The 288,358-nt window shown below is 38.8% G+C and overlaps 12 protein-coding genes across 24 annotated transcripts in view; 7 read left to right on the top strand and 5 right to left on the bottom strand.

Moving 5' to 3' along the window:
• The window catches only part of st8sia6 (ST8 alpha-N-acetyl-neuraminide alpha-2,8-sialyltransferase 6), an 18,235-nt gene extending 15,160 nt beyond the window's left edge, over nucleotides 1–3,075 (top strand). Inside the window, exon 7 of the mRNA XM_036589685.1 lies at nucleotides 1–3,075. This exon is cut by the window's left edge and continues 1,995 nt beyond it. The gene's annotated coding sequence lies outside the window, so the exon portion shown is untranslated.
• A 13,020-nt stretch (nucleotides 3,076–16,095) lies between these two features.
• On the bottom strand, nucleotides 16,096–48,439 carry gjc1 (gap junction protein gamma 1). Of its 4 annotated transcripts, none has more exons than XM_036590379.1 (2): nucleotides 48,398–48,439; nucleotides 16,096–17,729 (listed from the first exon to the last, which is right to left on the bottom strand). In XM_036590379.1, exon 2 carries the CDS (start codon nucleotides 17,673–17,675, stop codon nucleotides 16,245–16,247), a length of 1,431 nt encoding a protein of 476 aa, XP_036446272.1. In that variant the 5' UTR covers nucleotides 17,676–17,729; nucleotides 48,398–48,439; the 3' UTR covers nucleotides 16,096–16,244. The 4 variants fall into 4 exon arrangements, with proteins under 4 accessions (XP_036446272.1, XP_036446270.1, XP_036446268.1 ...); XM_036590377.1 differs by lacking the exon at nucleotides 48,398–48,439 and adding an exon at nucleotides 48,313–48,388; XM_036590375.1 differs by lacking the exon at nucleotides 48,398–48,439 and adding an exon at nucleotides 25,839–26,068 and having other exon boundaries at nucleotides 16,096–17,727.
• Nucleotides 48,440–61,284: 12,845 nt separating this feature from the next.
• eftud2 (elongation factor Tu GTP binding domain containing 2) lies at nucleotides 61,285–81,082 on the bottom strand. Its single transcript, XM_036590052.1, has 28 exons — nucleotides 80,948–81,082; nucleotides 79,496–79,644; nucleotides 79,132–79,297; nucleotides 78,345–78,423; nucleotides 78,152–78,227; nucleotides 77,907–77,972; nucleotides 77,450–77,485; nucleotides 77,251–77,341; nucleotides 77,033–77,115; nucleotides 76,071–76,237; nucleotides 75,777–75,901; nucleotides 74,959–75,022; nucleotides 74,772–74,862; nucleotides 74,488–74,623; nucleotides 73,503–73,630; nucleotides 73,228–73,421; nucleotides 73,022–73,133; nucleotides 72,781–72,921; nucleotides 71,176–71,277; nucleotides 70,984–71,066; nucleotides 70,679–70,765; nucleotides 69,905–70,031; nucleotides 67,669–67,756; nucleotides 66,340–66,458; nucleotides 65,473–65,567; nucleotides 64,970–65,123; nucleotides 63,507–63,614; nucleotides 61,285–61,873 (listed from the first exon to the last, which is right to left on the bottom strand). The coding sequence occupies exons 2-28, from the start codon at nucleotides 79,595–79,597 to the stop codon at nucleotides 61,778–61,780; spliced, it is 2,916 nt and encodes a 971-aa protein (XP_036445945.1). The 5' UTR covers nucleotides 79,598–79,644; nucleotides 80,948–81,082; the 3' UTR covers nucleotides 61,285–61,777.
• A 22,808-nt stretch (nucleotides 81,083–103,890) lies between these two features.
• Nucleotides 103,891–117,667, top strand: kcnj12b (potassium inwardly rectifying channel subfamily J member 12b). 2 transcript variants are annotated; one of them, XM_036589533.1, is made up of 3 exons: nucleotides 104,202–104,438; nucleotides 104,550–104,581; nucleotides 115,183–117,667. In XM_036589533.1, the coding sequence occupies exon 3, from the start codon at nucleotides 115,269–115,271 to the stop codon at nucleotides 116,535–116,537; it is 1,269 nt and encodes a 422-aa protein (XP_036445426.1). In that variant the 5' UTR covers nucleotides 104,202–104,438; nucleotides 104,550–104,581; nucleotides 115,183–115,268; the 3' UTR covers nucleotides 116,538–117,667. The 2 variants fall into 2 exon arrangements, with proteins under 2 accessions (XP_036445425.1, XP_036445426.1); XM_036589532.1 differs by lacking the exon at nucleotides 104,550–104,581 and having other exon boundaries at nucleotides 103,891–104,438.
• A 35,272-nt stretch (nucleotides 117,668–152,939) lies between these two features.
• On the bottom strand, nucleotides 152,940–171,886 carry eps8l1a (eps8 like 1a). Of its 2 annotated transcripts, none has more exons than XM_036590551.1 (15): nucleotides 171,784–171,886; nucleotides 164,241–164,331; nucleotides 162,851–162,900; nucleotides 162,088–162,223; nucleotides 161,918–162,006; nucleotides 161,752–161,826; nucleotides 159,190–159,338; nucleotides 157,672–157,816; nucleotides 157,523–157,572; nucleotides 155,557–155,665; nucleotides 154,476–154,610; nucleotides 154,234–154,363; nucleotides 153,886–154,042; nucleotides 153,425–153,557; nucleotides 152,940–153,300 (listed from the first exon to the last, which is right to left on the bottom strand). In XM_036590551.1, exons 2-15 carry the CDS (start codon nucleotides 164,329–164,331, stop codon nucleotides 153,214–153,216), a joined length of 1,536 nt encoding a protein of 511 aa, XP_036446444.1. In that variant the 5' UTR covers nucleotides 171,784–171,886; the 3' UTR covers nucleotides 152,940–153,213. The 2 variants fall into 2 exon arrangements, with proteins under 2 accessions (XP_036446444.1, XP_036446443.1); XM_036590550.1 differs by lacking the exon at nucleotides 171,784–171,886 and adding an exon at nucleotides 168,882–169,020.
• A 444-nt stretch (nucleotides 171,887–172,330) lies between these two features.
• On the top strand, nucleotides 172,331–196,141 carry slc6a16a (solute carrier family 6 member 16a). 2 transcript variants are annotated; one of them, XM_036589779.1, is made up of 12 exons: nucleotides 172,331–172,582; nucleotides 184,287–184,515; nucleotides 184,751–184,908; nucleotides 186,102–186,228; nucleotides 187,391–187,566; nucleotides 187,785–187,895; nucleotides 189,098–189,339; nucleotides 189,472–189,649; nucleotides 190,013–190,214; nucleotides 191,393–191,552; nucleotides 192,207–192,369; nucleotides 193,193–196,141. In XM_036589779.1, exons 2-12 carry the CDS (start codon nucleotides 184,287–184,289, stop codon nucleotides 193,520–193,522), a joined length of 2,076 nt encoding a protein of 691 aa, XP_036445672.1. In that variant the 5' UTR covers nucleotides 172,331–172,582; the 3' UTR covers nucleotides 193,523–196,141. The 2 variants fall into 2 exon arrangements, with proteins under 2 accessions (XP_036445672.1, XP_036445671.1); XM_036589778.1 differs by lacking the exon at nucleotides 172,331–172,582 and adding an exon at nucleotides 182,359–182,583.
• A 1,043-nt stretch (nucleotides 196,142–197,184) lies between these two features.
• On the top strand, nucleotides 197,185–228,013 carry slc17a7a (solute carrier family 17 member 7a). The gene is made up of 13 exons (XM_036590349.1): nucleotides 197,185–197,445; nucleotides 212,489–212,741; nucleotides 216,704–216,822; nucleotides 216,951–217,065; nucleotides 218,480–218,567; nucleotides 219,475–219,561; nucleotides 220,968–221,110; nucleotides 222,610–222,759; nucleotides 223,681–223,813; nucleotides 224,462–224,572; nucleotides 225,922–226,049; nucleotides 226,649–226,718; nucleotides 227,192–228,013. Exons 1-13 carry the CDS (start codon nucleotides 197,384–197,386, stop codon nucleotides 227,479–227,481), a joined length of 1,749 nt encoding a protein of 582 aa, XP_036446242.1. The 5' UTR covers nucleotides 197,185–197,383; the 3' UTR covers nucleotides 227,482–228,013.
• Nucleotides 228,014–231,614: 3,601 nt separating this feature from the next.
• Nucleotides 231,615–237,319, top strand: zgc:55558 (uncharacterized protein LOC393228 homolog). The gene is made up of 5 exons (XM_036589815.1): nucleotides 231,615–231,907; nucleotides 232,414–232,525; nucleotides 234,415–234,593; nucleotides 235,241–235,400; nucleotides 236,188–237,319. The coding sequence occupies exons 2-5, from the start codon at nucleotides 232,415–232,417 to the stop codon at nucleotides 236,299–236,301; spliced, it is 564 nt and encodes a 187-aa protein (XP_036445708.1). The 5' UTR covers nucleotides 231,615–231,907; nucleotide 232,414; the 3' UTR covers nucleotides 236,302–237,319.
• Nucleotides 237,320–238,753: 1,434 nt separating this feature from the next.
• Nucleotides 238,754–253,919, bottom strand: pold1 (polymerase (DNA directed), delta 1, catalytic subunit). Of its 3 annotated transcripts, XM_036589804.1 has the most exons (28): nucleotides 253,295–253,919; nucleotides 252,980–253,134; nucleotides 251,096–251,291; nucleotides 250,897–251,010; nucleotides 250,673–250,813; nucleotides 250,315–250,440; nucleotides 250,067–250,235; nucleotides 249,012–249,126; nucleotides 248,582–248,711; nucleotides 247,958–248,124; nucleotides 247,295–247,399; nucleotides 246,998–247,138; nucleotides 246,779–246,889; nucleotides 245,817–246,008; nucleotides 245,610–245,698; nucleotides 245,275–245,391; nucleotides 245,075–245,188; nucleotides 243,927–244,074; nucleotides 243,368–243,463; nucleotides 243,106–243,243; nucleotides 242,849–243,024; nucleotides 242,592–242,744; nucleotides 242,101–242,203; nucleotides 240,876–241,008; nucleotides 240,384–240,497; nucleotides 239,693–239,745; nucleotides 239,279–239,376; nucleotides 238,754–239,177 (listed from the first exon to the last, which is right to left on the bottom strand). In XM_036589804.1, the coding sequence occupies exons 1-28, from the start codon at nucleotides 253,350–253,352 to the stop codon at nucleotides 239,090–239,092; spliced, it is 3,540 nt and encodes a 1,179-aa protein (XP_036445697.1). In that variant the 5' UTR covers nucleotides 253,353–253,919; the 3' UTR covers nucleotides 238,754–239,089. The 3 variants fall into 3 exon arrangements, with proteins under 3 accessions (XP_036445697.1, XP_036445698.1, XP_036445699.1); XM_036589805.1 differs by lacking the exon at nucleotides 253,295–253,919 and having other exon boundaries at nucleotides 239,090–239,177; nucleotides 252,952–253,038; XM_036589806.1 differs by lacking the exon at nucleotides 253,295–253,919 and having other exon boundaries at nucleotides 239,090–239,177; nucleotides 252,891–253,003.
• Nucleotides 253,920–254,892: 973 nt separating this feature from the next.
• gys1 (glycogen synthase 1 (muscle)) lies at nucleotides 254,893–271,975 on the top strand. The gene is made up of 16 exons (XM_036589807.1): nucleotides 254,893–254,999; nucleotides 259,214–259,332; nucleotides 262,393–262,574; nucleotides 264,177–264,368; nucleotides 264,465–264,650; nucleotides 264,753–264,897; nucleotides 265,619–265,736; nucleotides 265,826–265,946; nucleotides 266,104–266,210; nucleotides 266,896–266,955; nucleotides 267,043–267,235; nucleotides 268,206–268,332; nucleotides 268,630–268,725; nucleotides 268,848–269,011; nucleotides 269,713–269,793; nucleotides 270,759–271,975. The coding sequence occupies exons 2-16, from the start codon at nucleotides 259,215–259,217 to the stop codon at nucleotides 270,996–270,998; spliced, it is 2,130 nt and encodes a 709-aa protein (XP_036445700.1). The 5' UTR covers nucleotides 254,893–254,999; nucleotide 259,214; the 3' UTR covers nucleotides 270,999–271,975.
• aspdh (aspartate dehydrogenase domain containing) lies at nucleotides 271,906–279,273 on the bottom strand. 5 transcript variants are annotated; one of them, XM_036589811.1, is made up of 9 exons: nucleotides 279,056–279,273; nucleotides 278,364–278,396; nucleotides 277,490–277,546; nucleotides 276,446–276,590; nucleotides 276,267–276,351; nucleotides 276,014–276,163; nucleotides 274,389–274,612; nucleotides 272,323–272,462; nucleotides 271,906–272,228 (listed from the first exon to the last, which is right to left on the bottom strand). In XM_036589811.1, exons 3-9 carry the CDS (start codon nucleotides 277,542–277,544, stop codon nucleotides 272,191–272,193), a joined length of 837 nt encoding a protein of 278 aa, XP_036445704.1. In that variant the 5' UTR covers nucleotides 277,545–277,546; nucleotides 278,364–278,396; nucleotides 279,056–279,273; the 3' UTR covers nucleotides 271,906–272,190. The 5 variants fall into 5 exon arrangements, with proteins under 5 accessions (XP_036445704.1, XP_036445703.1, XP_036445702.1 ...); XM_036589810.1 differs by lacking the exon at nucleotides 278,364–278,396 and having other exon boundaries at nucleotides 279,071–279,272; XM_036589809.1 differs by lacking the exon at nucleotides 278,364–278,396 and having other exon boundaries at nucleotides 279,056–279,270.
• A 2,554-nt stretch (nucleotides 279,274–281,827) lies between these two features.
• tmem86b (transmembrane protein 86B) lies at nucleotides 281,828–285,281 on the top strand. Its single transcript, XM_036590297.1, has 3 exons — nucleotides 281,828–281,998; nucleotides 282,328–282,571; nucleotides 284,289–285,281. The coding sequence occupies exons 1-3, from the start codon at nucleotides 281,948–281,950 to the stop codon at nucleotides 284,747–284,749; spliced, it is 756 nt and encodes a 251-aa protein (XP_036446190.1). The 5' UTR covers nucleotides 281,828–281,947; the 3' UTR covers nucleotides 284,750–285,281.
• The last annotated feature ends 3,077 nt before the right edge of the window (nucleotides 285,282–288,358 follow it).

Genomic DNA, 288,358 nt, shown 5'->3' with positions numbered 1-288,358 from the left:
GGATGATAAACAAGAAAAGGCAAGATGGAGGGTATGTGAGGCTGGAATAATCCTGAATCAAAGTGCCTTTTTGCACTCTGGGCTGATGGAAGCATCCAAGCCGAGCTTGTTGGTTCATATCATAACGAGGGAAAAAGTAAACGCAAGTATGTGTTAATGTGCTTTTTGCATAGGAAAGTAAAAACTTGGCCAAACTGGGCACACATTTTAATGAAAAGTGTAAATGGAATCCAGTCAAAATATATCCAGATATGATCCAGACATGAAACACATGTTAATGCAAGGTGTTTGACAAAAGCACTGCAACAACCAGCGTAATCTAGTAGAACCAGTATAATAGTAGGCACTACCTTTAATTCTGATCACACTGTGGAACTTCAGAGATCAGCTATGTTGCCTTTTGGTAGCACTTTACTGTAGGGCAGTGTTCATAAGACATCTACATAAGTCCTTCATGACAACTGATATAGACCTATGTAAACATCTCTAAACACGTATTAAAATAGCCGTAATTTGTCATAAAGGGTGCGTTTGCCAACTTTGATGTCAGGGTGATGTAACGTCTATATCATCCATCCATCCATCCATCCATCCATCCATCTAAACCGCTTATCCTTCTGGGTCGCGGTGGGGTGCTGGAGCCTATCCCAGCTGTCATTGGGCGGAAGGCAGGATACACCCTGGACAGGTAACATCTGTATCAGATGACTCTTTTTTCTGACATTAGTGTGTCATGACTATTTCTGGCATTAAATGACAGACATCATAGCTCAGTGTATGTCACAGTGGCATAATGCTGATAATATGATATAGCTTGGCTTGTCAGCCTGGTTGAAAAAAGTGAGCATTTTCTTTTCTGTAGGTATCATGTGGCCTTATAAACACTGCCCTGCAGTAAGGTTTTTTTTTAACTAGTGAGCATTCAGTGTTAGGGGAAAGGGAAGCGAAGCAGCTATGAAGTTATCATGGTGACTCTGATTAATGGTAAAAGAGACTTCCAAGAATCTCAGTTGTGCAGCTTGCTGAGCTCTTCTGAGATTCTGAGTTCTGAGTTTTGGGATAATTGTACTAAACTGGGATGCCCGTTTAAAAGGGCTATATTTTTATTTTTGCACTATTTTAGTGTTAATGAATGCTGTGCCATTTGCTGAACGTTAAAGAACTATAACCTAATGCACTTAAACTACATTAATCTTCAAGACAGCAGGACAGACTGACTTACATCAAATCAACAACTACACTCAGCTGCCATTTTTATCAGGTACACCTATCCATTATTGTGTTGCGCCATCTTTGACTTTCAGAACAGCAGGAATTTGTCTTGGAATAGATTCTGGAGGTGTTGTGTATTATTGCTATAATGTGGAAAGTTTGCATTGTCTAGCTGCTGCATATTAGATGGTTCTTGCTGTCTTTCCACCTCATCCCGAAGATGGTCAGTGTGGTTGAGATCGCAGAGGTTTGCAGGCCTCTGAAGCATGAAAACGTGGCTGTCATGTCCCTTCATATTTGGTGACGATACATGCCTTGTGACATGGTACATTCTTTTCTAGAAGTGTTCATCTTCTGGATAAACTGTATAGGGCATATATCCCTAAATGCCATATAGGGATAAACTTGGTCAGCCAACAGTGTTCACATATGCCAAGCATTCAGAGGCATTTCTGAACATGTGGCCACCCCAGTCACACTTTTTGTAAGAAACAAAAAGGAATTAACATTACATTTTAATCAGAACAAAAAGTGCATGTATATATAACATAAATCTATAATCAATAAAATAAAAATATAATAATTAAATACTACTTACTCACAGGGACCAGCTGGTGGCCTGTAGGCCCTAAGCAAGTTCTTATATTGCTTATAGCAAAGATACTGCCCCTTCAGATGCCATTCAGATGTTCTTTACATTGTTTTCACAAAGATTCTGACATTCACCAATGTTCTCTTATTTAGGATTTGTTCTTAGGTAATCAAGAACAAATTTAAGAAGAAACTATATAAAAGATATTGGTGAATGAGGCCCATTGTTGGTAAACCACAGATGAAAGCCATTTGGAAGATGGTAGGATACCTAGTGCCACCTATCATTCCATGACAGGCACCTAGGTCAATTGATTTGCCCACTCTAAAACTCAGATGGACACTAGCTGACAATCAAAACCCCTGACTCGTCGGAATGGAAAATTCATGTGAAGGTGTGGGGTGTAACTTCTACACTAGCAACTCTGTGTAAATCTTTCAGTAACTAGCGATTTGTTAAGTAGCTCAGCTCTCATTATTTAATTCCTAGAGTACTGTAATAATTACTGCAATACTTGATAACTGATCAGTTGAGTCAGGTGTGCTAAAGTAGTGTTGGAGCAGTCCTCAGGATCAGTTTGACAAATCAAAAGGAGCTTATTACTCAGTGTCTGGGCCCTCTTTGGCTGTGTAAAGTCAGAGACCACCTTTCATTTATATAATTTCCAGTCAAAATGACCATAAAGTACAAAGTTATTTCTGTTCAAGAGCTTTTTCTGAGTAGATACGCCATAAATAATCCATTTGCATTAGGAAACTGCAACTGAAAAGTCAGAGGAAAGTAAGGAGTTTCCAAAACTGTTCAAAAAATGACTAAAAGATACAGAGAAAGGGCTGACCAGCTTCTAACAACCGTGCAGACACAGTAAACCACCAAAACCATTAGATGAGCAGTACTTAAAGCTTTCATCTTTGAGAGAGAGGAGAAAATCAAGCTCTACTCTTACTTCAGATCTAAAAAAATCCGCAGGAGTTTCTGTCCAACCTTTCACTGTGAGAAGGCCAATGCCATGCATCTGAAGGGGTGTGTAGCTGTCAGGAAGCTCTTACTGAGAAAAGAAAAGGGACTGCTGGTGTTTGCAGAACACTGGACTGTCCACCCCAAATAACTGATTTACTGGGAATACTTGGATCAGGAGAAGCAGAAAAAGTAACTTTTAAGGCTGAACTTTCTTACTGTGGAAAAATGTCTCTGAAGATTTTCTGGAAAATCTGAAAGCATGTCTCTGAAAAATGCCAGCTGTAATAAAAGCAAAGAGTGAACACACTAAATACTGAATATGTTGACATTAAATTTATTTGTTGAGGCGTCTGTGTAATTTTCTGTTAAATATGTTTTCTGCCTTTTTTACTGACACTGAAAATGAATAACATACTCAATCGCTGTTTTGACTGGAAATTAAATGAAGTGTGGTTTCTGACTTTTGCACAGTGCTGCAGATGGAGCGTGAGAAAAGCCAGCATTGTACACAGTGAATGGGAACTACAGATTCTGATGGTAGTTGTGAGATGTGCTGAGTATAATACAGGTCATTGATATCATGTTTCATAGGTGAATGGGGCTATTTATTATGAAACCCTCTGGTGGGAATTCTGCAGCTAGTTTTAGAGCTCAACTGCTGTTTGTAGTGAATGCACTGTTCCTGAATATGACTGCGTATGGACACACACACACAGAGGCTGCAGAAGAAAGGAGTGGTTTACGCTGAAGAATGAATGTAATGCTCTTGGCTACTTTACCAACTAGAAATTTAATTACAGAAATGGCTCCCAGAACAGACAGCACTTTTTTCTCTTTAGTCAGCCTTTAACATGCCATCACTCTCACTGCTCTGCCAACAGTGCCATTTGTCACATCTCTGTAGTGCCAAGTTCTCCTCTGGTGCTGTTCTGCGCTAAGAAGACTCTGGTCTCAGGTACTGGGATTTACCTCTGCTACCTTGTAGAAAAATTATTTCAGAAAATATGATTTTTCAGCACAATGACTGGTCAGATAATATGCAAAAAATCAAGTATGTCCAATAGGAGGAAAAGTATGGGATATTCCTACTAGACAGTCCTTACTTTGGCACTTTGTCTAACTTAACTGTGAAGTCATGCCTTGTGAGATATTCCAGTGCATCCTAAACAGTACATCACCAATGTTCACATAAAAGGGTCACTCTTTAAAATAGTAACTTTACAGGAGAAGGCAAAACATTCTTAAAGGGCACATATGCAATCAGATTTTACTTGCATTTTTAAAGAAAAAGTCTGATGTAGCAGACATTGTTAACATTTCAAAACCTACGATTTCATACACACTATATATCAGCTGCAAATAACAGCCTGTTTTGAATTGACTGGTTTTGTGATGTCACAAAAACCAGCACATTTGCATATGCCTTTTAAGCTTACATATGTTTAGCCCCACCCATTCATGCTAAAGTTATAAGGAGTGAATTATGACTGGTACATAAAAGCACACAAATGTCAAAGTGTACCTCAGCAGGAAAAAATAACACATGAAACATAGAGGATATGGGCCCTTTAATTTGTAATGTGAGCTAATGTAAAGACATTTGATCCCAAGTCATTTGGGGGGCATTTCTGTTGGACCATCCGTCATGAAATTTTCACATAATGTAAAGGACAGCTGCTGTGTTATTTTTATTATTATTATTTTTTTGTAATGCAACAATATTCTACTATGTGTGCAAACCTGGGCTCCTTACAAAAGTATATGAGAGCAGTTTCTATTACAAATAAAGGGCCTTTTGGAAGCATTTGATGGAATCCAAATATTCTGACCATGTGAATGTGCCTCAACTTCAGCAGCTAAGCTCTCATTATCCTCCCAATCTCAGCATTATATAATCAGAGGCACAAGAAGCAAGCTTTTTGCTAACACTCTGGAAGGGACCTGTATCTGTAGGCCCTTTTCTCATTGCTCTTGTCTAAAATAAAACAGATCGCTCGCTTCTCCTTAAGACTTGGAAAGCGTCCTGTTGAACTGCACAAAGGGATAAAAGATCTGAGAGACAGGGAAGAAGATAGAACTATTATAAATGATTGTGTGTTCACAGACTTTATCTTATTATCAACCGCAACTACGTGACATTGTTTCCTCTACACTTTCAGAAATAAAGGTACAAATGTGTCCATGCAGTACCCTTCTTGTCATTACCTTTAGTCAGGGAGCATAATTGTACCATAATCCACTGAACTCATATATTCTAAGTTGTACTGACTCCACACACCCCGTCTCGTCTCCAGGCTTTCTATTTTATTGATCTGTTTTAAAGCATTAGGTTAGGAAAAGGTATAAATATGTACTTTTTCACTGGGAAAATCTCATTTAAGGTACACTATTGGATCTTAAAAACACTGTTGTACCTTTGAGGGAACATTTCCATTGTTTGTACCTTGATGAACATAGTATAGAAGGTGATGTTCTGTCCTGTTCTGTCCAACCCCAGTAGAAGAAAACAATGTGAAAGAAAATTAATTTTAATTTTTTTTTTTGGCACATTATATGTGCATGTATGTGTGAGAGAAAGAAAGACTTAATAGAAAGTTCTGGAAGTTCCAAAATACATTTTTATCACCTGCTTCAGTCCACTACTGCCACTTATCTACCACTTATCTCATGAACTAAGCAAACTAACGAGGTTAATTGGACAAGCTGAAACATAGAAGTGGTACGAACTAGAGCAGGAAGAGGAAGAGATACAGGTGAGCAAGCAAAAAAAAAGATGAACCGCCAACTCTGTCACTGCAGTTTTGGCAGAGAGTTTCTTCCAGTCTTAGCTCAGTCTAATGTGGTTTACGGGCATTCGCCATTTATTTAGCAACTATATTTTTAATATATTTTCAAAGCACTGAACACACATGCATTGAAGTTTTTTGTCACACAGTGCGATGGATTAGGCAAACGAACGCAAAAGATGATTATGAACAGCACACAAGGAACTGACATGTGCCTACAGGTCTAGCTGCTCAAAACAGGTCTTTGAGCAGCTAGACCTGTAAGCACACTGCTGTAGATCTGTAAGCTTAACAGAGAGGTGATCTGGGGAACGCTAGGGCTAGTTTAAAGGGAAACTGGTCTGGCCACTTCCAATTCTTCTGATCATGCCAAAAACATGACGGCAAAACACTAGACACAAGACACATTCGAGCGAGTCTGAATGAAGGTAGGTGAACTGGGCTAAAAATGTTCATTTAATAAATTGCTAGACAATCATGCTGAATATTCATTTTATTTTGGGGAGGTGGAAAGATGTGTTGCTTTAAAAAAATTACCAGTATTTTTCTAGTAAGCTTTAAACAATTTCCAGTAAGCTTTAGGCAGTAGGATGCTAACATTACTGTTGAGTGATTGGTTGGAGACCTGACCGGCTCATTGGGTGAATCAGGGCCTGATGTCTGTTAAAACGTGATGTTCATTGTGTTTTGTGCCAAAAAAGAAGCATCTTATTGGGTGGGACAGCACATTTAATGGACAAATAAATAAACAGACAAAAGACTTTTTGTAGAGAGAATGCAAAAGGTGATAGATAAACAGTCACTAACATACATAAGACTGAACTGAAAACTCTTCTTCATATTGAAATTGTAGTAATCTTTAATTAGCTTTTCCGCTATGTTGGATGAGTGACTAGAGAGAAGGCATCCTTGATATTGATTGGTCAGCTGTGGATGACGTACATCTTTTGTGGCTTTCAGCTCAAAAGTTGATTGTGCGCTGTGCAAACTAGAGGATGCTGTTCAGTTGCAGTATACATTAAAAACAACAATGAAGAGAAAATGCGCATTTGAGAGGATTTGAAAAGCCATCGTCTGAACATTCAAAGGGGGTCGTACTTACTGAGGTCATGGATGATGAATGTATGTCAGGACTGGAGTAGGACTTTAGACCAGGAGTTGCATGAAGCAGACCAGCCCACCCCAAACTGACAAAAGCTTTCATCTTATATGTGACAGTAAATATGCTACAAACTAATGCTAGCTAAGTAAGTTATGGTCAGCATTTCTCACTGGCCACCTGCTCGAATATGCCCTCATTCTCCATAAGTATCTTTTTCATTCTTCTTTTCTCAATGTTTTTTGCAGTTCTTGTCAACACTCCCCATCTTTACATGATTCAAGTATGAAAATGATTCACATATGAAAAAAGTGGTGAAATCTGTAGAGCACTGCCTATTGTGTCAGTACTGTTGCACTGAATTTGATGCGCTAATCAGCAGTTACACACTAGCGAGTTGAAACAAGTATGCTGTTCTATGTTAAGAAATCAAGTGCATTTATCTCAGTTCACAATTTACAAACTGCAAAAATGCTCAGTAGGTCCTAGAGGTGTGCTACCCAACCCAAGCTTGACAGGGTCATTTTTTGATGTACACTGGGCTTGGGTTGGGTTTGTTGGGGCTCTGGTCTGTTTTCTAATGAGTGAAATTTTTATTTTTTTTGTGTAGTAAATCTGTAAATCTTGTTGTAAATCTTGCATGCTTGCATGCCTTTTCACCACAGTTTATTGGAGGAGGGTGGATGCTGTTTTGTGCCAGGTATGATCAGCAATTCCATCATATATCCCAGCAAATCAAGTCCTCAGTGACAAATTAAAGCACTGAAAACCATATCTGCGATAATCTGTCTCTGCTAGTGTGCTGAAGATGAAGTAAGCTTTATATTCCAATGTTCTGTTCCACCAAATTTTGGATTAGAATAAGAAGCCAACTTCCGTCTTGTGTGTCTGCATGTCGGATTCAGGTCTCAAATTTAGCAGTATCATTCAGGCCTAATCGGTTTGGGCTTCAACTTTGCGGGTATGGGTCAAGTTTAAGCTTAAATTTCATACCTGTGCAAACCTCTTATAGGCCCTCATTATTTTGGACTCACAAGTGCCCTCTTGTGTCTGATCATCCTGAAAGAAATTACTGAGTGGCATTTTCCTCACTAGAAATTCTCTGGGGTACTCAACCTATCTAATACTAATCTATCTATCTATCTATCTATCTATCTATCTATCTATCTATCTGAAAAAGCTAAACAACAACACAAGCATGTATTAAGCTGTGAGAAGTAATTACTAAGCATCATAAACAATAACAGCTGATTATTTATTGCTAGTTAACTCATCTTACCATCTTATTTCCTACTTCATAATGTAGCTTACAGAGTAGCACTGCTAAAGGACCCAGTGCACATTCACTCACCTGTTTGCTGAGTGAATTAGCCAATCACATTAATTAAATCAGCATCATCAGACTCTTATAACTGACTGGTAACTACCCTGATTGCAGATTTTTACCATGAAGCATTATTGATGTTTTATTGATGATGGCTGTCTCACTTTCCATAATTGGGGCGGCCAGAAGGATGGCCAAGCTTCATTACATGGTGGCACTGGCCATCCCGGCCACCCTTTGGCTACGCCTCTGACTAAGAGTAGCTCCCAATGCATAAGAATGACATCCCCCTGGCTCTCTTACAGGCATGTAGCCCTCTGGGGATTCATCCTTAGCAAGAACTTGAGCCAGGGGCATTCAGCAAATGTCTGAGCCCTGTGAAAATGAAGTCTCTGTCGTCCTCCTTCCTGAATTTAAAACTGACCTAAAATTGACCTGCTCTGAGTTCTTTTGCAGCTACTATTGCAAGGTTGGATAAGTTTTACAAAATGTTGAAAGAAAAAATACCAATCAACTTAATGAGAAATTGTTTTTTTGTTACACAAAAGATCAAAATTCATAAATGTACAGAGTGAAAGTTAATGAGTATAAGTTAATCATTTCAAATTATTATTTTGAATGTGTGTAGAAAATCCCACTGGCAGCAGTGGGGAAAGATATCTGGCACCAAAAATACTTGTTTATAATTTTTTATTTATTTTTATTTAATGGAATAATCATGCCTGTACTTAAACTTCACAGTACTACTCTTATTCCATTGTTGTATATGTAATGAAAGAGTAACATTCTTGAAATGCCCAATGGAAAATTATCCAATCAGTATTTTTTTCTTTCTGTAGATTTTCTAGGTAGATTCAGCCAAGCTAGTTCCCCAGTTGGTTCAGGAGCTGCACAGAAGGTCTTAGAATTTAGATAACATAACTGTCAGTAGTGGCTGGAGTCCAGGTATTGTTAAAACAGGTTTCAGTCAGTTGTTAGAAACAGAAAAGTTTTGCATGTCTTTTCCATTATTTAAATGTCTGTGTTCAATCTAGAACAGCCAAACAAGTAATGTGCACCAGTGTTATCTTAAAGCCAACATACTATTAGAAGTACCATAGAAATGAGCATTTTCTTAGATTAGACGTCAGATTAGGTGTTTGTTTTTTGTCTGAGGTTCGGCAATTATGGCCCAAATTGAAGGCCTAGCTCTTACAGTCAAGATTCGCCCTAACTGGGTAGTTTTTTTTGGTGTTGTTGTTGTGTAAATTCAGGTTTTTAGGGTACAACTTCAGCTTTAGTTGTTGTAACATTGCTGGCAATTCAACACTGTAGCCTACAGCACTAGCACTATAGCTTGGCTGAAGTTTGTCTAAGGGATTCAGACCAATCAGAACAGAGATACATCTATTTCTCTTAAAGGCACAGTAACAAAAACAGCCCCTAAGGTATAAAGATGGGCTAGAAAATGGTCACATAAATATGAATTATGACTTTTGGGTAGATAAACCCACACAAAAAAATCATAAGTGGACCTCAAGGGAAAAATAAAAGATTTGGGCCTCTTAAAGTTGCAAATGTTTTTGTTCCCATTTTGGAGATGACTTGCATGAACGAGAATCATCAATCAGATTTACTATTTCTACAGATTTACTAGATCTACATTTAAGGCCTGTGCCTGTTCAGTTTCCCTCTTTATGGTCAGCACTGACAATCAGTGGGCGTTGTTTTCCATTACTCTCTTCAAGCGGTTTCCTGTGTGCTGTATTGGAATTCCATCAGTTGCTTCATGACCCTGTTTTACTGCAGCTGTGGAGGAGGATGAGGTTATATCCCAAGCTACTCATAAGAATTAGGCTATTTCTCTCACAATACAGCTTTCAGTAACTTACAAAGTCTACTCTTGCATTTTTAGTTAACCGTTGCTGTTTTGTGGTCAGTGCACTTATTTGGTACCTTACCAAGTGACAGTGAAGATTAGGTATTATTTTATTCTCCAAATGTATTTTGACAAGTCATACTTTTACTGTAAACAGTGTAGTTAGTTGTAGGCCTACTCAGAATGGGTCAGTGTGTTCAAAACTATTGTAATGAATGTCATATAGTCAATATGGGCAAAATCACTGGACACTACTCAGTCTGATAATCCCAGCAGTACAGAGGGGCATCTGGTCAACTTTGGTCAACTTTGAGAAGTGGATGTGAATCTGCAAGTGTTAGCGTCTCTTACCAGCAGAGCCTGGCATATGTGATCATTACCACGTGGTTTGCTTTGTTTATATCATGAATTTTGACTGCTTGTGAAAATGAACTAGTCACACTTACTGTAGCACAGAATGTAGGATTAGTCAGAATTGTTCACAGTGGGTTCCCCTTTTGAGTCTGGTTCCTCTCAAGGTTTCTTCCTCCTGTTGAGGGAGTTTTTCCTTGCCACTGTCGCCAAGGCTTGCTCACTGGGGGCGTGGACCCAGATTCTTTGTAAAGCTGCTTTGTGACAACATCTGTTGTAAAAGGCGCTATATAAATAAATTTGACTGACTGACAGTGATGGTTACAGGAACTGGTATTACTTTAATGTTTCTAAATGCTACCCTTCAGTAGAGGATTACAACATATGCCTCATATATTGTTTTAAGATAGTTTTGAGATAGGATTTTAGACTATTTTTAAAATACATTCATGGTGGAGAGGTACATGAAGGGTGTTGTAAGGCAAAATAGTGCCCACCATTATCAACGTTACATATGCATCTCTATATATACATATAAAAACTCATGTGCAGGTTCACTGGCCATTTTACATAGCAAATAAATTGTCTGTATTTGCATTTTTGACCCCTGGTTCCTATCACCACCACTAAAGGAAAATCAAGAAATCTGAGATGGTCAGCGAAAATGTTTACATCTCAACAAGTGAGTTATTGAGGAAATTTTGTGGGAATTCCCCTTTAAGTCAAGACAAAACAATAAATATCCCAATGAATCTTTGATTATCAATATTCTTGTTTTTTTTTCAGTTTTTTGAAAGTTACTTAAATACACATACATTTGCATTTTTGAAAACTAGAAATCTATCCTTTAAATGATTTTAGAATGAAAATGTTTTTCATTGTTAAGGCACTCCAGTGAAAGGATGTAACAGATCAGTGAAATCTCCATGTTTTATTGTCTAATTAAGAAACCACTATGCACTGTTATATTAAAGGTTGTTATTAAACAGTGTAAATTCAGGTAATTTTGAAATATGAAATTAATTTTTAAATACTTCAGAATATGATTAGGAATGAACATGACAAATTTTATGAATGAAAGTATAAGATTTTTAGTTCTGAAAGTAGAGAAAAGCTGTTTTCGAGTAAATCAGTTTTAAGAATGGGCCTCAGAACCACATCACGCAACAAGATATTATTTGTAGAAATGTCATTAGTACAGAAGAAATAGAGATATGTGGGCACTCTATATAGATTCTACAGGAAACAAACTTTTCAGTGATACATGACATGGTTGTGATGTGTGGGTGGGGCTAAGCCTTCATTAAAGCTGCTAACTTTTGGAAAACACAAGTGAGTGGGTGCTAAAATAAGTATATTATATATTGTTGAGTTTTGACATTTTTATGATTACAGATTAAGAGAAGACATGCTGTAAATTAAATTTATCATTTTTTATCAAATTTAACAAAATCTGAAAAAGGACTGACCAGACCAAAACCACCATTTCTGCCTTTAGTGTCTTACCTTAAGCTGGAGCAACTGAACTTGTAATGAATCGATTGATATACAGCTTTTGCACAGTTTATTCATTCATTTTCCTTATTTTTATTAACAAAATAGCTCTCAAACATGCATTTCCATGAAATTCTAAAAGAAGGGGTTTCCAAAAAATGGAAATAAGTGTACATCGCTGGGTATTCCAGCAAAGGGGGAAAAACAGCATTTTTCCCCTTTTTATAAGAGTAACACACTTTTTAAATCCATATTGTAATTTACAGAAGAGAAACATGAATAGAAAAAGGGCAACAAGACAAGGAGTAAAGAGTGACATTAAATGGACTGTAATTTTGAGCTGCTCACTGCAGTTCCCAGAGGAGAAAATAACAAGTATACGTACAGGCACATGAACGTACACTCCAGGAGTAATGAGAGTGTACAGCGCCATCAGACTTTGTTGTGACCCCGCTGGGCAGATGTGCTTACCAAGCAGTGCTTCAGGTACCACATGCACTCACACCCACACACACAAAGAGAAATTAGAAAGTCATTATAGGAAGTTTATTCTGTTTATTCAAAGTGCACACACACACACACACACACACACACACACACACTTGCACTGGTACTCAGATGTGGAGCACAGAGCTCTGTAATCTGTTCTTCCTCTCCCTGGAGCTCTTGTATATACAGCTGCTCTAAAAATGACCCACCCTAACGTTTTCCTACTCCCCTCTCTCTTCCCCCGAGCCCACTGTCTCACACACAGCCTTAAAAACACACAGTAGAATCTCTTTTGCTGCAACTGCAGCTGGATTTTCTCCAACAGTTTGGAAATTTCCCACCAGTATTTTTTCACATTCTTTTATTTCCCATAGTGCAAATTCAAAAAAGGTCATCTCTACTCAACATAGTCGCAACCTTTAAAGGGCCCACATCCAGCATTTTCCTTGCTTTTTATATTTTCCCCCCGAGGAAAGTATAGGGGGGTTAATACTGTTTCACATATTCATTTCTGCAAGGCTGAAGTTGGCTTTTTACTCATCAGTTTTTGGTCCAAATGTTTGCGTTTCACCAGCAGCACTGGCACCTATAAATGTGCTTCAGTCTACCCCACTACCATTCCAGGCTTATAACATACTAAGGCCTATTATTCATTAACTACAGGGACTTTAGTGCAAACTAATGAAGCTTTTGGTAAAACGGGTTAAGGTCGAATCGGAGATCTGAATAAAAAGCTGATTTTAGCAACTTTTGACAACTGTACCTCTGACTGTCAGACACTGCTGGAATTTGGAAAGTATTACAGTCACTACTAGCTGGTCTACAGCTTGTCGCACAGACAAGGCCGGGAGAACACAATGCCATCTGATGTTTGTATATCACGTAATCTGCACTAATTTGTGGTATAATGGTCCTGACAAAACTCTAAGAATTTTAACTGGTATACTGGATGAACTGGTGTACTGTCCACTACTAGCTGACGCTGTTTGAAACCCCAGAAAGCTGTCAGCAGATGCCTCTAAATAACGTTTTTGAGAAAAAACTTTTATTACACACTTCTAGAACCTAAGAATAGCTCAGCCAGTTTGCACTGAAGTCCCTGGAGTTACTGAATAATAAACCTTAATATGTAATAAGCCTCGGATTTTAAGGGGTTAATATTAGTAAGCCAGTAACTGTAACATGATTACAATAAATTCAGCTGTAATGTGTCATATTACTTTGTTACAGGAAAAAGTGCTTACATTACTGTAACATATTACCCCAACACTGTTCATTTTTACATGACCGTTTTCCAACCTCAGTCTGTCCCTCAGAATTAAACTGTTGTAAAACTGCTGTTTTTGCTACAGAAACATGTAAATGCTCTCTGTTCTGATTGGCCTGTTTGGTATTGTGCCTTTTTCAAAAAGCAGTCTGCACTGAAACCTTCCTTATAACCTCAGCATGAATGGGTGAGGCTAAAGTGCTGCACACTAAATAGGTGGATATATGTAAATGCACTGATTTTGGTGACATCACAAAAACAATGAATTCAAAATAGGGTGTTTTTTGCAGCTTAGTTTTCAGATTTTGACTGTATGGACTTGAAAGTGAAAAGTATGCTTTAAAAATGTTTACATATTACAGTAAACTATTTTGTTTTAAAAAGCAAGGAAACATCAGTTTTCCATGATATGGGCCCTTTAAAATTGTTAAATTAAACCACTCTAACAGCACAGAAGGAGCACAGTCCACTGAAGAACACTGGGAAATGTAGTTTTCATTGGTTATCTACATCTACATACAAAAAAGGCTTGCTTGTTGTTCTTTGTTACAATTTAAAGGCAACGAAATCATAAAAGCCTACAAAACAATCTATCTTAACCAAATAACATGGTCAATTTTGTATTTACTTCCATATATAAAAATCCCAATAGTAAAAAGAAACAGCACAAATGTTGGAAAATCACAAATTTGTCAAGTCTTGGTCTGTATTAACCATTCACCCAGATCCACAATCATCAGTAGAGAAAAGTATTGCTGAAATATAAAGGGTTTGTTTTCTCCTTCTCTCGCATGCCATAAACAAAGTTACACACACACGCACACATAGGCGTTCTATAGCCTGTTCTCCTTGGACAGCATGACTGCATAGCAGCACGATGTTTCCATGGCGACAAACAGTATTTGGTCTCCCACAGCGATCACCTTGTTGCACCATAACGTCCGAAAAAAGGCAAAAAAAAGTAGTAGATAAACTGGAATGTGGCTGTAAAAGACAAAATGGAAGACTTTCTTTCCCACAATGTATGACTCTTATAGAAGTCCCTCATTTTGGGTGTATATGTATGCATGCATAAGTTTTTAAAAATAGCACTAACTGTGCACTGATCAAAGCAGCCCAAAGTGTGGCATGTAAGGACGTTCAATTTGGTCCAATACAAAATCACCCAAACCCCACCGCCCACCCCACTGAAAGAACATATTTTTCTACTCTATATAACTTATTTTCCTTCAAAAACTGCATTTTTAAATATTTTAGTAGCATACAGTACTGTGCAAAAGTCGGAGACCACTTTTTTCCAGTCACAGACTTAAAATAATCCACTTGCATAAAGAAAGTTTCCGAAACTGTTCAAAACTTATGTAAAGATACAGAAAAAAACGGGACATGCAAGACTTGGTAGACCACCAAAACTGACATTATCAGACAAACAGTGCTTACAGTTTTCATCCCTGAGAGAAAATCATGCTCCTCTCTTGTTTCAGATCTGAAAAAATCTACAGAGGTTTCTGTCCATCCCTCAACTGTGAGAAGACGCCTTGATGCTATGGGTCTGAAAGGATGTGTAGCTGTCAAGAAGCCCTTACTTGACAAAAAAGAAGAACATTTGCATTAGAACACCAGAAATGAACATCTGAGATGTAGAATTAGGTTTTGTGGACTGATCAGTCCAAATTTGTAATGGGGACAACTTCAATATGATTTTTATGTTTCTACTGACTGATTATAAATTACTTTATAAATTTAATATAAAATTTTATAAAACTATAAATGAACCTGTATTTAATGGCTGTTTTTGACTGAAAATTAAATAAATGAAGGGTGGTCTTTGACTTTTGCACAGCTCAGTCATACAGTGTAATGCTATAAAACACATTTTTACACCTACCAACCTACTTATTTGCCCTCGGTCCATAAACAAATACTGCACTTTGGCCTCCCAAGACAACATTTGGGCAAGTCTGCTCTAGAGTGATCAAATCATGAGGCATCTGTAATCCGTATAGAAAGTGAAATAAATCTGCACATGCCATTAGTTTCCATACATCTACTGAAATACTAAAAACTGCTAAAACAGACTAGACTACTCAACCTCTTTATACCATGCTGTTGGGACTAGCGCATCCCTACAGCTGGTTAGACTAAAATAGCTACTCTGAACCAGGAGAGGGCAGTATGAGAAAAGAGTAACGGTAATGCTTTACTCACTGTACACTGCTGTGGGTGTCTATGACAGATCACCTCAGACACTGGTCCATCATACACAACTAAAAGATCTGAAGGAGACTAACAAGGATAACAAGACCAATTCTCATTTATGGAAGGGAAAAATGAGCACAGAATGCCGCCATTGCAAAGTGATGTCACAGCATTATAAAATCGTGGCATTGTAAAAAATTTGGCATTGTCACTGTTTGAAGTGAGGAAGACGGCTGGTTTGGAATTGGAATGTATCTTCATCACCCTTTAAAAGTGATATCACAGCAAGATGTCTCGAACCATTATCACCGAAGTTGCATTGTTTGTTTTTTTTTTTACTTAAAGGTTTTATGGACTGCGGCTGAGATAAATACAGCCTGGTCAATTCAGTTTCAAAACAACAGAGATCAGTTTGGAAACACCAGAGATATTTTGGAATTTTAGTCAAAAGTATACTTTCACGCTTCCCGAGAGCTCCTTAGATTCTAAGGCACGAAAGGTGTTTCTCACACTCCTAATGTATCCGTGTCCATAAAAGTTTATATGTCAATGCCCAAGATTTTGCAAAGAGCTATAAGGAAATACATATGGATGTTTGTGAACACATGAAGTGTCAGATCCATACGGACGGTTTTCCCTCTCCAGACTTGCTACTGCTGCTAGTGCTCCCTGCGCTACTTGCTTTGCCATGTTTAGGCCTGTGTTTCCGCTCTTTCTGAGGAGCAGGTGGGATGTTGCTCTGCGGCTTATCGTCGTTATCGGGGTTGTCATGCATGCCGTCATCATCATTATTGGCATGGTGTTGAAGAGTGTAGGCCTGAATTGCTGCCTCCAGTTGGATGACGTCCTTGTTGATCGGCGGTGGCCGGGCGTCGCCCGCTGAAGGGAAGTTGTCCTCGTTGGAGCCATATTGTTGCTGCTCCTCTTGTGCAATGTTGGCACGGTTCTGCTTGCATGCCATCTTGGCATTGCTCAAGTCTGTATAGGGCATGGCTTCTGGCTTTACCACGATATTATAGCCTGGCGGCGCGGAAGGCGTGTTCCATGAGAAAGGATAACCCACATAGTCTGCCTCCCTGACTCCGCCCCCAACTTCATCTGCTGTTTCTCCCTCGCTGAGCGCTGGCCCGCCCACTCCGACGGACACGCCCCCAGGTCCTAGTAGGCCTAGCTGGTATTCATCCTCGGCCGCTGCGGTGTTGCGTTTGCGCAGGGCGTCCTTGATGGCCCCGGCTCCAAGGTGGATCATCTCCCACACATTGAGCAGCAAGCAGAGGCAGCTTACGCCATACATGATGCGCAGAAAGATGGTTTTCTCTGTGGGGCGTGAAATGAAGCAGTCCACACTGTGTGGGCAAGGCTTGTCTGAGCACACAAAGACAGGCTGCACCCGGAAGCCATACAGCAGGTACTGCCCTGCCAGAAAAGCCGCTTCCAAGGCGGAACGAATCAGCAGCTGCAGCACATAGACCCGCATCAGTCCGTCATCACGAATACGCCTCCGCCCATCATGGCGCCTCTTGGGCTTTGGCCGTGGGGGCACCAGCTCTCTCCTGGTGTTGTCTATCTCAGGTACCTCGTAGATCATGGGATCATCCTCTCGCTCCTCCTCACCGTCCTCGTGTCCTGGCCGGTGCTGCCGCGCCCCGAAGTACATCTTCCTGGGCCTCCGCTGAGTATAACCTCCCCCTGCCCCAACCCCTGCTGGAGCTCCACCCCCAGTGCCTCGCATGTCCTCACTGTGGGAGATCTTGTTGGCTGCATAACCCATGTAGAGGAGTGAGGGCATGGCGGACAAGATGATCTGGAAGACCCAGAAGCGCACGTGCGAGAGTGGTGCGAAGGCATCGTAGCAGACATTCTCACAGCCCGGCTGGCCCGAGTTGCAGATGAACTTGCTCTGCTCGTCGTAGTAGATGGACTCTCCACCCACCGCTGTCAGCACGATGCGGAAGACGACCAACGTGGTGAGCCAGAGTTTCCCCACCGGTGTGGAGTGGTTCTGGATCTCCTCCAGCAGACGCGTTAGGAAGCTCCAGCTCATGACGTCCGATGACAATGGGGCAGACAGTGTCCCAGACGGCACAGCTCACAGACTCTACAGTGGAGGTTTGGAGAGTAAAAAATAGAGAAAACATTTTTACATTAATGACTAAGATTTTGGCTATGAGTATCTAACACAAATATGAAGTTTAGTATAGAGAATTAATTACATTAAATGTCACAAAACAGGTTTGGGACCTAATTATGGCGGCATCACGAAATTACAGTATTACAGTTCAATGGGTATTCATGCAGGTTGGTGAAAAATACCCAATTTTTTTTACCCAATTTTTCACTCTGGATGTTACTGATCAAACAGCCCCAACTGTTTTTGTAAAAGCAGCAAAAACGTCTCTCAACCCACTTAAACTGCATCCAGGTCTTCTTTAAAGTTGCACAGACTTGCTGATGTGGTTAAGAGCATAGTATGACTTACTGTGAACTATAAAATGTAACAAAACGTCACAGCTACAGGCAACCATTTCAGACAACACCAAGGCTGGAGTTCACAAAGCAGAACTGATCTTGGATTAGATTCTGGGTTGAGAGAAGTTTTGGTGATGTGTTTTACAGAAATGGTTTGGGCTATTTGGGTGAGTATTGCACTCTAGTGTTTGTTATACACATTACCTTCACAGCTCCAGTTCTAAACTAAAGAAGCAAAATTTGTGTCTTACCTGATCACCTACATCCATGGTAACAGAAAAATAGTGTAAATTAGATTTTTTTACTGGACCATTTCAGGCCACAATCAGGTACTGTTGTGGATATTGCTTGTCATTTTGTTTCTACAAAAGCAGAAACCTTCATTTATTTAACAAGATTTGGGATAGTGCCATTAAGTGATTCAACAAGACTGGGCTAGGTGCCATTGGGAGCCTTGGAGATAATTTCTGCAGTTTGAAGACATTTCACACCATCACAGCAACTGACTCCTAACAGTACTTTCGGGAACCCAGTCATTAATTAAGTAGAGGTATAAGATAACGTGGTTGGAATATGTTGAGAATGAGGCAGTTAAGTAAACACTGAGAATTCATGTGTGCAGAGGCTTGCCTCATTCTTGTCCAAGCCCCAATATTTTTCTTCTTCTACTACTTATTATTACCTTTAATTGAAGTGATTGTAGTTGTAATAATAACAATAATAGGAACAATAAAGATATTTTAGAAACTGACCATTATTGAAGGACTGTACAACAGCAAAGTGGACCTACAACAAAGGAGTTTCTAATAAAGTGGGCAGGATGTGCAGAGAGTAGAATATTAGCCAGGAATCATTTCAGTCCATATCATTAATATTTCATTATTTAAGCCACGCTTATGAATGTTAGGGTAAATTATTATGTGACTCAAGATGATGACCCAAAGCAAAAGGAATAATGTTATAAATGGACTAAAGCTATACTAGCATATCCTAGAGTCTGTAATAAAGGTGGGGACCAGTGTTTAGGGGCTTCTGACTGCTACTGGACTCAGGGGGTCTCAGAGTACAAGGCCCACGGTGACTCAAAGAATGGGGAAGTCCACTGCAAGTATGAAAATTTGACCAATGAATAGCCCGTAAATATGTAATGAGTAAATAAATAAAATAAATCCTGCCACTATATTTAACAAATTTAAAAGCCCCCAAAACATGCAGAAATATAAATTTGCAAGAAATAATAGCCTATTACACATTAAAGTCAACATGAATCAGAAATCATAATGCATTTCCTTCCATACCATTTTGTATTTCTGAATGAAACATTTATCAGGATCTGGCATTATGTTACCACTATGATCGTTGCATATAAACAGTCAGAAGACACTCAGGCTCACTGACCTTTGTATATGATAAATAAAATGGTTATATTTGCGTTGCAGACATCACAACCCTTGGTTCCTTTAACCACCAAGTACAAAACAATCAGCTGGTAGGATTCTCTGCAATTAACCATTTTACATCTGCTCTGAATGACTTTATTACATTTCAACAATTGAATTATGAACAACTAAAACAATTACTGGAATTGCCCTTTGTGTGAATCTGCTTTCCTGATGTAATCCATATTCTCTGTTTTGAAGCATTCTTAACTTTACTACTTATCATGAAAAGCATGGACACGTGCACACACGCACACACGCACACACACACACACACACACACACACACGCGCACACACACACACACACACAGATACACACACACACACAGATACACACACACACACAAGTAGATCTTAAAGCTCTTGGACTGCTCTTACAAAGGCAGGCCTTGTCTGCGCTCTGTGCTGCATGTGTGTGTATTCTCTGGTTTCTCTCCACTCATTTTTCTAAGATGAATGTTTACATTTGGCCTCCCAATAAAACATTTAAAGTATTGATTGTTATGGCCAAGTAAGGACAAGTCTGAGAAACGTCAGGCAAGCAGGGATAATGTGTGTGTGTATGTGTGTAGAGGGAGAGACAGAAAGAGTGTGAGAGAATTGTTATGTATCTTCAATGTCCTTCCTGCCTTATAGTCAGCATTACCCTTTAGATGTACTCACAGTGTTAGGCCGGACAGGCAGAAAAAGAGGCCTAGGGCTTTCCTACAACTTCTCTCCCAGTAGAGAGCCTTCAATTCGGGCATGGTGTTGTCTCCTGCCCTTCTCTTTCTAACCAGCAGCCCCTGCTAGCCCTTCACCTCTAATCTGTGTCTGAGAGTGCTAGTAGGGGCATTGTGGGTGAAGAAAGACCCACCGAGCAAGAGTGAGTCACTCACACACACACACACACACACACATGTGCACTCCTCCTTCTCTTTTCTATCTATCCCTCTTTTTCGCTCAAGGTTGAAGTAACACTCATACCTGAAGGCATCAGTGGATGTTGAGATGGTGGTTTTAGCCATCTACACACACACATACACACACACACACACACACACAAAAACTAAAATATAAAATGTGCTAAAAGTTTGGCACAGGGCACATTTTATGTTTTATTTTTACCCTAATATGTTAAATTCAATCGATAAACAATAATAAAAAAAAAACTTATTTTACTTAGAAAATCAAAAAATCATGTAATTTAATGTGTGGATGTTCAAACTTTTGCATGTGACCATGTGGCCATAATGGTAACTTCACAGAAAAAGATCTTTCTTTTGAACTCTTCTTCATAAATGTTCACACAATGTTAAGGATGGCTAGGAGTTTTAAAATGGTAAAAAGAAAATAGTTTTTATATGACAGTGATGATATATACTTTAGTATAGGAGGACATTATAACACACTTACTAAGCCCTATCAAGCAGATAGCTAGTAATTAACTTGCTGCTTATTACTACCTTATTAAACAATAACAAAAACAATAAACAAAAACAGGTGAATTAACTTCTTGTAAAGCTGCAATTAAGGCTTATAAATCTCGTAGCTGCACATTAAGTGGCTCATAAGTATTTAATAAAGTAAAAACTTGAACTAAAGAAGCAATTAATAAGAGCATAATAATGGGCCTACATTTTTTTTTAAATGTATGATGTTTATTACACAAATAAAGGTGCTTTGGAAAATGCTCTTCACTCTAGTTATGGCATATTAAAGCAGTAATGAGCAGCCATTTAGTACTTACCAGTCTGAAATGGCTTAATAAGAGCTTTAGATGTGCTCTGGAAAATGCTTAATTCACTAGTTATCGCTTTATAAAGCAGTAATTAGTAGCCAGTTAATTACCAGTTACTGGCTTGATAAGGCTTAATAAGAGCATTACAAAGGCATTTTAATGCCCCCCTTTAATGAAGAGCTATCAAAATACACTTAACTCTAATGTGCCAGAATATATATACTCAGTCTAGGGTCACTCTTCTATGTTACAGTAATTTTCAGTGATTTGTGTAAAACTTTATTCACCAAACTCCTTAAGGAGAGCTGAGATTTGTTAATGGGTACTATGCAACTTTGATTACATAACCTATTCTGCCAAACACATATCTTATGACTCACCTTCAAAAGCCCCTCACTGTGATAGTTAAACCTCTAAAGCTGCACATTTTGGATTTTGCTAAATTTTACAATCTCAACTCAACTAGTTTTTGAAGCAGTGGAATGCAATCTCTATCCAATACTGTGAATTAAAAAGAAATTGCTGATGCTATTTAGTGATTACAGCTTGGATTTGCTCTGTCTCTGCAGAGCACACACACACAGACAGTTATCTCATCACTCGTGCCCTCCCCCTGGGCAGTGGAGAATGGCAGACAGGGCACATGCTCAGCAGAATGTCCTTGTGCCCACATCAGTGCCAACCTGCTTTCATCTGCTGTCTTCATCTCCCTCTCTCGCTGTCCCCGTCTCCATCTCCCTCTCCCTCTCCCAGTCCTTTTCTTTCAGCTCTTCTCCAATCCTCCATTACACCTCAATGAGATTCCACTGAACTGAAGGTGTGCTACTTTTTGAAAGGTAAATACAATGAACCACAAAATTACCACCCAGACAAAGTCTGGTATTTAGTATTGGTATAAGAAAGTCACTTGCAATTTTGTGTAACCAGCTTGCTTCTGCCAGCAGCACTTTAACCAGCCAATTAACAGCATTTACGCTAGGAGCAGCTCCATTTGGATGAGCAGGACAAATCCGCAGGTCTTTCTCTCCCATGGACAGAGGGGGAGATAGCTACAAAAAATTTTGTATAAACCATAACTGACACATTTACCGAACTCGCATCTCCTTATTGGCATGAAGAAGCAAGAGACCATGATAACTTTAACATGTTCACAATTTCTATCATTTATGCCGAGGGGCAAATGCAGGAGGGGACGAGGGGTACATGTCCACTCCACTTATGTATGTTGCAAAAGTGCCATCAGATATCAATTATTATATACAATGACTGGCCACTTCATTAAGCACACCTTGTATCTACACTCACTGTTCATTTTTATCAGGTCCATTTACAACATAGCTATACTTTGTAGTTCTACAATTACAGACTGTAGCTCATATGTTTAAAAACAATAGTGTTGCTGGAGTTTTTAAACACTGTGTCCACGCACTGTCCACTCTATTAGACATTCCTTCTTGGTCCACCTTGTAGATGTAAAGTCAGATACCGCAGGTCATCTGTTGCTGCACAGTTTGTGTTGGTCGTCCTCTAGTCCTTCATCAGGGGTCACAGGATGCTGCACTCAGGACGCTGTTGGCTGTATGTGTTTGGTTGGTGGACTATTCTCAGTCCAGCAGTGACACAGAGGTGTTTAAAAACTCCAGTAGCACTGCTGTGTCTGATCTACTCGTCAGTGTCCCTGCAGTGCTGCGAATGATCTGCAACTAAAATAATCCCTGCTCTTTGGTGGTACTGTGGGGGTCCTGATCATTGAAGAACTATTATTATTGGGGTATTTATAACAAGATGCACATCAGACTAAGAATTTTAGAAACACAATGGGAAAAATGCCATTATAATAAGCAACACAATTAATCTCTATACTGACTATGTATTTTATATTTTCTGTCAATAATATTGTAGCATTCACTGCTGTTAAAAGAGACAGCTTTCACTCGAGTCATGGTGCTTTATTTTCCAGCTGTTGTTGGCCGCAGTTACGCTGTACATTAGCAGAGTGTTCTTTCTCTGACAGCTCATTTGCTACGCAGCTCATGTCTCTTGTCTCGCTGCTCATGCACACTCTAGGGCGGCTCCTAGCCACACCCTCAACAATAAGAGTCCCTTGCAAAATAAACCCAGTGAATAAATACTTGAAGAATGACAACCTAAAATTAACATGTAAACATTTCTTGGACACGCCACAATATTAGTTGTTTTTGTGTTTTAACAATGACATGTAAAGCAGGAGATATCAATATGATATGTGTAATTGTTTACCCAGTGTTAGACACGAATTGCAGTATAAAAGGTGTAGCCTCCTGATGTTGCTCTTCTCCACTTGTCAGACCAAATTTGCACCCCTGCCTTTGGTGTTAATGAGCTGATTGATAACTGTGCCATGTTCAGAAGATAACTGTTCAGAATTATTGCATTTATTGCTGCTCAGCACCTTTTTGTGCCTACAAGTGATTTTAGAGATATTAATATTTAAAGTAAATCTGAGCAGTCACTCTGGATGGGCTAATGATAAAAGTGGGTGGGCCTTGGCCCGCTGGGCCCAATCATACCATTGCCAAGTGTTCTAGCTATTTAATTAGCTACTTTGCTAAATCAGAGGTTTCTCAAAGTATACATACATGAGAAGGTGCAGTGCAAAATGTGCCTTGATGCAGCTGCAGTATGCAATTGCGATGCATCTGAAATTAATGTTCAGTTTAATAAGGCTGAAGCTAATCACGCAAACTGCACACAGAACTGATTGGTAACTGCTCTATGCTTACGAGCTGCAGGATTAAAAAGCTACAGGGCAATAGTGGAGCCATCAGCAAGAGAGAAAGTGCCACCTGTTTCACAGCAAAACATTCTATAGGGGTGTAATTCTACTGAAAATTCAGAATTTGTGACAACAGGAAAACAATGCCATACAAGTCACTAAACACAAAATGTAGAAGAGTTCTGAGAGTTAAATACCATTATTCTGTTAAAGTCTGATGGTAGATATCCTTTCAGTACATGTTTGAGGCCTGAGCCTCTATTTAACTATCTTTAACACACAAGATACTTCCATTAATTCACAACTGTTTTTTTAAAAGACAATTTATGCAAAAAAAGGAATGTATAGCAAACAGAATGTGCAATCAACTACATTTGCAATATCTCCACATATTTTTTGCATAATCCTCCGCATTTTGTGCAGGTATGAGGGAGATAACCACAATTTGCATTTTTCCATGTACATGTTGCATAAACTGCATGTTTTTGGGTGGAATGTGTCCTATTTGCACCTGAAACCTGGTGCTAAGTATATCATTTTATGGACCTCGGTGTGTCTAAGGTAAGACACTGAGGGCTACTAATGTCTGCCATAAGTCATATCAGTGTGTGCTAATGAACAATAGGCAGTATTTCTGGGTTCTTCTGTAGCCTTTTAAGGAGAATTCCTCCATTTTTTAATAAAAACTGTGTATAATTATATTCATTCAGAGCGGTCTGATATGAAATGTTTCATTTAAGAGTAAATTTTTCAGTCATAATTGTTCACAGTGGTGGTGACAGAAAATAGATGTATGAAGAGTTGAATGCCTCTAGAAGGTCCCTCACCAAAAGCTGCTAAACTAAATGGTTATGAATACGCTGAGATGTTTTTTTTACGATAGTTCTGAGAAGGTTTTGGCCTAAAACTATTTTTTACATATATTCCTGGTGGAGATGATGTTGTAAGGCAAACTAGTCCCTGAAGAAAACATATTTTTTCAGATTTACCAGTATTTTGCCATTATCAACATTACATATAAAAACACACAAGATGTGTGTAGGTTTACTGGTCATTTTAGTTAGTAAATAAAATGGCTATATTTGTATGATAGGCATTTGGACCCAAGGTCACTTTATAGTGACCACCGTGAAACAGTTCAAGTCTGTAAATGGCCATACAAAAATGAATTACTGTGTTTAGTACCACACAAAACATAATACGTGGATTTCAGGAAGGTAAAATAGTAAAAAACATGTAAGATATGGGTCCTGTAAACAATCTATTCAAATATTTTAGAGACATTAAAGATATCTTACTTTCTCTTCTTAAAGACAATAAAAGACAAACCGGGTAATATTGTACATCTGTAAATAAGACATAGCAAAACAAAACAATAGTGCTTGTTATTAAAGAAACTACTCTTTGCATTTTGTCATTAGGAGGAAATCATAGTGCTAGAAAGAGTGGAAAAGAATGGAAAGAGCTTGTTGTGTTTAGCAGAATGGACTAAAAATAGAATTCCTGACCATTTAGGGGCAATCGTGCAGCGCTAAGAAAGAGAAAGAGAAAAAGGAAGAGGGAACATATAGTATGTGCTTTGTGTTTGTTTATGTATGGGACTTCTCCTTGACTCAACTGTATATAGTCTGAATGGACACAGTTTAGATAAAATCACTGTAAGAATAATATTTGAGATCAAACACGGCACTTTTTCAAGCATGAACAAAGAAAGTCTTTACAAAAAAAGATACTTTAAACTGAACACACATGTACACACATATATTCACACACACACACACCCTGCCACAACGCATACACACACACCAAGCAGCGTACTCACACACATTCAGGCGTCCCGTCTGCCTCTCCTCTTTTGTGTCTGCCTCTCCATTCACTTTCTCCTCCTTTCATCTCTCTGCACTCTCATTCTTTCTTTTTTTCCTTTTAAAACAACCTCGGAGAGCATGCACTGACCTTAAAGCCAACAAGCAACCGGACAATGACATTTATACACACGATCTGACAACCATGTGGGACTGCAGGTCTGTGTGTGAGTGCAGTGGGGCGTGTGGGGGGTTTTGCCTATCCCCTCGTTTCCTCTCCTCCTCTCTATGGCACACACAATAGACCCCTCTTACCCCTCACTGCCTAAAATTGGGTCAGAGATGGGAGGGAGGTATGTGGTTGTAATGGAAAAGACAGAGGGGCTGATGCCCTTATAGCCAGCGGGACAGTGCAGGTGAAGAGGGGATGAACAATTAAACTAAAGTGAAAAATCAAATGTACACAATTTCTCCAGATGTGGTCAAGCAGCTGATACTTGTTTAGTGTTTGAAATCTGCTTCTTTAGTTTTGCAGCAAAGCTACAAGGTTGCTGTAACTAACAAGTTACTCTACCAATTAGCACTGTGCATACCGCATGCCTAAAGCATACATACTTACTACTAGAAAAGCTGAGCTTAACCACAATATCTTAATGTGTGCAGTATATCCCTCTGAAATCAGATCTACACTACATCTGCTGAGTTGTTTATTTGTTTTGTTCTTGGTAGTCATTCAAGTAAAGCAAGGATACTCCTATACTGCTGTGATTTCATTTGGAAAACTTGACTGCAGACACAGTCATTGCATATACAAACGCGACTAGGAAATTTCAGTGCCACTTTTAAAAAAATGTAAAAATTCCTAGACATTGTTCACTTGTTTTAAGTAATTTTATTAAGTAAAAATATCTCACTACACTGGCAGAGAATTTTGCTGGTTTCAAGCACATTTCTTAAAGCAAGCAAAATGATCTGCCAATATACTGAGATGATTTTACTTAATAAAATGACAAGTAAAAAAGGCTAGTAATAAGGTACTAATGTATACTAATCTATACTAATTTATACACAAATCTATTCTATACTAATCCATCCTAATCTATATACAAATCTTTTTTCAAATATGTTTCCTCAAGGAATCAAAAGTACCCTTTCTATGGCATTTCTTTAAAGAACTCTTTGTGGCACCTTTCTTTTTTAGAATGTAGACTTTCTTGTCTGGTTTCTGACATATGATATAATGTCATCTATAAACATCAATGCAGTTTGCATAGTGGTTAACTGGTGCACATAAGCATCCGTTACTTAGCTATATTAGCCCTGTAGAGCTTGAGTGCAAAATTAAAGGAGACAAACAAATGTTTCTTGGCTAATTGATCAAGGAAAACTGCACTGCACTGAGCTGTTAAGTAATTTCTATTACACTTCTAACTTTCTATTACATTTCTATTTTGCCATTAAAGAAACAAAGTTGGCTCCTTAAGGAACCTTTGAATGGATGGTTCTTTAGAGATATATTTGTAAATGAAATGTGTAAGTGTGAAGAACATTTTAAGTTTAAGGTTACATAACCTCCACATAATGAAATATTTCTAGGAAAAACACCTACAATGATATAGAAACTTCAAGACCAAACGTTTCACTACCGAGATTTTCACGGCACATGTTTAAACTCAAATAACTTCAGAACTGTTTAAGATATTAACAAAGCATGTCAAACTAGACAAGCTAAGCTTTCCATAAACGCCATGTGTTCCATATGCATATGTGGTCTCAAATGCTCCTTTATGGCAAATTGTGTAAATAAGATTTTTGCCCACTATCACTTTAAGGGGCTGACTTGTGATTGGTGGGATGTCAGCATGGGGGATGGGATGGATTAAAGGCAGAGCAAGGGATCCCCTTAGCAGCCAACCCCCTGCTATACACACATATAAGCTCACACAGACCCAACTGTACAGAATGCATCTGCCTGTCTTAACCTTATCTATTTCTCTGCCTTCTCTCTCACCCACACTCTCACAAGCACACAGTGCTTGAAGGAAAAGCATGTCTTAATACTTGGTTTTGAAATTGGAGCTTCCAGCTATCTCGCTAAACTCTTTATCTATTCAGCGTCCTCTATTTTTCTATCCCTTTCCCTCACAGTTTGGCATGAAGCAAGATTACAATCAGAGGATTTCACAGCTACACCCACAGAATTTTAAAATGCAGCGGTTAAGATCTAATTAAAAATGCAGCACACATCAGCCAGAATAATAAAAAAGTAGTATTCCGTGGGGAAATATGCATGATTAAATACATTTATTTAGTCAATCCTTATAAGTCTAGAGTTACTGTTGTTTTTACTATACATTTGAGACATTGCATTGTTATTTTATGTAATAAATGATTAATTAATTAGCTATCCCCTTGCTATATGGTTATTAACCTTAAAACGTATTATTCAGTAACTTCTGTGAATTATTTAGTAAATTAGTAGGCTATGAAGTTATGAGAGTGAGGTACTGAAGTGTGAGTCTACATACAGACTCTTTGGACTGGTTTCTGGGACAGCCTAATCTTAGACTACACAGCATTCTAAATGTAGACTCTCCATTAAAGGACAACTTAGCCCAGGAGTAGGCAAAATCCCTGTCTGGGAAACCAACCCTTAGAGATTCACAGATTAATTACATAAGGAAGTACATTTACATTCTCTTTACATTATGTATCAATGAGAGTCTGCACTTCTGACTTTTTCCACACTTATCATTTGCAGTTTATGGTGTCTATTTAAAGAAAACTTTACAGTGCAATTGATAATAATTGACAAGATTATAGCAGCTGAAGAATGTTCCAGATGGAAATGTTCTGGATAATTTAGGACATTTAGGATAAATGGCGCTTTTCTATAAATTATCACTGCTATCATTACGGCCCCTGGGGTATCAGGAGAAACTTTCCAGAAACCTTCAAACTTTAAAACCTAAGCTATTGAAGAGTTCTAGAAGTATGAGAATGGACTTCCGAAGTTTGTCTGTGAACAATATCCTGCTGGAAAGTCCCCTATAGCTAAGTCAGACGTTCCAGGAAACCCAGTCTTTGGTAGCATTCATTAGCAAGAAAACTGAAAATTCATGACCTTCTCCATCACAGAGCTCTATTGTAGCCTCATTTGTGTATAACACTTGGCTATAATATATGATTATGCCATCCAATAAAGCCAAGATCATTTTGAAGCCGTCACTGGATGGAGATCTGTGCCACATGGAAGCCTACCGGAAAGGCAATGCTAGGATTTGTTTTGCAGGGATGCTGAAACATTTGAAGGGGGTGCTATACCTATGGTTGTTGTGATGGCAATATGTGAAACATGCTCTGATGTTGAATTTCCTCATTTGGTGCAGACTACTACAAAAATTCATGGCTTTGTGGTTCAGTTAGATTCTGGGACCGTTTTTTTTTACAATGGTCCACATCAGACGAGACAATTCAACAAGATACTCTCAGAGCATGTCAGCGCTGCACTGTCTACATAATTGGCCTGTTTAACATTTGGCATTTGACTCTTTACAGAGGCTCGTATCATTCTTGCAGCACAAGCTTCTTCTAAAAACAACAGACAAGCAATAAGGAAACTTTTTGTCACATAGACCACAGAATCTTTTTTAATAGCTTGGGCCAGACATATGCGAGCTGTTTTGGTTGAATTTGAATTGATGCATAATTAGGTTTAGAAGTAGTAAGAAGTAGGCTTAGAGACAGAGTGAAGTTTATTGTTTTTACTCTAACTGCAATACAAACAGACATTAAACATCTTAATTTTAATGCCACGCAATAAGTGTGATAATATGTTTTATCAAGAATATGAGCGAGTGATAGATTTTGGTCTTATACCATGATGGACTAGTGAAAATTTAAACAAAACTATGTCATTTCATGGAGGCAAATGCAACATTTTCTTGGGGGGGGTGAATGATTTTTACCTCCCTAGCACCTCCCTAGCACCTGTCAAAACATGCCTGCCTATAGAAGGTAATTTTGGTGTAAGATCTAACTTCAGAAGCACATTTTTCACACGTTGTTTTAACACACTGTGATACCTCTGAACAAATTATTTTAAAAAAACGGAAACGTTTGCTTTGTGAGGATGTACCAATAACCATACTGGAAAAAAGATACTTCTTTTGCACCTTTGTCACCTGTACTTAGATACTCTTCTCTCAGTGATGCATTTACTCAAGCAATTTGGTAGTATTTGCCACTATTATGCAATTTTTTAGTATTGAATGACAAAATGTTCGTGGCATTTCTCACATTAGCTACTAAAAATTATTAAGTACACACCAAGTTTTACTTGTAAAGACTACATAACTAATTACTGCATTTCAGCACTAAGTGCTGCTGTACATACCTGGCAATTTGTATACAAGTTACTACATACTTGCAATATATGTACTTGAAAATTACATAAGTAATACATATTTACCTATTAGATGTTAGGTACTTACCATACAATAAAACAAACAGCTACTTAAAATGTTTATTCAGTCAGTTTGGTTAATGGCATAATTTGTCTGCAGGGTTTGCATTTTTTATACTATAGTGGAGATTATCTCCAGGGTTAGGATCAAAATAAGTGCATGAATATGAAAAGGTGTAAAGAGAGAGAGCAAAAGAAGGAGGGAGGGAAGGAAAGGTGGAGAGGCAACTAACAGGGGGAGTACAGATTGAAACAAAAAGATGATAAGGAGTGCCATAAGGGGTTCTTGAATCAGCCTAATTAGGTTACACTAATTTACAAATATTCATCTGTGTACAATGCATTGGCATCAACTATGAAACAACTCCATTATTTTAAATGGACTGCTTTATTTTGTAATGTACAAATGGCTAAATATTTTCTGATCCATTACGTTATACAGTGATGAAGCAATGGATAAGACAAGAGTCACCCAGTTCTGAGGACTAGGACTTAAATGACCTCAAACAACTTTGCCATTCTATTCAGAAACTGCTTCATGGTTGATATTCACCATTTGACAACATGCCTGGCCACAGGCTAAACTGGTAAACCTGAACACAAAATATCATCATGGGGAGAATATCAAAAACATGTAAAATGCATCCAAACTAGACATTTTAGCATGAGAATATGCTATGACACAAAAGCATTAGCATTATGCAAAAAGAACAAATGGAAATTTTGAAAAATTAAGAGTTAACGAGAAACCAACAAAGAATGCTGGGAAGATTTCAGGGTAAACAACTCCTTAGTCTATAGTACTTCAAATTGATCTTAAGTAACTTTACTGAAGTAGTTAAAAATTAAAACAAGAAATGGTTAATGTTACTAGATTTGCATTAGTAAGTTTATTAGATGAGTATATTAACCCAAAACAGGTAAGTGGACTACAGTAGCTATTTAAAAAGTCATAAAGAGGATTCATTTGGCGAGGGAGCATCTGCTAAACTTATGCAATGACAGTGTTAAGGGGCATAGTGATGCCATATGGGAGTTTTCTAAAGTTACACACACACAAACACACACACACACACACACACACACACACACACACCTACACACACATGTGCTCTGCTTCATGAACTGCTATTTTATATTTATCACATTAAACCCCTTTGGGAGAATCTGACAGCATTAACAAGAGCATGTAGCCTAGCCTCAACCTGGAAATAGCCAAGTGACCTACAATTTCAATCACATCAACCGTGTAACATCTGTTAACAACTGTGTCCTGTAATTGGCATGTCCACACGTTACATTCCTTTCCATATGATAACATATAGATGCTCTACCCCAGAAACATAACGTTCTAGGAGAAGGAAAAATACTTTAATGCATCTTCATGTAATGATGATGTTTTACCACAACATAATAACACATTTAGTCCATCAGACACAAAAACATTGTAATTCTTGGGTTAGACAATGTCAAAGATAGTTTTTATAATTAATTATTTGTAATCATAAGTGCCTGTAGTGTTTATTATGCTGCAGTTGTATTATGTTTAACACATCACACTGCACTGCATCTACATGTAACACTGTAACATTTTTTTGCAATAGTTTAACTATAAACTTACATGCTTGCAATGTTTCTAACATTTTTAATTAAATTTAGATATTCACAACATACTGTATGCTACAACTGTGTGCCTGTTTATGGTAGATATCAGAGTTGTTATGCATATGTGGTATCATTAAACACAAGCAAGACCCAAGTAGTGTCACACAGAATGTGAATATATGAGAAGGAGAAAGTGCAACCAACTTCTAAGCCTGAACTTTAGAGGTGTGGAACAACATCCCAGTAGACGTCTGAAAAACTGAAAGGAAGTTTTTTCTTGATGCTGAAAACTGAATAACTTTAGTGAATTTAATTGAATGAAAAAGTCTCATTTGCACAGTACAGACAATGTTAGATTCAGTCCACTCATTCACACATATATGTATTCTACATCCACACAGACTACATAAATCTTTCCTTATCACTAAGTTCATGCACAAATGAAGGGAAGGGGAGGAGAAAATCAGAACTGTAGCAAAGCCACTGCATTTCTAAACAAATGTGATAATATTCTACAATGTACATTTGAATTAGGAAAATACTGCATTAAAACATGGCCTACAGAGACATCACAGTTAAACACAGACAGTGCCGAAACTAAGCAGAGGGGGTAACAGTGGGTTTAAAATGGAGAAGACAGGCTAAACCTTGCCCCACACACACACAGGCGTGCACTCATCAAAGCATGAACAAATTGAAAACGGCCTGAGGGGAAAGAGACAGACTCAGCACTGCCCCCCAATACGCACTCACACTTATACTCACACACGCACATACAAATACAGAAATAAAGGCCTGCATGCCAAGCTTATTATCTGAGATCATACGCACACACTCACACATGCACACACAAACACCCAGCTTAGTCACAGCTAAGCACAGATATCGCCCACAGTGTAAATATGCCTCTCCATGTGTGTGTGGTTGGGGGAGGAGGGGCACTTCATTCATTTTGCCCTCATCCATTTATACATCCATCACCTCATCTCCTGCTTCCTCCTCCATCCTCTCTTCCATCAAATGCTGGAAAGCACCTCTGATCAAGTACACTTTTAAAGATATTTCAATGAAAATGCAGTAGTGATATCAGCTAATGTATTTTTGAACTAATGTTTTGCACTAATAATGTAAAATATGGGTGTCACAATCCAAATATTCAAGAATACATCATTCCAAGACTCTGGAAATACTTCGTATATAAATAAATCACTATGCAGCAAAACACTTAACAGTGTGTGTCCATCAGCTTCTGTTTTTTATTGTAAGAGACGCCATAGAGTATCAAGTAATCTGCTGGTGTGGGTTTTCTCTCTTTCAGTGATGCTTGAGTGCTACTTGCTCCCCCTTGTGGACAATCTGCTGGGGATACCTTGTTTCATCATTCAAATTGTGGACTAATCACTAAGCAGATTCATTAAGAAAGTAAATTTGCAACTGTTTTTTTAAATCGAGAAATTAATTTTAAACAAGGAGAAAATATCTGAACCCTCAGTTAATAAAATAGTGTTCTACGGCTGTTGCGTAAAAAATATGGCTGTATATTGGGATTAAAATGTTCTCTACCTTCATTGGCCTCAGGAGAGTACCCCTCATTTGCACCGCAGCTCTTCCATTTTCACCTAGAACCCCCTCGTACCCAGCTCTTGATGCTGACCAGTCCAAATGAGAGGAAGGTAGCTACAGACATTAATCTAATGCTTATCTGTACTGTATACCTATGCATGCGCACATGGTTACAACATGATTACAACATAGGCTAGCAAACGTATGTACATGAACTTGCATAGCCGTTGCTAATAAGGATCTAACAAATATGCAGTGGTGGCTGTGCTTTTAAAAGTCTGAGGAATTAAAAAAATGCCTCAGTAATTGAAATGCTGCTGTTTGACGCCAAATAGGATTACTGTATTGATTGGGGTAATCTGTAAATCTCCTCACTTTGCTGTTATGGGGCCAAACACAGAACGTATACATCCTTTCTAACATGTACATTATAATATTCCCTTGCTTCTCTTTAATCAAGCAGGCTGGAGCAATTACATTGCAAATGAGAACGCTCCTCATGCTCACATGCTTCTTTCATTCACTAATTAAACGATAAATTAACTGAAAAATTAATGTTAAAATTTGCTGCAGACTGGCTGTCCAGGAGCAAGAACTGAACATCTCTGCAGGCTTTGATGATGCCAGAAGTTGCTTAGACTCCAATATTGCTGTTTTCTTTCTTCTGGGCTTATAGCTGTTAGCAGCTCCAGTGGAGTCAGCAGTGGGGGAAGGGTCTTTAGTGAGCCCACTGAACTGAAGAAAAATACTAACAGCAGTTTTATTTTTAATCCTTAATTGACCATTAACTGTCACATTCAGTAAAAGCAGGGTGTTCTCAGTGGGCATTAGGAATGCCGTTGATTTAGCGGATAAATTCCCTTACCCACCAATAACAAGCCTTAATGCATCTATATGGTCCCAAGTCAAATGCAGAGCGGTGCATTTATGCATTAGTAGACATCTGCAGTTATATTCATTTGCCTTACCTTCAAGATTGTGTATACAAATGATGGCTGCATCATGACTTTGTGGCATGTTACATGACCATATGAGTATTAACAGCTACAGTAGAAAATATGGGAAAATAAACCAATGCACACATCCATCCAAGCTTACAGTACACTCACACACACACACACACACAGAGAGGCAGAAAGAGATGAACTCATAGGAGCTGTGGACTTGACTCACCTTTCTTTCTGTCCCCACAGCTGCAGTGTACTCTGTCCTTAATATGTCACCTCCACCTTTTTTTTGTGGCCAAAAATCAGGCCTTAAAATTAATTTATAGGAAATAATTGCGGTCACACTTTATTTGGATGGTCCCCTATAGATGATCTACAGATACTTGTATTATTAACAAACTTTCTGGTGATACTCAGTTGATTATCAACAACATTAAGGTTTGTGTTAGGTTTAGGAGCAGGTGTAGGTTTTGCCTTGAGATTAAGGTTAGGGTTAGGTTCAGTTGAATTTTATAGATCATTAGTTAAATGTTAGCTAAAAAATTGACTTAGTATCTACAAAACATCTACAGTGGACCATCCAAATAAAGTGTTACCATAATTGCATTTAATTAGATCCTTTTCCCAAATCGTTCAGCCCTACTTTATTGTCATATCACTGCCTTTCTTCTAACCACACGCAGTTCTCAACTGTTACAGATAAATAACTTGCATAATAATAGTTTCATTATAGTTACCAAATAATTTATAGTAGCTACTGAAGTCTTAACATTTAAGGGGAATTCCATGATTTTCCAAAATTTATGCACAATTCAATTTAGGGATTTGCACAGGAACCTGAATACTTGATTAGCTGTTTGAGGTGCCCGTATTCAAGTACTGAAATCACTATTCAGGCATTCATTACATTTCATCACAGGAAGACAGAGAAAATATACAGACCAACAATTCAAAGATGTGATTGAGCGTGTTTTATTGCTAAACAGGCTAACTAGTTAACTAGGTCCAAAAACAGTAGAAATATATTTCTCTAACAATCTAACGTGGTGGCACATTGTCCACTCATGAGAAAATACCTTAAGACGATGTATAAGACGAGTCTTCATCAGCAACCAGTGTTGTACCAGGTAGCTGTATTTAGCTCTCATCTGAAGAGGCAGCCTCCATTACTCATCCAATAAACGCTTTGCACATCTGGTTCCTATCACCACTGCTGTAAACAATTTGTCCTCGTAAGTTTCTCTGGAACAAAGCACTTCACATCAAACCACTAGGAATGACTTTGATTAGATCTCCATAAATTTGGAAAAATTGGTGGAATTCCCCTTTATTGCTTAAATAATAAGTGGGCTGTTTAAGAGTTTAACTTACAGTTTTGTGGACACTGTGTACCGGTCCCTAACTGTACTGCTGAGCGTGACAAAGGAACAGTTAGGCCAGAAATGTACCTCATGCATGTATCCAAGTCCAAACACATCAAGCTCTGCAAACAAAATTTCTTGCATTCTCAAATGTGACACGACACAATTCATAACGCAACGCAAGGGCAAGCTGCATTCTAAGCATTGCAAGAAGCGGCACTGAGCTCTGTTTTGTACTCTCAGTGAGTTTTCCTCGTGTCAGCTTTCTTGTGAAGTGTAACGGCAGATGAGTAATTGGACAAGTCTCTCACAGAACTACTTTGTTCGTATAAACATGTATTTGATAAGTAATCACCTGTTCATTGCAACAGAATAAGTGAGGCAGCAAACACTTCCCTACTGTAGACATGTTTAGTTGTTGTGGCTGTTAGAAAAACAGTACATTCAGTTCACTGATGCTCAGATTTGTCCTCTTCGTCCCTCCTGAGCACTGCGTGTTTTAACCACCACAGTAACGTAAGAATGCAGGACCGTGTGATTCCAAAGTATTGGCCTGGCATTTTCATTTGCGTTCACATACTTGTGTTGAGTATGTTGACGATACTGTAGAGGTTTAGCACTGTTGTTGGTTTGCTGCACTATTCAAAATAATCACACAAATACATAATTAATTGTTATGTGACAAATTAAATTTACATTCTGTCCACATTTTCTACCAAAAGAATTTGTTTTTGTGTTTCTTCCCCCAAAACCAAACAAAACTGTCTTACTAAAATAAATTTTCATCAAATTCAAATCACATTGAATTTCCTGGTACTCCACTGAGCTACAAGTGAGAAATAATTAAACAAAATTCGAGGAGGCGTTTTAAGGCGGGCCTTATCTGTAGTGGTGGTCTGCTCAAATAGCTTCTTTCTGTAGGTAGCTGCACTTCCAGTCACAATAAAGCTACACATAATCCAAGTAATGCAATTACTAGTGGAGTTATAGTGTAATGTAGTAATGTAATCTATGGAGCCCTGCTGGTGACATCCTGTATAAATAAAAGAAAGTGACTTAGTAAGGCATGGGAATAAGATAATTAAGTCATGGCCACGACTTAGTAAGACGTAGGAACGAGTTCATGCCTTACTAAGTCATGGCCACGCATTGGACTCTCATTCCCATGCCTTACTAAGTCATGGCCATGCATTAGGATCTCGTTCCCATGCCTTACTAAGTGGTGGCCACAACTTGATTATCTTGTTCCTATGCCTTACTAAGCCGTGGCCATGCATTATTTTTATTTATACAGGATGTCACCAACCGGTCTTGGTTTGTATCTTGTTCGTCCTTCTTTGCACTGCAACAATTAGAGGGTGTTTATTGTTCTGCCATATTTTGTCTGAACTGTTAGAGCTGTACTGTGACTGGTTAAGTCTGTGTTTGGGTGGAAGGGACAGGAAAAAGTAACATTACTGTCATGACATTGTCCATTCTGTCTGTTTGTGTAGAGCTTTTGCAAGATGTTCTAAATGTGAAAGAAACTTTAGTCCTTCACATCATCTCTAGTGTTTCCAAAGGTTATTCATCACACAACGCCACATTTAGAATTTACTGAAGATGCAACACTGGGGGGTCAGGCCAAAAATAATAAACATATTAATAGCATCTTTACATTGACTTCAAGTGCTCTGTTTAGTCGATGCATTTAATCTCAGCGCATGCAGATAAATAAAGAAAAAGAGAGAGCAAGAGAGAGCAAGAGGAGGATGATATTCTGAGAAGAGACTCAGCTCAAAGGGAGAGTATGGGGAGATATTTTAGTCTCCATGGAAACTATGGATTGCCACTGAAGGGATTTTTCCAAAATCTGAGCACTAAGCCTCAGCTCTAGGTGTGTGTATGTGTGTAAGAGGAGACACAGTGTGTGCACACAGCAATTATATGTGTATTGCGTCTCATAAGGGATTGCCTCATGATTGTGTCACCTTACTGGATGATCCTAATAAATAATGCAGTCTTCTAGGAATGAAGCTTGATATTAGCCTCAAACAGTAGAAGCCCTATTTCAAACTCAGCTGTTTTATGAAATGTCAGACAAATATTTAGTCTTATGCTCAGCTCACAAACCTGACCTCTCTTGCTATTGCTGCATTCTTAGTTTCAGATATCTTGCATTTCACATAGTCTTCTTTATGAGACAGTGTCTGGTGCTGCTACACTACATTTACACTCCATAGTCACACTGGCTATTAGATGATTCAAAGTAACTTGAACCTGACTTGCAGTTGTTAGCGTGAAGGCTGATTTAGTGAGAAACAAGTTGTTCATAGTGATAGTCATGTTGTAAATAGTGAAAGCAACAGTTATAATACAGGAGAAACCCTGTCTAAATATTTACAAATAAATATGGGTTTAATTGTTAGTTAGCATTAACCAGTATACATTAATCTGTATGTCAGCTAAGACCAACAGAGATTCCAAATACTACCTATTATACACAATACTGGTAATATTACAAGAAATCAAAGTTATATGAAGCTGTGCTGCTTACACTAAACATTTTATGCTTTGTCATTTTTAAGGAAGGTTTTGGTAGTAATGTAGCAATCTAACAGCTCTTAAAAATACGATATATGACAAATAACAATGTTGTTTCTGAATATAAAATAAAAACTCATCTCATATCACTTAGTAACTCAGTTACTTAGTAACTTTTTAATATCGGGCTAGAACCAGCTATACATAAGTTCAAATGTAGGCTAATAATAATGTAAGTGCTTACTAAGTTAACAAACTACTAAATCAAAACAGGGCAACACACAAACTAGATTTTACACTGAAAGTACTGGCTTCTAAATTTTTACACCTACCTCTATATAAGTGTAAGCCCTTGGGAAACCAGTAGGGACCAAATAGACTGCACAAAAACACACCTCATAAAGTCTTATTGTCAGTGTACTCTGTCTTCACTAGACTGTCCAGTGTCATTTTAATTGTGAGGTATGAGTATTTTAAGAAAATGTTTGCACAGGCTTCTGCTGCAAAGCATTAAAAGATTTTCAAAAGACCACACTTTCAAAAAGTCTGGTATTCCAAAAAGTGGTGGAGACTTGTCCCCAGTGTCTCCACGGTAAATTATGTGTATGGCTGTGCACATGGCAGAATCTCTAAAACCGGATCCAGGCTTTAGGGGTTTATGCTGTAGTCAAAAACTCGTCGCTGTGAGGCTGGAAAATATTTACATAGCCTGCTCCCTTCATTCTGATGTACGACATTTAAACTCTGCAAACTCTCTGCTGCTCTCTATGTCTCCCTCAACCACATACGCACCCGTTATAAATATACCCGCCTCAGACACAGAAGTCTGGAGGGAGGGTTACATTCCTAACCGAAATCCTTTTTTGACTGTCTAAACAAGTTGAGTTAGCACTTGTTTGTCTGAGGGGACACTCTTCTCTCCCTCCCATCTTTTCTTTTGCTCATTATTCATGTCTTCCCTGAAGGAGAAAAACTGTGACAAACACATTATGAATAACATTAGGCTGCCTAAAACGGCAGAGGGGCAGAAAGAGCAGCAGAGAGTACACTGTAGTGTAGAACAAAGTAAGAGGGGAGTCAAAGAGGGGTAAATGAGGAAGAGGTGACAGAGAGAAGGAGACAGAAGGATGCTGGGTTAGCTTTAGCACACTAGCATCTGTGTCGCCAGCGGGCTCTTCTCCTCGTCAGGAGCACATGGTGGTCCTGCGCTCTGATTGGTTCAACCCTCGTGGCCATGGAAACCCAGCCATGGGTGAATGATACCCCCTTAGAACAAGACTGGGGGAAAAGACAAGGGGGGAAGGACGTTCAACAAATACGGGCAGACACGCTGTCTCTCCAACACTTTTCTCTCTTTGTCGGAGGACACTTGTCTCATGTCGTGATGTAACAGACTTCTGTCATTATGCTAGTAGCACTATCACTGGCTGAGAGAGAGAGAAAGAGAGAGAGAGGCAGAAACAAAGAAGAAGAGCCAGCGGAGAGGCCAAGTGTCCAAAAGACTTGTGAAATTATAAGGTATTAATTACTATGAAACTAATATGTAAGTTGTGAGAGTGAGGAACTGAATTGTGGGTTCACATTTGGGTCCTTGTTTAAGGAACTAAAGTTATTAATACTCCCAACTGATCTATCCATGCTCTGCCCACAAATGAATTCTTCAAAGAGAATGTTGCTAAGTTGGACAAGCTTTGCAGAACACTGGCAAAATTCTTTTTTGGTCAAAATATCTAAATTTAGAGTGCATTTCTTTATTTTGTATGTGTTTCATAATACTATTTATTATGCATAAAAGATCATACCTTATATCAGGTGTAGCACTTTCTAGTTATACAATTATAGACTGTGGTCCATCTGTTCCACTGCATACTTTGCTAGCCCCCTTTCACCCTGTTTTTCAAAGGTTAGGACCCCCACAGGACCACCACAGAGCAGGTACTATTTGGGTGGTGGATCATTCTCAGCACTGCACTGACACTGACGTGGTGGTGGCATGTTAGTGTGTGTTGCACTTGTATAAGTGGAATCAGACACAGCAGTGATGCTGGAGTTTTTAATCACTTCAGTAGGCAGGAGTGTCTAATAGAGTGGACAGTGAGTGGACAGTGTTTAAAAACTCCAGCAGCACTGCTGTGTCTGATCCACTCATACCAGCGCCACACACTAACACACCACCACCATGTCAGTGTCAGCGCAGTACTGAGAATGATCCACCAACCAAATCATACCTGCTCTGTGGTGGTCCTAGGAGGGGTATGTCCACTGAAGAATAGGGTATAAGGGGGCTAACAAAGTACGCAAGAAAATAGATGGACTACAGTCTGTAATTGTAGAACTACAAAGTACTCCTATATGGTAAGTGGAGCTGATAAAATGGACAAAGAGTGTAAATCTAAAGAGGTGTACTTATTGAAGTGGCCAGTTGGTGTATATTACACACACTGTCTTTTTGGACAGCGGCAATGTACTATATTAATCCTCCCCTTACACGTTATTCTCTCTCTCTTCGTTGCTGTCTTTCTCTCTCTCACTCACTGACAGACCCCAGCCCTGTCCAAGCCGATCGAGCATGTGCGCCACACTGTGACACACATCCTGTGTCATCAGAGATCAGCCTCCCTGTGTGTGTGAGTGTGTGAGACGAGAAACGCTGAGAGAGCGAGTGTGTGTGTTTGAGTTTTGAGTGAAATGATGTTAGGCAGGCTTGGGAAAGAAAGCTGTAAATCAGAGTGGCTTGTGTGTGTGTGTGTGTGTGTGTGTGTGTGTGTGTGTGTGCGTGTGTGATCTGACTCTTTCAGCGTGTCCTGGCTCATCCACTGCTGTCACAAATCATTAAAACTGACCAAAGAGCCACTCATTCAGCAACTACAGCTGAATATGAATTAATGCTCCACTGCAAATAATGCAATTTTCCTATTTCCACTAAACAGAGTTCATCAGCCGAGATCAGTCTAATGTCTATTGTTTGAGACTTGGCAGGTTTGGTTAAACTAAAACGAACAATGATGCGTGACTGCTCTGTTCATTAGATCAAGGGAGCGCTGTGCCATCTGAACCCTGATGTGCACAAAACATGGGCATACATCAGGGTTCCGAATGTGGGTAAAGTTTCTTTTAAAATATGAACATAAAGCAGAAGGAATCGTTTTCTTTCGACAGACATGCTTTGACACTTGGAAAAGACAAATTTCTGTAGCTGTTTTGACACATGCATGTGTTCTATCATCTCTTTAGGAGCTCTGAATTGGCAATAGAACAGGTAGTTTCAGTTTAAAAGAGGCTGAGGCGAGTTCAAACCCGTTATAAAATACACATATATGACAACATACATTAATTAATGAGCTAGTACTTAAGATTTCTAGGCTTAAGCACTTCTGATATTTATTTTATATGCATCAGTTTACTACTTCACTAACTGCTGTTTGTTAGTGAGCTGAAAAATGCTAGGCTGTAACATCAGCTGAGATCTGTTTATCTAAAAGACTATCTGCCTTTCTCTGTGTACATTTTAAGCCATGTTATCTACTGTGGCTTTTTGTGGCCTCAGTGTGGTTTTAATTTAACATAGTAATGACTAAATGATGAGTGGCACACTGTGACAGGCTGAGGAATTGAGCAGTGCTCAAAGTCTTCAAGCACCAGTGCTGTGTGCACCTTAAAAACACTGTTTTTCGGAAGTTCTGACATTTCAGGACCTGTGTGCGGTGGTCTTAGGCATAATAGTAGCTCAGTAGCTGTTTACACCACAGAACTATTTCGGCTTTTACTCTGTCACTCAACTTTGTGCTCCCAGATATCCTTTGAACGGGCGTCGTTCTAGCATCATTTAGCTGGAACCAAGCCTGTGTGGCATGTTTGGCCTGTGAACTAAAACGCTAATGCTTTCTGTCACTTACTCGATTTTTGCTGTCCTACATTGGCTTTTATCATCTAAAATTATGTCAGAAGAGTACTGCTTAGTTGGAATGAGACGTGTACAATGGTTATTGCACTGTTTGGGTTTATAGCACTCTCGATAAGCTAACATTAAGTTAGCCAATCAAGCTGCAGATCCAAACACCCAAACAGGTTTAATTTCACCTTTCTGAGGCTTCAGTGCCAGACGCTTGACTTCACTCCTTCAGAATTGAGCATCATCTAAACTTGTGTTGGTGCTTTAGTCAGCCAGAATCCAACATGTTCTGTGGTGAGCAGAGCTGTTATCATGCTAGCTATGCTAATAGCTAATACTAACCAGCGCCACTCTGCTTATTTTTTAGCACTGTTTAGCATTGATAAATTTGTTAGATGGTTTGACATTTACTGAAACTTGTGCACTGTGATCAGCTACTGGGTGATCATGTAAGCGAATTAAACTTTTTAATTTCTTTTCAATTTTAAAATACTGCAGGAAGCGATATCCAAAAAACATCATTCTTCTTAAACATCTGCCTAATTTGCTCCTATCTCTCAAAGACACTTTGGTGGTCTACCAGGTCTTGCATGGTTGTTAGGGGTCCCAATTTCTCTATATCTTTTACTAATTCTTTGAACTCCAGTTTTGGAAACTCCTGTTTTTCACTTATTTTATGTTAATGCTCCCCTTCCTTATACAAGCTAATTATTTTATATCTAATCTCCTCAAAAAGATCTCCTGAAAAATGAATAACTTTAACATTATGGCCAATTAATGGCCATTTTTACTGGAAATTAAATGAAAGGTGGTACTTAACTTTTGTGTATTACTGCATATATGGGACATTAGTATGCACTAGTATGCAAAAACAGTGTGTGTGTGTGTGTGTGTGTGTGTGTGTGTGTGTGTGTGTGTGTGTGTGTGTGAGATGGGCGTTCACCTCAGTGCTGTTCAGCGTAAAGAGTAAAGAATCACATGAGACTCCTTCCCACTGGGAATGTCACTGAGGATCCAAGTACAACAATATCCACAGTGAATGTGTGTGTGTGGATGCACACATCTGGGTGTGTGTGTGTGTGTGTTATGGGAATGGATATCTAGTAGGCTGACAGTCACTGTGAGTCAGTATGGTGGAGGACAGCACTCATACAGACACATAAACTATTAATTATCTTCAGCCCTTCTTGTGTACAGTATGAATATATGTAGAGGCTGTATATAGTCTAAATCATCTCTTCATTAAATATCTACTGTAAAAAAATTTTTAAATCTCTCGCTTAACCTCTTTTTTCCCTGATTCATCTTTAAACTAAAATCATGCCTTTGGATTTGCATTATTACTACTTGGGCTGCACAGTATGTTGTATGTTGATCATTATCCTAATACTAGATTTTGCAGATGGCTGCAATATACAAATTATCTTGTGACCAATTACAAAACTTGTTTATTGTGCACTGTGAGCATCTTGACTAATAACAAATGTTCCCAATGAATGTTTTAACAATTGTGATCCAACAAGCATAAATAATTTTTTGGGTAAAATTAATACTGGCCCATTTTTAATCACGACAGTTGTATTTTACTATTCTGCATCATCTTTTGCTAATCACAGTATGCACAATATGCTATTTAGACAATACTGTTTTAAATTAGCTGCTAATTATCCTTGTTATTTCTGCAGCACTTGTAATTGTATATTGGACGACAGAGTGCAATATGATACAAAGCATTACATCACAGTAGCACAGGCAAATCTTTCTCAGTCAGATGTCTTCTAAACAGGGGTGGTCCAAACTGGTCCTGACCAACTGGAATGGAGCAGTCTGTCCTGCTTCTTTGTGTGCATGTGTGCACATGTGTGTGTGTGTATGTGTGTGTGTGTGTGTGTGTATGTAAGTGTACGTGTGCGACTGTGTGCATTACTGCCTGCCGGACAGAATCTGCCCCTCATGTGTCTTTTCAGGCAGACTAGGCACATTCCCCTTCCTCTCCTTTGACCTCTAATTCTCAGAGAAACACTGTTGTATTACTGTTGAAATGGAAAATTGCTCCCCCATCCCCTGAAAAATAAATAAATATATAAAAAAGACAGTATGGGAAAGGAAAGGGGGGAAAGGGCAACAGGGCTACAAGGCAATGACTGCACTCATCCATCAAGAAAACACACAGTGAATAAATGAATACTTATAAACACACACACACATACAAACAGCGAATAAACACATAAAAAAGGCAGACAGTCGCATTTACATGCACACGAACACACAATGAATAAATGCATACTTATCGCACATTTACTGCAATAATGCATATCAGCAATTTTCAGTACTGCTGCAGCCTCGCTCTTATCAATAACTCTTCACACGCACATCATACACTCAGATACCAACCATGCTAGCTATTGATGGAGTGCTTCTAAAGACCTTGATTAACCTTTAACCTTGCATACAGAGAGAGAGAGAGAAAGAGATTGATACTTTAAAATCCAATAGCATAGCATACATGCACAGTATTTCAGTTGACTACAGATAAAATGTTCGTAATGTGTTTGCAATCTGTGTTGCAATTTTATGCCATAAAGAACGAGTGCGCTCATGCTGTACTTGAATGCTGCTGCTACACTTGCACCAAAAAGCTGTAGCATAATTATGCATGACTCCTGCTACATCACTTGCTTTCAGTGTAGCACTTTATTTCAATAATGTTGTTTAAACAGGCAACTGATTTGAAACTGAAAAATCTGAAATGCCCATTTGGTCTGTTAAAGAGCAAAAGTATTATATATATTGCAAGTTTAGCTAATAGAAAGTCCTGTAAATGTGCTGGTGTGTTTCATGTGTTCATTTTGCCCAAACAGTGAGAGCTTCTGATAAAAAAAGCTAGTCAAAATCAGCCAAAAGAAAAGGAAAAGAAAATCGGAAGCAGAACTGGGCTTGAAGATTCATGATTGATGCACCCCTACTATGGACAAATTTGTAACATTCTGGTATTTGAAGAAATTTTTGCAATTCACAAAATATTTACTTAATTTTTCTGATGGTTGCAAACACGTTTAAGAAGAAAGAAGGAAGAATAATCAAACAATTTAACAATCAAACCATTAAAAAATAAGTTAATAAAACCAGATAATGGCATAATGTGGTAACATCCAGTCAGATATTTGTTACTAGAAGATGGTAATACGGCAAAAATATAATATTGCAATGCTTCAAGAAATTTTTACAATACATGATATGTCACATTTTAAAAAATACTGCCAAAACTGTGAATACAATGTTTTTATTCAATATTTGGCATATTGCGTTGCACTAAATCCAGTTCAATGGGAGTAATTTTGCTGTCTTTATAATGAAACATGCATCTGGTCAGTGTTCTATACGTACTGACAATATCCCTGATATGTTCAGAAAAGCCTATTGTATTGTATTATGACATAATTTATCATGATAACGGTGTGCATTGTCATACTGCCCAGCCCTTTTTCTTTCTATGCCATTGATGTAGTTACCGTACTCTTAGTGCTGACAACAGGCTCTTTTTAAAAAGTATTCAGCATTCTAGCAGTACTGATGATACCCTAGTTTTTTGTGGGGCTAGATGTGATCTCGTAATGAGAACACTCGGGTGGGACAACAACGAGAAATTTTGGGCTAAATTTGGGTGGGAATGTAGACTTATTAGGATGGGAGCAAACTGAATGCGAAATTTCTAAACCAATCCAAGTCTTGCAAAGGCAGAGCTCCAGTAGGGGGCCGTAACAATAAACACTGAAATAATTAAATAACAGTTCTGCTAGCTAACAATAGTGTTTTACTAGTAAGCTTATTTTGTTTGTGTTGTTTGTTGTACTCTGGATGCTAAAAGAGCTCAGACTAGAGGAATCTGGGTGGGTTTCAGGGGAATGTAACATTGCAAACATTTAACAAATTTCCCCCAGACATGTACTCTCATTAGGAGAACACATCTGGATCTGTGAAACTAAAGACATACAGAAGAAAACATATTGTGATGTAATTTATCATTTGTACATTATCATCATCTGAGATGCCTAATATCGCCTGAAAAACCTTTTTAAATCACATAGCATAACACTACATCAGTGTGCAGCTTGAATAAAAAAAAATCATATTAAATATGATTAAAAATCATAGCTGCACACATTTGGTGATGAAATGAGTTACACACATTCAGTGACAGTGATTTTTAAGAGGCTCAATTTACTTTAGTCATGACAGATCTCCCCTCACATACAAATATTAACAAAAAGACGTTAATGCTGATTAAGCTCAAGGTAAAACGTTCCTCTATGGAGAGTTTGGGAGAGTTCAGCTGAAAGAGTGCTCCCACACCAGTTCTTGCTAATTAAATGCCTTTAAGCAATCCAGCTGTGAGCTAATGAGAGAAATGAATGGGATGTAGTGCATACAGTGGGTACACAGGGTTACACAGTGTTCTGAGAGCTAATGAAACACAATCACTGTGTAGTAGTGATATAATGATCATACTGTATTGTATGTAACTGTCTTCCATCATATGGTATCACTGTATCCTGACTGCCATGTTAGCTTGTGGCCAGTGTGTTAGCTTGGAGATATCATATTAGCTTGTGGCTAGAACACAAGACTGGAACATTTTACAACACAAACTTTTGTTTCAGAAATTGTACTTTCATCATGTTGAATGTGCTAATGAACTGATAACAGAAACAATAACGTATGAGTGTAAGGCACATTTTCAACCCGTCTGAAAAACAAAAATGTATCAAATCATGACACCACTACATTATATCAAATCGAATAATACATTTTGTGTGTCCTTACACCTCTACTGTGTCACTCTTATTAGGGTTTATCTCAGATGTATAGCAGGCACAGACCGGACACTAGACAAGCACTAGAAAATGAGACCTAAAAATTAGTAATAATCAATGAAAGTCTGAATAATAACTGATTGAATTATGAATAACATTATTAACAATAAAAACCATGTTAATAATATTACTTTCATTAAAAGTGTTATCATTGTTGTTGCTGCTATTTTACACATAGTATGTTATTATTTTATAGTTGTTATTGTTACTATTACTATTATTATATAATTATAACATGAAATAGCAATATTGAGTTGTTGGGTTATGTGGAAAGTGCTGAACAAAAATACTTGCTCATCTTCTTCTTATTATTATTATTATTATTACTATTACTATTATTATTATTATTATTATTTACTTTTTTCTTAATGTATTTTCAGACCTTTTAATAAAATTGTTTGTTTTCCATGCTGAACGAGCACTTTCATTACCATGGACAGTAGATGCTGCTGGTAATGAGCGCACGTGGTCAGATAACGAGCAATTAAGCAAGTAAATACATGAATGAACACCATAAGCAAATTAAGTGTCTGCCTGCCAATCAATTCTTTTGTGTTTCTTCTGAAGTGACCTCGCGCGCAGGACCCCCCAAATGACATAAATAAGCTGGTAGGCTATTCGCGCCTTTAACTCGAGAGCATCTCGAGCGCACAGACACCTTCATTGCGCCTTTATTAATATTATTTCGGATATGATTCAGATAAAAGAGACCGAACAGTATAAACACGTTAAATCGTTTTTTCCCGCCAAAGCCTAACCGCTCGCGCACGTGCCGCAGTCCGTTCTGCGTTCTGGAGCGCGTGGACGTTCCACGAGTGCAGCACAGCGAGATATCACGCTGCGTGGCGCGAAAAGCCCTCAGATAACGACAAATACTGTCAGTGTCAGTCAGTAATGTGCTATAAAAACCTCAGAAACACACAGTCCTGCCTAATGGCTTTGCTTTCTAACGGGCATTTCAATTTACATTGCGATATCAACCCATTAAAAAGTACAAAACCATTAACAACCATCAAAAACACTTAATGGTTTTGGTTTTGTGAACACAAACCGTTATTAATCAGTAACACTTCCAGCAAAATCTCCAGAGCTTAATTAAAGGAAAGTTGTGGTTCATGGAAATTCAGTTTTACCCAGCTTCCCTCAGCCAAGGCATGTCTGGGGTCTTTAGCTCTGTAATTGAGCTACAAGCCTAATTATAACAGAAATCTATAGAAAAGGATTCAGGGTGAATAAACAGTCTACCAAAGCGTTGACTTACCTATAGACATGAAATCACTGTTTCGGTGCTCAGGTTGTCTTTCTAAAAGAAATACTGGGTACATAAAACATCTAAACCCTCTTACCGCTCTGCGAGTCTGTGAAGATTGTTTTAAGCAGAAGTGTTGCCCCCGACAGCCGGCTCCTGGCTCTCCCGGATAACTGCCCCCTTTCGCCGCTTCACGGTACCTCAGAGCAGCTCGCCGAGTCGAAGCTCATACTGGTTCATAGAAGGTGTTTCTTCATAGAGCCTGTCACTCGTTTACAGCGCCTTGTTGGCCTCTTTCGCTCTTTCGTTTAGAAAGAGGAGACATTTGAAGTCAGTTCTTTCTGCTAAATGCAGCCCCGCTGTGTGGAGACATCAGATCCATTCACACCTTACTGGCTCTCCCGCCTTTTCACCTCATTAAATAATTCCGCTGGGTAACAGTGTCCTAGTCTTCATTTTACTGAGGCGAACGAACGAACAACATCTAGTGCTTATGAGTTCAGGCTGTGTCCGTGAGCATCCTCCGCGAGCCGCCTCTGTTCGCGCACAGCCACGCGACCTTCTGACAGTTTCACTAAGTGATGATGACCGACTCGCCGAACCGGTTCTTTTCAACAAAGCCGAACCGACTCACCGAGGTCCCAAGTGAACTGAGCTTTTTGTAGCATCTACACCAGTGGTCAGCAACCCAGCAGAGTCCAGTTCCAACCTGTATCTTATAAGTCGCCCGCCCCAGCCAATCAGGGACTTGAGGAGAGGTTGATTAGCTGGAGCACATGTTAGACTCTGCAAGACAGTTAATTTTGAGGACCAGGGTTGATGACCACTGATGTACACTGTACGTGTGTCTTCTAAGCTAAATTCTAATAAAAAAAATCTTAATCTCAGTTTGTAACTTCAAACATTATGTATTTTCACTTTCTCAGAGTGTGCTCTGTGTTTGTGCTCTATGCATTATGTCTAGTGAAAGGAAGCAGTTGACTCAACGAATCGATGAAACGTTGAGCTGGACATTCGATTTATTTAAACAGAAAGTTTAAAAGAATCGGTTCAGTAAACTGAATCAAACGCCCTACCACTATCACTAAGATGGTAACGTTAATTCAGGCTGTGTGTGTTGGGAGCCTTTTTCGTACAGTGGTGTTGTTGAGCTTGTATTCATTGGTAGGATCATTAACTCAGGAATGTACAAATATTTTTTGGATGCAAATCTGCTAAGAAGTTGCTCAAATTGCATCTGAAACACACCAACTGCCTTTTATAGGAAAACTTTGACAAAAAGAAAATTATAATCATAGAATGATCTGTTTATAATAAATTACACTGTGGTTTTTGTTTCCAATAAACCATAAACATTTTTAATTGCCAAAAATACTTGTTGAGGCCACTCAGTATCAAAATAGTCAATATCCACTATTACTTAGTAGGACAAAAAAGATAATTAATAGATGAGTATATAAAAAAGCCATGTGAACATGATTGAATACAGTACCTGAGTGCATTTTTCTTTCAGGTTACTTACCTTTGTCAACAATGTTTTGACACAGTGTATTTTACTCATATAGAAAGTTGTTTTTTTAAGATAAAAAAATAAACAGTAGATGATTAAAAAGGTGATTAATGCCTTCTCACCTATCCACATTAGCTCGCCCTTTACTGAAAATATCCACTGTATCCTTGCAGTAAGTCTGAGCGACAGTTCTTACCCCGAAACAGCATTCCACAAATCTGAAGTGTGTCACATGCGAAGACAACGATCCATCACCACCTCTCCATCTACTGTCAGATGAGGCGCTGATGCCCATGACACAAAGTGCAATTGGCAGACTGGTACCAGTAGGCTGCCTGGCATCACTATAAATCATTTATACAAATGACATCGGAAATGGGGTCTCTATTTAACCAACGGCATTTCTCTCTCTCTTGTCTAATGAGGGCAGGGGTAGTTTAGATTTAGTCCAGAGGCATGAAATGCTTGTTGCCAGAATGGCTCGCACTCCAGATCAGTCTGACCTCTCAGTTTTAGCCGAAAGGCAGCATGAAGAAAACTCTCCAACAGACACTTGTGGAAACTTCACACATTCCTCCAAGCGCTCTTCCCCAGGATGGATCCAGACATATGGTACTCAAGAACAGCCTGAGGAACCCCAGAGTCCTCCAAAACTCTTCTCTGTTCCCTTCCTGCTTCTCATATTTCTTCATCTGTCAAGTATCTCTGCATTTTCCTCATTATCTCCTCATCCCTCATGCAAATATACCATCTCTGAGTGACAGGGGCAAAGTGGGGGAAAGAGATGGGAAGAAAAACAAAGAATAGAGACAGTAGTTGTAAGAAGGAGGCATTGTCAAATTTAATTAATCAGTTAATAAATCAGATTATCAAGGAAACAGTTCATCAGACAACACTAAACCCTACAGCCTGCTCTATGAGATTTCTCTAAGAGGTTATATCACTGCGGTAACTTTGTGTAGTTGGTTTTGTGTGCCCATACTTTTTATGCAGTACTCTAATTAGGGACATTTCTTTGACATCTGAAGAAATGTAATGTCATCAATAAACCTATTTAAGCATTATAGAGGAGCATATGAAGAAGAGGTTCTGTATCAGGACCATAAACGCAAAGAATGATCTTGCATCCACAAATGTATTGTTTTCCATCTCTAGAATAAAGCTAAATGTTTTCACTCATACAGTCTCTCAGTAAAAATGTTTCTTTAAAGGGTTATTATGACCTTTTCAAAGCAGCAGCTTCATGGGCCATGACAGTGACACTACTTATGTTTAGATATTCACAAGCCATTGTGATGATGGGATAGGTCTCCAGTTGACACGTCTTCAGTATTTGGGTCAGATGGAGAACATTTTCAGACATTTTCACTGTTCTCAATACCCAGGAATGGATTACTGACTGGGCCACTGGGGCCAGTGCCCAGGCCCTGGGCCTCACAAGATTCGATGTGGCTCAAGGGCTCAAGGTGGCACAAACTTGAGAAAATCCACTGCAGATGTAAATATTAGATTAAAGAGTGTGTACAATGTACAATTTAGTCAAATGTACATTCAGTAATTCAGTAATATGTACAGTGAAGATATAGCAGTTTCCAGTTTTCAATTATTATTGAAAAATAGATATTGCTGTTGCCATTCAAACAGGATGTTAGCATTTCACACTACTTATGTATGAAAATGAATGTGGCTTTGAAACTAAAGTGTTGACTCAAATCTTAAAAATTCTACATATGACATTATAAACATTAATATAGCAACAAACAACTATTTTCTATGTAAATATATAGTGGAGTAATGGCATCCTGAGCAGAGAATGAAGTTGCACACCCCCCTATGTATGTTGTAAACTGACCTTCTCTGTTTTTTGTTTTCATAGCCAGTCTGGCTGCACGTGCATGTTAGTCCTGCACTTTGAAAATGCTGGCCCACGTCACCACATTTTGTTTTGCCTTCCCCAAGAGACAAAGACAGTGCCCACCCATACAGCATTGTATATGCAAGATAATGGAGTGCAGTAGGAATCATTCAGGTGAAAGCGGCCTTCCAAATATTCCTCCACTGAATCTTCCTCAAACTTGACAAGGCTTTTAAATATCCCACCACCAAATCTTCCTCAAAGTTGACAAGGTTGAAGTATGCTTCCTATTTACGTTTTTCCATTCCATCTTAAATCGTACAGCAGTTCCATTCTGCGCCTGAGTCGCCTGAATGCAACTGCTGCACCATTTAAGGTAGAATGGGAAAATTTGAAAAAGAAGCTGGTGAAAAAGAAGCTGACTTCAGCTTTATTGAAAGAGTTGAACACCATGAAAAGAAATGAGGTTGCTCTGTTTCTGTTTGACAGGTGGGCAACATTAACTAGTTTTTGCTGTTTCATTGAGCCAATAGATCAGTACTGTTTTGTCCCATTTGCTAATGTTGGAGATAGCAACTGGTTAACTTCATAGCAGCAATTGCAGTGTGCCTTTAAACTGTAGTCACATTAGAAATTTACAGTTTGTGTCACCTCACAAAACCAGGACAGGACTGGAATATCAAAAAATGAGATGAAAAAAAAAACCCTGTTTTGATGCAGTTAGAAAGCTGGCTAACTTACCAATCATAGTACTGCACACTGAGTTAAAGTAAAAAAGTGTGGGTAACTGGCATGGTGGCAGCAGTGGGATGACTTCTGTGCAGCTACACTCAGCCAGGGAGTTAGCTTAGCAGTTAGCAAGCTGGCTAACTCACATAACATAGACAGTAACATCACAGAAGTAAAGATAGTTTGACCATCTAATACATTCTCTCAACTGACTGTGTATCATGTACTCTCCTTTTTATGTGCTTATTTATAGCCAGTGGGGATGAGATGTTTAAAAGGTTATGCATTTCTTCCATTCGGGATCCTCAGTGCTGCTGAAGGGCTGTCCCTTTAGAGGTCAACACAGCCAAAGCAGTAGTGCTATTGGTTGAGGATGTGACTTTGCATGACAAAATTCACCAAATATAAACTTGATGCAAAATTCCACACATGAAATGTATCATTTGGGAGGCATGAAGTTAATCTAAGTTCGCTTGCACAATTTCACTGTAAAAAGCTAGTGTAACTGGGCTTTAGCAAAAAAAATCTTCAAATCTTCATAGCTGTTATGATTAACACAATATGATACTGCACATCAATAAGGCTAATTTGAACCTAACAAATTTGCAGCATTGCTCAAAATGAACATAAACACAAACATGAAAAAATGTATAATCTCAATTTCAGGTCTTTTAAATTGCATATTATTGTTGTGCCGGGGGCCTCCTAAGACTATTGTGCTCAAGACCAAAATCATGACATTTCCTAGTTTAGTAAAGCACCTTTGTTCTTTAATACTGGGACTAAACCTGGGCAGTGTTAGATGGCACAAGAACACAAGAGCATTCTGAGAAAAATACTTTTGGGTCTTTGAAAAATGTAAGGAAAACTGGTAAGAATCTATTTTGCCAGTGGCAGATGTTCCGTTTTATCTAGTTGGATTCTTGGGAAGCTGTCAGGAAAGCCCCCTAAAGGCCGTTTAAAGTATTCTAATGATTCATTGTGGAAAGCCCATTTAGATGTCATGCTTATTGAGCTCAATAATTAGCTATCATTCATTGGGTTCATTTTGATTTATTGCTCTGTAATTGAATCACTGCGTCATGCCCTCTCCTGACTGCCTTGACAAAATGGATTACTGTATTTAATCAGTGGTAAGTGGCTCAAAATATTCGGGGATTCCTTCCTACAGCAGTCTGTATCTGTTCTGTCCCAGCCAGAAGTATCCGAGAATACTGCAAGTTTTCCTGGACATTTCAGGGTCTCATTTAGGCCAGATTGATTGCTCTGATTGATTCCTCATAATCCAATAAGGAGAACTCTGCAAATCCCGAGGATAATGTCTTTATCAAGTAAACAAAATTCATGCTGGGTGTCAATTTACCTGATACCTGCCAAGGTTATTTTGCTGGCATTGTTAAAGCAAGACAACCATATCAACTGTTTCCTTCCTCTCCTCCAGATGCATGTAGCTTTATAATATCCACTCCACATCTCTTTTTCTGTTTGACCTCTGAGTCATGATTTTTCACCCTACATGTGCCCTGGGGTGGCAGCGTCATGGTCATGTGTGTGCATTTGTGTAGCGATGTGTGAATATGTGTGTATGTGTAGTTGTCATCTTGCTGTGCATAAGAGTGCCCTCATGTGGCTGAGCGGTGAACTAACCCACTCTGGGGCAAGAAAATGAGCTGTGGATGGGGGGCGGGGGTGGGGGGGGCTGTGGTGGTGAACCTTAAAATCATTCATTAGCAGTTACAATACACAAATAAAAAGGGCAGAAGCAACCTGTTATGTCTGATGAAGCTGACAAGTATAAAACTGACCAATGGAGATAAGTAACCAGCAAGATCTGAGTTTTAACAGTATAGATGAATGTGGGCTCACTATTTGGCAAGCAAATGGTCACAGTTGCTCTATTTATTATCTATTTGTGAATGCTTATTAATAACTTTAAAATGTTTGTGACATAATTATTAACCATTAATAAACTAGTTTAGTAGTTTAGTAAACTCTTAATAAGGGTAGTCTTATTGCAAAGTACTACTCGTTACTGCTCTGCACTTATTAGGCATGGATGTTAGGTCTGCTCTTGTAATACTATAAATTGCAGCGAGATGGATATCCATCAGTAGACTGCAGAGCCTGCAGTTACAAGGCTTTGTTATGACAGGGAAGATTAACTCATATTAATAAGATCATGGTTTGCTATCAAGGATAAGACCTGAGCATTACTGGAAAATCAACTATTTCAAATTTCCATTAGAGATCTTGCTTTAATACTAGAAATCTGAGGAAACAACAATGCTCAGCATAGCCAATTCAATTCTATTTCTAGCTCTTTTTTCAGCAGACAATGTCCCAAAGCAGCTTTCCATAAATTGGCGGCCAGACAACTAATGAATCTCGCCGAGGGGGACAGTCGCAAAATAAACTCTAAAACAGCATGTGGAAGAAGCACTTGAAGGAACCAAGACTCAAAAGGAGAAACTCTCTAAGAGCCTGAGGAAGACACAACATGAGGAACCTAGATTTCAAATGGAAAACTCAAGTACATGAGAAATAACTACTCTGTGGAACCAAGACTTAAAAACATACCTAAAAAATGTGAGGTAGATGTGAACTAAGATTAAAAGCAACCAAGACTCAAACCAAGACTCAAAAGGAAAAACTCCTCAAGAGAACGAGGAAGAAATATGAGGAAACCAGAAATAAAAAGAAAATCTAAGAGCATGAGGAAGAAACACTGAGAGGAACCAACATCCATCCTCTTCTGAGCTGCGCTGGATAATCTCACTCGCAGAACTTAAATCATCCATGTTCAAAAACAGAGTTACCAAACAGGATCCTTTGGAGCAATGCCACAAAAGAACCACTTTAGGTCCCCTAAAGGACACTTTCATGCAAGGTTCTTTAAAAAAACTTGCACAGCTGAAGGAACCACTCAACTGAAAGGTTCTTTAGGAAACTAAAAGTAGTTCTTTTATGGCATTACTTCATAGAACCTTTTTGGTACCTCTAGTCCATAACAGAATTTTCCCTAAGGGCCTCTTTAATGGCTGTTTATTTAAAAAAACTCAACTGGTACCATGGTTGAAACATTCATAGGGAACTGTAAGTGTTACTTTTAAGGTGTCCCTCTAAAGGACCCTTTTTGTCACCTTTATTTATAAGATAGCTTAATTCAAGTGAGTTGAACAGAGGCAGTCCATGCAGTATAATTCATGAAGAGTCTTAGCCGCATTGCTATCGAGTTAGGAAGTAACTTGTAACGACACAAAAAAAGTGTTAACCCAGATGCTTGGCAAGAATTCCATGGTCATTTCTGTTTCATAACCACTGCAGATACAACTGTGTGCACTCTATGGCGCTTCAGAGGCCACAGTGTGGTGATTTGAAGAGTGTGTATTATGTGTGTTTCCATGCAGTGTGACTGTGCTGGGCCTGAGGCATCTGCTCTGATGGCAGTGGATGCACAACGTGTACAAGTACACACACACACACACAGAGCCTTGCAGCGCAGGCTACAATCTGGGCATCCCTGCTAAATATAGAAAGACGCACCAGTGAGCCAGGACCTCAGGAACAGACTATCTGAGGAGAATATTATTCTAATATTTATTGAATCGGAAAATCAAATCACTCATTCTCCATCCAGCTTCCCTCCTATTCAGTTTTTCTTTCCTTTTCCTCACTGGAAGGACAAAACACCATGTTCTGTTTGATAGCAGTAATATTGCTGTCAGTCATTGTGGACTATAAATATTCTATACAATAATGCTTCACTCTAGAGCCCACTGGCATTTCACAGTACAGTCGTTACCTTTGCTCTCCATTTGTTTTTAATCGCTGTTGGTTTTTTATCCTTTGTCACAATCTTTACAGACACCTGGAGCTAATTACTAGATTACACTGTCTTTCTATATCACTGTCTAGGAATTCATCTCTCTCTCTCTCTCATCTCCTTTAGGTTTGGATTCAGCCTTTTTTACACACCTGTGCACCAGAGTTATTATAGTTAACTAAAGCTATTACTAGAACAAAAACTAGCAGAGAATAAATGTGCAATACAAACAACCATTAAAAAAAAACTACACCAAAACTGTAATGTCTGCTGCAAAACTAAAACAAAATGAATTTACTGAGACTAAACCTTTAGTTTCTGTTTTTTCAGAGCATGAATGCGAGTTTAGAAGTGGAACTCTTTTTGTGTTTGACTGTTTTTTACGGAAAGCTGGAGTCAAGCTGAGCTCAGCCTACTGTTAATTTTATTTTTACTTACATCTTTTCAGAAAATTAAAAAAACTAAACTGAAATTATCTGTGTACCTAAAAACTAACTGAAACTAAACTGAAATCAGAAACCAAAATAAAAAAAACGAAATAAAAATAAAAACTAATAAAAATTTTTTTACATGCTGTGCGCAGATCTGAATGTGCATGAACCAAATCAATTAAGAAATAAAGAAACAAGCGAATGAATGAATGAATGAATGAATGAATAACAGAGCTAATCCAGTGAATTGCACTGAGTGTCGTCTTCTTTGTCATTTTCTTTTGACCTTTTCATAGAAGAAGGCTGTATGTGCTCTGGAGTGATGCAAACCGTGTCATCGTCACCAAACCTCCTCCTGGAGATCTACCTTCCTGCAGGGTTCACTTACAATTCCAAACATATTAAACCTCATTCAGCTATTTAAGGACTTCTGAAGGCAGTAATTAGAGAAATCAGGTGAGGCTGAATGGAGTTGGAACTGAAGTCTGCAGAAACGTAGATCTCTAGGGGCAGGTTTGGTGACCATTGGTCTAAGCACTGGTCCTATTGTCAGGAAATAACAAGTCTTATCCCCAGCGATCCCACAGGCATTCATGACCGGGAGTCAGAGAGAGCATAATTGGTCTCGCTCTCTCTGGGTGTGTTTAGCCCTCCATCTTTTAGCTGATGTAACAGAAGTGGCAATTAGCACTATCCTTTAAGCATGTTATGCTGTCTGATGATTGTGTTGTGTCCGTGGTGGTTCAAAAAGATGTGGTGGCGCGTCACAAGCCTCAGATAAAGCATGTGCTAGCCCTCACCCTGTCAGCATTGTGTGATAGGGGGAAACCTGGCTAGAGAGTGGAATTAGCAACAAATAAATTGGGGAGAAAATTAGACAACAGTTTGACCTTAATCAGTGTCCCTTCAGGCCCTAACAGAAAATGACCTATATTCCTAAGCATCAACAGAATATGGTTGCAGCAGGGAAGTCCCTATGTTCCCACTGTCATACGTTCCCCAGGACGTTTGTTTTCTTATTGAAATTTTATTTTCTCATTGCAATTTGAGGCAACAGTCCTGTATTTTGTTTGTTCCCTCTGTGTAATTTTTTTTACATACTATATTTAGCACACATACATACATACTTACAAATAGTACATGTAGTAAATAAAATACAAAAATATTCTACATTCTGCTTCCAAATATATTCCCTTATTAAAACATGCTGTGAATGAACATTTCAATGAACATTAATGAGAATCTATTCAATCACTTTTTTTGAACTTCACAATATTAAAAATTTGTGCTAACAATATAATCTTTGAGCCCATCATCAACAACATCTAACCTCCATTTCACTGTTTTTAATTTGCCTCAACCATATCTTTGGGCAGTTCCTTATAGCAGGGGTTCTTAACCTTAGGGTCATGACCACCTTGGGGGGTCCCAATGTGATTCCAGGTGGTTGCAGGACTGGTGCTACAGAGATATAAATACCTCATCAAACACAGAGGAAAAATTGACAAATGCATGCAAGCTCTGCTGAATGTCTCTACCTTCAGGCCACAGAAGACTAATGATTATGGCCAATGGCTAATGATTATGAATTTCTATTGTTCACTTGTTACTGGTGGGTCTTGACTGACCACTAATGCTGAAGAACTTTTATAGCCACTGAAACACTAGCTAGGGACCATAGGCTCAGCCATCCCATCAAATGTGTAGTCTTGATATTTGATTATTTGTCTGAAATTTCTGTAATGTGTATACTGGTGTATGAGGGTGGCCCACTGGAGAAGGGAAGGGTAGGGTTGTGAAACATTTTATAAACCTAAAAAAGGCACGGTTAAAGAAAAGTTAAAGAACCCAAGCCTTATAGCCTCTGGGGTTTGTTGCTTTATCCTACTAACTTGCTAGTTTGCAAGCTAAAGGTTCTACAAATTACAACAAAAAAGAAGGGCAGTGCTCCACACTTCCAAAATACAAAAATTCCATTCTGATTTCTGAAAAATTGGACTGAATTACAAAGTTTGCTCAGTTGGCTAATTAGCACACTGAGGCAAAATGCATTTTAGTTGAAGAAATCTGCCCCTCTTTGTTTCTTGAATGACTTTTGATGGCCCCATGATGTTAACCATGGACTAAAAAACGCTTTCAGAGGTTTCCTTAATGTATCTGATATCAATTTTGAGGTATCATATAAAATGCTGAACATAAGGCCTTGGGAACATAGAACCTGGCGAACATGGGTACTCTCCCGCTGCAGGAAACAACTGCTCATTATCCACATGGACACCATGGTATAGTTGATGGTTTAGCTCTTTAGGAGCGTGTCATGAACATGTGATGACAACGTAGTCACTCTGCCAATCATCCTGTCAGATCTGACTTAGTTATATCATACACGTTTTACATACAGTACACTCATACAGTACACTCATACAGTACTCATATACACAAAACATATCAATGTCCATCACAGAGTGAACTAACATTCAAACAAATATTCATCAGACCTTAAAATGTACAACCTGCACTACATCATTTGTAGAACATGTAGCATATATTGCATAATCCACATAAGGATATTACACAATATCTGTGCGTACACAAATTTTCTGTCCATCCTACAGACAATTACATAAAGCAACAGCAACACAAATGCAAAATTCAATATGTAACTCAGAGAGACATGACTGACATTTTGACATTCAAGAAATGCCAAACTTCTTCCTACTCACACAAAGCTCACCCTTCATCCCAGTCTAATTCCACTTCAAAGTTTAGTAGCTCATGGCAAAAGCTTGTTGTTTGCAGACAGGCTATAAATTTGGGGGCACCCTCCCTCCACACAAAGCCTAAAAACCCACATCATAGTCTTTTAAAACAATTCATCAACAAACAGCAACTAATATCAAGTTGGTTGCTGTTGTTAGCTCATTTGGAGATGCCTGTTAACTACTGCTAGACATATCGGCTAGTTAGGAGGCTGTCAGGCTGCTCTTGGTTTATTCTCTTGTTAGCAAGTCATCACAAACTGATATGGCTTCTCACCTATTTTTGAGCATTTTGAGCTACTCTGCTCTAGTCTTTGGACTAAGATAAAGTCTTGTCCTACTGAACAGGGATGGATTACTGACCTGGACCATCACTCAGAGGACTCAATATGTGATATAGCCCAAATACTTGAGACAATTCACTGCTGATGTAAACAAACAGATGAACAAATAGACATTGAAAATGTACAAATGACTATATAAATTAAATAAATGAAATGTTATTTCTTCTCAGGCCCCTCAGGTTTTATATAATCTTATACAAAATAATATCACTTATTTTATCAGCGCATGGGACTTTACTGTTGCCATTTGAATAGGATGTTTTAGATGGTGTGTGTTAGTTATGTTAGCATGTGCCTCTCTGCAGTATTTCTTTAAAAAAATTAGAAACTGTTAAAATGTAGACACAATAGGATATTGCACAAAAATAAAGGTATTTAAAATACATAAACATACATTTTTCGGTGTTACTCAAAGTGGATATAAACACAAAACGTGAAATATTCAATCCCACATTTCAAGTCTTCTCATAATTTTTTTGTTAATGTTAGAGCACACAGGCCTGGGCCTCACAAGACCATGATCTTTCCATGCCACCAAATTACCCCTGACTATACATTTACTCCAAAACTATAAGCCTTACCTGAGTGCGACAAATCAGATGTCCACTTTGTCCAGGCCCAATTACACACACCAGTTTCTCACCCCAACACATCTTAGGTGACAGGCTCAAAAAGTACCACACCATTTGATCTCACTTTTACGCTGTTGTTTCCTACACATTTTGACGACTTGGGCTCGTTATGAATAATTTGCCATGACAGCTAGGCCCCTCTTGAGGCTAATAATGAAAATCAATGAGACAAGTTTTTACACAAAAACACTCCTAGAATGTATCCGAATGGACAGTGCGCATAACACACAAACAGCCTTAAAAGTCTCCCAGTTAAGCCTTTGCATTTTGTATGTGCATTTAAATAAGCATTCGTGCTAAGACCGTAATTTAATGTGACCCCTTATGATTATCAGTTTGTAGGAGTTCAGCCAGCTCCTACGGCATTAAATAGTGTTTGCAGTTTATTAACTTTTTGTGAAGCATTTCACATTCATATTGGACAATTATTAAACTTAAACTTTCTGGACAAGGATTCAGTCAGGTTCAGACCAAAGCACAATGGTGAATGGCTAATGGTGAAGAAAATCCCTTTTCATCTAGGCTTATCTTTAATCTGGATCTAGGAAAATGGCAATTTTATGATATGGTAGATTTGATCCCAAGAACAGCGATATGCGGAGTTGGAAGCATCATTATATAAGGCTGCTTCTCTACAAATGGTACAGATGCATTAAACCCCAATGCTGCAAGAAGCTAATTACTTCTTACTGTACATGTCTTGAAGCTGTAATTGCCAACAACAGTTTTGCAACAAAGTACTAATGTTATTAATTTGTGTCTGAATATTTTGTTTATATTTTTTTCTGTAAGTCACTAGACATTGTATCTGTAAATTCAAAGTGGATATATGCACTGGAAGAACATTATATAACAACAAAAAGTGTCAGAACACTTTTCCCATCAAAGCACGTCCTTAAAATAATTCACAGCACATTTCTAGGCAGAATTGTTTTATTTTAACCCTTACAAACATCACATCAATTCTACAAAAGATTTCTGCCTGCTTTTTCTCATCATTTTACTGTACAAAAACTTTCTTGCTCTCATATATAAAAATAAACACACACTTGTCAGGGGAAAGGCTGTGTGTGACATGAAGATCAAAGAGACAGGAAGAATTTTTTCATCCACACAAAAGGTCAGCAAGACAGGTGAGGGAAAAGTTGTTGATAACAGTAATTGGACAGAATGACAAGTCCCCTCTGTGCTTGTGTTTTGAAACTGAGTGCTGTGAGAACTGAAGATGGGTTAAAAAGAGGATCTCTGCACCCGTCTGGAAATCCCTCAAATGTTGACCCTGGGGAATGGCATAATCAAACAGCAGCTGGGGCAAAATCACCGGACAGGGCTGGACTGACGCTGGTACGAAGCAGCTTGGGGGTAAGTGAGGCCAGTCATTTGGATAGTCCTTTTCACATAGGATAGTTAAGCACTACATCCTGCTTGGCCAACTCCAACAACATAGGATCGTCGAAGAACTTACTGATACTGACATCCTCACTCAGACCCTATGGAGAAAGTAGAGAGGAAGAGGAAGAGAAATAGAAAGAGAGAGAGAGAGAGAGAGAGAGAGAGAGAGAGAGAGAGAGAGAGAGAGAGAGAGAGAGAGAGAGAGAGAGAGAGAGAAAGAGAAAGAGAGATACAGAGAGAGAGAGAGAGAGAGGTATTAATGGTGATCTGAAGGAAAACACTGAGGGGAAAAACTTTTGGAGAGTGAAATCTGGGGCTTATCACAGCAGAAGTTGTCTAAACATGCCATGTTCAACTTTTAACTGTAACTTCATTAAGCACTGGGGATCTCATTAAAACTCTCCTGAAAACAAAATTGCCCATTTTTGGTACATCTACTGGACAGTATGTCAAAACTGACAGACAAAGATGCTTCAGTGAAGCAAAACAAAGTTGCTCAGCATGGACAGACCAGCTAAAATCAAAACGTCAAAAATGTTACATTTAAAATCTTTACAGATTTGTTGCTTCCATGCCCTGTGTTCATTTACAGGAAAGGGGCTGGTGGTCACTTAGAAAGCTTCCGAATCTCAAACAGCTTGTATGCTGCTGCACTGAAGAATAAAAACCACACTGATAAAAAGAACATATATTTGCAACATATATTCAGCATATTAAAAACATTTTAGACAACTTTGTGGCAACAGTTTGGCGAATATCCTTTCCTTTTCCAGCATGACTGTGCCCCTGTTCACAAAGCGAGCTTCATAAAGACATGGTTTGATATGTTTCTGTGTTAAAGAATTCCAGGGGTCTGCACAAGCCCTGACAAAACCAAAATCTTGTTATGAAATTAATATTTTTCTCAAATCCATGTGTACCTTTTCATTTAACACTTTGCAAAGCCTCCCTTTGAAGGTAACAGCTCTGACTCTTTTCCTGTAATGCTTAACGAGACTGGAGAGCACAAGGCAAGTGATCAGAGACCATTTCTCTACACAGAAGATTCCTTAGATTCCCAGGTGCGTGCCTGTGGACTCAGTTAATGCCACAGGTTTTCTATGGGGTTTAGGTCAGGGTACTGGGATGACCATGACAAAACCTTGATTCTGTGGTCAGTGAACCATGTTTGTGCACTCTGGATCATTGTTCTGTTGGAGGAGCTGACCATAGCCCAGTTTAAACTTTCTGGCTGAAGCAGTCAGGTTCTGATTTCTGTTGGTACTTAATGGAATCCATGATACCACATCCTCAAACAAGCTGTCCAGGGCCTTTAGAAGAAAACAGTCCTACATCATCACAGATCCACCACCATACTTCACATTGAGGATGAGGTACTTTTCTGCATGGCTATCGTTCTGTCTACACCAAAGCCACCTCTGGTGTTTGTTGCCAAAAAGCTCTATTTTGGTCTCATCCGACCACAGAACACGGTCCCACTGAAAGTTCCATCACTGCAGTATTCTCTAGTATTTCTCATAGTGATAGATGACTACAGAAATGTTTGTGGAAGGCACAGTATACATGTGTAGTTGACTATCAAAAATTAGATGTTTTGGTTGAAAAAGAAAATCCTTTGTTGGGGACAGACTTATTTAATGAACATACTTCACTATTCTAATTTTGCTCTGGTTATTTTTGGCGCTCTGATGGCATAATGGCCTTGGACAAAGAGTGTGGAGTGTGTCTGACCTTGCGTCTGCGGGTTTTGATCATGAACTCTCTGGCGAGGTGAGGGGCAGGCTGAGGCTCCAACGGACGAATCACAATGCTCTTATCCAGAGGATCACCAGGAACAATCTGGAAAAGAAAGCATGCAAAAGAGAAAAAAGAAAAAACAGAACTCAGCAAAAATGACAACTTGGTGCTGAAAAAGTTTAACATCAAACACTGTGAAGGAAAAAAACTTTAACTCCACATGACATGCTTGCTCACACACACAAACCACGTGACTGCGTATTAGTGGGAAGGGAAAAGATGAGCTGCTGACTTAATACTTCACAACCCACCATCAAATACATCATAACACACACAATCACTGTCAAACACACACACCAGCACATTCAACATCAGTGTGTGAGTGTGAAAAATACGCTGACTCATTTTTTTAATCTGACACATGAATCTGAGATTACTTCTGGAACACGGCTTATGTTCTGCCTCCTCCTAAGTTTCCACTGATTTAAATAACTGCCATCCACTATCAGAGCACTCCTGACAGGGTCTCAGTTTCTCTATTTCTTATACAGACATTATATTAGTTGGAATTGAGATCTGGGTAAAGTGCTTTCCACCGTCTGTTCTTTTTTTCCAAAACTGTTCATTCAAAACTGCTTGATGTAAGTCTTCAAATAGTGACATGCCTGTTTTAGCCCTTTATTCAGGTGAATTTGCATAAACAGCCCTTGATCTGATGCATACTGTCCATTTTAGGGCTTTTTTCTACCTCCACACTACTCCATGACCATGGTCACAATAATTTAATATTATTAAAACTTGTTTGCTTAGCATGTTCTAAAGTAAAACTATTTCTCAAGGTTATAAGGCCACAATGTGAATAATTGAGTAAACCATTGTCATATTTTTCCCTAAATGGGGGAGTACAGCTTTGGAGAAACTAAATCTGAAACTAGGGATACACCAATATTTCAGGCACCAGTGGCACTTTTGGTGTTTGGTGAAAGACAAAAAGAACTGAAAATTTTGGTGCAAAAAGCAAAAGATTGACTAGATCTACAGTGAAATGTCAAAATTGAACAATTAACAAATAATTGAAATTGCATTGAAAAAAATGAGAAATTGAGTGATTAAAAATGATTTAAAAAACTGTCTTTCACTCTAATGTGCTAATCACCAGAGATGTGTTTAAACAGTCTTAGCAACAGTAGATAAACAGTCATTGGGCTTATCAGGTTCTGAAAGTCATTACTGTAAAAACATGCATTTATTAAATCCTGTTGAGATTTATAGCTGTTTCTTCTCTAAATGACTAACACTACCTTGCTGGAGAAATGTCAGGCAGCTAATAGATTGTAGACATAATAGGCAGGGAACTGACTCTGACACCAATGCTTTGAAAAGGCAGAGCTCAAATAAGGGGGAGACGGTTTGCTTGTTAACAAGTTAAAGTTAACAGTTGCTTGTTGTGTGTCTACCTGCCAGTGGTGGAACACACTGAGGGCGAAAGCCTGCCCCTGCGTGTGTGTGCGGAGATCCGTCTCAAACCCAAAAGAGTCAATCGCAGGGATGAAAGCTTTGATGGTGTATAGAGGTGAGCCTGGGATTGGTGCATCCTGTGTCACATGACCTCTGAAAAACAATCATTACATCCATCAGAGTGATGAAGAACAGCTCTTATTAAGAGAGTGATTACTGTAAAATAGAGCTTATTAAGAAAGTGCTGCTGAGGTTTAGTGCTATAAGCAATACTCTATGTCTGCAGTCGTGTGAGTGACAGCTGGCAGAGTCAGCAGCACCTTAATTCCCCCCAGACGTTAGTGTAACTGTTTGTGTGAGTGTGTGATAGCAGACACAAAGTCAGCAGCATTCTAATTCTGTTGAGTATGTGTGTATGTGTGTATGTGTGTGTGTGTGTGTGTGTGTGTGTGTGTGTGTGTGTGTGTGTGTGTGGGGAAAGGGAGGGAGTGGAGTGTATTACCTTCTGCGTGCCAGTACAGTGTAGACAGCAGATACACAGTCAGCAGGAGCTTGAACCTCCACAAAGTAATAGGGCTCCATCAACCTGGGCGTGGCCTACGAGCAGCCAATCATATCAAAGAGCAGTGAATTGGCATGCAAAGAGAACAAAAAAGACCTCGAGATCATCAATCAAGGTATTGATCAGAAAGGGAACCGTTCCAACACGACTAATGGAAACAGTGATGACTATGCAGGAGGAATGAAAGAGACAAAGAGAGAAACAAAGAAACACTTTACTGTAGGAAACTGTTCATAAAGCTACAAGATATCTAATTAATCATTTCGTAACAACTGATATAGACCTCCATAAACATTTATGAACCCTAATTTCAAAAGGTTGCATTCACAAACTTTGATGTCAAATTGTCAGAAAATTTACGTCAGGCGACATTTAGTTTTCTCTGATATTGGATTGTGTCAAAATGTGGGTGAAATCACAGAATTCATAGCTCAGTGTATGTTACAGTGAAATGCTGCTGATAATATGGCATAGCTTTCCAAGTCAGGCTGGATGAACAAAAGTGAGGACTTACTGTGGCCCTTTTAAGCTATGCCTCATCAACAGTATTATGTCACTGTAGCATACACTAAGCTACAAAGCAAGTTATTATAATGTGCTGTCATTTCACCCAAAAACATGCCATGAAGACATAGGGGTCATGCCAACCTTACATTAAAGTTGACAAATGCAGCCTTAATGATAGACGACACCTATTAGACTAAGCCCTTATACACGATTTATGTTGGTTGTGATGAGCTTATGTAGGTGTTGGGTAGCCTTTATGCACATTGACCTACAGTGAAGTGTTACTGAAAAAACACTCACCATGAGGAAAGCTGAATAGACAACTCTTCTTGCAGTAGGAATGACCTGCCCTCCTCCCCTGTGTAACGGCTCCTGGGCTATTACTGCATCCAGAATCTTAAACTTCACATTACGGATGGCTACAGCAAACAGAAGAAATACCAAGAACTTTAGAGGAACTGCTTTCTGCAACCTGTCATGAGACACCTACATGAAACATCTATTGTTTCTGTTAATATGTAATGCTGAGGGTTTTCATAAAATTGAACATGATCATGATATTTTCTAAATACTGTGCACCATGTTATCAGATGATGTTTAAGCACGCATTTATAAAATTAATGAAAATTAGTAAGTGCTTTCTGAGTACTGGAATAAAAGACTCAAACCTGCCAGAAAGCAGTGTACAGTAAGGAAATTCACAATTTATTTCATTTTTATGTATTTTGAGAGGTTCTTCCAAAACAATCTGAAGCACCTAGCAGCAACTGAGACACGCATTTCAAGTAACCTGTTAAAACTGTCAATTATGGATACACTATAATATCGGAATCTTTTCGTAAGTCATGAGTTCAATTTTTAGATTTGACTGATATTTCAAACCAATATCTACTGATGTATTTAATGCACACTAGAAATGCAGAAGGTTTAGATCATGCTGGATTACTGGACTAAAATAACTGTATTTTGATTCATTTGTATTTATAACCCTATAGGAATAAATGTTAATTTATCTGCAAGTCTCATCCATTTAGATTTACTCCCAGCTTTATGTGTTGGCCAAGATGTACACGTCCACAATTCCCATATTGGTTCATTTTGATTATCATGAATAAACATTGTTGTGAGACAGCAATACCATCTTATCACTACTTTTACCCAAAGAAAGCTTTAAACAAGAGTCATACTATTCTACTTTTGAAAGCCTGACCCACCGTGTGAGCTTTTTTTTTTTAGATGTATATTAAAGTGATGAGGAATTAGGCTGATCAGGCACGTCTTTGGTTGAGTTTATAAGGATTAATAAATCGAACATGAAAAAGAAGCTTCTAAAAGTTAAAAATGTCAAATTCATCTTAGGAACAAAAAAAATCAATCAAATCATTAGATTTGATCACTTTAAAATGTGTGACAGGAAAACAGAGTATCTAAAACAAACCTTGGTTATAACTGACATGACAAACTGACATGACAAACTTCTGAATAATAACATGCATAGAGCCTGGGGAAAGAAGGAGTATTGCTCATGGCTGAATTAGTGTTGCCATTAATCTGGCTGCTACTCCAAGAACAGTTCTCTGTATGTCAATACATTTGGTTAATAAGGAGATTCAAGTAACCGTATCTTACGTTCATCACATAGGGGGCCTTCTCTAGTTCCCCACTGGAAGCCCTGTACGATGCTGTCCTTCACCGAGCCAAGGAGAGCTTTATCCACCTACAAACAAAAAGAAGTCTCATCAATTACTAAAGAAAGGAGTAACTGTAGATCATTAATTCTGTCTGTTTGTCCTTGCTAATCTCTCCTCTCATCAGCCTGCATTTACCCGTACAATAGTGTTCAGTGCAGCAAATGGCCCGTTTTTATCTGATTAGTTTTCCTCTGGGCAGGGCTGCTTTTGCCTCATGATGGCTGTGCGTGCACAGGCTTTCAATTTGTAGCCACTATAGTACACAGACTGAGAATGAACACTGACGTGTTTGTGTTTTAGTAACTGCTGTTGGTAAACGCAGGCACAAACCCTGGGGAGACAGTGGCACAGTTTCAGCAACTCCCAGTTTTAGCTTTACACTGGGTTAAGAGAGGTCAGTTGATTCAAGCATCTGCTCACAGAAACAAAAACTAAATCTGGCACTCAGGTCAATACCTTTTCACACCTCCTCTATTAAACACGTACAGCAACACAAAAATCGAAACCATGCCACATAAAAACACAATCACTGACCAAAAGGTCAAGCGCACACATACTCTAATTTACAAGAAAGTGCCCAAGGTAATTCTTAAAATAAGTAACAGTAGACTTCTTGAGCAACAAGCATCAGAAATTAACAAGTAATAGTCTATTAAATTATGTTAATAGTTACATTCGTGCAGTTATATTAGTGCCCAATTCCGGCCCCATAGAGCTGGTGTCCAGCACAGTTTGGTGGTTTCCCTGCTCAAACTCGCCTGTTAATTGCACTTGTACTTGTACTGGGTGTGTGAGTTAGGGAACTACCAAACTATGCTGCACACTGTTCCGTCATATTAGTGTATTAGTGTGTTATGAATGACAAACACTGACAAGAGCAGGCCCGAACAGAATTTAACAGGCTTTGAATACTCTTTACAGTATATTCTCAATATCCATTCTCAAAATTACCTTTAGAAAGAATAATATTAACATTTTATATTTAACCATAATAATGTCATCAGAACATAGTAAATATTAATAAGCATGTTAGTTACTGCAGTTCAAATTACATCCAGTATGGCAGTATTGTAACCAGTATTAACAGCCAGTCTGAAGCCCAGCTGCTTATGTGCCGCATGTTACTAAAGAACTTGTGATTATACTACTCTCATTCAAATACAGCCTTTATGAGTCACACAGACGCCAAGTATGTAACAAAGTAGAATTATCATTTCATTTATGACCATCATGGTTTTAGTTTTAGTTAGATTGCTTTTGTTTATTTTTATTTTATTGAGTTACTTTTATTTGTCTAGTTGTCCGTTATTGCGCAAAACAAGAGTTGAGCTCAGTCATAGCCAGGCTACAGAGAAAGAAGCAGAGGACTGAGGAGCTTTAGGAGGAATGTGTTCGGATGAGCCTGGCTTTGGCAGTTACCCTGCTCTTCCTGGACTTGGTACCAAGCTGAGAGTACACACTGTAGTTTCCATATATTAACCTGTTAACCCTATTTTTGCCTAAAACAGTACACAAGAAGAAGCACAGTTCCCACATACTACAAACATGATCTTGGTCTCATCTATAAGGTAACATTAACTACTTTTTTCCCCCAACTGTCAGAATAATTGCATAAATTACTGACACAGTTTAATTCCACCTGACTTATAGATCTCTAAACTGATCTCTGGCTCTTGCCATGTTATCAAAAACAAATGTTTTGGATTATGATGTCTCTGTGGATAGCGGTAAGGCTTTGAATGTAAGGAACCACAGATTTGCGGCCGTTTGCTCATTCAGTGCTTATGTTGCAAATGAGACGATCATTACTGCTGTGAATAACGGACCATAAAATGGTTTGTGGGAATTGAATCCTGATATATCAAACTTTCTAACGGTATATTGCATCACCATATGGATGATTTGATACATAAAAATAATGTATAGAAACAGAAGTGAACGCTTCGACGAAAGTGTGCCAGTACCAGTACAGTGATCTAGACAAGATTAATAATAAGTACTCTTTTTAAAGGTAACCGCTGGTGAAATATGTTGCAGTTAGGCTACAGTTTTTGTGGCTTGATAAAGAAACGTCTGAATACTAATTAGAAAATTCAGTACCAAAATAAACAAGTACACAAGATTGCACATTATTAAAATCAACCCAAACATTTATATAAATAATGCATTTATACCTCTGAGGGCAGTGTATCGTCTACCAAGATGTTGGGCCCAGTGGTGTCGGGTCCAAAAGCCCAGATTGAACGAGCAGCAAGCAAATCCCAGTCGTACTTAGTCTGGAAAAACTCTCCCAGCTTCTTCCTAAAAACAGAGAGAGAGAACAACAGTTGACAGATACTAAGTGCATTAAATGGTGTGTGAACTATGTTGCTGGCTAGACTGAGCTACAGATGCTGGCCTTTTCAACTCCAGATGGCCTCACAGCTGAGACACATACAGACACACACGCATTCTGGATTTCTAAGCACTTGAAATGTCAAGGTCAAAAGTAATATCAAACCAAACTGAATGTGAGATTACACAGAAAAGTGCTTTTATTTTAATTTAATGTGAACTAGAAGCATAACATGTTCCTTCTGCATTGTGGTATATAAGCTATTTGAACATAAAATGAAACATAATACACACAGACACATACTGTACTATAGTAATACATATACACACACACACACACACAGACACACACACACAGACACACACACGTACATACACGCACAATCTTGTGCTGTGAATGTTTTGATCAAAATGTTTTGATCCAGATGTTTTAAAGGCATATCAAATTGTCTTTTATATGGTGTGATGAATCACACTTAATCTGCCCGGGGCATGAACTAACAAGGCAACAAAAGAGATCTAATTTGTTTTTTTGTTTTTTTTAAAAGGCCTTACATGTGTGCACTGTTAAGAATGAGAAGAGAACTGATTTTGATAAAAACTGTCCCTGGTACCTGTTCCATGTAATCTGCACCACCTCGTTCTCAATGTCCTCAGCAAGCCCTTTCTCCAGAGGCTCGGCAATCATGGTGATCTTGTTTCTGTCAATCAACACAGGGATATTAGCAAGTGCATAACAAGATAAACATACAAGCTAAAATAAAAACATGCCAATATTTTCATATGCTATCAATCAAACATTTCATGAGGTTGTATTTCAACACAAATCACCATCACATTTAATTGCCAGAAGGAATGCTTAATTAATTCCGATTGGCTTCTGCATGTAAAGATGGGCTATAGAGCAAATTTTACTTACTTTTTATTGGGCGTTTCAGCAAAGCACTTGAGGGAAGATGTTTCCACCACTGTCTCACAAAAGGTCACTACTGGATCAGCCACCTGGGGTGAAACGTCAAGGTGTAATTTAATGATGACAGAATAGTGATGTGCAAAGTAAAGGAAATATCAGGGAAATCTAAAAAGAAAAGTGTGACAAAAGAAGCAATACCTTAATATCAATCTCTGAGTACATCTTCCTCAGGTCATGCATCACACAGTCCAGGTACAGCTCACCTGTGCCTAGAATAACGTGTTCACCAGATTCCTCCACCTGTACACATGCACACATTTTCTGGGTTCAGTTCATAGTGAAAATATCTTAGGCTGAGCAGGACTGCACCGGGCAGAAAAGCATTTGTAAACAGATTTATGGCATGTTAGTGAGCACTTCATGTTTTGGGCTTGCGGCTGTCACTGTCCATGAGATTTTAAAAGAAACATGAATGGAAATCAAAATGCATTGCTAGGGAGGGTCTCACGGTTTATTTATTACATTTTAAGTTTATATGCTTTTTTTCAAAACTGAACTGATTTCATGAAAATGTACAATAAATCACATACATACAACAAGTAATACTGCATAACATAATTTTTTTATTTCACCTCTTACTTTCATGTTACTGCAAACGTGCATTCATGAGCTGCTTCTGGCAACTTGCATGCTAATAGTGCCCCTTGCAGGAGAGACTTCAGACTGCAACACATGCTCTAAATGAGTGATTTCCAAAGCCATGCACACATGTTCTACATAAAAAACAATGTTTTCTGGAATTCAGCTATAGATGTCTTTCGAAAACCATGTAATTTTCTATTTTCATAATTTAATTAATCTGAACCACCACATCTGGACACTTAAGCTGTAAAGAAGATAATGAAAATCTTTCTAAGATGGTATGCAGCAGAGGCAGCGGAGAATTTACCATTGCGTAACAGCTATTTAAGGCCCTATAATAACGTTTTACAAGTAAATAAAACAACGTGTGCATTAACATATTTAACATTATTCAGCAAGCTTCTTAAAGATAAATTAGTTCTCCAGTTCTGTGTCAGTTCTCTTTACCAAAACTGTGTTTAGCGCCTTTAAAGCACTGATTTACTCATCAGTCATTGGCGGTATCCGCCTAGGTGACATCACCACCCTGGCACCCAGGACTACTTGACATTACATCGCATTTCTCACTAAGTGGGTGTAGATAACTAGCACTTATCATGTTTACTGTTGGTAAACATGAGCAATGCCAAGTGCCTTGAAACAAAATAACATCACATTTGCTCATTAAAATAAATTCCAGTTCCAATAAAAACAAATTCCAATAAAAAGAAGGTCTTTTGGTAAACACACAACGCTAGCAATGCAGGTGATGGTATGTATGCCAGTGAACTAAAATTTGTCTTTCAGCTGAATGTTTTTCAAATCCTAAATGCAAAATAATCATACTACGTGCCTCCAATTTAATTTCATCCAGCCTCTTTTTTGATTCGTTATATAATAAAAAAAAGTGACACGACAAGTGGAGCTTTTCTGAACTTTCATCTCGATCTGCACGGATCTGTAGAGGAAAAACAGCAAACTGCAGCAGAACGAGTGAAGTCTGCATAACCTGCATTCTGTTCTCTGTTGTAGAAAACCCTAACCCATGTTTAAGTTTGTTCCCTGTGTTGTATTAACTTATTTTCACTTTGAAAAATCAACAACATAAACAAGAACATGACCTAATAAGGTTAAAAAAAATTTTTATATCAGACTTTAAATAAAAGTGACTGGGTGTTTTACCTTGGTTGTGAGAGAGGGGTAGCTTTTGTTGACCTTCCTGAGGCCATCCAACATCTTAGGCAGTTCAGAAGGGTTCACAGGCTCCACAGCAATCTTGATCACTGAGGCAGTGTTAAACTTCAGCGGCCTGAAGATCTGAGCCTGAACAGACAGGTGTTAGGTGTAAGTGTTTTCAGTGTCCTTTCCATTCTATCACATTGCCAAAATTGCATAATAGGGGGTGTAAATTTGTCTCTCTCACCTCTTCTGTGCCCCGGGGCTCTGTGATGGTGGCTGTTTTGACAATGGGCTGGTCACACCCTTCAATTAGCACCCAGTTACCAGCAGGAACACGATTCACTTCAATCTGGTACCTATACATACACAGACATAGTGGTTGATTCTGTCCATCAGATAAACTGGATTTGATTTCAAGAATTAATATCCCACGGTGACAGAAATGTTTACCTGGCTACAGATATCCACAGGCGACCGACAGTGCACACCTGTGAGTCCTCCTCGTCCTCCAGAGTGTAGTTCTCTCCTAAAACCTTCACTGGCTGGCCAGCCTGAAGAGTTCCACTCAGAACCCGCCCAAAAGCGTGAAACTGAACTCCATCGTCTGTGCTGTACATCTTAGTGGTGTGACACATCAGGGGACCCTGACACAGAGAGACAAATTTCATAAGGTTGTCATTATATAACTGTATGTATCAACATGAAATATGCAGTCAGATACTTACATCAGGGTCACATTCAGCCATGGCCTCCCCAAGGTCTGAGTCCAGTCCTCCCGTGTAGCTGTGCTCAATCTTTGCTCTGGCGCCACCGTAAGGAGATGGGATTTGCTGCACGCACATGTCCACAAAACCTTTGGAGATTCATAAGTTATTGGTCAGAAATATAAACACAATTTTATTATTACGATAACCATGTTAATCTATAACACAAACATATACATATACATACATATATCACTGTTGTCGGAACAAAACCTTGTATCTCCAAAATGATAACTTTACAGGAAAAGGAAAAAACCTACTTTAATTTTAATGTAAGTCAATGGAACCAGACTTTTTTTCCAAGTCATTTTTGGCCATTTCTTTTGGTCCATTCATCATGAAATTTACAACAGGCATTTTCAAATTATGTCAAAAACTGAAAAACAAAATATGAGATATGAGGTTTTGTCCTGACAATTGAAATATACTGTCACTTTAATTAAAAATATTAAATAAATTTCAGAATAAGATACATTTTTATCCCATTATGTAATTCTATACTACAGATGCCTTGACTACCTTATTAAGCAAATAATGTTAATATGTAGGTATGTAGGAGGTATGTACTGATATGGGAATTGTGGGCCGATACCAATTTCCAATATTTTTAATGTACATACCTGCCAATGCCAAAACATAAATATTAAACATAAACATCTCCATTGATTAAGCATTACAGAAAAATAGATCATATATTTATGTAGGGTTACATGCAGTAAAATGAATAAAATGCAGATATCTTAGCACCGTAACCCAGTGCCATGTAAACATTCAGCTCTTCCAGAGTACAATAAATACATAAAATATCAATACTAAACACGAGTCAAATCTAAACAACTGTCCAATACCAATATATATTTTAAGGCATTATATCCCAACACCATTGTGATTCCAATATCACTGCCCATCTACTCCTGAGTTTGGACATCTGTACACAGACACAGACCTGTGAACTCTCCAAAGAAGCGGTTGCACACAAGGCGCAGAAGAGGCCTAATGTTGAGTTTGAGCTCCTCTTTGGTCAGGTGGATTCCCAGCTCATCCAGCACTCGCGGCAAAGATGTGTCCACATCTCCGACCACCTATGGAGGGAGAGAGGTCATTTATAATGATCATTTGATCTTTTATAAAGTTTCTCTAATGAATTCAGGACAATTGGCATTCAGTTACATAACATCACTGTGAAAAACTAGTACAAATAGAGTGACACTGTGAGTGACCGGGACTCACCTGCGAGAGAATTTTGTAAAGCGGCTCCAGAATAAACTCCACAAAACTGCGCTGTGAGTTGCTGTTGGGGGCTTTCTTAGTGAACTTCCTCCTGATTGACAGCGAGCACAAACAATCTCTTTAGACAAAAAGGCCAAAGCATGTGCCAATATGCTACTCACATTAAATCACTGGCAAAATGGCTCACGTTTTGGGGTTAAAGTAGATGTCTCCCCATAGTCTCTTTGCAAACTCATTGTAGTTTATGTCACCTGAAACATCAAAATATGAACTAGAGGTCAAACAATTTAAGACTGCATATGGTATTTAGCACTTGTTAATCATCAGAATAAGCATTTAAATGTGAGTAATGAGCATCTCTAATGCAACTGTGGTTGAAAGATGAGCCTCTTGTTCCATGCCCCGCCCACAGTCTTACCAGATTGTCAAAATAAGTATAAAGTGTCAAGAACAACCAATCAAAACTTCATTAGCCCATCTCAAAGTCCTGCCCACAACATTATGGATTGCTTGAAACTTAGACCATGTGTCCACTGAAACCAATCAAACACTCTTTTCTCATTGCCACTATGTTAGTGAGGGACACGGATAAAAAAGCAGTGCATACATTTTATAAATGCACGTATAAAATTTAGCTCAATTAACTTGCATTCAAATTCATGAATGTTCATGAATGTGTAACAAGTACCCAAGCAATGATTTCAGTATTAAAATAATACAGTTAACTGAACACTCAAGTACCCGTAGACATCCCTAATTTTTTATATGCTTGGCTTTTACCGCTGTGTTTTTGCTTTACAATTAATAACAGACACAGATAAATGGACATAAATGGACGTAAACTTGATGAATAATAATAATGGCAAACGTTAGATAGGCTTTATTGGCTATATACTTAAAAGCCCTATATATTTATTATCAGTTTCCTCATCAGTCGACCCCTAATATAAACCACTGCCAAGCTAGCAAGTATGGGAAAGTATGTGTGGGGTGTGTGTGTTTTACCATAGGTATCAGCGTAGATTTTTGCAAAAGACCCAAGTGTAAAGCAGATGCTGTACTGTGGTGAAGCAAAACATACATTGCCCAACAGAGGAGACACTACCAGAGACTCATCAGTCGAATATGTGCTGAGAGAGAGAAAGAGAGAGAGAGAGAGAGAGAGAGAGAGAGAGAGAGAGAGAGAGAGAGAGTGAGTATCAAATGATATATTCACTATAATAAACTGTTTATTACATTTAAACCTAATTTACTTAATGGCTTAAAGTACAACAAGAATGGCAATATAGGATAGAGTACCTCAGCATGCCATTGACTTCATCCACTATGTGGCGCAGTTTGTAGTAAGCATCAGTAGGGGGCAGCTTGAGCTCCAAGATCAGTCTGTCCACTTTGTTAATGCAGATGGTTATCGCTAACCGCTCCTGCACTGCATGCTTAATCAACCGCTCTGTGTTCAACATCACCTACACATAAATGCACATGCAGACACCATCAGTTAACAATGCATATAAAAAATATTTTAATCCATATTACTTTATGAAAGAGTCACAATCCAGGGCTCTCATTTAGTAAACAAGTAATTTGCATATGTCACTCTTAAAGGCACAGTAACAAAAAAACCCTGTCTAATTCTAAGGGATAAAGCAAGTTTGAGGAAATGGTCATGTATAAATTTATTATTACTGTTTTGGTTGCAAAAACCCCTGTAATAAGGGGACTTTAAGCTGTTATAGGGGACCTCATGGACAAAATGTAGGATATGGGCCTTTTAAATACTTCATTCAACACACAAATTTTCTGGTAGCTCCACAGGCTGGAAAATAGCTGTCCCATCATAAGTCAGAAAATGGCCATGGGCAAACAAAGGCTATGTTACAAATAATCTTTATCAAGCAATGTAGCCAATTTGGCTATTTAGCCATTTGGAAAAAGGAGGTCACGCTGCCATATCACTTGTCTTGCAAAGGTAGTATGTGTGAAACAGGCCACAGTGTGTTAAAAATTAAGCAATTAACACAAAATAGTACAGTAAATATACATTTATCAATAAACACTCAAATTTTAATGAATATGTATAATCATTTACTGACCTTGAGTCAATTTACTGACTCAATTTTTCATTTTAACTAAAAGTGTATATTGTGCATTCAGTGGTTGAGTGACAGATGCTGTCCTACACACAACAGACCACACAGCCAAAACACGACAATGAAACTGTGAGGTTAGTGAGAGATAGCACTGAGAGCAGGAGTTCTCACCCCCTCTGCAGCGTCTATGAACAGCACAATCCCGTCCGAGATGCGCATCCCTGCAGTGACCTCATCAGAGAAGTTCACATGACCTGAGGAGAGCAGTTCAGAAGAGAAAACTCAGACACTGTTTCAGAACAGCATGTTTCTTTATGCTACTTGAGTAGGAAATGGTTACCATGGCCACACTGTGCCATCCTGGCTTGCATGTGAGTGTGTTTTTATACCTGGAGTGTCCATAATGTTGAACAGGTATGATTTCCCTTTTGAGTCAGGCAACACCATTGTCACTGGTGTGCTCTTAATACCAACTCCTCTCTGTAGGAAAGAATACACAAAGAAGGGGCAAAGTTATGTTTGAATTATGTTTGGACATGTTCAAATGCAGTAGACCAAAATACTACCTTCTAAATAATCATTTCCTACCTCTTGTTCAGTGAAAAGGATGTCTGTGTACCGCAGCTGAAAAACAAATTACACGACTAATTTAGTGAGTCACAGATAAGCTGTCTAGTTGTGCCACTAGAAGGAGAAGGTGTAAATACGTGACACAGCAAACCATCCACTATGAATACAACACAGTGCGAAAGTCAGCCCACCATTCATTTATTTAATTTCCAGTCAAAAAATTCAATATATTTAATAGGTACAACTCATTTTTTAGCATCAGAAAAAAAGATAGGCATATAACTAAGAACAATATAACTTTTCTCAGTATTTCATGTGTCTACCGTTTACCCTTATTACAGCTTTTATTCTTTGCAGAAGACTCGACTAGGTACTCAAAGGCTGTTTTGAGTGGAAATTAGATAAAGGATGGGTGGTCTCTGTCTTTTGTAGAGTGCTGTATATAATTTACGTTTGTGTGTTTCTATATACGTACGTCAGCATCATCTCTCTTGCGGATTTCTGGATGAGTTTGTTCAATCAAGCAGTCAACAAAGCATGTCTGTAGAGAACAAAATATATGCACAAAATGACCACAGAAACAATTAAACACAGAAATAAATATTTTTCATAAAAGGATGACTTATTACATATCTTGTTTGTTGTACTTTTCTATATCCATAACAATTTCAGTACATGCGAGGGTGTGTGTTTTTTTTTTTTTAATTTTATGTATCTGACCTTGCCATGATGCAAGTGCCCACACAGAGTGACATTTCGAATCAGCTCTGAGCTGTCCATCAAATCAGCAAGAAACCTGTGGAGAAAGCCAATGATAGTCCAAACGTGTACATCAGTCACTCACTTTCTTTCTCTATCTCTCATATATACAGACACACACTGAATCAATTGTGTAGCATATATGCAGACTCACTCCATGTCATAAACTGTTGCTGGCAACTCCTGCTCCATAAGAGTGAACTGCTTTGTTTTGACAGGTTTTATAATAGGCTCTGACAGACACAGACAAAGAGAAAAAGAGAGAGAGAGAGAGAGAGAATTAATTATTATTTTTTAGCTGCAACATTTCAGTCCCCAACAGGTGTAATATATAAGGTATAATGTCAGTAAAGGCGAATTCCAAAATTACTGTATAATTAAATTGTTAAGATGTAAACAAAGTAATTTAGAGTGGTTTGATGTGAAATGCTCCATTCTAGACAAACTAGCCAAGTCAGTATTGTTCAGTGTTCACTGGCAGTGATAGGAACACAACATCTGAAACGTTTAATGCCTATCAAGTTAGTATGTTACAGAGTACATTATAGGAAATTGTTACGAATATGTTGCTTGATGCCTGAAATATTATTTTACGATCATTTTTTATTAATAATAAATTATGGCCTAAAAATTAAATCCATTCATGGCGGAAAAGTTACATGCAGGGCATTGTAAAGCACAATAGTCCCCCCAAAAAAAGACACAATGAATCATTTCAGATTAAAACATGCTGAATGACTTTGTTTACATCTCAATCACTGAATTATGTAGAAATTAAAACATTCCTAATTTAACCTTTAACTCTACACTGCACGTGACAATTCACACTGCAACCATCAGATCTATATTTCTGATATTTGATGACATTTTAAACTTTGAAGTAAATACGTTAGTTGGACAGGAGGTCTGAATAATCCTTAAGAACTAAAGTGGGCTTTTACCAGTCAGGGGCTGGGTGTCTTCTTCTTGGACAATGGTTTCCACTTCGGGCCCATAGACTTCCTCTGCAGTAGGATAGTACTTTTTATCCTCATGAAGTACCACCTCCATTCCACCACCATCCTCATCCCCCTCAACCTGGTCTTCATCATCATCATCCTCATCGGCCTGTAAGGACCACAGACATTCCACTTAATAATTAAACATTCATAGGGAGGTTTGATACCATGTTGAAATACCAAACAGATATATGCACAAAAAAACAGGAAAGTAACAAAAAGACTGTTGTCTACCCCCTGAAAATAACACCCCAAAATAAACCTGCATACATATTATAAAGCACAGAGGTTTCTGTAAGTTGTTTACCTCATCTGCATCTCTCTCGTCTGCGTCTACATCTTCATCTTCATCAGAGTCCAACTCCGGCCCGATGTAGTTACCAAACTCATCATACAGATCTGCCTCCATGGTGTCAAGGTCTTGTAAGGTGGGGTGTCAAAAACACCGCTGGCAGCCTGATAACAGTTGGAATGACATTGATTTGTAAGACCTCTCAAACGGCAAGCGACCAAAATTGATGTCAGAAATCCATATGATTATCCGACTGCCTAACTGGAACAAGCAAGTACCTTTTATGTGCCAATACTGGATATGTCTGTTAAAAAAAAAAAGAGGACTACAAGTGCAAGACATTGTAAAACTGCTCACAGAAAGTTAACACTAGGTAGCATTACTCTTAGAATGGATTTGTTAGTATATAAGGAACTGTACTAAACACTTTTGCCGGAATATGATATGTTATCATAATAAATGCAAAATAGTAAAGCATCATGAGGACCATCACTGCTTCTACAGCACTGAACATAGGTATCATAAAAAGAGATGTTGACCAATTACAGAGAACCTGTAAAAAACAACCACCACCACCACTAGTGTACAGGAAATGCATTACAACAAATGTAGTAAACAGATAGTAATACATACAGAAACAAATAGCTAATTGTCCAGCCCAGTTCCTAAATAGTTTTTTTTCTGATGTTTGCTGGTGCATTTTGTCAGTTATATATGTCAGAATATCATGACGTAATACTTTTCCATACAGGTGGGAAATACGTAATATCATGAAACTTCAAGACGTTTTCATGATACAGGATGTCACGATTCATATTTTTTCTGACATTTGATAAATTGAAAAAGACAAAGTAGTATCACATTTAAAAACTACTGACAAAACTATGAATACAATAATTAATATCCAATATTTCACACACTTTTCCGCACTAAATCCAACGAAAGGACCAATGATACTCCTTTTATAATCAGTCATGCAATTGGGATTTGATTTTTTTTTAACTGACAATATCCTCGATATGCTCATAAAAGCATACTGTGACATATCATAATGTATCCCGATACCGCCCAGCCCTGGTTTGCCATCGCCCAGTCTTTCTGAAGGCTGCACTGGTGGAGGTACAGTAGTCCAGGTTTTCTCTCACGAGCACACAGAACACAGGGACGCCGATTGGGACGGAGCCTTCACTGCGCTAAGCTAGTGCGCTCTGACTACAACGGCAGAATAACCTAGATAGCTACATTCCTAATGCCCGAACAAGGACACCCTGAAAACGTCCAGTAAGACTATCTTATTAACTTCAGCTCTGAGCGCCAAATGAGCTGCTGGGTTCAGCTGAACTGCTCGTTCACGCGCAGCGCCTGAGAATGAATGGAGCTCCGCTCGGTTTCTCAGCCAACCCGAAGCTTCATGCGCTCTTATCGCGGTTAATACCTGATAAATCTGCAGCAGTAAACATATTTCACCTGTAACTGACGGCAACTCCGGCTTTATATCTGAAACAACGAAGTCCTTCTTGAGTTTTTCGTTTAATTTCCTCGCACTGTTTCCAGGCTGCACACCGCCAGGTCCTCACACAACCGAAACGTAAGTCGGACGTTGTTGACGTCACGGGCGAGGTAGCCTTTCTCCTTGCCTGATTTAAAAACATTTATTCGTATACTGTCGACTTTTCCTACCTTTTTAATTATGCGGACCTGTAAATTAATTCGTACTACACATATATTTGTTGAATTATATGTATTGCACGTGTATTTTTTTTTTTTTACATTTCCAATGTTGTATTTTATTGCTAATAACCATTTATGCAGTGACAGAATAACAGTAGGATACATTAAAGCTGAGCATTCACATATCAAACTGAATTTCTTTGTGAACATCAACAGAGAGAAAAACAAAAGACAATAAAGAAGAAGAAAGAAAACAAAAACAAAAACTATACCATTTGAGTTTTAAATAAAACTGAAAAGCTTTACAACAGCAATGGATTTACAACATTTCTTGTTTTGCTGCAGACAGTAAATTCATTAATGTACATATGTAACGCAGATCTGTGGGTAAGGTCGTATGTGAAGGCATTTTTCTGGCAAATTTTCTCTTATGTATATAAAACTTAGTATAAATTTAGTATAAAATTTAAATAAAGGGTCATCAAAAAGTAATACATCATAGTGGCTTTTAATGAGATTTTTTATTTTTTATTTTTAACAATCATTCTTTTCAAGTCTAGAAAGATCAACCCACAAAGAGTAAAAAATACTTAACAGAAATATAAATGTTCAGTGGATTATGTACCCTTGAACACCTTTTTTTCCCTTGTTGAGCTGATCACTTAAAGGTGTATTACAGTTATTACGCCGTCCAATCAGGCATGCAGATGAACAGTTGCTCAGCTAAAATAAGTTGTAGTAGCTCGAGCTGCCTGATGGAGGCGCCATAACCACAATTCTGCCGTTGAACCGTGTCTCCTACGCTCACACACACAGAGGCCTAAAATACTGTGTTTTTATCTTTCCTATTTTAAGGCAAGGCTGAAACTGCACTTGCTGATGGGTTATTTTAGTTTATGAGTCAATGCCAACTGAGCATTTATCATATCCTGAAACACACTTTTACCTTGTACCTTGTACTGTACAACACTATTTATAAAATTAAAGGGCCTAACCTGCACCTATTTTTTGTTTTTTCCTTCCTGAGGTCAACTTACAATGTTTGTGTGGTTTTATGTACAAACGAAATTGTAAATCCTTTCTACAATGTCATTTTCAGCTTTAGAATCAAACTGGCTGTATTTGTTACTGTGCCAAAAGACATATTTACACAGGCGTAGATTTAAGAGGGTCGGGGGTAAAATCATATCTTTTAAACAACAGCTTAGCTAAACAGAAAAGATATTTGGTTTGAATCCATAATTTCTGTCACGTCCCTGCGCACAGACTCATGGGAAGTGCAGTCCGTATACAGTGAGCACCTTTTTATGCTCTTTTACTGTAGCAGACTGAACAACTGGACTTTTCTAATGTTCAGGACTGTGTAGGATGTTTAAAAGTGAGGTAAGCAAAGCAAGCTACCTGTGATAATGTAAGATACTGCCAGCTTGTTATCTACTGAAGGCTGTAGGTCTCTCCTGGATTAAAAGGATTAGCTAATGCTATAGACCAGTTTGTTTGTGACAGTTAGCTCACTCGTTTAGTAGGTTTTGCTTATTTTTATTTATTTTGTTAAACCTAGAAAATATCTCCTACATGTAAGAGTGTACTTCTTTGTCTCCATGATATCTAAATAAGTTTGAAATGAAATTTCAGGTGATGGAAAATGAGAAAAGATAGAAAGAAATAAATTGTTTTTGTGTACACAAATGGCTCTCATGAAAGCAAAAAGCTTTTCATTAAACATTTCTATATAATAGCATTTATGGCTTGCAAGAAAACGTGCATCTGTACATCTAGAATCTACAATAGTGAGCATAAAGAGTAGCAGCATTGTGCAAATAAGACCAATATGCAACTAGGACACACAGTAAATGTGTAAAATAGGAAAGAGTGTATTTTCTTCTCAACAGTATTTTTGTATTAATATTGCATTAAAACTAATTAGTATTACGAAATGCTGTCAAAAATAAATAAATAAATTTATCCATCTTCTAAGCCGTGCTGGAGCCTATCCCAGTCTTAATTGGGCGGAAGGCTCTGGACGGGTCACTAGTTCATTGCAGGGCAGACACACAGACAGACATACATACATATTTACAGCCAATTTAGCATCTTCAGTTCACTGCCTGTCTTTGGACTGTGGCAGGAAACCGGAGCACCCAGAGGAAACCCACGCAGACATAGGGAGAACATATAAACTCCACACTGGAAAGGCCCTGGTCGTCTGGCCGGGGAATCAAACTCAGGCCCTTTTGGCTGTGCTGTGTACCCAGTGCGCCACTGTACCGCCCAAATAAACGAATCAATCAGTCAATCAATCAATCAACAGAAAACCACCTAACCCCCTCAACCCTACAGCGTCCACCCCCATGACCGCAGCCCCACCTGATCTGGCTGAGCCTGACCTGCTGAAATCTCATAATTCTAATTACAGCCCTGTAATTATGATATCATAGTATCAGTTCCACAGACCTTATAATAGAGCACAGACTTTTTTGAGACTAGACATTTAAGATGAAGTTCTTCAGCTCTGCCTAATGAGCACCCAGTAAACTTAGCATATCATGAGTTTGTGCACTAACAAATACAGGCTGCATGCATTGGACATTGCTTCGATTGAGATTTTGAAATGGTGACCTGGAGAATCCTTTGAAGATCATTTCAATTTTTTTATTTAAACCTAAAATCAATAGACTTTAAAGCCCCTCTTCTGAGAGAAAAAATGAATTTGATCTTTAAAGAGCATGTGCGTTTGAGAGAGAGAGAGAGAGAGAGGAAGAGAGAGAGAGAGAGAGAGAGAGAGAGAGAGAGAGGGAGAGATCAAAACAGGAGTCAAACTATTTCACAGGCATGTTTTATATTTATATAAAGACTTTGAATGGATATCTGCATGTAGCAGTGTGGGGCACACAGACTGTTCATTTTAATTAACATGAGAGCAGAGAAAAGCATGAGATAAGACATGAAAACAGTCAGACATCAACAAACTGAAACATAGACAGTGACAGGCAGACAGAGAAACAGATGCACAGGCAGACAGAAGGGGTTGAGTTGCCTCATGAGGAATAAAATCTAATCATTGTATTCCACTAACTATGTTTCTATGATGGAGGAAATCTGGATTCCTTAACCCTTGGGTGATGTTCGGGTCTGTGGGACTCTTTTTAAATGTTTACCAATATAAAAAAATGATGTGATTTATTATTATTTCAACCTCAGATTCCTTGGCCTTTACTCATTTTCTGTGAAGAACATACAAAATAGCACATTTTCGATTACTTCACACTGTTCACTCCCTACACATTTATATTACACATGTGGTGGTTGGGGTGAACCCAGGAAAGAAAGTGTGGAGGTGCCGTGTCCCTTCACTCTGTTCTCCTCCTACATGGCCCGCTGTTAGTGTGTGTGTGTCTGTGTGTATGTGTTTGTATGTGTGTGCTTGTTTGTGAGGGAGAACAACATGGACAGGCTGCTTACTGGCTACAGCTGCTAAAGGTAAACCCTACACTGGTCACTTGTGATATTTTAAACATCTGGTATTTTTACATAAATTGTTATGACTGTATTGATTTAAAAACAATAATGCGGTGGGTCCACCAGACCACTGAGTAACAAAAACACGAACACCACACAAGGGTTAAATGAGTAGTGTGTGTATGTACACGTGATGACCCCTTGCAGCAACCATTAAAGGGCCCATATTTTGAAATGTACCTTCGCTTCTCAGTTTATACAGACTGTATATGGAACCAAGCTGGAAAAAGGGACTCTTTTGACTCCATTGTTTTTGTGATATCACAAAATGTTTACATATTCAGTCTAGAGCAGTTTAGGAGTATTTTTAAGGAGTATTTCAGCACAGTCTGTTTTTGAATGAGGTACAATACGGGTCAGCCAATCAGGACAGAGGTCATTTTCATATATGGGAACAGTAACAAAAACAGTCTGTTAAATTCTGAGGAATAAAGGAAAGTTGGAAAATCATCATGCAAAAAAGATTTGTGACTGTTTTTCTTTAAATATCAAACCACACCAATGTCATTAATGTACAGAAAAAATAAATACAATACAAGGAAAATATAAGACAAGAACCCTTTAAACCTTTTGGAGGAGGTTTATCCCAAAATGTACCATTGCTATGGCAGTGGTTTGCTAGCAAAACACAAGGCAAAAACTTAAAGTTGAAAAAGAAAAACACTAAAAAAGCACTAAGCCTTCTATGTGTCCGATTTAGGTAATATAAGAGTGTTATATCTCTAACAAACTTTATGGCTTATCTATCCCGCCTGGAGGAAAGACTATCTTAACCTAATAATAGGAAGATTATCTTAACCTAATAACTATGGAAACTGCAGTGTTATGCAATATGATTCAAGATTATTGTTATTATAACCAGTAGAAGACTGGAGGCTGAGCACGTACCCTTGTACTGTGTCTAATGTGTCTAATTATTTTATACCTGTCATCACAATATGATATAATACACATATGACATAAAATGTACATCTTATTTAGATAATAATAAGCATCAGAAATATTGCTGAACACATTTTGTAAATCTTTATTGTAATCATTACTGTGTTATCATTTTTAACTGTGTGCTATGAGCATCCACAGTTCCGGATGAAGCAAGGCCTTCATCTGATCTAGCAGATCATTTTGAACAAAATAATGCAGGCCAGTCTTTTTTCATGTCATCAGAGGTTCACCATTGTAATATATTGCAAGGCATATCAGAATCGCAATATAACAGTGTCAGTATTTAGTATGTATTGTGCAGCCCTAATGAGTATTACTGAAATACAATCACTGTATTGATTGAAGGACTGACTTAATTACCTCTTAATTAAGCATTAATTGGCTCTGTTTGAGAGTATCTTGAGTAAATTTCTTACTTGTTGACGTTTTTGTTTTCCAGATATCATCATATTTATCAGTCACTACCCCAGTATGTATTTGTATGTGTGTAATTGAAAGAGAGAGGGAAGAGAGAGAGGGAGAAGGAGAGAGCGAGGGGGTGGGGGAAATGTTTATAACGTATCTTGTGCCTAATGCCCTCGGTTCACTTCCTGTGTGTGTATGTCATGCATACTTCTGAGAGCAAGAGAAGGGTCTTCTAAACCGTAGGCTATAAAAGATCCATTTCCCCTGAGCTCCATGCCAAACACCCCAGACACAGACAGGTTTGTTTACATACAGTGTCAGGACGTGGGGTCATACATCGTACATGTATATGCAAATATATGTATACATGCATACATAAATACATTACCATATAGGAGCACTTTGTAATTCTTCAATTACAGACTGTAGTCCATCTGTTTCTCTGCATACTTTGTTGGCCCACTTTTAAACTGTTCTTCAGTGGTCAGGACCCCCACAGGACCACCACAGAGCAGGTATTATTTGGGTGGTGGATCATTCTCAGCACTGCAGTGACACTGACGTGGTGGTGCTGTGTTAGTGTGTGTTGCGCAGGTATGAGTGGATCAGACACAGCAGTGCTGAGTTTTGTGTCAATTCACTGTCCACTCTATTAGACACTCCTACTATGTTGGTCCACCTTGTAGATGTAAAGTCAGAGACGATAGCTCATCTGTTGCTGCACAGTTTATGTTGGTCATCCGTCCTTCATCAGTGGTCACAGGAAGCTGCCTACAGGATATTGGCTGAGTCTGATTGACTCGTACCAGCACAACACACACTAACATACGTCAGTGTCACTGCAGTGCTGAGAATGATCCACCACCCAAATAGTACCTGCTCTGTGAGGGTCCATGGGGGTCCTAACCACTGAAGAACAGGGTAAAAGGGGCTAACAAAATATACAGAGAAACAGACGGACTACAAGCTGTAATTGTAGAACTACAAAGTGCACCTTTTGGGTGCTATATAGAACCCTTTTCAAAAAGGTTCTATAAAGAACCATCTACAGCACATTCTCCATCAACCTGAAGAACCCTTTCATGATGCAAAGAACCCTTTAATCATGCAAAGAGTTGTTTGAGTGTTCAAAGTTCTATATAGAACCATTTTCTTTACTAAAGAACCCTTGAAGACCATCACTTTTAAGTGTGTAGCCCTTGTAAAAAAGATCTTTACAAAGTCAGGAGCATTTTGTTGGTCCTGTAGGTCAGCCCTGTTTTTCACAAAAAGGCAGGAACTTTTTGTCCTGAAAATTATAAAAGTAAATACACCCCCAACAAACACATACAGCAGTAACGTACAGAGGCAGAAATACCCCGACAGGAGGAAACATACTGTGGTGTGTTCTAACAGTAGACCCCCAGACAGACAGACACTCTGACGCGAATAGGAAAAGTTGAGGAATATTTTTGCTCTCCGTTGCTCACTGGCTCTTGTCCCTTCTGTGCAGGACGGCTGGAGGTTTTAGAGAGCTGTGTTCATGTTTGCATTACAGATGTGTGTGTGTGCGAGCGTGTGTATGCGCGTATCCTCTGAGGTACTGCTCTACTAACTCCCTCATTACTCATCCTGATCAGCACACCTGTGCAGAGGCAAAAATAAACGACACACTTTTCCTCCGAACACATCCCTCACTCCTGCTCTTTATCCATTACTACTGCCTGTTCAATTACTACTGGCTGTTTCTCAGCTTATCTATTCTTTATTCCTCATTATATTGACTATTTCCTGCTCCAGCCACTGCCATAATTACCACATCTCCTATATCTATAGACAATATCACATCTCCCATAGTTGTCTATTTATGCCTACACAGCCTTCCGTTACTATTGTTGTGTATTGTTTCTTATCTTTTTCATTATCTCTGCCTGTGCCTTTGCCAATTATACTGTTAGCTTCATTTCCAAAGTCGTTTAATACTACTTAATGTCCGTACTAACTGCACTACCCTCTCAATTTCCTTCTGGCTACTGCGTACAATTACTGCTCCCTTACTCTCTATCACTGCCTGTTCCTGATCTATTGCTACTGCCTGGTCCATTGTTATGGCCTGTCCTTTAACTAATCATTACAGTGGTTTATTGCACCCTGCAGCTATCTATTACTGAGGCTTTTGTACATACGCACACACACACATACGCGCACACACACACACACACACACACACACACACACACACACACACACATGCACACTCACACACACCTGTTAATCATCAGTTGGTCCTCTTATATGGAGGCTGATGAGGCTCTGGAGGGCTGGAGGCAGGAGGGGAAAAAATAGCAGGAGACTTTGTCACCCTTGTTTGCATAATAAAAACCACCACAGCCTCGTTAAGACTTGGCTGCTCTGAAATCACCCGCTCAACTGTCTGACTGAGTCACTGTTTGTACGTCCGCCTCTTGTACTGAAGCTTCTATAGGCTGTTGAATACTGTAAGCACAGGTACTGTGGTTGTTTTTTAATAGTGGAAGAATACATTAGTTAGCACCTCTGTGCCTTTGTCTCTTGTAAGGATGTACTGAATGAGTACAGTTCAACAATCACTGTGTTACAGTTTTAACTGATGTCTTAGTCTTCTATATTTGCTAATATGACAACCACTAATGTTATGAACCAGCTATTCTTTTCATTGTTGCTGTTTTTACACAGTTTTCTCTCCAACATGGTCACTCTGCCCCATCACACAACAGGTGAATGGTAGCATGTCCGTCCCCTGAGACACATGAACTCAAATCTTTGGCCTACTGTACCTTCACATACTTTTCTCCAATAATTTTTCAAAATTTCTGCATTATTAAATGGTTATGATGTAAGCAAAGTCATTCTGGGTGGTTTGATGTGAAATGTTCTGTTCTAGAGAACTTATGGCAAATTATTTGTGAATGCTATGTCTATGCACATCTATAAACACATTCATAACATATAGTGCATTCATAAGGATAAAAACCTAAATAGGCAAAAACCTAACAAGTGAGCAACAGGATCGCATAGACAATGCAAGACAAAGGGACTGAGCAAATACAGGGGTATGAATACACGGAGGGGAGACAAGAAACATGTGGGACTAATGAGAAGGTGGGGCTACAGACTATAGACAGGTGCAACAGACGACAAGGGGGCAGGGCCAGGGAGGAGACACAGACCAAAATAACAACAAAAGCACATGTCTAGACACACAAAGAAATGAAGACAAAGATATAAACAGAGAAAGACAAGGACAGAATAAAGCAGAAACTTTAAACAATTGGTCTGTTATGTTATTTGTTCTCTGTGGAACATAAAAGGATCCTTAAGGTACCAAACAAATTTGTTGGGCCAATTAAAGCACTATCCATCTTAACCTCTTAACCAAAAGTAGTTCTTGTATAACTGAGGTGTCAAATTCATATTGAACAACTGATGAAGATTTTGCTAATTAGCTGATGAGTTGAGTCAGGCATGTTAAATGAGGTAGAATGCTGAGCTCTGCAGTGCTCAGATTCGTCTGTTCTGTGGCATCGCTCCAAACCCTTTCAGTTCCACTTGACACCTTTATTTTTAAGAGCGAATGACACAGTAATCCTTTAACTGTTTGACTGAAGCTGTGAAAAAGTGCAAATATCTCTAGCAGCTATCTATAAACCCTTTACAGCCACAATCAGGGAATTCAGAACAGCAAAACAGCAGCTCTGCAGCTTCATTTACAGAAATACTGAAAGATCCTGCTGATGAGAAATTCACAGTCAGAGCTTAAATATGCAGCTTAGCCCAACCATTCTGAAAAGGTTGTCAATGTGTGTTGAGCAGAGGTGTAACTATGCATCGTGAGATGGTGATATCTCAATGTAAACATGCGACAATGTGCATTATGGAGAAATGACAGCACATCATTGAGGATGGGCATTCTGTTAATTCAGTCAAATTTAAAATTGGAATTTATAAAACATTACTAAAATTATTTGTAAAATCCATTGCTATTCATTAGATTACTATAGTGGAATAAATATGGCCTTATTAACAGAAATAGTTATAAATAAAGTAAAAATTGTGTTAATGAAATTCATATTTAATGCATAAACAGTTTGGGTTCAAAGTTATATAGCATCAAATGACCTAAAGCTTAGCAGGAAGAATTCAAAGTTAAGGAATTTATGAATGAATGGATGTACAGTGATATAGTGCAGCGCTGCATTCTAATTATTTAAGTTAGCTGTTTAGTATATGTGCTACATATAATATAAAGTATGTTTATGACATTAGACCTGCAGTTTTGCAGGATGACACATGTACCAGCCAACCCCACCCACATCAGGACACAACTCCGTATTTACTTAATGAAAGCCAGCTAGTGTTACTAATGATTACCTTTTAAATCATGTATATAAACATGTACATATAACAGATTGCCCCTGTAACTAACAAAAATAAAAATAAAATTTACTCAGTGAGAATGTTTTGTTTTAGCATAGAAAAATAAAAAGTTATCACCCCTTTAACATATCATAATCATGACTAAATGGATGGATGTTGGAGGAGACGGCAGGCATTTTTTTGCTACATTTTTGTTAGAGCACCCCCTACTGACCCAAAAATGAAAACTGTGCCAAACAACCCCATTTCCCCCATAAAGGGATGGTTCTTAAGCATGAGAATGTATAAAGATAGAGAAAAGCTAAATTGCTTATCAAAATTGTAATTAAGGTTTTCTTACTTTCATAAATATTTGAACATTGTAAAATTCTCATCTCTGTTAATTATGCCATCGAATGCAAATGCATTATTTGAAAGTTTACAAACAGCTAGCGTGAATCAACAACTCGATCCCACTTCCCAGCTGTAGTCTCATTGCATGGACACACCCATTATTACTCGTTTTAAATTTGTTCAAAATCATGTTATGAGTATTAAATTGTGAACCCAGTATCATAAATCTGAATGGATCAGGTGGTTAGTATATTGTTACAGTGCTTGTGTTGAGCAAAAACTGGTCAACACCAGATTTGGCCAGATCCATTTCAGATTTGGTGGTTCTCATTGTCTTTCCTGAGCCACTCTTGAGCTTCATTAGATTAGCAGGAAGTGTAGAAAGGAACAGAAACTGTTTCTGGGCTGAAGATTTCAATTCAAAGCTCAGAAAATAATACATGGCACAATGTCTGTTATTTGCTAGACATAAAAGACAACACTTATGATGTCATGTGTTGGAAATGATGAGATCTTATTTTGTGGTGACATTTTGGCTGAATGTGGTACTTACTGTAAAGTTCCACAAAGCTGACATCTTTGTTCTGGAAGGCTCAGAGAGGCAAAGTTCAGAGACATTAGGCGTAATACAGAGAGACAGGAGAGGTACTGCCAAAACCCAGAGGTGGAGAGTGATGCATTCAAACACTGACCTCTGCTGAGAGAGAGAGCGACAGAGAGAGAGAGAGAGAGAGAGAGAGAGAGAGAGAGAGAGAGAGAGAGAGAGAGAGAGAGAGAGAGAGGTGTTTTTAGCTGCACATTATCCGTCTCTAAAAGTGTTAATGTCTTAAATGTTTAGTGAAAATCCATAAATTCTAAACTGTGAGTGCCTTAAATTAAGTGGTAATCTGAATCTGAAATAATGAGCTATAAAAATTTTGCGTATCATTTTTTAAATTTTGAAATGATGTCTTTGCAGTAACACTTGGAGCTGTTGCAGTAAGGACATGTGGACATTTTCAAGTTTTTAAGTGTAGGTGGTTAAGAGCATGGAATGACAACTGCTAACATATTTGAATGTAACATGAAAACAAAATAGCTCCATTATTATTATTATTATTATTATTATTATTATTATTATCATTGTTATTGTTGTTGTTGTTGTTGTTGTAATTTATTTTCCTGATTGGCGTTAAACAGACCAACTATCAATGTCATGGTTTAGATATTGGATGTTCTTCTTCTTCTTCTTCTTCTTATTATTATTATTATTATAAAGAGAAAGCTTAGATTTTCAGATTTACCACTATTTTATCATCATCATCATCATCATCATCATCAAATATACATTTCAGAAGACACACGTAGGCTCAGTATTAGTTTGAATGATAAATAAAATGGTTATATTTGTGTTGTAGACATTGCAACCTCTGGTTCCTATAACCACCACTATAAAGAAATCCAAGCTGGAAATCTGAGTTCCTGTACAAGCCACTCCACATCAAACCTCTCTGAATAACTTTGTTTACATTTCAGTGGTTGCATTATACAGAAAAAAAGTGTTTTATTTTGTTATGTATGTAAAAATTAACAAGAAAAAGAAAAACAACACAAAATCTCATTTGGCCAAGGGTGCCAAAACCATTGCACACAACTCATGTTTAATATTTTCACTCTTGTATTGTTTCCATCCTGCGGAGAAAAGAGAGATGATGGAGCAGGAGGAGTGAAGCTGGTTTACAGGAAGTTCGTCTGGAGGAACAGAACTGCACATTCCAGGTCACCCACACTTTTCATACACTACCCCACTTCTCTAACTAGTTCAGTGTGCACATGCATGATTTTACTGTTTATTTTTTAATGAAAGCATGTCAGAGTGTGTTGTTTCACCTTATGATAACACAACAACACAACGACAACAGTCCATTTATCTTACAGCAAAGTGCTGATGCACAAACACACACATGTAAAAGAGGAGCAGAGCGGAAAGAAACGCAGAAAAGCAAAAATAGAGACATCTCTCAAACTGAGATATATGAGAGAGTCGGTGGCCTTAATTCCAAACAAGACTAATGATTTTAATGTGTGTGTGTGTGAGTGTGAGTAAATTAGAACTTTCTGTACTGTCCTTACAGTCTAGTTAGTGCATATCTCTGTATTTATCTTAAAGGGCAATTTCACTGATTTTTCAAAATTTCATCATAATTTACAGATTTCCTTAAAATGATCATAGAACAATGTCTCAGACATCAGGCAGCACATTCATAACCACTTCAGGTAATAACTTTCTGAAAGGATCTTTTAGAGGCACTAAGCTCTTCAGATGTCTGGTTCCTATCACCACCACTGTGAACAATTTCAAGTTGGAGCATTTCACACCAAACCACAACAAACCATCTCAAATTCTTAATTACTCTCAAACAGACATGTGGTTTCTGACATTTTATGACACAGTTATTTGTAAACATGGCATAAATTGTATAATGCTATATATGTCACAGAGTGAGATTACTTTAAAAATCAAGTTGCCTTTATAACAGCATTCATTCTTTTTGGTAGACTTAATTTTTTTCAAAAAGATCTGAAGGGAAAAATTTAGACTCAATTCCATTTTTCATTTTTACCCCTACCCCTTGTTTTCGAGTGTCACCTTGCCCCTTGGAACTGAGTTAGGGGTGGTGGTTCCCTACGAAATGGGGCCACCCCTTAAATAAAGACATTACTTCATTAACAGGCTTCTAGTGGTGCTCGGTAGGCGACCCTGTCAGTCTGCGGTGATGGCAGAGGAGGGGTAAAACGGTGGTCTAAAGTTAAATTTAGGGTATCATATGATATCATATGATCATACGAGGGGTGATGCGATAATTATTTATTATCGCCGACTCCTAATTCTTCAGTGATATGAAGCTGGAGTCAGCTATTCACCAACTTCTCATTAGAATTTTCCTGTTGCACCTTAAATGGTGCAGCAGTTATATTCTAGCCCTTCAGGCCTCAGTACTGATGTACCATTTAAAGTGGAACAGGACATTTAGCTAGCTAGCTACTGAGACATCAGTATACTATTAGCAATTTTTTATGCTTGTTATGAAGAAAAGGACCATAATACATTGAAACTACATTAAACTAAGATAATCATATTTTTTTATAACAGAGAAAATACTTACATTTGTGTGTTTCTTTGGTCGCTTGCAAAGCCATCTTGCCCTTTTTTTCTCATAACACTCCATTTGGAGTCTGTTTCTGAAAAACCTCCATTTGGAGGGCGATGTAGCCCGAACATTTCGCCCTACCCCTCTATCTCAACAAAAATCGGGACACCCTACCCCAGATGTGAACGCACAAACAGAGGGCTAAGGGCTAAGTGGTAGGAGCAAGGGGTGAAACAAGATTGGGCCTTAGAAGTTGGTTGCATTCTCTGTTTCTCACAATCCAGGTTATGCCAACACATGTGAAAATTAAATACATGAAATGAGTCCGCTCACTTTTGTACAGTACAGTGTGTCAGCCCTGTAGCTCAAATACGAAACAAAAGAAGCAAACTCCAGACACCAACTGACTGTAACTGGTAAGGCCTGAAACATTGCTTTAAATATGTACACATATAAAAATACAAAATCCTACCCATGAAAAATCACAGACAAAAGCAAATCTACAATGTCAGATCTAATAGAAAACATAAAGACAGTTGGAATATGACTTTCTTCTCACCCTCTCCCACTCATTTTATTTTAATGATCCATATGGCACAAGTTAAAGCTCTTCAACTCCAAAACATGCTTCTCTCTCTCTCTCTCTCTCTCTCTCTCTCTCTCTCTCTCTCTCTCCCGACACACACAGACATATAAATATGCACAAACAGGCACCATGATGGATACACTGTTAGTGCCTGGTTGCACAATGTAGTGGAGAGGGGACAGCATAACCTAGGTCAGCTGTTAGTCAGCAAAAGTAAGCAACCTCATTGGTATCTGTTGCAGTGCCAAGTTCACTTCCTAGCAGTACAGAGGAGAGAAAGTTTGCTAACACTTTACTGCAATGTCAGTATATTACACTGGAAAGAATATGAATAGAAGAGAATATGAATGAACAGTGGTCTGTGCTCTCTTCAGTAATAATTAAACTCGGCTCCATATGGACCCCTGATTTTTCTGAACAGACATCTGTTCTTTGGCCTCAAGGCCCATACACACACACACAGACACACAGACACACACACACACACACACACACTCAATTAATATACCCAATGTTTCTGTATGTGCGAATCACACCAATAATTCAGTCAAAAACAAATTTACACATTTTTCTCTGACCCAAAATATAGTCAGTCAGTCAATGCACGTTTAATGACTAAAGTTTGCTTCTTTGATTTTCGCAGTGTTATTCCAGCAGCACGGCTGTGTCTGATCCACTCGTACCAGCGCAACACACACTAACACACCACCACCACGTCAGTGTCACTGCAGTGCTGAGAATGATCCACCACCCAAATAGTACCTGCTCTGTGAGGGTCCATGGGGGTCCTGACCACTGAAGAACAGGGTAAAAGGGGGCTAACAAAGTATGCAAAGAAACAGATGGACTACAGTCTGTAATTGTAGAACTACAAAGTGCACCTATATAGTAAGTGGAGCTGATAAAATGGACAATGAGCATAGAAACAAGGAGGTAGTCATAATGTTATGCCTGATCGGTGTATATGACATCTTGTCATTTATAAAAATGGACAAAAGTACAGACAAAATTCAGGCTTCATGATGAATGCTGCTATTGTTTTTTGTTATGTCTATTTGAGATAACTTAAAGTTGCACTATGTAACATTTGGGGAAGTGGAGACCCCTCTGCTGGAAATGTGTAATTGCACAAAGAACATTTTGTAACATCGGTTGCGCTTCGGACCCCCGTGAGTGGATAAATCTGATGATTGCGAGAGTTAAAAAAGTATAGAAAGAGACCTCAAGTCAAAACTTGGGGAAGGAGGCTCCTGAGGAGTACATTATCTCCTTTTGTTGTCATATCTGCATCAGGATAATATTGATTTTGCATCAAGCTGAACCTCCTTTTTGAGCCTGTGTGTGATATTAATACATAAAGACGTATGACATGGTCCCGCAAAATCCGACCCGATGCCTCTGACTTTTAAATTACTATCTCAGCTTTACTGGATGACTTACAGCAGCACACGAACCCCATATATTAGTGTGTTTTTTCTCCTGACTAAGTAAGTTAGACATGAAGTTTGTACAACGCAACTATAAGCTTCTGGTTTATCCACATTAGCTTCATAAAACTAAAGAAGCAAACTGGACATGTCATGACTGATCTGATCTGTGGATGAATCATCATTTTGAGACTGAATTCAATTTAGAGGATTGTTACTATTTCACTCCTGAACTGTTACATCATGGATCACGGTTAGCTCAGCAGTAGCAAGAGGGATTTTGACAAGGGTTGCCAGACTGCTTCAATAGTTTCTAGAAAAAAAAACAAATATGTTAAAACGCTTGAAAACGTATTGAGTCAAAGGCCAGCATTTCAATACTAAACCACCATAACATTAATGATAATCTGCCAGGGGATGTAAACCAATGATATCTTGCAAATGTCTTGCATATTTGCAGATTTTCACTGCACTGTCTGTCTTTTGTGTTTGTCACTCATATGAAGCAACAAAGGCTTTTAACCTTATTTTTAGACCCCAGTCAGAATGGCAAAAAATAACTTATAATAACTATAATCTTACAAGCAACAAAAGAAACGTAATTATTTATGCAGAGTAGGTCAGAGACCACCCATCGCTAATTTGATTTCCAATAGCAAGTTTTTAATTTTTCAGTATACATATATACAAACATTCTTACCTTTATATGTTATGCCAAACAGATCACTGGCCAATCCAAATTCCAACTATTGCAAAACGAAGCAGATGGGCAGGGCAACAGCCTACTTTCAACAGGTGTTAATACATCAAGTCTTGATAACTGGTTAGGCTCATTGAAATTAAAGCTGAATTATGAAAGTCCTAACAAACCCACCTTAATTTTGTCCACCCATCAAAGGAAACTTTTTTCCTTCACCTAATTAAAAACTACCCGATTTGGAGGGAAATGGACAAAACTGGCAGCACATTTGACCCACCACTTTTCCCTGGGGCAATGTCCCACCAATTGTGATTGAGTTTAGTCCTCTTATTAAAAACATTAAGGCACAAATAGTCTATCAGAAAGTAGAACCAATTAAAATCTCCATTTCAGCTGGGGGGGTGGGACGTTTCCCAAAAAGTGAAACCTTTGAGAGGAATACTACAGCTCACTATCCAGTAAATGTTTTAACAGTGATGTACAAACATATGTAATTGGTCATATAGCTTGTTACCACACTAAATGAAATTCGCTAATTGTCCTTTGAAGTGTTTTCTCTTCAAAACACACAACACTGTGACAATGTTCATGAAAATGTTTATTGATATGTTTGTATGGATGGCATCTCTTTAAAATAACTAATTAAACTAATAAGGTTTAATATCCTATTTAAAATCACAAAACAAGTTCAGAGATAGAGATAGAGAGAGAGAGGGAGGGAGAGAGAGACAGGGAAGGAAGAGAGAGAGAGGGAGAGAGAGAGAGAGAGAGAGAGAGAGAGAGAGAGAGAGAGAGAGAGAGAGAGAGAGAGAGAGAGACAGGGAGACAGAGAGAGATCCTGAATGAACCAGCCACAGACGGTACTGTATAAAGTTTCAATGACATGTGCTTACACACTCAAGTCAAGCTAATGCCATTTCACTAATAGCTCACATGGACAGGTTTTCAGCTTTGTATGATATATTCAACCAAGCGAGGGCCAGTTTCCTGGAAGCTCATCAAGCCAATAACTGGATTAAATTACATTGTTAATGGTGATTTTTCCTTTGACAATCTTTTTAAGTCTAGCATACAGATTCATCTACGTCCGGGGAGTCGGTCACTCAAGGGGCAGAGCAATAAACAAGCCATCAGTCTTTTACTTCCAGGGCCTGTTGTTATTGTTGTTGCTGATGATAGCAGTAGACAAATTGTTTATGAGCATTTGATCTGCCTCTGTCCATTTACTGTCCAGTCAATATTCTTACGTTATTTGCAACAACATGAGAAAACATATTCTCTACGTTTATGCTAATTTGACCACAGACATCGCTAATTTTCCTTTGTGATATTAATGAAGAGCATATTGTTGCTGTTGTAAACCTCAAATCTCTGAAACCTGATGTTATAGTAGGATGGGAAAATGTTCTCAACTTTAATGTAGAGTAGGTCAGAGCACACCTTTCTAATCAAAACAGCCATTAAGTACAAGCTATTCATTTTCAGTATCAGCTAAAAACATTAACAGAAAATTACACAGAAGCCTCAACAACCACATATAATTGAACTTATCAGTATTCAGTGTAACCGTGACCCTATCTGGACTAAGCAGTTAATGATGATGTTGAAAGAAAGTATTCAGTGTATCCACCCTTTGTTTTTTGTTTTTTTATTACAGCTTCTATTCTTTTCAGGAGACTTGCTTTCAGTTTTTCAAAGAAATCTGCAGGGCTATTTTTCTACACTTCCAAAGTTCAGTTTTAGAAGTTAGTTGCATTTTCTGCTCACGACTTAAGAAATCCCAAACACAGTCCCAAACAGTGAGTTGAGGTCTGGACTCTGGGGTGGTCAGCCTATTGCAGTTTCTTTTGTGAATTGCAGTTTTTCTTCTACCTTTTTGTGCATTTAATTTTTCCCAATAAGAGCTTCTTGACAGCTGCCCATCCTTTCAGACTCTTAGTGTTGCTGTCTTCTCACAGTAGAACACCTGTGGAACTGATTTTCTCCTCTCTCTTAAAGATACTATTTATCTACTGTTTATCTAATGGTGAGTTTTGGTGGTCCACCAGGTCTTGCACAGTTGTTAGGTGCCCCGTTTTCTCTTTCAATGATTGCATTCTCTTCTATAACTCCAGTTTAGGAAAACCCTGCTTTTCCACTTACTTTGCTATGTTGATTAGAAAGAAATGTCTCCTCAAAATTGAAATAAATGAACGGTGGTCTCAGACTGTTGCACAATACTTCATGTTAATGGAAACAGATGTAAAATATAGATGGTTTAAAATGTAAGTTATGAAGTTTTCATATGATGACAATACTCTGTACTGGTGTATCAGATATTTAGTGAGCTCTTGTGGGAAAGGTAGTGGTGGAGGTCGGTAATGTCTGCAATGTGAGTGCACTTTTTGGAAAAGTGCCACGCCTGCATGGCTGGGGTTGTCCATGCTGCATCATCTAGAGGAGCCTGAGCCTTGTAATTTATTCACAATGTCCCAATACACAAACCTCTCAGCATCTCCCTGATGTGTGTGAAATGACAGCACTTTGGCTGACTGACTCCTTCTCCTGCATTATGTCATCCTGAAAGCATACCTTTTCATGCTATTCAGGGAATTGTCAGGGAACCCCAGCGCTTTACTTGCCATACATAACTCCTTATAAAAGGTATTGTGATGGAGTGGCGGGTGTAAGTGATTTTACTCCAGTAACGTCAAGCCGAGAACATTTCTGAATATATTCACTCAAAAAATAAAACATTGTATGAGCTTAATTTAACTGTGCCACACATTTTCATTCAGTCTAATAGAATAGAACAGACTTAGTTTCCTCAACACAACACTACCATTCAAAAGTGTGGAATCGCTGGTCATATTATTATGTTATTCAATAATAACCTATACAGAGTAATGTGAACTGAAAAGTTATAAAATAGACACCAAAGTATGAACGTGTGGTTTATTCTCAATTTAAAGTATTCTGAGAATAAAACAAAGTAGCAAGTGTTATTAAATATTACACTGTATTTATCTATTTATAGTAATTTCTTATCACAAAATGACTTTGAATGGCTATTAATTTTATTGTAAGGTCATTCTCAAAGTGATACAGATCATTTAATTGTCTTAATTATGGCACAACAGCAGCTCTGTTCATTGTAAAAAATCTTAGTTTTTACAATTTCTTATAAATTATTTGCAACATATAAAACAGCAGCATCTTATTATAATTAATATCATTTTATGCACATATCTGCAACAAAATTGGTTTTAGATGATTGAAAACAGTGATTTTTTACAGTTTTAAACAGTAACGTACAATACAATTGCACTCAATGTCAACTTATCTTCACTTTGTAAGTCAAACAACCCATTTGGTTCATCCATTAAAGAGGAATCTACTTTCTCTTTTGTCAATTTGTCAGTATCTTTAAGAGTATTTGTGTAGGTGTGTCCTTCGCCTCGGTCATCTGCTTATTGGCCGCTTGGCTATGAGTCTTCCTTTCAAATGTTTACTGTTGATAATTGAGCTCAAACAAAAAAGGGTGCTTATAACAGATGGACTAGTTCAGAGGATCTGGGCTGGGTTTCCCAAAAGCACCTTAGCACAAAGGAGGTTCTTAAACGGTAGAGCGAGCATCACACTGAATGCTCTCTCAACCAGTTAAGACAATCTCAACACCAAGATGCTTCTGGGAAACTTCTGATTGGAATAAAAGACTAACTTAATAGAACTTGAGCAGGTTTTTATTTAGACTGATGCCAGAATTCCATTAGTATCTGCAAATAATTGCTTAAAAGGTTTTCAGCACTGGACAGATGTTTAGATCTGGCTGATGTTTCAATATATGATGAATCATTTTATTATATACTGGAAGGCCAGAAATTTATGTGATGTTGGACTATTGTGCTAGACATCTAAGATATGGAGCAAGGATTTATGAACTGATGTAATTGGGATTACTTGGATTGTGAAAAGCAGAAAATGCAACCAACTTCTAAGACTGAACTGAAAGCAAATATCTCGAAAATGACTGAAGCTGTTATAAAGGTAAAGGGTGGACACATGAAATACAGAAGTTTCTGATATTATATGTAAATGTTGAGGCTTCTGTGAAATTTTTTGCATTTTCTTCTATTTCCTGATTTGACTGAAAATTAAATAAATGAGAGGGTGGATTCTTTTTCACAGCACAGTACATGAACAATATTAGCTATCAGTGTCAGCCCACAATTACCAGTTTTTAATCAGGCTGCTTATTTAGAAAAAGTAATCCAGGCTTTTGAAAGCTATTTCTTCAGTCGTTTATTAAGTAAATTTACTTGAATATGGTCAGTACATATATCAGTAACCCTCCTTTGGTAACCTATACCTTACCCTTCATTGACCTTTAACCTTCAAACCAAACATATCTGCCCCTAGAGTTACTTTGAGTCACTAAATCACCCTGCATTCTTCACATCCAGTGTCAAATAATCTCTATAAACTCTATGAACACATTCATCAACCCCTGACCAATGAAGTGGGTGGTGCTATTGAGTTGCTGTAACTCATTACAAATTATTCCAAAGTATTATTCAAGAATGCTGATGGCAGGACAACAGGATATTCTATTCCCCCTCCAATGACATTTTTGGGGATGACATAAACATTTTTCCATTTTTTTTTCATCCCTGAAGGAGACACACACCACAAGACAGCTCTATTTATTTCACATAAAATGTAATTAATGAAAACATTTATATATACTTATAAATGCACTTTGTCATTATTATAATATGATACTAGCTACTACTTATTTGTTAAGGTTGTAACTTCAATGTTCTGAGCTGAATTAGGACCTGTCAACATGCTCAAAAATACCCAAATACTTGCAACGATCTTGTTGACCCACGTGTTTATGTAGATCTCAACAGTACAAGATGAATTACAATGAATAATTTATGTCATGAGTGACATTAAACAAGTATTTTTCATTATTTTCTGGCCAGACAAGGGCATAAATAGCCTGTACTGTAGTTCAAAACAGCCACACACCAGCCGTAGAAATTTATGGTAGCTGTTGGCTTGGGCATATGGTTCAACTAGGGTTTCACCTGTTGACAACACGAGTATGTTTCCTACCGAAGTTCAATAACAGGGTCTTCTATGACTTGTCCAATGTTCCAAACATAGCAAGCAGCAAACCTGCTACTTGAAAGAGTATCAGCCTCTGCCATTCCTGCAACCCAAGCCAACATCACAGTGAGCCAAACCCAAGCAAAGTGCAGAGCGAAGTTCACGTCTATGTGTGCAATTAAAATAGTAAAGCGATTTGTCGTAATATGAACCAGTCCGTTTAAGTTTGTGCCCAGAAAGTCAGTACAGCTTCATACAGTAGGTCAACTATGATCATATCTCACACAAACATACACACATACACACATACAGAGTAAGATTAATTAGGTAGTGTGAGCAGGCATGACTGATTAGACTGTATGTGTGTGTGTGTGTGTGCACGTGTAAAATGTCCTCGATCTGTCATCATCCCTTATTGCGTGTGCTACCAGGACCACAGAGTCAGCCTCTTCAAAAAGATTATTCATAAGAGCCCTGCACACACACAAACAAACACATATATAACCTTTGCTGTAACTCCTTTCATACAATGAAAAAAAAAAAAGTCAAATGTGCCATCATCATCATCATCATCATCATCATCATTTCCATGTGAATAACCTATATTACATTAACACATCTGTCTTTCAGGTGACTTTTGGCAGTAACTGTGCTGAAGAAACATAGGTGAAACTAGTATTTTGTTTTTGTTATTTAATATATTTACATATATGCCCTTGAAATTTGCAAATGTAATGTCTTTTGACTTTGCACTTGCAAACATAAAAAGTATGCATTCTTTAGCATAAACAAAGATATGTTTACAAAAACAGAATAAAAGTATTTAGACACAAGTTATAATGTAACGTATAATATTCATACTCTGTTGCAAAGCCAATGCAGATTACAGCTTTGAGATGTCTATAGTAAGAATAATTAACTTTTTGCTGCATTGTGGTTCGGTTTTGGCACATCTTCCGTTCCCCAAAGTTACAAGTGTCCCTCTGATGAATCCCATTCCAATATCCTCCACACATTTATAGGATTCAAGTCAGGAGATTGGCTAGGCCACACAAGCACCTTCACCTTCTTTTTTTAAAAACTCACCTTGAGTTATGTTGCCTGTATGTTTGGGGTCATTGTCTTGTGGAAATGTCCATCTTCTCCCCAGATCCAGTTACTTGGCGGTATGTCCTGGTACTTCGCTCCATTCATGTTTCCTTTGATGATGTGTAATGTCCCAGCAGTGTTTGCTGATAAGCAGTCCCACATCATGAATGGTGTTCCTGGAAACACACTTTCAAACCCTTTTTTCTCTGAACATGCGTACACTGTTCCAAAACAGTTCTGATTTGTCTAAATGTTTGCATGCAGATGTGCATCTCTGTGCTTGTCTTTCAGCAGAGGAGTTTCATGTGGGGTGTCGGAATGGAGATGATTGTGGTGCAGCTCGTTGCTTATTGTTCTTTATGTAACTGTTGTTCCTGCTGATTTAATGTCTTCCAGCAACTTTTTTTCAAGTGACTGCTTCTCTCTTACCTTCCTTATCTCTCTGTCAAGGGATAATTAGCTGTGGTTTCATGAATTTTCTGTTTGAATATTATGGGTCTTTGCTAGGGCTCTGTAGCTTTTTTTGTTGAGTCTTGTTAAATAATGTTGTCACAAGTGGCATGACGTACAATCTGCACAAAAATGCAGTGCAGCATCTGTGGGCTAATGTAACAAAACTGGCAGTTAGTGTTCTCCTCCAAGTGTGTTCAGGTGCCCAACGATGTTGCGTTAGCGGCAGTTTGAAAAGATGCGGTGGTTGGCGTCCTAACCAACATGTGGAACTGGATACGACTAAATTGGGGAGAAAATTGAAAAAAAAAAAAATCCCCCAAAAAACTATGTAAGCATGCATAAGTTTCTTTAACTGATCTAGATAAAACCATTGTCTTTACTAAAGAACCATGGAAGAACCATGGTTTTTAATAGTGTATGCTATTACAAAGACTGAATGCTTGCAGGCAATTAAAAATATTTTGCACTAAACAAGTTTATATCACATTTTGATTTGTGAAAGGTGTCTAAAGGGCTCCTGGGTTCATCCAAAGTGGCTGGTGGAAACGAAAAATGGTGTACGTTACTCATTGCGATTGCATAAACTGAAATGATTTGAAGTGGTAGCATCCATATGAGGCCAGCTTCTGCAAATGCCAACTTCAGAGAGAGAGAGGGGGAGAGACTGCAACAGTGAGAGAGAGGGTGTGAAAAAACTGAAGCACTGGATCAGATAGCAGACAGGAGAGAGAGAGAGTGAGAGAGAGAGAGAGAGAGAAAGAGAGAGAGAGTGGGGATCCACTGGTCGCACTGAAACACTGGAGAAGAACACAAGAAATCCTGAAGCCTCATCACAGCTTAACTGTGCATTAGCACATCAGACCAACACTACGGGAACATTACTGGAACATTTTGCAAGCTTTTGGAGGGGATTCTATTTACCACGTTCAGTGAAGACCCCTCTTCTACTGTGTGTGCGTGTGTGTGTGTGTGTTTGTGAATGTTTGTGTGTCTCGCTGTGGGCACCGCTGAGGATGAGGACCTTGCAGGACTACCATAGGATCTCCTTGACTTTAAAGAAGTGGTTCTACCCACAGAGGAACCCTTGAGGAACTCGGAGGAATCATGCTTTAACTTGACCCCCGAGCGAGAGAGAAAGCGAGAAGCCCCCTTTTCCATCTACATCCACACTATCGCACACACATTACACAGACATACGGGTGGGCAAAAGGTAAGCAAAAGCTGTTTTTAATCTGTTCTGTGGCAGCATAATTACATAGCAACTATCTTCTTTGCTTTTCTGTCATATGCTGTATGCACAGTGATCATTTGCAACCTGTAGGCATGCATCATGCTTGACTGCAACTACCATGGGTGAGTCAAATCTGTTCTCAGTCTTATGAACCCGGTGGCACCCTGTTGGATTTATACTATAGCTGCTTGCGTGTGCATGTGTGATCATTAGGATCATATAAAAGCTGTCACGCTGCATGAGAATTGTTGTCTGAAGTGTTCAGTCGTCCACACACAGCATCTTGTGCAAACCCCTCCCTGTCAGTGACACAGCCTGTTCTTCTCAAACGTGTCATGTTTTTTTTTTCTGATGTCATTATGTAATCTCGCCTAAAAGTTAATACAGTATTTTGTACATTAGTTAACAGTTTAACCCCATAAGCTCCTTTGTATGTCCACATATGCAGTGACTACATGAAAAACAACAAAAATTGAGTTATTATTAAGTTGTAGTCTTGAGTACTGCTAATTCAATGTACAATTCTGTATATGTTACATTAAAAGGTTAACAGACCAAGCTCAAGTTTAAATCCATGGTTCAACAAAAAATGCACATAGCATGATAAAATTTCTATTGTTTTAAAGTAAATTGTATGTCTAAAACCATATTTTAACAGACAATAGTAAATTAAATGTGATGAAAATGTCAATTGTTTAGATCTAAAACCATGTTTTAACAGACAAGTCTAAACCTTATTTTTACAAACAATGCCCATTAAATGTGATGAACATTTGAAGTCTAGGACCATATTTTAACAGACAATGTCCAATAAATGTGATAATAATTTCAGTTGTTTAAGCCTAAAACCCTATTTTAACAGGCAACATCCATTAAATGTGGTGAAAATTTTAATTGTTTAAACCTAAAACCATATTTTAACAGACAACATCCATTAAATGTGATGGAAAGTTGAAGTTTAAAACCACATTTTAACAGACATTGTTCAATAAATGTGATGAAAATTTCAGTTGCTTAAGTCTAAAGCTGCATTTTAACAATGTCCATTAAATATGATTAAAATTCCAATTATTGAAGTCTACATGACTATTGTAACAGACAAAGCCCATCAAACATGATGAAAATTCCTATTGTTTGAAAATAAATCTTAAGTGTAAACCCATATTTTAACATTAAAAGCTCAAACATTATGGAAATCTCTATTGTTTGAAGTAAGTCTTTAAGTCTAAATGCACATTTTAAAAGATAAAGTCCAAACATGATGAAAAGTCCTATTACATAAAGTAAACCTTAAGTCTAAACCATATTTCAACAATCAAAGCCCATCAAATGTAGTGAAAATCTATTTTGTATAAAGTTACTCTTCTGTCTAAAACCATAATTTAACAGACTGAACCCATTAATTATGATAAAAATGTCTATTGTTTAAAGTTAATCTTGAGTCTGAAACCATGTTTTAACATTAATGTCTTAAGTCAAAAACTATATTTTAATAAATAAATTCCATCAAACATGATGAAAATGTCTAAGTAAATCTTAAGTCTGAAGTCATATTTTAAGAGACAAAACTCATCAAATGTGATGAAAATTTACGTTGTTTGAAAGTAAATCTAGAGTCTAAAACCATATTTCAACAGCGTCTGTGATAAAATTTTCTAAATATTAAGTCCAAACGCCAGAAATCTAGAAACTCCCAAAAGTCATAAAAACACTTCAATGTAAAACACTAAATTGATTCTTACTGTAAGACAAATGATGGATTTTGCACTCTATGTGATTTAAAATGCTAGTCTAGGTCACCCTGTGCACCCCGTGAGGCTGTTGCAGCTCTTCACATCCGGCGAGAATGTTATTAGTCTTCCTTCATAAAGTTTATTAAATGAGACTGATGGAGCAAGACGAACTCTTAGCCCAGTCGCTATGGAGATTTTTTTTGGGGGGTGGGGGAGGGGGGTGGACTGTAGAGTAATTTCTGATGGCTTTCAGGTACCGGTCAGAATTAGCATATTCTGTCCCAATTTACATTTCTATTCATGATTTCCATATTTTTGTTCTGTCTTTGAGGGGCCAGAGGAGCAGCAAAGCTCAGAGCGGGCGAATATTAAAATGACAGCTGTCCCTTTTCATTCAGAACGTTCAAGCAGACAAACTGACAAAGTGAGAGGGGACAGAACAGGCTGTGCGGCCAAGACAGTCCCACCAGCCACGCTGGCCTGAGTTCTGTTATCTTCGTCAACTTCAGACAATTATAACTGCGCTGAAACTTACTGTAAATTAGTACTAGTTGTGTCATAACTCTGCTATCTGGTGCAGCCCAGAAGAGGAGGATGCATTCTCCTCTGGACTCTTGGTTGCTCTCAATGTTGCCCTTGCTTTGCCCATTAGAGGTCTGAAAGTCTGTTGTAAAAAAAACCTAAATGATCTATCCATGTTCTAAACACCGGATCTGCATAACAGCTTTACAGAACCCTGGGAAAAATCCCATTCAACCTAATACATTCAGATTGGAGTTTAGATTTACTACATAATGTTCAGATTCCAGTTTAAAATACTACATTATCAAGCGGGGCCATGGTGCTAGAGCTAGTTGGAGCTATGCAGATATCAGGCACCATGCTAACACTAGCTCAATTACACTGATCTATCCCAACAGCATGACCTTTCACCTGCATGCAAAGTGAATATCATTTGCAATAATAACACACTCTAAATTTCTGTATTCTGAGTTGCATGTTACAGTTTCTCATTAGGTTAAATAGAATTTTTGCCAGTGTTCTGTAAAGCTGGTTTTTAGATACAGGGCTGGTATCTAGATTGGCCACCTGTACTGAATTCTCAGAATTTCATCTACCTCTCGGAACTCTGTGCTGTGAAATTTCAGCTGCCATGATCTCAGTTCTGTGGCTCAGAATTCCAGACTTCCTTCTTAGCAAGCTGTTGCGTAAGCCTGTCCTCGTCCGCTGGACTGATCAAATCTACACTCGAAATGCCTAGTCTACAGGAGCCTGATTAGGATGTCGGAAAGTCTTTCTAATAACTTTGATTCAAATGATCTCTCTTTCCCTGTTAGATTGTACCATGTTGTAATACATTCTGGCTTATCTGATCTAAACCACTGACTCTGAAAGGCAAGGTAAATACCCTTCAGTACCAATGAGCTCCAAAATTTGCAGGCCAACACTCATTAGGCATCATAAAAGAGTTCTACCAAGCTGCTAAGAACAAAGCTTCTAGATTGCTTTCTAATTTACCAGATGTACAGCACCATGCAAAAGTCAAGATTTTCCTCATTTTTTTCCATTTCCAGCCATTAAGTATAAGTTTTTCAGGTGACATTTTTGAGGAAACTAGACATAAGATAATCCAATTGCATAAGGAAGGGGAAAGTCACAGGAAAACAAGTGAAATCAAGCTCCACTCTTGCTTTAGATCTGAAAAAATCCACTGTGAGAAGACAACTCAAAACTATGGGTCTGAAAGGATGTGTAGCTGTCAAGAAGCTGTTAGGAGGAAAAAAAAGAAGAAAATGTGCACTAAAACATTGTGATTTGTACTAGAACACCGAAACTGGACAGATCCCAGACATGACCATCATTGAATGTGTTTGGGATGACTTGGATTGCAAAAAGGAGAAAATGCAACCAACTTCTAAGACTGAACTTTGGAGGTACTAACCTATTAAGCATGGAAAAATTCCCCTACAGACTTCTTACAAAAAACTGTAGGCAAGTCTCCCAAAACTGAATACTGAAAAACTGGTATTTCTGTCAGAAATATCTCCTGGAAGATTAATAACTTGTAGGCTTCTTAATTAATAGCCATTTTGACTGGAAGTTATTGAAATTAAGGGTGACTTTTTGCACACTACTACATGTATATACTGCATGTCTGTGTGTGTTAGTGCAGTGGACAGCAGCAGTGGTTGGGTTTGTTTGTGGTGATTGTACAGAATTTTATTGAACATGCTGTTTTAAAGGGTCTATATTCTACTTTTTTCCTGCATTTTTATTTTTTTCAACATTTGTGTGGGTTTAGGTACCAAAAACTTTCATAATTATTTTTACATGACCATCTTTGCAAACTGTTCCTTGGCATTAAACAGTCAATTTTGTTACTGTGCCTTTGAGACATAAATGAGCTCTGGCCCTGTATGGTACCTCATTCAAAATGCAGTCCAGGCTAAAGTGCTCCTTATAAATTCTGATTTTATATATATATATATATATATATATATATATATATATATATATATATATATATATATATATATATATATATAAGGTTTGCACAACGGTTTAAATGTAATAGTATTTGCATGCTACAGTACACTCTTTTATTTAAAGAAAAGTGAAGAAATGGGACCTTTAAATGTGCTTCATATATATATATATAATGTACTTCATTTGCATACAATTTGAGAAACATCAGGAATCAAAGTATGTATGATTCACCTTTAAGTGGAGGTGTGTGGGGAAGGGCCAATTCTGGGGCTGGAGTATTTTTTGCTAGAGCGAATCAGAAAAGGTAGATCAGTGCAGAGAGAAAGAAAGTGTCAGCTGACTATCCTATCAGGCAACTCAGGGTCACTACCTGGCAGACCTACAGAATACTGTGACCAGTAACAGGTGTTTCTTGTTCTAGCTGCAAAAAAACTCTCTCACTTCTCCTCCCATTAACCTCTATTATACCAAAACTCTAACTCTCTCTCTCTCTTTCCCTATCTCTCTCTGAGTGATTGGCCACCTGGAGGATGACTAAAATACCGCCGCATGAAGCCGGCAGTCACCCCTCAAACAATCGCATGCACACACACAACCTCCACCAGACAGGTTTCCATGGTAACCTCTATATCCCTCCATTTCTTCATCTGATTCTTTTATTCCTGAGCCCTGTAAGGACGCAGCAACGTGTGTGTATGTGTGTGTGTGTGTGTGTGTGTGTGCATGGAGGAAATCATACGGTGTGTTATTCTCATTATCACTTTCATCTGATCTGAAGCTTCTCAGCTATTCACACTCACTGATATAGCAGCACCTATCACTACCCGCTCCTCAACTGTGTGTGTGTGTGTGTGTCTGTGTGTGTGCGTGCATGATGCCTCTGCGGGAGTACAGTATGTCTTAGAGCACAGATCCTTGGAAGTGTGTGTGTGCGTGAGTGTGTGTATGTGCACTAGCCACAGTGAGACAGGCATCTATTATTAGAAAGACAGATCACTTGAGTCAGGCTGGGTCTGGACGCCTAAATCTGGACCCCACCGGCGGCTCCCAATTCAGGGGCTATCAGGGGAATGACGCAGCACTGAGAACATAAAACAATTACTGTAGGACAGCACTTTCATGACAAATGGCACCTGTACAGACATTTATAAAGGCTTATTCCAACTAACATCGATAGTCATAGCACTTGCTGAGGTAAAAAAAAAGACATCAAAATGGATAAAAGCAGCTTTATGGTAACTGATGCTTGTTTGGATAACCATTCACAAATGTTTACATGGGTTTATGTCAATTGTCATGAGTGCTTATGGGTGACATTTTCTTTTACAGTCTCTTACAGAAATATTTGGTGAAAAATCAAATTGGCATGATTTTCCACTTTTCCCAAATGCAGCCAAGACATGTTTGGTATCAAAATGTTGCTTCTTTAGTTTAAAACTGGAACTATGAGGATAATGTTGCTAACAACCAGTGGAAGTCAAAAGTCTCTCAGATTTCCACAAATACAAGCCCAAAACTTGTATTTGACTCAAACCACATCCAGGTCTTAATTCAGCTAGCGCAGACAAGTCGATGTGGTTTAGTGCACAGCATGACTCACTGTAAGCCATCCACTATCCATGTAGCTCAGGGGCGTCCAAACATTTTTCAAAGAAGGCCAGATCATGCTGTGTCAAAATCCATGTGGGCCAAAATATTATTCACAAATGATTCAAAATATTACATTTTCCAAATATTAATGTGAGCTGTCTATGTGATACCAGGTTTCCTATCATTGTATAAAAGATGCAGAAGGCTTCTTTTTTTGGATCAGTAAACACTTATAACACATAATTAAATTGTTTAAGACTAACAACAAAACATGTCTAATGTATTAATTATATTCCTATTCAACTGTTTACTTATTCAAAAATATAATTTGTGAGGCAAACTAAATAGAAATACACACATTTTTTTGTTCAGCCTTAAAGGATTAAGTATTAACCACTGAATTTGCGCTGATAAAAAGTTGGTGGCATGCAAGTTGCTTTAGTTTCTTTCCTGAATATTTATTGTAATGTCCATGTTTTGCTTCATGTCTGTTGATTTTGAATTCATTACAGTCTTTTGACATATGAGCCACATGCATTTGCTGTGGCTCACAATAAAAAAGTATTTAAATGTCCATCTCTCCAAAATCGCCACTTCTCAGAGTAAAGTATGTGCTTTATGGCTGTAGTCTTGACTAAATTTCGTACAGTAAATGAGTCTGCAGGTGTATTCAGAGAGGAAAGGCTCTTAAACTTCAGCTAACTTGTAATTTAATGGTGCTGCTGCCACCATCAGGTGAAAGAATAAACTCCAATGTACTGGCAGGCGGGCCACTTATAACACACTCTAAAACAGAAGCCATGGGCCAATTGGGCCGCATTTGGGGCCAGACTTTGGACGCCCCTGGTGTAGCTAAAAGCCATTTAGGATAGCTGGAATCGTTTCTTTCCGTAGCATCATTCCATGCAAGACAACCAAAGACAGAGCTAAAGGAATTCTCAATGAATTTACACCATAGGCTAACATAGGTACAGAAGCTAAGTGAGTGTACAATGTCTGATTACAACATTAGCACATTTTCTGCACAAATGAGCCTCAACCGTACATGTTTGACCCTGAATATACACATGAAGAAATGTGTCAGTTGAATGCTGGACCCACCAGTGACTCCCCGGACCCACCTTTTAGAGCGAAGCTTAAGACAGGTTCTTATTCAAATTTTCCATTCCACCTGGATGGAATAGTGCAGCTGTTACATTGTGGCACCTCAGGCAGTTGGATTGTAGTGCCTGTAGGTGCCAGACTGTAACTGCTGCACCATTTAATGTGGATCAGAAAATTCAAATAAGGAGCTGCTGAATAAGACTCCAACTTCAGCCTTGTCCTCTTAGCTACATATGGCATGACAGTAAGTGAGCACAACAAAGGCAGGGAAAAAGTTTACTTGATAAAAATTCACTTGGTACAGCTGTAGATTTTAGAATATCCTGCTGGAGACCTTCCTTGTAATCGTCAGGAAAAAATGTATTACCACATATATGGAGATATGCCTGTGTCTGCATCAGTAGGAAATCGGTGGCAATGTACCAGACAACCCATTGATATCTTTGTTCTTGTTTTGTGAAACTGAACACAACACCTCATACTGATATTATATAGTGGAAAATCATGAAAATTAGATTTTTTACCAAACTATTCATTTAAACACCACATATTAACCAGGTAAAAGTGAGGTTCAAACTCCAAAATGCTAAGTGTTTTTTTTTTGGGGGGGGGATATTTTTATGAAACATTTTCAGTACAAAAATAATAACCCAAAAGACAAATAGACACACAAAGACGCACAATCAAATCATTTCAACTAGACAAGGTCTTGTCCCAAACCTTTTTGACAACGTCAACTGCTGCAGACCAAGCGACCACAGTATCAACCTTTGCTCGATTCAGTTTTGCAGAAGCCAGTATCAGTACCAGGACATCTATAAAACAGAGCAAAAGTGTAGATCTTAAGTGCACGCTCGGTTCTGCACGAAATTTCAAAATTGCTTTTTTCGCTTCTGTCAGAGAAGCCAATACTTTTTTCTTTTGACAAGGTTTCAAGTTAAGTACTGAATCATCTCTGAGCAGAAACAAGGCTGGATATAAAGGCAGATCTACTTCTAGTAGAAAAGAGAGCAAGGAAGCTGTTGTCTCCCAGGGATGCTTTACAGGGGGTACTGCCAGAAAACATGAACAAATGTTCTGAGAGCATCTGAAGAGCATTTAAAGAAAAGTTTATCAGTGGGGTTATATCAAGTCTGTGTGCATAGTTTACCACCTGATGAGCAATATTTTAGATGAAAACAATATATTTTTTCAAATCAAATCCCAATCCAGCTCCAGGTCAGCTATGGCTAGGTCACAGGTCCGAATTTCTGGTACCCCAAGCACATGGGGAGTGTTAGAAATAAGTCTAGGTAAAAAGTGATGAGTAAAAAGTACCTGGTAGATTTATGGCATGAAAAGATTTCTAAGGAAGCAGTAATTCTTACTGTGGTTTCTCTGGGTCCTTACCATTTTCTTCAGAAAACTAGTACTTTGTACCATCAATTTACTCCATATATTTTACCCCATATATTTTACCCAGTACTTGGAGGTTTTTCTGATTTACTTTCCTGCTTTAATATGTAGTATTATATTGAAATTTATTATTACTCAAAATATTTTAGAGATATTGTTCTTTATCACTTTAATAGCTAGGACCTGTTAAGCATTTCAATGTAATATAGTTAGATTTGGTACTTACAATCATTTTAGCCAAAATAATTACAGTATTTAACAAATTGGGGTTTGTACCTCACACATACCGGGTTAATACCTAGAACTTTGTGGACTGTAAATAAAAGAATTACCGTCTTATGTGGGTGTAATGTAGCCTTACTCATGTAAAAAGGTATTGAGGATCACAGTGATGATGATGATAATGATAACGATGATCATGATGAGCTGCAGTTTAACCCTCACTTCCCCCAACACTGGTAGTTGCTCTGCTGAAGTGAGGTGTGGAGCTGAGTTTCACAGGAAAAGTGTGAGATTACTTTAATTAGCTACATCTGCTGCCATACAGACACAGACACGCACACACAGAGTAACACTTGTGTGCACAATCCCAGAGCAGAAGAGTAACACATCACTAACACTTCACTAAATCTGCCTTCATCACTACATATATAACACGGCACTGCATCAGCTGCCAGATTTCCATTTTTGTCCTAGGGTGGTTTGGTTTTCCCAATAAAGGATGGTAAAAATATACAGCAGTCAAGACAATTTAATGAATCACTGCACAAGAAATTACTCTAGTCTGCTATGTATAAGCATTTATCTGTGACAGTGCTGTCCAAAGTGTGGCCTGCAGGCCAAAGTTGGCCCATGAGGACATTTGGTTTGGCTCCCAGAAAGGTACCCTAACACCACCCCCTCATTCAGTGAAAGAACACACCATTTTTTTTTACTATACAGTACTGTGCACAAGTCAGTCATGTCCAGTCAAGTACAATATTCAGTAGTCAGTATTAAGAACAAGTCATAATTCTGACTAGATATTAGATTATCCATTTGCATAAGAAAGGGAAAGTCAAAGGAAAATATTTGAATAATTAGAAGTTTCCAAAACTGGAGTTCAGATATAGAGAAAATAGGACTCATTCCAACTGTGCAAGACCTGGTAGACCAACAAAACTGTAACCATCAGAGATAAACACTACTTAGAGCTTTCATCTTTGAGAGAGAGGACAGAATCAAGCTCCACTCTTGCTTCTTATCTAAGAAAATCTGCAAGTGTTTCTGTCTACCGTTTCACTGTGAGAAGAGAACTCAACAGACAACTCAACTCACTGAAAGTGTTTTGTATTATTTTGATTGTGAGAAGCAGAAAATGCAAGCAACTTTTATGACTAAACTTTGGAAGTATAGAAAAATATCCCTGCAGATTTCTTTGAAAAAGTCTCATAAAAAGAATAGAGTGGACACACTAAATAATGAAAAAATATATATTACATTTAGTTGGTGAGGGTTCTGTGTATTTTTCTGTTAAATATGTTTTCTGCTTTGCTAAAAGATGCTAAAAGATGAAAACTTTTCCCAATGGCTATTTTGACAAGAAATTAAAGAAATAAAGGGTAGTGCCTGACTTTTACTGACTTGTACTGACAGTACCCTATATTACTCTTATTTTCCTTTTAAAATGGCATTTTTGAAGTATTTTAGCAACACAATATAGTGTAATGTTATAAAATACACTTTTAAAAACTTGATTTGAAATCTACTCATCTTTATTTTTATTCTGTTTTGTCTTTTTGGTTTCTGCCCAGCACAAAACATTGTCCTTTGACCCCAAGATAAAAGTCTGGGCACCCCTGGGTACCTATACTCAAATCAAAATTAAGATTGTTGTGATCGATAATGTTAGTAATCGAGAAATCTTCTAATTGGCTGATGATATAATAACTTAATTAAAAAGGTCATTCAATAAAAATAGACATTTTGAACAATAACAAACTATGTATAGCATTTAAAAGATTTCAAAGAACTTCTTTGGAAATAGATAAACAAAGAAGACTCAGAAATGAGTGTGTCAATCAAGCGCTGACTCTTTCTGCAAAAGAGACAAGTAAGAAAACTTAAAATACATGTTATTTACATTAAAATTGCATACTAGTTCTTTGATTCATCAAAAAGTTATTTTTTAATTGATTATTTTTGAATCATAGTTAAACTAAGTTTAGCCAAATAATCGTGAAAGCCCTAATCAAGATGAGAGGTTAACAGTCATACCTTCAGTGATGGCTGTGTTCACTGAACTGCTAAATGCAGTTGTTTCTGCCTCTTTCCCAAAATGACTACAAGCACTTTAGCTAAGTGTAATAAGTCAAATATTTATAAGATATTTATAAGATGTCAGAGGACTGACCTTATCTTTCACTCTGTCTCAGGTCCCTGTGTCCTGTGCAGTGATTGGTGAAGAGACAGGGAGGCCTGGCATTCCATCCATTGGTTTGTCCTGATCGAGCAGAGTGGCATGAGTGTGGGCAAGTCCCACAGGTACAGTGTTGTGTCATCGTCGGAGGAGGACGTCCATCGCCACGGCAACATGCCCGCCCTTGGGAATGGCTTTGGAAACGGCAAGATCCAGACACGGCGGAAGGCACGCAGCCGCTTTGTCAACAAGACTGGCCAGTGCAACGTTAGCTTCGCTCACATGGAAGAGCAGTCACAGCGCTACCTGGCTGACATCTTCACCACCTGTGTGGACATTCGCTGGCGCTGGATGTTTGTCCTCTTCTCCCTTGCGTTCATTATCTCCTGGTTGGCATTTGGGTTCATCTTCTGGGTAATTGCCCTCATGCACGGCGACATGGACAGAACTTCTGGGGATGACTTCACGCCCTGTGTCATGCAGGTCAACAGCTTCGTTGCGGCCTTCCTGTTCTCGGTTGAGACACAGACCACGATTGGCTACGGCTTCCGCTGTGTGACGGAAGAGTGCCCGATGGCCGTGTTCATGGTGGTCGTGCAGTCCATTTTGGGCTGCATCATTGACTCCTTTATGATTGGCGCCATCATGGCCAAAATGGCACGACCCAAGAAACGTGCAGAGACCTTGCTGTTCTCCCACAATGCCGTGATTGCCATGCGGGATGGCAAGCTGTGCTTGATGTGGCGAGTAGGGAACTTGCGGAAAAGCCACATAGTGGAAGCCCATGTGCGAGCACAGTTGATCAAGCCAAGGGTGACAGAAGAGGGCGAGTATATTCCTCTTGACCAGATTGACATCAATGTAGGGTACGACCAAGGCCTGGACCGTATCTTCCTTGTCTCACCCCTGACCATCATCCATGAGATCAATGAGGAAAGCCCTCTTTTTGGAATCAGCAAGCAGGATCTGGACAATGCGGACTTTGAGATTGTGGTGATCCTAGAGGGCATGGTTGAAGCCACAGCGATGACAGCTCAGGTGCGCAGCTCTTACTTGGCCAGCGAAATCTTATGGGGCCATCGCTTTGAGCCAGTGGTGTTTGAGGAGAAGAACCACTACAAGGTAGACTTCACGCACTTCCACAAGACTTATGAGGTGCCCTCCACACCATGCTGCAGTGCCAAAGACATTGAGGAGAGCAAGTCTTTGCGGTCCAGTGCTAACTTCTGCTATGAGAACGAGCTGGCCTTCATTAGCAGGGAAGAAGAGGAGCAAGAAGACAGGAGGGGGGAAAGGGGAGCTGAGATGGAAACCCTATCAACTAACCTCAACATTGACCAGAGACCATATCATAGAGAGTCAGAAATATGATCTCAGATACCTTTGACCTTCACCTCTAGAGACTTTCTTTTAAAGTAGATCCAGCCTGTCCCTTTAGTTTTGGCTATGATGGAAAGACGCACAGCAAAGCAAGTGCCATATGAACGTTTGACCCTTATGACGTAGTGCAATGCTGTAGTCAAGGGCAGGCAAGCTATGTCCATGACTGTTGTGACTGGATGGCCTTCCTGTAGGAAAACTTGAAATAGGAGTATTTGTTTCATATTGTAGTTTGAAGTGATAGCTTTAAGTGATATCATAATGCAATATTGAGCTAACCTGGGTGCTAAACTTGGTCTGAGACTTACTTTTAGGCTATAGTCTCTTGCTTTGGTAGAATCTCTATACTCTCAAGTCAAGCATTCATCAGCATCATACTCATTAATAGATCACAATCCACTTTGGTGTAACCTGCAGCAATAAATATAAGCCATTCTATGTGTTTTGTATAACTTAGCCTAACTCAGCGGTTAGTCTTTAACATATGGTGAAAATACTCAGTCAGGGGTCTCAAATTACAGCCAGCTTTATATGGCCTGCCACATCCTTAAATCTGTCCACAAGTTTTACATTCGATGGGAAGACATCAACCAACAAGATCAGCATATGTTTATGTTCACGTTGTGAAAAGTAAATATAGTACTCCTTGCAAAAGGAAACATTCAAACGAAAACCTGACACTAAGCAGGTATGGGTGCAATTTAGATATAACTAGTATAGGTTAGACATAACTAAATAGTTTAGTTTACAACATAAGGGTAACATGTTAGATAAAAAGAAAACGTTTAAAAATAAACAGTTAACATTCAACTACATGGGAAACTTTTTCCCAGGCCTCTTGGAGGAGACCAGCTAGCCTGTGCCTCCAAGGTAATTTGAGTTTGAGACCCCTGCTCAGAGCTATTTTTGTTTGTTTAATGTCATAGCATATATCATAAAAACACTCTCCGACATTTTGGGTTTTCTTAACCCTAGAGTGCTTTTTGGTAAACAGGATCTGTCAAACAGGATTCTTTAGGCACGGCTCATTTGAAAAGGTCAACAGCAGCACTCATATTATCAAAGGGAAACACTGAATATCTGTTAACTTACAGTGAACAAGGTGGCACCCAGGTTAGCAGATAGTTAGGCAACTAAGTATCTTATATAAAAGTGTGTAGATTAATCTGTGTGTGTGCGCAAAAACACTTCTTTTTGAAACAGTCATCTTATTTTTTTCATTTATTTCCAGAAACACAGTGGCTATTTACTTCTATACAGAGGACACAGCCAACAACCCACACAATCATTCATGCTCAGGATGCACTCTCTTGCACAGCAGAACATGTACGGTACAAGCACAGAGATAGTCAGAGCTAAGAGAAAAATGGTGTTGAAATTAGGTTGCCACTAACTAGGGCTGGGTAAAAGCACCCATATTGTGTTATAGCACAAATCGTATTATTATAAATTTCCTATTATTTTATATCTGTTGCATTGTGATGAATGTGCTGTAGCTCCAACCTTGACTGAAGGCTGCTAACACAAACACTGCTGGCAACTAGCAACATAATCTGACTACAGCAGGGAAACAAAAAACTAACTTCTGAAACTCAAATCAATTCAGTCTTGGTTATAATTATCCCTATTGTTGCATGATTCCTGTATTGGGACAGATATTGAATAGGCCTTTGATACACTGAGCAGGCCTCATTGTTTAAAGGCTTGCTAATGCTAAAGGGCATGGTGCAATACTAAGTGTTAATCTACTTTTGAGTGGCGAGGGTGATGATCAAATGCTTAAAGCTTGCTATGGCTAATGCTCAAGGTTAATCCAGAACAACGGGGGGCAGCATTTGAACAAATCACCTCAGATGTTGGGCTGAAGGGATGTGCAATAAAAATGTGCACTGCTTGACCTTTACTACTCTGAAAAATAAAGATGCCAATAGGAGAGACGCCATAGAAGAACCACATTTAGTTCTTTTATTCAATGCTTTTCCCTGTACCTGTTTTCTGTTCCTTTTCCAAGTACAGGGAAATGTCTAAATAATTGGCCCTGGTGTTCATGTTGAAAAATGCTGGAGTATGCCTTTAAAAAAACACCCAATGGAAGGTTTTTAGGGGTTCTTCTAGGGCATCGTTTCAAAGAACGCTTTGGCACCTTTATTTATAAGAGTGTAGGTTATCACCAACACATGTTCAAACACAATTAAGCTCAAGTAATACACAACAGCCTCCTACAATCCAAACTATTGCAGCTATTATTACTGAGCATGATGATCTCCTGAATACCTCATTCTCTTAAAAAAAAATCAGACAAAGGCCAGGAAGGGAGGGAGGTGTTACGGGGAGAGAGTGAGACAAAGGAGGAATAAATGAGAAGAGCGTGTTCACCCACTCACCCCATCCATCTCTTGGCTCGGTGGGAGAAAACGAGCATGCCTGATTAAATAAAGAAGGCATTATGTAAGATAATTTTAATAAATTAAACGTTTCACGGAGATAGATTACGGTCAGCCTCGTTCCCCAGTAGAGAGGGTAATGGAGAAGAGAGGAGAGAAAGACATTTACCAGGCCCCCCATATTCATCTACCAAATCCTTAACATGCATAAATCAAGTAATCTATTTAGGAAAGCACCTCATAGCCTTGGAAACTGGATTATAGTAATTTAGTGACATGCTGGCTGATTATACAGTAGATTGTCTTACTAGCTGATAACCTTTCCTTCTCAAAAACTCTCCTCTTATTTTTACAAACTCACAAAGTCTTCCTTTCTTTCTAAGCTTATCCCAGTAAAGTAGCTGTGTTTCCTTTTATTTACTCCTTTTAGTGACTACTAGTACTTCTTGACTGTTTTTAACATGCCCTTGTTTCATTAGCTTCACCATTTTGCCCTTTACTGAGATCTTGTATTAGCTGAAGCGAAGACTGCTAGATGACCATTTAGAGGGACGAGGGAACGTGAATGTTGACTTCAGTAGCAAAACTTGCCCAGATATTGTCATCTGACATAAATTTCCTTTTCATTTGTGAAAACATGGCAGACAAACCTGCTTATATGTTAGAGTAATAAGCAGTAATTTACATTTTTCAAAACTATAAACTACCCTATCTGTTACATATGACGGCTGAAGAAAGGCTAGTTGAACTAGTTTACCCTATTAGCTTGCTAGTTAGCAAGCTAAGTACTACACAGCTAGCAACAACAAAGAGGGGCAACACACTAGGATACAGTTCTCATTTTAAACATGAAGCTTAAGTGAAACAGAGCAATTATTCACTAAGTTCATGTAAGTTAAGCTCACCCCTCTCAAAAACAGTTTGCTATTCTGATTAACTAGCTAATTAGCTAGCTCACCGAGGCTAGCCAAGCTGAAGTCAAGCGCTCTACAGGAATCTGTCTCCTCGTTGCCTCCTCCTCTTCTTGTACAGCGAGTGGTCACTTAATGTAGGTGCTATGCAGAGGTGGGTAGGAGGCCTAAATAGTTACTTTTACTTAGTTACATGTACAAGTTCAATTTTAATGTGTGCACTGTTTTCAGATGATAATACCTTTATGTCTATTCAAGTATGTTAGTGAAGAAAACTCATATTACTTGTTAGCATAATGCTAATTTAGTCTGTTTAGAGGGTAACATTCAGTCCCTTTTTGTGGTAATTTCAGTAAGTTACATTGCTGAAAGCATCCGTACTGCTTTGCAATTGCGATTTTTTGGTTTATCAGTTTATTTTGTATCAAGAGTGCATCAAATACAGAAGACAGAGCCTTCTTCAGTTCCTACACTGATAGATGCTGCATGTACTAAGAACATCAGTGATTAAGTAGTCTTTACCTGGTACTTTTGTACTTCTGCTTGTTTTTTGGAAATATACTTTTGTGTTTACTCAAGTTATTATTTTGTTTAAGTAACAATACTTTTACTTAAATATTTTAATTTAGGCAACTCTACCCACCTCCATTGCTACGTGCATCATAAGGTGAAGTCAGAGAGGGCATGTTAAAAACAGCACTGACGTGAAAGGTTAATCTCTTAAATATTCTCTTAGTCAAATGGGATGAGTCAAAGCAATACTGATAGATGGACTTCAATCATTCAGAGATTTCATGAAATGTAATGTTTGTTCTGTTATAGTTTATTAGATTGAGATCAGTGCAGACCATTTAAAGGCTAGATATGTTTTAAACTATGTCTAGTCCTACTTCTGTTATGCATATCGCTATTGTCGGAAGAAAACCTTGTATCTCCATTTTTGTCGTTTTTCAGTTTTTGACATAATATGAAAATACCTGTTGCCTTTTACATTGTGTGTAAATTTCATAAAGAATGGACTAAAAGAACTGACCCAAAATTACTTGGAATAAAAGTCTGGTTCCATTGACTTACATTAAAAGTAAAGTAGGTTTTTTTCTTTTTTCCTGTAAAGTTACCATTTTGGAGATATGAGGTTTTCTTCCGACAACAGCGATATGCTCTTGTTATTTGTAAGAAGAGAATCAAAACAGAGCTGGGAACAGATGAAGGCTGCATATAGTTTTTAGAATTTTAGATATTTGTACAGGTATTTTCCCACTTGGGTTTTTGATGCATCTCCTAAGGTCGTATGACATTTCCCACCAAAGTAGGACAACTTTCTGTAGGATAATTCTTAGTTAATGGATCATACATAGCGACAGGTGTTAAAAGCGCATTACCAAATGTAAAGCACATGAAATGAGTCCCATAGCAAATGCTGCTGCACAACTTGCTGCAGAGACAATCGCTCTGGCAGAAAGCCTGAATCTTCCAAAAGGCAGGTTTTGAGGAGGAGCGAAAAGTGATTTAACATCACATGCTCTTAGGGATGATATTTCTATACATATTCTTATAATATGCATATAATAAGTAAAAATGGACACGTTTTGAGATATGAGCTTCCTGGAGGAGGAAGATAAGTATAAAGAATTAATTCAGTGTGTGGCTCCGTCACTGACAAAGTAAAAAAGTCTACAGGCCAGATAAAATTGGTTGCGTTCCATTTCTGGACTATCCTATTTTCTATGACTTAAAGGAATATTCCAGTGTTTTTCCGCCTAAACTTTATTTGCCACTTCTGTGACATACCATCAATTACAATAGACAGTGACTTCATGTTTTCCTGTATTTAGTAAAAGGCAAAAAATATTGACTCTACACACATTTATAATAGAAGCTAACAGGCAGGTACTGAAGCAGCAGTTTCAAATCAGTAGTTTGTTCTTTTCTAAGTACAGCGACATTATTGTACGTTGTTAGTAACTGTATGCTACAGGTGCGGCAGGCAGAGATTAGGTTAAAAATGCTGAAGTATTTCTTTTAACTTTGAAATGCTATCTCCCTGCACTTTAGACACTTAGAAAAACCACAATGAAATATGCAAGCTGTAAGAAAACAGCTGGTTTTAAGAACACGTTATAATTCAAAATTATTTCTGCCTTCTAAAGTAGTTTGTGACTGATATAAATGGTGAAAACAGTAGACCCGTATAGTGTATCTTTAATTCTGTTTTGTACATGCCAGATGGATTCCTTACACACAGCTACTTCACAACTGATTCCATAGAATTTCAGAGTTATACAGAGTTATATAGTTTTGAAAACAATGAAACAAACTTTCATTTTAATCCAAAGCTCATCACACATACAGTGAGGGGAGACTAGTATTCAAACACTTTTGGTTTTGTTATTTAATATACTTCCAGTGCAAATACCCAATTCAAATTTTCACACATCATGTCTTTTGACTTTGTACCTACAAATATGAACATAAAAGTATGTACTCATTAGCATAAACAAAGATACGTTTAAAAATGAACCTGATAGGAAAATGTATTTACATAGAAAATATTAATAAACTTTGGTACTTTGCAAAACCATTTTTGGCAGTTTCAGCTTCAAAGTTCAAGTTCAATTTTGGTCTATTCCTCTTTGCAAACCAGTCTTGAATTATTTTGGCTGTATTTTTGGTGTCTGTCTTGTTGACACGCTCATCTACTCCCTAGGTTCAGTTTCTTGGCAGATGAGATTAAATTCTTCCCTGATATTTCCTGTTACATCACCCTGTTCATGTTTCCTTCAGTGATGTGTAATGCCCCAGTACCACTTGCAAACGTGCAGCCCCATATCATGATGCTTCCCCTCTGTACTTCACTGTGGGTATGGTGTTCTTGGGATCATATGTTTAACTGTATTTTTCCAAACATTATGAGCTGAACTATTGCCAAAGAGTTAGTGTGGGGTGTCGGAACGTAAATAACTCAGTTCAGTTCACTGTGCATTTTTCTGTGTGTAACTGTCATTCCTGCTGCTTTCAGGTCATCCTGCCACTGTAGTTCATCTGTTTCTCTGCATACTTTGTTAGCCTCTTTTACCCTGTTCTTCAGTGGTCAGGACACCCACGGACCCTCACAGAGCAGGTATTATTTGGATGGTGGATCATTCTCAGCACTGCAGTGGTGGGGTGTTAGTGGTCTGATCCACTCGTACCAGCGCAACACACACTAACACACCACCACCATGTCAGTGTCACTACAGTACTGAGAATGATCCACCACCCAAATAGTACCTACTCTGTGGTGGTTCTCTGGGGGTCCTGACTATTGAAGAACAGGGTAACGGGGGCTAACGAAGTATGCAGAAAAACAGATGGACTACAGTCTGTAATTGTAGAACTACAAAGTCGACCTATATGGTGAGTGGAGTTGATGGTATACACATTTTACTATAGTGTCTGAATGCTTTTTCCCCATCAATTTTATTTTTTTAAATAAATTTTTGTTTGCGCTTATGAATACATACATACTTTTTTTGTGCATATTTATAAGTACAGAGTCAAGAGACATTATGTATGTACATTAGAAGTGGATATATGCACTGAAAGTATGTTAAAGATCAAAAACACAGGTGTCTGAATATGTATTTTCTCAATGTAACATGCATGTACAGTAGTTTGTCCTACTATTATTTTTTTGTTTTGCTGAAATGTCAGTCATAGATGTCTTCCTTCAGACTTTGAGGTGTGTAATATCGATACGTTTGTATATCAAGAGCCATCTGCAAATACACTGGATGCAAACCAAGGTCTGAAATTAAACAGGAAAACATGATCAACTTGAGAATCATGGTGCACTTTCTGTGTGTCTGTGTGTGTGAGAGAGAGAGTTAGAGTTAGAAAGAGAGAGAGGGAGGGGACAAGAAATCATACACGGGGAAACAGGTGTTCTTTATGACCCTTAACATCTGTGTGTGTGCGCTCAAGCACACCAATGGTTATGTAACATGTTTACAGTGACAGAATCTGAATCCCCTACTAATTTTTGTCCCTATCTTCATCAACACACACGAACATTCAGACAGCACTACTTACAGTTGTATGCAAAACTCAAATGACACGTATCTTTAATTTTCTAAGGGATTTAATTGATTTATGGCACATTCTACATTTTATGTTTCATTTTGTTTTTCCAGTATGTTAAATTCAGCAAATAATGAAGTTTTGCATGAAAATTAGCAGAAAGAAGGAGGATGCATACAGATTTTTTCATATACAAGTATTTGGATGATAAGATCTATAACTTATATTCTGATCTTTTTATTGACAGTAACAATACGATATCATGGCATGCAAAATTAAATCAATATTATGAACTTATAAAATATAACCATTATTATTATTATTATTATTATTATTATTATTTCTACACATTATTTTACTGCTCTGCACTGTAGCCTATATCTTAAAATCATTTGAGTTGTGTGTTATGCTTTTTCTTGAGTTCAAGAATTATTTAATCTGCTAAAGTTTTATTTTGTCTGGGGCCTGTTTGATTTTGAGCTTATCACAATGGACACCAACCTTGGTAAAACATGAAGGAGATATGAGAAGATCACATACAGTATATGGCCATAAGTATGTGGACACCTCCTAATTCAAGTGTTCAGGTGTTTCAGCCACACTCACTTGAAATGGGTGTATAAAATCAAGCACATAGCCATCCAATCTCCACAGACAAACACTGGCAGTAAAATAGGTCGTAATGAAGAGCTTAGTAACTAAACATGACATTGTTATAGGATGCCATCTTTTCCACAAGTCAGTTTATGAAATTCCTGACTGATTATTTCTGCGCTAACTGTAAGTGCTATTATTGTGAAACGGAAGCATCTAGGAGAAAGGACAGCTCAGCCACAAAACAGTAGACCATGCAAACTCACAGAGTGGGGCCGCCAAGAGCTGAAGCGTGTAGAGCATAAAAAACGCATATCCTCTGACGTTTTCTGTTCCGGCATGACTGTGCTTCTGTGCACATAGCGACGTCCATAAAGACATGCTTTGACAAGTTTGGTGTGGAACAACTCCAGTGGCCTGCACAGAGCCCTAATCTCACACTTTTGGGATGGATTGGATTGTCGACGTGAGCCAGACCTTCTCGTCCAACATCAGTGCCTGACCTCACAAGTGCTCTTTTGATTAAAGGAGCACAAAGACACACTCCAAAATCTTGTGGAACGCCAGCTTGGTGGACTATTCTTAGTCCAGCAGTGACACAGAGGTGTTTAAAAACTCCAGTAGCACTGCTGTGTCTGATCCACTCATACCAGCGCAACACACACTAACACACCACCACCACGTCAGTGTCACTGCAGTGCTGAGAATGATCCACCACCCAAATAATACCTACTCTGTGGTGGTTCTCTGGGGGTCCTGACCATTGAAGAACAGGGTAAAAGGGGGTTAACAAAGTATGCAGAGAAACAGATGGACTACAGTTTGTAATTGTAGAACTACAAAGTCGACCTATATAGTAAGTGGAGCTGATAAAATGGACAATGAGCATAGAAACAAGGAGGTGGTCATAATGTTATGCCTGATTGGTGTAGGTGTGATGGTCAGGTGTTCACATACTGTTGGCCATATTAGGAGGAAAATGGGGAAATCGATGAGTCATGTGTCCTTAAAAATATGATCTGAATCCATTCAAATTGTAATTAAAAACACAGTAAAATTATGTTAGCGAAACATCATGCTGGATGTGTTATGTGTACATGCATGTGGAAAACAGCATAGTTTTTCTGGTTACAGTAGTATGCTTGCATGCTTAAAATCTCTACTGTTTTCCAACTTTAAATGCAGTTTCATTGTTGTGCCTATTTACCCACTGTTCTATGCACTTTCACTACCATGGCCTTTATCAAGCTTTGCACTTGGGGAACCCAACCTTAAGTCTGGGCCAGAAATGTCTCCTCCCCACCCCCCCTCCTTGGTGGCACCTCTGCTTAACACAGTATCCACTACATAGCAAAGTCCAAAAGTCCATATCCTTAGATGACACTGCACCAGTATTCAATTTTATACCGGTATACCTCTGAGCCCTGGGCCCAAGTTGTGTTTAAAAAAAGAAGGCTTAGCAATATCCATCCATCTCCTCACTCCTTAAGCGCAGTGCCTTAATGCTGAGGAGGAATGTATCAGCTTTAGAGCCCTTCTCTCTCTCTCTTGTACTGAGACATGTGCCTCTAGCTAGACTAAATTGAGGTGAGAAGTACAAAAGCACTGAGCAGGTACAGACCACTTACATAAAAGACTGTGGCAAACAGAGAGCCAAAAGCTTAGATGACTTTATCTGATTGTCTCAGTAGGCTTTGAGACATGACTCCTGGTAATCACAGAGTTCTGTTTTCACTCTATCCATGATTACAGATACTGTTTTCCCCAGCCAGATGACGTTAGGCACTGACAGTTTAATTTGCTGTTTGTCATTCGCAAATATGTTTAGAGAAATGCCAAAAACAAAACATCATCCGCTTCATTATTATGCTTGCTCTGTCCATGATACGAGGTATTTAAACTCTAGTGTGGGTAACAGGGATAAAGATATAAAGTCACAACTGGAGGGGAGAAAAATGAAAGGCCTGATGGAGAGATAGCCGGTGAGTGACACGTACAGATATCTAAATTCGTTTCCATGGTGACGCCAATGCCCTGACAGAAGAACTGAAGAGGACGGACACTCCAACACATGCGCGCACACACAACGGAGAGAAAGAGAGAGACACACACAGGCACTTTTGGATTGTCATCTCTGAATTTAATCAATGTTGTCTAAACTCCCCATAATGAAGAGATCATCGCTTCAAAGCAACATGAATAATTCATTACTCATTACTCACAAAGCAGCCATCAGGAATTTAATCAAGGAGCACACACACCTGCTGTTTGCTCTCTTTCTCTCTCGCTCACCTACACAGGCCTGAAACACAACACAAAGCGCTTTCAGTGAGGCTACAGAGCAGACAAACGCTGGAGAGTTGGAACTTGTGTGGTGGGATGAGGTCGGGTATGGCCTGTTCTTGCACGATAAGGCTATCGAGATCCTGTCGGTATAATTGGTATGGGAATTATACTGGGGAACTGCTCTGAATGCTTCTTCGTCCTTTCATCGGTTTTAAAAGGGCTGTATAATGCAGTTGCACAGAATATTTAGTGTTGTTAAGAATGCCATTTTCTATCTATGCAGGAAAACTATAGGCTACACAATGTTGGTGTTAAGCATGAAGATAATGTTGAATTAGCTCAAACAAAACCCCAAGTGCTTTTTACCTGTAGTCAACATTGTGCAAGTTTAAACAGACACATACATTTACATTCCTGTTTTTGTGGGGTACTGCTGATTTTTGTAGCTAAATAATGGTATTCCTACACCTAATCCCTTAACCTACCCCGAGTAAACAATACACATAAACCTCATATTTCAGCTGTATGAACATCAGATCATAGCTGAAAAACAGATAATTCCAAAATATTCACAAACTTTTTCTTACTGCTGTACATGTGTTCCAAACTATAAGATGTTCTGATTTAGTGATAAGCTTTCTCAAATACATGTGTGAAGAAGTGGCTGCATCGGCCAACAGCTGAGCGTCTCTATACACGGCATCGATTGCTTTGTATCAGAGGTGCACTACGCCATCTACTGTTCAAAATAGAAATTACAGAGGGAAGCGAAACAGTAACAGCACGTGGAACAGTACTTTTTCTCATCATTTACAAACAAGACCAAAGACATAAAGATCACAGTCAAGGCATCCTCACTGTTGTCATGTTGTCTTTTAAAAGACAAATCAAAGCATCTCTGCGTTTTAAATACAAAAAACAGTATACAAGACCACAGTTTAGACCAGGGGTCCACAACCCACATGTTAAGAAGAGCCATTTTGTCCTTTCAACAAAAATCAAACCACCTTGGGAGCCACAACATTTTACATCCATTTTACCATCTTAGCTTTAAATATGTCTCAGTATGTGCCAATGTACTAGTAGAGGCCAATAATATAACATACATAAAAATAAATGAAGACTTAATGCAGAACAGTTTCTTGTAAATGTCTCTCAATGTTCGACTTCTTATGAAGCTGAAGTCAGCTTCTTATTCGCCAGCTTCTTGTTTAAATTTTCCCGTTCCACCTTAAATGGTGCAGCAGTTACATTCTGTCACCTCAGGCATTTAAGGTGGAATGGAAAATTCGAACAAGGAGATGGCGAATGAGAAGCTGACTTCAACCTCGCGACCTTTTAGTGTTTGATAGTTTCTCGTTGCAGATTAAACGTATCAGGAAACCAGCTGTAGGCTTATAAACGCAAATAAGTCAATTTGTCTCCAAATTATCAATGTTCCTCCTAAATTTCTCTCTTTGCATTTTCGTTAGCTAATAGCTAGGCGAGACTGTTGTCTGAGTTTCTCTGGCGACCATCAGTCTGCGCGCCAACCTTCAGGCATTCACTCAAACGTTTAAGACCATTTATTGTTAAAACTGTGTTAGAACGACCAGCAGAGCTTTATTTTACTACAAAGGAGGATTATTTTATTTTTATCTACAAATCTAATTTCACTGTGGAGTCGCAACAGGGCAGTACACTTAGCTAATGCAGAACAGGAGGCAGCAGTTAAAGAGGTTGCAAATTAATGATTGACACGCCTCTCAGCCAATCACAATCAACTGTAGACGCTAACGTCTCCTCCTCCAACAAGCAAAGGAAAAACGGCGGGAAAAATTCATACAACAGCCCTGCTGCCAGAGCCCGAACTTCATCTGGATTACGGTAGACTGTTTACTAACACTCACTTTAAAATCATGTCTAGTGATTATAGAAATTACACAGCAGAGTTAAGATCAATCAGTAGGCCTAATAGCTTTTCTCAGCTTTGACTGACACATGATAGTTGATAGTTTATACAGTACTGTAGCTCACAGTGTTTATATTTGCAATTAAAACAACTATGTAAAGCTAAATTTATTTATTTTTACACTCATAAGCGTTTGCTAAAAGATGTTGTGTACAAGCAGAGATGTTATGAAGACAGGATCACTAGTTAAATATGAGTGAGAAAACTCCTACCACTCAACATGACGTCTGTTTGTGGAGAAAGTCCCGCCTTTCAATAAAATGCTTCACAAATGCAGACAGTCAGCTTGCTGTTTAAATCGCGGAAAAGCCACGCTTTGTTGTGGAGATCTGCGCATGCACAAGCTGAAAAATCATGATTTTTGTGTTAATTTATCAAAGTGCAGATTTTAACAGTGTATTTGAAACTTTAAAATGGCTTTTAGTTTTCAGTTTGTCTCTTCTGATTCAAAAAGATGAACCCTGGTCTTGTATAGCTGGAAATAACAGCCCGGCAGCGTTGCCAAGATGGCCGTCAAGTGGGCTGACTTTCTCATGTTGATTTTGGTACCTTGCTAGATTGCTCCAGTGTTAGTTTTAGCTTTAGCTTACCTGAAGGGTCAGTTTTCTTAGCTCAAACGTCATCCTGTTTAGATATTAGAAAACCTACTGCTTTAATGTCCAGTAGATAAAAACATAGGTCTGTTTGAAGTGAACATTACAGAACCCATTTTTGTTCATATTCTGTCAGTCTCTCAAACACGTTTTTGTGGTGAACATCTCATGTGGTGAGCCACTTCAATCTGTCCTCATATGAATGTCATAAAAACAAATCCACCAGCTTTAGAAAATCAAAAAAACTAATAGTTTTCAAGAAAAAATCCAATTACTCATATTAGTCACTATAATTGAATATGGTCAAATTTAATCAGACTCCAATAGTTTAGGTAAGCAATGCTTTACTGACTGATATGACTTAATTGTCAAATGTGACCATCAGTCTTCTAATGACTGATTTGTTAAACTCTCTCAGTTTTAAAGTAGTCTTTTTTTTCTGTCAGTCAAGTGTGAAAATTTCTGTTTGTTTCCCTAATTCTATTATGTTCTTAGGCACCTTTGAGTACTGCCAGCCTGAGTGCTTTCTGGAGGGAAGGTATCATGCCAAACCTGCAACAGTTTGGTCTCTAGATGTGGCTGTTCAGGACGGTTTGTAGATACTGTCCCTTTACCGAGGACAAAGATATTATTCATGGGCTTCTGCACATCAAAGACAGTCTATCCAGTGGTAAGATAAATGGAAGCATCCGGATATAAAAGAACAAAACCAACACTGGCTCTCACTTTTAATGAAATGCAGAGGGATGGAAGAAGATTGAAAGTGAATTTGCAGAGTAAAAAATGTCAGTCAATGCGTAAGTTTATTATAGTGTACTTTTCATGATAGTCCTTTGAAATTTAGTGGTGAAACATCTTTCTCCCATCCAATCCCATCACTCTGCACAGAATGCTGCAATCTGCAGCTTCACTGGTGCCTGCAGTACAACCCAACCAGGAGGCCTAATTTGCAGCAGATCGAGCTGCATGATGAAATATTTAAAGTTCAAGAATTATAGCTTCAGAAGTTCTTGTCTAGCGTATCTTTCAGAAGTTTGTGTCTAGCGTATCTTTCAGATTTCGTTCCAAATGATGAAATATTTGAAAGCGTGTAGTTAAGAGGAATTCAGCTCAAAATTTTAATTGGATTTATGAAATAACTGACGTTTGAGGAAAAGACAATGCCTGGAACTCCTACTTCCCAACCTACATCCTCTTAGTAACCTTCTTAAAGCCTCTCAGCTGCCTTGGAACATTTCACCATGGATCTTGACATCATTGCCTCCGATGATGACCTCTTCGCTGGAAGTCAGCATGCTTCCTCCCCAGTTTCTTCACATCCCAAGCTGATGTTATGCGCCATTATGTGCAACCACTCCACACTGGATACTTCTCAAAGGCCATCTTCAGTGCCTTAGAAGCCAATTTTCTCCTTGCATTCTTCGGCTTGCACGTCACCATAAGACACTTTCACCCCCACTTTCTATCCTGGCTTGTCTGACCTCACGATTCTCAACACAGACATGCTGATCTTCACAATCAAACAAAGTGAAAGAGGTCAACTCGCCAAAACCACCACTCTCTACCATGATGAACCACCTTCTCCAACTCAGGTACTCACAAATTTCCAAAGTCTGACTGACTCTTCATCACAGGAACGGGTTCAGTGGTTTCTTGTCACTTGGCATGTTTTTGATACAGAAAATAAAAACTGAAGCATTGCAGTTCATGCCTTTGTGTGTTTTCATTCAAAATCTTGCTAATGTTTAATTACATCTGTGATATGGAGAAAATGAAAAACAGCATTAAAGTCAAGAGGGTCTTGTTTTATTCATAAACGCTGAAAATCAAGCAGGTGTAAAGTTTTATAATTAACTACAACAAGTAAATGTGAACATACAATAATAATATGACTGGTGTGATAGCACAGATCATCTGCCTCACAGCACCAGTCAAAGAAGATGCTGCCCTGTTGACGGACGAATCTAAGTTCAATCATAAAAATAAAAAATAAAAATTACAGTCCATCCACTATTGTGTAATAAATGTTACATTTCTAAACGCTTGTAAAACAAACTAAGAGAGACAGTCATGAAAAGTGCACGCACAAACATGAGCACAGGCACACAGTTAGATCTTTCTGTTGTCATCTGATTCGAAAAGCTTCATTCTCTCCTGAACAGAGAGGCCATCCCTTAGACTCTAGAGAGGAAAATGGGGAGAGAGAAAGGAAGAGAGTGAGTTGAGATTATATAAATTGCACTATCAATGCCACTTACTTTGCCCAAAGGCTGCTCAGTGGCCTGACCTTTGATCTGTTAGGTTGCTTTCGTTTAGAGCGCTCCCTCATGAATTCAGGATTACTTCTGGACTTCATCAAATCTGCAACACACACACATAATTAATGTCTCTTTATTTGGAGAGACGTACAGCGCTATGCAGAAGTCTGAGACCACCCTTCATTTATTACCAGTCAAAATGACAGGGACATCTGCAGGGACATTTTTCCAGACCACCAAAGTTCAGTCTTAAAAGTTGGTTGCATGTTTTGCTTCTCACAATCCAAGTAATCTCAAACACATTCAATGATGTTGAGGTCTGGACTTGTCTTCTTTTTAGTCTGTTTCCTTTTCTCAATGAGAATTATTGACAGCTCCATATGAAGTCAGACTCATAGTGTTGAGTTGCCTTCTCACAGTGGAAGGATGGACAGAAACACCTGTGGATTTTTTTCAGATTTAAGATCTTCATTTACTCCTTTCTCTCAATGATGAAAGCTTTTGCTATGGTTTATGTGATGGGTCTGTTTTGGTGGTCTACATGGTGCATGGTTGTTGTGAGTCCCATTTTCTCTCTGTCTTTTAATAATTTTTTAAATTCTAGTTTTGGAAGCTCCTTTATTATCAGTTATTTCTGCACTTTATTTGATTATCCCCTTCTTTAAGCAAGTGGATTATCTTCACTATATGGCCAAAAATGTGTGGACACCTGACCATCACACCTACTTAAGCACAAGCTTATATACGTGTGTATAAGACCCCCCCTCCTTTGTGGCAATAACAGCCTTCACTCCCTTGGGAAAATTTTGAAGTGTCTTTGGGAATTTGTGCCCATTCAGTCAAAAGAGCATGAGGTCAGGCACTGTTCATCCCAAAGGTGTTCAGTGGGGTTGAAGTCAGGGCTCTGTGCAAGCCACTGGACTTCCTCCATATCAAACTCTATTGAGACTGCACGGCTATGTGCTTGATTTAATACACCTGTTATAAGTAAAAAGTGTGGCTGAAACATCTGAACTCAACAATTAGTTGTACTTAATGGCTGTTTTGACTGAAAACTAACTAAAAAATGGTGGTCTCTGATTTGTGCACTGTCCATATAAGTTCACAATTGTGTTTACTCACCATATTTGTAGCCCTGAAAGCTGTAAGGCTCGGCTGTGTGTTTAGCACTGTCACTTGGACATTTGGCTCCTAAAACACTCAACTCATGTAGGAGCTTCTTAGCGTGCTGGACACACAAACACACACACACACACACAAATAAGAGTCATAAAAAAACCTGCAAAATAACATATTTAGAGTCAGTTTATATGCATCATTTTGCACCAGCAATATTAGAATGGAAGAAAAATGTTACTCTGTTTGCTGCCTGAAGCTCCTCCTTCAGTGAGCTGATCTCCTGCTTCAGACACTGAATTTCTGATTCCTTTACCCTCAGAGTCACCTAGACACACATAGTGTATTTATTGTATTATTTGTAAGAAGTAACATTGTTATCTACACTCAACATACTACATGAACACCACTACTAGTATAACAAAGAAGGCTATAATCAGATACACAATACAATCTGTAAGTTTTTCACCAATGTGATGCCTCTACCATGACGTATAATGCAATCTGTATTATATTCCAGTGTTCCAATGATATGTTGATGTTAAAATGCAGGTTATGGAATGTTCTGAGCCAAAACCAATTGCCACATTACTGCACTATCCAATAACTAATGCAGTGCATTCTATAATTTCAGATCTACAATGTGAATTTGAGTGACTTTACCTCTAGTTGATAAATGTCTTTGCCTGGAGAGAGTTGTGCATGATCCACTCCTCCATTCATATAAGACTGCATGAGAGAGAGCTCAGCCACCAAGCGCTTATTCAGCTCCTACACAACACCAGGAGTCGAAAATATGTGATTGTTTTTAAATATCATACCAAAGTACTATTTTGGAAGATAATATTGAAATAGAATACCTGTACTTTTAAACAATTACATTTCCAACAGAAAAAACAGGCTTATTAGTCATTACATTTCCATTTAGACATTCAATGTACTTCCTTTAAACATCGGTCAAGTTGCTTTGCATCTTAATTTATCATTTTTACTAAAACGTGGAGACAAATTCAACACCCAAGAACTTCTCCACAACAGGTTTGATACCACTTACAAATATGACATTTCTCGATACTCAGAATACAGCAAAAGAACAGAAGCAGAAGTTCCTACTAGCACATTAACCCCACTGTAGCCTCAGTTTTAGGGAAATCCCAAAAAATAAAAAAGACAGCCAAAGTGAAAAGTATAACTAAAAAATAACTTATATCTTCTTATTAAAATTCTTTTCCTTAAATGGTGCAGCGGTTAAATGCTTCTTAAAAAATAATGCAATTCGAAACTATGGATGACTAACCATTCAACGTTGTTGACGACATTAGATTCTGTGGCATGTACTGTGGCCTAAATACTGTCGTTTTAAGAAGTTTATTAAATGTATTTTACATATTTTATATTTTTATCAATAGTTTATGTCGCTTTTTGTTTATGGTGTTGGGCCGAGTGTGTCCTGAATTTCAATTTCGTTCAAGAATGTTCATGTCAGTGCATCTCTAGTAAGGACCAGTATAGCCCATCAGTCACCAACAACACATCAGCACATCCCACAATGAAAACTTTATTTATTAAAATAAAAAGATGTTTAAAAAGATTTTTGACCTGACAATTTACTGTTAGAGGTTCAATAAACTTAAAAACACGGTCACTTTTGAAGCTAAGACAATACATTTTTTTACAGTATACTTGAGTAAATGTAGATACTGTTTTACTTTCACTAAAATATATTTTTGGCTTTGTATTTCCACTTTTACTGTTGCAAAATGTTGATACAGTACTTTCTTACACACTTTTACTTAAGTACAGTTTCTCTATACTTTTCCACCCCTACAGAACACACACTGTACAAAAAATTATGGAACTTTTTAAGTAAGTAATTGGGTTGACTTAAAATTGTGAGCTCTTTGGACTTCTAATATTAGATTAACAGTAGAATAATTGGTGTTATTTGACGTTGTATAAGCTCTAAATTTTAAGTCAACCAGGTCACTTTTTTAAGTTGAAAATTTTAAGTTGAATTTGCATAATTTATTACAGTGTCGCTCTGAGACAGGCAGATTACAGTGGTGGTGATAGGAACCACTCATTCCAAGCATTTAATGCCTCTAAAAGCTGGATCAATATACTGTCTATACTGTGTTCATCCAAGTGTTTGTGTGTGCTGCTGAGGTATTCACCTGATTGCGTTTGTAGAGCTCTTGGTTCTCTCTCTCTGTGGAACTCAGAGCCTGCCTCTCTGTCTCTATAGTTCGGCTCAGGTGGGCATTCTCAAGACATTTCTGAGAATACTGCTCAGACAGCACCTCCAGTTCTCTGTGCAATGACTCCAGCTCCTCACTGCGAAACACACACACACACACGCACACACAGATACAGGACTAGTACGACTCTAGAGCACTTGATTAATTAACCTGAGAAACAGACAAAGTTTTCTTAAAGGGGAATTCCACAGATTGTTCAAATTTTCTACATAAAGAAACCTTTTATATCTAAACAACTTCAGAGTGATTTGATAAGAAATGCTCCATTCTAGAGAAACCTATTGAGTCAGAATTGTTCACAGTGTTGGTGATAGGAACTAGATGTCTAAAGCATTTAATGTATCTGATAGCTACACCACAGAAAGATATTATACAAAATGGTTCCAGATATGTTGTCTGATATCTGAGATGTCACTGTTTTTTGATTGGTTTGAGATAAGGTTCTGGCTTAAAACACATTTGAGAATACATTCATGGTGTTGCATTGTAAGGCAAAATAGTAAGCAGGTAATACAGAAAAAAAATGTTTGTTTTGTTTTTTTTTTCAGATTGACCATTAATGCATCATTTTACCATTGTCAACATTACATATAACTCAGAAGACGTGCAGGTTCACTGGTCATTTTGGATGGTAAATGTTTCTGTTGTAGATGTCATGACACCTGGTTCCTATCACAACCACTGTAAAGAAATGTGAATCTGTAAGTTCCTGTATATTGAACCATTTCACATCAAACAATTCTGATTGTGGTGAATGGCTTAGTTTACATCTCAGCTATTAAATTATGCATAAATTCTGAAAAAGTGGTGGAATTCCCCTTTAAATTGGCAAATGAGAAGGGGTGAAATCTAATCCACACACTCACTCAAACTGGGCTCGCAGCTTGCTGATGTCTGTGTTGACTCCACTCTTCTGGGCCTTTTGACTTTTCTCCAGCTCCTCCTTATGAGCTTTGCGCATGGCCTCAATGGCTAAATTCACACACAAACAAAATAAATACTCAATAACAGAAATTATAGTGAAGAAAGTACACTAGTCACCATTCACCCATTCGCTACATATATGGGGCCATGTGAATTCCTTGTATGCTGAATCTTTGTTTCATGATCATAACTGAAAAATGCACACATACTGACTGGAGCTTGATACACATACATTTACATGATTGTTTATAATTGTTGTGCATAACAGTACATGGTGCATTTCTGTTGTACAGTTCATGTAATGTTGTGCTAATTTACCACCTGCCATAAAGCAGCATCATCTGAGATACACTATATGGCAAAAAGTATGTGTTAGTTCTAGTGTTGACAGTAAAGTTTGGTAGAGGAGGTATAATTGTCTGGGGCTGTTTTTTCAGGGTTTGGGCTCGGCCCCTTAGTTCCAGTGAAGAGGAATTTTAATGCTGCAGTATACAAAGACGTTTTAAACAATTATATGCTTCCAACAGGCAGTCGTGGGCTGGAGGTTGGGGAACCAGCCTTGCGACCGGAAGGTTGCTGGTTCGGCCCCCTGAGCCGACAGTACGTGACTGAGGTGCCCTTGAGCAAGGCACCTAACTCCCAACTTCCCCCGGGCACTGGGGATAGGGCTGCCCACTGCTCAATGCCCCCTAGTGTGTGTCTTTGCTAGTGTGTGTATGTGATGTTTCACTGCATGGATGGGTTAGATTGTGGAGGTGAAATTTCCCCATTGTGGGACTAATAAGGGTCACTTAATCTTAAACTTTGTCGCAACAGTTTGGGACAGGCACTTTCCTGTTCCATGAAGGAAGGTCCATAAAGACATGGTTTGACAAGTATGGCATGGAGGAAGTTCAGTGGTTTGCACAGATCCCTGACCTCATCCCCACTGAACACTTTTGGAATGAACTGGAATGTCAATTATAAGCCAGACCTTTTCATCCAACATCAGTGCCTGACCTCACAAATGCTCTTTTGAATGACTAGGCGCAAATTCCCACAGACACACTCCAAACTCTTGTGGAAAGTCTCCCCAGAAGAGTTAAGGCTGTTGTTGCAGCAAACTCCATATTAATGCCCATGGTTTTGGAATTTGATGTCCAACAAGCTCATATAGGTGTGATGGTCGGGTGTCCACATACTTTTGGCCATATAGTGTACTTTGTGCATAGAAGTAGTAGTGTAGGGTAGAGTAATACCTGCAATGGTAGCGTTGGTTTCCTCCTGCAGTACTTTCTCTCTCTCCTCTGTCAGCCGTTCCACCTCTATCTGGTGCTGCCGCTCCATCTCTTCAATCACTCTCTGATGGCTCTGTTCCATACTGCTGAAGCCAAGCTCACAAGTAGCCTACAGACACACGAAACAAATCAGAACCAACAACTAAAGCTGTATGGCCTTCAAAGCAAGTTGACATTATAAGAACTTGCCCTGTAGAAAAAATGGCTTTCTGAAACAGCCGGACAGGGTATTCATATTATCATATTATAATGATTTTGCAACAATGAAATTAATCATGACTAAGAATTAAGTAGTTAATTCTTAAATGCATTTACACATGCAGAATTATTATTATTAATTATTATTTTGCATTACATTCTAATGATTGTACCGTAGCCTGGTGCAGAGTGGGCTCTAACTGCACTGCTGTAGTAGTAAAAACTGGTTGTATAGTCTATTAGTTTGTCACGATCAATATGCTTGTTTGCACAGGCTGAATGGGTTAACAAATACCACCAGTCAACATTAAAAGAATGGTTCCACAAAAAATTCAATTTACACAATTGTCCATGTACCCCAGACGTAGGCGATCAGCCAAGACATATTTGGTGTCCAAATTTTCCCCTTTTAGTGTAACACTGCTACCAAACACTAGACGTCAGTTTATACCCAAATATTTTCCATAAAAATGTGGCTGTCTGCAGCATTCAGCTATGGTGATGTTTTGTTCATTTTTACAATTCAAAGTAAGCCATACTGTGTCCTAGACTACATCTACAAGTCTGCACAGTCTTATTGAAGGCCAGGATGCAGTTTGAGCAAATTGAGAGAAGTTTATATATGGGCTTATATTTATAACACCATCATTCAAAGCTCTATCTGTGTGACAAGTGATTATTTTTCTTTTACAGAGCAACAAAAACAATAAAAGTCACATTACTCCAAATGCTTGCAGTCTGTCGGAATGGCCTCATGTATCATATAAACACAACTGAGCTTTTTCAGCAAGCAATGCATCAACAATAAAATGGCACTTCAAAAATTCTTTCATTATCAGTGTTAATCAACTAAGACTACAGTCTTACACATGTGTTTGTACCTTCAGGGTCTCCAGCTCCTGTTCATACGCCTGTCTCAGGGAGTGAGCATCTCCGCTATGAAGCTCATCTTCCAAGCAGCCGACCTGCGCTTCCAGCTCTCTAATTCGCTCTTTCAAAGCACTCACACAACTGTTCTCGTCTCCATCGCTGGAGTCTGAGGGGGTAGTGGCACGCGGCCGGCTCTGGGTGTAGTATGCATGAAGACGAGTCATCTCCTCCTCATGGATTCGCTGAAGCTCCTGGAGCTTCTTTTCAAATTCTGCCTCCAGTCGCTGCACCTCCTGCCCCCTTATCTGGGCATCAGTCTCTGCAGAAACACGCCCCAGCTCGGCCATTTCGATGACCACGCGACCCTCACGTAGCTTCTCCTCATAGCGCTCAGTCTGTTCCTGAAAGAGTGCCTCCATACTGCGGCACACAGCACGGCACTCGCACATGGCCCGCTCCCGCTGCTCTCGTAGTATGTGCAGTTCTTGCTGTAGAAACAAGCGCAAACGACTCATTACATACACCAGAGTGGCCTGGGACAGGACAGTGTGTAGGACAGCTGGAGGAAGCTCAGGTAGCATGTCTACATCACCATCCTCAGGTTGCAGCTGGATGGAGAGGGCCTGAATTGACTGGGCCTGCAAGCGCAGCTCTGCCACAAGGCTCTCACTGCCTGTGCACTGAAGCTCAGTGTCCCCTGGACAGAGCTCCTCTTCTGGGCCCTTTTGGATCTGTTCGCTGTATGGGGCTAGCTCAGGAGGGCTGATATCGGCTAGCCTGAAATTTGGCTTGGAGCCCATTTCTCTTCTGGTGCCAGGTGGTGTGACTTCAGACACAAGCCAGGGGGAGGGATTCTCCTGTTCCTCTGAATTGCGCCGGTGGAGGTTATATGTGAGGTATGCTAGTTCTGCTCTCACACATAGTCTGGAGATATCAATCTGACCCAGTGTGAACCCGCTTGTCTCATCCAGTTCTTGACAGCAAGTGAAGAACTGTGAATAGTTTCCTTCAGGGTTCCCATCTTGAGCATCTCTCAGCGCTTGTGCCTGAACTTGCAGATTTAAGAGTTTCTGAAGCAGCTCCCTGCTAGGATGCTCTAGTGCAGAAGCCATCCTTTGGATCACCAGTGCCTCCAGGGACAGGATCCTGCTAGCCATGCCTAGACTTAATCGCCTCTCTGGACTCTTACTTCCTTCTTGCAGGTCTCGTTGGATATCAGAATCGATCATTTCATTAGTAACCATATGAACATTAGTATTAGCTGTAGTCCTCTCCAGCATGATCCCCTGTAGGCAATGCAAGGCTTGACTACACTGCTTTACATTTAGGTCATCTAATGTAGCTTCGGCGCACAGAGACTCTTGCATATTCCACCGACTTTCACCATTGAGAGCGTGAAGTTGTTGCTGCTGCTGCAGATGCATGGTAATTTCTGTGAGCCTCTGTTCTGTGTCGCATAACTTGCTCTCCAATGCTTGTATCACTGAGATCACTCTCTCCGATTCATCTCCCTGAGCAACTGGTTGCGTTTCTGTTCCAGTGTGCCTGCTGTTTTTGACCTTTTGCCTAATGTCTGAACTGCCCGACAGACTTTGACCCTCAGTCGCCGTGTCGTGAGTGATGCAGCCCTTCTGAAGATGGCTCTGAGCTTCTTTCAGCCTGCGTTCAGTCTCTTCCAAACTGGTACCCAATGCAGCCATTTTGACAAGCACCTCTTGCAGCTCACGCTCCTTCCTGTTTAGCTCCCTTTGTTGCCGCTCCACCTGGGCTCCAAAGCGCTCCTCACACACTCTTTCACAATCTTGTAGGGCACCACGTGCGCACTCCAGCTCCTCACACACTCGCTCATAGTCATGCTCCATATCATAATACAGCGTCTCCTCATTCCGGAGCCGTGCCTGCAGCCGGCCAACCTCGCTGTCTGACTCTTCCAGCTGGTTCTGCAATTCCTGGCACCTCCTCTCCAGTGCCTCCACTCTGCCTACCATAGGCACGTTTTGCAGCTCTGCTTCCGTCTGCTGCAGCCGCTCCTCCAGTTCCTTCCCACGTTTCTCTGCATGGTCAAGACTATCACTAAGGCTTCTCCTCTCCCTCTCCTGACTCTCCTGCAGGAGGCGCAAGTGTCTCTCCAGACGGACATCTTTCAGAGCCTGTGCCTCTTCTGTTGCTTTCAGACGTCCTGTTACTTCTTCCAAGCGACTGCGCAGTTGCTCTAGAGCATCATCTCTTTCCCTCAAGGTGGCCTCTGCCTTCTGCAATCTTGACTCCGTCTCATGTAAGAGGTCCTGACCATTGTTCAACTCAGCCTGCAGGTGAGCCTTTGAGAGTTTTAAATCCTTCACCTCCTTCTCACTTCTCTCCTGCTCCATCTCCAGTTCATTGCGGAGGGTCTGAATCTCGGCCTCCCACTCCCACTCCGTCTGGACTGACGATGAAGAGAATGACGCTGGCGATGGTGAGGTGGAATAATCAGTCTGTAACAAAACGGTAAACTACCATTAATAAAGCAGCAATATGTCAAGTGGGTCTGCTGGCTGGATGAAACTGGTATACAGTATTTTATTAAATTATTCAGTCCTCAGCAGAGAAAGCACTTTCGTCATTCAGTTAGTGGCAAACTGCAGTCCTGGAGGGCCGGTGTCCAGCACAGTTTGGTGATTTTTCTGCTCTAAACCACCAAATTTTGCTGGATTCTGGCCCACCAGGACTGAAGTCAACCACATCTGAATTAATAGTACAGTTTGGTGAAAAATTACATCATTTTTCAAATGTAGTCAGCTAGCCAAGACATGTTTGGTAAAGTTTGTTTCTTTAGTTTTGCACTGAAGCTATGATGCTATCATCACACATTTGCTTAAATCCATGTCTTTCTTATGTGGTTTCTGACACTGTATGGCATACTGATACAGTTGTATGCAAAAGCGTAGGCAACCCAGGTCAAATGACATTTTTCTAAGTGAAAATAAGTTAACAGTTATAATCCACTACAGAGAACACACCTATGTACATTGTAATGCAAAATTACTGTGTATTTTCTGAATGATATTAGGATAAAACTAAACATGTGGCCTGTGCAAAGTTATGGTGCATTTTATATTTTATATATATTTATTTTAAAAATAAAAGTATATATAAATATATATATATATAAGCACTGAAATTTGCACAAAGAATGCCATATTTAAGTTTGATCTCTGGTCTTATTTTCACTTACAAAATCAACAAAACATGTAATTGGACAGGAGGTTTGAAAATGTTTGCATATGACTATATCTATAAAAATGGACAAGCGTATGTAAAGCCAAACACGACAATAGCAGACACCTTAAAATCTGTATTTTGTCTACACTTTTGTCCATTTATATATTAATTAGTCTCTTTGCTCCAGTACAAAATTAAAGAACATCCCAACATGTCTTGGCTAATTGACTGCACTTGGAGACAACTATCACTTTTACCGTGACATGGGCTAATCACTATTACTCTGGTTTACTCCGATATAGGTACCTTTCTCTTCTCTTCTTCAGGTTTAGTTTCCACCTTTGCATTAGAAATGTCACTGAAGATACCCACACCATCATCCTCTCTCTCCTGACCACTCTGTTTAGAGACCACATGAATGGATGTGTCAGTATGTGGCATCGAGTTGGTGGGAGTGTCAGTGGGCACTTGTGGAGTCTGTAAGTGGAGCTTTCTTTCAAGAAGGTAATTCTTCCCTGTGTCTGTGGGTTCCTCACTTGTCCAGGTACTGATAGGTGCTTCAGGAGACGGTGCAGGTGCAGGAGGGACACAGGCTGGCTCTGCCCTGCTATATGAATGCCTGCTGAAGTCCTCCCTTTTCTGCTGCCTCTGTCGGAACTCTGCCCAATCAAAAGTTTTGTAACGGCCCTCTTTACGACGTTCACTGATACGGCTCCGCTTCTCCACCTCCGAAAAGGACGTGTTTGAAGAAAAGGAGTCTTTATGTCCAGGAAGAGAACTCGAAGGTGCCTTTTGAGGGACAGCACTAAAAAAAAAAAGTAAATATATCACACAACATCCCTGTCAGACACAGTCTGCAGCAGAGAAAGCACTGGTATATGCATCCAGACCTTGATTTTTTAGAAGCATTTTTCCTTGTGTAGCATAAAGAAAGAAAGAAATGGGCAGGAATGAAATAAAAGAACATCAGCCGTGAGTTTGTTAGAAAAAATAGATATGGGGTTTTGTTGCACCTTTACAGCTCACAGGGAGGATTTCTCTAACTGATAATTGGCTGAAATTGTTACCTTGTGGCATCAGGAGCGACAGCTGGCCGAACATTCTTCAAAACGGCCTGAATCCAGTTCCGACGTATCCCATAAGTCATTGCACAGAGTGTAAAAACTCCATCTTTAGTCTGTAAACAGAGAAATGAATGTCAGACCTCTCACTCACAGTTCAATCAAAACATGCACAAGGGGCTTATTTGTACTCACATGAATCTGAAAGCCATAGTTCCTTTGCACGGGAAAGTCGGTGATGTCATAACATGTGGACAGGTTGATCTCACCATCCAGATCAGCAGCCTGGAATACAACAAAGTGCAAGCGATGACACCAGCACTCATGGCAGCAGTCATGACTATGTGGATGTGGCCATTTTTGTACCCGTGTCATATCCTTAAAATTCATTTATTAAATTATATTATTATAAATAAGAGTTGTCAAATGATTAAAATAATTAATTGCAATTTATCACATTATTTTGTGTGGTTAATAATGATTAATTACATTTGCTGAATTTGCTAATTTGAGCCTAGAGATGTATTTTTTCCATCTAAAAAGCAGTGTATTTAGAAATAGCTATATGAGTGGACAAAATAAGTTTCATCTGAATATGTTTATCACTTTCAATACTTCAGCTTGAGCTAGAACATAAAATCATTTGAATGCAGGGTGAACATGAAAATAAGGGGGGGGGCAGTTTCCAGTTTTCATCACAGATGTTCAGTAAGAGTAACAGTGGATGCATGTTCCAATTATTGTAACCTTCTCGCTCTTGTTAACTTAAGTTTTGTCTCAAGGAGAACTATAGTTTTCCATGTCCCTGTTGCTTTTTTAATTAGAAGGTTGTTGTTTTCTCATGGTTCTCCAGTGAGCACTGTCCAGTGTAGTCTGATGAATGCATCTTCCAGTGCTATAGTTACTGATATTACTGACATTGCTGCTGTGGTTTGCTTACATGATACTCCATGGCATGGAAGTAGCTGAAAATATCTTTTTTTCAAGTGCACCATCAGTTGAAGCTGCCAGTTAAAAGCTGTATTGAAAAGGGAAGACTGCAGTGCCAGAGTCATAGCAACAGTGTATTAGCAGCTAGGCTTTAGGGTGGAACTATGGATAGTTTGAAGAGTCAGTCTAGGAAAATGCATTAACGGCATAACAAAAAAATTAGTAGCATTAATAATTTATCACATTAACATGTGAAATTTGTCACAATTATCCCCTTAAAATTCCAGACTTATTAGATACTAAGGCTTATTATTCAGTAACGACATGGAGTTCAATGCACACTGGCTTAGCTAATGTTAGGTTGTAGTTGAAGTGTGTAATAAAACTTTGGGCCCACAGGTGGCCCTGGCCATTTAAGTGGTTATTATATGTGATTCATTCTAAAGTAATAACAATTACTTTAATACATGAAGTTAATAAGACAGCATAGTTATACTTAGTTACAGTAGCCAACAGTTGGTTACTCTGGTAACCAGAGTCGATTATGTCTGAAAATGCATGTCAGAATTAATGGTAAAAACGCCTCTGTCTGCTACATAAGGATATGGTTGATATTGTGCTTGTATCAAAACAATGGCTATATCAATACACTGGATCACTGGGCTAGAGGGACTAAGACATTTAGATAAACAGTATTTCTTTCATGACATGCAAACATACCTCTTCAGCAACTGAGTCCCGGTAGAATCTTAAACACTGGTCAGTTAGAACAAACCAATGCTTCCTCCACTGCATCAAGATAAGAATATCAAACATTTCATACTGCTGCACAGTCATTGGTAGACACACTGGGTTTAAGATCAAGCATGTGCATACATTCCAGTTACCTTTCCATCTTCTCCCAGCCTTGTCATCCATCCCTTTTTAAAGTTCAGTAGGTCAGGCTGAGAAGACAGAAGATCAACATTATCATTATTGTCATTCATCGCTTCATAGCAGATCTCTCTGCGACTGCTCCATCCTTTCAAAAAGTCAACAGGAGTCATAATAATTACACATTTTCCTTCTAAAGTAATTCAGAGAGAAACCCAGTGTCAGGGAGGGTCTCTAAGTTAGCTGAGCATTTCGCTTGATGATATGTGGGGCTGGTGGGAGGTGGAAGTTTTGCCCTGCTTGCTGGTGCACAGTGACATAATCAAGAGTCACTGTCATGATCAAAGTTTATGGGAAAAAAAGAATTTTGTTCTGTAAATGAAATATACTTAATTGCACTTAAAGCTGCATTATGTAAGATTTTTTGTTAAAACTGAAAGAAGTAGGGGGTCTACCCCCGAGTGGTGCAACCGCTTCTGCATTGACCCAGTGGTCAGGACATTGCGAGCTCAATTCCTGGTGATGCTACAGCCATCCGTGGCTGGGAGTCCAAGAGAGCACAATTGGCCTCGCTTTGTCTGGGTGGGCAGGATGGCCCCCTGTCTCCACCCATCACTCAGCGCGATGCTTGTCAGTGCAGGCGTCTGTTAGATGACGTAACAGAACTGGCGGTTGGTGCTTTCCTCTGAGTGAGTTCACTGACTATCCAATGATGTTGCGTTAGCGGCAGTTCAAAAAGATGCGAAGAAGCCTTTGCCTTTCCAGCGCTGGTGGTATCGTGTGACTGGGGGAGTTCTAATTAGTGGGTGGAATTGGATATGATCAAATTGGGTAGAAAAATGGGGAAAAATAAAAAAGAAGTGATATTACTGCTTCAGGAGGAAAAAAAATGCTAAAATATGGTGTGCATGCACTGCTGCGAGTTGCCCCATAAGGTCTGAAATAATAATTTAAAAGTACAGCTGTCAGGTTGGATTTTACAAGAGTTTTTCAGACCACAACATATGTCATATTCACTCACATCCTCAGAAAACATGTCCTTCACCATGTTTTGGCTGAGTTCTCTTTAATATTCTTGCTCACAATGGTCAGATTCTTCCATTCGGGGAAGGGGCCCACAGCACGACAGTGCTACAAGAAGTTCCTCTGCATGTTGCGTGGAATTACACATTTCCACCAGAGAGGTCTCCAAATCCCCAAAACATGCATAGCTCAGCAGTTTATATGACCAGCAACATGAAGTAAAGTAAAGACTAATTGACTTTAAAATGTTTACATTACTCTTCTGTCATGTTTGTTCTCTCTCTTTGTCTAAAGAATGTATATAAATCATCCTTGGGGTTGTGAAAGATGCTATTTGGATTACAGTTCTTTTTATTATCATTACTGTAATTATCATTATTATTTTAGCATCATCAGAGTTCACCATCAGCACTGTGTTCTATCAGCTGTACTCACTGTGGGGGTGTGTTCAGCAAGACTCCGCTCCAGTGACTTGGAGCGCCTGCTGGTGGAGGCAGAGGTTTGTGTGATACCAGAATCATCATGGTCGTGGGCCAACACCTTCAGACAGACACCCACATAACTGAGCAACGGCTACATCAGAAGCAAGGAGCAGGACCACATCAATTGACGTTCTTTGTAGTTTTGTATACCTGTGCAGCACTGCGACTTGCTCTTCTGTCATGGTTATGTTCGGAAGTAGAGGAAAAGGATGATGATGAAGAAGAGGAAAATACCTCGTTGGCATGGGAGTGCACACCATTTTCCTTCTCAAACTGCTCAATCACCTGAGATCTTCTGAAAAATACAACAGAACCTGTTTTACAACACCTTTACAGTAAAGCTAATGCACAAATGTGTTTTTTATCTCTCAAACAATCCAAAAAATGATAGGCATATGGATAGTATATAAAGTATAAAACATAATATGTGACAGTCAGAGAGTGTCATGGGTCAAGATAGTGTGGCTGATGGGATGCTTGTAGGGCTGATTGATGGGAACAGAGCTGTAAGGATGTCCTGAAAAACAAACAAACAAACAAAAAAAACTGAAATGAGAAACATGCAACACAACTATATACACTATAAAGACGATAGCTGAGGCCTTAATTTTTGTCCATTATTTTTAACTATTGATGTTACAAATATGAAATGTACAAGGATTATTCTTTAGTTTAATGTGTATTTAAAGTCACTGTGAACTGGAAATTATGCATGTTCATACATTTTCCCTCTTTACAATGGCGTATTTCTGAGTTAGTTGAGCATTTTTATTTGATGGTAGGTTGGGGTGATTAAATTACTTACTATAACTCTGTTGCCAGATTAACTAGGACACTGTTGGATCTCTGTGTGTTTGAAATGTTGTGACTTTATATTGAGCTGCTAGTGAGCAATTTAGGGGTGAAACAGGAGGGGTGAGAACCCCCTGCTGTGTAAACAATTCACACCTCTCCATAAAAAGATTACAGAGAGAGCACAACTACAGCTTTTTTATTATCAAAAAAATAGTGTACAACTGCCAGAATGAAAACATTAAAGAAAGAAAAATGCATGGTTCAACTAAGGGAACTCCTCCAAAAACAGGCTGGAATTGTATTTTATGCTGATGTGGATGCTGTAGTGCTTGAACAGTGCCTGTTTCTCTTACCTGCGCTGTTTTCCAAACAGACGATGGACTTCCTCTCTTCCAGGGCTGAGTGTTCTGTGTGTTTCATCTCTTCCAGACCTGAGCATGTGTCTTCCTGATGTATGTACCTGCTACTGTCCCTTTTACTGTGCTGCATCACCTATCTGTCCCTGCCAAAAGTCTTTCGCCACACCTTCAAACCCACCCCTAGCAGGTCCCAGAGAACTGTAACTGGGTGAGAGAATGAGTGGGGAGGTACATGGAGAGGTGGAGTACAATCTGCAGGGTGTGGGGGAGTTTGAGGACCCAGAGGCTTCACACCTGTTGTGTGGGTCACAACCCGTCTGCGTGTCCTCAGTGTCGGATCTCGTCTTCTCCAGAGAGGAATAACCGCTCTCTATACCTTGCCGACTCTTAGCATCTGAGAGACAGAGGAGGAAAAGAGGGCAGTAAATGGATTTCCCATTAACTAAGTGCACACGTTCCCAACAAATCAGCAGTTAGGTCAGCAAAAAAGGCCACAATATGAAGATGAATAGCTGGTGATCAGTTACACAGCACGCTGATAGTATGCATCAGCAACTTTGCAACAAATAAATGTACAGTACTGCACAAAAGTTAGAGACCACCCTTCATTACTTAATGTAAGCATGCATTTAAGGAGTAAAACTGCTAAACATCATTCCTCAAAATAATCCACAAAAAATAAAGACAATAGGGCAGAGAGTATTACACAATTAAATCAATTAAAAAATACAGTCATAAAAATTTGCATTCTTACATTCTTAAGAGAAAAGTGGACACACCCACTTATATCTACTTATGCAGTTTTGCCACATAGTGTTTGTAAAGCTTTTTAAAAGCTTTTTCAAAAACTTTTTGTCCAATAAAGTAGAATCCTGGAAAGTCTCTGCATGATTTGTTATTGTAAAGTATATTTTCCTTGTTTTTTTTTTTTGTTTTTTTTTATGTATTACTGGCTTATCTGTCAAATTTAATAGTGACAGCCTTAAATGAAAGCAAAAATTAAACACAGCCCCACTTTCCCATCCATCTCTGTGCTCTTACCATTTGTGCTGGAGCTGTCGGGTAGCTGGCTGAGCGGTGAGGAGAGACAGGAGCTGACTGAGGAGTCGCAGGGGGAGCTGGTGTTGCTGTCCCTTCCTCTTCCACTGAGCTCTGCCTCCTCTTCCTGAAGCCCCCTCCCTATAGAGGAGGGCAGTGGAGCGCTACCCTCCATAGCACCCATCACAGTTTCCATTCTATTGTTACTAATGCTGCTGCCTTTAACGCCAATACAAGTGCTTCTACCTCCACCACTTATGCTATTGCTTCCTTTACTGCTACTTAAGCTGCTAGCACTGTGGACAACACTTGCACCTATATTGTTATTGCTATTATTATTGCTAATACTAGCAACATCACTTGTAGTTTCAGTGCTGCAAGCTATGCAGCTGATGCTACTCCTCTTAGTATTGCTACTGATGCTACCACCACTGCTACTAGCGTTCATGCTACTGCAACTAGCACTGCTGCTATTAGTGTTCAGGCTATTATTGCTATCACTGATACTGCTGGTGCTGCCATTAGACATTTGGCCTCTTTCAGTTGCTGTCTGCTTAGGTAGGCCAAGCTGTAGGAAAGAGAGAGAGAAAAAGAGGGCGAGAGACATAGAGACACATCAAGAGAGGGTAATTCAGAGTTTGGCAGGTTGTGCAAGCAGATACACGCTACAATCCAATTGCTGCTGCTAGGAAAGGAAAAGCCAGCACACACACACACACACACAGAGTGCTCACTCTGCTCACACACTCACACAGAGCCTTTCTAATGCACCTTGGCCGTGGATGCCCATTGCCCTCCCCCTCTGTGAACCCATCACTCTCCTGTTAATCCCAATGGGATCACCCAAGTTAAGTCCATTAATGTTCCATCTGACCAACACTTCAGCCCGCACAAACACACACAAACCACATGAATAACTACACTTCATCCAGACAATTAATTACACTACACAAGGCCTCACTCACTCTTTCTCTCTCACACATACACACAAGATCAAAATGGCCCAGTGTCAGCAAACAGGCAGAAAGAAAAAGCCAGCAAGGCACAGGTTGAGAGATTAGTAAATCAAACCGACAGAAAGATGTGCGCAGCAGTCAGAGCTGTAATTAAACTCAAGAAGGAGAGCTTTGTAGGTGGACATTTAAAGGGACAGCACTCTAAAACTGTCTGGGTTCTTTAAACTTGTACATATGTACATATATATTTATACATCCATGTATTTGCTCATGTTAAAATATGTGTGCAATATATGTGATGTTTTAAAATATAGGTTAATATTTACATATGTGGTATGTAAATGGAAATATATTACAGACACACATTTTGCGTACAGAATGGCTTGAAGACTTGAGATCCATGTGGAAAAAGACTGAAATAAGGCAATTTATTATTACTGTAGTGTACATTCAACAGTTGAATACAGTTTCTGTACAGTCATATGCAAACGTTTTAACTCCGTCAGTAAAATGACTTGTTTTGTTGATTTTCTAAGTGAAAATAAGTCATCTATGGTGGACAAATGTAAATATGACATTTTTACTGCAAATTATAATGCACAATTTCTTAGTAGCTGAGTCTAGCACATTGGAAAAAATAAAAAAACATAAAATATAAAAAGTTTAACATATGTTTTTTCCCCAATATGTTAAATTCAACCAATAAATAACTAACTGTGCATCAAAATGTGCAGAAGTGTGTTCTCTGTAGAGGGTGTGTTAACTTATTTTCACTTAGAAAATCAACAAAACCTCATTTGACCGCTGGCGCCCAAACTTTCGCATAGGAATGTAGCCAGACAAATGTGCTGCCCTGAGGGTTTTTATATATCAATGCTGTCCAAAGAAATGCATCTCCAAAGTAGTAACTTCACAGGAGACAACCAAAACATTCTTTTCTCTTAATGTAAGGTAATGTAAAGGAATTTTATTCCAAGTCATTGTGGAGCATTTCTATTGGTCTATTCATCATGAAATTTAAGGAAGCAGAAAAATGGAGATTTTGTTTTTCCTTTGATACCGATGACATAAAACTGATGTATATTTAGTGGGAAAATCCTAATTATTCTTCTAAACTGATATATTAAGGAGCTACATTTGGGTTGCATAGCTTTGTGAAAGGATAAATAAAGTCCCTTTTTGGTGTACAGCCACTTTAGTAAATTACTTTCTGTGCTGCAAGCCCATCGCAGAGTGCTTTACAATTGACAGAGGTGAAAAAACATACCGCAGGGTGTGTGGGGTCTCTCCTCCTCTTCTTCTGATTTGATTTAGCAGCATTTGGGGGGACAAGCAGGTTTTCCTGCCACCTAACAGAATCATTCATTTAGATCTCAGTGCAAAACAATATAGTCTATATTAGTGATGAACACACATACATGCTGCTGCTTATGCTCTACCATATGTGATTATGCACACATTACATACAAGCATTTAAAGTGTCCCATAAATACAGAACCACTGCAAAAGCCAAGATCAAATGTTACTACAGCAGCACTCACAAACTTTAATAACTCTCTAGACAATGAACTGTCCTACTTCAGACGTTAGTAATACAAACATTATCAGTTTTCTAACATTCCTGCTGTCTTTCTAGCAGAACTGGACTCGCTTGGACTAAAAAGATTGTATTGAATTTCTCTTACTTCTGTTTCCTGGACATGTCTGGTCGTAGACAGCAACTGACGAACAGAAAACTATTCCCAAGAAGTTATGAAGGACAGGAAAAAAAGGAAAAAGGACGATCCAAAGCAGCGCTGTGATGGTCTTCTAAACAGACACAGACAGAAAATACACCTACAAATCCCAGACACCCTCCATTACACTCTTAGCGGATTACAGCAGCCTTGTTGAGATTTACTGACTTATAACACTTAAGCAGAGTATTACAAAGAGAGAGAGGGAGTTGAAGAAAAGGCAGAAGAAGAAAAAGAGGCAGAAACAAAAGGATTGGGTCTGGATCTGAAGCATAATGTGATACACTAACTTTCAGAAGTGAGGAATTTTAAGTACAGGCTTAGAACAAAGACAAAGAAAGTGAGTCTTGGCATTGGCTGACAGGTACTCCATGAGCCAATGTTTAAAATGCAGAGAATTAGAAATCATAATCTGTAAGTAATGAAAGATTTCACTTGAGAAAAGAACAGAAGCAAGGTGAACATCAAATGAAGGGGTATCCAAAGCCCTTAAGCCCCTTTCTTACTGGTTAGCACTCTTCTTCTCTAAACAATACACTTGAGTAATCGCCAAAATAATTTCTACACTGTAAAAACTAAAGGTAACAGGATTAATGGAGGAAGCCTTGATCATCTGTCTATAAGCTCTTGCAGGAACTCCTAACTTCCTCGTTTGGTTCCATGAAGCACAACACTTCAGTGACAGGTTCTGAAGGAACTCTTTTCTATTGAATCAGCCTTCAAGCATCTTTTGGGCTCTTAGAAAACCTTTTAAGTATTGTTGTGGTGCACCGTCGTCACCATATGTAGTGGGACGTGGTGTCACCAGTAGTGTGAGGCTACGAGCAGGAAAGAAGTCTTGGGTTCCTGTTTAACTAGTGCCACACAAAGAAGTTCAAGTGCTCGCAGTCATTTATTAAGTGTCAGTCACCCAAGAAAAGGATATTTACATATTTAGAACAAAGTTAGAGGTTTTAAAAACAAAGCTAGTTCTTATAGTGGCTCCATAAGCTTCTCAGCTAATATCCAGCAGCCACTCACAGTCTAAACATAGTCAGAAGCAATTACATATGTCTGGAGGCCACAAGGCCAAACAGACTACACACTAGGCCTCGAGACTACTCTTTTTATTTTTATTTTTCTGGAGTGCCTCAAAGATATTTTACACACCTCCAAAGTTCAGTCTTAGAAGTTGGTTGCATTACTGTTTCTGCCTTATGCCTTAGCAGCATATGTACTGTCATCTATTACTTTCACTAATCTTAAACTTAAATTCATCAGTCTATAAAACCTTACTTTGCATCTCAGATGTCCAGTTTTAGTGTTCTATAACATAATAATTGTCCGTTTCATTTTCAGATCCATAGCGTTAATGGTTTTTTGAGCTTTTCACGATCAAAACAATCCCAAACATATGCAGTCAGATAGATTGTCTGTTTTCTTCACTCAGTGAAAGGATGGATATATGTTGATAGTTCTAGAAGCTCTTGTTTTTTCCAACTATTTTCCTTTGACTTCCTTCTTCTCTATGCAGGTTTATTACATGGGGTAACAATGTCAATGGTACCTTTGGGAGCAGCTTTTGTTGGGAGGACACAACTGTAAAACTAAGATTAAAGGTTGGAAGTGGCAGTGGGGTGCACAAAAGTAAAGAGTGGACAATTGAACCATTCAGGTGTTTGGGGGTTCTTAGAAGAACCTACAGGCCTAGAGGACCTTCTAAGAACCTTAAGCCAGTTCTGGTGTTCCTCAGAGTTCTCTTTTGTTTTACTCTTGACTAACCAAGATTTTTGATGAGCACCTACATCCATTACTCATATATTATTATGAATATAATCAACAGTGATAGCTAGGGCTGGACGTTTTGTTGAAAATATTGCAATTTTTCTGACCAATATTGCAACTGGAATTTAAATGCAATTACTTTCTTTAAATTAAGCTCTAGGTGGAGGTGGAGAAAAGTAAAAGGTTTACATTTTAAACACGGAATGCCAGCTTACAAGCTGTTATGAGGTTAAATTTCTCAACTTAAAATGGGTTAAGACAACTGTAAATGTGGAATATTATCAAAATTGCAGCCCTTGTGATGTGAAAATTGCACTCATTCAAATTGATATTATAATATAAATACAACTAATCTTTCAGCCCTTGTGACAGTCCTAATCACTTAACCCCCATCTCACTCATCCTTTATTGTAAAAATGAAGGCACAAATAAATAATCTGGTTTTGTCTGTGAGGCTTTTACCTCATACGCCTGATTTCAGTCAAACAGAAATAACTTAGACATAGACACCACTGTTTTAATAGAATAATTTGTGCATTTAAGGTGTATAACAGTTTCCAAAGGAACATGCTTACAGGACTTATGCAATGTGGGAAATACATCTATACAGGAGTAGATACTGTTGATGCAAATATACTGACAGAGTAGAGCACTGGAATGAAAATATACTGCTGTCAACAGGAAAATAACAGAAGATACATTTTAGCACAACAATTGATTCAGTGAGCGGTTAGCATTGCAGGTGTGTGTGTGTGTTTATGTATGCTGAGTTAAAATTCTCCTCCTTCCATGTTGGGATCAACTTTCATTTTCTGTTTCTTCATCACAGCCTCCAGCTCAGTGGATTTCCTTGCTTTCTAAGAGCGTGAAGAAAGGAGACATTAAACCTTATTAAACAGCTTTTTGCATGGACTAAACAGAAAAGATTCAGCTTTAATGAGAGTCTTGAATATGAAATTGATTTCATTTTGGTTGTGTTACCTCCAGCAGTGCTTTCTGCACTGTTAGCTGGCTGTAAACTCTGGCGCCCTCTTGTGGAGAAACCGTACAGAGCTCCTCTTTAGTCAGGGAGTAGAGCTGAGCTCCACTGAGAATGCCCAAACTGTTCACTGTGCTGAAAGAGGAAGGTTCTGAGTATTAATACATATTTGTGATACAAATGAGTATCTGATTTATTTGGCTGTATATAAAAATAAGGTGATAAACATTTTCTTTAACATAATACTGTTTTTATTCAACATAATACACTGAAACAAAGTACAAGTATTAATTAGTAGTACTTAGTATTTTCATATCATTGCTGTTGTTAACGAAACTTTGTCTCCCTGAAACAGTACCTTTACAGAAGATGATTACATTATTAGATTTAATGCACAATAATGTAACTTAACATTTTTTTTTTTATTTATTTTCAGCCATAGTACTTTACATACAATACATACACATCACTGAAGCCTTTGCTTTTGAGCCACTCCTGAACCTCGCCTGGAGATGAATGATAGCTAAGAGAGGCGGTGGTCTCGTTGGATCTGTGCATAATTGAAGGCCGCGTTCTCCCATTGGCCAGCCGCTCTGCGAGCTCATTATTCATGAGCATCACTGAGAATGGAAACAGACATGAGGGCTATAACCGGCACACATTTCATTCACTGCAACCTTTGATGTAACAGACACAAACAGCAGCCACAGCCATATGAAGTATGAAAGATTAATTAAACTTTAGGTTTTTGCCAAGATGAAGTTGGAACTGGCAGAATATCTCTGTAAAAACATGAAGTTTATAAGCTTACCTTTCTCTCCTTCATCTCTAATTGGCGGCATACTGAGTGGGCGTGTCTCGTTGTGGGTGTGGTTTTCCCCTGAGGAATTTGGCATGGCGTATGAGAAACGCCCTCCTCCCGGAGGAGACAGTGGAACTTTCTGTCAGTGCCAGAGTACAGTTAAGAAAATGTGTGCCACTGCAAAATAGGAGTGTAAAAGTGTGTGTGTGTGTGTGTGTGTGTGTGTGTGTGTGTTTGTGTGTGTGTCTCACCATGGATGGCTTGCGCATCACTACATGTGAGTCTGGCTCTGTGTGGTTGACAGGCTCCAGGATGTTAGATGGAACAAAGCCAATCTGGTCATAACTGTTCCTGCACTTCCACCACCGCTTAGATGACTCTATAACCTGGGGGAAAGAGAGGGAGAGAGAGAGAGAGAGATAAAGAAAGAGAGCCATAGAGACTTTTCAGTAGTTGCTAATTTACTGTGGTCCATCTGTTGCTGCACAATTTATCAGCCACTTTCTATTCCATCCAAAGGGACCACCACAGGACCAGTGCCAGTCAGATATTACTTGTGTGGTGGTTTATTCTCAGCACAGCAGTGACAACATCATGGTAATGGCATGTAAGTGTGTTTGGCAGTGGTATGAGTGGACCAGGCACTGCTCCATTTTTGGGTTTTTACTCTTATTCAAATGGAATGCATTCACCCTCAGCTGGGTTAGCTTCAGTGAGCTAGCCAGGCATACTTTGTAATGCAAAACATCTTTTGAAAAGTCTGAATGTAACATATGTAAAAACTCTGGCTAAAAACCTGGCTGTATTTGGATGTATTGCTTTTTTTGCTGTTGCTAGCTGCTGTGTAGCCTCTATCTTGTTAACTAGCAGGCCAGTAGATGAAGATGGATCAACAGTCCTGTATGGAGTAGTTTGCTAACTAAAACCAATTCTGAACATGGCATGTTGAATGTTATGGTTTGAAATATTCAGCATTTAAAGTATTTCATTGCTAACTGGCTTATAAACAGCTTTGTCTGCCATTTTTCAGATTTTAAAAAACATAAATGCGTAAGCTCACAAGGATTTCTGACTTCCCTTGGGCTAATATATTAATGGAATGACACTTAAGATGGCATCAGGAATTCCCTTGAGAGGAACTGGTGAGGCCAAGTGGACAAGGGCTTGTAAAAACCGATACTGAAATGGTTGGATAGTCTCAAACTGTACACCTTCAAGGTGTGCCAACAAGGTAGGCATTTTCTAATAAAGTTAGTAGGTGTAGACTTTATATGCAGTACACAGTATAGATGAATGTATGACACAGGAAATGCTGAACTGAGGTATGTGTACCTGTAGAGTTTCTCCGTGCAGCACTGAAAGCTCACTGCTGTTCCGGGCCACAAAGTCATAACTGCAGCGGTACAGCCGCTCCACATCCGAAGGAGGTGGATTTTCCACACTGCAGGAAGCAAAGCAGAGACACATGCACCCATGCACACAGAACCGCACATAAAATCAGTGGAGAACCAGCAAGGCCTTCTAGGCTTTAGTTTCTAATGATTTCTGTAAAATGAAAAATACATGTCTGTAATTTTTGGTTACTTTCTATGTAATATAATCACAATGCTTGATGAATTTAAACTATCCAAGTACTGTAGTACTACTCTCATTTCATTGTTAGGTTTTGGTCAGAAACAAATGAGTTAAATTCTTGAAATGCCTAAGGGAAATATATACAATCCAGATTTTTTTCTCTGTGGTATCTAGATGTATACAGCCAAGCAAACTCTTCCATTGGTTAGGACATCAGGAGCTGAACTGAAGGCCTAAGGTGTAAGATTAACCACCAATATAATTGGGAAGTGACAGCAGAATCAGCTAATCATGTTTTCATGTTTTGATTTCCAATTTGATTTCAATTGTGCAAGAAAAATGTCACTGTAGGCCTTGTGGAAGGCATAGAATATGATTCTATGTGGTAGCCTGACCAATGTGTTTTAGTCAGTCATTAGCACAGTGGCAGCTCTATGTCATAACTTTTTAATGAAAGAGTCACTGTAAAACTGCTACAATGTAACATATACAATCCTGTTTCCAAAAAAGTTAGGATGCTGTGAAAAATTTTAATAAAAACTGAATGCTATGATGTGCAAATCATTTAAACCCTGTATTTAGTCAAGCGTAGCACAAAGATGATATAAGATGTTAAAACTGAGAAATTTAGCTATTTTTTGAAAAATATATGGCCAGTCTAAATTTAATGCCAGCAACAATTTTTAAAAAGGTTGGACGGGGCAACAAAAGGCTGGTAAAGTTGTGTAATGCTAAAAAACACCTAGTGGAACATCTCACAACTAATTAGGTTAATTGGCAACAGGCCAGTAAAAAGAGCTTTGCAGAGGCTGTGTTTTTCAGAAGTAAAGCTGGGGAGGGGTTTACTGAAGGACTGCACAGACAACTATTCAATAATAAAGTTTCTCACTGTAAAATAACAAAGAACTTGGGGATTTCATCATCTACAGGACATACTATCATTAAAAGATTCAGGGAATCCAGGGAAATCTCTTTATACAAGTGACAAGGCAGAAAACCAATACTGGATGGTCGTGATCTTCTGACCCTCAGGCAGCACTGCATTAAAAATAGACAGGATTCTGAAGTCACTGCATGGGCTCAGAAACACTTCTGAAAACCACTGTCTGTGAACACAGTTCATCACTGCATCAAATGCAAGTGAAAACTCTACCAACAGCTGCTGCCATCCAGACAATGTCTTTTTCAGGGAAGACCTTGCTTATTTCAGCAAGATGATTTCAAACCACAGCATGGCTCTGTAGTAAAAGAGTCCGGGTGCTAAATTGGCCTGCCTGCAGTTCAGAAGTGACACCCATTGAACACATTTGGTGGATTAAGAAACAAAAAATTTTGTTTTCAAAATTGAATATGTTGTCTTTGTACTATTTTCAATTAAATATAGGATTTCAATGATTTGCACATCACTGTATTCTGTTTTTATTTACATTTTGCATAGCGTCCCAACTTTTTTGGAAACGGGGTTGTTCGTTAATTAGTGTGTTAGGCCAAAAAGCATTCATGTGAATTGCTGTTAGCTTATCACTAACATACTACTGGAATCCCATAGGGGTGCTTGCAGAAATTAGCATTATTATATAGGTGTGTGTTTTTTCTAGTTTTCAACTTTTTTTTTTTTTACATTTATGGCCCAAAATTAAGGCCTAGCTCTAACAGTCACTGTTCACCATTGTTACTAATGCAGAAATGCATATGTAGTATCCTATATAGGGCTAACACTTACATTTCTGTCACTGTCGGTGAAACTGGTGGTGAGGCCTGGCTAGGTTCCAACTGAAATGACAGGACAAATGTTATCGAATAGATATAATTTAACATGTAAGCGTTAAATTGGTGTGTGTGTGTGTGTGTGTGTGTATGTGTGTGTAAAACCTGTTGAGACTGTAGCTGGGCCTCATATTTGTGTTCTGACTCTACTGGATCCTCAAATGCTTGACCATTTGCATCACGAGCCTCAGGCTGCCAACCATCAAGGAATGCTAGTGTGTATGGTGATACTGGCTGAGCATGCTGCGAACTGACACACAGACACAGACACACACACATCACACACACACACATGCACACACAGGAGTTCTTTATGTGGTCTACTTTTTAACCATAGTTAATTTTATATATCGCATAGGCGGGTCAGGTTTAGCAGGTTGAGGTGCGGTTGTTTAGGTGAGAGGCGTGGTCTAGGTGAGGCATAAATTAAATCTTAGTGAGGTTTACTGGATATTTTTATGTTTAAGCTGACACTGGAAACACACACTAAAATGTTTTGAGCTTCAAAGGGATTGAAAACTGTTTGATTCTGACACAAATTTGTAGGTGAACTAACACTTTGGATATCATGTTTATAATTTCAGAAAATGGAGCATAACTGAAAAAAACACATGGTCCCACTTTATATTAAGTGTCTCTAATAACTGTATAGTTACATGTGAACAACATATGCAACAACAATGTAACTACAAATAATTTAGTCACTGTTACAGATGAATTACAGAAGCACAACTTTTGTAATCACACGTGTATCAACTTCAGTTTTGCCTCATGTATTTACATGTGTATCTTAATAGTTGTAACAGTATATTCTCTCTCGTGTAATTACACAAGGGTAATAACATAAATGTAATTACCTTTGTAATCAGACAGGAACAGCAGTTTTTAAAAAAAAATTTTTCCAGCAGTAAAAGAAAATATTCAATAACTTACATTAAGACATTACTTACACTGTAACTGCCAACTTTTTCTAACATTTAGCTAGCATTAATGTTGCTAGTGCTGTGACACTGTAACCAGTTTCAGCTTTAAACCATTCTGTAATGTGACAGTACAGCAGACGTCCTCTTATCTTAATATGTAACTTTTATGACATTAATTAAATGTGTTGCGTTACCCCAAAGCAATGTCTATATCACCACTCCATTAATACACAGTATCTGTATAACAACCATTCTCTCATTAGGCTGTACCTATAACAACTACACAGGAACTTTCCTGTAGTGTAGTGTTAAAGTTACACTTCAAAATACGTGGACAGTTCCTGTGTAGTGATGTAAGTAGGTTACTTTGTTATAACACAGTTATTCCACAGTAATTATGTAAAACATAAATGTAATGTTATGTAAAACATACTTCCTTTAACTGCTGGAAAAGACTTCTGATCTGTAGTGTATCAAAAAGATACACTTGTGTAATTACATGAGGCAAAACAGAAGTTGAGGCACATGTGTAATTACATAGGCTGTACTGCTGTAATCCATCTGTAAAATTGGCTAAACCATCTGTAGTTACACTGTGGTTGCATATGTTATTCATGTGTAACTACACAGTTATTAGAGACACGTAATATAAAGTGGGACCAAACACACTTTGAAGCGTGTTAGAACCTGTAATACGAACTATGACTGGGTCCAGTTGGGGCCGAGAGAGCTCCACAGCTCTTTCTCCTCCTTTGTGAGATTCTGCTGCAGCAGAGTGACCGCTCCACTGGTCAGAGCCGGGCTGGAAACACCCGCTGCCAACCCAGGACCACCTGTGGTTTTAACCATCTGGCACACAAACACACATGTTGTGTTCTTTAAAGCAATAGTTTGGCAAAAAAAATCACATTTAAACAATTTTACACTTACCCAATATAATTAAGACATGTTTGGTGTTTAAAGTTTGTTTTGTGATTAGGAGCTAAGAAGCTAATGTAGCCAAGTAATGGACATTCATACCCCGCCTATTCTCCACTGTAAAGTAATCTCAAATATACACTATATAGCCAAAGCATGTGGACACCTCTCCTTATTGTGTTCAGGTGTTTCAGCCACACACACTGTTAACAGGTGTATAAAATCAAGCACATAGCCATGCAATCTCCATTGACAACTCCATATTTATGCCTATGGTTTCAGAAAGAGATGTCCAACTAATTGCATACTTTTGGCCATATAGTGCACATCATTTTAAGCATTCAAAGTACAATGGGTATTTAGCTTGATTTCATGATTTCAGAAAGTAGAAGGAACCAGAAATTTCTCTGCAGTAATTTGCAACAGCTATTACATAGAAGCAAAGCTGTTCATTGCAAGTTAGCCTCTACATACTGTGTTTCTGTAGGTGTGGGTGTTTGTGGTTCATTTGTGCCTATGATAAGATAAAGGAGTTCCAGTGTTACGAGCAGCTGGCACTGGATGAAAGTATGATAAAAACTAAGGCTTTAAGCTGGATGTTTTAGCTATGCAATGTGCTTCTGTCACTTCTACTGAAATGTCACTTTAAACTCATCTAATATACTGTGTCTAACTGGATAACCAGGCATAGCTTTTTGGCCTTCATTCCCACAGGTGATGAAGAAAACTGCACTGTTTGCCAAAGTCTTTGTGCCCATGAAAATACTATTGTATAAGTACTTATTTCGAAATCCGCCTTATCAACCTTATGAAAGATCATGCTTTATCTAGAGGAGAATGAAGGCCCAGCCCAGTTCCTTTACTTGACAACTCATTGTTGAGGCACACCCTCATGAGAACAGCTGTTTTACAGAAACACTTCTGGAGAGTTTAAACAGTAATTCCATCACAATTTTAAAATTTCTGCATAATTCAATCATTGAAATGTAAACAATCTCATTCAGAGTGGTTTAATGTTACATGGCACATTATAGAGAAATTTAGATTTTCTTCACAATGGTGGTGATAGGTACAGGGGGTCCCAATGTCACCCAAATGCAAATATATATTTTTTTGCTATCCAAAGAGACCACTGAACCTACACAAGTTTTATATGTAATGTTTATCATGATAAATCCTAAAAAATAAGTTTCCTTTGGGTACTATTCGTCTTATAGCACCTTGCATGTAACTCTCCACCAGGAACGGATCTGAAGACAGAAACCTCCTAGGCCAAAACCTCATCTCAAAACTACTGCAAAACAATGTCTCAGGCAATGTATTTGTTAGCATTTAATGCAATAATTATCTACAAGATAACCTTTACAGGCTTCAGACATCTGGCTCCTATCACCACCAGTGTGAACAATTTTTACTTTGCAAGATTTTTTTTTCTAGAATTTAATTCTGGATTTTATAGAAGTTCCAACTAATTACTGTCCTAAGGCAGTGGTTCTCAGCACTCCTACTTTGAAAATCTTCATGAATACCAGCCCTAGATGAAATAAGACATCTTTATTTTTACTGTACAAGTAAAATGAGATCTCATTTGGAGCGAGTCTTTAGATGCTTACTTTAGAAGTAACTCACTTATAGACTATAAGGTACAAAATATAGAGTAAATAATATGTATCAAAGTTAATATATACACAAAAAATAATATGTCCATTAAATAATAAGTAAATAAATAAATAAATTCTAGTGTTTGAAAAAAACATCTGTATAATAAAATGGTTCAGATGTAAACATTCAGAGTGGTTTGATGTGCCGTTCTAAATAAGCTTGCCAAGTAAGAATTGTGGTGTTTTGTGCTGGTATTTTCAGGATTAATTATTATCAGCGTTACATATAAAACTCATCTAGGTTCATTGGTCATTTTGAATAGCAACATTGGGACCCCTGGTACCTGTCACCACCATTGTAGAGATATAACACTGCCCTCAGGGAGGGTTTGTTAATAAGTTTATTAGTTATATCAAGTGTAATGGGAGCAAGGGAACTCTAAAACATGCAGGACAGCAGTACTTCAGGGCATGTATTCATGAAGCTAATTCAGGATTAAATTCCTCTCTTATTTACGATTACTGACAGGAGCATAACCTAGATCAGCACTCCTGCTCTGAGAAGTTTTATAAATACAGGTCCTGGACCAGGATTAAGAACCACTGTCTTTGGGCATAATGTCTTAGATTAGGAGGAGAATATATATGGAGTAGCAGGTTGGCTTACAAGGACATTGTTTTTTTGTGGAAAATACAGACAGCGTGTGCTTCCTATGGAGTATTGTGTATATATATACACTAACCAGGCCCAGAGGAACAAACAGGTGATGCAGAAGCTCCTCCGAGCTCGGATTTGATATTTCATTTTTCAGACGGTCCTGGAATATAAAATACGAAAGCATGGATGAGAAGAACACACAGACACCAGAACGGCCACCACTTAGACAGACACTGTAAACAAGGCATTACCAGCAGGCTGAATGAATATTTTATCTTCTGGAAAATATCTATAAACTCCTTCTCTGATGGAGAACTTTCTTCTTCTGACATCAGGTCATCTGCAACACACACACTCACATTACAGCAATTACAGATTACTCATCTAAAGCCTGTCCCCATCCTCGTCTCCCTCCTCTTACACTGCTGCTTCTTCTTCTTGCTCTTCTTCTTGTTATTCTTTTTCTTCTTCTGTTCTGCAGCACTCTGAGCATCAGCCACCTTCTGCAAGCGGCCCATGAAGCACTCCACATCAGCAAAGCAGTGGTTCACCAGTTCCTGACAGATAGACATCATAGATCTAAATTACTCGATTCTGGGATTAAATATTCTATAAGGTATGCACTTATAAAATAAAACTCGAGGTATTTTCAAATATTTAAAAAAATAATAATAATAATTTGTGTGTTGCTGTAATAGTCTATCTTCCACTACTGCGTAAATAGTTCCCCATATTTGTGAATTTACTGTATTTTTAAAAATTGATTCAGAATTGCACCAAAATAATTGAACTGGGTCAAATCAGGTTTGATTTATGATGCACATATATTGTGTATATTGCTGCCATCATAACTAGGCCTGTCATGATGATACATTTTTAGCTAACAATTATTTACCATGTTATTTTCAGTTTATGGAACCTATTAAAGTACAAGCTTTAGCAGCTAAACCCGCTAACTAAGTATCTTGCTTCCTAGCTGTCTTTGTGTTTCCAACTGACAGTTACACAGAATCTTGTGCAGTCAACCAAAGCTCACATTTCTTATGAGTCTGTGAAAATTCTTAATTTTGATGATTGTTAATGTGAGATTTTAAGTAATCTAACTTTTAAGTAATCTAATTTCTTTTGGTCTATTCACCATGAAAAAAATCACACAATGTAAAAGGTAAACTGGTCATACACACCACTTCTCGCGCCGCGTGTATGACATGTGGAACTGTTTTCTTTCCATTTTCTGGAATGAAAAAGCAGAAATATCACAAAATACTGAAACAGTAATGACAGCCATGCTGAAAAGTCTTAGAAACCATTAAAAATTTCTGCTGGTTCCTAGTGGTGTCTAATAGTCACAGATGTTATTTTGTGTTTTTTCCTGATGGGTAAATATCACAATGGAAATGATTCTAATGGCTTAACAGGAGTACTGAGACTGATTCCGGATGCATTTGATGGTAGCCAGGGGTCTCCATTAGGTTTTAATATGAATGGTTCTTAGGGTCTTCTATTCAGTAGGGTGAAGCTCACATTAAAAGACTCAGCACATTTGCTTTTCATTTCTGCCAGAAGATCAGCCAAATCTTTCATGCATTTCAGTGACCTTCCACTATACTATACCTAACCTTTATTTCATTTCACCATATTGGTGTGATTCCCAGAGGATTGCATGTTACTGACCATCTCTTGACGTAACAGCCCGGTTATATATATATCGCAGAACATAAAGTTGGGATAGCTTAGTTATTAATAATTTGAACTCATCTTTGACATGAAACCAAACTAAACAAGCCCTACATAAGAAAGTGATTTTGTTTTACCAGTTCAGAATGCTAACAAGCTAACGCTAACAAGCTAAGGGGAAATGATCCTCTGAGTTAGGCTGTAAGTTGAAGCATTTAGCGAAAGATTAGCTTAAAAACACAATATGCAAAGTAAACATGTTTTAAAGGCTTAAAAGTCTACAGCTAACATGCAGAGTAATAAATTGTACCTGGGAAAATAAAAAAAACTAAATTCAATGGATGCCAATGGAGATTCGCGTTATGCTAGCAACCTAAACACTGCTATTTGTTAAAGTGCAGCTATTGTAAAAGTGCAGTTAGTTATTTGTAAAGTGATGTTTTCAGTTTGAAACTGTGTGTCTGCTGCTTTTTTATGAATATATGGTACAGGTTGTGCTAAGTTAGTGGATGGGGATGATAACACGGAAAAAACAACAGAAATTTCAGAGAGAAAAAAATTGTACAGTACAGACTGGCAAAGTTTATTTTAGTTCTTATTTGGAATTAAGCAGAGAGAGCAGACCTATTCTCTCTAACAGCCCAGAGTGATGTTGAGGATTACAGTCTACAGTTGTTAACTACACTGTTGTTAATCACCATTTGGAAATGCTGCTCTGCCTGTAACTAACCCAAACTTTTACCTTAAGCTCTGTAACTAGAAGACACTTGGCTCTTTTACTCTTCCACCATAGAAATATGTTTCATTTTCCAGAAACATAGAAATGGGCTCTCACAAAAACAAAAAAGAAACCCAGAAAACGAGCAACCTGAAGTACACATAAACTGCCATACAGACCGTTGGCGTGAGGGTTGTGAGGCTGAGCATCTCCAGACAAAACTTTAGACAACATAGAGTGCTTCCTAGGAAGAGCCTTTGGAGCAGCCATCTGTGAGGAAGAGAGAGAGAGAGAGGCAGAGAGAGAGAGAGAGAGAGAGAGAGAGAGAGAGAGAAAGAGGAGACAGGGGGGAAAAGAGAAAAGAGGTGGATGGAGGGAGTGAGAGAGTAGGGAGAGAGAGAAGAGAGGAAGAGAAGAAAGAAAGTGAAAGGGAGAGAAGGAGAAAGAGAGAGAGAAGGAGGAGGGAGAAAAGAAAGGAAAAAGAAAAGAGAGAGAGGAAAGAGAGATATAGAGAGGACAGAAAAGTGAGAGGGAGAAAGAGAGAAGAGAGTGAAAAGGAAGGAGGAGAGAGGGGAGAGAAAGGAGGGATGTGGAGAGAGATAGATACAGAGAGAGAGAGAGAGGAGAGAAAGTTGTTTTGAACAGTCTGTTATACAGGACACTCTAACTGACACACTGAAAGTGTCATTCTGAAAGTCTATAGATAGACAGTAGTAATATAATAGCATTAATGAATTTTAGACACTGGCCATCCTAAAACAGCTGTTGTCAGACATACTGATCAGTCACACAGCAGACAAGGTGAACACTGAAAAACTAATCACACTGTATAGTCCAATTACATAATCCAATAACATAACTAACATGTTACTAAAGAAATACTAACAGATAACCTCTGTATTCTCTTGCACCAGTGCCTTTAAATCGTGGAGTACAACTGTAATATGTCATTCTGTATATGTCCAGCTGTGAAACTTATTCAGCTCAATAGCTGATTGTCAAATTATACAACTTTTCATGAGCTTTTTGAGTGTGTTAGAGCAGAGAAAACAAAATGTGCTGTGCAATGTCCAGACTGTGATTGGAAACACTGTCTTATTGGTAAATAAAGTTGGCATTGCCTATTATGTTGACAGAGTCTGCTAGCAATTTTTTGTGCAGAATATACACTATACATTTAAAAGTATACAGGCAGCCCTTTAAGCTGCACTCATTGCTGACAGGCCAAAGTATTGCCAATAGAATGGGGCACTCTGGAGCAGGAGCATAGAGGCTGGGGCCCACCCAGATTAATCACAGACCTATCCAATCAAATGAGCACAGCATTTTTATCAGGCTGCATTTTTTAAGGTAATTAAATTTGATTTGTTTTCTGTGAGTGCTGTCATTGTATAATGGCCAATCAAAGTCATCACGCTCTCTCCCAAACCTTTTTCAGCCCTCCAGTTACTGCTTAGCAACTGTTGCTATCTGCCATTGGCCTTCAGCTCTTTTTCAGTGCACCAGTGTTTAAATTTAAAGCTGCAGCTATGGTCAAAAGATGACCCTTAAAATGAGCTCACATCACTTGTAGAGCAGAGTATGTCATTTTTGACCCATCTGAAGCCAAAAACAAAACTGTTGTCATCTCTTTACTACAAGGACTAAAACAGACTGTGTCAAAATGACAAAGCAAACATCTACTTTAATGCAAGCCATCAAAGGTAAGATATCAATAGTCCATAAACATTTTCATGCCCACCGTGGCAGTATGCTTCGGTATAGAATGCTTTGGTTTAGGTTTTTTAATTTTTCTGTCTTGTTTCTCCTCCTCTTTGTACATTTGTTCAGCTGTATGATTTTAACTCAGTTATATCATCTTCTTTGGGGAAAAGTTGTGCCTGTGATGCATGGGTGCATTGTTCATAGTGTAGGATGTGGTAGGGTTGGTTTATGTGAGCTCAGCATTCTGGTTGATGTGTACATAGTCTCGGTCTATTGTTTTGTATCAGCGGAAGCATTAGAATGAGTTGAGTGATGACTGCACTGCTGTCAGGAATAGACAATATCCTGTTGCTATGACATTGTAGGACATTTGGAAATTGTGTCTACAAAGTTGACCTACATACTTTTTCACAAGCCTGTACAAAAATGTATTTCTGCTCTGAAAGTGGCCTAGAGAGTACTCAGTACATCACTAATGCTCTTGTGGCTGTTCCAGCATGTAGTGTAAAGGGTAGAGTCTGTAACTGAGGTAGAGGGAGGACTTCCTATTAATACCCTTTCGTAAGAAACCTTGGATAAGCAGATGTCTACAAACGTTTGGACATATAGTGTATATATATGCAAAAATATAGATTTGTTATATTTTTTAAACTGCTAATATTTTAATATACAATAATAATAGGAGTGAGATACCAGAGGGACTTTTACTAGCATCATATTACATTCACTTTAGACATGTATGTACATAGTATCTATATATACACCATGCAATTATAACTTCTAGCTAATCCCTGCCTCAGCTGACCCAGGACTCCATAGTGCTATAAGGGTCAGTCCTAGAGGTCAACAATACTGTGCAGGTCAGTGTTTTACCTGATTTGACACACCTGATTTAACTTGTAAGCTAATTAGCTATTTACCAAAGGCCTCATTGTATAAGTGGGTGTGTTAGAGCAGAGTAAACACTAAACTGTGTGTTCTTGTGGCCCTTCAGGAACTGAGTGTCCTGGTAAAGGACGTAATTGTTGCCTTCCTTACATAAAAAACCTGACTGTATTTTCAAAAAATCATGGCGGAAAATACAGCGATATATATATCGCTGACTTCCTAGCAGCATAGCACATTTATACTTCATTTTCGTTTAATAAATTACTCAGAATTAGCAATAGGACCAACACGTAAGTCTGGATTTTATCCTTATTTTGCTATTATACAAGCTGCTCTCAAATGGTCATTACACCCAAAGAAGTGAAATTGTCAGCTTTCTTGTTGACGTTGCCCAACAAATGTATGTAACAGAATGAAATGCAATGAGTTAGTTGTGTTGTTTCAGTGAAATACTGTGAGATGCCATGTTTACTTAAGTGCTTGTTTGATCAATGCAACCTTTCCCATTGGTTCCTGTCAGTATCTATTTGAATATAGTGTTACTTGTTTGCTTTTTGTTGTTCCCTATGGCCTTGTGTGAGCAACTTTGTTTTACTCTTTGGGTAAACACACAGCACCTTTATTATTAGCTGTAATAGCAAGTTACCACTGTCCCTGCTCCTGACCTTCTTTCTGCAACAGCTGAGTAGAACAGTAACAATAAGGGGTTTAACAATGCTTTGAAACATTGTGATATAATAATGCAACAATGCAACAATGTGCATGTGACATTTAATGTATTATGGCATCTAACACAACTGCACTGTTTGAACACCAATATATATCAGAGGAATGCAGAATTCTGAACCTAATATCAGGAATTAAATAAAATCATGGTCTAAGTGCATCGGTACACCCCCTAGTCTAGACTGCAGGCAGACCAATCTCTGATTATGCAGCCATGCTGTTGTAACACATGCAGAATGTGGCTTGGGCCTCCCTGAAAAAGACATTGTTGCTCCAAGATGTGAATATATCTTTCAGCATTAATAATACCTTCACAAGCGCATGTTACCCATACCATATGCACTAATACACCCCCCAACTACAACAGACCCCGTTTTTTGAACTTTACACCGGTAACAGTCTGGATGGTCATTTACTTCTTTGGCCCGCAGAACACAACGTCTATTAAAACTGACTCTTCAGACTACAAAACACATTTCCACTGGACATCAGACCATTTTAGATGAGCTTGAGCCCAAAGAAGTTGGCGGTGTTTCTGGACGCTGTTGACATATGGCTTCTGCTGTGCATAGTACAGTTTTAACTTAGATTTGTGGATGCAGCGATGAATGGGGGTTATTGACCATGGTTTGTCAAAGTATTCCAGAGCCCATTTGGTGATGCACAGAGATTTCTCCAGATTCCATGAATCATTTGATGATATTATATCACCAAACCATACAGAGTTAAGTGCCTAAAATTTTTGTAATTGCTCACTGAAGAATATTGTTCTTCAATGATTGCGAGTGCTAAGCCTTGACCCATCCTTGCTCAGAAAATGAAGCCTTTCCTGGATGCTCCCTTTATACTCAAGCATAATTGCAGCACCTATTAAAGGTGTTTTACAATGTTCACAGTCTTAAATCGCCCCTGTCAACTTTTTTGGAACATAAAAAGAATGATCGTTTTTCAGAATGATCATTTATTTACAAAAAAGCTGATAGGATTGAACATAAAATATCTTGTCTTTGTACTGTTCTCATTCAAAATGACAACTTACTGCTTTCTGTTTTTATTTGCATTTCACATACCGTCTTAACTATGTTGGATTATACGTTTGTATTTGTGTAAATTACTTTAATTCACAAAATACAAAATGACTCAATCACATATCTCAGAAGCTACTTCATACTTAATCTTCCTATTGTAGCAATAAAGTTAGCATTGTCTGACATTTTGTAAAAGAGGCACAAAAAAGCAATGCAACTACACTTACACAGTCACATCAAACAGCTTAGACAGATAATCCTGAAATAGAAACCCAACATATCATACTGTGATAGCAAAACATGTAGAAGTAGCTTTTATGAGTGAAACTGTAGCTTCACAAATACAAATATCACTCATATTTAGCCCTATTTAAACTTTGTGATCCCCATTATTGTTATAGTTAGTTACATTTGAAATTCCAACTCATTGCACAAAACGTATGTATAAACAGTGTAAATTTGCCAAAATCTTACCGTGACTTTATGTGTGTGTCTCACTCGCTCACATTCTCTGTTTATGTCTAATAGAGAAACGCAGAAACTTGAAAAACAAGAACACCTGTCAGGTCTTAGCCAACTTTTCTCTCTCTCTCTGTCTCTCTCTCTCACTCTCTCTCTCTCTCTCTCTCTCTCTCTCTCTCACTCTCTCTTTGTATGTGTGTGAGGGTGTGTTTGTTTTGACTCACTGCCTAATAAGTACTTTCCAGAAAAAGCAACAGTAAAAAATGGTGAATAAAATGTCAGTTCATTGAGAAATTATTAGAAAAGTTTATTCATGCACACACATGCATGGTTACACACATTACTAACACTGATCTAAGTATGTGCGCACACACACACACACACACACACACACACACACACACACACACATACACACACACTCGTTCATACGTTCATGTGACTGCCAGGGAAACTGTCATTCTTTTGCTGTTTCAGGTCAGTGTTTCAGCTAATCCTGTCTAACCAGCTCTCTCTCTCTCTCTCTCTCTCTTTCCCTCAGAGGTATTACAGGAATGCTATTACCTCAGTGCCCGCACTATGTGTGCTGCAGGTGTGCTTGCAAGAAAACGTGTGCAGGTGAACGTTCTGGATGTGGTATAGAATATTTATTCTTTATGTTTTTCCTCCAAAAAATGATTTACCTAAACTCTAAAAATACAACATAAACTGAACACTATTCAAAATATACGAGTGTTAAAAATAACAGTCATATGCAGTTGCAGAATATGTAACATACAGTTTTAGAATGGACAGCCTTCTCTGAACTAACTACAATATATATCCAAAAATTTTGAAGACACTTGCTTATGCTTATGAAATCAAGTGTACTGATGGTGGTTAATTAGTTCTGGATCACAAACGGCACTCCAACTCAGCCCAAAGGAATCTGGATGGAGCTACATCACTCCACAGAGTTCCACTGTTCCACAGCCCAGTGCTGGAGGGCTTTATAGCCCTTTAACTGATGCTTTGCATTGGGCATGGTGCCCTTAGGTTCTGAGAATGATATATCACACAAATGGTACCTGCTCTGTGGTGGTCCTGTGGTGGTCCTGACCATGGAAAAACAGGGTAAAAGTGGGATAAGGTATGCAGAGAAACAGATGGACTAATTGTAGAAATACAAAGTGCACCTGTATGGTGAATGAAACTAATAAAATGGACAGTGAGTGTAGACTAAAGGAGTTGTACCTAATAAAGTGATCAGTGAGTGTATATTTTCAAAAGCATCCATCTCAGATTACCTAGTACTTGATTTTTGATTGTAGATTACATATTCCAGTTTACATGTAGTTAATTACTATGCAGCACCAGTGTTGGGCCAAGTAATACCTGTGCTGTGGGAGCAGAAGAGCAGGATTAAGAAACACCATACTAGAGTACACTCACTACGTGTTCTGAACTTTCACGCTTGCTCTTTTTCTGGGTTTACCCTCTCTGGCTGCCAGCAGTAAACTTTTGTTCCAAATTCTTAGATTCCATTATCCTAAAAGCCAAAATTTCATCCCCAAACAAGTCAGTTAAAACATTGTTCAAATCTTTAAAACCTTTTCTTAACATTTAGTCAAACTGTGACACATATACCAGGTTTTTATGGAGGTCTCTGCTATATGAAATGCAATTAGTACTATACTTGAAAAGTCTGTAAAATACCTCCAAAATGTAAAAAATAAATATATATGAATTGAATTAATTTTAAAAATTAATCAAATAAAAAAAAACAAAAAACAAAACAAACAAACAAAAAAAAAAACAGTAAAGCAGTAAAGCACAATGAAAAATTCAGTTGCTTATCAAAACCTATGTATGCATTGGACCAATATATGAGCCCTCACTGTGTCATCATTTATTTATAGGGTCCAAAACACAGAAAAACTACATTTTCTCATATTTTTTTTTAAAAATAGTATGATGTAGCATGTAAACACTGCTAAAATTTCAAAATGTACCATTCAGTACTGAGTCCACACAATCATTCAATTTATGGAAAGTAAGCTAATCAAACAGCCCCTTTAGAATTCATTGTTTTTATGATGTCACAAAATCCAATGCTTTTTTATGCCTATTCAGCAAACAGCAGTTAAGTCCTGCCTGTTCACACTTAAGTTATAAAGAGCGTTTCAGCCCAGGCACAGTAACAAACATAGTATTATTAATTCTAAGGGTTAAAAAGGGGTTTGAACTTTGCATGTTTTTTTTTCTTTCTTTACTGTTTATGTTGCAGTACTGAATAGCAATACTGGCACACAGCAATAAGGGATATAAAATCAGTGCTTACCCTTTAAATGTCAGGACCTTACCTCACTAATAGATCTAAACTGCCTATGCAGTTTAAACAAATTTTAAAAATCGCAACAGTTTAATACACTTTTTTCTTCTTCATTGAATTTTACTAAAAATATTTTTTTTCTTTCAAGGCAGCTTTTTTGGTATGACTATATAACCATTAGCTGTAATCATGGTAATACATATAGTAAATTATATGGTTTAATAATAATGCTAATAATAATAATAATAATAATAATAATAATAATAATAATAAAATATGTTCCCTCACCAACATATTTTATCTGAAGAAGTGAAAGCATCTGTGGAGTGGAATAATAAGAAGGTTTTGTTTTATAATATGTGGCATAAATATATCAGCTGCAGACCCTCAGCTTAATAAGGAGAATATTTCATTTGTCTCAAACTGCTGCATGTACTCGCCACTGTGGCGCCAACGCCCTCTAGTGGTCGGAGTCTGCAGCGTGTCTTCTGGCTTCAGCTAACCACGTTACATAACGGCTCGTATGCAGAGCCTCAGAGAGGAAAACTCAGACATGCAGTATTTACGTTATTAAGGAGACTTTCACTGCACTACTTCACTTACCTGTTACTTTATGTTTGAATAACACTGCGAGCAACGGAAAAACGAGATCTGATCGACTACTTGACCTGTGTGTGTAACTCTCCCCACACCTCTTAAATTTGCCCCCACCCCAACGCATGCACGCACGCGCACTCACATACGTGTGTTTGTATTCCTATCGTTGTAGGGTGATTATGTACTGTTGCCAAATCATAGTGACAGGAATCTTACTGACACTTCACCTTTTTTCCTTTTCTTTTTCCCTGTTTGCTTCCCTCAATATTGCACAATAGCCACGTGGATCGATAAGCTAGTCAGCTCTGCTATTTAGTGACGTCACGTGCTACAATGCATGCAACATCAAGGAAAGCAGATACAAACACGGTCCCACAGTATCCCGAAGGTCCATGATGGGAGGGACACCTTTCCCTGTATTTCAGAGTGTCTCCTTACATTTTTAAAGGGATACTGCCCACTGTGTTCCGCCCTCGCGCCCCGCCCCAACCATACAACAGTATATTGAGCGAGGTGGAGGCGGTGGAGGCCACACCCTCCTCCAGCAGAGCTCCAATCAGGAGCAGCGGGGCGTCGCGGCTCTAAAGTTTGGTGACTTATCAGCTCGAAACACAGCAACGTGGCTTCGAAGTTAAACTGAACGTGAGCGAACGATAAACAGCTAAATCCGCCTAAGCTGACAACAGAGGGGAAACTCGGCAAAAAAACCAGCCGCGCAGGAGGAGTTAAAGACAAATATCCAGACACTGAGTGTGAGTGTGCGCGAGCGCCCAGAGAGAAACCCCCCACCGCAGGAGGAGGTGAGGTAAGCAGCTGTGCACAAAGCCAGCAGGGGCATTTCTACAGTTTCTACATGCACTGCATTTCTTTTTTTTCAGTTTCTTTAGTCATTGCTGGTCAGCTTTTTTTGTATTATAACATGTTACTTGTTAACTTGTTAATATCACCCCCCACACACACATATATAAATGTGTGTGTGTGTGTGTATTTATATATATATATATATATATATATATATATATATATATATATATATACAGTTTCAAGTTCAGGGTCTCAATATTTGCCTTGATCAAGTATTTTGTAGACTTCAGTTTCTTTGGAATCTGATGAATTTGTTGGTTCAGATGTGGTAAGCAACAATCTGCACTATGCAAATAAGTATTTGACAGCTTTTTTTGTACAGATTTGCAGTTGGCATTGTTATAGGCTGAAGACATTGGACAAGGCAAGGAACAGCCCCAGTGTCTGTGGTTACAATGAAATTTTATTAGTGATGCACTGATCCAACGTACTGGACTGGTATCAGCACCAACACTAACCTTATTAAACAGCTCAGATATGATATCTAAGATGTGATATCTAAGTGTCTATAAGAGTTAATAAACTGATATTCAGGTAACTGTGGAGAAGGATAAAACAACATTCAATAACAGGAACTTTGGTCGAAAATGACACAGAGCTACCCTTTTAGCTTAGCCTGTAAGACTTGTTTTTAGTTTTAGTCAAAGTAGCTCAGTAGCACAAAAGCCTGCAGAGGAATACATTTAAAAGCATGGTCTATTACTCAAGCTGACTGTGTTGGATGCTGATGAGGTCTTGTCATCTTCGACATAAAGCATTTTCTCCTCAGTGGATGATATACCAATTAGTTTGTCAGAGAAATATATTTTCCTTTTTTTCTGGACATCAGCTAGAGTAGATAGCCTAGTTAGCAATGAATCTATGTACCACAGTTAATGGCACCCCTTCAGTTAGTGCTTTGTGTAGCCCTTTGCACAGATAACAGCTCTGAGTTTTCTCCTGTAATGCTTAATGAGACTAGTGAACACATGGCAAAGGATCTGAGACCATTACTCCATGCAGAACCTCTCCACGTCCTTCAGATTCTGAGCTCCACACTGTGGACTCTCCTCTTCAGCTCATCCCACAGGTTGTCTATGGTGTTTAGGTCAGGGGACTGGAGTGCCCTTGGCAAAACCTTAATTCTGTGGTCAGTGAACTACTTCTGTGTAGATTTTGAGGTGTGCTTTGGATCATTGTCCTGCTGGAAGATCCAAACTATGGCCCTGGCTGATGCAGGCTGGTGTTGATTTTGTTTCTGCTGATACTTGATTGAGTCATTTATTTGAATAAATTGTTCAGGGCCCCACAGTATCACAGATCCACCACCACACATCACAGTGAGGATGAGCTACTTTTCTGCATGGCTGTCTTTGTGTCCACACCAAACTCACCTTTGGTGTTTGTTGCCTAAAAGCTCAATTTTGGTCTCATCTGACCACAGAACACTGTCCCACCGAAAGTTCCAGTAACTTCTGGTAATCTGTAGATGCTTGAGTTTGTTGGTCCTTGACAGCAGAGACTTTCTTCTGGAACCCCCAAAACAGCTTGTGGTTATATAGTTGGTGTTTTATTGTAGTTTAGGAGATGTTGTGACCCCAAGACCTAACTAATTTCTGCATCCTTGAAAACTCAAACCATGCTCGAAACACAGCAACATGGCTTTGAAGTTAAACTGAACGTGAGCGAACGATAAACAGCTAAATCCACCTGACAACAGAGAGAAAACCGGGCAAAGAAACAGCCACAAAGGAGAAGTTAAAGACAAATATCCAGAGACAGAACACTGTCGCACTGTCCCACTGAAAGTTCCAGTAACTTCTGGTAATCTGTAGATGCTTGAGTTTGTTGGTCCTTGTAGGTCCTTGACAGCAGAGACTTTTTTCTGGAACCCCCAAAACAGCTTGTGGTTATATAGTTGGTGTTTTATTGTAGTTTAGGAGATGTTGTGATCCCAAGACCTAACTAATTTCTGCATCCTTGAAGATTCTTTGTCCACTCAAACCATGCTCCTCACTGTCAGTATGTATATAGACATACGTCCTCTTCCCATATTGCTCTGTGTGTGTGTGTGTGTGTACATATGTATACATATATGTGTGTATATGTGTGTGTATGGACCCCAATGCAAACATACATGTGAGATGTTTTACAGTTCAAAATTTGGTGTTTTTCTATGATACAAGGGATCTTACTTTGTCTGTAACTTGAGACTTTAAAGGAGCATTGTGTTGTATGTCAGTGTCCTCCAATGCATTGTGCGTATACACTGAAGTTTGAGAAGTTTCTGAACACATGCTGGCAACATCATTCTGGACGCTGGTCACTTGACCACTACAAGGCTATATATAGAAATGGAGGAGAAGGGGTGTCAAGGGATTTGCAGTATTGTGGACAGAGGAATGCTAGAAGTAAAAGAAGACTGAAATAGTGAGAAAAGAACTGACTTATTGTGTAGTTTTAAGACAAACGGCTTTTTTTCACTGTTCCAGCATTTGTGTCAAGGTAAGAGGCACCTTCAAATCGTTCCATGTCCCTTATAATACACTCTATAACTCTCTCACTCTTTCCCCTCCCTCTTTCTTTCCTGCTGTTCCTTCTGCCTCCCTGTCAGTCAGTCAGTCAGGTTAGAAAGACTTACCCTGAATTGCTGACGCAGTGACCCACCCCCTTCTCACCCCCTTCACACCCCCTGTTACTCTCTTTCTCTCTCCCTTTCTCTCTTTGCCAGACAGTGTTCTGTACTTTTCCACTCTCACATGGGAGTACATGGGATCCCTGTGCTAAGACCTATCTCACATTAAACAGAGAGTGTACAACATGTTAGGTACTCCTTATCTTCTACCTTTAATGTACCTACTATACAGTTGCGAAGCAGTTCTGACAGGTAGACCTACCATGGGCACTCATGGAATTTCCACCAATATCTCTGCAAAATTCAGTTGTTATGATTTAGGCAAATTAATTCACAGCAGTTTGATGTAAAGTGCACCATTCTATTGAAACTTCACATCATTGACAATGGAACCAGGCGTCCAAAGTATTTAATGCCTGCTGTGACGTCACAGAAAGTTATTACATGAAATGGTGACAAATGCTCAACCTGATGTCTGAAACATTGTTTTATTTTTTAAATACATTCATGATGGAGAGCTACGTGCAAGCAAAATATCACCAACAAAAAAAAAGACGTGTAGGATCACTGTTTATTTTGGATAGCAAGTAAAATGCCTGTATCTGTGTTGTAGACAATGCAACCCCTGTAACCCCACCGCTATAAAGAAATCCAAGTCTGTAAATTTCTCTACTAAAATGCATCATCGCACATCAAAACGATTCTGAATGCCTCTGTTTACATCTCAACAACTGAATTTTGCAGACATTTTTAAAAAAAAATTCCTAACTGGATCTTGGCTTACATTGTGTGGCGGTTATACAGCTCATTTACAAACATGGTTCTTTAAAGATACGTCTGTTAAAAGGTTCTTTAAGTAACCAAAAGTAGTTCTTCTGTGGCTGGGGTGGAGAACTGAGAGCTGAAGTCCAGCAAGGTTTGTTGATTTCCCTGCCCTAGCACACCAACCAAACCTGCCAATTAGCTGATGAGTTGAATCAGGTGTTCTTGAGTAGGAAAATCATCAAACTCTGCAGGAATCCAGCCCTTCAGGACTAAAGTTCACCACCCCGTTCTATGGTATCATTCCAAAGACCCCTTTTGGCATCTTTGTTTTTAAGAATATAGGTGCACTTCACAGGTTAACAGTTACTGACTATAGCCCATCTGTTTGCTGCCCCCCATTACCAGATTTTGACCACAGGACCACTGTTGTCTGGATAGTTTGAATATTTTTGGCTGGTTAATTACTCTCAGCACAATAGTGACATTGAGGTTCTTAAAAATCCCAGCAACACTGCTGTATCAGTGTTATTGCTGTGCTGAGAATTGTCTGCCTCTTAAATATGACCTGCTCAGTGGTGGTCCTATGGTGGCCTCTTTACATTGATGGACAAAGTAGAGGGGAGACGATCATTTCTGCATTAACAGATGGTCTACAGCAGGGCTCGGCAACCCAAATGATTCAACAAAAATCTAACCACCTTGAGAGCCACAACATTTATGTCCAATTTACCATCTTGGCTGAAAGTATTTCTCAGTGTGTGCTAATGTAGTAGCACAGGCTAGATAATATAACATAAACGGAAACGCAGACTTACTTTGCTTTGCTTTAACCTTTAGCTCAGCTATAGCCAATTTTCTCACATCTCCAGCAAGAAACTTTTCCTCAAAAGTAGAATAGTTTGTTGTAAAATGTCTCTCAACATTAGACTTTTTACAAAGCTGATATCATCTTCTCATTCACCAGCTTCTTGTTTGAATTTTTTCTGTTTCACCTCAAATGGTACCTGAGCTGCCAGAATGTAACTGCTGCACCATTTAAGGTGGAATGGAAAATTTGAACAAGAAGATGGCAAACGAGAAGCTGACTTCAGCTTCGCTACTTTTTTTAGTGTTTGACTGTTTAGTGTTTTCTGTTGCATATTAAATGTATCTGTAGATCATAAATGCAAATAAGTCAGTTCGTCTCCAAATTATTGATGTTTGTCTTAATTCTCTCTCTTTGCCTTTTCGTTAGCTACTAGCTAGATGAGATTGTTGTCTGCATTGCTGTGGGACCAGCAGTCTGCGTGCCAACCTTCAGGGTCAGTTGGTGAATTAGCAGATATAGGCTACATTAACTCCAGTGTTTAAAACCATTTAAAACTGCGTTAGAATGATCAGCAAGGCTTTAATTCTACTGCAAAGGATGATTATTTTATTTTTACCTAAAAAGATCTAATTCTGCTGTGGAGCCGCAACAGGGCAGTAGAAGAGTCACATGCGGCATGTTGCTGACCCCTGGTCTACAGTCAGTAATTGTAAACTTATATGGCCAATGAATGTAGGCATGAAGTGAACCTGATACACTCAGAGTTTATGAATTATTTTGCAAGACTGATATTCGCAGGAGTTAATTAGGTGGCTATTGCATGTCTTAAAATCTGTATATATCTGTTATATCTGACACTCTGACATCCTTTCTTAGTTCATAAGAAAGATGGCCAGACAATCTATATCAACTCTGGGATCACCAGTTTGCACTTCATACATCTGCTCTAACACTATTCCTCAGAAATGGGACTTAGCTTAGTTTCGGCAAAAACAGGCCATCGTGGTTTGCTAATGAGGCTTTGCAAACAGTTTAATGATTGCATATCATTGAAGAATGTTTTCTTCTCTCTTAATTTTGCATCATATGACTCAGCGGTTTCTAAGTTCGGTTTGTAGGCAATGGAGAAGTGTGTTGGTGGGCGGAGCTAAAAACAAACTCTAATGGGAATGATTATGCAAACTACTCTCTATCAACTTTTATTCCTTGTAAGCATGCTTACTATTCAAAGAATACTTGCATTCTTACCATTGAAAGATGACAGTTTTCTGAAAGATTTTGCTAAGAGACACTAACAGGTAAAAAGGTGAGTCTGAACACTAGTCCTAAGCATACTTGTGTAGGGGCTCATTAGTTGGTTACATGGCAGACCTATTACCATTTTCTCTGTGGACATTTTGTTGTTTTGGACTTGCCTCAGTAAGAAACCATCTGTTCCAATCGGAGTGCCACTTCATTTGGCTTCACTAATTGCGTCCCCATGAGAGCATTAGCCATGATACAACTTGCTTAGTGCTCTTTTTCAGTATCACTAGGCCAAAGTAAACTGCCATTATGGAACTGAAGTGGGTCTTTATGAAAATACTTAAAGTCAATTGAGGAAAAGTTGCACAAGTACTGTTGTTCAATGTTTAGCTCACAAAATGTCTCACAAATGCAAATAAATACTTCTTGCAATCAACTAGACTCAATCTTCAGAACCCTCTGTGCAAGAATGAGGTCATTGTATATGCTAATCAAAACCCTTTCATTGGATTTGGGGCTGTTTGTGCTAGTTGAGGCTTCTGCTCACTGCTTGCTGTTGAATTCTGGTCTGTGCCAACGTTGTAACAATCTGTTCTTTACTCAACACATGGTGAGAAGGTACTACATAGATCTGTTTCATCCACCTCATTTTTCATTATTATTTGCATTCTTTGTTCTGTTTTTTACAATCATAGAGATTAAGTTTGGATTACATAATTATAATGTTATCTCAGGAGAGGTAACTTTACCTTGTTTATGTTTGTTTTTTTGTTCTCACATTCTTGTGTTGGGTGTGGTCTCACAGTGCCCTCACTTTGGCTAATTTGTCATAGATTGCATCAACATAGTACATCCTGTTTTGACAACGTCTAAGAACATGACCAGTACTAGCAGGGCCGTCTTAAAGGGTGAGCAGAGCCCAGAGTGAGTCAGCCGGGTTGAGTGAGGTGTCCCCCATCACACGTTGCTACCTAGCTGCGAGAGTGAAGACTACCACAAGCTTCCTCCGAGACACATGAAGCACCACTGCTGATAAGCATCCCGTCAATGCGCTTGGAGAACATTAACTGCCAATTTTCTTAGGTCAGCTAATAGACACCTGTTTTGGCAATCATTGTGTTGACTGTTGGGGTGAGAGAGAGGGTCATACTGCCCAAGTAGGATGGAGAGTGAGACCAGTTATGCTATCTGGGACTCCTGGCTGCAGATGGCTGTGGCATTGTCAGGGATCAGACCTGCGATCTCCCAACAATAGAGCTAACTATTAAATTATTGAGTCACTGACATATTTTGAAGGTCATAATTTCTAAATTTTGTATGTAAATGTCAAAACTATAAAAAACCTATTCTATAATAATGCTCATTTCTGCTAGCACCTTTATGAGATTTTAGTAGTATGTAGGCACTAAGCTAATGGCAATTCACACTATTCTCAACATTATTGGTTATTCCAGATTAAATGCAGACATGTACGGCTCATTTGAAACTTGTGACAGACATATTAGCGGATACCTTGAATGTAGCAGTTTTACAGTGACTCCTTAAATAAAGAGCCCTGGCATAGAGCTACCAATGTTTTCCTTTTCTAACAACTGACTGAAACGCATTGGTTAGATTGGGTTACCACTCGTACTCCCAGTCAGTGACTTTTTTTCCCTCAACAAATTGTTCATTGTACATCAAAACGTGATTTGTTTATTATACTGTCACTTCCTAATTATGTTATGAGTGAGAGAGCTGACTACACTCTATCTCCCCAGATACCACAAAGAAAAATAAATCCTGTTTGGACAATTTTCAGTTGGGTGTTTCAGTATTTTACCTCTTTTGCTTCCAACCAACCTTTAACAATGAAATAAGAGTTTTGCTACGATACTTGCAGAGTTTAAAGACAATAAACACGATGATTTACTTCATTTTTAATGTAATATAAAATTACAGACATTTCCTTTTCATTTGTGGAGATCATTAGGCCTCCTCTGAAGGTCCCTGAGAGTTCCTCACTGCCTACTTCACACTAGGGTTATTATAGATTTACAATTTTCATTAGTTTTTCTTTTTATTTCATTTTTCATTTTTGTTTTTGATTCTAGTTTAGTTTGAAGATGTGTTAATAGTTTTCGTTTCGTTTTTATTTAGTTTCAGTTTTAGTTTTAGTTTTTAGTGTTGTGATAAAGAGTAGGTGTTGATAAGGGTAAAATAAAATTAACACAAAAGAACACTGAGCTCGATTTGGCTCCAGCTTTCTTTGAAGATGGCCAAACACAAAAGAGTTCCACTTCTAAGCTTTCATTAACGCTCTGAAACTATTTCTACAGTAATTCTGTTTAGTTTTAGTTAGTTTTGCAGTGGACAGTATAGTTTTGTTTTAGGGTGCGTTCAAACCTCCCTTGGTTGGTCTGGACTTTTCAGTTTGGTCCGAACTATAATAGCAGGTGTGAAAGGTTCGGGCCACGGTTCGGATAAAAGAACCAAAATTTTGACCGGCCAAAAGAGGTGGTCTTGGTTCGGATCCAACTGAACCATGGTTTGGTTTGTTTGCAGTGTGAAAACACTTTTTTTGGGGTGTTTTGGACTTTCAGACCAATTACAGGAAGCGGAGGCAGGCTGTTATCAGCCAATGAACAATAGAAGAAGAAAAAGAACCGGAAGAGAAGTAAAAGGAGCCGCAGTAGCGCATGAGGAGAGGAGGACAGGAAATATTTAATTGTAATTTGAACCAAAGAAAAAGTGAAAAGTCAACTTGAAGAAATACATAAAAATGCCAGAATTTAAATCTTTTTCACTGAGAGGATGAGAGAGAGAGACCACAAACGAATCAATATTAAGTATAGGGAGACGCAGCCCGCGTAGGTGATGACGACAGGACGTCGGTGTGTCGTGCAGAGTTCTTTATTGCACTCATTAAATTGCAGTGTGGAACCAAAACTAACCAAAATGTTTGCAATGTAACAAAAACATGAGCCTTAATTCGGACCTTGGCCTGGACTTTCAGGTGTGAAAACGCCACTAGTTTTTGTGTTTTTGAGAAGTTTCGAGCACAGTAAACTAACATGCTTTTTCACTGTTCACTAGTTTTTCTTTTAGTAATAGTTTAGTTAACTATATTAAACCTGCTACATAGTGGGCTATTAACATTATTATAAAGACCCCTTAAAACGTGGTCTGGGTTTGAGATGATTAAACGCAAATGTTGCCTATGCAGAGGCTTGGCCTTGTCTCATGTAAATAGGCTGATAAAGGCTTTTGTAGTTTCAGAAACTAGCCATTGTTGTTAACAGTTAGTCCAGCCTCAGAAGAATTAAGTTACTCCACATTTAGGCTGCAAAGTTTAATTTATTGAAAACTCTTTAGAGAAAAGGGGAGTAGAGAGAGTGGGGTTGACATGTTTGAACTGCTTTACTGTGCTTTACGTAAGGCGCGAACAATAAAGTCATTCATATGATCTGTTCTGGGGAGCAGAAAAAGGAAAAAGAAAATAATTTAAGGAGACACAAAGGAGAGGGCAGGAGGATGAGTTTGGAGCACATTGGTTAAAAGTGGAAAAAGACACGAGAGTGAAAGAGAAAGATTTAGATGCTTTTTTTCATTCTTCTCCCCACGGCGCATGAAGTTCCTGCTGTGGCTGAAGTATTTGTACAAAGAGGCACCTTCACGGCAATTTCCAGCAGAGAATTTTCACACACATGTACACACATGCATGCACACGTACACACACACACATTCATACAACTTCATGTTACATAATCTGTATACACTGAGTCCACAGAGATCTACACAGATCATGTTCTGCTTTTCCAAACCTTTCAGCTTTGCTGATTACATGTCTGATAATGTTCAAGATTAGACTTCTCTTCACAATATCACTGCATTCCCACAAGAAAATACAGTAATTCATGATCCAGCACCCTTGCCAAACCTCCACCATGCCACCATTGTAAGTAGTAAAACTAGTAAAACATTCGAATTTCCAAATCAGCAAAAAAGATTACTGACCCTTTAAGTTGGTTCAATTTGGCAGGGGGTCACAAGTACCAGAAATACAGTTAGTCATCTTAAAATGATGGTTCAGTTCACAAATGTAGTTCTCAGCCAAGATGTCTGAAATTACACTGGAGCTAAAAGCTAAAGTAGCTAGCAATGGAAAGTAATGGAAACTTCCAGTGGCTGCTTGGCATCATGCAAACTGCAGCCTAAATCATCACCCATCTGACTCAGATTGTGCTGTGTCGTTTAGTCATTTCAAATAGAGTTGCTGATATGGTTTCTGTCACTGTATGACATACTTTTATCTCTAAAAATAGACAAAAGTAGGTTGCATAGATAAAAAATAAACTGAACATTGTACTTTTAGCATTTGGCAGATGCTATTATCCAGAATGACTTATAACTTAGTTATGTTACAGATTCAAGCAAACATGGCATTTGGAGTCTTGCCCAAGGACCCTTGTTGGTGTTGCATGATGTGCCTGCCCTGGCAGGGAATCAAGCCCCACTCTGCTGTATGGAGGTCAGCAGTATTACACAGTATGCTATACCAACCGCTATATATAGATGACTGTATGTCAAACACAATGCTGTTTGTTGGGGTATCATTTTACATGGCTGGCCAACTCCATATGGGTTAAGGTGAAGATTTAGACAAACATTGCTTTAACCCCTTAAACGGCCCCACCAGCAGGCCCAAAGTTCTATTAAACACTTCTATAACCTACGAATACCTCAGTCAGTTTGCATTTAAGTCCCTGTAGTTGCTGAATGATAAGCCTTAGTATGCAATAAACGTGTAATTTTAAGGGGTTAGCTGTTTGGCTACCTGCAAGTTGTCTTTCGCTAATTGATGCAGCCCCACCAGACATCAGACATGCCATAGTAAAGCAGTGGCCATTGGGAATGTGGCGTTTGTTTTTTATACTGCACTTTGCTGTGAGTATTGCAGTGTTGTCTAGGCATGTCCATGCAGTTGCATCAGCAGAAGAAAGTGCGTTTGAAGCATACTTCATATTTGTAAATCTGCCAGTGTGTTTGTTATCTGAGATTTGAGAGTACAATCCTCATATTACAACTGCAAACCCCAACTTACCTCATTTACGCATTAAAGGGCAATTTCAACAGTTTTCACAATTGTTCTGAAAAGTTCAGCCTTTGAGTTGTAAACAAGGCTACTCAGAGTGGTTTGATGTGAAATAGTTCTTTGTAAAGAAACTTTCTCGGATTTCTTTACAGTGGTGGCAAAAGTAACCAGGGGTTGTAATGTCTACAAAACAAATGCAGCCACATATACTATCCAAAAACACCAGTGTACCTACACGAGCCTTTCAAGTTTTTACATGCATTATTGGTACATCTTTCATGAATATGTTTTATTTAGGTACAATGTTGCCTTAGTATGCCCCCCACGTACTCTTCTGCCATGAGCGGAATTATTATTATTATTTTTTTGATATTTTAAACCTAAAATCGTGTCTCACAGCTATTGCAATACACTGTATCAGACATCAGGCAAAGTGTTCATATTTAGTGTAATAACTTGCTGCAAGGGAGCTTCTAGAGGCATTGAACTCTTCAGACATCTGGTTCCTATCACCGCCACTGTGAACAGTTCTGACTTTGTAAGTTTGTCTAGAATGGAACATTTCACACCATGTCTTTGTTTACATTTTAACCATTTAATAATGCAGTTCATGTATAAATGCTTTGAGTTCTTTGAGTGGTAACAAACTGTCAAAACAATGCATGTTGTCCTAAACTGTGAACTGAACATATGAATAACAATTACCAAGTGTAACCTGAAAAGCATAAATACATGATTTTTATTACAAATCAAATTATATTTATTATTTTAACTTATATACGCAAGTAGTTTATGAAATTATAGTTGCATTCATGTACATTTCCTTTTGAGACAAGATTAGCTCCACATGGTTTATTCACACAGTATTGTAGCCTAGAAATTCATACTGCAGATCCTTTCTCATCGTCTTATGACTAATACTGAAGAGAAGCAAAGAAACACATCATCTGTCCTTTCTGAAATACAGTAGACCCACAGTGACGCACAATCTGAGACACATCCACAAATCATGCTCATATAATGTCCATAATATTAAAATTTGTACTCCCATATATTTATTCAATGACGTATTGCATCACATATCGCAAATGAAGCCCATTTATCTCCATTAAGATCCAAACATCCTCTCTTCCCTCTAGATGGAGAAGCCCCCGTTGCCTGGTGACGAGGATGGTCCTGGACTGGAAGAGAGCCACTCTGCAGTGGCTCTGGTGTCAGTAGATGGGGCAGAGTCTTTTGAGGCAGGGGAAGGCGAGGACCGCCCAGCATGGGACAGTAAATTGCAGTACGTCCTCGCTCAGGTGGGCTTCAGCGTAGGCTTGGGCAACGTGTGGAGATTCCCTTACCTCTGTCACCAGAATGGAGGAGGTACAAGTTTGTATGTTTCTAAGTATGTGTGTCAATATTCAAAATGATTTTGAAACTACTTTTTATGAGTTATGATGCTATAGGTACAGTACATTAGGGCTGCACAATATATAGTCACATGCAAAAGTTCAGGCACCCCTGATCAAATGACGTGTTTTTTTGATTTTCTAAGTGCAAATAAAACAAAAATTAGATCTATCTATCTATCTATCTATCTATCTATCTATCTCTACAGGGGCATTCATGGTGTTGTATGTGATGTTGTTGTTGGTGGTGGGAGTTCCTCTCTTCTTCATGGAGCTGGCCGCTGGTCAGAGTATCCGGCAGGGCAGCATTGGAGTCTGGAAACACATCTCACCTCGCCTTGCCGGCATCGGCTACTCCAGCTGCATGGTAACACACACTCACTTGACTGTTATTAATTGGAATTCAGTGTTTCACAGTATTTGTTTTTATCAGAGGTTAAATCGGGCCAGAGCTCTGCGAAGCTGAGCTCTGACACCTTTGGTTTGTGTGAAAGACAAATGGAGCTGAGCTCTGGTGCTGAACATTGATGCAAATGTTAATAGTTTCCAAATCTCGCTGAAATGTATTTAACTATTGGGTGCGTTAAACTGTCAGACCTCTAAACATATTCATATTCTAACAGGATGGTCTCTTAATGTGAGATGGGTGGCATCATGGTTTGAAACTGTTTGCTTTACGAGTTTAAACTTTGGAATTTTGTTGGAAAATAATCAGACAATATTTTCATATCATATTGTGAAAAGAATATTTTTATGATATAAGTGCTGAGAAAATGTACTACATCATTTAAAAAAATGTTCCTATGTTGTTGACACCCATGGATAAAACAGGGCTCCCCCACATTCGACATCCCAGTTTTTCCTCTTGTTGTGGTCACTGTGTCGTTCACAGTAAACTTATAACAGTGGCAAATACAACATTAGACAATGAACAACATTAGACAATAAGTAACTATAAAACTGGATTTGGTTTCAAGACACTATGTACAAATAAAGTGTTCTATTTCTGTAAGGGGGAAAGCTTTGGAATTTCACTAGAAATATTTTTAGATGTGTGTTTGTTATAGACATAGTATGTAGAGGAATTTGCTGCATAGCAGAATTTTAAATGTCCCACTCATGGTCAGGTTTTATCAGGGGGCATTAGCCTTAGCTCAGGATGAGGCCGCTGTCTAGCACTGCTTTCTAAATTTAGACATTACAGTAAGCGTCAGTGGTGTAGGTAACAGCTCATACACAGAAAGACTGCTGCACGTGTATGTGTGTGTGTGTGTGTGTGTGTGTGTGTTTCTCTGTGTTTTTCTGTGTGATCAGGTCAAGTACTTACCTCGTCAGTAATTGGAGAGCAGTGTTTCTAAAGTGGACAGCCAGACTTGCTCAGACTGTATGTGTGGTTGAGGAAGTGCTGGTGTATGATTGCGCTGTTATATAATAGAAACCCACTCTATATTTAAACATATTAACATACCTTGTCTGTCTGTCTGTCTGTCTATTTCTCTTTCTCTCTCTCTCTCTCTATCTCTCTCTTTCTTTCTCTCTCTCTCTCGCTCTCGCTCTCAGGTATGTTTCTTTGTGGCTCTGTACTATAACGTGATCATTGCCTGGTCTCTATTTTATTTGGGAAACTCCTTTCAGTACCCATTACCATGGCAACACTGTCCTGTGGAACTAAGCAGCAACCAGACAGGTATGTCCCCAGATAAAGTACACATAGTCATATGCAAAAGGTGAAATGCAAATTCAAATGATGTGTTCTGTTAATTCTTTACATGACAGTAAGTTGATGCATGGGAACAAACATAAATATGTCATTTTTCCTCAAAGTTTCTTCAAAGTCAAAGTTTAGTGCACAAAGTTGGACATAACTATTGCACAGGCCACATTTTATGTTTTATTGTTTTTTTTTTTCAATATGTCCAACTTTGTGCACTAAAATTCAACAAATAAACAGTAATTGTGTATTAAAATGTGAAGAAGTGTGTTTGAAGATATGCACTTATTTATGGATAAAAAAAAAACAAAACATTTGCTGGTAATTTGACCCAGTGGTGCCCAAATATTTACATGACTGCATGTCTCTATACATATTAAAAAATCATTAAACAATCATCACTCCTTAATAAACAACATGTTCCAAAGCCCATATAAAAACATCACAAAGGCCCAGTTTATCAGAGGTTTGCTTTTCATATTTATCTTCAGCTGCAGTTATTGCTCGGTATTAAAAAAAGTCAGTTTTCTTGTATCATTTAGAAGACCGTGTAAAAGAAGTGTCATTTAAAATTCTTGTTTTTCTATAATCTTTCGCCCACTTCTACTTCATCTTCTGAGTTCTGATTACATCTCTGTGCATCAGTGGGCGGGGAAAATAATATTAACCAATAATTACATGTTTCTCCTCCACCTCCCACCACCCCCACCTATCATGTAGGACCAAAACCATGTATCTCCAAACTAGTTACTTTATCGGAAAAAGAACAAAACATGCTTAACATTTAATTTAAGTAATGTAACAAGATTTTATATGACATTTTGGCTCATTTCTGTTGTTCCATTCATCATGAAATTTTCACACAATATAAAGAGCAGCTGGTATTTTTAAATTATGTCAAAAAAATAAAAAGCAACAAATGTGGAAATACAAGGTTTTGTTCCAACAGCCACAATATTTGTTCTTTCTTGCAAAAACAATGTTGTTCCCTTTAGCCAGGTTTACAGAATCTATATTCATATCCATTCATTGATATAGATATTGAATGACTTCTGTAAGTATGATTTGTACATCTGTGTGTGTTATCTAACATGTCTCTCTTTCTCTCTCCCTCTGCCTTTCTCTCTCACTCTCTCAGTGAAGGAGTGTGCTGCCAGCTCACCCACCTCTTATTTCTGGTTCCGTAAGGCTCTTGATATCTCTGACTCTCTGGATCAGTCTGGAGAGTTTAACCCTATCATAACTGGTTGCCTGCTGGCTGCTTGGGCTATAGTATGTCTGGCTATGATCAAGGGCATCAAGTCCTCTGCCAAGGTACTATTACAACACACTCTCGCACACACTTATTTGTTCATGTTGCCAGTTGGCTTACATAAATGATCATATCCTTCAACCTGTGCCCTTGAAATATCTACTGTCAGCATTCATTGTAATATATTGTATATGATGAGAAACTGTAAAGCCAACAGTAAATATCCAGTCTAAAACAATTAATGATCTTTCTCTTTCTTTCCTTTGTTTTCCAATTCCAGGTGATGTACTTCTCCTCTGTTTTCCCATATGCTGTGCTGTTCTGTTTCCTCATCAGAGGACTGATGCTGGATGGAGCCATTGAAGGAATCACCTACATGTTCTACCCTAAAGTGAGTAAAAAGTAAGCGTGCAAGGGTACTAGGGCTGTCCCTATTAATTGTATTAGCACTTGTGTAATCTACAGATTAATTTGACAGTTAATTAGGTTATCAAGGTTTTAAAAATAGCCAGACAATAAGATTAAATGAATGGTAATTAACTATTCATAGATAAATATTATATATATAAAAATACATATAATCACTGTGATAAATGTGTATAAATGGTTGTGTCCATCAGGCTCTGTTTTTGGTCATAAGAAAATGCAGTAGAGGAACCAATAATATGCATTATTTTTATGCAAATTGCAGACTAATCATTCACCTAAAAGGTTCACTATAATTCTTTATTTTTTTTAATAAGGTATTGTTACAGCCCTTAAGCTACTAGTACCTCTTGTTTTCAAGAGTAGTGGAAGCAGCCAGTCTTTTAGATAAACAGACAAATGCTAATGGTCTTTTACCTCAGCTAACATTATTAGCCTAGCCTTTTTTTCACCCTGTATCTTTCAGCTCTAAAACAGAGTTTGTGAAGAGGTGCTAAACTGATTGCAAGTGTGATAAATTTGTTTTAAAAGTTTTATTTTCTGAAGTTCATACAAGTAGAATATAAAAAAATCTTGAACTTGACATTTTCGGCACTCTCATTGCAAAGCATTCTAGTGTAGCAGTGATGCGCTACATGATGCTATGCCATGCTGCGTGGCACAACGCGACTGGTGTGTGTTGGCCTGTAGTAGTAGCTTTGGATTGCAATATGAAGAACCACATTTAGAATCACATCTAGGCTTCTTTAGCTCTGTTATGCGTAATCTAATGATGAACAAAGTGGCCAAGAAACATCTGAGCAGCCAAAAGTTTATTGTTATAACTGTGTATTCCTGCCTAGATGTAATTATCCACAGATTATAGCTAAAAACATTAACTGCACTTTAACTTTCATTTCTAATCCAGAGTGTCATTGCAAATCCTGGAGCTTACTGGCAAAACAGCTAATGTTGTTTAAGGGTAACACTTCTTGTGATAATTACAAGATGCAAATTGACCATTTGCTGAGGCTCATGATAAAACATCATAAAACAACGTCTTTTTAACCCCTTAAACTTTAAAGGCTGATATGTGCATCCTTAATTGTTCACTCACGTTATTACATATGTATATTCTGAATGATTTCTATTAACTAATTAGTAACTAACTCTCTCTTTCTCTCTCAGTTGGAGATCTGGGGGGAGGTGCAGGTATGGCGTCAAGCAGCCACTCAAGTTTTCTTTGCTCTTGGTTTGGGCTATGGCTCCGTAATCGCTTACTCTTCCTACAACCCTGTCCACAACAACTGCCACCGTGATGCTATCATGGTCTCTGCAATCAACTTCATGACCTCAGTCCTGGCCTCGCTTGTCGTCTTTGTGGTGCTTGGCTTCCGAGCTAAGAACATCGCCCTGGAGTGTGTTGCAACGTAAGTATGTACATGTGTGCATATTGTTGTAATGGTGTTACCAGTATTTATTCAAAATGCAGTATGTGTTTCCATTTCAGCCTCTTTTTTGGCTGTGTTTTACAGATATAATGTAATTTTGTTATTTTGCAGAAATATGGGAAGAGTGATGGAGATGGCAGCTTCAGGCTTGTCTCAGCATTGGTGGCCGTGGTTCAACATGTCTGATCCCAAATCCGTGGACCTGCACGAGTACAGGCAGTGGTACAGCCAATACGGCAGCGTGCTGCCAAACATCACTGACTGCGACCTGGAGAGAGAAATGAACAAGGTGAAGTGCAATGCATTTGTGGAACTTTGTGTTATGGAGGATATCAGAGTTAAGATTCATTGGTGTGAAAAAAGTAACTTGCAAAAAATAAGTATTAGAGATGGATTCATTTCAACAGAAGAGGTTCTGTTATGTAATTTGAAAGAGATTTTACTGCCTGATTCATAAGAAATGAATCTTTATAATTTACCATAAACAAAATTACCATAAACAGCCTGGATTGAAACATCATAGGATTTATACTCAATAACAATAACAACACAGCACACAGCCATGTCTCTGGGTTCAACCAATTACAGAAGATTATTCACTCCACAGTTCTTACTGTCAGATTCATTTCATTTTTCTGCCTTCCTCACTCAGGGTGTGGAAGGGACTGGTTTAGCGTTCATAGCATTCACTGAGGCAATGGCACTGTTCCCTGCCAGTCCATTCTGGTCAGCTCTGTTCTTCCTCATGCTGCTTAATCTGGGGCTGTCCACCATGTTCGGCACCATGCAGGGCATCCTTACTCCGCTCATGGACAACTTTAGACTGCTGGGCCGCCACAAGACCATGCTCACAGGTACATACACACATGCTTTGGCTGTCCTCCGCTTAAAGATCAACCTGTTACAAAGAACTCTTCTGTGCAGTGAGTGTGGCTAACCCTGCAGCTCACTAACCACGCAAACACAACTCTGCTATCTATAACTGCCATTTACATTATTTACACCATGGTTCGCTTAGATATCAGTTGGCATGTAGATGCACTCAGTCTGTTTGGTGTATCTGTACCAGTTTGTTGGAACTACAATATGCTGTGTCTATTGTGACAAAGTGACCTTGTTAGGACAACCGCTGATGTCCCTGTGTTGCAGCAACTGATTGTCACTACTTGAGTGATGTCAATAAATAATGAAATAGTAATATTATTGTAGTTGTGAGATTTAAATTGCAATTGCAACAATTGTAACATCATTTAAATTTGTTAGAGTGTAGTATTTAAGTGCAGTGTTTAACTGTTTTAAATGTGCACTAGTGTTCAAACGTTTGGAACCAGTTTTCAACAGTATAAAACTAATCTAGTGGTTCTAATTTTCTAGTCCTGTGCAACGTCACAGGGACACTTGGAAGAAATTTTAGACGTGTCCAGAAAATTAAACAGAGCTGTAGGAGTTTAGTATCCAGAATTGGTCTTATTGGGACATTAAATAAGGCAGAGAACTTCACGAAAAATGAATGTAAATAGATAATTACAATACATAATTCATCATTCACTGCTTGTTCACAGAATTCTTGAAGTATTAAATCTGAATCATGTAAAATAGCTCTTAAATAGTTTATAGTTTCATTAAATCCATATTTTACAAGTTATTGTATATATAAAATTAAATTATTGTTCATATAAAAAAAGTTATTAATGGTATATCAGAACTTTTGAACACTAGTGTAGCTCTCATAATATTTCTGTGTTATGTTGTTTTGTCGTGTCTGTGTAACTCACAGTATTCAGCTCTGATATAATGGTTGTTGTACAGTTTAGCAGTGTTAATGTGCAGTTGCTCTAGTGTTTTTTTATGTTGCATTGTTGAGCTACACAATTGTAGCTCATATGTCAGAGTTTGTGTTGTTTTAAATGTCTAATCATAGTTCCTGTGTGGTGTTTGTGTTGCAGTGTTCAGCTGTTTTATCATAGCTCTTATGCGTCACTTGTGTTGTAGTATTAAACTGATGTTGTGTTATGTGTTGTTTGCGTTACAGTGTTTAGCTGTGTCCTGGGCTTTCTGATAGGGCTGCTCTTCACACAGCGCAGCGGCAACTATTTTGTGACCATGTTTGATGATTATTCTGCCACTTTACCACTGATTATCGTCGTTATCTTTGAGACAGTCAGTGTGGCGTGGATCTACGGGGCAGATCGGTAAGACTACTTCTGCAAATTTCCTGATACTAAAAATGTTCATATTGTTCATAGCTTGGTGCTGCAGTGGTGGCCATATGATAAACATTTTATTTATAATGCAGCTGTGTAAACTATTCATACATGTGTCTGTAATAGAACTTCTTTTCATTTTAATGTGATACTGTCTATTGTACACCGACAGGCCACTTCATTAAGTGCACTACTTTGTATCATCACTCATTGTCCATTTTATCAGCTTCACTTACCATATAGGAGCACTCTGTACTGCTACAATTACAGACTGTAGTTCACCTGTTTCTCTGCATACTTTGTTAGCCCCCTTTCACCGTGTTCTTCAATGGTCAGGACCCCCACAGGACCACCACAGAGCAATACCTTCTGATCTGTGGTGTTCATATGGGGGTCTTGATCATTGAAGAACAGGGTAACAAAGTATGCAGAGCAACAGATGGACTACAGTCTGTAATAGTAGAACTACAAAGTGCACCTATATGGTAAGTGGAGCTGAAAAAATGGACAATGATTGTAGAACCTGTAAGGTCTACTTAATGAAATGGCCAATTGGTGTATATTTGATGTTTCTGTTAACACCACGGAAAAATTCTTGTAAAGCTGTGCTTAAGGAATAAAGATTCTGTTTATGTATTGCAGATTTTTGGATGATGTAGCATTGATGCTGCATTGGCGCCCCCCTGTGATCTATAAGTTCATGTGGAAGTATGTATGCCTGCTGGCTATGGTGGGTCTGCTGACTGCTAGTCTACTGCGAATGGTCTTCAAATGGCCAACTTACACAGCATGGAACCACACCACGGTAATACACAATGATACACTTTGTATGACCGGCTAATTAAGGCTTTGTTGATGCTCAATGATAGTAAAGTTATGTACTTCTGTTGCTGTAGCTGCCTGGTAGGGTTGTGTGATTACAGTCATCTAAATATGAGAACACTTTTCGCCTCCTTATTGGTTATTTAAAGCTTTGTGCAGTTAAAAGGGCCATTTTCTGCATTTTTTTTTTCCCATGAAGTTTCCTTATAATGCCTTTTTGGTTTAATACCTTTAATTAATTTTTACATTATAATTTTTAAACTTATCTTTATTCCTAAGAATTAAACAACATATTTTTTCATTATGCCTAGATATATGTAAGTGACCTCTGTTCTGTGTGGCTGCCCAACATCAGGCCTTGTTCAAAACTCAGTCTAGCTGAAATTTCCAGAACAAACTATTAATTTAGGCTGAAATATTCAGAGACGTTGGTAAAAATAAACTTCAGCTACTACTTCAGTTGTCTGTATACTTTCGAAGGCTGCAATGATAGATTTGCTTCGCCATCGCCTGGTCCAGCACAGCATTTTATCGTTTTCTCCACATCTCCCACTCCAAAACCTAACCTGTAAAGGATGAATGGATGAGCCACTGCCTACAGCTTATCTTCTATATATAGAAATGTATAGAAGGGGGAGTAAATTTTATTTTAAAGCATTTTATTTTAAAGCTAATTTTGGTTATGCTTACACAGTACATGAAAATCTTTTAATTAAAAAAGGTAAAGCAAAAGTTTTCTAAAATATGGCCCCTTTAAATCTCCCTTTCTTTCTCTCTCTCTCTATCTGTCTGTCCTTCTCTCAAAGGGTTCTGAGACTAGCCTGGAGTATCCCGGTTGGGCGTTGGTGATGCTGTCCATGCTCATAGTCACCGCCTCTCTCCCAGTGCCTGCTGGATACCTGTATTCTCTACTAACCCAGAGGCAAGATCAACCAGAAGAAGCAGGCATGACTGAGCGGCAAAGAGAACGGTACTGCAAATGCAATTCTGCTGAGCCTGAACTAAACAACCACCACCCCCTGTTGGACGAGGCCGGCAGCCGGCCGCACTCCACTTTCCTGCCACTGGGGGTGGATCACTACAGGCCCCTCCCACAGCAGGAAGATGAGGATGAGGAAGAGGACACAGAAATGTAAACAAAGTAGCCAAAGAAGCAGAAAAAGGATGATGGACGAGGGATAGAATGAGAAGGGAGAGTGGGGTATTTATTAACTGATGCTGGAGTCTTTATGGACAGACAGTAGAGGGACTCCATTTATCCTCATTATGCTAATGAATTCTATAATTATGTAATGGTGTCCGTTAGCTTGCTGCCCGGCATGAGAGGACGCTCTTTATATGAGTGATCCCATCACTGTATTTCCATCTGTGTATGTGCCCTTAGGTGTACCCAGGTCAGCTGCCAGTATTGCCTTCCTAAAGTGCCTTATTGAACACTTCAGTTACCTCACTATTTGTGTTTTTATCACCCAAGGATAATATTAATGTATTAAAGGAATACTCCATACTTTTTAAAACCCAATCTCTGTCTGCTGCATCTGTAGCACAGATGATTATTCTGAGAAGTTTTGAGTTAACAATCCCATTAACTCAAAACACCCTTTGACTTTTATTATAAGCGAGTTTTAATTAATCAGGTTTTCTGTTCTTTTCTACATGGAAATTCGACTATATGCTAGAATTGTGACAGACAGAGATTGCATTGAAAATAACTGGAGGATTCCTTCAAGAAAACTATGGGTGGACATCAAAGGGACAGAAAGTATGTTTATGTGCACAAATGTTTTTTTTTTGTATTTCTTTTCTTCTTGTCGGTTTATTATACATTTCACGATGTGAATGTAGTAATAGCTTAAGTAATGTGGTAATGTTGGGTATGGTGATACAGTGCCAGGATTTAGTGGGTGAACTGTTACATTTGGAGTTGCCACCTTTTCAACAAGCCAAAACTTGACACCCCTGTGCCCACACATTTGTATTTGAGCTTGCCGCTGTCAGTAGTAGTTTGTCCTTTAAAACATAGAAGTTTAAGTGAATTTGCAAATTCTTCATTTCAAAGCCATTAGACCATTCTTTTTGGAAAGATCAGTAGCGCTTCTTTTTAAGGATTTCTTTTTGTACTTCCTATTCATTTCAGATGGACACTGTGACTTCAGCTCTCTTCATGATTGGCCATAGTGTTTAAAAAAGTGCCAATTATTCTATATGACACAACTGGACAAATTGACAGTGGAAGAAGGAAGTAGGAAGTGCCAAATGAACTGACCACAGTTATTGCACATCCCCCTCACCCCCCCATCCTCTACAACTTGGACGAACATTGAACCAAAAGGGACAAATGACAGTTAAAAACAAACACACAGCATGAAAACTGGACTGTCCAGGTGAAAAACGGATGGTTAGCAAGCCGAGTTAAATTGTGACTTAAAGTAATATTCTAGCATTTTCTAACCTAATCTCTATCTGCTGCATCTCCATTGTATGGTTACCACAGAAAATGTGTTTCTCTGCGTTTAGGAAATTACTGGAAACCCCTTGACTTAAAAGGCGCTAATAATAGAAACCGATGAGACGCTGCCAAATTTTGAAAATAAATATTTGAAATAGGGGTCGTTCCAACAGTATATTAGGATACGTGCATTAGCTGACATAGACATGGAAATGTCTTACCCAGGTTGTTCTGATGTAGTTATATTCAGCTTTCCAACACTAGAGCAACACTGTAAATAACAATTCTAGTTACATTCACAAGTTTTTCTGGTATCTATGCCAGATCAGGCAGGATTGTATCAAACTCTACTTGTTGCATATTATGCATATAATTGCATATTCTGTACTGTGATATTGCTGTTAACAGTGAGACACCCACTCTATAGTGCTAAAGTTGGCATAAGGTTGGATAACAGACAGCATTGCTGTTGAAAAAAGTGTTTTAGCTAGAAGTCCAGTGATTAATCCTTACGACTTGTTTTTGGCTATGAAATGCATCAGGTTGCATAAAATTCAGACCTAGCTGCTCATACACTCAACAAAAGTCCATGGATGAGCGTTGGAAAAGATGTGCCAAAAAACTTGTGTTTATGTTTTACTGAACCTTCCCTTTTTGGAGTTTGTACTAATCCTCATGCTAATAATACCCAACACCATAAAACTCACCCAGTCAAAAATAGCACACATAGAGAGCACAGACCTGAGAATAGAACTGAGGAATGCGCTTAGTCAGCCTGCAAGGTCAGAGTGGACTGACACGAACAGACATGTTCCTGCATGCTGAGAAACCATTGGTTAAAGAAAAGCAGGGAAGGTGCCTCTTTGGTAACGGTGGTCTAGTGTGTGGCACCTCAAGGCGAGAGCAACTCGCTAAAGGAATGCAGCACAGAAGAATGCAGTCACACCATTACACAAACACACACCTACACAAGCACACAGACCTAAATATGTATTCAGGCAGCTTCCCCTGTGCAGCCAGTGAGACAGTAAATAAGTACTGTAGAGCGTGTACAGGCTTGGTCTGTTCTTAAAAGCCATATGAAAGAGTCTATACATTAAGCTAAGTCTCATACTTGATTGTTTAATTTTTAACAGATATCTACATGTTAACCTCCTTTTTATGTATTCTGTATTAGTGCATATTCTTTGTTCTGACTGACTGTGTTATGTGTGTATGTGAGATACAATGTAAATCTTAGATATTTTGCATTTTTGTGGTGAAACAAATCTTTGTCTATATACCACATAAAATGTACATAGAAATATATACTTGTTTTCCACTATTATTGCATTATTTTAAAGAGGGGGGACTTTTGAAAAACTACGCTCTTAAAAAAGATAGTTCTTTAAGGGTTCCTATGGTAATGGGAATGGTTCTACTTAGAACAGTGAGTTCTATGAAGACCTATTTCATGCTTAAATGGTTCTTTGCATAATGATTCTTCAGATTGTTGGAGAATGGGTTGTATATTGTCCTGTATAGAGTCTTATTAAAAATTGTTCCATATAGCACCAAAAAGATTTCTATTATTGTTACGATGTCAAGCTTGTAACAATAGAAGAACCTGTTTTGGGGTTCTAGAACAATGATAGGTGTGTTGAAAAAATACATCGCTAAGTTCCTTACTAATGACGATTATAATGTTAATAACAATGATTTATAAAATTATATAATTTTGCTCATTTGGCACGACATGCTCTAATCGTGAGGAGTAATGGAAACAAGAGTAGCGATCACGTGACCACAGACGGGCCCTAAAGTCCCAAACACTTCTGTTGTTACCTAAGATAACACTAGATGGCGCTGTAGGTTACCAGATTCACACTTACCATATTCAAGTCTGGCAAAGTGGATTAAACGTGCACCTTGACCGGGTGTGGGGTCAGTTTTGTGGCCCTGTTTTGGGTTCTGATCATTAACCCAATACAGATTAACACTGTAAACAACTTAATTGACCTAAAAGAATGGAAATGAGCCTGGTGACAAAACTGTCGAGAGCAAATCAGAGCCAGCATTCTAGAAACAGACCCTAGGCCCTGTACCATTTACCTTTCCAGGTGGGCTATACTGAACACAGATACGAGCATAACAACAAACACAGTCGCACATATAATGAAAACAAAGAAAATCATTTTATTTCCGGATAAAAGTGAAAAAAAGTGATTGAGGTGGTAAAGTGTCACTTATCACCTTCTGTGAAAGAAACCCAACCCAATTCAAAAGAGAGAGAGAGAGAGAGAGAGAGAGAGAGAGAGAGAGATGAAAACAGGTATGTGTGGGGGGGGTTAGTTTGACAAGAGGGGAGAGAGAGACGGAGAGAGAGAGATGGTGATGTAAATAGGTAAGGCATAGTTTGACAGGAGGAGAGAGATAAAGAGTGAGTGTGTTTGAGAGAGAGAGAGAGAGAGAGAGAGAGAGAGAGGGAGAGGGAGAGGGAGGGGTGAGACGGACAGTGCGCGCGGGACAACAGCACACCGGCCGGATCCGGGAGTCGCGAGTCGCGAGCATGGAGATCCGTCCAGATCGCTTCAAGGCTGTGGCAGCTAAAACCTTAGGGAAGGTGCACAGGTAGGAAAATCTGAACTCTGACCTCACACACTTTTTCACCCAGATTCCTCGCTGTGCTGCTCACTGTGGCGTTTCTGCTGCTCTAACTCACCTGACTGAACTCCTCAGCTCTCTACCCAACACCTCAGAGCAAATAAGGCTGCGTTATAGTGAGAGATGGAGGGATGGAGGGATGGAGAGATGAAGAAACTCTGGACTAGACGTTCCTCTGTTCTTCACTGCTCCTCTTCTTGGCAGTTAGTGTTCCAGAGTAGTTCTGTGTAACCTGCTCGTGGCAGACAGATGCTCTCAGGGGATGAAGCACTAGAGAACATCTGGGGCTCCACGAGGCCACTTTAAGCGGAGAGGGGGCTGTTAACGGTGGGCTGCAGTGAGCGACTGATGATATGGGCTAAAGCTGATTTCAGACGCGGGTGTTTGAAGCTGTTCGGTGAAAGCGCGGGTCGTGATGGTCAGTCAGAGCTGCTCTTACATAATCTCCCGCTCACTGGCCACTGATGGGAGCTGATACAGCGGGATGTTTTAGCTTTTAATCAGGTTTTTACGCGTGAAAGTTGTGTCACTAGTTATGCTTTACATAGTAGACTAAGAATCGACTAGTAATAATAATAATAAAAATAAAATATTATATATACACAACTATTAAAATAAAAAAGTTTCACTAATGAAATCTGAATTATCACAAATATAAACTCAGAAACGGCTTCTCTGTTTTGTGTCCTTTCAGAATCAAGAAAACTGGCTATTTTCTGCAGATAATAAGGTCTGAAAAAAGGTCTGAAAAGGATCAGGAGCTGTTGCATGATAAAATGTAACATTTAATTTCTATCAATTATATTTTTGTATTAATAAACGCTATTTTTGTAGTAAAAATTGATGTTTTTGAGTAGCGAACATAACATTTACTAATGATAATTGAATTCCCACTAGTAAAAAAAACAACCTTAGTAACATGTACAGTCTGTTTCTGAAGCTGATCTGTTTTAATTTAAACAATATAATAACAAGAAATAAAAAAAGAAATAAAAACTACAGCTAAAACTACTGCAGTAGTAAAATGTTTTACATTAAAACTTACATATTTCTGGTAATTCAATTCTTACCACTGTTTTATTGTTAGTGAAAATTGCTTTGGTATCAAGAAAAATGTAATTGAACGCCAGAAATGCTCTCCATCTCTGGGTGGATGAGATTACACTAGTGCGGAGCTGAGGGTCCTTCGCGCGCTGTGCCACACTGACCTCACTGTCATCACCTCCACCTGAAGCGCAGGTTCCTCAGCGTACAGAGCGCAGTCCTGTCACATTTTAAACATCACTCTCTCCTATATTGAAACATTAGAAATGCTCCGAGTTTCTTCTCCGTTTCTTAGCAACAAATGCGTGATCAGCACTTGATCTCGAGGATCATCTAACTCGAGAATTATTTAACACATCTGAAATCATGAAAATGACGTAAATTGAAAAGAAAGAATGGAAGTATAAATATTTCAGCGCGTGCTCTCAGGGGGATTTGCAGTAGCATCTACACATTCAAATCCCCTCTGAAATAGCTCATCACTAACACACACACACACACTCTGTCCAGCTGTTTCCTCCTCCCTTCCACATCGGCACACCCGTCAGCTCCACCCTGCAGCGCGAGGCGCACCGGGATTAAAGGCGGAGAGCACGCGAGTTACGGTTCATCCACGTTGTCACACGTGACAGAGATAAAACTACCGATGAGATTCAGATTAGACAGAGAGAGAGAGAGAGAGAGAGAGAGAGAGAGAGAGAGAGAGAGAGAGAGAGAGAGAGACTTTAGTGTCAGGCTTCATAATACAACTGAAAACGTTACCATCTTCTTTCAAAATGCAGAACTTTGTTAAAAGGTGCCAAATCAATTTACAACTCACAAGCTCCATCTTTACAACTCACAAACTCCATCTTTACAACTCACAAACTCCATATTTACAACTCACAAACTCCATCTTTAGCCTTACAGTTTATCTTTTTACAGGTCAAGAGATTCACTCATGACGTAAGCCTTGTTTGCAGAAGTATTAGCAGAAGACTTGGATAAAGTTTGTGTTCACACACTGCTCGTGTGTTTAGGTAAATAAAACATGCTGTCATGTGTTTACAGATTTAGAGCTTTGATCTAATAGCATGGAACCATGAACACAATCATCACCAGCACACACACACACACACACGCACACACAAACACACACACCATTGTCCCTAGGTCTGGACACCCCTTCTAGTTTGTGGATTCAGCTACTTTAAGGTGCAGCCACTTCTTGCACAGTTTTAGTTTAGCTGCAGACACATACAGCCATAGAAGCATGGAAGTAGATTGGGATGCTCTGCAGCAGCCTCACACAAGCGTCCATGCACAATTCCACATGTTTACAAGAGCTGCACAGCATTGGATGGTGAAGCAGTGGAACCATGCGCTGTGGTTAAGCACCATTTGGAATGGGTTGGAATGATGAAGCACCATTTGGGGTGAGTTGGAGCAATGAAGCTCCAATTGGAATGACTTGGGGGATTAGGCACCATTTGGAATGAGTTGGAGTGATGAAGCACCATTTGGGATTAGTGGGGGGCTGAAGCAGCATTTTCAATGACTTGGGGGTTTGAGGCACCATTTGGGATGATATGCAGTGATGAAGCACAATTTGGAATGATTGGGAGGATTTGTCATGGTTTGTGATGAGTTAGGGTGAGTAAGCACCATTTGGAATGGCTTATGGTGATGAATCACCAGGGCTGAAAAAAAGGACAGAAAAACTGTTCTTGAGTAAGAGTACGGGAACTGTGTCAAAATCTTACTCAGTAAAAACTGGAACCATAGGACTAAAATGCACTTGAGTGAAAATAAAAAGTATCAACATATAAACATGCTCAAGTATATAAAATTGAAAACCCTGCCAACCACCAAACACCAACCTCTACTTTTCTGCAGAGTTTAATTCCCACCTGCATCTACCCCCACCCCCCTTAGATGTTTAACAATTACTTTGAAGGTTTAAATGGTGTAAAGTAAGGAGTAAAATATATGTTTTTCTCTTAGAAATGTAATTGAGTAAGTAACAGTATGAATGTGCAGTAATACTCGTGTATAGTGCAAATCATCAAAAAAAGTGCTTAAGTATAGAAACAAAGTACACATACTTTATGTGCATTTGCACCCCTGTGAAACACCATTTAGGGTGAGTTGGAGTGATAAAAGACCATTTGAAATTAGCTGGAGTGATAAAACATGATTTGGGGTGAATTGGAGTGATGAAGCTCCATTTGCATTGAGTTAGATTGATGAAGCTCCATTTAGAATGAATAAGAGTGAGGAAGCATCGTTGGGATGAACTGAAGTGATGTAACATCATTTGGGATTAGCTTAAGTGAAGACACTCCATTTTGAATGAATTGGAGTGATGAAGCTATATTTGCAATGAGTTGGAGTGATTACGCACCATTTGGGTTAAGTTGGAGTGATGAAGCAACATTTGTGATGAGTGGAGTGAAGCACCATTTGGGATAAATTAGTGTGATGAAGCACCATTTGGTATAAATTGGAGTGATGAAGCACCATTCTGGATGATTTGGAGTGATGAACCACCATTTGGGATGATTTGGAGTGATAAAGCACCATTTGGGATCAGTTAAAGTGATGAAACACCATTTACGATGAGTTGGAGTGATGAGGCACCAATTGGGATCAGTTAGAGTGATGAAGAACCATTTGGGATAAGTTGGAGTGGTGAAGCACCATTTGGAATGAGTTGGAGTAAAGCAACATTTGAAACCAGTTGGAGTGATGAAGCACCATTTGGGATGATTTGGAGTGATGAAGCATTATTTGGGATGCGTTGGAGTGATGAAACACCATTTGGGATTAGTTGGAGTGATAAGGCACCAGTTGGGATGAGATGGAGTGATAAAGCACCATTTGGGGTGAGATGGTGTGATGAAGCATTATTTGGGATGCATTGGAGTGGTGAAGCTTCATATGGGATGAGTTGGAGTGATGAAGCACCATTTGGGATGAGTTGGTCTGATTAAGCATTATTTGGGATGCATTGGAGTGATGAAACACCATTTGGGATGATTTGGAGTGATCAAGCACCATTTGGGTTCAGTTAAAGTGATGAAGCACCATTTGGGATAAGTTGGTGTGATGAAACGCTATTTACGAAGAGTTGGAGTGATGAAGCACCATTTGGGATAAGTTGGAGTGATGAAGCACCATTTGGAATGAGTTGGAGTAAAGCAACATTTGAAACTAGTTCAAGTGATGATGCACCATTTGGGATGATTTGGAGTGATGAAGCACCATTTGTGATCAGTTAAAATGATGACACACCATTTAGTATAAGTTGGTGTGTTGAAACGCTATTTACGAAGAGTTGGAGTGATGAGGCACCATTTGTAATGAGTTTAACTGATGAAGCCCAAACAAATACTTACAGAATGAGTTGGAGTGCTATTTATGATCAAGACATGTTCAGTGTATGTCTGTAAACAGGTGTTTATAGGTATACAATACTGTGTAATCAGAGGCTGCACTTTTGTTTAATTTTCCGGTGAAAATGGCCATGAAGCTAGTTATTCATTTTTCAGGAGATATTTCGAGAAGATTAAATATAATGTAGTTACAGACATAAGATAATCCACTGATGTAAGGAAGAGGAAAGCCAAAGGAAAATAAGACAAAGACAAGAATTTCCAAAAATTGATTAAAAAAAAAAAGGATTGAAATATACAGATAAAATTTAACTTCTAACAACCACACAAGACCTCGTAGACCATCAATACTGTCACCTTGAGATAAACAGTATTTAAACATTATGAGTCTGAAAGGAAGCTCTAACTGAGAAAAGAATAAAAAAACGAACTGCTGGTGTTCTCAGAACAATGGAATGGAATGAAAGGCAAAAGGTGAAGATACTAAATATATGAAAAAACATATGTATATATATATATTTTATAGTTGTTGAGGTTTCTCTCTGTGTGTGTGTGAGTGTGTGTGTGTGTGTGTGTGTGTTCATGATGAAACTGCATTATAGAGAGCAGTACAGTCAGCAGCTGATTAATCATTTAAAGCCTCTCCTGCTCCTACTGTTACACACTGCCAGTCCAACAGCCCAGCACACACCAACCATACACCTCACACCTGCGCTCACACACACTCTCTGTCCCCCCATCTCTCACTTTTGCACTTCTCTACCTCCTCTCTCCATCCCTCACACCTGCACCTCCACCTTCTCATTCTCTTATCCACTATCCTTCCACTCATCCTCACTCATTAGTGTAGCCTTGGTTTATTCTGTTCATCTTTCACTCTGCACTCATCCTCTTCATCCCTATATCCTGCTGCCCGGCATCCTTTTGTTCTTTCCCATTTATCCTTACTATGGTCACGTTCTTTGCTAATGGACCTTTGGTTTTATAATGAGACTGAACCATTGCCCAGTTGACCTATTTAAGCCCCACCCACAAACATGTTTGTTCGCAACAACTGTTGCTAGATTTGACAAGCTTTAAATAACATCACCAAAAAATACCACTTAATCTAATGAGAGATTGTAGCACAGAACTCAGAATACCTTCGCTAAGAGTGTGTTATTCATTTCAAATAATATTTATTTTCTATGAGTGTGAAAGGTCACATTGTTAGAATAGTTTGGGTGTAGTTTTTCTGTTCCAACCTACTTACTTTTTAGTACCTGAAACAACTTAGTTCAGGTAGCTTTTTAACCCCTTGAATGCTCAGGACTTACCAAGCTTTAGGATGTAATAAGGCTAAGATTATAAGGGGTTAAACTCTATCTCAAACTCAAAAATCGCTACGATTTCCTTTGAGATTGAACAGAATATTTGTTAATGTTCTGTTAAGCTTGCTCAACTTCATAGCCGTTACTACAGAAGAATGCGTTTGCATTGATGCTGTAATTTAATACCTGTAGTCGACATACTGAGCACAAATTAGGCTACAATATCAGCTACATTTCACTACACCAATCAGTGATTGTTCCACTCTTCATTTACATGATGAAGTTCTTATTTGGAGATTGGTTCGTTTGGGTATGTTGCTTATCTGATGCATGTGAAGGTCATGTTGTTATGAAATTTGTGTAACTGTGTGTGTGTGTGTGTGTATCAGGAGGGGGGAGTCTCTCCCTGGGTGACACAGTCCCACTGAGACCCAATCTGTTCACTGGAGGCAAGGGTGGGGGGTGGAGGGATTCAGTTTAAAATACATAGTGAGAGAGAGAGAGAGAGAGAGAGAGAGAGAAGGGATGATAGCAAGAAAAGGAGAGAAAGAGAGAAAAGAGAAAGAGATGGGGAGAGAGAAAGAGACAGAGAGAGATGGGAGAGGGGTGGAGAAAGAGAGAGAGGGTGAATAAGAGAGAGAGAGCAAGAGTGAGAGAGAGAAGGGAGGGATAACAAAAAAGTAAAAAAGAGAGAAAAGAGAAAGAGATTGGAGAGAGAGAGAGTGTGTGAGAGAGAGACAGAGAGAGAGAGAGAGAGAGAGAGAGAGAGAGAGAGAGAGAGGGAAGTGAGAAATAGAAAGAAAAGGAGAGAAAAGAGAGAGAGATAGGAGAAAGGAGAGAAAATAAAAGAGAATATGAGAGAGAAAGATAAAGAAACAAAGAAAGAGGGAGAAAGAATGAGGGGAAGAAAGAAAGAAAGAAAGAAAGAAAGAGGGGTACAGAGAGAGAGAGTGTGAGAGAGAGAGAGAGAGAGAGAGAGAGAGAGAGAGAGAGCGAGCAAGAGAGCGAGAGAGAGAGAGAGAGAGAGAGAGAGAGAGAGAGCGAGCAAGAGAGCGAGAGAGAGAGAGATTTGTGTGGATTTCCATTGCTTTAATCTGTCACCTTTTTCAATATCATCACAATCAAGCACAGTGTTGATTCAGATGTAGGTCACTAAAGAAGGTCAAATAGGTGATCACCTGCCAAACTGCTCACTGTAGGTTAAAACTGACAGAGTTACAGGTTGATTGAGTTTATTAGGAGAGCAAAGGAACAGCATAATAATGAGATGGATGGATGCAGAGACAGAGACAGAGACAGAGACAGAGGGAGGACAGTGGGATTATGTAATTTTTTACTGCACAGGCCTCATCCTCTTACTGTGAGATTAAAAGGAACTGTTTGTCTATGTGTGTGTATGTGTGTGTGTGTGTGTCTGTGTGTGTGTGTGTGTGTGTGAGAGAGAGAGAGAGAGAGAGAGAGAGAGAGAGAGAATTACAATATCACCAGACAGTTCACACATACCTCGCTCACTTCATAAAACAGTGAATGTGTTATTATTTTTGTGTACTGATAATGCTGATATACATGTAATGATTATACATCAGATTAATGTTACTACTTTTAATGTCATTTCTATATTATTATTTTTTAAAGGTTGGATAAGATCAGTGCAAGACATATCGTATTGATATATAATTATGATGTCCAAAGCTAATGTTTTAATGTTAATCATATTTATAAAGTAAATTTTTTGTTTTTCTCTTTAAAATATCCTTTTAATTTTCTTTATGAGCGTAATTTTTAAATAAAAAAGGTTTATTCAGAAAATGCTGTCCCACATTTTCATGCCATTACCAAAACACGAAGAATGTTAGTTCATAGCGGAGCCTTATTTTTGCCACACGCCTGCAAGTGAGACTGCATCCTCATGCCATGTCCCTCATGGCAGAAAAACAGTATTTTCTGCAATTAAGTAAACTTTTTTTTTATTTTGATGAAAAATATTATGATTTTATGTGCAATTGTTCAAAGCTGTGTTTGCTAGTCATGTTCTGGCTAGCTTTTTTCAAAAATTAGCTAAGACTGTCAGAAAGAATAGTTTAAATAGTTTAATCTCAATAATATTAAACAATTTGATAGATAACAATTTTTGCAAGTTAAAATCCTTGGCGCGGCCCCATCATCGGCCCAGCTTTTCAAACGTTTAGACTCTTGCAGATCCTGCCATTTAGGGATGGCAGGGGGTGGAGCGTAGCCTCTGGGCAACCATGGGGGTGGGGGGGGAGAGATGTAGCATTAGAGCTTTCATTATTGTTTTGGTATTTGACAGTCATTTATTTTAATGAATTAAATACACTTAAGGTAAAGAGTTATTGAAAGCAAGATTATCTCAGTTTAAAGTCCAAGTCAGTTAAAAGTCTAAAAGGTTCTCACTTCTCACAAAGATTCTGACTTTGAACCAATTTATTAACGATCCATGTATGTATCCATCCTGTGAAGATCGGATGATGGTGATAACAGATTACAGTAGAGTTCTGTTATTATAGAATAATGTTATTCTATAATAACAGACCTTTTTGCCATTGAAACAAAGAAAACATATGTTCTTAATTCATTTTAATGTAGTACTGTGTAATAAATGCTTTTAAATAGATAGAAAGTGATTAAACATAAACTGGATGAAAACAGAAACACTGATTTACTATAAACATTGAAATCACTAAGGTTTATTATGTTTTGTTTATTTAAATATCTTATTAAAAAGCTCTTTTTTGCTTGTTTGACAAATAAAGCTTCGATCATTCATTCATGGATATATATTTCTTTTATTTTAATTAACAGTGGGCCTCAGGTCACGTCACTCAGGAGGAAGATACACTGTGTGTGTATGCGTGTGTGTACTAGCAGTGTGTCACAGATTGTAGCAGCAGGATGGAACATCTCAGTGTGGCTATGTGCTGGCGCAAGAGCAGCGTCAGTTCAGGGGGATTCTCCATGTTTGCGATAGCAGAATTCTGCCTCCTACTGCCTCACACCTGCTTGTCATCAGAGAACTTAAATCTGCATGCACACTCATGATCAGCTGTTTCGTAGTTCTACGGTGGGCTACAGAAAGAAACCTAGATAAGCTGAAGCCTGGGGGCTGTTTTCTGCGGCAGAGCAAGACTCACAAGTACATAATCTGTAATCCTAGATTTTTTTCATCCCCTGTGCACACATGGTGAAACATGGACACACACACACAAATGGACCCCTACCCCCACCCACGCACGGACACAAACATTGAGAATATGCTATAAAATCAGTGCTAATTGCAGCCATCAGCTATTCTCATTAGCAGGTAGCATATGTGCTGCAGTTGGCCAGCAATCTGTCTGCAACCAGCGTTAACCTTAATTACACATTCTTTCCTTAATACATGATTCAGCAAGTGTAAAACAGAGAAAGGAATGAGCTAAAGCAGTGGCATCACTACCGGTAGTGCAAGCAGGACAATCGCAGTGGGGCCCATCATGCACTGCATTTGTATCAAACCCCTTATCTGCTACTTACGCAATTTTACACCATGACTCATTGGTGCCTATTAGGGGTGCCATAATACTCATGTCAATGGGTCATGAGACAATATGCGCTGTGAACCGAATACAGTTAGATTTCATGCTATAAAATGCATAATACTGGAAATGATGTCTATACTTCTAATGAACACAGTCCATAATATCCTGACAGTGATAACCACAAATGTATACATAAACATTAGCCTACCTCAGCCGAAGATGAAGTTGGTTTCTTATAAGAATTTTCCGTTACACTTTAAATGGTGCAGCAATTATCAAAAATGTATCGTTGTGATGCAAAAACAACAATATGTGTCATGTCATAAAATTTGTGTATTGTCACACTTATAATGCATATAGGAAAGAAAAATCAAATGAGAGATCTCCCTAATATCTGTAATATATGTAAAATGAGATCTAATAGTATATTTACAATATATTCCAAGTGCAATAAGTTATGTCTATGAATTACGTACTTTAATGTATTTAAGTGCTACTTAAATTGTTCAAGAAAGCACTCAAAAGCCCAAGTAAACGCATTTAAAATCATAATCATAGTTCAAATCATAATCAATTGATCATAGTTTCATTACAGTTTAAATGCTTTAATTCTCACAAGGTTATCCAAAGCAATACATAATGCATTAAAGTATGTTTGAAGTGTAAACATTATACTTAAATGTAAAAAGTAAATGCATTTTTCTTTCATAAGATATCTCACATTTCCTCTTGAGTTTTAATAGACATCTCAATAAATTCAGACATTGTGCTCAGACTTGCTATGATGTTCGTGTTTATCTGTAACTAAAAACAAGAACTTAACAATTTCTCATCCAAGACTAAGAGCCCTTTAGTTTTAATGCTGTGAGTAACTAATATAATTTTATCTGGACCAGAAGTAGCTTATGTCACCTTTTTGGCTCATGCTATTTCAAGCAGAAGTAATAAGTTTTCTGAGTCATCAAAGACCAACAACAGCAATAAAACTGAGCAATATGGCAAAAATATAACAATCATGATACTTCAAGATATGTTTTCGATACACGATAAGTATTTGTTAAACTAGAACAGAGAAAAAAGAACCAATAGTGCGAAATTTAAAAACTGCTATCAGGACTATAACTAAAAGGACCAATTACACCATTTTAGTAATAAAACACAAAGTTGGGCAGTTTTCTTTAAGCACTGACAATATCTATGATGTGCTCAGAAGAGCGTTTTCAGATGTAAAGTGACATAATTTATCATGATAACTGTAAGTATCATTTTTGCTCACCCCTAATGGGTAGCAAAGATAACTTCAGAACATACTCCAGCTAATAGCCTTAATTAGAGCACCAGCATGGTCGAGACATAGCGATAGATATAACAACAGATATTAACAATCAATTTACATTGTTGTTTTTATTTAAAGAAGGTCAGTATTGTACAAAGGGGCCCTTAAGGTCCTAGCTGAAGAGAAGACGAAAGACAAATCAAGAGTGGACATGCGTCACACGTCATTCTATCTCCATCTCACTGCCGCTCACATTCATTTCCGGAAGTGAATAATTTCTGTAATCCTAATCTGAGGGTGGAGTTACAGATTATCTGTGAGCGAAACAGCGAGTGTTGAGAGAGGGTGGAAAGGGCGGAAGTGGTGGGCGAGAGAGCTTTAGGCCATATATATCCCTCACTTACACACATAGCAGGAAGGACATAAGCTCTTACTTATAGAATTGATCACTTCAAATACATGAATATCTGCAGTTGAAGATGCAAATCTCTTGTGAACGTGCATACGCACACAGAACTCACAGATATTGGTCTCTCGCGTCACTATATCCCTCCATGATTGTGTGTTGTTTCAGGTTGAAGGGATTACGAGGGGATCGGGAAAGTGAGGTAGAGGGAGAGGGAGAGAGAGAGAGAGATTAATGGATAGATTGTGGTGCAGTATTTGTGAATGTTGTGCAGCTTCAGGGAATCTTTGTATTGTATGTATTGTGTATGTTTTTCATGTAATTTCAGAGGTCACAGTCTTCTATCTAGAGCCATGGAACTTTGCAGGATTGAAGAGCATATACAGAAATCATGCACTTTTTCACCTTAGAGCCCCCTAAGCAATTGGCCAAGCAATACCTTAGCAACTACCTGGGATACCATAAGAAGGGCCTATCCACACCTTAACAACAACTGGGGATACCCAAGCAGTATGCTAGTAAAACCTTTGTAACCACCTGGGACACCATTGCAATGGCCGAGCAATACCTTAGCAATCCCCTGGGATACCATAGTAATAGCCTGGCAACACCTTAGCAGTCACTTAAAATAACAAAACACCAGCCTAGAAACACCTTCGCAACCACCTGGAATAACATAGCAATGGCCTAACAACACCTCAGCAACTACCTGGGATAACATAGCAATGGCCTAACAACACCTCAGCAACTACCTAGGATTGTTGCATGTTTTTATTCCAGTCAAGGAGAAGCACACCTGATTCCACTCATTCAATAACTCTCAGTCCTCAAACAATTAATTAGTTTTGAGATGTGCTCTTGCATTGTTGGAACACACCGGCCCTTTGCGATTAGTGACTCCTGGGGCCAGTCCCACAAAGCACATAAAGGGTTCCTGATAAAGTTTTAGCTTCACAAAAACAAATACTTGACTGACACCACAGATGCGACAAAGGAAAAAGTTTACCTGAAAGGGAGCTAAGGGGTCCCACCTGTGTCAGAAGACTGTCCCATATTGGTCAGAAGCTCAGCCCTGGTTGCTCCAAGAGCTGTTTATGATCTGTAATCTTGCCATGATGCAGGTTAGGCATGCAGCATAAGTTGTCATGGTGATATAGCCTGCTAAAAAAGGTTTCACTGTTGTGAAGCAGAAAACCAGGGTTTGAAAGAAATAGGCTTAAAGTTAGCTGCCTAGAAAGAAATTCCTGGTTTGTGAGGAATGCTCCAGGTGTAGGTGCTCTGATTACTGTCTCACACTGCTTTGTCGTAGGTTTTTATGTGACCTAAAGAAACTGCTTACTCATTTTTCTCTGCTGCCCACAGAGCATCCATAGTGGTTGGATTTTTCCTCTCCATGCATTTCCCAACATAGTCTCTCTTTGACCTAAGCTGGGCAGTCCTAATCTTGGGTCATGCATATGTAAGCAATACCCTCACCAGTCACAAGGTTGATGCATTTTGACATATGCACAAAACTTTAACTCCCCCTACAGTCTCTCTATTCAGTCAAGATCAGAAAGTGCAAATTGTGAGAAAAAAAACCCCGTAGAAAGCTTATCTGAGCTTTGAAGCTAGTTCATCTGTCTGTCCATGCATTCAGCTATCCTTTCATTTCGTCCTCAGTCCATTTTTTCAAATCCAACAGTAATGTAAATAAGAACCTTCTTTAACATGTTTCCACATTAAAGTTGGATAATGTTTTCAGTGAGATCACATAAGAATGTCAATAACACCACCTGAATATGTAGAGTCATTCATTCTTCCCCCATTTCAATTGTGCTGTTGTGTTTAGTTCTGTATGAACAGTGTAATGGGCTGGGAGTGTTGAATGAGAGCTGTCAATCACACATAGTCATCAGACCATGCCCAGACAGGTGTTAGATAGGTCTAGTCTAATATAAACATTTATGCTACACAAGATTAACAGGGACTTTATTGGAACAGAAATTATTCTATTCTGATTTTGAACAGAACAGATTTTGTGGCATGAAGCACAGAAATACTGTGTGGTGTCATTTATCTGATTTACAGTCAGATAAACATTTACACCTGATGTACGATTATTTTGCGTGCCCCATAGTTACCTGCACATTGACTTGTGTGTGTGTGTTTGTGTGTGTGTGTGTGTGTGTGTGAGAGAGAGAGAGAGAGAGAGAGAGAGAAAGAGTGTGTGTGTGTGTGTGTTTGTGTGTGTATGTGTGTGTGTGTGTGTGTGTGTGTGTGTGGTGGGGCAGGTTGCAGTACCCAGATGGTCTCTCTTCAGGTCTCTGCTTAACGCCCATGTTCTGATATCCACTGAGACACCCCCTCACCTTCTTCTCATTCTCTCTCTCTCTCTCTCTCTCTCTCTCTCTCTCTCTCTCTCTCTCTCTCTCTCTTTCTCTCTCTCTCCCTCTCTCTCTCTCTCTCTCTCTCTCTTTCTCTTTCTCTCTCTGTGTTTCTATCTCTCTCTTTCTGTCTGATGTACATCTCACACTCTTCCTTTCTCTCTGTCTATCTCTCTATCTGTCTATTTCTCTCTCTTTCTTTCTTTATCTTTCTCTTATTTTTCTCTCTTTCTATCAATCTCTCACTCTCCCTTTCCCTCTACTGTCTTTCTATCTATCTCTCTCTCTCTCTCTCTCTCTCTCTCTCTCTCTCTCTCTCTGTCTGTCTCTCTCTATCTCTCTCTCTCATGCAGGTGTGCTAGGTGTGTGTGTAATGTAGCTCATGTATGTGTACTTTAAAAGCAGCAGGCAGACTGTTATTAAACAGGAGAAATCCTGTTTAACCTACATGATGTGAAGTGCAAACCTAAAGTTATGTTCTTTTGAAATTTGAACTTTGCTCACTGTTACTTTTGAAGTCAGCAGACGTACAATACTTGCAGAGCTATTGCTAATCTAACACCTTTTTTTGCGAACATTTTTCTCATTTTTTGCAACACTTCATGTTTCATGTTCATCCCAGTGTCCTTGGTGAACGTTCTCGCTATAAAACGCAGGTTTTGCCTAAATAATGATCTGACACTTTTCTTTTCCAAACTATTACACATTGATATTCTTTTTGAATTAAACGGCTAAAAGGAGTGCTGATGAATGCTGACATTACAACAAGGTGGGCAAAATAGGTGGGCTTTGGCATTATTCCCAAAATAGCATTGTCAGGACGACTGTCACAAATGTACATGTGAGGTATTGTTTTCCTCTGGCTAGTCCTTTATATTGTACTCATCATAAATAGACCAAGAAAGAACTCATTTATATTAAAAACAATTTTGAAAATAGTAAGTAAGTAAGTAAATAAATAAAAATCCCTTCCAAAAACATAGAAAGACAAAGTGCTGCACTACTATAGTAAAATTAAATGCTATCATTTTTCTCCATGCTCTATCATTTATCATTTGTTTAGTGTGGGTGTCAGACGTTTGTGTCTCAGTTTCAGTTTGCACTGGAGTTATGAAACTAATGTAACTAATGAACAATGAAAGTCCATTGACCATGAAGTCTATTTGTGTATAAAGTACACATCAAAATCATTACACATGACTCAAACTATGTTGAGTTTTTCAGTAAGCTAAAATAGACTTATGTGGTTTGACACTGTATGGTACACGGTTTTCTAAAGTATGTTGCACAATCTCAACTGTTTTTACCTGAAAAAATGTTTTCTCATGCCTTAACAAGATATCAGTTGATTGGATAAATACTTTAACTTCTTATACCACAAGATTCCATATTTCTCCTAACTTACACATCATCCCTGTTTCTCTACTTTGTTGTTTTTATTTATTTATTTTTGAATGCCAGTTGGCCTTTAAACTGTGTGAGAAATTCATAAGGAACAGGCCGGTAGAAATGCTCCAAAGTTACTTGGAGTAAATCTGACATTAAAAGTTAATAATGTTTTTTTCTCCTGTAAAGTTACTGTGTTGGAGGTACAATGTGTTGTCCTAAGATGCAGTTTTGACATATTCATTTATGAATAATTTAAGGACCTTTCTGTGTTAAGATCATTTGAAAATGCTCTCCTTCTTCCTCCAGAATCCTTGAGAAGCGTCAGGAGAATGGAGAGACCATCGAGCTGTCGGCAGAGGGCAGGCCAGAGTTGGTGGAGGAGAAGGAGCTGCCCATCGTGGACTGCACATGCTTTGGCCTGCCGCGCCGTTACATCATCGCTATGCTCTCCGGCCTGGGCTTCTGCATCTCTTTCGGCATCCGCTGCAACCTGGGTGTGGCCATCGTCAGTATGGTCAATGAGCACACTGTTTTTAAAGGAAAGAAGCCCATCATAGAGGTGAGTGGGGTACGAACAAAGAGCCATGAGAAACAAACTTTAACTGATTTTATAAACATAAGAAAGCCAGAAATGCACACGTTCATTGCTCATTGTGCAGTACAAGTGTAGTAATTTAAGTGCCTAGTTTAACTTACCTGACTTACCTTATGCCTAAGCTGCAGGCTTAAAACAGCCTGTTTTAAATTTCTGTGATGTCACGAAAACCAACACATTTACATATATCCACCTATTCAACCTCCCGCAGTTTGGCTCCACTCATACATGTTGAAGTTATAAGCTATATATCTGTATATATGCCCTTTAAGGAAACCAAAATGATTAAAGAGTCCATATATTTAAAATAACAACCTACAGTTTAATGTAGTCTATACACACTGTTATATAATGTTCACTCCACAGTCCATACAGTCCAGATATGCAAACTAAAGTGCAAAAAATGTCAATAACATGTTTGCAGAGCCGTCAGCAGTTTCAATCCAGCATTTTCACTGCAGCGTTTCAAGCCAGCGGCATTCAGCACATGCGTTTTGCGTTAATCATCATTTCAGACGTTTTATGTGAGTTTTCAGTAAATTTGTGATGAATTTGCATTGGGCTAACATTATAAGCTAAAACAAAATTTGGTTTAAATGCAAATAGAGATTCACAGGCTAAATATTACACAAACTACAGCTTTTGTGGCCTGGGTAAACTAATGGGTTATGTAGGCATATAGATCAATTAACTTACATTAATATGGGAGTTTTATGTGTACACTTACATGTGCAGGAATAAAACTTTACCTTAAGCAGCTTAAACTGAGCATTATATTAATCTTTAGGCTAAAACAAACTTTAGTTTTTAAACATAACCCTGCTGAAAAACCCCATAGAAACCAATAAGTGTTTCTTTTGGTTTCTTATGGTTTTGTAATGTGTTTTGGCTTATGGTTTAAACAGTTACCAGTGGTTGATTCATATACTGGCAACGGTATCCTGAATGGTAATATGCATGGCGACACATATAACCAGCACAAACAGTCTTTGGAAGAGGCACAATACAGGGCACCCGATCAGAACAGAGGTCATATGCAAGTATCAGTCTTAATAAAAAGATACCGGAAAATTGTAATGCAAAAATGAATTAAGAATGAATTTTGCACAAAAACCCAAACAAACTTAGTAAGTGGACCTCAGGGAAAATACAATACAAAAGAAATTGTGGGCTCTTTAAATCTGTGAATATGGTATGAAATATATCTACCAGTTGTATTTGGAGCTGACTACTTGTATATTTGGCTTCATGCCTACACTCTCAAAATGCTAAAACCAAAATCAATTGGTCAGAAGGAACATCCTGCTCTGCCACTGGCTGCAGGTTTTGGCACGTGTCTCGTCCCAGTGTGACCTGTCAAGAGGGATCAGCTTTGGTTAATTCCTGGTACTGTTGCGGCATGCACGGCACCCAGCAAAGCACATATTGTGCCAAAATATTTTGTGGTGATCATGCATCAGCTAAGGAAAAAAGCAAGATGTTTTGATACAAATATTTTCAGGCTACTTTGGTCTCCTGTGGCACTTTACTGTATATTCACACTTCACCACATGTACTAGTTCACTGCCCTGAGTTCCAGGACAATGAACTGTAGGGTTTTGATCTCTGGCAAAGACAGATTTTATATTCTGCTATTAGTAGGTATGAGTGAGATGGCTATTATAACGGTTTTGTAGTTTCGCCTAGTTCATTGTTGTAACTTGTAGAGTTACCTTGTTGTTTAGGTTCACAAGTTAGTTGGTAGCTTGATTTGGTTAATTCAGTAGAAAATCTGATTTCCAGTAAACCAGTTTACAGTTTGTATAGTGCTACCAATTTACACATTCATGGCTTTGTTCTTGTAGCCTAAGTCTTTACATTCTCTCCAGGGGTTTGGAGGATTGACTTTTTTTCTCCTATTTACAGGCTTCAGCCTGACAGTGACCACCAACTCACACTAACTAAATTCACTCCCTGACACAGAGCAACACATTAAAAAACACATATTACATACTGATGAACAACAACACAAACAATATACCACATACTGACGAAGCCAATAGTGAGTGGCTACAGTATATTTTTGTTCATTGTACACCTGGAAGATCCAATAACATCCCAGTTTTGGCTTTTTGGCAAAGGCAATCAGATTTTCATTTTAAATTCTCCTGGTACTATATGGAGTCCAAGATAACATGGTTCCCAAGGCCTTTAAAGGAAAAACAGCACCAAACCATCAAAGATCCTCCACTGTACCTAACCCCTAAAAATCCCGGGCTTATTACATACTAAGGCTTATTATTCAGTAACTACAGGGACTTAAATCTAAACTGGCCAAGCTGTTCTTAGCTTATGTGTGTGATAAAATGTTGGGCTTGCTGGTTGGCCATTTAAGGGGTTAACAGTGGGGATTAGGTTTTTTTTCTCTAGAACTATCCTTCTTTTTATGCCCAACCCACACTGAATGTTGCCAAAAACCCTACTTTTGTCTCATCTGGCCACGGATTAAACTTTCAGCCATGGTGTTGCCCTAACAGTTGATGTGGAATTTTTCAGGCTAGGTAATTTTTTAGCCATTGTGATTTTGATTCTCATTTTGAGTGTATATTCTCTAGACTTCTACATGTTGATGAATACTAACAGGATTTGGCCCCTGTGTCACTTTGTATTTATACCCCAGTCAAACGGCCAGTCTTGGCTGACTGCCTAAGCATTCGTGGACTCTCAGGTGGTGTTTTAAAAAGTATTATATAAATAGAAACATGCTTCAGTTACAATTTTGTTAGAATTTCTGTAGGTATCAATAACTGTTACGCATATGTTTTGTTAAGAAATATATTTTTGACAAGGATTTTAGTTTTCTGAGACTAAACATACATCAAGTAAAGTTTCTTTCTCTGTTATTTTCAGTGTAAGATTTTTTCATTGCTGTTTTTTACCCTTCTCTACCAAGGATGGCAATAATTATGGAGCCAGCTGTATGTTCTGTTTGTTTATTTTTCTGCCTGGCCTTTCATGTCCACTGCCATCAAATTTTTGGTGTGATCTCATGCAACTGCTTAAATGTATGAGACGAGCTCTCTGATTGGCTGAGAAGATTCTAATTGATCACCATGCTCTCCTATGTCTTTTCCACATCACCCAAGCACCTTATGCTTTATGCACTGCTGCACCAGCAGCTCTGTGAGCTTTGAGTAAAAGTGGTAAATAACATGTTTTATAACCTTTTTTTTTGTTTTTTTAATTGAGTCAGTCTTTTGCAGCGTTTAACGTAGTCCGTCAAAAGCAATGTTCTATGAGTAAATGAAAAAAGAATAACATTCTTCAAAGTCAAAAGGAAGTAGCATTTTTAGTATTTCAAAATAGAACTACTTACTTTTACTTTAGTAGGTTCCTAGATGAATATCTGTGCACTGCTCTCTCTGGATTAGCCTCAGTCATGATTTTGATATTGGCATGAAGCCTAAACCAGTTTGTATTACATTGTATTGTAAAACTGCTCACAGTGCAGGAACAGTTACTGTATGGTTGGATTTCAAAAGAATATTCCACCACTGACAGTTAAGTGTCATTAAAAATTTAAAATATTTTTCTCTCTCTTACACTCTTCACTCTGTCTCTCTCTCTCTCTCTTTCTCTTTCTTTCTGTTTTCTCATTCCTTTTCTCTCTTTCTTGACTTTTTCTTCATCCCTCTCTTTCTCTCTCTCTGTCTGTCTCCTTTTTTTCTTTATCTCTTTGACTATCTCCCCTCTCTCTCTCTCTCTCTCTCTCTCTCTCTCTCTCTCTCTCTCTTTTTCTGTCTTTGACTCTCTCTCTCTCTCTCTCTCTCTCTCTCTCTTTCTCTCTTTTTGTTTTTGTCACTCTCTTTCCTTTTGACTCTCTCTTTTTCTCTTTGACTCTCTCTCTCTCTCTCTCCCTCCCTCTCTCTCTCTCTCTCTCTCTCTAGGCTGCTCAATTCACGTGGGATCCAGAGACAGTGGGGATGATCCATGGCTCGTTTTTTTGGGGTTACATTGTCACGCAGATCCCCGGAGGATTCATCTGTCAGAAATTTGCTGCCAACAGGTTCTTAGTTTCTCCTCATATTGTTTTTTTGTTTATTGATTGGGAAGATCTGATGTGTATCACTGTTTTCTTGTGTATACTGTTGTAAATGTGTGTTCTGAAACAGTTTGTGTTCCTTTTTGTCTCAGAGTGTTTGGCTTTGCGATTGTGGCCACGTCCGTCCTGAACATGCTGATACCGGCCGCGGCACGAGTCCACTATGGATGTGTCATTATGATCAGGATATGCCAGGGTCTTGTGGAGGTACGCCATCTGTGCTTTGTGTGTGTGTTTGTGTGTGTAAATGTGTTCACTTCACTGCATTTGTAAAGTTTCATTAGGCGCTAAAATGATTTGCACAAATTGCCATTTTTCCTTTTTTGAGCTTTGTTGGTGTTTATCTGTTTGTACATTATTATCAAGCAGTACAGCAGAAATCTTTTTTTTTCCAATCGCTGTTAAGCTGCTTTGTAGTGATCTTCACTGTAAAAAATCCTGCACAAATTTCATTGAATTAAATGCCCATAATTCTAGAATTTAGCACCATCCCATAAAAATACTGTACAAAAGTCAGAGACCACCCTGCAGTTATTTAATTGCCAGCCAAAGCATTAGGTACCATTAACTAATTCATTTTCCAAGAGACATTTCTAAAGAAAGTGGATATAGAAGGGGGTAAATGAAAAATAAGAATTTTGCAAATCTGAAATAAAAAAAAATGAATAGAGGTTATAGATAAAATTTGACTCCTAACAACTGTGCTAGACCTGATAGACCATCAATACTGTCACCATCAGATAAACAGTACTTGAAGCTTTCATCTTTGAGAGAGAGGAGAACATCAAGAAAAAATCCACAGGTGTTTCTGTATCCTTCCACTGTGAGAAGACAACTCAACACTATGAGTCTGAAAGGATGTGCAGCTATAAAGAAGCTGTTACTGCGAAAAGGAACAGAGAAAAAAAGAAAAAAAAAATTCAGATCAAACAAAGAAGCTGCTGGTGTTCCCCCAGAGTCCAGACAGACAGATAGATAGACAGACAGACAGACAGACAGACAGACAGACAGACAGATAGATAGATAGATAGATAGATAGATAGATAGATAGATAGAATTTTATTGATCCTGGAGGAAAATTGCAGTATTACAGTAGCAAGACATATAGTTGCACATAAACTTATAAACAGACATAAATTAGGCAGAAATAAAAAAGACATAAGTCAAAGTATGAGAGAGTAGGAATAGAAGTATATCTATTTGCATATTTACTTAGCATAAGGACAGATTTGTTGTATTTACATGAGACCAGATATTGCACCAAGTGGTATTAAGTAGTTACAACACAATGAGTATAAACATGACTAGGAATAGCAACAGTACGTACAGTCTAAATGTGCAGTAAGAGTGACATTACAGTCGTGTCATCGCATCATCATTGAATTTGTTGAATTTGACTACTTGGATCATGAGAAGCAGAAAATGCAACCAACTTCTAACACTGAAAGCAAGTCTCCTGAAAATAATGGAAGCTGTAATAAAGGCAAAAATTGGACACACAACCCTGAGACGCTGCATCAGTTTGGGCCATAATGTTTCATTCTCTTTGTTTATCATTTGCCTTATATTTGAGATGCTTATGGTCATAATGCATTTCCTCCTCTTATTGCCACACCCACAGGGCGTGTCATATCCTGCATGCCATGGTATCTGGGCCAAATGGGCTCCGCCTCTCGAGAGAAGCCGATTGGCCACGACAGCTTTCTGTGGTGAGACACCAACCAATGACAATACACTTTTTACAAAGATGATATTTCAAGGGTTCTAGTAAAGACAATGGTTGTTTGTAGAACCATGATTACTCAAATAATCATTTGCATGCTTAAAGGGTTCTTTGCATGGTATAAATGGTTCTTCAGACTGATGGAGAATGTGCTGTATGTGGGTCTATATAGAGCTTTTTTGAAAAGGGTTCTATGCAGCACCAAAAAGGGTTTTTCTGTTGTTATAATGAAAAGCATGTCACAATAGAAGAACCCTTTTTGGTGCTCTATAGTGTCAGCATGCAAATAGTTCTTTGAGTATTCATGGTTCTATATAGAACTATTGTCTTTACTAAGGAACCCCTGGGGAACCATCTTTTTTAAGAGTGTAAATCATGTCATATCATATGTGATTATTATACTTTACTTATGTTCTAAACTTAACAAAGTGCATGTAAGTTTAGAGGCTGTAGGCTGTGCAGTGGGCCATGATGTTGACTGTGTGAAAAGTTCCACAGTCGCAGAGTAAGCAAGAGATTTTGGATACAATAAATGACTTTCAGACAAGTCATGAGTGGACACTGCTTAGGCTACTTTACTGCCTTATTTAGTTTCCCTGTTTGGAAGGACACAAAATGAAGGAGCTATTAAAATTATGGCAACACTTATTTCTAATGCAAATTGGGTCTTTATATTAAAGTATACATGAGCTTTGCTGGATCTGGTTGGTCACATTACTGGATCATTATACCATTTTTACATTGCCAGTCTTTCTTTTTTTTACATTCTAATAAAAAGTCATTTAAAAAGACTTTAACATTGATTTTATGTGTCAAGTGATTTATTTCCAAAGTGGGCTTCATTAAAGTGTTAATGATGCTGCGTGTGTTTTGTGGATCTTTGTCTGATTTAGGGTCGTATGCTGGAGCTGTGGTGGCCATGCCTTTAGCTGGAGTGTTAGTGCAGTATACTGGATGGTATTCTGTGTTTTATGTATACGGTAAGTGACAAATACATGCAGACACAACAAACATTTATTTATCTTATAGCCAACTCTGTTCTGCACCGATAGGACATTTAAAGGGATTTTTGTAAATGACTTTAATAAAGCAAAACAGCCATTATTATAATAAGTCTCTTTACCCTTCAATGTAAAGGAATGGTTTGGCACAGATCAGATTTACGTAATGTTTTCTGTTAATACATGTTCAAACCTTCTCTCGACCTGCTAAAACCCAAGTCTGACTCCACTGCAGAATCTGACATTCCTTCGTGTGCAAGGAGACACATAGACTCATATATACTCTTTCCTGATTTCTGTTGTTTTTACTTATAAACATTTCTCCAGTTTAAAAAATTCAGCAATGATTCATAAACATAAATCACTAATGTAATCTATAGCACTGTTATGCCTCTGTGGCGTGTGTGCACAAGAAGGAAGTCAAATTCGGTGCAACATCTAAAGTAGCTGACTGCAGCGTTCAGCTATACATGTAAAGTTTTGTTTACTTTTATAGTTCACAGTTCATGTATTGTGCTCTGATTGAGTCTGCACAGCCTTAATGAAGACCTAGATGTGGTTTGAGCAGGTTGAGAGAAGTTTTGTGGATGTATTTATGGAAAAAATTTGGGTGACTATTGACTTGTAGTGTTTGTTAGCAACCTTAGCCTTAGAGCTCCAGTATTAAACTGAAGAAGCTAAATTTGGACATCAAACGTGTCTTGGCTAATTCATTATATTTGAAGTAAGTGAAAACTTGTGTCAATTTGATTTCTATTTTTTTTATTTTTTATTTTTTTTGCTGAACTACTATATATTACCATGCCTTTAGAATTTAAATATGTAAATGACCTCTTTCTGATGGACTGCCTTGCATTGTGAAGAATTCAAAAAACTGCCTGGGCTAAAATGTACAGAACAAATTGTTAACCTTGGACTCAAATCATCTGGGACATTGGAAAAAATAACACTCCTTTTGGATATCTGGGTCCTTCGGAAGGCTGCAATAATATATTTGCTTCCTGACACTCAGGAATAGCACAACATTCAATCATTTTCCTTATATATTCTATTCCAACACCTCAGCAGCCTGTCTGCAGTAACAACACTACACATCACTTCAACGTGAATGGATAAGGCATTTAATTCTGTTATTCACAAAATGCAAGAATCTTTTAAGATTCCTTTACATGGGCGCTTTAAATTGAATTTTGAGAAACTGATGCACATTTAATACACAAGCCAGTGATCGCAAACATTAGATGAGGTAGAATTTGCTGCCTTTGAATGTGGGGTGCACAGCCAATCAGACTGACCCCACCAGGTAAGGCTGTGCTGTGGAACGTATGACACCTGTGCTCCCTCTTTTTTATCATCTGTCTCCTCTTCTGCTGTCTCTCTCTCAGGTAGTTTTGGGATATTATGGTACCTCTTCTGGATCTTGGTGTCCTACGAGAGTCCAGCTGTCCATCCTACCATCACCCCAGAGGAAAGAAAATACATTGAGGATGCAATCGGTGAAACAGCAGGACTGGTCAATCCTCTTCAGGTGTACATTTGAGTTCTTTATTTAGGTCCATGATTTAGAATCACTGGGCCTCAAGAAAACAATATCTACTTAAGTTATTTCTTAAATTTGTATTTGAGAAAGTCCTAAGAAAAAGTCTACATCAGATTCAGAATGGTTTGCACCTTTGTGCTCTTTAATGGGGGTGGATTTTGTTCTTACCTAAAAACAAATCCCAAATAAGAAAACACTGGGGAATGTCAGAATCGTTGTGAAAACTGCATAAGTGGGTGGAATGGAATTAAAAAAAAATCTTTTTTCTAAATGTGGCAACTTGCACCTTCACACACTCAGACACAAATACTGCCCATGCTGCCACTCAATGATATACTGATTGTGATAATTAGAGCTAGGCCTTCAGTTCAAGCCATAAACGACAAAATAAAAAAAATAATAAAAACAGAAAAAAAATCTCTATGGTAAAGCTCATTTCTGCTTGCACCCCTGTGGGGTTTTCTGTAGTATGTTAGTGCCAAGCTAACACAGATACACATTAACATTTTTTTGACCATTCTTGATTAAACACAAACTTTTAAAGCTTACAGAAAACATTCCACATGTTTTATTTTAAGCTTGTAACATACAATAATATATTTTACCTTGTATGTGACAGTTTTACAGTGAAACATTTGGTAAAGAACACTGGCATTAAGCTGTTGCTGTTTTCCATTTCTACTTTCTACATTCAACTGACTGAAACTTGCACCACATATTTACTGTCAGTGACTTTTAGGAGGCCTAGATTGATAGTTTTCTCATGAAATTGATTCCTCTCACAAAGTTGATTCCACTATCATGTCCTAATTATGTTAGTGGTTAATCTGATGCATTAAGACTTAAGTACAGCTCCTGAAGTCCATTACATTTCTTGACAAATGGATCATTAGAAATGGTCTAAACTTACTTTTGAGCATTTTTAAGTGAAATTAAGAGGTTTTTTTTTGGTCTCACTTTTTTGGATAGCACTCAGCTGATTATCTGCAGATGTTCAAATTATTTTGAATAACCTCTCTAGTGTAAGTCAGTTGATTCTCAACAGTGTTAAGGTTAAAGTCAAGATTAACACCAGAGTTAGGCTTAGGAGAGGGTGATGATTAAGTTTAGGTTTTGGGTTGAGTTTAAAGTTAAGGTTAGGGTTAGACTGAAGTTTTGGGTTAGGGAAAATTATGGTAGATAAATTAGTTAAATGCCAGAAAAGCATCCATGAAGCATCTACAGTGGGCTATTCAAGTAAAGTGATACCTTTATTTCTGCCGCCATAAAGTTACTGCTTTGTATAAATGAGGTTTTTATATGACAGCACTGGTATATTTATACAGAGAAATTTTCATTCTCCTTCCATCACACCCTGGCACACATTCAGGGTGTACGTTTGCATTCTCTCTCCTCATTTCTCCTCTCTCGTTTTGCTGCTGCTGTAATATGCTGTGCTGTGTGTGTGAAAGGGAGACCGAGACCTCTGTGTTTTCCATTCTCTGCAGAAATTTAAGACACCCTGGCGTCATTTCTTCACTTCAATGCCGGTGTATGCCATCATCGTGGCTAACTTCTGCAGGAGCTGGACCTTCTACCTGCTCCTCATCAGCCAGCCTGCGTACTTCGAGGAGGTGTTTGGCTTCGAAATCAGCAAGGTGAAACTCATACCTGCTCACACACACATAGAGCACAGTTTTAACTTGTATGGCACATGCAGATATGCAAGGACAGAGACATACGCAGTTGCAATCAAAAGTAGTGGCTTGTTCACTCAGTCTTAAGCCCTGTTTGGATTGGATTAGTTTTTTTTGGGAGTATATAGTGTCAAATTTGTGTGTTGTGTTTTATATTATCAGAATTTAACATTAGATCTTTAAGGAACTGACAATAACATAAAATCATCAAGGAGCACATGTAGAAGAGGAAATTTCCCCTGAACTCATGTACAATAAATCCGAATCTGAATGGGGTTTAATTCAACCAAAAGGTCTGATTTTCAAATTACAGTCAAATAACTACCTCCTCCCCTGTAAAGGCTAATATATAAATAACATAGCTTTCATTTTGCTATATAGGATATATATATTGATATTGACAGTGTTTTTTAAACAGTGCATGGCATAAGCATGTTCAAATGGCCAGTAGATCATAGTGTGCATCAAGCAGTGTGCAAAAGTCTTAGGCAGCCAAGATCTCTTTATCAGTAAGTGTGTTTTGCCAGTTAAACACTATAAAAATAAGAAAGAATGCAATTGAACATAAATACACTAAAACATAATTCATTTTTTAGTTTTCAAAAAAGTGATAAATGTCTCAAAGGATAATGCAGTTAGAAGAAATAGGTTTGGTTTCTGACTTTTCAGTGCACTACAGCCATTGCATGGATTTGTTAAACATGAATTTCCATCAGCAGCAGCCCTGATTTAAATTAATGAGGGACTAATTAGATAAACTAGGTAAGCTGGATGGTAACTGTAAATACTGAGCATTCTTAAGAAGAGCACTGGAAATTGGACTTGATTAATGATTTGTTTATATGTATTTATTCTCTCTCTCTCTCTCTTTCTCTCTCTCAGGTGGGGTTGGTGTCTGCACTTCCTCACCTAGTGATGACCATCATAGTGCCAGTGGGGGGGCAGCTGGCTGACTACCTGAGGTCACACAACCTAATGAGCACTACAAACGTCCGCAAACTCATGAACTGTGGAGGTGAGAAAGAGAGAGAGAGAGTAACAGAGAGAGAGAAAGAAGATACAGAGGATGTGTGTGTGTGTGTGTGTGTGTGTGTGTGTGTGTGTGTGTGTGTGTGTGTGTGTGTGTGTGTGTGTGTGTGTGTGTAGTGTCTGGTTTAGGTTTAGCAGCTGGGGCAATAATCACTGATGCATAATACAGTCATACGCGCACACTCGAACAGTAAATTGACACAGATGCATGTATGATTCAATAATATTTCACAGAGCAGCGAACAGGTACACACTGAACGTAAACTACAGAAATACAATACGCTCCAGTTTTGATGCTCAGGAGCGTGTCACCTGGACCCCCTGCACCATCCATCCAACTAATTTTAGGGATAGTTCAGTACCTCTTTAACTACAGCTTACATATTTCATGAAAAATGTTCATGTTTCATCATAGTTACAGAATCATTCATAGTACCTACTTAATAGTAACTTATAAGATGTATAACTAAATAATAAACCAATACAGCCATGAAGACCATAAACAGAGTTACAGTTAAAAGTAACACATGCAGACTTACAACTGCCACCAGTTTCATCTGAAAGCCTTGTGCTTCCAAATATGTTTATTACTCAAAATTAAGTGTACTGTGGTTGATGCATGTGTATTTTGCAGGATTCGGAATGGAGGCCACTCTGCTGCTGGTGGTGGGCTTCTCTCACACTAAAGGAGTGGCGATATCCTTCCTCGTATTAGCTGTTGGATTCAGTGGTTTCGCTATCTCAGGTTAGAACACACAACACAGGATACATACTACTCATAACATTAATCATACAACCCAGTTCAGCACATACACTGCCTGTCAGTGGTTAAGGGACACCGGGCTTTTAATTTTAGTTTAGTTTAGTTTTAATTTTAAGTTTTTAATAATTGGGCATGTTTGTTGGTTTGCAATATTTTATTTGATGTAATTCAGCAAATCACATTATTTAACCCTTTAAAATCCCAGGCTTATTACATACTAAGGCTTACTGTTTAGTAACTACAGGGACTTCCGTGCAAACTGGCTGAGATATTAAGTTATAAAAGTGTGTGATAAAACTTTAAGGGGTTAAAAGACATAATTCTTGTTTTCTCATGGTCTTTGATTGAATTGTAGTGACTTTTGCCTGCCTATGTGATTGTGCACCCACAGGGGAAGAGAAATAATATTCCGCAATAATTTTATGTTGCAATTCCCCCTCCCACAACACCCTCCTATCATTGAGCAAAGCACAAAGCTAACTCAGGGACCCTCCGTGATACCACTGTTCACTCAAAAATATGTCACAGAACTAAAGGAAAATGCAATATCATTTCCAGATTCCCTATGACATATTTTGCCATTTTCTTAGTAAAAACTGCAAAACTGAAGGGAAAACTGACAAAAATTCTACCTTGTGAATAATGCTAAACCCACACATTTTAACCCCTTTGTTGTGATGGTATTTAAACCACTTTTGGACCATAAGAGTGGCCCAATATCACACTAAATAGTGTGCCTTTAACAATAATCTGAAAAAGTAAAATCATTATTTAGGCAAAACCTGCACATCCGTGAAAGAAACTTGAAGTCTGAGTGTTACGAAAAATACCCAAAATATGACCAAATAGCTGTTTTAAGCTAACAACACCTTTGCATATGTATGTATGGCCTCAAACTTTTGATGGACAGAGCATAAGAGCACATGATGTACAGTATGTATATCACTGACATCATAGGACATACTGTAATGAAACCGTTACAGTCCTGGTTCAATTATTACTATTAAGTGCCAAGTTAATTCCGACTCCTATTGAACATATGGACAGTGCTCCCTAGAATATCCTGTCTTCTGTTTGGGTCTTTAGGCTTCTGAATAGTTTGTTTGTTATTCCTCTTATTGTATTTATGCATCTTGTAGTTGGTCATCCTCTTTCTCTTTATCTTCAAGTGTTCTAAGCATAGTGGTTTTTCCAATAAATGTCCAAAATAAGCTTCAGGTTGGTTTAGCTGGGCTTTGAATGCGAAGTGATGCTTGAGTTGGTCAAGGATCCATTTGTTTTTCATTACAACAATTTTTCCAAGAATGTCTCTCTCTTTCTGTTTGTGACAGGCTTTAATGTGAATCATCTGGACATAGCTCCACGTTATGCCAGCATCCTGATGGGCATTTCTAATGGAGTGGGCACTTTATCTGGCATGGTGTGCCCCTTAATAGTGGGAGCCATGACTAAACATAAGGTAAATGCTAATAATAACAGGCCCCCAACATGCTGACATGCTTGCGCTCATTCGTGCATCACTGCGTTTTGCTTCTGAAGAATTAGTCAACGCCACAAAGTTTTTCATATTATAGCTTGGATACGGCTATAACTTTATTTCTTTTTACCATCCTAAAAAAGGCAGCTGCCTTTTACATTGCGTGAAAATTGTTTGATAAGCGGACCAATAGAAACGACCCAAAATTACTTGGAAATCTTGTTACATTATTAAACATTATAGTTAATTTTTTTTTTTCCTTCTGCTATAAATTTACCATTTTGAAGATATGAGGTTTTGTTACAACAGTACTGATATACAGTGAAATGAAATAAATGAAGGGTGAACTTTACTGCACATTACTGCAGTTTACAGCTCTACAGCTGTATATATGTGGCATCAGTCCAGAATCCACATAATCACAGCATCAGTTGACCTGAAACTCCGCACCATCATCATACATTAGCGACTGTCCTGCACAGAGACCATTACTGTCACTTCTGTGACATCAGTCTGTACATTTGTGCAAGTACCATTACTGCTGCCGTAATTTCTATAATGTATGTTCTTTTTGTTTACAGACACGTGAAGAGTGGCAGTATGTCTTCCTCATTGCATCATTGGTGCACTATGGGGGTGTGGTCTTCTATGGTATGCCTCATAAACCTCAGTTACATGGGTTAACACACATTCACTGATGCAAAGTAAACAGCTTGCATGTTCTTTACCATATATGAGCAATGTTTTCCCAGATAAATTAAGAATACATATGTATATACATATATGTAGTTAGCACAATGCTAATCTGGTGGCTAAAAGCTTCCATTACTTGTTAGCTGTCCGGTAGCTAATAATTAATGGAAGCTTTTAGCCACCAGGTTAGCATTATGCTAACTGCACTAATATATATACATATTGCTTTTTTTTGGTGTATGGAAAGATATATTGAACCGAGACACCACTGTACTGTGTCAAACTGAATTCTGAATTCTGAATTCTGAATTTGTGTATCGTTACACCCCCTCTACAGTAGCCTAATTGCCTCAAAGGCTGATCATTCGGTGTAACATGAGAAAAACATGAGAAAAGTACTTTAGCATCTCCTTTTCACTCCTCTTTCTCAGGTATATTTGCGTCAGGAGAGAAACAGCCTTGGGCAGATGCTGAGGACACCAGCGAGGAGAAGTGTGGCATCCTGGGAGAAGACGAGCTCGCCAATGAGACAGAAGAGCTTTACAGGACGGGTGGGCAGTATGGCGCAATAAACCAACCCAATCCTGCAGGGCCTAACGGGGGCGAGGCTGGGGGTGGAGGGGGATGGGTCTCAGACTGGGACAAAACAGAAGAATATGTACAACCAGCGGGCAGAAATAGTTATCTTTATGGAGGAGAGGCAGACAGAGAGCTTACATAGTGGCAGAAATATATACTTAAAAGCAAGAGAGCATTAGTGTAGAAGTGAAAAGTATAATGTCATGCTGTCCGCAGTAAAATCTCCAGTGTAAAATGAACTTAAATTTAACATGATAGATTTTACTGTGAATAGACAATGAGGCTGTACTACTGCGATGAGTGAGTGAGTATGACTGTGTGTTTGTGAATGAGAATTGTTGAAAAGTTGTGTCAAACTGAGAAATGCTGTGCAGATACGTGAATGACTTACAGTGCTTGTGTGTGAGTTTGTCAGTGTGGACAATGACGGTGCTGTGTTTTAACTTCAGTGTTTTAGGCTTCCTGCCAAAATCGCTGTAATGCACTTAATATGAAGATGAATATCGGTTACTGAATGCATACATGTATGTGTATAGTACTGTGCAACAATCAAAGACCACGCTGCATTTATTTAGTTCTCTGTCAAAACAGAGTACAAGTTAACCATTTCCTATGTGATATTTCTGAGGAGATTAGATATAAGAACATAAGCAAGAGGAAAGTCAAAGGAAAAAGAACCAGATTTTCCAAAAATGGAGTTCAAAAAATTATTAAAAGATACAGAGAAAATCTGACTCCTAGACTTGGTAGACCACCAAAACTATCCCCATCAGATAAACAGCACTTAAAGCTTTCATCTTTGAGAGAGAGGAGAAAATCCACAGTTTCTGTCCATCCTTCCACTGTGAGAAGACAACTCAGTGTTATAAGTGTGAAAGGATGTGTGGCTTTAAAGAAACCCCTACTGAGAAAAGGAAATGGACAAAAATGAAGAAAATTTACAAAACAAACAAAGAAGCTGCTGGTGTTCTCAGAAGTGGACTGGCCACCCCAGAGTCCAGACCTCAACATCACTGAATGTGCTTGGGATTACTTGTAATGTTAGAAGCAGAAAATGTAACAAACTTCTAAGACTGAACTTTTGAGGTGTGGAAAAATATAAATGTCAATTCAGATTTCTTTGAAAAACTGAAAGCAAGTCTCCCAAAAACAATGGACGCTGAAAAAAGTATACGCAAATGTTGAGGCATCTGTTAAATTTTCTCTTAAATATATGTTAGAAAAAATTAAATAAACGAAAGGTGGTCTTTGACATTTGCACAGTACTGCATGTGTGTGTGTGTGTGTGTGTGTGTGTGTGTGTTTTCTTTGCTGTGCACAGTTCCTTGTGTTTCCATGCTTTATATGGTAAATGAGTGTTCATGTTATCAGATGGGTGAATGTGTAGCCTACATGATCAAAATTGGATGTGCTAATATTGTGTGTGTGTGTGTGTGTGTGTATGGGTGTGTGTGTGTGTGTGTGTGTGTGTGTGTGTGTGTGTGGGTGGGTTGGTGGGTGAGTGTGTGTGTGTGAATTATGCAATAACTGAAGTTTTGGAAAAAGACAAAGCCTGAAAGTCTCTCCATCCAGTAAATATATTCTCACTCATGACTACTATTCTCCATAATGAGTTTATGCATCCCACCACCATCTGTCCCTGTTCTCACTTCAGGATCTTCAGCCAGGCCAGTCCAGCCTTCTAAGCACAACGTTCTTTAGCACAAAGTTAACACGTTTTTTTAGCACAAAGCTAAACAACACTAGTCTAGTTCTCTGAACTCATTCCTCTTCTACAACTTCACAGTCACTCTTCAAAACCACATTTGGCGATTAAAAAGCATTAAAAGTCTGCACTCGCAAGCGTTCTGTTGCTGTTGTAAGAAAACCTTGCATCGCCAAAGCCTATATCATGAAGAGTGTGTAATGACTGTTTTGACTTCGATGACTTCAATAACACGAAGCCAGTTTGTTGAAGCTACATGTATAAAATGATTCTATTATGATGCTACTACTCCAGCTAGTAAACAGTTCCACAGATCTCAACTAATTACTAGGAAGCTATAAATAATGCAGAAATTATAGAGTCCAGAATGATAAACAACTCTAGCTGATTTAACTGAGAAAGCTTTGTAACATCCAGAATGAAAATCTAATAAAATTAACATCTGGAATGCCTTGTATTTGAGTGATTGTACAGATGTCATTTAAAGGGCCTCTATCATGAAAAACTGAAACATTGTTACATTTCCAAACATACATTTCACTCCCCAGTTCATACAGTCCACATATGGAAACTAAGCTGCAAACAACAGCCTGTTTCGAATTCCGTGTTTTAGTGATGTCATAAAAACCAATACATTTCCATATATCTGCCTATTCAAGTTTAGCTCTGCCCACTCATGCTGATGTAAGGAGTCTTTCAACTGAGACTGCCTTTTTCTATAAGGTACAATACAGGGCTGCCAATTAGAACATAGCTCATTTACATATATCACTCTTAAAGGCAGAGAAACAAAAACAGCCTGTTTAACTCTAAGGGATAAGGAGAGAGTGGAAAATGGCCATGTAAAAATTTATTAAGCATTTGTGGAACATAAACCCCCAACTAATGTCACAAAATATACTAGGATGTATTTCCTTCAAGCACAAAATGATGCTACATTTAATCTATTTTGATTTTCTGATGTCCTCACTTTAACATTCACGCCTCGTTTAGAGAGAGTTGATTCAGGGATCAGTTTGAACAGAAGAATCCCACCAGAACTGCAAATGAAGGCATTCTGGCCCCTTCAATTTGATGTTGTTTCTACTTTTTGTTGTTTTGTTTGTTCGTTTCTGTGCTCCTCTCCGAAAATTATTCTTTTTTTTTTCATAATGTCATGTGAAGAATATGTAAAAATAATAGTTAATCCTTTTTCTCTTTTTGGAAAAAAGAATGACAATATGTGGATGAACTGTACATGTGAGATTTCCCTGTGAAACATAAAACTGATGAAACATTAATCATGTGATTAGCGTTTTTGTCATTTTTACTGATGTCAGTTTTGATAGTATTTGTGGTGTAATTGTTCTAAAGAGTAATCCTAATGAAAGCACTGGCAGGTGCATCAGTACTGCACTTTCCATCTGATGACATTTATACTTCACTGCCTTTTTTCCCAACACGCCCCCTTTTCTTGCTTATCCCTCTTTTTCCATCTCCCTCATTCCCTCGCTCTCTCCACCCACTGAGGGCATCTGCTCTCCTCTAATCTTTGCCTAAAATCACCAAGATAATCCCTCCATCCATCTGTCCTTTGGGGCAGAGCGGTACAGTCAGCCCTGTTGTCCTGCACCGACATCTAGCGGTAAAGAAGAGCAAATGCAGGCAAAAGCCAAGTCGGCCAATCAGGACTGTCCATGTTTTTTCTAATTACCTAAACAAATGACCTTTTTTTGCATCATATGAGTTGGAATGTTTTTGGAACACGTTGGTGACTCATTAGTGTAGCCTGTTGTCACTGTAATCTCCAGTTTTCATTTCACTCGCCATTTCCACTTAATAATAACTCTTGTTGTGGAGTGCCTTGTTTTCATTTAAACGATGCTTTATTTCCATTTAATACATTTCAGTTGAATGTACCTGGCGGGTAAATAGCTCTTTTGTGTATTATGTAAACAAATACTATTTTCCTATATTTATATTAGTTAAATAAAGTGACCCAGATTTTTTTCACTTGGCCAGGGTCCTGCACAGTTTGTTGACATACCTGCTCTGGCACACCTGATTTAACTCAGCTTTTGCAGGAAAATAACCAAACTGTGCTGGTCTTCGGTCCTCCAGGACTGGATTCGCCCGTCCCATCTCCGTGTGTAGCATTATTTTAGGCACATAACTTCAACAAACTTTGAAGTCATATAACATGAGATAACATTAACATAATTCATATTGTACCTTTCATTGAGGTTTTGTCTATAAAGTAGTCCACGAAGTAGCAAAATCAGATGAATCACCATAAGAAGTGGAAAATAAAAGCAAAAAATAAAGCAAATTTGCTTTAAACTGCAAGTGGGCTGCTCTTCGAGTACGTCTTTTCCATAATAACTCTATGCTGACCTCTTCTGTCCTGTTCATGTGGCACACAAACGGCTGATTGGTCAGGAAATGGATGGAGAACGCAAGAAGCGATCTTCCACGCTGATTGGTCCATTTTCTTTCTGTTTACTCGCCGACCAATAGCATGCGACTTTAGAACAATCTACGTGTCACAATTGGTCAGTTAGTATTATAATCCCGCCCCTCCTCGCCCACAATGAAACAGGGAGAGTCCTAGCCGAGCCGAGCTGAGCTAATGTGCGCCGCTTTGACCAGATTTATTTGGATTTCGCTGCCGAAACCGAAGACGAGACTCATATAAATGATTGTTGTAATGAAATACGAATAGTGCTGAATTCGCTACACACTAAATACACCCTGTACGAGTGTGTACAAATAGTTTAGAGCGAACGTAATGAGGCTCAGGGGCTAATCCTTCCTCTTCATTCAAACTAAATTGGATTTCTCCGCCTTTTGGGAATACGAGATTGATTTGACGATTCTTTTCAAGGTAAAAAGAAAACATCATCGGTCTTATTATAATCCGCATTACCTTGTTGCTGTTTGATGGCTGTTTACATTTAATCGGTAAAAAGTGCTGGAATACATTTTACGTTAGCTAGGTTAGCTAGCTAGCTAGCCACTTAGCCAGATTAGCTAACTAACGTTAAATGAATGTTCTTCGGAGGAGGTTCAGGTTAGCCGTTGAGCGACGGCCACAAATAGGTCAGTACAGCCATGGTTTTACAGACAGTTAATGAATTATTTAGTTTTACGTTTTGAGTTCACTGTCGCCTTGGCTGTCCACAGTTTGCGCAAAATTAGCTAGACTAGCTATATCACAGCTAACGTTATCTAAGAGTAGCTGTCCATCGCTACAGATGCGCTGACTGTGATTGTACGTAAACAAATCGCTGTAACTTGCTGTGGTTTTCAGATATCACCTTCATTTGTGGTGTCTTGCTACTTTATCTTGTGATAATGAAAGTAATATTGTCTACTTTTTATTTCTCCCAGGATGACAGAATACAAGTTGGTGGTAGTAGGGGCAGGAGGCGTGGGGAAAAGTGCACTGACCATCCAGCTCATCCAGAACCACTTTGTGGACGAGTATGACCCCACTATTGAGGTACATTATATTTCACGTTGACTACCTGTGAGAACGTGAAGAGCGTGTGTTGTATGTGGGGTGAAGAAGAACCAAAGGATGTCATTATTTCTGCTCAGTGTAATGCTCTTTTCTTGAACAAAGCAGAAAAGACCACTGAAAAACAGCTGGAATAGTGGGGAGGGTCACTTCTAGTGATATAACTTTCCTCTGTGGTAGACACACAAACCCACACTAACCAACCCACAGCCCAACACAATAAAATACAGTCAATACATAAACACAACAACAGCAACAAAAACTGTCCTTTTAATGGAGGCGGGGGCGCAGCTCGCCTACCACGCAACTGCCAAGCCCCTGAGGTCCCTTCTGAAACACGGAGCAGGCGCCAGAAACCGCTGTATATATTCAACTTATTGTAGCCCCTTAGTATTGTTCACAGTTGTAAACACTGATTTATAGGATGTGGTTCTCTTTAATGATGGAGAAAATTACAATAAAGTAGCATAGTATGATGTAACAAACATTTCAGAAGTGACTGGCTGTCAGTAAAGCATTGCACACCTAAATATATAATTCATTTTGTGAAAAAACACAGTTTTAGGATTAATGAATCTTTTTATGAGATGTGCCTCATAAGATGTCATAGATTGTAGCTTCTTTGTCTAAGGATGAGAAAAATCTCAGTAAAAAATTATAGTATTATGCAAGTGACTGGCTGTGATTTGTGTTCAGTAGCAGAGAATGTTACACACCCACTGACCTGCATTCAGGGTTAGATTCATAAAACCACATTTTGTTTAAGGTTTAATTTATTTATGGGTTTGTTTTTTGATGTTCCATTTTTGTCAGTGAGGTGCTGTTTGGAATATAGTCAGCAGCCTTAAACTAATAGCCCTATATTAGTGTGTGTGTAAATCCATACCTTAATCCAAAGGTGCCCAACCCTGCTGCTGGAGTTCCACCAGCCTGGGGAGTTTAGTCCCATCCCTAATCTTAACACACCCGACTCCAGCATTTGGGTGTGTCAATGGCTGCCATGGGCACTGCAAGAAGATAGGTGTAGGCAATAAGACTGTTATTGTTATTGTGAAAAAGTATGTCACAGTACATAGAGGTGGGCGATATGGCAAATACAGTAACATGATGATCCAAGACCTTTTTATGGTACTCATTGTGCATCACTGCTTTTGCATTTATTCTGAGGCATGATAAGCTAGAAATGGACAACAAAGACCCAATAGTCACACATTTAAAAATACCATTAAATACGAGTATAGCTCTTTTTATTCAATGGTTCACATGCTGCATTGCACTAAATCCAATTAAACCGGCCTAATTATGTTCCGTGATGAAAGAAACATGCAGGTGGTTCTTTAAGTACTGACAATATACACAATACACTTAGAAAAGCACTTGTGACTTAATGCAATACAGTTTATCATGATAACAATAAACATTGTCATATTGTCTACCCCTTTTCTGGTCTCTTGAGTGTCATCAGTACTTCTAGAAGACCGAAAAACTGCATGTATCATAAAAAATTGAATTCAGACCAACTGTAGAGAGCTTGCAAACAATGAGTGTATAATAATGGCATAAAATACAAAGTAGCTGATGTCAGCATATTATGTTGTATCTTAAATATTTGATGTAATGTCCCTTCTTCAAATTGTTTATTTTTGTAGACATAGTATAAATAAAAATTCTAAGTTTGGTGTGACTACTGTTTTGATGGTGCAAACTAAATACCATGCTATCTTTTATTGTGAAGCCAATTTGGCCACCTTTACAAGAGGATATGCAAAACATGTTTATGACCAGCATCAAAAAGCATCATCTACCTACACTGCTCCAGATATTCCAAAACAACTTGTAGTCATTGACCATTTACCCTCCGTTCAATGTAGGACTCTTACAGGAAGCAGGTGGTGATCGATGGGGAGACGTGTCTACTGGACATCCTGGACACTGCAGGTCAGGAGGAGTACAGTGCCATGAGAGACCAGTACATGAGGACTGGCGAGGGCTTCCTCTGTGTGTTTGCCATCAATAACGTGAAATCTTTCGAAGACGTGCATCTCTACAGGTACTTTCTTATTTTTTCCTATCTGAAGAAAGACTGAGAGAACTTGCTGCTGAATCGTACAGGATTCAGACGCTCTTTAGACTTTACATCTAAGGAAAGCTTTGGGGCCGATTTAAACTTTAGACCAAAGGTTTTTTAAATCCTGACCTTGAATCCAGTTTCCAGTCTTGGACGTTGCAGTCACTGGTAGGTATGATACTAGGTGGCCAATCAGTTACATCAACAGTTCTGTTATCTACCAGTGAATACAAACTACAGAACCAGAAACCAGATTCAGGGTCCAGATTTTAATGTAGCCAGTTTTGGACAAAGATTAAACCAAGTCAGTAACTATGGAGGATTTTGAATGGAGAAGTCACTTGATGAGTAATAATGCAAGGGCTGGATCTTTGAACTCTTGATGCCAAGTATTACATTGCATACATTACTGGAAGTCTTTAGAAATTTCTTGTAAGGCCTTTACCTTGGTAATATAATGAAATTGCACACAGTGTAGCAACTTCCTTTTCTTCAGAGAAGGCTGAAAAAGAAAAGTTGATGAGTAAGGGATTTAATTCTGCATTCAGGAATTTGTGTTCACTTCATAGATGTTTGCAGACTCTGTTCACCCATTTACAAAATAACCACCCTGTCTGTTGTGGATGTAGGGAGCAGATAAACCGGGTGAAGGACAGCGACAGCGTCCCGATGGTATTGGTGGGGAATAAGAGTGATCTGAGCTCTCGCACAGTGGAGACGCGTCAAGCACAAGAGCTTGCTCGTGGATATGGCATCCCATTTGTCGAGACTTCTGCCAAAACACGACAGGTGAGTGGATACCACGTGATGGCATGCAGATACCATATCGTTCAGTGATTTTTAAAGGGCCCTTATACAATTTTTCCCCTGAGGTCCACTTATAACATTTATGTGGTTTTATGTATGGGAAACAATTATAATTTATTTTTAGCTTATGATTTTCCAAACCCTTTTTATCCTTTACAGTTAAAATGGCCCTCTGTATATGAGCTCTTATAATCTGCTCTGTATTGTTGCCTCATACAAAAAGCAGTAGACAGGACTAAACTGCACTAGGTAGCATAGGTGGAGATGAGTTGTAAATGAGTTGGTTTTTGTCACTTCACAGAAACAGTGAATTCAAAACAGGCTGTAGTGTCCATATAAACACTTAAAATTAGCTTTGATTTCCACTGAATTAGAAGAAACCCTCCATTTTATTAGAAGTGTTCTAAGGCAAATCAGCTGTCAACACATAGTGGCAGATGTTTCAAATTAATAAATGCATATTAAAGCAACCATATACGAATTGTGGGTCAGAAATGTCCAGTATTTAGCCAACTTTGCTTGTGAAAGAAGAGTGAAATATCTTGCTAATAACTTTGAAGGTGAAGTTCAATATCCAAAGACTGACCTAATGGTGTTATGTTGAGCATAAGGTAAACATAGTAAAGTAGACATGGGAAGATGATTTCACTAAATTGTATCACTGTGAAATTGCATCAGTTCTAGCTGTTCTGATACGATCAGTTTGGCTCGAGAAGTGTGAGTATAAGATTCAGACGAATGTAATTAATAATGGTAAATGTCTTTACAGGGGGTAGAAGAGGCCTTTTACTCTCTGGTTCGAGAGATCAGGAGGTATAAGGAGACAAACCGCAGCAATAAGAAGAGCAAGAAACACACACAGAGACGTTGCATTCTTTTATAGCAATACTTACACCCACTCTTGCACTACATTCCTGGAATAGCACTGTGCGCACACACACATTCTGCTGTAGCATCTCAACCCTTCCCCCTCCACTTTCTCTGTAAAGGAAAAAGCTCACTTGTTAGTGCAAGACGATGAGATCATAGAGGAAGTGATCTGTTAAGAGTCCCAAGTCAGGAACTTCAGCAACAGTGCCATGGCTTCCACAGGTCTAGCTTTACTAGCAAAGTAATTACATTGAATGTACTGCTACCTTTTTTTTTGGGTGCTGTTTTGCTATAAGGGAACACATTGCTTGCCAACTGCAGAGGTTCCTGAATGGGACTTAAACTTTGAACCTCACTTGGAATGTTTGGACCATGTCTCACCAACTTATTCTCCCTTTACTCAAGAGCCTCAAACATGTATGAAACTCCAGCTCACCTATACGAAAACCAGGTCATGCTGGATTCTTCTGCCCCTTTTCATTTTAACATGTTCCATATGTACATCAGTTTGAAGTGTTCACGACTAAGCTCTGGACCTCAAATGAGCTTCCTACCTGTAACTAGCATGGGACTGTGCTTCAGAGGTTGTCTTGTATTTTGTCCTGTGGATTTAGAATTTATGGGTTCAGATGTAGAAGCCAGCCAACCCAGCTGCTTCTCTCTTTAGTGAGTGTTGGTGCTTAAAGGGTTCTGAACTCCTGCTCTATTATGCCCTTCAATAGACCCCTGGGAAAGGTACATTCAAAACCTTCCCACTTCTGTGTCCATACACCACTGTTTATGTCCCTGGCCCAATCCCACTTTTTCCAATAGTGCTATCCCTCAAAGTGGAAGCTTTGACCAGGCCCCAGAGAGAGAGAATTTTTTATTGCATTCACCCACCAATGCTTATAAATGAGGGAAGAATGCCACAGAAACATAGAACAGGCCTAAAAATGTGGTCTGACCACCTCTCTGATACATTCCTATTGTCATAGCGATGAGTTATAGGAGTTTTCTTTTTTTGTGAATAAAGAGAATTTTGGCTAAAATGGTGTCTGGCCTGTGTGTTAATGGTAACTTGTGGTATCTAGAGACTTAGGACCTACTCACCATCTTGTTGGAATTGCTCATAGGTTTGCCAATTAGTGTACGATGTAGCATGTTCTATGTTATCAGACCATGTTACACCTCACAGATCAGTTAGAGTATCACTCATCTTTATATGTTGTATGCTATTAATTTTTTAGACCATTGGGGTTTAAAAACTCCACTTTTGGAGACATAATTTAAAGCCACATTCTGTTGACTTACTGTTATTTGTCAGGTTATGTTGTATTCTGTAGGGCAGCTAGCTTGGTCACAATTATTACACAACCACTTAACTAGTTATTTTAGATGATTGCAGTTTAATACGCTACCTGCTGTCATTTCCCACAGTTAAGATTTCACAATCCTGTTATGTTGCGTCAAAACGTGAACTGTGTGTGATAGGTTGAGACAAATGTAAAAAACAGTAAATGCATTCATTGACACATAACAGGGCTTATAAAAACAAAAATTCTAACTGCTCTAGCATGTTGAGAGGGCAGGACTGAGTAATAGTTATTTGTTAGCAATGAAGGTAATTCTAAAGGTTTAAGCATGTATGCTGACAGAGTTATTATTAGCTTATTTTCACTCTGGTGAAGAACATGTAGCTTTACATAATTATACATGTAATTCTGTGTAACTAGACATTAATGTGCAGTATTGATTCAACAGTACAACCAGTGTTAGCTACTAAGCAAACATAGTTAGCAAGTAAGGTCATCATTTGGCCACTTGTACATTTTTTTTTTATTTTCGGAGTTGCAAACAACGACACAAATTGTAAATCAATTATTTCTGAAAGCCTTAAGAACAAGCCCTATCTGTTTGACAGAATTTACAATTTTTCATCGATCAGAGTTCTCCCACCGCAATACCCTGAGTGCACTGCAGAAATACACAGCTATTATGAATCTCCCTCACACAGCGATGAAGAAATACAGGCATGATGTCTGGCTTAATGTCAGCTATCTGGCTTACAGTCGTCTAACCCTTCCAAAGCAACTGTAGTGTTTAAAATATTTCTCCAACCTAAAACATGCATCATTCAAAAGAGTGTCTTTAAACCAGAAAATCTCAATTTCAGGACTGTTGGCACTGCTGTAACAGGTGAGAAAGCATATTTACAACGCATGAAGTAATGATAATGTTTTCATTTGGCTAAAGTGCCTCTTCAGACTGGTGATTAATTGACGAGTTGAAATGGATGCGTACCTGTTCTAGACACCCACCCTCTAGGACTGGAGTTTGACACCCCTGCTGGATATTTTTGGTTGACAATTCTCAACCTAACAGGGACACTGAAAATCCCAACAATGCTTCTGCACTGTCTGTCATCCAGACAATATCTGGTCAGCACTGGTCCTATGGTGGTCTCATTCAATTGACAGCTACTAAAATGTGCACTATAATGCCTAATAAACTGACAGCTTAGCGTACACATAATCAGGTAACAGATGCTAAAACCATTGAAACAGAACCAAGTGATGTATCAATTACACATTTTAGGTTTTCAGCTAGTGCTCCTTTTCAGGGTGACGTTAAGTGTTTAAAATTGTAGAGAAGTTCAGAGAAAAAAAACAAAATGTAGCATTTACAAAAACTTCAATTTTATTTATTTTCAGTATAAAAAAAGGCATTTGACTTTTTTTTTTTTTTTACAAATTGGTACACAAAAAACCCACCCTCTCAGAATGGAGCAGAGCAAGACTAAGGGAATGCCTAGATTTCCCTCACCAGCCAAAACGAGACACAAGCTTCTCTTGATCGCCGAGGTCTTTCTGAACCTTCTTCCTCATGTAGAATATGGGACAGTCTCGGCTACACAGACACGGAGAAATGAAGAATTCTGTGAGATGACTTGAAGAGTGCTTAAAATGTATTTAAGAACACTGAGTATTAACATGTGCGCACACACACACCTAGTACATAGCACATCTTCATGCAGGGATCCTTGGCAGCGCTGACACTGAGTCCACAGCCGAGAGAATTTCTCCTCCAGAGCTGACAGATGAGCAATCTGTAGAACATGCACACAAAACCCCACACAGCATATTACAGCCAAATATTTAACAGACCACACCTATCGCCAGAACATTTAAGAAACAAAATATTTCCCAGTAAACAAATTGCATTTACTGTTCAGATGGCCAGTAGTACAGTTCAATGCCTTCTCCTCCTCCAACATGACTGATTCGACTCAATCAAGCTAATTAAAGCTTGAGTCAGTTGTGGAATGCAGTGATTCAGCCTTCAGGGACTGGAATTACCTACCACTACCCTAAACATACCCAGAATTCAAGGCCTCTACAAACTGAAGATAAACACATGCATACCTCTTTTTGATAGAGCTCTGACTCTTTCTTCTTGCAGAAATCACAGACAGCAGCTACAGGGCGAGAGAGGGTTATTAGAACAGGTACATCTCTAAATTCTGATCTGTTATATTTTAAAGTAGTTTGGACAGGATTAATTTTACATAGGGAGGTGGGGTAATGTATGGAGGCACTCGAAGTATGTGCTTGTTTTCTCTGTAGCCCAAATCAAGCTGATATGTACTGTTCTACCTCAAGTGTACAACTCAGAGCACCAAAACGTACAGTGACAGAAAAAAGGTTGGATTTTATGCAGTGATGTTGACCGTTGATTGTAACTTCCCAAGCTAATGACCACTGCATTCACTTATAACTGCTATGAAGATGGCTATGGTAAATGAAATTATGATTAAATTAAATGTTTGGACATGTTTCCTATTTGCGAGAAGCCGAACTTATTGCACAAGGAACTGTGACAGCAATTATCAAGTAGCCCCTCCCATCTCTGTTATTTATACCAAGATCTCTTTTTCTGTGCAAACTTGTCATAACCATCACAGTCGCTCTGCGGTAAAATTACATTATCCCACCACCCCATGGAAAAGTGATCCTGTCTGAACAGTATTTATGTCTGAAATATTTTAAGGACTTCTGAGGATTTTAAGAAAAGTCTGACTTGCTTTAAGCATTCCACATCTCCTTTGAAACATACCATCTGTTTTGAGAACAGCTCTGCAGCCGATGCATGTGCTACGTTTCTGGGCAAAGGCCATGAGGCCACCCACCCTGGAGGTCAGAACAGTCTTACAGCGCGTGTGATCTCCCTCTGAAACAGACGGCATATACAGTGAGACTTACTTCAGATTTAATCGATAGTTTACCACTGTGACAATATCAGTGAAATGAAGTATAAGCAAGGTGTCATACATTAGACATTACTGTCATTTAGTCATTAGCAGAATTACTATCGCACACAGAACTATGAGAGATCATTGCTAAACCGCTCATTAGCACTCTACCCTGAAAGTGGTTAAAGGTTTTAGAAATCCAAGAAGAGTGCAAGTGATTCCACCCATTCTCTGCCCTCAAAGAATGTAGACTTATTTAAAAACAGGCTGCTCACATGATTGGAAATGAATGCTTCTAGTAATAACTTGGGCATACAAATGTACCTATTTACACACATCCACACACTTTTACTCACTGAGTAATACACTCTCAGCCTTAGTCTCTCCCAGTATGGGCTCAAAGATGCGCAGTAGAGGTTTAGACAGCTGCTGCTCCAGGTAGTACTGGGTGTCAATAGGTATGTTGTTCTCCAGCACATAAATGGGGTCCTGAACACACAAACAAGCAGAAATGTTTTTCAGTTCATCACAGTATCGGGTGGGCATTGCTCAAGAATATGATGCCAATCTTAATGCAGCTACTGATACCTTGATTTCGTTACTGACCTGTGAACTATACTTTTTTTTGGATATCCTTGTTTACTTTACTAAAGTGGGAGTTGATTAAGCCAGGAATGAGTGCACTTTGTATCAAAGTGGGTACAGTTACTGACCGCAACAGACTAATAAAGAAGCAGATGTCGCTCACTGGCATGCAAATGTTACTTACACAGCCAATCAGCAGTCAGGTTTTAGGTACTGAAACTCAGTACTGATTGACACTGAATATTTTAAACCCTGTACTACTTAAGTAATTTGGTTGGTGCCACAGAAGTACTGTACAATAGAAAGTGAACTCCCTAGCATCTGCAAAAATGCATGAAAGGAGCAGTTAAAGCTGCTGGATGATTGTTTGTAGAAATTACATGGAATACAATCTCACTAATGTCACAGTTGCTCAAACCATTTTTCACGTCTCCTATTAAAGAGGAATTCCACAGATTTTCCAAAATTTTGGGATAATTCAATTGCTGAGACGTAAAAGTCATTCAAAGTGATTTGATGTGAAACGGTGCATTGTAGAGAAACTTAACAACTATTTCTTTACAGTGGTGGTGATAAAATATAGGGGTCGAGATTTGTATATCGCAAATACAGCTATATTATTCACTATTATTTGTCTTCTGAATTTTTATATGTAATGTAATGTTAAAATAGAGGTAAACCTGAAAAAACCTTTCTTTGGACAAACCTTTCTTTGGACACTTTTGCCTTAGAACGTCTTACAAACTCACCTCAAATCTCATTTTTTAAAAATTCGTAAAAAAAAAAATGTATTCGTAACCATATACGTAATGATTTTGTGAACAATTCTGACTTTTTTTTCTGACGTTTCTCTAGAACAAAGCATTTCACATCAAACCACTCTGAATGATGTTTGCATCTTAACCACTGAATTATGCCAAAACAATGTCAACAATAAGGTTATACACAGGCAAACACATCCCAAAAACAGCCGGACAACAGAAACACTCTACCAACCTCTGACTTCATATATGCTGCTACTCCTTTGGCTGCCTTAATGATGACGTATGGAACTCGATCGCCAAGATTAGGAGCACTGCCTGCATCTCGCTTGCGCATCCTATACATGCACACAGATATCAGATATGAACAGTTCTACTGAATTAGTTCAAACTGCAGTCACAGTTAAAAAAAAGAAAAAACTTGAGTAATATTTCTTTTGTAATTTTAACTTTTTTTATCTTTCCGATTTCTTTTAAAGTGAAGTTGAAAGAGTGAGATTTATGAGTTAAATTTTTAAATAAAAAAATAAACTTTATTAATTAAAAAAACTGATGTTCCACATTTTCATGTCACTACCGAAACACAGTTTCAGTCCAAGGTCAGCACCTTATTTTAGTCACACTGCATTTTAGATGATTCATACCAAAGTGGACCCAAATATCCTTAGTAATATCACATGAAATAATATACATTTCCATCCTCACACAAAATAAATAAACACACACCTCTCAGCGAGTTCGACATGGGCCTGTTTGCCTGCATACTCCTGCGCTGTGCGTGTCAGTTCCTTGGTAATGACCAGCTGACTGATGTCAATCCGGTTACATAGTAGATCTGAGATCACCTCTTTCGCATGGCCTACAGCTCCATCAGGATCTCTACAACACACACACATTCATGCAATCAAATTACACTGAACGGTTCAAGTGAGTCATTAGAAACCTCTTGACTAACCAGCTCTGTGGTGTTTATGGGTGTGTACCTCTCTATGAGGATCTTTTGGAGGCATGTGTTGATGAGGTTGGCCACTAGGGGGCAATTGTCTCGCCTGACAGTTTCTATCCCCTTACAGTCCATTTTATCATGATGTTCTGCACTGGATGAGAAATACAGCCCGGCATACCTCTTCTTATTGATCAGCAGGTAGGGGTAGTACACCTGAGAGAAAGACAAAAGTTCTTAAGCATACGCTTATAGAGCATTTCTTTACGCCATTAAATGCCTCCCACCTGTCTGTACCTTCTCAAACTCTAGTTTAATTGGTGGAATAAAGTGAGAGGACACCCAGTCAGCTGCCTCCTTTCCCAGAGTCATTGCTTCCTGTACTGTGTCCACACCCAGTTTCACCATGACAGAGTCTGTGTCACCATAGACGACCTAGAGAGACACAAAAATATAAGTCTGATATTCAAAGGGTAAACGCTGCTTATACAGATCTGCTCGTCTATAGGCAAGTTTCTGCATGTCACCTGTACCATTGTCTCCTGTGTGGGTGTCTTACCTTGGCATCCGCCTGATATCCGTTAGCAATGGTGTACTTGGATTCCACAAGTTGTTTAGTCTGTTCAATCATTTGTCTGCCAAAGCCCGTTACGCTCTATGCACAAACACAAGGTGTAATTAATATATTAACAAAAAAATAAATAAATAAATAAATAAATAAAACACCAAGTATCCCACACATTTTCGATTGAGTATGTGACATAGAACCACAAAAAAATAACAGAACAAGTAGCCAACATTTTGTCTCACATTAAGCAAACTGGCGACAATCAAGAGGAGCCATGAATGGAACTATTTCAAACAACTGGTAGTGTGACACAAAATATATGTCTACAACACAAAGATAAATTATCAAGCCAGCTGACCCTTCAGGTATTTATTACCACTTATGATAACGTTAGCTGCACGCAATAAACAACTAAACCTGTGTTTATTTCTTATTTATAATAAAAACTCAGCGTTATATCTGAACACTATTCATTTAAAATGCAGATATTCCAAAAACATAAATGGTTTGAACACTTATGCTTATGCTAGGTGTGAGGAGTGAGTCTGACCTGTGAGATTTCCAGGCAGGGCAGTTTGCCCACTTGTGCCCCAGTGAAACCATACACAGAGTTTGCGCTAATCTTCAGAGCAAGCTGCCTGCCGTCCAGCACCTGCTTCTTAAACGGGTCAGTCTCTTTCTTCAGCTCAGCCTTCGCCCTAAATGCACAATACAACAAGGCTGAGGGCTCAAACAGATGTTTCCTAAACGCAGACCGCACATTTTTTTATTTTTCCTGCTTTAAAATATCTGACCTCTCTCACAAAAAGCCTGATAACTGGTGCAGTGGGTCTTAGGACTGGGACTGAGAATGCAAGATTTATGCAATCAACATAGTGCATACAATATACTTCTAGCTAAGAGCAAAGGTTCCCAGTCACCAAGCAGTGAACCAGTATCAGGTTGTTTGGTACCAGGCCACAATGCAGCTGATAGCAGCTAGTAGCCTGAAAGTGGAACTCCAGCATTTCATTAATACAATAACAGTATTTTGTATTTAAGTCTTACTTTTTGCCATTAAAGCATTTACATAAACTAATTTTATGTAATCTTAAATATATTGGCCTACATCATGTCTTTGCATGGTCTCGTACATGTAGGTCACTACTGGCTGCTGGCAGTTGACTGCTACCATAAATAAAGTAAAAACTGACACTGATTTTTTTGTTATTGGGGCAGCAAACCCAGAAAAAAAAATCCATCAAAGACAAGAACAGAAACAATACCAAGAAAAAGAAAAAAGGTAGTATGATCACAGCTACACAAAGTACAGCTTTGTCACTGGGGATGCTAAAGCCCCAAAAAGCATGTGGTTTGCAGGGAAACACTAGTGAATGGGACTAAGAAACAGTCCAATTACTTTGCCATTTGGAGACAAAACAGCAAAACATAAGCTATTCATGAGCTTTGACCTTTATGTTTTATCATTTCTGGAAACACTGCAGAATCCTACTGTGGAACAATCTGACAAATTGCTGATTTAGGAGTTTTCAGTCACCCCTGAGTTTAGGACATGACAACATCTACTGAATTTTGCAATGCTTCAACTTGATCTGAATACACTGATGTTGGGGGCACTTTATTTTACTTCTGTTTCACTCTCTCAAGTCATACATCTAAAGTGAACTAACATGATTGGGTGTGGCTTCATTCTCTTACCTCTTCCTGGCACTCAGTAGGTTCTCCAGGATCTCAGGCAGAAGGCCTTTCCTCACCGAGCTTTTAACAAACAGATCTCCTGTAGGAGTCTTAATGAAGTCCTCTGCAGAGAGACTACATACATGCAAGCCCCCGTGAACACACATACATTTCACTAAAACATGGCATGCTCAAACATTACATCAAACACAAACACTCACCCCAGTTTGTCCACCTGTCCCTTCTGTAGCAAGGTAGTGTAGCAGAGATTATGAGCCATCATAATTGATGGGTACAGTGAGGAGAAATCCAGAGTGGCTATAGGAACGCTGTAGTACCTGTTTACATACCCATGAAACAGTTTACAATCACAATAAGCTTATGGCAACTCTACTCATAAACATTACATTATACATAAGTATAACGGATGATCATAATCTTTTTAAAATGTACTCGTCTTTAAAAAACACACTTTAAAAATGGATACTGTAATACATGGGTTTTATCAATTTGGCCCACAATCTGAGTAGGTTAATAAAACGTTGAATACACTCACCCTTTCTCTGGTTCAATGACCGTGGCTCCAGTGTAATCTTCCCCTCCCTCTGTCTTGACTACTGGCATAACCAAGTCCTGCTTCATAGCCTACACAAACACACATACACAACATATAACTAACAGTCAAAACAGTTCCCTTATTTGTGATGTGCTTGACTTGTGTATATGGGTCTACCGCACTGTTTGTGTGCATGGTTTTACACACCTGTCGCAGTAGCTGTGACACTACTTTAATCTGCTGGCCACGGGACAGCAGGTAGGTAAGAGGCACACCAGTCACTCTGGCCATCTCCATGTAGTTAATTACACACATCAATTTCTGCAGCAAGCGCAGTGGCAAGTATGCATCCTTCAGACAGTAAACTGCCAAACGCCGCCTCGTCTGCTCATTCCCATTCTGCAGACAAAGAGAGAGGTTACTCACATTCATTGAAAGTCTGATGATTATACATGCCTTCATTCTTTATGTAGCTGTCCAGTGCAAACTGCATGCCTAAATCATCCATTTGCTTCAAACCAATGCAGGCTGTGAAGTAATCTCAAATAGACTTGCTTTTATAGTTTGTAACACAGAGTGACACACTGACCTATTAGATAGAAAAACAAATTAAAAGCATGTTGCATAGCAAAAAACAAGTAGTAGACATCTTGGAGACTGATTTTATCAAAGAGGCTCAGGGGTAGGGGTGAGTGAATGTGCAATCATCACTAAGCATCTTGCCTCCAAACTCAAAGGCCCAACAGCAGTGGTCAGAGGAACCACCTTCAGCTAAAGACTTCCAATAGTCAAGTCACGTCAAAGTTTATTTATATAGCGCTTTTTACAACAGGTGTTGTCACAAAGCAGCTTTACAAATCAATCCGGGTCCAAGCCCCCATGAACAAGCCAGTGGCAACAGTGGCAAAGAAAAAACCTCCCTAAGAGCAAGAGAAAGAAACCTTGAGAGGAACCAAGAATCAAAAGGGGAACCCATCCTACTCTGGTCGACACCAGACAGCAAAACAATAACAGCAGAGAATGAAATTTGATCATTAGTATAACATACGGAAAAAGGGGAAATACCACAACAGCACCCTGCAGCTTCAGTTCTAGTTGTAGTTTATTATATTAAACCCAGTGCTGCATCCTGAGCTCTGACTGGCTGTAAGAACAGAAAGGTTGCATACCTGTAGGTCAGTGATGATGGAGTGCTGAACATCCTCTTTCTGCTCCTGCAGGAAGTGAAAGCTGACAGCGTTGAGAGTATATGAGCGCAGTTTATAGTCCCTCAACAGTACCTGCAACAGACAGCACATCACACTGCAGCTTAGAGGGTCTGTACATCCTTTGCATGTTACTACTGCCCAAGTGTCTGTGTAAAAGAAAGAGTTAGAGAGTGTTTCTACCTGCAAAAGGTCAAACTGCACTCTTCCCTCCATGTTGACAGTTTTGTTTTCTCGGCGACCCATCTGCTTGCTCTGGAAGCTGGAGTCCTTCAGAACAGACTTAATGCCCCTTACTCGACCCAGATAGGGGAAGAAATTTACCTACAGAGAGAGAAGCACAAACATCCCAAATTATGAGGCATGTCTCCAAGCCCATATGATCATGAGAAATAAACCAAGTACGTATCACTGCAGTTGTATACTACAACATAAGCAAGCGCATACATTTGTGCACATATATACACAGAGCATACACACCTTCAGAGCGGCAGCTCTGTTCAGTAGATACGGCAGGTCAAAGTTTTGAATATTGTATCCTGTAATGATATCAGGATCTACTGTCCTCACAAACTCTGCCCAGCTCTGAGAACAGAAATGAGATTCATCATACAGCATTCATTAGATCATAGAGAGAGGGTTCATCACATCAACAACAAGACTTATACTTAACACAAATTATACATACATAAATTAGGAGCGAGCAATATGACGTTATTATTGTGATAAATTATGCCTTTAGGTTAGAACGCTTTTCCGATCATATTGTGGGTGTAGGATGCAGTCAGTACTCAGAGTACTGACCAACTGCATGTTTCATTCCAAACAGAACATAATTAGGCCTGTTTTAATTTGACTTATTTGAAATGGTATGTATACTACGACAGTATGTTTTAAATATACCAATGCCAGATGTTTTTGTCTGTTCAAACTTATCAAACCTCCAAAAATTGAAATACTATGATTTATATTGTGTATCATAAAAATGTTTTTGCCATACTGCCCACCTTTAACAGAAAAACATAACTTTCACAATTCAACATGAACCATGTTTGGATTTTCAAACAAAGGAGAGCAATGAAGTATGGATGTACGCATGTTTGTATTTTAGAGATGCATTTGGTTTGAAGGTGCTTTGCATACCTGTAGTAGTTGCTTCTCTTGAGTGAAGCAGAGAATCTGAGAACCCACTATACTAGCACAGCTCTGTAAAGTAAAAACAGTACGGATAAAGGGCTCCTTCTCTCCTTGACGCTGCACCATAGAGGCAATTTGAATCACAGGGTCCACCTCAGCCTCTGGAAACACACCTACAACACACAGACATGTCTGTGAGCCTTTACAGTGACTTCAAATGGCACTGTAAGAATAACTCTTTAAACCCTTGGAGGACAAAGGAATGAAAAAATAAATCAATAAAATAAATACATGTAAACTTAAAGGTTTTGATGGAACAGAGAAAAAGGAACCAGTAGTGCCTTTTTTTAAAAACTACCAAAACTACCGATTTTTATTCAGCGTTTCACATAATGTACTGCGTTAAACATCTAGTGTGGTTTCCCTACTTATGCTCTTAAAAAAAAACATGCTGTTGGTCTGTGTTCTTTAAGTACCAACGTGTGTACTCAGTAAAACATACTGTGACATAATGTAATTTATCATGATAACACTAGATATCATCATATTGGCCAATGCTACTTGTGAGGATGATTGGTTTTTATGCTCTAACTAGATGCACAGTAACATCACTCTCTAGCACACTCTTACCTTTCCTGCCAGCACACTCAATGTCAAAGCTGAGAACCCTGAGAGGCGCAATTCTCTGCCAGTCTCCCTCCGCTGGGTGACTGATCAAATCTGTCCAGCCCACATCCACCTCATACTGACACAGAGAAACCTTACAAACACACAGAGAAAGACAGAACTGAATCAAAGCCTCTGATGAGTACACAGACCCAGACAATGACGTCAGGAGGATGTAGGTTTATGTAATGATGTAAGTGTCGTGAAGTAGTTAGATATATTACTTCTTTGTCTGCATTTGTTCTTATACATTAACATGCTGAAATGCTGATGCTATTGGTCTGTACATTAATTTGTTTTTGTATGGTTGTGTATTTTCTGTAAGGTATCCTAAGTGAAGAAGCTACGTAAATAAAATGTATTTTACCTCCTAAACAGCTGAGACAGTTATTACCTTGCCCGGAGTGTCCGAGTCCGTCCCTTTAGCATTTTTCTCCTCCCTCAGTTTGTACTTCCCTTTAGGCAGCTCAATCCAGCAGCAGCCCACCACATCACTGTCTACCATGAACCTGTTTCCCACAAACCCACACATGTAATGCCAACCAAATTCTGCACTGGTAAAGTGTAAACAGCCTGATTATTTAATACTTTAACAATCAAACACTGTTGTAAGGACACATTTCACACAGCCTAAAAGAAATAGGACAAATCAGCATTACAGCAACAGCAAAGAACTTACTTCTGGAGGGACAACAGCTGTAGCGCTGCATTGGAACAACATGATTTTGTACTAATCCTGAGAGTTATTTGAGAGTATGGCAGCAACAAATGTTCAATAATACTCAATAAATTTGATCATTAAAATGTTCAAAAGTGGTAAAGCCATTCAAAAAGGACACTTACGAAAATATGCACTTTTTAGGGGAAACTAATATCTGTTTATCAGGCTAAATGCTAGCTTGTCAATAACAGCTCACAGCTGCTAGCTCTGCACACCAGACTCTTTGAAAATGAGCACAGTGACAGGACTCCATTTGTAACTGATTTGAGGAGAGGATTGGTTTTAACGTCCAACATAGACCAAATAAGTTTTTGCTCTTATTGCTCCGGATTGCTAGTGAGCTAGCATCCTCTCTGTGACATTCATGTATGAGAATAAATGAGAGCAAGCAGACTAGCAAGCCGTCTGGAGCAGAAGGAAACTACTCAGACTGCACCAAATTCTAAGACTGGGGAAAAGCTCAAATATCTATTATGTACTTGGGTATGTAACATGATAAGATTTTACCATTATTGCCAATGTTTAGTTTCAGTCTGTTCTGTTTCAATTTACTGGTAGCTGCTTCCGCTGCTGACTGGACGTGAGTTATCCACCAGGAAGTATAGCCGAATTTTATGCTTCCAAATATTCTGATTTGATGTTACAAGCACCACACAGACACAGGGATTTTCTGTCATACTACTGTATATAAGAATATTAAAGCAGGTGAATAACATAGACTCACATACCTGATCTCAAAGTCAATGTTGGCCTCATAGGCAGAGTAGCTCTGGATGGAGAAGTTTGCAAACTTGAAGCCCTGTTCCAGGATACGTTTCGCAGGAGCAACCAGACGTGGCATCGCCATGGTGATCCGCAGGAAGGCCAAAGGATGGTTTCCATGGTAACCGTACATACCTCAATAAAAACAAAAGATAACTAGCAAAAGATGATCACACATAAACATAAACTTACACGCAACAGACGGAAGACTCACTTTCTTTGCGGGTAAGATCCACCGCCAGAACAGTGACTGATATGTTGTCTTTATTGGAGCGCATGTCCTTCAACACAGCTGAATTCAGCTCCTTCTGAAACTCAACCAGGTGAGAATGAGTAAAGCCTGAAAAACAGAGAAAACCAAGATTTGTTAAATGCATTTCCTAATATCTGATCAACATAAGAGTGAGACCATCCATATTTACAGATCATATTCCTCAATGTTTCCTATATTTAACAAAATGGCGAAGTAACTCATCAAGCTCACAATAGGTGACATTTCAACAGGTAATCACTCATAATGTCTAGTTATTGCTGTGAGTGAGTGCGCTGGAGTGATGGTGGCTGTGGCTCACCAGCTGGAGCAGGGACATAGAAATAAGGTGCAAATCCATGCACATGACAGCAGACACTGTTGCCACTGTCAGTCACTCCAAACATACGGACCACTGGAACCTTCCCCTGGACCTGTCCTGGCATCCCAGCCACCGCAGAGCCTACACACATGCATAGAGTTAGAAACAGCAACACATTATACTGACAGCTGTTTTCACCCCAATGCAAGTTGAGAGTACTTTACCCAGGTAATAGTCCAAGTCTATCTGCTGGAAGATGAGTGTGTCTTTGTCAGGCTGGAGTGGAGGCGCAGTAGGCCGACGCCAGCGAGGGTTTAGATCAGCAGAAAACAATTCACCTGTCCGAAAGGAGACGGTAAAAAAGGTTACCATTTATTTCTCACCATACCGCTCTTCATCTCGCACACTGACAGTACCACTTACCCACTGGTATTACATCATGACCCGCCTGCCCTTCCCCTGACTCCGCCTCCATGTCCATATCATCAAATAGGGCAAGCTCTTCCTCAAACTGGGATGGGCCATCCTCCCACTCAGTACCCATTTTTCCCCTCTTAGCCTGGGAGGCTCCACCTGACATAGGCCCGCCATTCCGTCTCTTAATATCCATCTTTAGCAGCTACATGGAAACACAAACATGTTAGGTCAACTCTGCTAATGCACTGTGTGGCATCTTCTTGTAACAATAACATTAACATATAAAATCTCAGTGGAGCAAACAGCAGGATATCACTTAGAGCAATATGTACTAAGAGGCACATAATATAGGAGTCTTAATCGTGTAATGAGCAGTTCACACGATCTGAAATCATCTATTAAATGTGCTCACCTAATAAACAAAATGCTATTAATGCCTGCAGGGACTTAGCACTGAATCTGGACTTGAGGCCACCCAGACCTTGAAGACCTTTCCCCATTACACCTACTTGCTTTGGACAGCTGCAGAATTAAAGAAACACCATCAAGTTTTCAAAATCTCTGCATAATTAAATGGTTAAATTGTCAACAAAACCACTGAGAGGGGTTTGGTGTGAAATGCTTCATTCTAGAGAAACTTCATCTAAAAGTTAGATTTTTTTCAGTGGTGATGTCTCTAATAGCACCCTTACAGAAAATGAAAAGGTGAAATACGGGTTATGAATACACTGCCTGATGTCCGAGACATTGTTTTACGACAGTTTTGTGGTAAAGTTTTGGTCTAAAACGCATTGTAATCAATTTACTTTAATCCATTTATGGTGGAGGGACACAAGCATGGCAAAAGGCAAAATAGTCCCCAAAGACAACTTTTTTTTTTCCAGATTAATCATTATTTTGCCATCATGAAAATAAATACAATAGCTTTATTTTGCATTGTAGACATTGAGACCTTTGGCTCCTACCATCACCACTGTGAAGAAATGAGTCGGTACGATTTTATACAAACAACCCACTTTATATCAAATCAATCTGAAAGACTTTGTTTATATCTCAACCACTGAATTTTGCAGATATTTTAAAAAACGGTGTTATTTCACTTTAAAGCTGGAGTCAATGAATGTGATTCTGCAAAACCATAAAAATGAACTAACAAGATGTTTAATCAGTCGTTTCCATCACTATGTCTGTCCCTCATATGTGAGCCCCATGATGGGGTTTTAACATGTTCTGCTTGGAGCCACACAATAAAGCTGTACGCAGACGCCCTGGATACCGCACATATTTATATTTATATTTTTCTATTTATCAGCTTCAGTTCACGTGGTGCTACTTTTTCGTGGTCCGTAAGGCAGCAGTGGAAAAACGCTAACTTTTCGCATGCTCAATAGTAAAAATATGAATATCAGCTTACACTTATACATGCCGGTACGTTAAAAACAACCCGTGAAAACGAAGCCTTGTCAGAAAGAGCGAAAACGGAGAAAATTCGCAGTAAATAACATCTTACTACAACTCAGCTAGACACAAAGTTTACTTTACTAGCTAACACTAAACACAAGCCAATATTTCAATTATCTTTCAAATAACAGTCAGAATCGTAAAACAAGCTACATTCTCCAAGACAGAAGCACGTATCTGTAACCACTGCAACTTCAGTTATCATTAAGTTAGTTGGCTACGACCTGAAACGCAGCAATAACAAACCAGACAAACAGCTCAGGCGGCTAACTTTAGCCGAGCACATGCTAACATACTGCACGAGCTGATTAACCAGTCGCGAGCGCGCTAACCAGCCAACCTGTACAAAGACGCCGTGCACTGTCCGACACGGTTAGACACTTTTACGTTGCAGCGCGTACGTTTCGGTTAAATAATGAGTGAAGTTACTTCTTTATCCGGACTGAATCTCCCGCCACTTCGGCTGCATTCGCGCACTGAACGTCCCCCCAGCGCGCGATTTCCGTTTTCCCGGCAAAATTGCGTGACAGGGGGCACGCGAGGTGATTGGCTCACAATGAGGAAGCGACAAGCGCCATGTTCAACTGCGGAGTACAAAATCAAAGTCATTTTTCAGGAAGAAAGGACAAGCAGAACATTTTAGATTTACAAAGAGATCGGTAGAGTAGCCTAAACCCATGCTTAAGTAAAAACTCAAGTAAACGTAGTTTCACTTTGTAAAACTACTTTAAACTTTAAAAATACCTTGAGCAGAAGTACAAAAGTACAAGGTAAAACAAAAACTACCAATACCAAAAAACATTTAGAGTCGCTGTGGACCCAACGACTTTGTACGAGCGTTGCTCATTACTACCAGAGAACTTCTAGAGAGGGGAATTACCTCTCCGCAAAGTCTTCCGGGTTGATCAAACGCTAGAGGGCGCTCTCGAGCAAGTCCAAAATGAATGGGTTAAGAAGCAGCATTTAGCTAAGTAAAATCATAGTTAAATAGGAAAAGGGAAGAGGCTCCTCATAAAACAGCTCTGTTACGACATCCAACACCTGTCAGCAGGAAGTTTGTTACATTCTTTTTTTCTGTTACTATACAAAACACTGACGTCCACTTGTGTCTGCGTTTATTAATCACGTTGATTTAGATGTTTCAAGAGCCCAACCAAGAAAAAATGAAATGCACATAAATAAATGAATTGTGTGTGAATATAGTACTGAATAGCATTGTCAATTCTTTTTCCTCCTCCGGTATTATTCAGTTCTGGAGACACTTTGCACTTCATAGTGCTTTCCATACATAGCTGCTCACCTCACTAGCTTTTTAAATCCTCCTTCTTGAGATGAAAACATAAAAGTGTGCTATGAAGATGGCCTACAGCACTAGTCTTACACTAGACAGCAACTGCAACACAATGTGCAAGTTTATCTGCAAACCTAAACTATTATGCTAGCCTAGACATTGAAGGTTTTAGAATTGTAAATAAAGAATTATAAATAACGTAAGTTGTGAATGATCCATTTGTGAAATAGTTACTATGGAATGCTTTATGAATAAGAGAGAGATAAATAGGCATCAGAGCTGTTTGTGTAGTGTTGATGGAAGCTAACTGTTGAGATATGTTGTCAGTAAATTGTGACACTGTTTATATGAGGTGCTCAGTAAAGATATTAGGGGGTCCGGTCATCTGAGGCTCCCCCTGCACAATACGTCCCAGCACAACTGCCCACCCCAGCATCCACGTTAGTCATACCCTTACCCCAAAATGATCTCGGATCAAAAGAAAAAAAAACAGAAAATGCCATTTTCTTCTGAAGACAAATACTTTTTTGTTAAAACTGAAAAGATCAGACTGATGTCGAGAACAGCAGCAAAGGTCACCTCTAACCACACAGCTCCGCTCTGTGGTGCTCACTAAACCCACCCCAATTATTCCACAACAGAACACAATAAAACGAAGCCAACACGTACTACACGTAAACACATCTTAAACGAACAAACAACAATAACACCAAACGTCCTTTTAACGGAAGAGGGAAGCGCGTGCGGGCTCAGCTTTGCATATCAAAAAAGCCCCTCTTAAAGCATGGACCCCAGTATGTATGTGGGAGTCGTAACATCTCGACACGCCACTGTAGTCACCACTATGCTCTCATTTGCCCGCTAGCCTGCAGTATAAATAACCACGCTGCTGCCCTTTTCTCTGCTGAGGGAAAAATCATTCAGCATTGAAAACAGTGTCACGTTCCTCCAGAGTCGCAGGCGCAAAATTGACGCGCGGCTCAGCCAATCAGGTGAAGCCGAGGCCTCCGCGTCAGCCTATCAGATTGCTCAAAACCTGTACGTCAGAAGCTGTGTGTTCTCTGATTGGCCGGGCTCCTCCTCCGCGGTCACGTCGTGCTGTTTGGTGATTGATTCGCGCAGATGGGAGAGCGTTGCTAGAGAGGACGCCGCTGCAGGGTGAGCTCCACTCTTTCTCATATTCTACCTTTTCTTGAGCGCGTGAAGCGCTCTGTTTGAACCGAATCTGCTGTGTGCATGATGACACGTAGAAAAATGTGCGCGTTATCGCGTGAAAATGAAATCCTGCGTTCGTGCTGCTCGTGAAAAGAAGAAACCCCACTTTTCTGTCCTTCCTGATGTCCTGATGGCGTGTGTCCATCAAAGTGTGTAAAGGAGCGGGGAAAGGAGCAGTCATGGCTTTTGCCCAGGAGACAGCTGGTTCTGATGAAGTCGTGCGTTAGCGCGCGGCGCTGGATGTTATTCCCGAAGCTGAATTCGGCTTCTTTGTCGGAATTTTCCTGTCCACCACAAACGGTCCAGCAGTAACATTGTGGCATCTCAGGCCGTTTAAGGTGGAACGAAAAAATCCAATAAGAAGCCAATTTCAGCGTCGCGTATTATTCTGGGGCGAGCACGAGCGCCTCTGTTGTCGTGGTCACGGTGTGACGTGACACTCAGCGTGGCGAGAAAGAAGGCACGTACGCCAGAGCTGGAGCGCGCGCGCGCCTCCAGTATGTGAATGTGTGAGAGCCTCCGTGAAAGGAAACAAGGCCCCAGTCTTGCGCTGAACGGCTTTCAGCCTCAAGCCGAGCTGTGAGATACAAGCGTGTCTTTTCGTAGAGTTCGGCCAGCGAGGGACTGAGGAGGAGAGGAAGGGGGTGTGTATGTGCGTGTGCTCCCGTCTTGAAGGGCGCGGGTTGTCTCTGTGTTGTAAATCAGACTTCCTCTATGTTCCATCATGGGTCTCTCTCGCTCTCTCTCTCTCTCTCTCTCTCTCTCTCTCTCTCTCTCTCTCTCTCTCTCTCTCTGTCATTATTTCGTGACCTATGTAGTGCACTAAATAGGCCGTAGGGAGTCGTTTGAACCATCCCTTCCTCGCTCCCTCCATACATCCCTCTGTCATCTCTGACCTCTATCACAATCACCTTGTATGGCTCAAGACTTTCCCGCTTTAATTAGCGTTGTAGATGGCTAGAGCCGAATCTCTCTCTCTCTGTGTGTGTGTGTGTGTGTGTGTGTGTATGTATATGTGTGTGTATATATATATATATATATATATATATATATATATATATATATATATATATATATATAAACACACTAATATGTATGCTACATTTTTGAGAACATCACAAATAGATATCTAAACCTGTCAAACTCAGTTTGCAGCTTTCCTCTCTTCAGTCTGATGTCCAGCATTACGATGTTGCCAAATCAGCCTTCTCATTAGGGCAACGGACGATCTGATCGCTTAAATCCACAGAAGCTTTTGTGGTCATTTTTGTGGGCCTTGAGTTGCAAAAGTTTGAGAACCCCTGATGCAGAGAAAGTACTGTGTTGTTTTGTTTATTCTGGTTTGGTCGATATTCAGTAGTAATTCAGCTTCCAGTTACCTCAGATGGAGGCATCGCACCCAGCTGGTCTCGATAACAATTTCCAAGTCCACCTTACCCTGAAACTGAGACAAAACTGAGTCCAAATGAGGTTTATGGTCTCGAGACTGAGACGGGACTCGAGTGCTGCAACGCTACATCCCCCCGCAACTGGATTTATTACTACTACTACTATGATAGGGGAAATATCACGTAACTGCTTAAAAAATGATCTACATCAAGACAGATGTTTAGATATGACTAATATTTAAAAAAAAATTGATGATATATGTAATGTATTGCTAATTCATGTAGATGTAGCCCCAATTTCTGTATTTTCTACATGTTTATGTATCAACACCAGCAGATATGTACATGAAAAATATCATATGTCTGCTTTGGCCCTGAATTTCCATCAGTGCATTCCTAGTTCTGACATAATTTAATTATAAAATGAATTGATCAAGCTCCTTTTTAGACATACAGATTGATCAGTTAAAAAAGAAATCCTCAAATTTGTGCTTGTGTATTAACTCAAATGATTTGCAGCAGTGTTAGCATCAGGGTTCAGATCAGGTCAAAGTGAGTGTTGGATTTAGGTTATTGTTAGGCTGAATGGCTTGGGACAAGTTAGATGACAATACGTTTTTAGTTCATATTAAACTGTGGGGAACCCTCAGGAACTTCTAGGCCTTCAGATAAGGCCTAATGATTTGTGTGAAATAAAAGTAATAAATGTGTAATTTTTAGTTAATTTAGTTAATTTTAGTTAATTTTTAGTTTTGTTCAATATAATTATCGTTCTTGTTGCATCTAAACTCTGTAAGTATTGTAGTAATTCTCTTACTCTGTTGGTAAGTTTTGGTTGGACTCACAAGGATTAAACATCCAACAGAAAATGATCCAATCAGGCCTTTTTTGTGGCGTTTTGACAGCTTGAAGGCTCAGCTCTAATAGTCACAGTTCGCCACTGATATTAATACATATTAAGTTTGAATCTGTAATTTGGATCTGTGTGTAGTCCAGATGTGACTGATGCAGGATGTCTTGTTCTGACTTAAAGTAAGTTGTGGCCTGGGGTGTCCTCAAAACTCCACTTCCTTCCTTTGTTTCCTAATCCCTGCCACCTCTTGTTGCAATCCGTTTTCTCGCTGACCCTGTGGATGAGGTCTTAACCATTAACTTATATGATCCTGGCGACAGTGTCAGCGAGTGCTCGAGGACTGTGTGTGTGTGTGTGTTTATAGTGTAGTAGAAAGAGAGCCTAACATTTTAGTAGATGAATCTGGTTAGATGTGTTCATTTATTTGGAGCATTCATCAAATTATCCATGAGTGTGGGAAAATCCTCTGTGAGTGTTTTTCTGTGGGAGGAGAGAGAGAAAGAGTGTGTGGGTCAGTCAGATACTGATATAAGGGCTATTCTTAAACATGCACATGCAGACCTATATATGTTGGGGTCATCCAAATCAGTGACTTTTCACCTACAACACTAACAAACACTCAAACACACCTACATTCACATTAGGCCTGAAATGATTAGTGAATTAACTTAAATCTCTGCAAAAACTTATGACACCACTGTAAGTAGTACTCTGTCATTATATCTGATGCAAGTAATAGTTTAAAATGGATATTAGGAGCACTTTCAATCTTTTCAGTGCTACAGGCCCTTTGAAGAGATACTCCAGTGCTTTTTGTTTCAGCACCTGCCCACTGGCTTCTCTTAAAAGTGTGTTTTGAATCTGCAGATTTTCAGTTCTTTTTCTGAATACAGGGAAACACATCAAAATGATTGTCTGTGGTAATCTACCGTTGCTACATACGTGGCAGATCAAGATTAGGTTGGAAAGTGCTGGAGGATTCATTTATTATGGTTATAGTGTTTTGCCACCAGTTATAAGGCTGGTTGAGATGACTTATTTGGCATTTTTTTTGTTTATGGTCTTAAATAAAATTTTTAAATATGATCAGCTTTAAGTATTTCAGTTGTTTAGTCTATGTTAATGCTGTAGGCTGTGTTATTAGTGTATTTATTGCGTCAACTACCATGTCAAAATGAAAAAGGTTTTAAAAATAGTTCAGAGAATTCTGTAGCTTAATACAGTAATTATAGGAGTTTGAAATTAACAGTTGTGTGGTAATTAGCTTTATTTTATGCATAGTTTGATATAAAGAGCTGAGCAGCTCTTTGTGAAGTGCTTCATGCTCACTGACGTAATGAATGTGCTGTTAGAAAGCCCTACAATTAAAGTTCAAAAGCACTCAAAAATACAGCAGTAGTTTTGAAATAGTCTATGCTGTCCTTTCCATTCTAAAAATCATGTGTAGAATGTGTATATTTTTCTATATAAAAATGATTGTGCATTTACAAACTCAGATAGTGCCCTAAAGCTCCATAGGAACCTATGTGTTTGCCTGAAAGGCATTATTGAATGGCGGTTTTTCTTGCTTAAAATTCTCTGTCGCTACTGTTTTTGCTGCGTTGACCTCTGAAGGGGCAGCCCCTTATAGCATTGAACCTTCAGAATAAGGGAAACGCTAATTTGTGCTCAATGTCTAAGCACAAACCATTTACCATTTAGCTAGCTTTAGCTAACTAACAGCAACAGAGTGGAGGATTTTATTTTTTTTTGTGAGCCTTTTGGCTACAGCCACTTTGCAAGGCGATCCAAACTGCAAGTCTAGCGTGACTGTGGCTTTTGTTATACTAGTCTGTAATCTGTTCGGAGGGAAAAGGTTTGGGATGCTTTATATGAATGTGATGTCACTGAGTAATAATCTACTTGTGTTTACCCAGCATGCCGTTGGCACGGAGTTTCTCAGTCACCTCCTTGTCGGGACTGGATGAGTGGGACGAGGAGTTTGATTTGGATGATGCAGTTCTGTTCGAGATCGCATGGGAGGTGGCTAATAAAGGTATGAGTGTCTTTTGTCCAGCTGTCTAACATTTATTAATCTCAGTTTAAAATCAATTACGTCACTGTATCTTTATCTGATCAAGTTTGGAGGGAGCTGTATAATATTTAAGTTAGAGATCAGTTTGAAATGAAATGAAAACCTTTTAAAATGTGCTTCACTGTGGTGATATTCTAATAATATGCAGTGGTGATATCTGACAATTCTGATATGTCACATAATATTGGTTGAGCTTCCTTCTAAAGAAATGCTGCCCTCTGGTTGCCAATATTTTACTGAAGCAAAATGCTTGTGTAAAGCACATGTTCCTGACTTCCGTTGTAGCAGTGAGCTTGTGGTTTTGTGGTTTTCCTTTTCCTTTTTTTCCCTAAGCCTGTCAGATCACTGTCATTCTGTTCACAATTGCCCAAGACGCCCAATGATTGCTTTATACATAAATAATTGTTACTGTTGCAGCAAAATTTCATATCCCCACAATGGTAACTTTACAAGAGAAAGTTCTTAACTTTTAATTATGTAAATAGAACAAGTTTTTATCAAAAGTAATTTTGGGCTGCATCTCGAATGGCTCCCTGCTCCCGAATAATTATTGGCTCATGCTCCCAAACAGGGCATAATATGTCTAACAAAGAGTCTTTTGGGATTTAGCCATGTATGCACAATTCCATACTGAACATATAGTGGAATATATGGGCCAAAATTTCATAACTTACGTAGTGCACCACATAGGGACAAACATTTGAGATTCAGCCTCGGACCATTTATACCTGTTTACCAGTCAAGTTTACGCAAGGAAAATGGCTCCTGGCACTTTCAAAAAGAAAAAAAAGAAAAAGGTTTTGTCCCAACAGTAATGATATGTATTGATTGACAGATATACACAGTACTGTGCAAAGGTTTTAGTCATCTGTGAAAGTTTAAAAAATGTTTAAAAAGCTTTTTATCTGTGCAGTAAGAGTTTGTTTGTTCAGTAAATCAGTATTATAATAAATATGAATCAATTGTAACAAATACCAAAAATGATTTTAAGTGTGTCAATTAACCATTTCACAACTTCTCTTCGTGGCAGCCCAGTATTAAATGTACTTATAATCCAACACCTGTTTTGGCCTAATCAGTGCTTTATTAAATAAAAACAGGTGTGCTGATTGTGCTTTAGAATAAATCTGTTTAATTGCTGGGGGAAACGAGGAGAAGCCCAGAATCAAACCATTGTACTTCTAATTAGCTCAGAAGATACACAAGATATAATCTACTTTTTTTAATAATCATTTTTTGTTAATTTTGGCTGGATATATGTTTTTATTTAACTTATTCTAGTGCTATGTAGTGTTTTTACTGACAAAAACACATTTTTAGACTATATCCTTAGGTGCTCTTTGCACAGTGCTGTATGTGTAATTGAGTAATGGTATGGCTGACCTTGATCTTTACATGCTTATCTGACCCTTTGGGTATTTGCTTGTTCCCCCCTATGGTTCTTGCAGTGTATTGGAAACTAATTCCCAGTGCGGTTGGTCTTTCCGCTGTCACACGACTGTCACCAGTCTGGAAAGCCAAAGGCCAGCACACACTCCCTTCCCAGTACATGAAGCCTGTGACTGCACATTTGCAAGCTAGAACTATAGCACTGAACTGGATTTAGCCTGCATGGCACAACGTTACACTTATAAACTGCAGAATTGCATCAGCCAACTATTAATAATCAGTTAAATATTAATAATGTTATGACTCTTTGTAAAGCATCTGAGTGTAACGTGTCCATGAGCATGGGAAAGGCACTATATAAATAAAAGTGCTGATGGTGATAAAGATATCAGTTATATCATCATTTGTTCTACAAGCATAACTCATATATTGCTAAACTAATTCTTAGAATTTGTGTCTTAGAAACTGTCTCTTAACGTGCTGTCATGCCTGAGGTTTGAAAAAACGTACCTTTACCATCAAAAGTGGAGCAGATCTGAACTTCACACCACCTAGACTGCTCACTTTGCGTTGCCAATGATCTTACCACAGTTTTGCTGGCTCTCATTCAAAATTGATGACTTCCGGCTGCCTTGTTGGTTTTGTTGCTAGCGTTGCACACACAGGGTGAGACTAGCTTTGCTTCTTTTTTAACAGTACATGTCAGAAGAGATATGTTGTTTGTTATTTACGCAGCAAATGTAGCTCTTTACTAGAGTAGCAGTGCTAAACTATGTAACTTGCAAGAGTTATGCAGTTCCGGTGTAACCGCGCCACCCATGAAACAGTGCCAAAATCTCTAGAAGTTGTTAAACAGTCCAGTATCTCTAAAAGTACACCACAAAATGTCATGAGTTTTCTTGTTTTATTTGTCAGTGTTTATCTAGAGGGCTGGGAAAAGATGAAGACTATTAGTAGACTACCATCCAAAACTTTGGAATCTCTATCTGGCTATTAAAAAAATAAAAATATAATATTTGAATCAACATTTTTAGATGATTCCAAACTTTTGAACAGTAATGTAAGAGTCATATGATTAAGTAAAGGTTTGTTGCTCAATATTAGTGCTGTATAAGCGTCTAAATAGTGAGAAAGTTAATGTTGTACCGGCTAAATGACAGAGCGGTCAGAGGGATATTGTGATATGCCACATGAGTACAGCTTAGTGTCTCAGATCAGATGAACTCAGACTCAGTGACCTTCCCATCTTTCATAGAAGTCAGTCAGCCATTGCATCAGAGAGACTGTGCTAGTGGATTTCACACAAACCTTTTTCAATCAGATGTTTAACGTGTGTGTGTGTGTGTGTGTGTTACAGTACACAATTTTCGTGACACAGTATGTGTTGTGCTTTTTGGCACGATGATGTGATGTTTTTTCAATTTATAGGTGAAATAGAGTCACTTTGCTCATGTATGTTAATATCAAATTGCCAAAACAAGACCAGAGCACCTAGTAAAAGCATAATTTACACAAACAAGTATATTTAAATGCTCCACAAATTGTACTCTATTGCTTTTTCAGTTTGTCATTATGTCTGATATGAAATGGATATTATGTAAGATGACACTCATAGTCTTTGTGCTTTGGCAGTTGGAGGGATCTATACAGTGATTCAGACGAAGGCCCGTTTGACCTGTGAGGAATGGGGAGAGAACTACTTCCTAGTGGGGCCATACGTGGAGTCCAATGTCAGGACACAGGTTGAGCTTATTGAGCCCACCAATGCAGTGCTCAGGAGGACCATTGACAAAATGAACAGCAGTGGCTGCAAGGTACACAAAGCTCAGCTTGTGCCTTGTTTTCTAGTTTTCAGTTGCTCATCCTGACTATCTCTTTACATAATTTCTGCCTCTCCCACACACTCAGTTTGTATTTTGCCCTCAGCCTCAGTGAAACCCTAAACCTTCATTCTGAAGAGTGTGTGCGCCCTCTCCCTGGTATGCTTGTGCAAAGGTTAAAAGCTATATCTATGTCTCGAACACAGACCACAGCCTATTTCAGTTCTTTCACTGAATTCTCCCGAGAGGGGGAATGTGTGTATGCGTCCTCACACAAACGTTGGTGTTATGTCAGTGAAATATTGACTCAGGTAGAAGTAACTTGAGTAAAAAAAAAAAGAAAAATAAAAAAAAACATCCAAAAACTGAAGTTCTCTGTTGAACTGCAGTGGAACTTTATCTTACATTCAGCGTCTATCAGCATAAAAACTAAAAGCATGTTAGGCACTGTTCTTCTCTTTTTGGGGTCTTTCTGGTCTATAAATAAAACAAAATGTTAAAGATCCATGCAAATAATGACTATACCAATATTTTTGATGAATTATGCTTCAGTATAAATATGAACTGTGATGCTTTAAGTAATTATTAATTTTGAACTGTTACTGGTGACACTTTTATCTGGTCATCTGCTGATGCTAGTATTATCATGCTGCCCTAGCAGTTAAATGGGCCTACATTATGGAAAAAAATTTCAAAGTAAGAGTTTGACTTAGAATGCAAACATTGTTAAAAGTTTCAAAACTCGAGATGCAACAGTATAGCATATTGTCGCTGTCCAAATAAAAGCAAGTATCTCCCAAATTGTAACTTTACAGGAGGAGGCAAAAACGGTCTTTTAATGTAAGTTGATGTAAAGTGGAGTTTACTTTTTATTCCAACGGATTTTGGTCCATTTCTATTGGTCCATTCATCGTGAAATTTTCATACAATGAAAAGAGCAGCTGCCATGTTCAAATGATGTAAAAAAACAATAAAAAATGTGGATTTTGTGAATTGTTACACCATTATTCAAAATGTACACTCCCCAGTTCAGATGGTCCATACATAGAAATTAAGCCACAAAACAGCCTGTTTATTGTTTTTCTGGTGTCATAACAACCAACAAATTTACATATATCTGCCTGGTCAGCCTACAACAGCTTAGCCCCGCCTATTCACAGTGATGTTATAGAGAGTGTTTTAGCCTGGATTGCTTATTTAAACAAGGCACACAATGTAGGACACCAGTCAGAACACCCTGTCATTTGCATATATACAATAACAAACAGCCTGTTTAATTCTAAGATAAAGAGAGGTTGTAAAATGGTCATGAATATTTTTTGTACATAGACCCACATAAACATCGTAATTGTACATAAAAAAAAAACAGTAAAATACAGGATGTGTAACATGAGCTCCTTAAGTTAGTGTTTTTGTGTTCAGTGCTTAGTGCAGTTAAAGATCCACCAATGTAAGTAGCAGCATTACACCGTACACTAAATATTTTATTTCATTTTTAAGGTTAAAGTGTGAGCTATAACAATACTGAGCTACAATAATGCATGGTGCAGTAGAAACACTCTATAAAGACAGTAATGTATTTCGGTGCGTGTGTAGGTGTATTTTGGTCGCTGGCTGATTGAGGGCTCTCCATATGTGATCCTGCTGGACGTGGGCTTCACGGCCTGGTCTCTGGACCGCTGGAAGAGTGAGCTGTGGGAGAACTGTTCTATAGGAGTGCCCTGGTTTGATCGGGAGGCCAACGATGCCGTCCTCTTCGGCTTTCTCACTGCCTGGCTGCTCGGAGAGGTATGTGTATGTAATTGTCTGGCTGTACTGGCTGTTTATTTGACCAAGTCATTTTGTGAATTAATGGTGTTTATGTGCCCCTGTGCTGTTTTTCAGTATGCAGCGCAGAGTGAAGACCCTCCGCACATCCTGGCTCATTTTCATGAGTGGTTGGCTGGTCTGGGCCTGGTTTTATGTCGACAGCGGCAGTTACCTGTAGCAACCATTTTCACCACACACGCCACGCTGCTCGGTCGATACCTGTGTGCTGGGAATGTCGACTTTTACAACAACCTTGCAGAGGTGTGTGCTTGTGTGTAGAAGGACAGTTTCACAAAAAAGTAATGTAACAACCAATATATGATATGTTACTATACGTCTCTGTCTGTCTCTATCTGTCTGTAGTTTAATGTAGATAAGGAGGCGGGAGATAGGCAGATCTATCATCGCTACTGTTTGGAGCGGGCTGCAGCACGCTGTGCTCATGTTTTCACCACTGTGTCTCAAATCACGGCCATTGAGGCTGAGCATCTGCTCAAAAGGAAACCAGGTGGCTTTCTAAACACCACCGTCACACCCCCATCCACACACCCACAGTTTTACCTACTGTGCCTAAATCACATCTAAATCACTCAATATAAGTAAAGCATGTTTGAGGTATCTAACTAAAATGATGTCATTGTGTTCCTCTATCTGGTATTTACCTCAAAGGCTTGAACAAAAACTACTTCAATACACTAGGTGGCAATATATGCCTTTTACTTATCAGACTAGCGGACGTCTAGAGAAAGGGAAGTCTAGCCATTCTCTCCCTACAGCACAGTCCAGCTGTTAGCATGGTTAGCCAGGTAGCTGGTGTAAATAAATTATCATTGTATGTAACTTTTTTTCCATTTACAACTAGCCATTTTTGTATGCTACCTAGCTATTTTATAAGCCTTTTGTTTTGTTCAGGGTTTAACATACTACTCAGACTTCAAAATTCAATAGTAGAAAATACATATTATAATTATCAATAATTACTATTATGGATACTTTTTTATTTTTGGACATATCGCCACTCTTCTAGTGAGGCCACAGGAATCTATAATAGCAGTCATTTTCATCACTTGCAGTCATCAGGGTCATCTACTCAGGGAAGGGGTCCAAAACACAACCAACATTACAAAATGTTCTTCTGCATATTGTATAGAGTTTCACATTTCAGATCCTCAAATCTTACATATTGTAAATTTAAAGAGTTCTCTGACGCTGCAATCTGTTTCTCACAGATGTCGTGACCCCAAACGGTTTAAATGTGAAAAAGTTCTCAGCCATGCACGAGTTCCAGAACCTCCACGCTCAGAGCAAGGCTCGCATTCAAGAGTTCATCAGAGGCCACTTCTACGGGTCAGTGCACTATTTAAACTCTCGCACCACATCAATACAAACATACGCTATCATGCTCCTCCTTTTAAAATCATGTTATTCTTTCACAGACATTTAGATTTTAATCTGGATAAGACTGTTTTCCTGTTCATTGCTGGACGCTACGAGTTCTCAAATAAGGGAGCCGATCTTTTCCTTGAGGCACTGGCCAGACTCAACTACCTCTTGAGGGTATGTGTTTGTGTGTGCACCTGAATCTCTTTGATACTACGCTAAAGTGTGCTTACTGAAATGAATAAAAAGTGAATCATGAAGTGTTTTCAGAAAGCCCTAAAATCTCTGCTTTGCTTCACTGTGTGTGTGTGTGTGTGTGTGTGTGTGTCCTCAGGTAAACCACAGCGAGGTTACGGTGATAGCGTTCTTCATCATGCCTGCTCGCACCAACAACTTCAATGTGGAGACACTGAAGGGCCAAGCCGTACGGAAACAGCTCTGGTAACCATGACAAGGCACTGTGAGGACTGCTAACCTCCACTTAGCACACAATATACCTGACTAGCTCAGTTACCCCTGAAGGCTGTGCTGTTTGTAATGAAAAAACAGTTTATAATGAAGAAGTAGGACCTTTTTTCTGGGGGCTCCTGCTTTTAGTGTGTTAGTTAAATAGCAAAGTCCATCATGCTTCTTACATGCTGTTACATTTACATAGTTAACAGTCACTCCTATTTTGTTTTGTCTCTCACTGATTTCTATGGAGACACGTGGTGCAGTTCTAAACTTCAGATATTTTGGTTTGTTCAGCTGTGGTGCGTTGCGTTTTGTCGTGTCACGCAAATCAAAAAAAATTATCACATTGCTTGAATTTTTAAAAACAGTACTAGGCCTGTTTTCACCTGTGTTTCATCAAAGCACACAGCTATCCCCCAACTGTGCATTCACATGTAGTCTGGACAGCTTAACATGCATGCATTTTAGTGACACACCCAAAGCAGCCAGTGGTTGTTAAGGGAAGTGATTTGCTTTGCTGTAATGTAGATGCAGCGTTAGGACTCCTGACTAGGGAGGTAATCCTCACATAGGAGCTAATATGGGAAGCTGGCAAATAGTAAAAGAGACATCTCTATAGCTGCTGGCAGTGTGTTGGTACAGTCTATACTGATGTCCTTTTTGTTGTTACCAGGGATACAGCCCAGACTGTGAAAGAGCGCTTTGGGAAGAAGCTCTATGAATCATTATTAGTGTAAGTGGCTTTCCTTTAAACTACTTTTGAATCTGCCTCTTTAATCATGGGCAAAAGCTAGTTTCACTCTCTATCACTCTCTCTCAGTGGGCAGTTGCCAGAAGTGTCTAAAATGTTGGATAAGGAAGATTTCACCATGATGAAAAGGGCCATCTTTGCCACACAGCGCCAGTGCCTGCCACCCGTCTGCACCCACAACATGCTGGAGGACAGCACTGATCCCATCCTCACCTGCATCCGTCGCATCGGCCTCTTCAACAGCTCTCAGGACCGGGTCAAGGTAAACACACTTGGCTATATGACCAAAAATCTTATCACAGTATATTTTTTTCCATATAATTCAAAATCAATAATTATTAATGTATTTTATGCATATCATAATTCTCAATTTTAAGCCTGAAGAAAACCAAAGGCTTATTTTGGTGTAATGTACATAGTTATCAAGACAAAACGTAAGTAAGTTTAAGTATTTTTACTCTCCAGAATTTCAACACTTTCAACAAGCCAATTGTCTCTCCTAGCTGTCACACTGGTTCGTGTTGTTGTGAGTGAATGGCTGGACAATTTCTCAAGTTCCATGTAGGCAGTAAATGGCATACATCACCATCTAGTGTTCAAGTTCAAATCTTTGGAGCTAATAATTGATTGATAGTGCATATCACTGATTTGAAATAAAATTTGATTTCAATAACTGTCATTTTACCCCACAAGTCTACACATACACTAACCTGATCACCTCTGTTCAAATACATGCCTAAACACACATTTGTGTACAAGGTCAGATATGGAACTAGGGATTGACATTTGATTGTTCATCTTAATTTATTGACTCATCAGTTAATCAATCAAATCGATTAATCAGTTTAATGTGGCCTATAAATGTGATGAGCTGTAACAATAAAATGTTTGCAATGTTCTGACAAACTAAGACACTGTTTCACCAAGAACTAAATTACCACCATGGAAAAAAGACATGTAGCATTTTGTTTAAGGCTGTCCATCATTTTGAGCAAGCAGTAGCTAAGAATAAGTGATATAATAATGAATATGTATATAAATATTATAGCCCTTCAGGCTGCAGCAGAATTTACCAGTTGAATTACTGCCCCCTTGAGGTTCAGTGATTAACTCACTCTATGTTGGATGTCATTTTGAAAATGTAAACAAAAAAATTATGAAAATATTATCTATGTCGAGTAATTGTTTCGGCTCTATATGGAAGGTGCATTCCCTCTCTGCCTTTGTGCCAGGTGGTTTTCCATCCAGAGTTTTTGTCCTCTACCTCTCCACTTCTGCCCATGGACTATGAGGAGTTTGTTAGGGGCTGCCACCTTGGGGTCTTCCCCTCTTACTATGAGCCCTGGGGATACACACCTGGTTGGTGAAAAACACACACATTGACTCTTTGAGAAAGAAAATGAGGTTTAATGAGTATTTATTATTTTTTTTTAAACGAGTTTCACTTAAAAGAACATTTATATTTGGCTGTATTATGTAAAAACACATTGCATGATAACAGTAAGCTGTATGCTTGATACTCTGAGAACGTAAAAGACAATAGATGTTTCATAATCACATAAAAAGATATAAGAAACCTTCGAAATGAAAGGCAAACAGAAAACTTTGATATATTGTGTATTTTTTGTTTTGTTTTTTCTTTTTCCTCTGTCTTAGCCGAGTGCACTGTGATGGGAATTCCATCAGTCTCCACTAACCTCTCTGGATTTGGTTGTTTCATGGAGGAACACATAGCAGACCCATCTGCCTACGGTAATAAGCAGACTGACAAGACAAACCATAAAAATTGGAGTTTTTTAAATATTTTGTCTGGCTCAATTTGAAACTTTTTTTATGCACATCTAATATCTACATCTCTCTTTTCTCTCACACAGGAATCTATATACTGGACCGGCGGTATCGAAGTGTGGACGAGTCATGTAACCAGCTGACCTCTTTCCTCTTCCAGTTCTGTCAGCAGAGCCGCAGACAACGCATTATTCAGAGGAACCGCACAGAGCGCCTCAGTGACTTGCTGGACTGGAGATACCTGGGCCGGGTCAGACAAGCACACACACACACACACACACTCCATCATTCATTCAAAACCACACAGACCACCTCAGTGACCTGCTGGACTGGAAATATCTGGCACATACACATATTTTACAAAACTAGTCAAACTCACCTAAATAGATGCTGAAACTAAGCCTAAAGGGCCCATATCATGAAAAACCAAAATTTTCTTGCTGTGATGAAATTAAAGTATGTAAACTCTGTTAAAGGTTCAAAATATACTGTTCACTCTCCGTTCCATACGGTCTGTATGTGAACAAATAAGCAGTAGCAACAGCCTGTTCTGAATGCATTGTTTTTGTGACATCACAAAGACCAGCACACTTATAAATATTCTCTTAGTACACCTACAGCAGTTTAGCCCTGGCCATTCCCGCTGCAGTTATAAGGTTTTTTAAATGAGAGACAATGCAGAGCAGCCAGCCAGAACAAAGCTCATTCAAATATATCAGTCTTAAAAGCACAGCAAATAAAAACAGTCTAATTCATTCTAGGAGATAAATAGAGGTTGGATAATTCTCTGAAAAAATTAATTACGACATAAGTGGACCTCACGGGGAAAAAATAAAATACAAACATGTAGAATATGGGCCCTTTAAGTTTTTGTTTTCCCTTTAAGAACTTTTTTCCCTATCCACTAGAGCCAGATGGTTTTAGTGACTTATCTGTTTTTCTTTGTCTCAGTACTATGTATCTGCTCGCCATATGGCCCTGGCGAAAGCCTTCCCTGATGCATATGTCTATGAGCCCCATGATCCCACCTCGGTAAGCTTTTATATTATATCTGTGCCAATATGAGTGAGTCAGAGTGGATTTTAGAGACTTTTTCTAAAGCACTTCATTGTAAATTCAGAAACTTCCTGGTATTGTGTATGTCTAAAACTATCCAGATACCTGATCATTTAGAATTTCTTCCAAAATCAGTGGTATTAACAGGGAGTTTGTCCCAGCCTTCACTGCAATAACAGCTTCTGTTCTTCTGGGAAAGCTTTCCATTAGATTTGGGAACATTACTGTAAGGATTTGGTTCCATTCCTTTTGGTTCCGTGTTGCAAGTTGGATTGGAGCACAAATGTAGACCATCTGAGGGGCCCTGAGAACCGGTTTGAGATCCACTGCTCTTCACAGTCCAGTGCTTGAGAGTTTTACACCAGTGTGGCCAATGCTTGAATTATGTAGATTAGTTTTAATGGTTAATATGTAAAAGTAGTTTTCATATGAAGTTGCTATAGGATACTTTGACTTCTGTGAATTGTTGTAACTGCTATGAGGGCTAAATGACCAACGCCTGCAGGATGTATTGTGATCGTATTATGATTGGACAACACAAATTGCATTCACAAGTGGTCAGAGACAAGTCTTGACCACATTTAACACAAGTGTTAACACAATGCGTTTTTGTTATCCATATACAATTATGTGAGGGGAAATGTGTCTGCTGAGGGCTTACTAGCAAGTGAGAGAACAGTAAAATCACCTAAATTTTCTCCTAGGAATGATGCCATGGGACCCACAGGAGAATGGTTTGAACTTGTCACTGCTAATTTTCTCACTGCTCATTGAGTTTTCATGTCTGAAAAGGGTGTCTTAATACTTTTGGACATACAGTGTAGCTTTTATGAAATGTTTCCTGATAACCCCTAATTTCACAGGCTTTTTGTGAAACAATGTTTTTCCATTCATCATTTGGAGAGTCTAATTTTGATGTTTGTTTGTTTCACCCCTTTTAGACCACAGGCTTCCGTTACCCACGGCCTGCCTCAGTGCCGCCCTCCCCTGCCCACTCACTCCACTCCTCCCCTCATCACAGTGAGGCTGAGGATGAGGACGAAAGATATGATGAAGAGCTGGAAGCTGAGAAAGACCGCGTGAACATCCGCCAGCCTTATGGTGCATCCCCCAAGAACAAGAGCCTGCCAGCCGAACCAGCTGAACCAGCTGACTCAGTTGAATTGCCTGAGAAAAACTGACACTACACACATGCACTTGCTCATGCACATGCTTTACCTCCTTTTGCAACATTTCTACATGCACACACACACTGCTAACACACTCCTGACCTTTTCCCTACCTGTTGGTCCTGCATTTACTGGGATTGAGGAGTAAACAGAGATATTTATGTGAGAAAGTTATATGATGTAGAATTCTTATTACTGTGAGGAGCTACTGTATTTTATCATTAAGACAGATCTATTGATGTCTTCCGCGTGTGTTAGTAGACTGAGAGACTGTACTAGAAAGACATTTAAATCTGAACATGTTCATTCACTCAAACTGTGAAAGGCCGCTCCAGTATGAAGTAAAACAGAGCCTGCGTTAACGGCAGCTAGTTGAATCTCACGGATCAAATTATTGAGGAAAATCAGCCAGAGATCTTTTTCTTCGTCCACTTCAGTACTCCAGTACATTACTTCTAAAAGGTCAGTTAGAATAAAGCTTAAGAGTAATTTTTTTCTACCAAAAATGGGCTTATATCAAGACAAGGTATTTTATTGCTAATTAGTATTGGAGTATACTGTGCAATATTGTTGCAACAATCTGATCTTTTTTACTCCTTGCATGTTCTTAAGCTTGTCCCAGTTTTATGGCGGTCAAGGCAAAATACCTGTTCTCTCAAAGAGTTTAGTACCTCAAGATAAACATCTTGATGACCGAATAAATCATTTCTCAAACGTCTGTCCTTGGAGTCTGTTTTCAGCATAGCACTTCCACAGTAGCACTTCCACAATCGCCTCGGACATGACCAGGTCCAAAATACAAAGAAAGGAATTCTTGCCTGTTTAGTGGTTTGAGGGTTAGAGAGCTTGAGCTAAAAAGAAGCTACTGCGGCTATAGTGAAATAGTAGAATGTGCAAGAGCAATTTATGAACTGTAATGTCCACACATACAATTTGAGTTTATTTGTGTCACAGCTGTGGAACAGAAATTAAAGACTATATTATTGTTACCAATGACTTGTCTTCATTTTCTAAATTCATTAACGTTTCCCATTTTGATCTCGCGGTATCATCTTAGGAACAGCTTCTGTGCACAGACAGAGGCAAGGCAAGTTTTTTTTATATAGCAGGTTTCACACTGCGGTCATTCAAAGTGCTTTACAAATGAGAAGGATAATTCAAATTAGAATTCAAAAGGAAGAGGTGTGTTGGTGTGGATGGTTTTTCAGCACAGATACACTCTCCCTCCATGACCTTTGCAGACTGAAAGACAATACGTTAGATGTTAGAAACATACCCAGTTTCTACAGGTTATTAATGGGTTATTAAGATGATAATTTGGTTCACGCAGTCATACCCAATAAGCTGCTCCAGAATGAGTTGTAGGTGGCGCTGCCAGTAACAGCTCCTAGCTTGGCTGGGTTGCGTCTCACTGTTTTCACTGAGAAGCCTTCAGGGCCTGTCACCTCAACCTCCACTAGGTGGTAATCAGCTAGACTGGAAGTGAAAAAGAATGCTACTTCAGGCCTTTTGCTGGTGATGCATCGTTTAGCGTTTGAATAATGTGTTTGAATTGTGGGAAAAGTGTGGCTGTGTCAAATTTAAGCCCAGCCTCAAATGGTGCCCTAAGCCCTGCATTCCTTCTCACGCTTTGGTGATGTCAACAATATGCAGACCTATAGAACAAGAAACCTTGAGGTGCTTGGTTCAAACATGCGCAGGTTCTGCATGTATTTGCATGTATTTTTTGTATAAAGTGGCTAAATTTAGATTACAACCATAATGTAGATCAGCGGCCAGTTAAATTAATGAATGCATTTTAATTCACATCTGAATATCTTCTCCCCTGTCATGTTGGCCAGAAACAGTTGTAAAGAAAACCATTCACTCGGATTAATCCTCACCTATATCTTGAAGGGGAATTTTTCAAAATTTCTGCCTAATTCAGTCACTAAAATGCAAACGAGGTCATACAGAGTGGTTTGCTGTAAAATGCTCCATTTAAGAGAAACTTGCAGACGCTGATTTCTTTATAATGTGTTGATAGGAACCAGGTGTCACAATGTCTGCAGTGCAAATATCCATTGCATTTGCTATCCAAAATGACCATTGCACCTACACGTGTCTACTGAGTTTTTATATGTAATGTTGGTAATGGTCATATAATGGTTGAACCAAAAAAAAAAGTAGTTGTCTTTGGGCGCTTTACAACGCCCAACATGAACCTTTCCACCACGACTTTAAGAAAGTATGTTTTAGGCCAAAGGCCTATTACAAATGTCATCAACAATGTCTCAGCCATCATACAATATATCAGTAACCATTTCGGTTAATAACTTTTTGTGAGGGAAGTTTCAAAGGTATTAAACTTTTAAGACGTGTGGTTCCTATCACCACCACTGTGAACCGTTCTGAATTCTGGTTAAATTTCTCTAGAATGGAGCATTTCACATCAAACCACTCTGAACGACTTTCGTTTCAGTGGTTTAATTATGCAGAAATTTAGAAAATCAGAGAAAGGGGACACCCTATAGCATTGCTATGCTTGCATGCACATGCCTTTTTTTGCAACTTCTGTTTATTGGCAAGAACAAAAACACATCAAACAAGAAATAAAATGAATTAAAAATGTTGCGTTTAGAAATGCTTTATTTGTGTTCACACTGAAGCCTAGCATAATCTTCAGTGTCTAGTATTAGTACGCCAGGACTGGACTTGCGTGACATGCCAGGGAATGTTCCCAACACTCAAGCTGACTTACTACTACTACACAATTCAATGATCCAGGACAGGGACGGTGGGCAAATTTTTGGGCCTTATGAAAATATCGCCTCTATGTACCCCCGCACTTTTCAAATTTAAAATAGCACACCAAACAAAAATCCCTCCTCAACCGAGGGGCCCTAAATAATCAGTTCCACTATTCCCCCAGCTGTGGCCCCCCTGACCTAAGGGTATTCCACAAAGCAGGATTCCTCAGTTAGCCAGGTAGCTTAAGGCCAAAGTAAAACCCTTCCTATTGGACACTCCTCACTTTCAGCTTAACTTATTCAGCTTACTGAGAGATCCTACTTTGTGAAACACTCCTCTGCAGGACTGAAAAGTTTCGCAGACCTAATGCTTAAGTCAGGGGTATCCAATCTTATCCACAAAGGGCCAGTATGAGTGCAGGTTTTCACTCCAAACAAGAAGAGCACACCTGATTCCACTTGTTTAATCAGTCTCAGTCTTTAAACAAATGATCATGTTGCTCTGCTTTGTTGCAGCCACACCGATCCTTTTGCAGATAAGACTGGACACCCCTGGCTCAAGTCTTCCAAAACATTTAGTAGGGGGCAGGCAGAGATGAGTAGGGGGATGGGGGTGTAGGGAGAGGCCTCATACAACCTGAACAGTGGTTAGACATTTTGCTAAGCAACTCACGCAGTATCAGACACAATCTCTCCAGTGACTCCATGGAAGCCCAGGGTTGATGCGGCAATGGCGGCGGCTGCCATAGTGTTCACGTTGTTAGGGGCGATGGGGCAGAGCTCTGCCACTGAGCCATGAAACAAAACACGCCTCCCCTCCTCTTCTGCCCAGTCAGAGAGCATGCCTCCAGCCAGGCGGAAACAGGAGGGGTGCTTTGACATACGAATGGAGAGGGCCTGGAACAGAGCCAAATTAAACGTCAGACACTTTCCCAGACAAACTGTGCAAGTGCTCAATGCCTTGGTCACCAATCATTGAGCAGTCTATGTTTAGGTTCTCTAGAAACTAAGGGTGTAACATTTTCTATATAATATCAAAAAAGTAACAAAGAAACTGTATGGATAATTTGAAACCATCACCAGTACAGTCATACATACATACATGACTGTACCGTGACCATAGCTGGACTAAGCAGTTAACGATGATGATGATGATGACCAGTACAGTCTCTTCTGAGGGTCTCTCATTGGCTATCTTTCTTTGGAATCTCATCAGTGATCAACTAGCCATCTGGGTGCATCACTTTAGAGTAAAGTGGGTTGGGGGGCTTATGCTGTACACACACATATGCTCAAATGAATGGGCTTTTTGGAGGCGGGTGGGAGGGGTTGGCGCTTAAGTCCTACAGCCAGGAGCTTTCTATGTAATCACTGAATAATAAGGCTTAAAGGGGTGGTTCAGGTTGCATTTTTACTGCAGGCTGAAAAATGTTCACAAAAATGTTTTTGAAACATTGCATCACTGCTGTGTATCTCCCTGTTGCTAAGCTACAATAGCAGTGTAACTGTCAATCAGCTGTGCCAGCTTGTTACCTTTTCAGTATACAGGCAAAAAGCTCAGGCACTTGTACTTTTAGACAGTGAGCTACTATTATTTTAATTCATTTATTTTTAAACAGCTGCTTTTTGTTTGTTATAAAAATGTCTGTCCATGCAATCATACAGCACTCAGCAACTGCAACCATAAATCCCTCCTCCATTACAATGGTCATAGCAGATCCGTCTGATCTGATTGGTTAGCAACTTGAAGGGAATTTGATTATTTCAGGTTGACCTTTTCTGAACTCAGGGCGTGCATTCTGCAGAAAAGGAAGCCATGTAGAGTGCAAAGAATGTGAGATGCACAGCGAGCCAAATGCATCCCTTTCATTTAAAACAACTGCAAAAAACACATACAATGTGGACCTCCTTTAAGCCTGGGACTAGAATGGGGTTCATTTAGTAGAAAGCTGGCCAATCTAAAACCTAAAATATCAAAAATCTAATCAAATGTTGACCTCAGAAATCATACTAAGCCTAAAACAATAGAATATCATTACAACTCCAGTAGAACCAGTCACAAACAACCCCATTGCTACAAGACTTGAACTGCTGAACACAGTTTAATAATATATAATGCTGTATAATACTTTCATATAAATTACACAGTTGTAAAGCTAGGTTTGGCATTATTTCAGACAATGGCTTCAAGACTGCAATTGCTTAAAACAGGTAATAGTATTGTGTTCATAAAGTGTTGCATAATGTTTATTCTTAGTCTTTAAAGTAATGTTAAGGTATAATGTTGAATGGCCTTACTTTTAATGATCCACTGTCATTTAGTCTCTGGATGTCTTGGCCGCCCCATAAAGCACCGCTGGGCACATAGAGCGTCTTCCCATGTTTCTTTGCAGTCAGCCGGAGCTCCTGGTCCAGCTGAGAGTCTGACAGAGCAGAGGGACTGCCCACCTGTTGGTAAGAAAAAAACTGAGTGACTGTAATTGTAAGTTCATACTTCTCATCTCAGCCTTTTTAATAATCACACCAAGAACCAAACATCAAATAACAGTACCAGGAAGTTTGCGTGTGATAAGAATTGAACCCCAAAATCTTTCACTATCTGTGGATGACAGACCTCCACAATCAGGTCAGCATTTCTGGAACACACAAGAAAAAATGAAAAAAAATGTGATAAAAAATTATATATATGTATGAACATCTGTACATGTGTGAGTCTATGAGCATGCCTACGTTTGTGTAAAGTCAGAGAGGTCAGTCAGGATCAGATCCTTAGAGACTGACTCAATGAGTTTGTCTGCATTTCTATTCCAAACAAAGGCCAAGCTAAGGCCTGCTGCAAGCCCCTCTTTCTGTATGCGATCCACCAGGAACTGACCTATAAAGATGAATGGTGGTAAAATAATTTAACTATGCAAATACAGACTTCACAAAACTTTAAGTGCCTTAATATATGTCCATTTTATAAAATAAGTAAGACTGATATGTTATACAAATGTAAGTCGTCTGTTTCCACTGATTCTTTACAAATATTATATGTAAACATTATGCTGAGCAGTTTAAACCATTCATCTAAGCAATGAGAGTGTTTTTACTTGTAAAACACTATATGTATTTAGAATAAAGGCAAATAAACATAAATACAATAAAAAGTAACATGACTTTCTTGATATCTTGTGAGGGAGTTTGAAGAACAAAGTTTGGTTCAGGATTTCCCCTTAATGCCTTCAATGCATAGATTTGATAAATTTCATTATCAGCACACTTGATTTAACATAATGAACTGATTAACCAAACCATTAATGATAACTACAAATACTTCTGGGCTGCCAGTACAGAGGTTTGGGAATGGTAGAATGAACATACTGATACACATTAAATCAGTGTTTTTGTATTAATGTTGTTTTTGTAAGCAAATAAACACCTAATGTCCAGATAAATAGCTTGATTGGAATTTACTCAGAATTTTTCTCAATTGTTTGACTGATACTCAGTTCAATATTTTGGATTACTGACAACAGAAAATTCATATTTGATTGTTATGAAATTACAAAAATCACGTGTGATCAAAATAATCCAGATGTGTACTCTTATGTTCATCCAAAGTATAGCTACATCACATTTCACAATTTCAGACCAATCAGAATATACTCTGTGGTAATTTTCCTCATCATACTACATTTAGTTGTTGGACATGAATCAAACGGTCAAATCCATTGAGTTTGGTAATTGAATGAACTGCTTCAATTTTAGACCCCATGAGGTGGGAGAACTTACCTAAATGTCCATATCCCACAATGCCAACTCTTATGGGTGAGGCTATATCAGTCATGTCTGTACAGAATAAATAGAATAAATCAAAAACAACAAAGTTATTATACAATCATAGGCAAAGATTTTCTACGTTAAAAGAAGTGGTAACACCTTATTTGAAGGCTACTTACTTGAAGTACTACATAACACAGAATAACATATTTCTTAAGCAATATTGAAGTATTAATGATCAGCTTATGCGAGTAATCACAAGAGGATATAAGATGTTCTATGGAGTAAATAACATTGCATTGACATTAGGGACCTTAAATGACGGAAATTGGTTCCATGTATAACAATATTATGAAGCATCATTCCCAAGTAATAGAACTTAGAAGGAATATCTCTTTTAGATGTTTATATCTATCCCACATAGTTCTACATGAGTTAAAGTACAAAACTCTTATGTTAATACAATGTCATTTCCTTCAGCTGATGGTATCTTGCGATTACTGGCATAAGCTGTTCATGAAGGTATTGCTTTATAAATATGATATTCAGTGCTTGCATGTGTCATGACATCCTTAATCTAGGTAGCCTTCAAAGAAAGTTTTACCAAATAGGTTAACACATCCTCTACAGAGAACACATTTCTGCATATTTTATATGCAGAAATAAATAGAAATTGTGCACTAAAATTAGCAGACAAATGCCATATTTAGGTGTGCTCTCTGTAGAGGATATGTACACTTGCACCTAGGGGGTGCAAACTTTTGCGTAGGATTGTATGTGTCAGGCTAATATGCATGGAACTTCGAGCTAGTATTTGAATAATGTATTGATTAATTTAATAATTAATCATTTTTCACAAAGGCCAAACAATAAAAATGGACTTAACTGAATAATAACACTGTGTAGCTTTTCAAAGATTCTAAAATTAAAAAAAAACATAAACTAAGAAACTGAAATCAAATGGTAAATTTTTACATTGTTAGTTCATATCTCTGGTCATAATAAACATAATCTTTTCATTCAAAACATAAAATTCTTGTTTCACAGAAATTTTTCATTAAAATGTAATTTTCCACACCTTTAGAACTTCTTCTGATTTTTGATTACATCACCATGCATGAGTGGGTGGGGAAAATAATATTAACTAATAATCATGTGTTGCCTATGCATATAAATGAGTTGACTGATTCTTACAGTAAGTGAGAGCTATAGGAAAAATGTGCATCATCTTCCAACTAATCACTGCAGATTCTCTGAAAATGTCATTTTCAATTCCATTATTTTAATCAAGTAATCATGACAGCCTATAGGCTTTGCCATTAGTGACATCCTAAACAAAGATCCATGACACAGAAATAACACTGACCCCAACTCTCTTGAAAATCTGTGAACACTCAGTTTAATATCAACATTTTTCTAAAGATGAGGACTCCTCTTTCTCCTCCTACTTGTCATAGCTCCTCCTCTCTTCCTCCTTCTCCGTTATCTATCTCTCCTCCCCGTCCACTATCTATCTCTAAGGCCTCATTCACCTACTTCCAGCGCAATCTCCACAAGCCTTTCACAACCTTCACTTACCTGCCAGTTCCTCACCTTTTCTCTACTTCTCTCGCTCCCTCTGCTCTCTATTCCTCTCTTGCGAAGTTCTTCCACGCTCTCTGATCAAGAGCACTATGAGTATTGCAGGAGGATTATGGGAAAAGAAGGCTGAAGTTCATTGTAGAGCATGTGCGTTAATGATTACTCCTGTGGTGTTGACTCATACACGAGACAGCGTGTAATGCTAGACTGACAAACTGTTTCGCAAATTCTGGAGCATATTTATCTATATCTAAAGCATCACGAATCCAGAAAAATCCAAAGTCCAAACACACACATACAGCGGTATGCAAAAGTTTCAACACTCCTCATGAAACAACACATTTTTATGCACAACTACTGTTTATCTGCAGCATTTAACATATTAAAAATAAATAAAATATAAAAAATGAAACACATGGCCCGAAGTGTGTTCTTTGTAGAGGATGTGTTAACTTATTTTTACCTAGAAAATCAACAAAACATATAATTTGACCAGGAGTGTTCACACTTTTGCATACGACTATACATACTACACTATGTAGTATTCAAAGGTGGGTAGTAACTAGTTACATTTACTCAGTTGAACACACTTAAGTACAATTTTGACAAAGTATTTTTTAAAATACTTTACTCAACTACTTATCCTCTTTAATGGCCAGTTTTATTACACACTTCTATAACCTAAGAATAGCTCAGCAAATCCCAGTATTTACTGAATAATAACCCTTAGTATGTAATAAGCCTGGGATTTTAAGGGGTTAACTGAAGTAACAATTCTTTTACTTGAGTATGGGTTTACTCTACACAAAGTATAAGATATGTAGTGTCAGTGTTGAGCAGAATACTTTGAAAAAGTAGTGATGACTGAATACTGAATACACTGTCCTAAATGTATTCAGTAACATATTCCATTACAATACATAAAAAAGTAATGTATTCAGAATCCATTTAGAATACATTTGCTGTTGTACTTTATGCTTAATTCACACTGTTTCTTGCTGTTACTGGTGCCAGTTTTCTTCATGTTATTCTTCTGTTAATGTTGCATGACAAATTTACTTGTTTAATATTCTCAACATTATTTTGGCTCTCATCGCCTACTTTGGTTCACTCCTGCTCCCATAATCTCGCTGTTGTGAGCTATGTGATTTACAGTTAATAGGTATGCAACTTGGCATGAAAGGCACGCACAAATCCAGTCCAATAACAATGCTAAGCTTATTACTTGTGAAATTCTATCAGCTCTCAAAAAAAGTTCAGTAATGCTGAGATTAATAACTGATCATGACATTGGTTTATCAGTCTACTCAGGCTTTAGCAGGAACTTCAAACTCTGTGCACTCATAATAAAATAATTAACAAGCAAGCATTGATAGTGTTTCTTTTAAAGGTGGCATATATGGTTTACATATAGTGGGTGGGTATTCTAAAAGTATTCGCATAGAATGTGGAAAAAGTAACTGTACTTTGAATGCTGCCTTTACAAACTGTAATTAAGACTGAATACAGATACTTAACTCTGTAATCTGGATACGTATTCCCAATATTTGTATTCCGATACGCCCCAACCCTGTATAGTGTATATACTAACTTCATACTTTACTTGAACTACATAGTACAGATGTATGTAAAAGTTTGAACACCCTTGGTGAAATTGAATGTTTTGTTGATCTTCTAAGTGAAAATACATGTACACATTCTCCACAGAGAATAGTTTTTGGATAATTTCAGCAAATGATCAGTAATTGTGCATTAAAATCTACAGAACTCTGTAGTTCTCTGTAGCGTGTTAACTTACTGAAACTTTACTGGGGGTGCCAAAACTTTGGCACACAACTGTATGTATACTATACTACTAAACTTTTGACTTTTGTTCATCCTCGTTACCTGTGTTCCTCTCAAATACGTAAACTGCCTAGTATGTATACCATGCTTTGGCTTTTGAATTCATAACTGAACTACTTAGTATGTCTACTCTGCTTTGATTTCTGTTCAGTCTCATTACCCGTCTTCCTCTCACACTCTCTTAGGACATCAATGAACCATCTGTAAACAAGAGCAGTGACTTTATCTCCACTGACCTCAGTTCAATGCTTCAGCCAATCAGACCTCTCAGAGATAGGACCTGGCCTATAGGTGATTTCACAGGCTGACCACCCATCTTAAGCACAAGTTGAATATTTTATACCACATCATGACACAGGCTAATCAGATTGCACAACTTTGGCAAAGTCTTTGCATTCTGAAGTCAGATCTAAAATATGTCTGTCAAGAAGTTCCTCATTGCAGCAGTCAACCTGCTTATGGTTTCACAAACTGATGCTCTGTTTGCAAATGTAAAAATAGTATCTATGGTCCACAAAATGGCTACTTTCACTTCACACATGGTACCAGATCATCTCTATGGTGCCCTCATGAGGACCAGTGAAGTACTACTGCCCATGACTCATGTTAGATGTTATCATTTTCTCTCCCGTTCCACAGTCTATAGCTGCATAAGACCATATAAGATGTATTAAAGACTAAATGTAGCTTAAATTCTAGTATACAAATTCTTAGTCAAGTAAAAAAGAGCCTGTTGAATTTATAAAATACAACTGAGGGCCATTTGCTAAGTGACTTTATCTCTAAGTCATTATTAAGTCATGAAACCTTTGCTCATATTGACAATGTCAGAACAGGATTACACGTCCTAAATAATGGGGGAAGGCTGTACTGTGTTTATGACTGAACAATCTGACAGATAACGCATCACACATATTGGTCTAAAGTTCAACGTTAGCCTAGCCAGTGAGATACACAGTGCCTCTTATACTGACATTTGGAGGCACCGTAGGACCCTGTAGAAGACGTACCTTCCGTTTTCGCTTTTTGAGAGAGGGCAGAAAGATGGACATCCTTGACACAGATGCCTATGATCGCAAACAGCGCAGGAACACGGTAAAGACTGACAAAACACATTAACATACAGAGAAACACGCACTTTCCTCACTTACTCTTATATACATCCATAACATCCATTTGTTGGCACGGTGACATCTAATTTAGCACCTGTTTCTCCCACAAATACACCTTCTTATATGTTCTCTCTGAATGAGATCTGAATGAGTGTGTTATTCAGTTGCAATGCAGTGAAGTACCATCTTTATTTCTTTGCTATCATGCTCTGATATAAATATTGACCAAAACTCTTAATATTGACTAGTTCTGGAAACAGTGCATCACTGTACACTTCTTTTTTTTTCTCTATTTCATCTCTTCTCTTCCAGTCCTGTGTTCTGTTCTTTTCTCTGCTCCCTTTCTTTGCTTTCACAGCAGTGTTTTTCTACCTGTGGATCCCAGAATCAGCACCCTCTCTCCTGGCTGCTGGTGTAAAGTCCGCCCCTGTGCTCTCTTTGGCTCTTATGGTGCTGAGTTACAATGGGGGGAGGAGCCTGCTGGGTGTGGCCGGAGGGTTGCTGTTATCAGCTGGTGGAGACATCTGTCTCATTTGGCCCGGACTTTTTCTTCATGGTAAAGAAGCAAAGACTTAAATATAATGTCACTGACAGTGTTGGGGTTAATGCAGTACAATGTAAGGTTACAATATTGTGATTACTTTTTCCTGGAGAGAAGTAGTGTAAAGCCCTATGGGAGCTGGATTAGTTTTACCCAAGGAGGTACTGCAGTTTTGATTGATTAGTGAGGACATCCCTGGTTTTAATCCAGTATCAATCCAGAGTTTTTACAAGTTTGCTACCTTCTATAATCCGCTGGACCTGGAGCTCCCTTGATAATAGTAGTCCTGTTGAACTGACATTACCATAATGTAATAACAAAACCAGGGGACAGAAAACAGACACTCATTCTTTTATGCAACCTGTAGACAAAGGTAACCGCTAAAATTAAGCTCAATTTGACAGTTTTGTAGTTATTAAGTTCACGACAACAAGTGACACCACACACTGCAAGGCAATTTAGCTGCACATGCTGTGCATTATTCACTGCAGAAAATGGTATCTTGTCAAAGTGAAATGATCTTAAATCTAGTCACTGTATCTAATATTTCCCACTTTGAGAGAGTTGTGCACTGATTATAAGATTATCTATCTTATTTCCAGACATTTTCCCTTGTTTTCAGTAATTTTATTGAGTAAAATTATCTCACTATACTGGCAGATATTTTTGCTGGTTTCCAGCACATTTCTTAACACAAGCAAAGTTATCTGCCAATATAGTGAGATAATTTTGTTTAATAAAATTACTTAAAACAAGTAAAATTGTTTAGAAATAAGATAAATGATCTTAAATGAAGCTTACAAAAATCTCAACAGGAGAAATATTCAATTTATTGTCTACATTTAAAATTATTTTACTTGACAGGATAAAATTTTTTGCAGTGTTGTTCTGAAACATGGTGCCTGTTGCGTAACACTGATGTGAACATCTGTGGGATGATGTTTTAATCCAGGCCCTTTGTGGTGATTTGTCGAAATTACACAGATACACTGTTGCATAACTCATTACAGTTTAAATTCTTGTAATCATTACACTGTAAAAAAAAATTGGTGTCTTAAAAAAGTAAGTAACTGTGCTGAATAAAATGTTTAATTCAACTTCTATATTTATAACATCTGTATGTTGGGTTCTGTTAACTGAATATAAGTTACTTTTTTGAGCTAAGACACCACATTGTTTACAGTGGTTACTGACACAATAAGAATTTTGTTACTTACGTTACTCTTCTGTCTCTAATAGAACAAAATAAATTATGTATGATGCATTTAAAACAAACTTCCTCTATATTGATTTTCTATGACTGTTCTTGTATGCGATTTGCACACAAGTGCGAACTGCAACTTTGTGAATCTGACCAACGTAACGTAACCTCATCTAAAGAGGCCAGAATCTTATTCAGAAACAGCTCTGTTAGCTTTACATTTTATGGATGAAGATATTATTTGGAGGCAGCTCTTCCTGAACTTCTTCTTTCAGTTATAGTTGGTACAGATTGGGTGCAGATGTGTATGTGCTTCAGAGAGTAAAGTAAAGAGTACTTATGTAATGATGTAATGAGTAAAGTAAAGTAATCCCACTACAGTTTGAGAGAAGTAATCAGTAACCACTCCAACACTGGTGATTGCAGTATTATTTTCAATATTGGTACAAATACTAACTTATCATTTTCATCCTCCCTTTCTTTCTTTCTATCTCTCTCTCTCTCTCTCAATACTCTCCACACCCTCTGCAGGAATGGGCTGCTTTGCTCTAGCCCACCTGCTGTACTCTCTTTCTTTCCTTTCCTCACGTTATTCCTTTCACACCTATTCCTCCTTCGGCATCTACATCCTCTACCTACTGCTGTGGGGAGTAACCGGTGGAGCTTATGTCTACTTGCTGCCCTTCCTGCAGAATTCTCCAGACCCCGGTGTCTTTGTCCCAGCTGTAGGAGGTTACGCATTCCTCATTGTTGTCATGGCGACTTTGGGGGCACGCACGCGGCACACGCTGGTCATGCTGGGTGGCCTGGTCTTTATGGCCTCTGACCTCACCCTCGCACTGCAGCATTTCAAAGCCATTGAGTCTCTGGAACACGGCAGGCACATTGTCATGACAACATACTACCTGGCCCAGTTGCTGATTGCTGTGGGTGATGTGAAGGCCAAGCTGGCGGAGGAGGGAGATGAGTTCCGCAAGTGGAAGAGATCATAGGTCCAGCGAGAAGACATGGCCATATCGGAGTGATACAGACTTCACACAGATTCTATGGCTTTGGGAAGGTTCCCAGATCTTTTCAGGAAATTCTGTACCTATACATATGACAATCATAGGATTTGTACAAGGTCTATATTGTTTGAATGTGTCCATTGTGTCTTCATGGTTGTAGTGCCAGAACCTAAAGGATTCTTGGAGGTGCTATTCATTCTCAAAATAAGAGAATAACTAGGATAAACCAGGACATGTCCACAGATAGCTGACATGAGAACTCCACTGATATTTTTATTTAACATTATAAAAACCTAAGGCACTAAAAACATTACTAATAAACAAATACTGACAACTCAATACAGAACAAGAGTTTCTTATATTACATAGAATTCTATTGTTGGGACTTTTAGTCATTGGTATTTCTTGAAATGTAATCCTTTGTAATGGCTAGATGAATTCCTCATTTTCAATCTATTGGTCATAATGTGTTATGCCTATAAATACTGTGTTGTCCAATAAATAAATTAAACAAGAATAAGTGTCTTGTGTGTGATTCCTCCCCACACTAAAACAATGGTAAAAGTGGGTTTGTACAAAATATTGGACACTGCAAAGCTATCATCTGGAAGGACAGCACAAAAGAAAGGAAAAATCTGCATACCACCTCTGACTGAAACAAGGACACACAAGTAGTCCTTCGTGCAGGTTCTTCCAAACACTATTATATCTAGACTGTGCTACACTGTTAAGTAGTTTCCCAGACATCGCAGCAGCTCACCTGGCTTCACCGTCAAAGATGACAGGAAGGCGAAGGCTCACAGGTGACCCACCTAGCAGCTGTGACATAAATAGCTGTCTGCCAACTGCTACTAGAAGCACAGACCTGACATCACTATCAAGAAAGAAAGACAGCTGAGAGTGGAGGCACAGGACTAATGATGCAGTTGACTGTCAAGGGCAAAACAAAGTTGGTGCTGGTTGTCATGGGGAATAAATCAGAACGTTTGCTGCTGTCATGTAATGGCTGAACTGGGAGGCCATATAGTGGGCTACTCCTGTTGGCACTTGAGCATCAGTCTCCTCCAGCCCACCTGCCACATGGAATTTGGTTAATTTTGGTAAAGACCGATATTTCCTGCAAACAGTTGTGCTGCAGAAGGTAGAGGTTCATGCTCTTGCTAATATTACAGAGGGTCTTGGGAGCTTCTAGCAGCTATAAAATAGCCAGCCAGTGCTACACATCAGGAATCACCCTGACAATGAGCTGCTCTCAGTTAGTCCCAGACAGCGAGCAAAAACATAGAGGGCTTCTGCCCCAATGAAACTGAAATAGGACCCAAAAGCAATCAGACCAAAATAGCTCATGCACAGTAAAATCAGCTCAGTCTGCAGAAAGGTCTACAGTAGCTGGAGTTAACTAGCCAAAAGTGAAGAGGTGTTGCAGCCGGTAGTGCCAAGCACATCCCATCGGCAAAAGCTCTCGTAAGGAGATGAAGCACTATCAGAAAGATATACACTCTTACAAAAGAGGGCTCTTTAAGGGTTCTTAAGTAAAGAAATGTTTTTTATAGAACCATGAACAGTCTAAGAACCCTTTGCATGATTCAAGGGTTTTTTGCATGATGTAGGGGTTCTTCAGATTGATAGGTTGATAAAGAATGTGCTGTAGATGGTTCTATATAGGACCTTAGGGGTTCTATTGTTCTATCCATCTATTGTTATCAAGCTTGTAACAATGGAAAAACCCTTTTCAAAAAGGTTATACATAAAATCGATAGCACACTCATGCACATTTTCCATCAATCTGAAGAACCCATTCATGATACATAGAACCAATTAATCAATCAAAGTGTTCTTTGAGTGTTCATGGTTCTATAAAAAATTCTATAAATTTTTTTTTTTCACTAAAGAACCCTTGAAGAACACTTTTATTTAAAAGTGTAGAGCTCCACTCCCAAAGCTGTGAAGCACAGACCGCTAATAAGAGACAGACAAAACTACTAAAAGCACATTGCCACCGTCACTCAGTGTTCTTCAGCAGCACTTACCCTACTACACTCACTTCTAGGCCAGCCAGAAAACCCATGATTGGCTACTTCGTGGAGGTTCCACCTTTACTATTGAATACCATTCCAAGAAATATAGCTGACTGACCGAAATATAGCAGACTCAGACTCCACTGCTACCATTAGCCACAGGCACCCCCACTGGACCACAAGCTTCCTCAGGGACTTGTAACTGTGAAGCATCAGGGCTGCTGTTTTGCTGACTTGGGAAGGTGTGGCGCTGTGGTTCACCCCTTCCCACTATTGGAAATTCTTGGTGCTGGCAATGTCTTGACATTATGCTGACTAGGCGAACTGTCGTTTTTTTAGACTGTTGGTTGAAGGCCTGTATTCCTGGCATTTTCCAGTAAAGATGCTATCTGAGAATGGCTGCTTTGCATGCCTATCTACCCTGTGCAGGTTACACTTTAACATACTGGTACTAAAGTTTGATCTCTTTTTGGAATTTGATCAAAGATGAATGACTAAAACTGTAACTGTAATAAGTACAAATATTATACATGCGTTTTTACATGATCATTTTCCAACTTCTGTTTATCCCTTAGAATTAAACAGGCTGTTTTTGTCTATAATATAACATATATGAGATCTCTTCTGATCGGCTGCCTTTTTCAAAAAGCACTCAGAACTGAAACACTCCCTAGAACTTCAATATGGATGGGCGGAGCTAAACTGCAGCAGGCTGAATAGGTGGATAGATGTAAATAAGTTCCACATATGGACTGTATGGACGGAGTAGAGAATGTATGATTCATGATGCAAAGAATCCCTTTATCATGCAAAAGATTCTTTGAGTGTTCATGGTTCTACATAGAACAATTTTCTTTACTATAGAACCGTTGAAAAACCATCACTTTTAACTGTGTAGTTTTTGACCTTCTACTTTTGTACTTCTATTCAAGATTTTTTGGAACGATGCTTTCACAGGCCATAACAAAGCAAAACAATCAAACAAACAAACAAACTAAGCAAAACATTTAAATGTGATTAGTCTATTTAGAGTGATTTTCTTTTGTTTGTTTTTCATTTAGAAATGGCTGAACAGGAATAAACAAGAGCTCCTTAAGGTATCTATTAATGAATTAATGAGATCATTTAGCCCTGCAGATGTACCCAGCCTCGTTGCTGATGCTGTAAAAGGATGTAATTCTCTGTCTAGGTTGCTTCATCCTAATGGAGAGTGCCTTTTTGAGAATGAGCTGACTAACTCATAACGCCTGTGTCAGCGAAAACAAAGCATTAGGCTGCAGAGCGCAGACGATCTGGCGCCATCTAGCGGATGCAGTGGACCGTCTCAGGGCTTTGTGAGCGGCTCGCTGGTGTCCAGTTCCCGGGAGCCAGTGCGGCTGAGGCTGACCGGCAGTGTGAAGTCCAGCATGTGAGGGAGCAGTCTGTCAGCTCGAGCGTCGTTCCTGTAGAGTCTGTAACTCAGTGACAAAATGCTGAGACTGAAGAGAAAAAGTTTCTGGACAAATTAGCCTCATGGTTTAGGATTCAGGCTGAAAGGGAAGAATATTCAGACTACAGATTACACGGTAAGTAGACT

This window comes from Colossoma macropomum, unplaced genomic scaffold, assembly GCF_904425465.1.
Source record: "Colossoma macropomum unplaced genomic scaffold, Colossoma_macropomum, whole genome shotgun sequence".
Classification (NCBI taxonomy): domain Eukaryota; kingdom Metazoa; phylum Chordata; class Actinopteri; order Characiformes; family Serrasalmidae; genus Colossoma; species Colossoma macropomum.
The sequence above is the reverse complement of the archived record's forward strand: the minus strand, read 5'-3'. Positions and strand labels throughout refer to the sequence as shown.

What these genes read in the sequence shown, in the direction of transcription:
- zgc:55558 (XM_036589815.1), top strand. Translation starts at nt 232,415, where the DNA reads ATGACAGAATACAAGTTGGTGGTAGTAGGGGCAGGAGGCGTGGGGAAA. An exon ending in GAAGACGTGCATCTCTACAG is followed by an intron (nt 234,594 to 235,240) that starts GTACTTTCTTAT and finishes TTGTGGATGTAG; the next exon opens with GGAGCAGATAAACCGGGTGA. An exon ending in CTTCTGCCAAAACACGACAG is followed by an intron (nt 235,401 to 236,187) that starts GTGAGTGGATAC and finishes ATGTCTTTACAG; the next exon opens with GGGGTAGAAGAGGCCTTTTA.
- gjc1 (XM_036590379.1), bottom strand. Translation starts at nt 17,675, where the DNA reads ATGAGCTGGAGCTTCCTAACGCGTCTGCTGGAGGAGATCCAGAACCAC.
- gys1 (XM_036589807.1), top strand. Translation starts at nt 259,215, where the DNA reads ATGCCGTTGGCACGGAGTTTCTCAGTCACCTCCTTGTCGGGACTGGAT. An exon ending in TCTGCTCAAAAGGAAACCAG is followed by an intron (nt 264,898 to 265,618) that starts GTGGCTTTCTAA and finishes TGTTTCTCACAG; the next exon opens with ATGTCGTGACCCCAAACGGT. An exon ending in GCTCTCAGGACCGGGTCAAG is followed by an intron (nt 267,236 to 268,205) that starts GTAAACACACTT and finishes CCTTTGTGCCAG; the next exon opens with GTGGTTTTCCATCCAGAGTT.
- tmem86b (XM_036590297.1), top strand. Translation starts at nt 281,948, where the DNA reads ATGGACATCCTTGACACAGATGCCTATGATCGCAAACAGCGCAGGAAC. An exon ending in GCAAACAGCGCAGGAACACG is followed by an intron (nt 281,999 to 282,327) that starts GTAAAGACTGAC and finishes CTTCTCTTCCAG; the next exon opens with TCCTGTGTTCTGTTCTTTTC. An exon ending in GCCCGGACTTTTTCTTCATG is followed by an intron (nt 282,572 to 284,288) that starts GTAAAGAAGCAA and finishes CACCCTCTGCAG; the next exon opens with GAATGGGCTGCTTTGCTCTA.
- pold1 (XM_036589804.1), bottom strand. Translation starts at nt 253,352, where the DNA reads ATGTTTTTTGGTATTGGTAGTTTTTGTTTTACCTTGTACTTTTGTACT. An exon ending in ACTCGGACACTCCGGGCAAG is followed by an intron (nt 248,712 to 249,011) that starts GTAATAACTGTC and finishes TGTGTTTGTAAG; the next exon opens with GTTTCTCTGTGTCAGTATGA. An exon ending in TGCAGTTTGACCTTTTGCAG is followed by an intron (nt 246,890 to 246,997) that starts GTAGAAACACTC and finishes TGTCTGTTGCAG; the next exon opens with GTACTGTTGAGGGACTATAA.
- aspdh (XM_036589808.1), bottom strand. Translation starts at nt 278,705, where the DNA reads ATGATGCACATTTTTCCTATAGCTCTCACTTACT. An exon ending in TCCTATAGCTCTCACTTACT is followed by an intron (nt 277,547 to 278,671) that starts GTAAGAATCAGT and finishes TATTCTGTACAG; the next exon opens with ACATGACTGATATAGCCTCA. An exon ending in GAGATTGTGTCTGATACTGC is followed by an intron (nt 272,463 to 274,388) that starts GTGAGTTGCTTA and finishes TTTCACTTCCAG; the next exon opens with TCTAGCTGATTACCACCTAG.
- slc6a16a (XM_036589778.1), top strand. An exon ending in TCGGCTACTCCAGCTGCATG is followed by an intron (nt 184,909 to 186,101) that starts GTAACACACACT and finishes TCTCGCTCTCAG; the next exon opens with GTATGTTTCTTTGTGGCTCT. An exon ending in TGGAGAGAGAAATGAACAAG is followed by an intron (nt 189,650 to 190,012) that starts GTGAAGTGCAAT and finishes TTCCTCACTCAG; the next exon opens with GGTGTGGAAGGGACTGGTTT.
- eftud2 (XM_036590052.1), bottom strand. Translation starts at nt 79,597, where the DNA reads ATGGAGGCAGATCTGTATGATGAGTTTGGTAACTACATCGGGCCGGAG. An exon ending in GAAGTCAATGGCATGCTGAG is followed by an intron (nt 75,902 to 76,070) that starts GTACTCTATCCT and finishes TCTCTCTCTCAG; the next exon opens with CACATATTCGACTGATGAGT. An exon ending in ACTCAGAGATTGATATTAAG is followed by an intron (nt 71,067 to 71,175) that starts GTATTGCTTCTT and finishes GTTTCACCCCAG; the next exon opens with GTGGCTGATCCAGTAGTGAC.
- eps8l1a (XM_036590551.1), bottom strand. Translation starts at nt 164,331, where the DNA reads ATGGCTGCTCCAAAGGCTCTTCCTAGGAAGCACTCTATGTTGTCTAAA. An exon ending in AATATTCATTCAGCCTGCTG is followed by an intron (nt 161,827 to 161,917) that starts GTAATGCCTTGT and finishes TTTATATTCCAG; the next exon opens with GACCGTCTGAAAAATGAAAT. An exon ending in CCCAACTGGACCCAGTCATA is followed by an intron (nt 157,817 to 159,189) that starts GTTCGTATTACA and finishes TCTGTGTGTCAG; the next exon opens with TTCGCAGCATGCTCAGCCAG.
- slc17a7a (XM_036590349.1), top strand. Translation starts at nt 197,384, where the DNA reads ATGGAGATCCGTCCAGATCGCTTCAAGGCTGTGGCAGCTAAAACCTTA. An exon ending in TTGGCTTCGAAATCAGCAAG is followed by an intron (nt 222,760 to 223,680) that starts GTGAAACTCATA and finishes TCTCTCTCTCAG; the next exon opens with GTGGGGTTGGTGTCTGCACT. An exon ending in CAGTGGTTTCGCTATCTCAG is followed by an intron (nt 224,573 to 225,921) that starts GTTAGAACACAC and finishes TGTTTGTGACAG; the next exon opens with GCTTTAATGTGAATCATCTG.
- kcnj12b (XM_036589532.1), top strand. Translation starts at nt 115,269, where the DNA reads ATGAGTGTGGGCAAGTCCCACAGGTACAGTGTTGTGTCATCGTCGGAG.